Source organism: Salmo salar, chromosome 25 (assembly GCF_965601325.2).
Source record: "Salmo salar chromosome 25, fSalSal1, whole genome shotgun sequence".
NCBI lineage: Eukaryota > Metazoa > Chordata > Actinopteri > Salmoniformes > Salmonidae > Salmo > Salmo salar.
In genome coordinates, this window is record NC_138315.1 from 33,159,199 (window position 1) to 33,405,233 (window position 246,035).

General features: G+C 43.5%; 3 protein-coding genes, 2 non-coding genes and 1 pseudogene across 7 annotated transcripts; 4 read left to right on the top strand and 2 right to left on the bottom strand.

The window, feature by feature from the left end:
• The first annotated feature begins 30,572 nt into the window (after positions 1-30,572).
• LOC106586613 (radixin) lies at positions 30,573-86,093 on the top strand. Of its 3 annotated transcripts, none has more exons than XM_045707423.2 (14): positions 30,573-30,818; positions 41,527-41,626; positions 65,254-65,337; positions 73,075-73,293; positions 74,766-74,917; positions 75,331-75,414; positions 75,528-75,674; positions 75,952-76,048; positions 76,813-76,976; positions 77,419-77,549; positions 80,905-81,065; positions 82,821-82,913; positions 84,725-84,934; positions 85,202-86,093. In XM_045707423.2, exons 2-14 carry the CDS (start codon positions 41,615-41,617, stop codon positions 85,364-85,366), a joined length of 1,719 nt encoding a protein of 572 aa, XP_045563379.1. In that variant the 5' UTR covers positions 30,573-30,818; positions 41,527-41,614; the 3' UTR covers positions 85,367-86,093. The 3 variants fall into 3 exon arrangements, with proteins under 3 accessions (XP_045563379.1, XP_045563380.1, XP_045563381.1); XM_045707424.2 differs by having other exon boundaries at positions 30,573-30,712; XM_045707425.2 differs by lacking the exon at positions 30,573-30,818 and adding an exon at positions 46,738-46,936.
• A 920-nt stretch (positions 86,094-87,013) lies between these two features.
• LOC106586615 (putative ribonuclease ZC3H12C) lies at positions 87,014-107,364 on the bottom strand. Its single transcript, XM_014174097.3, has 6 exons — positions 106,846-107,364; positions 101,886-102,675; positions 101,577-101,716; positions 92,386-92,620; positions 92,157-92,263; positions 87,014-92,061 (listed from the first exon to the last, which is right to left on the bottom strand). The coding sequence occupies exons 2-6, from the start codon at positions 102,566-102,568 to the stop codon at positions 90,614-90,616; spliced, it is 2,613 nt and encodes an 870-aa protein (XP_014029572.1). The 5' UTR covers positions 102,569-102,675; positions 106,846-107,364; the 3' UTR covers positions 87,014-90,613.
• A 34,525-nt stretch (positions 107,365-141,889) lies between these two features.
• LOC106586557 (interleukin-1 receptor type 1-like) lies at positions 141,890-153,353 on the bottom strand (annotated as a pseudogene).
• A 20,693-nt stretch (positions 153,354-174,046) lies between these two features.
• trnav-uac (transfer RNA valine (anticodon UAC)) lies at positions 174,047-174,120 on the top strand. Its single transcript has one exon. It is a non-coding gene; the product is annotated as a tRNA-Val (tRNA).
• A 22,072-nt stretch (positions 174,121-196,192) lies between these two features.
• Positions 196,193-212,419, top strand: LOC106586617 (glycine receptor subunit alpha-2). The gene is made up of 9 exons (XM_014174099.3): positions 196,193-196,926; positions 198,453-198,580; positions 202,524-202,591; positions 204,271-204,494; positions 207,687-207,769; positions 207,868-208,011; positions 208,216-208,430; positions 209,536-209,685; positions 210,529-212,419. Exons 1-9 carry the CDS (start codon positions 196,859-196,861, stop codon positions 210,805-210,807), a joined length of 1,359 nt encoding a protein of 452 aa, XP_014029574.1. The 5' UTR covers positions 196,193-196,858; the 3' UTR covers positions 210,808-212,419.
• A 10,521-nt stretch (positions 212,420-222,940) lies between these two features.
• trnaa-ugc (transfer RNA alanine (anticodon UGC)) lies at positions 222,941-223,016 on the top strand. Its single transcript has one exon. It is a non-coding gene; the product is annotated as a tRNA-Ala (tRNA).
• The last annotated feature ends 23,019 nt before the right edge of the window (positions 223,017-246,035 follow it).

Here is a 246,035-nt window from a genome sequence, read left to right on the forward strand (position 1 = left end):
GGGATGAGAACGGGAAGGGGTCCCCTAGAGGTTTAATCTGCTCATCTCACCCGGTATCTGAACCGCTTGATATCTTGGCTGGAAACCTACCCGAGATATCGTGACTTATGAGAAGGTGTGAAGGTGTTAGCCAGCGGTAACTCACATGCTGGTTAGGCCATGGACCAGGCTCAACATGTTCATACTGTATGTGTTCTGTGTGTTTCGGAGAGAGTATATAGTATGTGATGTGTATGCATCAGCAAGTGTGTCACTTGTGAGGCCTTAAGCCACATTGATCTTCCTGTCAATGTGTGTTTGGGAATGCCTACCTACGTGTGTGTGTATGTATGCCTACGTGTGTATGTGTGTGCGTGCGAGACTCACATGTCAAATGCCAGGTCCAGCATGTCATTCTCCTCATCAATGACGGGCCCCAGCTGGTCGTACACCTTCTGATCCAGGATCACATGACAGGTGGAACAGGCCAGGGTCCCCTCACACGCACATGGGGAACACACACACACACACACACACACACACACACACACACACAAACTGTTAAGACACAGCTTATTTAGGTACTATGTCAACATAGCTAATGAACTCAGACCTAGTGAAATGTGCTATATCAATGTAAAGCATTAAATTAATATCACGTCTGGTTCTGGTTGAATCCCTAGACACCCTGGCGCTGTGCTATCTGGGGAGTTGAGTGTAGGGGGTTAGTGGTGGGTGGGTCATTCTGGCAAACCTCTCAGCCTCCAAAATCACTCCATTCTGAGTAACGGAATGCCCTATTATGTCATAATAATGCCTTATTATGTTGGATGTAATTCACTGTAGAGCATAATTCATTCCAGGGACACAGAGGTCAGTGCGAGTGAGGTAAGACCTCCCCAGTCAGTCCAGCTCCAATTAGTACTGGCCCTTCTGATGGTACTGCTGAGCACCTCTAGCATCTCTCCACATCTCTCTTTGTTGATGCTTGTTGATGGTTACAAAGCTCTTACAAAGCCATGAGCTAATCCTGGCTCTGCATCACCATCATATGGTCGGTATCCCTCAGAGACTATGGGATGAATGGATGAGAATATGATACTTTACTAGGATATCAATGTGATGATGTGAATGAAGGTCACCCATGATACAACTCAGTATTTGACGTCCATCCATGTCTTAGGACGTCGGGAGATTACGTGGAAACGGGCCACAAGGAGCAACAGTAAGTTCTGTTACCGTCAAGTAGGTTTCAGTTTTGCTGGGGTGTTGTGAATGGGCGTAAGCATTTGCAAAATCCAGTGATAGAAAATTGTTTTTGAGATTTTTGTTTTAAGCCTATCACAAACCTTATATATATTAACACTTTTTTGGTTAATATATGATTCCCTATGTGTTATTTCATAGTTTTGATGTCTTTATCTATTATTCTACAATGTAGAAAATAGTAAAAAAAAAAAAAAATAAACATTTGAATGATATATATATATATATATATACACTGCTCAAAAAAAATAAAGGGAACACTAAAATAACACATCCTAGATCTGAATGAATGAAATAATCTTATTAAATACTTTTTTCTTTACATAGTTGAATGTGCTGACAACAAAATCACACAAAAATAATCAATGGAAATCCAATTTATCAAACCATGGAGGTCTGGATTTGGAGTTACACTCAAAATTAAAGTGGAAAACCACACTACAGGCTGATCCAACTTTGATGTAATGTCCTTAAAACAAGTCAAAATGAGGCTCAGTAGTGTGTGTGGCCTTCACGTGCCTATATGACCTCCCGACAATGCCTGGGCATGCTCCTGATGAAGTGGCGGATGGTCTCCTGAGGGATCTCCTCCCAGACTTGGACTAAAACATCCGCCAACTCCTGGACAGTCTGTGGTGCAACGTGGCGTTGGTGGATGGAGCGAGACATGATGTCCCAGATGTGCTCAATTGGATTCAGGTCTGGGGAACGGGCGGGCCAGTCCATAGCATCAATGCCTTCCTCTTGCAGGAACTGCTGACACACTCCAGTCACATGAGGTCTAGCATTGTCTTGCATTAGGAGGAACCCAGGGCCAACCGCACCAGCATATGATCTCACAAGGGGTCTGAGGATCTCATCTCGGTACCTAATGGCAGTCAGGCTACCTCTGGCGAGCACATGGAGGGCTGTGCGGCCCCCTCAAAAAATGCCACCCCACACCATTACTGACCCACCGCCAACCGGTCATGCTGGAGGATGTTGCAGGCAGCAGAACGTTCTCCACGGCGTCTCCAGACTCTGTCACGTCTGTCACATGTGCTCAGTGTGAACCTGCTTTCATCTGTGAAGAGCACAGGGTGCCAGTGGCGAATTTGCCAATCTTGGTGTTCTCTGGCAAATGCCAAACGTCATGCATGGTGTTGGGCTGTAAGCACAACCCCCACCTGTGGACGTCGGGCCCTCATACCACCCTCATGGAGTCTGTTTCTGACCGTTTGAGCAGACATATGCACATTTGTGGCCTGCTGGAGGTCATTTTGCAGGGCTCTGGCAGTGCTCCTCCTGCTCCTCCTTGCACAAAGGCGGAGGTAGCGGTCCTGCTGCTGGGTTGTTTCCCTCCTACGGCCTCCTCCACGTCTCCTGATGTACTGGCCTGTCTCCTGGTAGCGCCTCCATGCTCTGGACACTACGCTGACAGACACAGCAAACCTTCTTGCCACAGCTCGCATTGATGTGCCATCCTGGATGAGCTGCACTACCTGAGCCACTTGTGTGGGTTGTAGACTCCGTCTCATGCTACCACTAGAGTGAAAGCACCGCCAGCATTCAAAAGTGACCAAAACATCAGCCAGGAAGCATAGGAACTGAGAAGTGGTCTGTGGTTACCACCTGCAGAACCACTCCTTTATTGGGGGTGTCTTGCTAATTGCCTATAATTTCCACCTGTTGTCTATTCCATTTGCACAACAGCATGTGAAATGTATTGTCAATCAGTGTTGCTTCCTAAGTGGACAGTTTGATTTCACAGAAGTGTGATTGACTTGGAGTTACATTGTGTTGTTTAAGTGTTCCCTTTATTTTTTTGAGCAGTATATATACATATATATATATATATATATATATATATATATATATATATATATATATATATATATATATATATATCATTCAAATGTTTGGACACACCTACTCATTCAAGGTTTTTTTTTCTTGTTACTATTTTCTACATTGTAGAATAATAGATAAAGACATCAAAACTATGAAATAACACATAGGGAATCATGTATTAACCAAAAAAGTGTTAAACAAATCCAAATATATTTTAGATTTTAGATTCTTCAAAGTAGCCACCCTTTGCCTTGATGACAGCTTTGCACACTCTTGGCATTCTCTCAACCAGCTTCACCTGGAATGCTTTTTCAACAGTCTTGAAGGAGTTCCCACATAAGTTGAGCACTTGTTGGCTGCTTTTCCTTCACTCTGTGCTCCAACTCATCCGAAACCATCTCAGTTGGGTTGAGGTCAGGTGATTGTGGAGGCCAGGTCATCTGATGCAGCACTCCATCACTCTCCTTCTTGGTCAAATAGCCCTTACACAGCCTGGAGGTGTGTTTTGGGTCATTGTCCTGTTGAAAAACAAATGATAGTCCCACTAAGCGCAAACCAGATTGGATGGTGTATCATTGCAGAATGCTGTGGTAGCCATGCTGGTTAAGTGTGCCTTGAATTCTAAATAAATCACAGACAGTGTCACCAGCAAAGCACCCCACACCTCCTCCTCCATGCTTCACACATGCAGAGATCATCCGTTCACCTACTCTGCGTCTCACAAAGACACGGCAGTTGAAACCAAAAATCTAAAATTTGGACTCATCAGACAAAAGGACAGATTTCCACCCGTCCATCTATATATTGCACGGCTGTCCATTTTTTGGTCCTTAAATGAAACTGGTATACTTTTATTGGTCACAATTTTCTTTAACCAAATATAGTCTTTAATGCAGGGCCGACAGAGAAGTTCCTTACTTTTTTCCCCTTCCTCTTTCCTCTTCCATTTTTGCGGTAATGCTACAATTGGTTGGTTGTAATTTTGGGTAGAGCAGACATTTCCATATGTTTTTGTTAGCTACATGTGTGACATAACCCCACCAGTCCTATTTATGATATCATTTTCAAAGATTATACTTTAAAAAATATATATTATGTATTTTTATCAATTAATATATTTGAGTTTAACCAGAATATTTGTTGTATTAATTGTTTTTTCTTTTGTGGTGGATTAAATTGAAATTGCAACAAACTTTCTATGGCTTGTTTTAAAAATAGCAATTTGGGAGATAATTTCCTTTTCAAATAACTGAAAGTGAGAGGTTGTAATCTGAATAAAGGGAAAAAGGCCATTCTTGAACATAGGGTGAGACATTCTTACTAATTTGCTAGAGAACCAGTTCGGATTTAAATATAACTTTTGTATGACTGAAGCCTTACCTTAACCATTCAGAGTTAATGCCTAACCTTAACATTTCTGAGTTAATGTCTAAACATAACCCTAACCTTAAAAATGTGGAGTTAATGCCTAAACTTAACCTTAAACACTTTTGACATTTGAGAAACATGGATGCACGTCTAATTCTGATGTGAGACTGTGAGAGCTAGTTAGAATGATATCCAAGGCCATTCTCCATTATGAACGGTATGGCAGAGTACACAGGGTTGGGTGTTGAAACCAGGCAGAACAAAGGTAGCCATACTACACAGGTTTGAATGTGTCACCTTGGAGTTATACTTCTGTAAGATGTGTAACGACTGTATAGCTTTGCTCAACTGTTACTGCTGAAGTTTACACTGGATTAGATGTTTCTAAAGAATGTGCGTTGGGGGAACTACAAAGGAAAAGGATGTAAAACAATGAGACTGTACATTACAGACCACTCTGTACTGGATTAGATCATGTACATTACAGATGTAGACTACATTACAATTTAAATACATTACAGTGCACTGTACATTGCTGGTTTAGGACATCATGTTCATAAATTCTTCCAGGTCAAAGGGTGAGGGATAAGGGATGATGTATATCAGGATCTATCGGTAGAGCAGAGCCCAAGACTTGACTGACTTTCGTTTAGTTCATTTGATTGAAACGTTTGGGGGAATACATCATTGTATTACCTTCACCCTGCGGTTTCAGTATGGGGAGAGTGAGTGAGTGAGTGAGTGAGTGAGTGAGTGAGTGAGTGAGTGAGTGAGTGAGTGAGTGAGTGAGTGAGTGAGTGAGTGAGTGAGTGAGTGAGTGAGTGAGTGAGTGAGTGAGTGAGTGAGTGAGTGAGTGAGTGAGTGAGTGAGTGAGTGAGTGAGTGAGTGAGTGAGTGAGTGAGTGAGTGAGTGAGTGAGTGAGTGAGGCGCCAGGGTGTGTGGTTGGAGCTAAAAACATTGTTTTGTTCATTTGATGGGACATAGACGTCCAGAAGGCTCAAAGGATCAAGGCACTATAAAGTTCTGGAGCTACTGGATTAAGGTCTACTCTAAGGCATGTAGCGGTTTTCACTGTGAGGAGAGAGAAAGAGGCGAGAGGTTGGGAGCTTTACACCTGGCTGAGCCACGCGTTGGGTTCGTTCAAAACATAGTTCCACCCACACCCTGGACCTGCCCAGAAACAGTCCATTAAAATCAGTTCAGCCTATGAAATGCACTTTCCATTCAGGATGTCCTTCCTTCTGCGAGAGGAGAGTTCTCTCTGAATAAGGAGAATGTTATCGGAGCACTTGGTTTTTACCAGCCTTGGCCTCACATGGTCCAAGTAGAATTGAGAACGAATGGAGTCCCTCTCTCTCTCCTTCCCTCTCTCCTTTCCCTTCGCGCCTCTTACACTGTTCTGAAACACATTCCATCCGCTAACGAACTCTTTCTGCAGCACCACCCAGGGCCTCTTTGGCTTAACTACTTTCTTCAGGCCCTCCATCAACATTGTTGATAACTTTGCACCCAATTTGAGTTTGTTCTTTATTAGTCTGGGTTGCCAGATCTGCCTGTCCAACTTTATGGTTGCATTTAGGTTATTGCTTGTGGCTGTGCAGGCCATTGTGAGGCCCACATGGTCTGACACGAGGTGTTAGTTTAGTGGAAATCCAGCAATACTTTGAGGGCCCTCGAGGGCCGGTAGTTGAGTAGCCCTGCCATAGAGGTCCTATATAGCAGTGATTCTCAACTGGTGGGTCGCAACCAAAATTTGGGTTGTTGAATGTGTCACGGGAGTTTGAGTAAGAAAAACATACAGTACTCGTGAAAAGTTTGACACTGTAGAATAATATGGAATCATGTATAAACCAAAAAAGTATTAAACAAATCAAAATATATTTTAGATTCTTCAAAGGAGCCACCCTTTGCCTTGATGACAGCTTTGCATGTTCTTGGCATTCTCTCAACCAGTTTTATGAGGTAGTCACCATTAACTAAGAATGTGAGAAATGTAGGTTTTTCCTCATAAAAACTAAGAATTGTACATTTCTTACACACATACCACAAGTACCTAACCTGAGGACAGTGTTAATAACGGCATGTGAAAATCAAGACAATTAAGTGTCTCTTTTGGAAATGTTTTTAACATAAAATGATTAATCAGATAACTCTAAAATGAACAATGTTGAAGTCCTGACATCTGCAAAAGAAGACAGAACACCAGACCGGTTTTCTTTCTCTTTTTAACACTTTTTAACACAGAGTCCTTCCATGGATCCAGATTGTATGATGTCAATGCCTAAATAGGACAGATGTGCAGGAGAAAAGAGTGACAGAGGAAGAGAAAGGGAACTATAGAGCGAGAAAGAAAGCCTTGCAAACATCAAAGGTGACGTTGCTGACGCATATTGTGTTCACCCTCTCTCTCTCTCTCTCTCTCTCTCTTTCTCTCTCTGCTTCTTCTCTGCCTCCCTCGGTTCAATCACTGTCTGGATAGACTGTTTGATCCTGGGGCTCATCCATATAAAGCCATGCAAATATTTAGTGGAAACCAAACCAAACGTGCCCAGAGTGCCAGAAGTAAATGGGCAGCATGTTGAAGTGCCACTCTTAGTGAGAGGGTGACAGTCTTACTACATGCCCTAATATGGACACAATGCCATGCCATCCTCCATCTTCTTCTCAGCTTCGTCTGGGAAATGTGTCTTGGATCTTATCAAATAAACACAACATCAGAAATATGGACCCATGTTGGCAATTTCCAGGATGCCAACAGTGCATGCACCATATACAGTAAAGCGTTTAACCAGGACTGTATCCACTTGTTTGTAGACCACTTCCACCATGGCACACCACACTTACCAAAGCCATCGATATCTACGTTTTGGTCGACGTTCAGGTCTAGAAGACTGTTGCCTTTGGCACCAGAAGTGGTGATCTTCTGCCCGTCACGGTTGATGAAATAGACTGTCACCTTCTCCTCTGACCTAGAGTATGGGAGAGAGAGTAAATGGAGGCAGAATGAGACAGAATGAGAACGTGAGAGAGCGGGGGGGATCATTCAAGTGTATTCAGGTGTATACTGTACATTACTCTTCAGGTGAGCCAAGAATAACATCATATAAAACCTTCACAGGATCAAAACATATTGGACTGCCTTTGAACCCAACTGAAATGAGTTTACATGATGTATGTTAGCGGTGCAAGTACATTTAGTTACCTTTGAAGCCTCAAAAGGACCAAAGTATCCAGGTAATGCTACCCACACACACATTCTATTATTTTTCAGTTACTCTTTTTCTTAGAAAAACTAAAACATCGTTTCACTGCTATGTAGGCTTTTAGTGGATGGTCAACAAACCATGGTGCCGCTTTACGCTGTCTGGTCACAGTACCAAGTATCCCCTCGTCTTACTACATCATCTGAAAAAAAGCAACACTGTCTGTTGAGTATCCAACACTGTAGTGGTTTGGTTGCCAGAGCACAGCACCCAAACACCATCAACATAACAGACGTTTACAAGGCAGACTGTTTCTGTGTGCTGTACTGTACTGTACTGTGTTGGCCAGAGGCTTTGGTTTATAGAGTAAGACAATAAGAACAACACACTTTCTCTGTTTGTACTCTCACATGCTGAATCACTGCCATGGGGGTTTAAAACCTCTTAAGGATCAGACCCTTTTTTTCATATTTTGGCCTAAAATGACATACCCAAATCTAACTGCCTGTAGCTCAGGACCTGAAGCAAGGATATGCATATTCTTGATACCATTTGAAAATAAACACTTTGAAGTTTGTGGAAATGTGAAATTAATGTAGGAGAATATAACACATTAGATCTGGTAAAAGATAATACAATGAAAAAACATTTGAAATGCAAGAGAAAGGCCATAACGTATTATTCCAGCCCAGGCGCAATTTAGAGTTTGGCCACTAGATGGCAGCAGTTGATGTGTAAAGCTTTAGACTGATCCAATGAACCATTGCATATCTGTTCAAAATGTTGTATCAAGACTGCCCAAGTGTGCCTAATTGGTTTATTAATATATTTTCAAGTTCATAACTGTGCACGCTCCTCAAACAATAGCTAGGTATTCTTTCACTTTAATAGCTACTGTAAATTGGACAGTGCAGTTAGGTTAGCAAGAATTACATTTTTCTGCCCATATCAGATATGTCTATGTCCTTGGAAAAAATGTTTTTACTTACAACCTAATGCTAATCACAGTAGCCTACGTTAGCCTACGTTAGCACAACCCGCGGGGGGACACCGATCCCGTAGAGGTTTTAACAGAGGTCAGACCGAGAGCTTGATAACTGTCATGTCAGTCAGTGCTCCTCCCCCCTATGCAAACAAACATAGTCTTCATTGTAACCAGACAACATGGTTTAGTCAAGGTCAAAGTGTTCATGCTGCTGCCACTAACAATTTCGTTATTAATTTATATACCAAAGGCTACCACAAGAAATGTGAAATACTAATTAAATATATCAAATGCAATCAGGGATGGACTGGCCATCTGGCATTTCAGGCAAATACCAGATGAGCTGATCCATTTTTAGCCCAGTACAGCACACAGAAACAGTCTGCACAATTATAATTATCTGGCTACAACTTGGGGTCTCAAGGGGAAAAAAATGGGCCGGTGTGAGGGCCTCAAGGAAAATAATTGTCCGGTGTGTTATAAATGCCAGGGATGATTTCTGGTCTAAGTCCGCCTCAATGAAATACTAAACCAAAAGAGTCAACAGCACATACAATGGAAGGGTTTATGGTAATCTTTTGCTGCCCTCTTGTGTCTACATGTGAGAAGACAGTTTTGGCATGGAGTCGCCACCCCTTCACCCTGAAGAGTGCACCTGCTCACTCTCTCTAATGAATTTTTTTTAAATTATAAAAATACAATCTATTGGTTGCATACACTTATTTTGCAGATGCTTTTGTTTCTAACTCCAACAGTGCAGTAACACCTCACAATACAAAACAATACACACAAATTCCCCAAAATAAAAATAAACACATTAAGAAATGTCAGAACGAGCAATGTCAGAGTCCGGAATATATATATATACACACTGAGTGTAGAAAACATTAGGAACACCTGCTCTTTCCATGATAGACTGACCAGGTGAATCCAGGTGAAAGCTATGATCCCTTATTGATGTCACCTGTTAAATCCACTTCGATCAGTGTAGATGAAGGGGAGGAGACAGGTTAAAGAAGGATTTTTAAATCTTGAGACAATTGAGATACGGATTGTGTATGTGTCCCATTCAGAGGGTGAATGGACAAGACAAAATATTGAAGTGCCTTTGAACGGGGTATGGTAGTAGGTGCCAGGCGCATCGGTTTGTGTCAATAACTGCAATGCTGCTGGGTTTTTCCACACTCAACAGTTTTCGGTGTGTATCAAGAATGGTCCCCTATCCAACGGACATCCAGCCAAGTGCAGGCCAGTGGTCGAAAACGGGTCATTGATGAGAGAGGACAATGGAAGCTGACACGAATTGTGCAGCGCAACAGACGGGCACAGTTATTCAACTGACAGTCGAGTACAACATTGGTGCCCAAATACCTAGGGTATGGAGAAAACCACATGAGTACATGCATCCATCATGCCGTGTGTCAAAATTGCAGGCCGGGGGTGGTGAAGGTGTGGGGTGAGTTATCATGGCACACATTGGGCCCCCTGATAAAAGTGGATCAATGTTTGAATGTCACAGGATATCTGAACATCATTGCCAATCAGGTGCATTCCTTCATGGAAGCAGTGTATCCACCTGCAAATAGATTTATTCATCAGGATAATACCCATGCCACAAGGCTAGGATTGTCCAGGAATGGTCCACAAACGTCAATTCAGCTTACTGCAGTGGCCTGCCCAGTCACCAGATCTCAATCCAATTGAGCATCTCTGGGATGAGATGGAACAAGCTATTCGGAGTAGAGATCCACTACCAGCCAACTTGACACAACTGTGGGAAGCATTGGAGTCAACATAGGCCAGTATCCCTGTGAATCACTTTCAACACCTTGTAGAGTCCAATTGAGGCTGTTCTGAGGGAAAATGGGGGTGCAACTCAATATTAGGAAGTTGTTCATAATGTTTGTACACTCAGTGTATAATGATGTGTATGGACAGTATATGAATAGAAGAGGTGTAGGATGAGCCTTGACAAGATTAAAGTACATACATATGAAGTCGGTAAAACAGTATGTAAACATAATTAAAGTGACCGGTGTTCAATGTCTATGTACATAGGGCAGCAATCTCTAATATGCAGGGAGAGTAAAGATTGGTAGCCGGCTAGTAACAGTGATTAAGCTTAGGGTAGGTTCCTGGGGGTGGCCGGCTTGTGGTGACTATTTAACAGTCTGATGGCCTGGAGATAGAAGCTGTTTTTCAGTCTCTCTGTCCCTGCTTTGATGCACCTGTACTGCCTAGGCCTTCTAGATGGTAGCGGGGGGAACAGGCTGTGGCTCGGGTGGCAGAGGTCCTTGATGATCTTCTTGGCCTTCCTGTGACACTGGGTGCTGTAGATGTCCTGGATGACAGGCAGTGTGCCCCCGGTGATGCGTTGGGCTGATCACACCACCCTCTGGAGAGCCCTGCGGTTGCGGACGGTGCAATTGCCCACAGCCTGACAGGATTCTATCAATGGTGCATCTGTAGAAGTTTGTGAGGGCCTTAGGGGCCAAGACAGATGCTGTTGCGCCTTATTTACCACACAGTCTGTGTGGATGGATCATTTCAGGTTGTCAGTGATGTGCACACCGAGGAACTTGAAGCTTATCACCCTCTCCACTGTGGCCCCGTCGATGTGGATGGGGTGTGCTCTCTCTGCTGTCTCCTGAAGTCCACAATCTGCTCCTTCGTTTTGCTGATGTAGAAGGAGAGGTTATTTTCCTGGCACCACTCCACCAAGGCCCTCACCTTCTCCCTGTAGGCTGTCTCGTCATTGTTGGTAATCAGGCCTACCATTGTTGTCTCATCAGCAAACTTGATGATTGACTTGGAGACGAGTAAATAATATAAGAAATAAAATAAAAAACAAACAAAATACTGAAAGTTGGCTAGAAACAGGGCGACCCTTTCTGTCAGCACCATCTTGTCTGGCACTATCAATGTAAAAGAAATGTCAGTGCACTTTGGTTCGTTCCTCAGGACTTTCTCAGGACTGCTGCTTCTTTCTACTAACTGGCTAGGCTGGATGGCCTTATAAGCGAGGTAAAGGGCTTCTAAACCCAGTAATCACCACCCTTCTAGATGTAGTCATTTGTGGCTGTGTTCAAGGCCATCTCATTACAGATAAACTTGATGTGAGGAAATTTGAGCTGTTGTTCAGAAACAACTATGGCAATTGCTGTTTTAAACTAACTGTCCAGTGAAAATATAACTTATAAAAGTTAATATTCTGTTAACTCATACCCAAATAATGTTGTTGACTCGTATTTGTGGCCAAAGCATAAATTGGAGAAAAAACACCCCATCTCAAACTTGCATCTCAAACAGACCGTTTCATAAAACGCAAACTATTTCAAAGTAAAGGTAGCTGCGTCCCGGACTGGTCTCGGAGTAGTGGGCATGTCTAAAGAAGTGGATGCATGAAAGCAATCGTGACAAGACATGAAGATCTGCCACCAGGGTAACCTAATTCGACAAGTTTAATAATGACATTGCGCACAGTAACCTACACAATTGCAATGAAATGTGATACATTTAAATGTTCACAACATAAATGATTTTCCACACCCTGAGTGATTTCATGACACCATCATTTTGAGTTTCCCAAACGTCCTCAAGTTCATTTCGATGTGCCTTCCTGCACAGCTGTAACGGCTGTCTTCTGTGGAAATGGACCAAGGTGCAGCAGGTATGTGAATACTCATCTTTAATAAAAATAAAGGAGTAGAGCATCCACTTAACAATACAAACAAAATATAAGACAGGAACAGTTTTGCAGGCACACAACACGCAGTGCAAAAACAACTACCCACAAAACCAAGTGACAAACATACTCCTACATATATGACTCCCAATCAGGAACAACGATCCCCAGCTGTTCCTGATCAGGAGTCACAAGACCAACACAGAACAATCACACACACAAGACTGCCACGTCCTGACCCCAAAACTACAACAACAGCTCCATCTGCTGGTCAGGACGTGACAGTACCCCCCCCCCCTCAAGGTGCAGACCCCGGAATGCACCTAACAACGAAAAAACACCAACAAACAAAATCCCCAACAAAACCCATAAACAATAACCCCTAAACAATAAGGGAGGGAAGGGAGGGTGGCTGCCGTCAACGACGGCACTGTGCTACACCCTCCCTCCCCAACCCACCTATCCTGGAGGTGGCTCCGGTGCAGGACGTGGACCCTGCTCCACCCTCGGCGTCGCCCACTTCGGTGGAGCCGATAGCTGCGCCAGGCAGACGGACCCCTCGAGCCGGGCCGGAGGACAGGAGGGCCCCTCGGGCTGGGCCGGGGGACAGGAGGGCCCCTCGGGCTGGGCCGGGGGGCAGGAGGGCCCCTGGGCCGGGGGGCAGGAGGGCCCCTCGGGCTGGGCCGGGGAGCAGGAGGGCCCCTCGGGCTGGGCCGGGGAGCAGGAGGGCCCCTCGGGCTGGGCCGGAGAGCAGGAGGGCCCCTCGGGCTGGGCCGGAGAGCAGGAGGGCCCCTCGGGCTGGGCCGGAGAGCAGGAGGGCCCCTCGGGCTGGGCCGGAAGGCATGCGGGCCACTCGGGCTGGGCCGGAAGGCATGCGGGCCACTCGGGCTGGGCCGGAAGGCATGCGGGCCACTCGGGCTGGGCCGGAAGGCATGCGGGCCACTCGGGCTGGGCCGGAAGGCATGCGGGCCACTCGGGCTGGACCGGAGGGCAGGAGGACCACTCGGGCTGATCCTGACAGGCCGGGCACCCTGGCAGATCAGGGCAGGCGGGCACCTCTGGCAGAACCGGGCAGTCCGGCCACTCTGGCAGAACAGGGCAGTCCGGCCACTCTGACAGAACAGGGCAGTCCGGCCACTCTGGCAGAACAGGGCAGTCCGGCCACTCTGGCAGAACAGGGCAGTCCGGCCACTCTGGCAGAACAGGGCAGTCCGGCCACTCTGGCAGAACAGGGCAGTCCGGCCACTCTGGCAGAACAGGGCAGTCCGGCCACTCCGGCAGAACAGGGCAGTCCGGCCACTCCGGCAGAACAGGGCAGTCCGGCCACTCCGGCAGAACAGGGCAGTCCGGCCACTCCGGCAGAACAGGGCAGTCCGGCCACTCCGGCAGTTCAGGGCAGTCCGGCCACTCCGGCAGTTCAGGGCAGTCCGGCCACTCCGGCAGTTCAGGGCAGTCCGGCCACTCCGGCAGTTCAGGGCAGTCCGGCCACTCCGGCAGTTCAGGGCAGTCCGGCCACTCCGGCAGTTCAGGGCAGTCCGGCCACTCCGGCAGTTCAGGGCAGTCCGGCCACTCCGGCAGTTCAGGGCAGTCTGACCTCTCTGGCGACTGTTGACTGGCGGGCAGCTCTGACGACTGTTGACTGGCGGGCAGCTCTGACGACTGTTGACTGGCGGGCAGCTCTGACGACTGTTGACTGGCGGGCAGCTCTGACGACTGTTGACTGGCGGGCAGCTCTGACGACTGTTGACTGGCGGGCAGCTCTGACGACTGTTGACTGGCGGGCAGCTCTGACGACTGTTGACTGGCGGGCAGCTCTGACGACTGTTGACTGGCGGGCAGCTCTGGTGATGGTTGACTGGCGAGGCTGGGTTGACACACTAGACTCCTGATGCGCGGGGCTGGTATAGGACGTGCCAGCCCGGAGACACGCACCTCCATGCTAGTGCGTCTGGCGGGAAACACCGGACCGAAAGGGCGCACTGGCGGTCTTGAGTGCAGGGTTGGCATCACCCCTTCCGGCTCGATGCTCCCCTTGCCCTGGCACCTGCGGGGCGCTGGTACTGGGCGCACTGGGCTGTGCGTCCGTATAGGCGAGATGGTGCGCACCTCAGCGTAACATGGCGCCCTCCACCTCGTACGCACCTCCCTGTAGTCACGGGTAGCTGGCTTACGGCTCTTCCCTGGCCTGGCCAAGCTACCCGTGTGCCCCCCCCCAAAAAAATCTTGGGGGTGCCTCTCGGGTTTCCTAGCCAACCGTGTTCCAGCGTAACTTTCCCGATGGTTCCTCTGTCCAGCTGCCTCCACTCTCCTGAGTGCCTCCACCTGTTCCCATGGGAGGCGATCCCTTCCGGCCAGGATCTCTTCCCAGGTGTAGGCTCCCTTGCCGTCCAGGACGTCCTCCCATGTCCATTGTTCCCTTTTTCTCTCCTGTGGCTTCCTCCTCTTCTGCTGCTTGGTCCTTTGGTGGTGGGTAGTTCTGTAACGGCTGTCTTCTGTGGAAATGGACCAAGGTGCAGCAGGTATGTGAATACTCATCTTTAATAAAAATAAAGGAGTAGAGCATCCACTTAACAATACAAACAAAATATAAGACAGGAACAGTTTTGCAGGCACACAACACGCAGTGCAAAAACAACTACCCACAAAACCAAGTGACAAACATACTCCTACATATATGACTCCCAATCAGGAACAACGATCCCCAGCTGTTCCTGATCAGGAGTCACAAGACCAACACAGAACAATCACACACACAAGACTGCCACGTCCTGACCCCAAAACTACAACAACAGCTCCATCTGCTGGTCAGGACGTGACAACAGCCATGTTTCCATGAGTCTGCACTTGCTGGCAAGAACTGACAGAAAATCTGACCAATTACATGTGCGCTTTCGATACACCTATTTTTTTTTTTCTCGAAACCCCCATTTCTTTCGATGCACCCAGTCTCTGGCTGCCATATTGGGCTACAGCTACCCTCTTCTCTGCTATTTCCTCATAGAACATGATGTCATGTTGGCTCATTGGCTGAGCTGGCCAATCATCGGTCTACTTGCATGAATGATAATAATGAGCAGTATAATCCCACACCATTCTGTTTGTTGGGTATGTCCACACCATTGCAACACATAAAAGCTGCTTTTACTTAGTGTTCAACACTAGCCATAAACCTCAACATATTTCCCTCGAAAGAGAAATGTAACGCAACCGACATGTTGCCGACATGTTACCACGACGCCAACGTAAAATAGCCTAAAGTATTGCCAATCAATAATGACAAGCAGCTCAGGAGTGTAGAAATGTACCAGGCTAGAGTGAAGTGCAAAACCTTTACCTTACTTGCTGTCCTAAATGGATCACTCCGGGCTCCCTCGGAATTGCTCATAGGGCAGGAGGGGACAAATTACACAGAACAATGTAACCCAAACCAGGATTTGTGTGTGTATGTGCTTGTGTGTCTTGAGCAGCACTGTGCGTGGTAGGTTACTAATTCATTTAAAACCCTAGACTCCATGGTTTATTTCTAATACCGATGATTGCCTCCCACAAGCACTCTAAAATGTAATTTAAAAAATAAAATAGAAGAATTGATACGTTTACTAAGTAGATTCATTATTTCAGTCAAGTGATTTTTAAAAATCTAGTTGCCTATCCCTGGCCTATAGAGATGTGTGAAATGTGGTACGTTGTTACATAAACAGATTGAAATCCAACAAACATCACCAGACTACTGCCTTCTGTCACCCCCTAAGAATGCTATTTATGGAACAAAATACTCTGTCTGTGTGGAGCAGTTTGGCTCTTGCCCCTCATCTCTTTAATATGTTTCCTGTCTTCAATAGGCTTATAGATCTTGATGTATTCCCCCACACTGGTCTCAGCCCCAAGGTCTCATAATACTCTTAACCAGCCACTGACCATATAATCAACTTACTGTAGTATTTCAATGAATCCCATCACAAAGCACTGAGTTGACTTAACCATAGACTTGTTAAACTCACTCATGCAGCCTTAATTTTGTTTAAATTAACAATGAACCCTCAGGTCAATGTATAGGCTACAGTAAGACTGAGCATTAGCACTAGACTTTCGATAGAAGTTGCCCATAGGCACCGATCTAGGATCAGCCTACCCTCTAATCCCAACCTTAATTAGTGGAAACTGCTAAATTGACCAGAGATCAGTGTCTAGGGGCAGCTTTATACCTACTGAGTGAGTGGAGGTGGGGATGGTAAGGATGAAGGAGGAATAGGGGAGGAGACAATGGTTTAATTAGAAGACTGGGTGGAAGTAAGGATGGGGGAGGAGAGGAGGGGTTAATTAGAAGACTGGGTGGAAGTAAGGATGGGGAGGAGAGGAGGGGTTAATTGAAGACTGGGTGGAAGTAAGGATGGGGAAGGAGAGGAGGGGTTAATTAGAAGACTGGGTGGAAGTAAGGATGGGGAGGAGAGGAGGGGTTAATTAGAAGACTGGGTGGAAGTAAGGATGGGGGAGGAGAGGAGGGGTTAATTAGAAGACTGGGTGGAAGTAAGGATGGGGGAGGAGAGGAGGGGTTAATTAGAAGACTGGGTGGAAGTAAGGATGGGGGAGGAGAGGAGGGGTTAATTAGAAGACTGGGTGGAGGTAAGGATGGGAGAGGAGGGGTTAATTAGAAGACTGGGTGGAAGTAAGGATGGGGGAGGAGAGGAGGGGTTAATTAGAAGACTGGGTGGAAGTAAGGATGGGGGGAGAGGAGGGGTTAATTAGAAGACTGGGTGGAAGTAAGGATGGGGGAGGAGAGGAGGGGTTAATTAGAAGACTGGGTGGAAGTAAGGATGGGGGAGGAGAGGAGGGGTTAATTAGAAGACTGGGTGGAAGTAAGGATGGGAGAGGAGGGGTTAATTAGAAGACTGGGTGGAGGTAAGGATGGGAGAGGAGGGGTTAATTAGAAGACTGGGTGGAAGTAAGGATGGGGGAGGAGAGGAGGGGTTAATTAGAAGACTGGGTGGAAGTAAGGATGGGGAGGAGAGGAGGGGTTAATTAGAAGACTGGGTGGAAGTAAGGATGGGGGAGGAGAGGAGGGGTTAATTAGAAGACTGGGTGGAAGTAAGGATGGGGGAGGAGAGGAGGGGTTAATTAGAAGACTGGGTGGAAGTAAGGATGGAGGAGGAGAGGAGGGGTTAATCAAAACTCAGGGACAGATTAGAGTTAGATCATAATCCCCTTCACCATCCCCAATGTCCCAATACTGTAAAAACACTTTAACAGGAGCTACAGCTGAGATGTCTAAATATGACAGATATACCTTGATGTCTTGTTATTATACTTAGACAAGATACAATATTATAGTTGTCTTATACATGCAACAATACAAAGAATTCATCATCATAGAAGTATATTGGATATGTATTATAGATGTAGGCCACTGTATAGGTCTTTATCAATAAAATGTCACAACAAGGTGCAGAGAGTTCGATTTGCTGCTGGGGGGCAAGAATACCCCCAGCTCTGCTAAAACCATTGACAACTGCATGACGTTTTCAAGGGATTGTTAACACACTGAGCTACATTCCAATAATGATCCGATTTGGTCACTTGTAATTTGTTGTTTGGACAGTCAGTATTCCAAAACAGATTTGAAAAACAGAAATGATTTGAGCAGACCTGCAGTGTGAAAACAGCTAAGAACATTCCGTGGATTGTTGTGGCATCCACAAGATTAAAATGGAATCAGAGCCAGCTCTAGCCTTTTGGTGGCCTAAGCAAGATTTGGTTGTGGGCCCCAGCCACCAAGCAGGCAGCAGGGGGTGTAGATTGTAGAGAAAATGTTTCAGTTTTAAAGCAAGTTTTCTTCAGTTATAGACACATTGCATGCAATTCTACTTATTTTGTAATAGGGCAGAGAGACATTTTTGCAGTTTTATAGCATATATCCTGCAATTCTACACATTTTGCCAAGACTTATGCCATATTACTGTCACGTCCTGACCAGTAAAGGGGTTATTTCTTATTATAGTTTGGTCAGGACGTGGCAGGGGGTATTTGTTTTATATGGTTTTGAGTATGTGTTTATGTAGAGGGGTGTTTGATTTATGTATTCCTGTGTTTTGGTCATTGTTCTATATTGTATCTTTCTATGTCTGTTCTAGGGTGTTTAATTCTATGTTTAGGTATTTGGGATTAGGGCCATCAATTGGAGGCAGCTGTGTATCGTTGCCTCTGATTGAAGGTCCTATAATTAGGAGTATGTTTGTTTCGGGAATTGTGGGAGGTTGTTCTTAGCACTCTTGTATTTAGCCTGCAAGACTGCTAGTTCGTTAGTTTCTTGTTTTGTTTATTAAGTTAAGTGTTCACAAATAAAAGTTAAGATGAGCACTCGTCCCGCTGCGCCTTGGTCCATTTACTACGACGATCGTGACAGAACCTCCCACCTCCAACGGACCAAGCAGCGGAGAAAGGAGCAGCAGGTGGACTATCGGGAGTTTTGGACATGGGAAGATATTCTGGACGGGGCTGGACCATGGCAACAGGCTGGGGAATACCGTCGCCCACCGGAGGAGATAGAGGAAGCCAAGGCAGAGCAGCGCCGGTATGAGGCTATACATGCGCCGATAAGGAAGCAGGAGAGGCAGCCCCAAAAAAAGTTTTTTGGGGGGGGCACACGGGTAGTTTGGCTAGGGCAGGCAGTAGACCTGAGCCAACTATCCGTGATTATTATGGGGAACAAATCAAATCAAATGTATTTATATAGCCCTTCTTACATCAGCTGATATCTCAAAGTGCTGTACAGAAACCCAGCCTAAAACCCCAAACAGCAAGCAATGCAGGTGTAGAAGCACGGTGGCTAGGAAAAACTCCCTAGAAAGGCCAAAACCTAGGAAGAAACCTAGAGAGGAACCAGGCTATGAGGGGTGGCCAGTCCTCTTCTGGCTGTGCCGGGTGGAGATTATAACAGCACATGTCCAAGATGTTCAAATGTTCATAAATGACCAGCATGGTCAAATAATAATAATCATAGTAGTTGTCGAGGGTGCAACAAGTCAGTAACACAAGAGTAAGTGTCAGTTGGCTTTTTCATAGCCGATCTTTGAGAGTATCTCTACCGCTGCTGCTATCTCTAGAGAGTTGAAAACAGCAGGTCTGGGACAGGTAGCACGTCCGGTGAACAGGTCAGGGTTACAGCAGGTCTGGGACAGCAGGTCTGGGACAGGTAGCACGTCCGGTGAACAGGTCAGGGTTCCATAGCCGCAGGCAGAACTGTTGGAACTGGAGCAGCAGCACGGCCAGGTGGACTGGGGACAGCAAGGAGTCATCAAGCCAGGTAGTCCTGAGGCATGGTCCTAGGGCTCAGGTCCTCCGAGAGAGAGAAAGAAAGAAAGAGAGAATTAGAGAGAGCATATTTAAATTCACACAGGACACCGGAAAAGACAAGAGAAATACTCCAGATGTGACAGACTGACCCTAGCCCCCCGACACATAAACTACTGCAGCATAAATACTGGAGGCTGAGACAGGAGGGGTCAGGAGACACTGTGGCCCCATCCGATGAAACCCCCGGACAGGGCCAAACAGGTAGGATATAACCCCACTCACTTTGCCAAAGCACAGCCCCCACAACACTGGATGGATATCTCCAACGACCAACGTACCATCCCGAGACAAGGCCAAGTATAGCCCACAAAGATCTCCGCCACGGCACAACCCAAGGGGGGGCGCCAACCCCGACAGGAAGACCACGTCAGTGACTCAACCCACTCAAGTGACGCACCCCTCCCAGGGACGGCATGGAAGAACACCAGTAAGCCAGTGACTCAGCCCCTGTAATAGGGGTAGAGGCAGAGAATCCCAGTGGAGAGAGGGGAAACCGGCCAGGCAGAGACAGCAAGGGCGGTTCGTTGCTCCAGCCTTTCTGTTCACCTTCACACCCCTGGGCCAGACTACACTTAATCATAGGACCTACTGAAGAGATGTGTCTTCAGTAAAGACTTAAAGGTTGAGACTGAGTCTGCGTCTCTCACATGGGTAGGCAGACTATTCTATAAAAATGGAGCTCTATAGGAGAAAGCCCTGGCTCCAGCTGTTTGCTTAGAAATTCTAGGGACAATTAGGAGGCCCGCGTCTTGTGACCATAGCGTACGTGTAGGTATGTACGGCAGGACCAAATCGGAAAGATAGGTAGGAGCAAGCCCATGTAATGCTTTGTAGGTTAGAAGTAAAACCTTGAAATCAGCCCTTGCCTTAACAGGAAGCCAGTGTAGGGAGGCTAGCACTGGAGTAATATGATCACATTTTTTGGTTCTAGTCAGGATTCTAGCAGCCGTATTTAGCACTAACTGAGGTTTATTTAGTGCTTTATTCGGGTAGCCGGAAAGTAGAGCATTGCAGTAGTCCAACCTAGAAGTAACGAAGGCATGGATTCATTTTTCTGCGTCATTTTTGGACAGAAAGTTTCAGATTTTTGCAATGTTACGTAGATGGAAAAAAGCTGTCCTTGAAACAGTCTTGATATGTTCTTCAAAAGAGAGATCAGGGTCCAGAGTAACGCCGCGGTCCTTCACAGTTTTATTTGAGACGACTGTACAACCATCCAGATTAGTTGTCAGATTCAACAGAAGAACTCTTTGTTTCTTGAGACCTAGAACAAGCATCTCTGTTTTGTCCGAGTTTAAAAGTAGAAAGTTTGCAGCCATCCACTTCCTTATGTCTGAGACACAGGCTTCTAGCGAGGGCAATTTTGGGGCTTCATCATGTTTCATTGAAATGTACAGCTGTGTGTCATCCGCATAGCAGGGAAATTTAACATTATGTTTTCGAATGACATCCCCAAGAGGTAAAATATATAGTGAAAACAATAGTGGTCCTAAAACGGAACCTTGAGGAACACCGAAATTTACAGTTGATTTGTCAGAGGACAAACCATTCACAGAGACAAACTGATATATTTCCGACAGATAAGATCTAAACCAGGCCAGAACTTGTCCATGTAGACCAATTTGGGTTTCCAATCTCTCCAAAAGAATGTGGTGATCGATGGTATCAAAAGCAGCACTAAGATCTTGGAGCACGAGGACAGATGCAGAGCCTCGGTCTGACATCATTAAAAGGTCCTTTACCACCTTCACAAGTGCAGTCTCAGTGCTATGATGGGGTCTAAAACCAGACTGAAGCATTTCATATACATTGTTTGTCATCAGGAAGGCAGTGAGTTGCTGCGCAACAGCTTTTTCTAACATTTTTGAGAGGAATGGAAGATTCGATATAGGCCAATAGTTAAAAAAAAAATTCTGGGTCAAGGTTTGGCTTTTTCAAGAGAGGCTTTATTACTGCCACTTTTAGTGAGTTTGGTACACATCCGGTGGATAGAGAGCCGTTTACTATGTTCAACATAGGAGGGCCAAGCACAGAAAGCAGCTCTTTCAGTAGTTGAGTTGGAATAGGGTCCAGTATGCAGCTTGAAGGTTTAGAGGCCATGATTATTTTCATCATTGTGTCAAGAGATATAGTACTAAAACACTTTAGTGTCTCCCTTGATCCTAGGTCCTGGCAGAGTTGTGCAGACTCAGGACAACGGAGCTTTGGAGGAATATGCAGATTTAACAATTGAAGGAACAGAGGATCAGAGGAGCACCGTAATATGCGGAAGTGTGCACGATCTCGCCTATGCACACGAACAGTCCGGTGAAAATGATTCCAGCCCCTCGCAAGTGCCATGCTCGAGTGAGCACTCAGGTCGTAGGGGTTGTATGCTCCAGACCGCCAGTAATGCTTCACGGCCCAGTGTATCCTGTTCCCGCTCCTCGCACTAGCCCTGAGGTGCGTGTCTCCAATCTGATACCTCCAGTACCAGCCCCACGCACCAGGCTTCCAGTGCATCAGCCCAGTCCAGTGTATCCTGTTCCCGCTCCTCGCACTAGCCCTGAGGTGCGTGTCTCCAATCTGATACCTCCAGTACCAGCCCCACGCAAAAGGCTTCCAGTGCGTCAGCCCAGTCCCGAGCTTCCGACGACAGTACCTCGTCCAGAACTTCCGGCAACAGTGCCTCGTCCAGAACTTCCGCCAACAGTGCCTCGTCCAGAACTTCTGGTGACAGTGCCCCGTAGAGAGACGGCCCACTGTCCGGACCCAAGAGAGACGGCCCACTGTCCGGACCCAAGAGAGACTGCCCACTGTCCGGACCCAAGAGAGACGGCCCACTGTCCGGAACCGAGTGAGTCGGCCCACAGTCCGGAACCGAGTGAGTCGGCCCACAGTCCGGAACCGAGTGAGTCGGCCCACAGTCCGGAACCGAGTGAGTCTGCCTACAGTCCGGAACCGAGTAAGTCGCCCTACAGTCCGGAGCTCCCAGAGTACAGTCCAGGGTCTACAGTGACATGCTTCAGGCCGAGGTATTCAGTAGGGGTGGACTGGTCAGGTGGGGGACTAAGGCCTGAGCCTGAGCCACCTCCACTATAGGAGATTTGGGGAGGGGGGGGTGTAGCACAGCCACCCTCCCTTCCCTCCCTTTAGTTTAGGGGTTTAATTTTGTAGATATTTGTTGTTGTTAGGTGCATCCGGGGTCTGCACCTTTAAGGGGGGGGGGGGGTTCTGTCACGTCCTGACCAGTAAAGGGGTTATTTGTTATTATAGTTTGGTCAGGATGTGGCAGGGGGCATTTGTTTTATATGGTTTTGAGTATGTGTTTATGTAGGGGGGTGTTTGATTTATGTATTCCTGTGTTTTGGTCATTGTTCTATATTGTATCTTTCTATGTCTGTTCTAGGGTGTTTAATTCTATGTTTAGGTATTTGGGATTAGGGCCTTCAATTGGAGGCAACTGTGTATTGTTGCCTCTGAAGGCCCTATAATTAGGAGTATGTTTGTTTTGGGAATTGTGGGAGGTTGTTCTTAGCACTGCTGTATTTAGCCTGCAAGACTGTTAGTTCGTTCGTTTTTTGTTTTGTTTATTAAGTGTTCACAAATAAAAGTTAAGATGAGCACTCGACCCGCTACGCCTTGGTCCATTTACTACGACGATCGTTACAATTACAGTTTTTCTCAATTGCTAAAACACTAAAACCCATTGGCTGAACAAAGTTCTCAGTTGCCTGGACTCATTTAGCTAATTATGCAGTGTGTTGTCAATACCTTAAACCGTTTCACATGGTAAAACACCATTTGCAGATCTCACTTAGACTTTTCAGCAAAACTCTAAACACATTCTCATTCTCAAAACACATTCTGCACTCTAATGCACATGTCATCCATACTGGTAAACACAAGTGGCAACAATCAAATACAAATAGAGAACACATGTCATTGATTGAACACAACCACTCAAAATTCATTTAACCTATTTCAAATGATGCGACACAACCAATATAAGCCAGTTCAGAGAGCAAACAGGTTGTTGAAGGTGGGAAGGAGAAAGTCTGAGAATGCATAGAAGAAACAATGTGACAGGGCGAGGGCGAGGACGAGTGCGTATGCGAGTTGAGCGACGGGGAGGAGGGCAAGAAAGAGGAAGAGGAGGACGAAGAGGAAGACAAAGAGTGGAAATATCTGATGAAATTCGAGCAACAGTTATAGACCATGTTCTTGTCCATGGACTGACAATGAGGGAAGCAGGACTGAGAGTGCAACCCAATTTGAGCCGATGTCCTGTGTCCACCATAGTAAGGACATTCAGAGAAGAGAACAGGTACAGAATACTACTGTATTTTTGTAATTGCAAATTTACTGTACTACACAATATGCAGCTGTTTCAATAGACATTTGTAAAGTTAATCACTGTATGTATTGTACTGCATGAATATGTTTTGTAACTACACAACTACTTTTTGTAGAATTGCTAGGCTGCCACATGCAGGTGGAAGGACAGCTATATTCACTCGGGAGCAAGAGGCCGTTATAGTTGGCATGGTCCTTCAAGATAATGCAATACGACTCAGAGAAATTCAGGAACGAGTGATACAAGACAACACACACTTCCAGGGAATCGACAGTGTGAGCATTTCCACAATTGACCTTGTCCTCCATCGTAACAGGATGCGAATGAAACAAGTATACAGAATACCTTTTGAGCGCAACTCACCAAGGGTGAAAGAACTGCGAGCTCAGTATGTGCAAGTAAGTGTACATTCAGAAACATTTACTTTAATCCAGATTGTCTACAGTACTGACACATACTATGTGAATGACATTACTCTTCAGTACATACAATGTATGTGAATCAGAAGTGCATACAGTAGGCCTAATTGTACACTACAGTATAGCACTGTCTCTGTACGACTTACAAAATCCTACATACAGTATATTGTATTTCTACACAGACAATATTTGACTTGGAATCCTTGGACAGACCCCATGAGTTCATCTTTGTCGATGAAGCAGGCTTCAGTCTAACAAAGAGGAGAAGGAGAGGCCGAAACATGATTGGACAGCGGGCCATTGTTGAAGTCTCTGGTCAACGAGGTGGCAATGTCACAATCTGTGCTGCTATCAGCAACCATGGTGTTCTACATCACCATGTTACACTCGGGCCATAAAACACCCAGCACCTTCTAAGATTTATTGCCAATCTAAGAGATATTTTATTTGAGCAGCAGGTTCAAGAGCAGCAGGGTCAAGAGCTAAATGAGAATCCCATTCCCACCTATGTGATAGTGTGGGACAATGTCAGTTTCCACCGAGCTGCTCAGGTAAGGGAATGGTTTAACATCAATGGGCAGTTTATGAACTTGTACCTCCCTCCATACTCGCCTTTCCTGAATCCGATTGAGGAGTTTTTCTCCTCTTGGAGATGGAAAGTTTATGATAGACTACTCTACACCAGAGTAAATCTGCTGCAAGCCATGGATTTAGCCTGTGGTGATATAGGTGAGGAATCATGTCAGGGCTGGATACAGCACACAAGAGGCTTCTTCCCCCGTTGCCTCAGGAGGGACAATATTGCTTGTGATGTCGACGAAGTGCTCTGGCCTGACCCAGCCCAAAGACAAGAAGAAGCACATTGATCACATGTTTACTCCTTTGATTTTTGTCCCTTTTAGTATTGTATACTGTAGTACAGTGCATTGTAGGCTGTATACTGTACAATGGACAAATTGTATGGCCCTGAACATTGTGCTTTCCATTTATTAACAGTACTGACTGCTCAAAAGATTTTGACTGGTTGTAGGTTCATATCAACAAAGAACAAGAATTACAGTATCACAGAGACAAAGGACAAGTTTGTGAGATGCAGGGTACAGTAGTGTAAAAATAGGGGTACAAGGAGGAGGAAGAACAAAAAACAAAATTGCAAAGAGCAAAGCAGAGTAGTAATTTCTGATCAATTTTGAGCTACTATGATAGAACATGTTTTCGTTCATCAAAAGACAATGACGGCAAAATATGAAAAAAAAATGTAGATTAAAAATGTACTTCTCCCTGAGAATTGTATGTTTTGAACAATGTGTTTTCTATTTTTCGGTGTATTGTTTACTGACTGCTTGAGAGTGTATATCATTTTGATCACTTTGTTTATGATTTGAGAGCAGTGTTTGATTTTCAACACAGGTAAAACTGTTTTGAGGTGAATGTTTTATTTTGCGAGATGAGTCAGAGGTTATGTAAATAGTGCTTGAAGAGGAGGTTTTGTGTTTAATGTTTTCAGGAAATGGAGCAAGGTTTCAGAAATTGTGTTTTAGCAATTGAGAAAAACTGTAATGATATCTGAGTGAGAGTGACTAACAAAATCAAAAGTCCACCCTGGAGGTCAGTGTCGAGAGAGAGAGAGAGAGAGAGCCCACTAGATGGCGATAATGGCTTTACAGTCAGTATTCAGACTTACAGCGAAGTCAAAGTAGACTAGTGCCAAGAGATAAACTGAGCTAGTCTTGCTGCATTTACACAGGTAGCCCAATTCAGATATTTTTTCCTACTAATTTGTCTTTTGAACAATCACATCAGCTCTTTTCCAGATCTGGTCTGATTGGTCAAAAGACCAATGAGCGAAAAAAAAAAAAATTGGGCTGCCTGTGTTAATGCAGACTAAATGAGTCAGAGACATACCATAGGCTTAAAGAGTCAAATCAAAGTTTATTATGCGCGTACACAGTTTAGCAGATGTTATAGGTCCCGTGTGGCTCAGTTGGTAGAGCATGGTGTTTGCAACACCAGGGTTGTGGGTTTGATTCCCACGGGGGACCAGTATGGGAAATGAAATGTATGCATTCACTGCTGTAAGTTGCTCTGGATAAGAGTGTCTGCTAAATGACTAAAATGTAAAAAATGTTATAGTGGGTGCAGCCAAATGCTTATGTTACTAGCTCCTAAAAATGCATTACAGTGCTTAATTTGAGCCGGATCCTGCCGGAACAGGATCAGGCACCTCACAGTTTTGGATTGTTTTGTTCCAGAACACATTTGCTAGGATCCGGTACCTCTCAAGCATACCAAATTATTTTCACTGTTTGCAATGTAAAAAAACTAATAAAAGCAATCAAGAGTTAATTCAAATTCACTTCTCTGTATTTCTCCTGGCTGTCCCCTGAAAAACGCAATATGATATTCTAGGAATTGATTCAAGTGTTAAGGCTGGTCCGGGTTTATGGTTTGCGCAACATTTTAGCCCAATACTCTAGCGAGGGAGACAGGCATTCTTGTATCTCTCACATAACTAAAACGAGATTCACTTTCTATGATCTCTCTCTGCTCTGATAGACATGAGCCTGCAACTCTCATCTCTCCAGTGTTGCACTTCATCATTTATTTCCTTATAGAATCATAGCCGCAGGAAGGGTGCTGGAGGTGGTGCAGCACCCCTGATAAATATAAATACATTTGCCAAAGTTATAGAATTACTGCTGTCTGTTAAGAAAAAAAAAAATGACCCACCACCACAGAAAGCACTGAGCTAAGCTGAAACACCTGCATTTTGGAGCTGCCTTAGTCAAGAAAACAATAAAAGGCCATGTTTGTATGCAGCTTTATTAATGCAATGATATATATCAATTTTTACATTGTTCACACGCCTAGGCTATTGATAGATTGAATATGGATTTATTGGATTTATTGATCTCAGATTCTCAGTTTGTCAGTATCAAAGTAGCCTCTCATTTTGATCATGTGAGGTATATATTCTGCTAAAGTCTCCAGTCATCTAAAATGATGTAGAATTGCATGAAATGCGTTTATAAAAGCCACATTTCTCACAGACCTTAGGCTACAAAAATGTTTCCCCATGTGTGCAAGTTCTGCAAGCACCTCAACTCTACTTACTGCTCTATGCCAGTAGCAAAAGCGATGATAATGCATGCAATGCTTTATTATAAAGGTGATTTGTTTTCATGTGTTCCACTACCTCTGAGGCTCCCAGACAACACCCCCAGGTACCCCATCCAGGGTTCACTTGTTCCGGCACCTTCCAATTTATGAATTAAGCACTGCAGTATGATGTCAAACAGTGCAAAAATAATAAGAAAATTGTAATATATAAAACAAAATCAAGAAATATTGAGGCTGTGGTAATGGAGTGTGAAGTAACCACACCAGTAGGTAGGCTAGGTATGACTCATCAACAAAGAATGGGGGCAGTTACGATGTGGTGGTAGTGTGAGGGACAGTCAGAGAACAGCGACGAACCAAGTAACAATGAGAATGTGTAGCCTACATGTGAGAATGTGTGACTTCAGTCGTGGCCAAAAGTTTTGAGAACGACACAAATATTAATTTTCACAAAGTCTGCTGCCTCAGTTTGTATGATGGTAAAAAGGACCAGCTGACATCATGTCAGTGATTCTCTCGTTAACACAGGTGTGAGTGTTGACGAGGACAAGGCTGGAGATCACTCTGTCATGCTGATTGAGTTCGAATAACAGACTGGAAGCTTCAAAAGGAGGGTGGTGCATGGAATCATTGTTCTTCCTCTGTCAACCATGGTTACCTGCAAGGAAACACGTTCCGTCATCATTGCTTTGCACAAAAAGGGCTTCACAGGCAAGGATATTGCTGCCAGTAAGATTGCACCTAAATCAACCATTTATCAGATCATCAAGAACTTCAAGGAGAGCGGTTCAATTGTTGTGAAGACGGCTTCAGGGTGCCCAAAAAAGTCCAGCAAGCGCCAGGACCATCTCTTAAAGTTGATTCAGCTGCGGGATCGGAGCACCACCAGTAGAGAGCTTTCTCAGGAATGGCAGCAGGCAGGTGTGAGTGCATCTGCACGCACAGTGAGGCGAAGACTTTTGGAGGATGGCCTGGTGTCAAGAAGGGCAGCAAAGAAGCCACTTCTTTCCAGGAAAAACATCAGGGACAGACTGATATTCTGCAAAAGGTACAGGGATTGGACTGCTGAGGACTGGGGTAAAGTCATTTTCTCTGATGAATCCCCTTTCTGATTGTTTGGGGCATCCGGAAAAAATCTTGTCCGGAGAAGACAAGGTGAGCGCTACCATCAGTCCTGTGTCATGCCAATAGTAAAGCATCCTGAGACCATTCATGTGTGGGGTTGCTTCTCAGCCAAGGGAGTGGGCTCACTCACAATTTTGCCTAAGAACACAGCCATGAATAAAGAATGGTACCAACACATCCTCCGAGAGCAACTTCTCCCAACCATCCAGGAACAGTTTGGTGATGAACAATGCCTTTTGCAGCATGATGGAGCACCTTGCCATAAGGCAAAAGTGATAACTAAGTGGCTCAGGGAACAAAACATCAATATTTTGGCTCCATGGCCAGGAAACTCCCCAGACCTTAATCCCATTGAGAACTTGTGGTCAATCCTCAAGAGGAGGATGGACAAACAAAAACCCAGGAACTCTGATAAACTCCAAGCATTGATTAGCATACCACCCTGCATCCCACTGCTGGTTTGCTTCTGTAGCTAAGCACGGTTGGTCCTGGTCAGTCCCTGGATGGGAGACCAGATGCTGCTGGAAGTGGTGTTGGAGGGCCAGTAGGAGGCATTCTTTCCTCTGGTCTAAAAAATATCCCAATCCCCCTGTGTAGGGTGCTGTCTTTTGGATGGGATGTTAAACAGGTGTCCTGACTCTTTGAGGTCATTAAAGATCCCATGGCACTTATTGTAAGAGTAAGGGTGTTAACCCTGGTGTCCTGGCTAAATTCCCAAGCTGTCCCTCATACAGTCACCTAATCATCCCCAGCTTTCAATTGGCTCATTCATCCCCCTCCTCTCCCTGTAACTATTCTCCAGGTTGTTGCTGTAAATGAGAATGTGTTCTCAGTCAACTTACCTGGTAAAATAAATAAAAATTACGCAAGAATGGGCTGCCATCAGTCAGGATGTGGCCCAGAAGTTAATTGACAGCATGTCAGGGCGGATTGCAGAGATCTTGAAAAAGAAGGGTCAACACTGCAAATATTGAGTCTTTGCATCAACGTCATGTAATTGTCAATAAAAGCCTTTGACATTTATAAAATGCTTGTAATTATACTTCAGTATTCCATAGTAACATCTGACAAAAATATCTAAAGACACTGAAGCAGCAAACTTTGTGGAAATGAATATTTGTGTCATTCTCAAAACCTTTGGCCACGACTGTAGGAGAAGAAAGTGTGTGTAAACCGGGACATGTTTGATCAAGTGCATGAAATGTAGGCTTATTATATTCCCAGAAGAGTATGAGTTGGCCTAGGTCTATAAAGAAGACAGGTTTAGGAACCACAGGTGTCACAACAAGTTGCAGTCATATGTTCTCATCATTAGGACGTTAATCAGTGAGTCACATTTCCTGCTCACACATAAGCTGGTAATGCAGTACGGTACTCATAGAAGAAAGCAATATGTCAGTGAATAAATTGGTAGGTCTTATGTTTCTGAAGTGTCATCCTCACAAGCAGATCTTGGTAGTCAGTCATATGTCATGCCTGGAACTGGTCTAGTCTGTAAACTACAGTATGTGGATTATGTAACTCACAAAATGAAGGCTATATTTAATTTGACCTTAAATAAAAATAGAAAAGATAATGACATTTTAGCTGCTGAAAAAAGGATATTCATAGAAACAACACTACCTTGAAATGATATACTGATCTCAACACTTAATCTGTATAAAATAATTACTTTTCAGAAATATTTTATATTGGCTGTAGTCTAGTCCATCTTTCTATGGGTTACCTTCAGGTTATTGTAGGCTAGATATTTTGAAGTTGACTCTTTTGTTATATTTACGTTTTTGTTGTGTGTGTTAATGGGGTGATTGGTGGCTAATCGGGTGGTGTATGTGTGTTCCTCTCTCAACTCAGTTTGAAGGGAGCGTGTCTGAATTTCGCGGCACACGTTATGCCCCCGGCTCAACCACGCCTCGCGTCGCACGGTAAAGTTCGACGGCCATATTGACTGTCTACACCTCCTCTCTTGCCCGGCGGTGAAACTGGCTCAGTCGCTTCATACATCACACTGCATACCGAGGCTGAGAAACAGCGGAGTGTCTAACGGTAAACAAATCGATCTATTTTGGTCGCGTTGGATATATAAAGTAGACTACCCTGTGGGCCCAGGGGAGGCAGTTTACCATTTTCTGAACGCAGTCCATCTACTGAGGTGAGTTTTTATCGGGTGTATTTCTTCGCTGGTGGCTCCTAAAGAGCTCAGAATGAAGAGGATTTGCCCTGTGCTCGACGGTGGCTGTTTGTCGTCGTTACGCAGGCTTGTTGCCTACCTAAGTATAGCCTACGTGCTGTCTATATGCCTATTGGTATTAATCCCATTTTTTTTTTGTAGTTGTGTAAACATTTGGTATCATGTTCCACGTTTTATTCAAGGGCATTACTGTGGTCCATCGACAATAGAACAACATTTAAGCGCTAAACATTTCAAAAGTTATCTAATTAGATAAGCGCTTCATGACTAGTGTTGCACCCTTAGGCTACTGTGAATCAACATTAAGCTAATTGGCAACTTCATTCACTTTAAAACGTTACATTTAATTCATTGTACTGGCATAGATAAGGTGTTAAGTGTTTATATATATATATATATATATATATATATATATATATATATATATATATATATATATATATATATATATATATATATATATATATATTATATTTGTGTATTGTATTATTTGTGTATTGTATTATTTGAGATTCATGGACATGCTCCCCATTGTGGCATAGTGGAAACAACGGTGTGCAACTTTGTTGCAAGTGATTATATGCAGCATTTGTAACAGCAGTTTCTTTTTGCACTCTTGTGACCAGGGTCCTCAAAATAGCTTGCCAGTGGAGTGTTTTTCTTTGGCTTTATAAATGTTTTTTGTGGTAGTAACTTAATTCAAATTGTACTTGTCTCCTCAGGCAGGGTTGCCAGGTTAAGCTAAAATGTCGAGCCCAATGACCACTCAAAACCGTCCCAAAAGGCCTGAAAACTAGACCATTTATGAATTTTTTCACATCAAGAGAGGCGTTGCCATATTTATACAATAAACCCTTTTCCATAGCGTTATCGAGACAACTAAGAAGGAATATCATATTAACTTGGGTTACAAGCTAAATCTGGGTTTCAAAATAATAATTATTGCAAGCTATGACATTAAGCAAGCTATGAAATGACGTAACAAAGGAATTTGAATATGTGGCAAGAGAAAAGATAATTCACCCTTACTAACCTCACCAGATCATTTGCACAAGGGGGTATTGTATATGGCAAATATAGCACGGCTAAGGGCTGTTCTTAAGCGTGATGTAACGTGGAGTGCCTGGATACAGCTTTTAGCTGTTTGTAAGGGGTGCGTAACTGGTGGCAGGGAAGTCAAACGCAGGAGAGCAGAACTTGGTGAATAGCCGGAGCAGTTTAATATATAAAACTAACGGCATACAAAACAACAAAGACATGGGTACAAAACCCATAGCACACCAGTAACACATAGCACGAGTACTTACAAAATAAACAATTCCCAACAAGGACATGGGGGAAACAGAGGGAATATATACAACATGTAATTAGAAAATTGAAACCAGGTGTGTGTGAAAACAAGACAAAACAAATGGAACATGAAAAATTGATCGGTGATGGCTAGAAGACCAGTGATGTCGAACACCACCCAAACAAGGAGAGGAAAAGACTTCGGCAGAAGTCGTGACAGCCGTGGTATATTGGCCATATACCACAAACCCCTGGGGTACCTTATTGCTATTATAAAATGGTGACCAACGTAATTAGAACAGTAAAAAGTTATGTTTAATCATACCCATGGTATATGGTCTGATATACCACGTCTTTCAACCAATCAGCATTCAGGGCTCGAACCAGGTTTATAATTGTAAATAAATCCCCTTTGCGCATGTGCATAACTATAGATACATCCGACAGGAGAGTTGGACAAAAAAATCTCTGAGCAAGAAAAACTTAGTTAAACAAGGCCTATGTCTCATTTCAGTTAGTCTACAGTAGACTAGAGAAGATGTAGGCATGATGAAAACCGAACAATTTAGCAGCTTGCTTAGTTCAAGTTAACTGACTAATTTATTCAACATGAATAGCGAGGCAATTTAAGAGGTAAGAAGTGTTTGTGTTTCCCAATAGCTTGCTGGAATAGGCTACTGAGGATGGGGTCATTTCAATGACTGAATGAAATATTAATAATATGTATATGAACTGAATATGCTTGTCAACAGCCAGTGTTTATATTTTAGAATGTTTTACCTGTAGCATAATCTGACTGCTATTACCGTCAATCTAATGCATTCTAACAATTGCGATAGAGCTTTGATCATTTCCAATTTAATTAACTAAACATGTCCATTAATAATTGCATAATAACACAAGGCTACAACAACAATAAACTGAAGTTTAAGGCTATTTATTAAATTGGCTACACAAGTGGCACAAATTGATTTGCAATGACTCCAGAGATATCGTCATTTCATCATATTTATTGTACCAAATGGTAGCCGACAATGGCATATACATTAATTGGCTACTTGATGACCAACAGAGGCAAATGTATCATTCCTCAGACTTTGCCTAATGTCAGTTTCGTTTAGGACTTTCTCCATAAAAAGAGCCATACAAGGAAGTTCCATAACCTCCATTTCAAATTTCCCTAAGAGCTAAGCATGCATAAGCACTTCGCTTGATACCGTTTTCTTTTAGCAGTAAACATTAGACTGCAGTTTAAACCAACTACGACCGAATTCATCTAATATGCTCTAGTGTGCCCAAAGTGTTTTTCCAGTGCTTTGTCTCCATTATTTCTTGATGTGCATCAGTTTTAGTGTATTCATGTTTTATGTTTAAAGAGTTGGAAGTTGGTGTCTCCATAATGACAATCTAAATAGCCTACATACAACTGGCAGTGGCTGTTCTAGCTTGTATGGCTCCCTGGGTGAACCACCCTTCAAATTCTGCACTAACTTTCATTTTTATTCAGACATTTGGAACAACACAAATAAATAATCATAACATTTAAAACTATATAAATATATATACAAAAATAAGACTCAAATATCAAAAAGAAGTAGCAAAGACAAATAGAAACAAATTGTAGTATATAAATTATTACACTATTACCCTATTGCTAACAAAAAACACACCTAAAACTAAATTGCACAAATCTTATCACACAAATACACAAATAGAATAACACACTTATAAAGAAGAGAACCTGATTATTACACTATTGCACTTCAAACAAGAAACACACAAACTAAATTGCACAACCAATTGCGTTAGTACTGTACAAAGTTAGAGGTGTGCTATGTGATAGATTCTCCCCTTACCTCAGGCTTCCAGTGGGGAGACCTGAGGTCAACCAACCCCCACTCCCTCCCCATCTCATACTTCTGAGTGGGAGACCTTCCCAGGCAGTAGCCTGCCTAGCTCACAAACTAGAATCAGGGAGCCCACTCCGACAAGGTTAATTGACCCACAGTCCCACACGGTGACATGATATCATTGACGTGATGTGCAAAGGAGTGATAGAAAGCCGATCACGCAAAAGTCACCATTCGGAATATATATATTTTTTTTGTGCGGGCGCCCCATGCTATTCCCGGCAAGATGCCACCCTGTGCGGCGCCCATGTCGCCTATGCCTAAATCCGCCACTGACAACTGGTAATAAGTTGTCACAACGTGCTCACCCACACACACACCCCTCCGGCCCTCCCCACCACTCACTCATCAACAGCCTGCCTTACTGCCTCAGCAGCAGGTCACAGTGAAATCTATATTTAAGAGGAATGCCATGACGGCCGCGGTGCAACTTAGAAGTAGCCCAAAAACCTGCAACAATTACATTTTCACCCGCAAAAAACAGGGAAAACAGCGAACATGGCAACACTGTTCTCGGGGCACCAAATACTTCAGATCCTAGAAACTACACTATGGGGTACTATGCATTTGGGCAGGTTGCGTTCTCCTGGCATCTGCCAAACCCAGTTTAGTCCGTCGGACCGCCAGATGGTGAAGCGTGATTCATCATTCCAGAGAACGCGTTTCCACTTCTCCGGAGTCCAATGGCGGCAAGCTTTACACCACTCCAGACAACACTTGGCATTGCACACTGTGATCTTAGTCTTGTGTGTGGCTGCTCGGCCATGGAAACCGATTTCATGAAGCTCCAGATAACAGTTCTTGTGCTGATGTTGCTTCCAGAGGCAGTTTGGAACTCGGTAGTGAGTGTCGCAACCGAAGACAGACGATTTTTACCCGCTACTCCCTTCAGCACTCGGTAGTCTTGTTCTGTGAGCATGTGTGGCCTACGACTTCGCGGCTGAGCCGTTTCCACTTCACAATAACAGCACAGTTGACCAGGGCAGATATTTGACAAACTGACTTGTTGGAAAGGTGGCATCCTACAGTATGGCGTGCCACGTTGAAAGTCACTGAGCTCTTCAGTACGGGCCATTCTACTGCCAATGTTTGTCTATGGAGATTGCATGGCGGTGTGCTCGATTTTATACACCTGTCAGCAACAGGTGTGGCGGAAATAGCCGAATCCAGTAATTTGAAGGGGTGTCCACATACTTTTGTGGACACCCCTTCACTATAGCGTACCTTAATTGAAAATGACTAAAGTAAAAATGAAAGTCCTAATCCAGGCACTTGTCATCTCCCGTCTGGATTACTGCAACTCGCTGTTGGCTGGGCTCCCTGCCTGTGCCATTAAACCCCTACAACTCATCCAGAACGCCGCAGCCCGTCTAGTGTTCAACCTTCCCAAGTTCTCTCACGTCACCCCGCTCCTCCGCTCTCTCCACTGGCTTCCAGTTGAAGCTCGCATCCGCTACAAGACCATGGTGCTTGCCTACGGAGCTGTGAGGGGAACGGCACCTCCGTACCTTCAGGCTCTGATCAGGCCCTACACCCAAACAAGGGCACTGCGTTCATCCACCTCTGGCCTGCTCGCCTCCCTACCTCTGAGGAAGCACAGTTCCCGCTCAGCCCAGTCAAAACTGTTCGCTGCTCTGGCACCCCAATGGTGGAACAAGCTCCCTCACGACGCCAGGACAGCGGAGTCAATCACCACCTTCCGGAGACACCTGAAACCCCACCTCTTTAAGGAATACCTGGGATCGGATAAAGTAATCCTTCTAACCCCCCCCCCCCTCCCCCCCTTAAAAGATTTAGATGCACTATTGTAAAGTGGTTGTTCCACTGGATATTATAAGGTGAATGTACCAATTTGTAAGTCGCTCTGCTAAATGACTTAAATGTAAATGTAAATGTACTTGAATATACTTAAGTATCAAAACTAAAAGTATAAATCATTTCAGATTCCTTATGTTAAGCAAACCGGACAGCTTTTTTTAAATTTACGGATAGCCAGGAGCACACTCCTAAACTCAGACATAATTTACAAACGATGCATTTGTGTTTGAGTCCATCAGATCAGAGGCAGTAGGGATGACCAGGGATGTTCTCTTGATAAGTGTGTGAATTGGACCATTTTCCTGTCCTGCTAAGCGTTCAAAATGTCAAAAATATAAATAGTATAAAGTACAGATACCCCAAAAACTACTTAAGTAGTACTGTAATGTATTTTTACTTTACTTTTTTACTCTATCTTTATGTAGTGTTGTCTCTCTTGTTGTGATGTGTGTTTTGTCCTATATTTATATTGTATTTATTTTAAAATGATTTTAATCCCAGGCGCCCGTCCTCGCAGGAGGCTTTTTGCCTTTTGGTAGGCCGTCATCGTAAATAAGAATTTGTTCTTAACTGACTTGCCTAGTTAAATAAAGGTTAAATAAATCAAATACTTCAGTACTTTACACCACTGCTATGGAGGAGGGGTTACGGTTCCTTCTGGACAGGGCCTAACTATAAAAGTAATATATTACCCCCAATGCTGGTCCGAAGTGATTCTTTTGCAATTTGTCTATTGTTCCACATTAAAAGTTGTAGATGGAACTCTGTGTTGTTTATTGTTTTGGTATAACTGATATCATCATTGCTTAAATGGCAAATGTGAGAGTACAGACATGCTACTGTAAATATACACATTTCTGAAATTCTGAGAATATGTCAACCATGTTCTGGGTATGTTTCTGTCAGAAGCAACAATACTACCTCGGCCATGTTTATATAAGAAGCAACACTACTACCTCGGCCATGTTTATATCAGAAGCAACACTACTACCTCAGCCGTGTTTATATCAGAAGCAACACTACTACCTCGGCCATGTTTATATCAGAAGCAACACAACTACCTCGAACCATGTTTATATCAGAAGCAACACTACTACCTCGGCCATGTTTCTATCAGAAGCAACACAACTACCTCGGACCATGTTTCAATCAGAAGCAACACTACTACCTCGAACCATGTTTATAACAGAAGCAACACTACTACCTTGAACCATGTTTCTATCAGAAGCAACACTACTACCTTAAACCATGTTTCTATCAGAAGCAACACTACTACCTCGGCCATGTTTCTATCAGAAGCAACACTACTACCTCAGACCATGTTTATATCAAAAGCAACACTACTACCTCAAACCATGTTTCTATCAGAAGCAACACTACTACCTCGAACCATGTTTCTATCAGAAGCAACACTACTACCTCGAACCATGTTTATAACAGAAGCAACACTACTACCTTGAACCATGTTTCTATCAGAAGCAACACTACTACCTTGAACCATGTTTCTATCAGAAGCAACACTACTACCTCGGCCATGTTTATATCAGAAGCAACACTACTACCTCAGGCCATGTTTATATCAAAAGCAACACTACTACCTCGAACCATGTTTCTATCAGAAGCAACACTACTACCTCGAACCATGTTTCTATCAGAAGCAACACTACTACCTCGAACCATGTTTCTATCAGAAGCAACACTACTACCTCGAACCATGTTTCTATCAGAAGCAACACTACTACCTCGGACCATGTTTCTATCAGAAGTAACACTACTACCTCGAACCATGTTTATATCAGAAGCAACACTAATACCTCGAACCATGTTTATATCAGAAGCAACACTACTACCTCGGACCATGTTTCTATCAGAAGCAACATTACTACCTCGGACCATGTTTCTATCAGAAGCAACACTACTACCTCGAACCATGTTTATATCAGAAGCAACACTACTACCCCGGACCATGTTTATATCAGAAGCAACACTACTACCTCGGACCATGTTTCTATCAGAAGCAACACTACTACCTCGAACCATGTTTATATCAGAAGCAACACTACTACCCCGGACCATGTTTATATCAGAAGCAACACTACTACCTCGAACCATGTTTATATCAGAAGCAACACTACTACCTCGGACCATGTTTCTATCAGAAGCAACACTACTACCTCTGCCATGTTTATATCAGAAGCAACACTACTACCTCGAACCATGTTTCTATCAGAAGCAACACTACTACCTCGGCCATGTTTATATCAGAAGCAACACTACTACCTCGAACCATGTTTATATCAGAAGCAACACTACTACCTCGAACCATGTTTCTATCAGAAGCAACACTACTACCTCGGCCATGTTTATATCAGAAGCAAAACTACTACCTCGTACAATGTTTATATCAGAAGCAACACTACTACCCCGGCCATGTTTCTATCAGAAGCAACACTACTACCTCGTACCATGTTTCTATCAGAAGCAACACTACTACCTCGGCCATGTTTATATCAGAAGCAACACTACTACCCCGGCCATGTTTATATCAGAAGCAACACAACTACCTCGGCCATGTTTATATCAGAAGCAAGACTACTACCCCGGCCATGTTTCGGAAATGCAATGACGAGAACTGATGCCATTCCTTATCAGAGACACATTTGGTGCATGTGGGGTGGATTTCAAAAAGACGATAGCTGAGCATCTCAAAAAGAACTCTATCTAGAATTCTACCGATTCCCGTCTTTTAATGAGAAACACATTTTAATGAGATCAGATAGGTGTTTTTTATAATTGTTGCCAAATAATGACATTAACATATATTGCTAAGAATGTGAGTGTAGGGGGACTCCCCAAGCGGGTCGCAAACCCAGGCCACTAGCACCAATGACAAACACCTTAACCACTGTCCCAGTAAGGGATATCTCTAGGGCATGTGGTAATTGGGCCAGTACAGTTAGGCCGTGTCCAGAAGAAACCGTAAACCCTCCTCCCTAGGCACTTGTGTAGATCTGAAACAACTTGATAGGGGTAAGCAATAGGGTGAAGGCACTTGAATCTCAGCTCTGTTAAAGGTACACTTAACAAAAACTATTATTGATCATAGTGATCACTTTAACCATATCTACATGTACATACTACCTCAATCAGCCTGACTAACCGGTGTCTGTATGTAGCCTCGCTACTTTTATAGCCTCGCTACTGTATATAGCCTGTCTTTTTACTGTTGTTTTATTTCTTTACTTACCTATTGTTCACCTAATACCTTTTTTGCACTATTGGTTAGAGCCTGTAAGTAAGCATTTCACTGTAAGGTCTACACCTGTTGTATTCGGCGCACGTGACAAATAAACTTTCATTTGATTCAGGAGTATCCTTTAAACAGGTTAATATGCCCCACCAATATTAGATAACTAAGCCCTTACATCAATGATGAGAGAATATTCAAATGAACTAAATGATAACTGACATAGACATGGTGGCGTAGCAGCAAGATGTGAACCAAGAGGACATGTTGAATACTAATAACTGTGTAAATGAACATGCACTATGTAATAATGTATGTCAAAGTGTGTTAAATATGTAAGTTGAAAACACTGTTAAAAGCACTGTGTGTGTGAGTATCCTTGCCAACAGACAGAAATAGCTGTGAATGGAGCAGTGGTTAGCCAATCAGGGTCTTTCTTGATGGGCTTGGCAAAAGTAACAATGTTTGATGTGTAATATCTTTTGGGGGGGTGAACTTTTCTTTGGAACCATCAGACGAGGTCATGACAGAAATCGTACACAGTGTCACTCTTGTGAGCCTTTCACCCAACTATCTGGAAGTTGTAATGCCCCCATAAGGAGAGCCTAGTACAGTTTCTTGTTGTTGTAGTGGGTTCTACATCTCCTTTGTTTGTATACCCTCTGTAGTATCACTCACACCACAGCTGGAGATGTGGCCATCAGATCTGTAAACACACACACACCCCGCAAACCCATTGGCCCATGTGTTCAGCAGCCCTTCTGCACTTGCTTGTACCACTGCAGTGAAAGTATGAAATGAGAGAGGAACAAGGGAATGGAGAGGAGGGAAACAGGATTCATGAGGAGTACACTGACAGGGTGTGGAAAAGGCTTGTTACTTATACGCCTGTAACTAGTTTTATGAGAGCTATAAGCCATGTCTTGTTAAACGCTACTGCGTCAGAGAGAGCAAAAGAAAAATTCAGAAAGGGAGAGAGATGAAAGAGAGTAATGTGTGTGTGGAGATCAGAGCCTGTTACTTTCTGCATGAATGGTGACCTGGAAGCTGTATCCGTTTGAGAGTGACGCTCAGGATTTGGTGAATGGAGGGGTCAGGTAACACACACACACACACACACTGCAGACAGGATTATAGCTTTTCTCTGCCAGGCAGGTTTAAAAGTGAGTGGGGTAAACAGGGAGTACCTATGTTTGGCGCCGGATGCTATTTAATGACCTCACAAAGTCGCCGGTTAAGGCTGCCCTGAGGTGGGAGGGGAAATCACAGGTCATCTTTCTCCCAAAGACCCACCGGAGGTCCTTGTAGAGACTAATATAGCTAGAATATATAGAAACCAGTCCTGCTCTAGGGATGAAATCTAAGCACCTGTGTCACGTTGAGGACGGTGATAGATATGATTGCTTCCTCTACATGTTAGCGAGGCATGTCTGGCCTGATATATTTCTATCTCAGCGTACCACAACGTTGTGCCCTACTAAACGCAGGGAGTCCAGGTACTTGACGACACCCTAGAATTTATTAGGGAGATAAAAGGGAGATTAAAAGGTAGAGGAATAGCATGAAATGTCTATTTGGACTCAATACCTTATCTAAAATAGTTCCTGTGTCCTTCAAAAGGGTAATTCTTACTCAGAAGTTAGAATAACCTTATTTTCTTCCTTCGTGCTCAATGAGGGAGAAAGTTAGTTAGGAAGCAATGTAGAGCTTCTGCCCCTTCTTCCTCCATCACTCTCGTGATTCTGTCCACTCTTTTATCTCCTCTGTACCAGGTAAGTGGGGCAGGCCCAGCTTGGGTTCTCTACCTCCCCTATCACACTGCAGTATATCTGTTCCCCCAGTCTCTGCTAGGGAGAGAGAGAGAGTGAGAGGTAAAGATAGAGTCAGATTACCATCCCTCAGTAAGCCTGCTCCTCATTTCCTGCTTAGTTCTGCAGCCCTGCCTGCCTGGCTGGCTGCTATCACATCTCTCTGCTCTCTCTCTGGGCTGACTTTCATTACTTCATTAGCAGAGCCTATTTCTGGCCTTTGCCATCTCAGGGCTCTGTCACCACAGGGACTACATCAAGGCCTACCTAACGCTGGCGCTCGAGCCCTCCCCCTCCCTCCCGCCATGTACGTTCCCTCCCTCCCTCCCATTTTCTATTTTCACTGTTTGGAGTTGTTGTTCAGGAGCCAGCATATGTTTTCAGTTGGGAAGTGTAGTAACCACTACAACTGACTCAATACAAAATAAATTCAAATGTGATGTTTTTTTACATGAGTTTTGTTATCCTGAACTGTCAATTATCACTGACATTGATGTTAGATACATCTTTTTCTTTCTCTGTGTTAATGGTAACTGATCTGCGCTCTCCTTTGTTATTTATAGTGTTAATAATAACTTATCTGCTCTCTCCTACAGGCAGTGGAGCCCAGGGCGAGTCAACGAGACGGAGGACGATTTCTTTGTATTTTCTCAGCAGAAGGGCAAGGCTGGAGAGAGGACAAAGATGCCCAAACCGGTGAGACTCACCTCGGGGAAAAAATGATGAAAATATAGATGTATAAACACATTGGGGAAAACAATATTCACAGGAGACATGAATGTTCAGGTTGTGTTGTGAATTTCACAATGTATTTTCCACCACAACACCTCAGGCTTTGTCCAAAAGTATCTTTCACACCATGCAAGAACAGCAGCCACATGTTAGGACACAGTAACCTGTCTGTAACAAACACTCACATACACCGCAGGAGGTTGGTGGCACCTTAATTGGGGAGGACGGGCTCGTGGTAGTGGCTGGAGCGGAATTAGTGGAATGGTATCAAGTACATCAAACACACCTATTTGATGCCATTCCATTTGCTCCGTACTCCCCTCAGCAGCCTCCACTGACAACCACACAGTACCCCCCCCCAACACACAAACAAAAACACAGACAGTGTCCTGATTACCCACTTCAGACCTGTTTGTAGAAAACATAAAGGCATCTTTACTCTTATTTTGAGCAAACTCACACACACACACACACACACACACACACACACACACACACACACACACACACACACACACACACACACACACAGGCTTATTTTGTCTGTAACAGGCTCAGAGCTTGGGGACAGACAGACGGAGAGCTCCAGAGAGTCTCCCTGTGGTTTACATAATCACTGTAAACCCTCCACTCTATAGTCCGTCAATCACTGTAAACTAGAGGTGTCAAACTCATTCCACGGAGGGCCGAGTGTCTGCAGGTTTTTTTTGGGGGGGGGGTTGTATGTGTGTTAGTGAGTACTTGTTTGTTGTGTGTTAGTGAGTACTTGTTTGTTGTGTGTGTACTTCATCTGTATATTTGTGTGGCTTGTAAGCATGTATCACCATTGTAGGACTATGGTGTGGGGCATGGAGGGACTTAATGCATTATTGATTTACTGAAACGTTTTGCACATGTCGCCCCTCTGGTTCGCCTCACTACTTTCCCTGCTCCACACCAGCATGCCTGCGCCCACCCGCCAGACACACAGGCAGGCTTTAAATATTTCATAAGCCGGTTTTCATTAATATAATGGGAATTATCCAAGTCAGTAAATCTAATTATCAGGTGTGAAGTTCACTCACCCATCCCTTTCCCTCAACCTTACCTTAGCCCAAACACATAAAAAAACGTAGGCTCTACATAATCCTCCGCTCTCCACGTCTACCGTCGCTCTCCCCTGCTCATTATTTTCTCAATACCTTTTGATGTCCTTCTAGTCCTCCCTCTCTATTCTCATCCTCTCCTAGTCTCTCCATCTGGAACAGTTTGTGCATATATTATGAAGACATTTTGTGACATTTTGGTTCGTTTTGGTCTTCGTTAAGGGTTTTGTTCATCTGTTTGTGCACACAAAATGTTTTGACGAAGCAAGCCAAAGTTCGGTAGCCGAAGTCTACACCCCTTCGTTGGCGATTGGTCAACTGTAGGGGTGACGCGAGTTTCTTCTTATCGATTTAGTCCGAAAACTCAGTGTGGATTCAACATGGCGAACGACAACTTCAAGCGTTGCTTAGCCAAGGAGGTACTGAAGTAAGCAAGACGGAAAGCAACATGCCATCTTCACAAGAGAATGAGGTATGTTGTATTTTCTATTGTAGTCGAGGAAAAGAGTAGCCATGTTTGCGAACAAAAGCCAGCCAGCCAGCTCTAGCCTAGCAACATACTCATGTAGAGAAAGCAAGCAAGCCAACCAACTAAACTAAAGATCTTTACAACTTTTTGATCAAACATAATTTTGTCAGAGAAAGAAAATCATAAGCTTCCCACATTGGTAACACCTAAGTCAAAGTTCGGTATCAAGGTCCAGCTAGCTAAAATGTTGCAAATGTTTGAGCAGAGTTGAGTAGCTAAGCTAACTCAACTCTGCTCAAACATTTGCAACATTATAGTCTATTTTAGTCCTGGTTAATGATATTTCATATGTTGTTCATTGAATGTTTTGGATGGTTTGATTATGTGAACTAAAAAGCCCTCTACTTTTTTATTTTTCAAGGCACAAACACCAGTGAATGGGGACAACACCAGGTTTTGTTCTCTGCTCCCCAGCATTGCCTCTTCACCTGCCCCCAGCACTGACTGGTCATTAACCCCCAACCCATCTCCCGCACTGAGCTGCAGTGCAGAATGGAAAACCATCTCTATGAAGGACCTGGGAAGCCCTATCCTGGGCCCACATCCAATACCTACTCCACTGGCTTGCTCCTCACCAATGCCACAGAGCAGCAGCAGTAGTAGCAGGACTGTGAGAAGAAGGGAGAAAAGAGCTGCAGACTCAGCCCATGACACATCACTCGCAAAGGCGTTGCAAAGACCGATTTCAAGATCTGGAGAACGTCATGCATTGAGCCACCCAGAAGTAAATAATTTCAGACTCTCCTCCTTTATTCTGATATCCTTTCCTCTCTTCTGTTGTCCTTTTTTCCTCCTCTCCTCACCATGCACACTGCTCTCCACAGACACTCCTAACATGTCCCCCCCTCTTCTCATCCTCTCCACAGGGCCCTGGCACCTATAGCTGATTTCATGGATGAACTATTGCCAAAACTCTGGTTGGAATTTGATCACCAGCTGCATGAATTTGTGCATGACTTCAAGAAGAAGACATGGACCGAACGACTGGGACCACAGTGAAATTAACAACTTGTTCTTGTTGTTCAGACATCTCAGGAGTCAGACTCTAGACAATTTTATTCAATAGACACTTTTGTTTGCATGTCTTTTTCACAGACACATTTGTACTATTCTACAAATAATTGCATTTGTCTGACACTTTAATGATATTTCATTGATGTGTTGTTTACATGTCTGTTCTTAGCAGACACTGTTGTATTGTGGTTTACTTTCAGAGCCCAGATGCAAGAATAAGGTTAATTTTTTTGTGTGCTGAAAAAGCTCTGTTTCTTCATCTCGATACAAGGTGTTTCAATGCATTCTATTTGATAATCAAGTACTGACAATGTTGAGAAGAGCTGTGTGCTGCAGACCTTACAGGCTATCTTTTGTGTGGTGTAGTTCAATCTAATCTAAATTAATGCACACAGACATCATAAAAATGAGTTGTAGTTGTGGAAGGCCAGACAAGCCTTCAGAATGTCCTTAGCCTTTTCAGGGTTACACTCGGTTAGCCGAACAAGAGTCCTCATCCTTGCAGCCATGATGCCGAAAGCATTCTCTATGACAACGAGAGTGGCGGTAGTTGTAGGAACACCCAGGTTCATTGAGATGGACACCTGTGAATGAGAGATAATGAGAATATATGTTAGATATAAAATATAGCCTATTTGGTAAAAAAAAAAGAATACAATTTTCCAGGAACCATATTCCAAAAGCCTTAATAAAATGGCATTTCTCATATAGATGTGCATACATGTATGCAGTAACAAGGGAAATTAGAAACAGAAAGATTGATTCCAACATTCTATTATCAACATACCTGGATAAGGGTGAATCAGTTTTTCATGTAGGGGGCTGCATCTCCCAGAAAAACATGGACTTGGTGTTATGGTGCCTGGCAGGACAACTGGTGGTGGTATATCAAGAGTCTTCTGCAGCAGTTTGGACCCAAAATAACTATCTTGAAACACTCAACCCTTGACCCCAAAGAACTCTCTTGAAACACTCAACCCATGACCCCAAAGAACTCTCTTGAAACACTCAACCCTTGCTCTCTCGGCCGTATGTCCCTACATCAGTCTCTGTATCTTTTCTATTATATGTCTTGCTAGGTAAAACAAATCTAGTAGATCCCGGGCAAGAGGTGAAGGAGAGGGTGAAGTATTGGAGGTAAAGGGGGATGGGTGAAGAGGGGTTAGGCAGAGGGTGAAGTGGGATGAGGTAGAGGAGGAGGATGGGTGAGGGGTGAAGAGGGGTGAGGTGGAGGTCAATGGTTAAGAGGGGTGAGGTAGAGGAGGATGAGTGAGGGGTGAGGTGGATGAGGATGGGTGAGGGGTGAAGAGAGGTGAGGTAGAGGAGGAGGCAGTGAAGAGGGGTAAAGCCTGGTCCTCTGTGACTTAAAGCCCCTGGTAACCGGCTTAGCAACAAACAGCTGTGCATTTAATTAGGCCTGTCTGGTACCACACACACACACACACACAGTTTACCATATGGAAAATCCGTACTTATCAAGATTTTTTTTTTTGGTGGGGGTGGGGGTAGATCAGATTGAATATTGCAGATTGTGGCTTCCATCAATGTCATTATCTGCATAATTTCCAATCCCCCCATATATATATTTTTTGTAAATATACAGTACCAGTCAGAAGTTTGAACGCACCTACTCATTCAAGGGTTTTTCTTTATTTTTACTATTTTCTACATTGTAGAATATTAGTGAAGATATCAAAACTATGAAATAACACATATGGAATCATGTTGTAACCCAAAAAAGTGTTAAAGAAACCAAAATATATTTTATATTTGAGATTCTTCAAAGTAGCCACCCTTTGCCTTGATGACAGCTTTGCACACTCTTGTCATTCTCTCAACCAGTTTCATGAGGTAGTCACCTGGAATGCATTTCAATTAACAGGTGGGCTTTGTTAATTTGTGGAATTTCTTTCCTTATTAATGCGTTTGAGCCATTCAGTTGTGTTGTGACAAGGTAGGGAATAGACATATTTGGTAAAAGACCAAGTCCATATTATGTCAAGAACAGCTCAAATAAGCAAAGAGAAATGACAGTCCATCATTACTTTGTGACATGAAGGTCAGTCAATGCAGAACATTTCAAAAACTTTGAACGTTTCTTCAAGTGCAGTTGCAAAACCATCAAGCGCTATGATGAAACTGGCTCTCATGATGACCGCCACAGGAAAGGAAGACCCATAGTTACCTCTGCTGCAGAGGATAAGTTATTTTTGGTTCCAACCCCGTGTCTTTGTGAGACGCAGAGTAGGTGAATGGAAGATCTCTGCATGTGTGGTTCCCACCATGAAGCATGGAGGAGTAGGTGTGGGGGTGCTTTGCTGGTGACACTGTCTGATTTATTTAGAATTCAAGGCACACTTAACCAGCATGGCTACCACAGCATTCTGCAGTGATACGCCATCCCATCTGGTTTGCACTTAGTCCCACTATCATTTGTTTTTCAACAGGACAATGACCCAAAACACACCTCCAGGCTGTGTAAGGGCTATTTGACCAAGAAGGAGAGTGATGGTGCTGCATCAGATGATCTCGCCTTCAGAATCACCCGACCTCAACCCAAGTTGGACTGCAGAGTGAAGGAAAAGCAGCCAACAAGTGCTCAGCATATGTGGGAACTCCTTCAAGACTGTTGGAAAAGCATTCCAGGTGAAGCTGGTTGAGAGAATGCCTAGCGTGTGCAAAGCTGTCATCAAGGCAAAGGGTGTTTTTGGGTTACTACATGATTTCATAGTTTTGATGTCTTCACTATTATTCCACAACTTTCTTATATATTTTCCTTTATTATTTTCTCCTAACCCTACCACCCCTTCCCTAATTGGAGTAAACTACTGGACAACAAGACTTATGCTTCTAGTTCCGTCTTATACGTACTGTATACATTTTCACCGACACAGTATAGTATACAATAGTTAACTTTTATGAAAGTTCTGAAAAACAAACAAAATATATTTTTATTTTCATAGATTCTACATGTTTTAAATTAAAGATAAAAAAATGTGCTATGAGTATAATTCTGTTATTGATCGATTGACTATGACTTTTTAAATCACCTAGCAGTGCTATTTGCAGAGTTAGCCCCAGGTAAATGTTGCAATTCTTCAGCCATTCTTGAACCTGTGACCAAAAACAAGCTACATATGGACAGTACCAAAACAAATGATCTAATGATTCTGTCTCTTCGCAGCAAAATCTGCAGAGCTGGAATGGTTCTATCCCCCATATACATGTATATAACATTCTATTGATTGCAAGAATTTTGTATAATCATTTAAACTGAAAGGTTTTGAATCCAGCGTTGTCTTGTGCATCAGTTCACAAACCATGTGTCATTGAATCGGTACATGTCTTCACAACTATTTTGCTATCTATAAGTCACAGCTGTCCATCTTTAACCAATTTTACCAATACTTATCAAGTCTTGCTTGGGTTGGGGATATGTAACGGGCTACCTCTGCCTTGGGGGTCACTGGACCTATAGAAACAGCCACCATAAAGATGGTGTTATCAGTTTTTTTGCCTGGTTTTCTAAACCATTTCCAATTTACTTCCTGAATTAGCTGAACAGAAACTGAACTAGCAGACGTTGCTACTGTATGTATAGCCGAGTCGCAGTCAGAGAATAGAGGGTTCTAGTATTCACTGTGCAGTGCTCTGTCTCTACGTGGTTTGTCAGTTGGTGATCAGCTCCTATCAGTTCTGAGACATCTTGCTCTGTCTGCTCTTCTCCTCTACAGTATCTGTCAGTTTCTCTCGCTCTCGCTCCCGCTCAGTTTGTCTCGCTCTTTCTCCCGCTCAGTTTCTCTCGCTCTCTCTCCCGCTTAGTTTCTCTCCCGCTCGCTCCCGCTCAGTTTCTCTCGCTCTCTCTCCTGCTCAGTTTCTCTCCCTCTCTCTCCCGCTCAGTTTCTCTGCCGCTCGCTCCCACTCAGTTTCTCCTGCTCAGTTTTGCTCAGTTTGTCTCGCTCTTTCTCCCGCTCAGTTTCTCTCGCTCTCTCTCCCGCTTAGTTTCTCTCCCGCTCGCTCCCGCTCAGTTTCTCTCGCTCTCTCTCCCGCTCAGTTTCTCTTGCTCTTTCTCCTGCTCAGTTTCTCTCGCTCTCTCTCCCGCTCAGTTTCTCTCGCTCTTTCTCCCGCTCAGTTTCTCTCGCTCTTTCTCCCGCTCAGTTTCTCTCGCTCTTTCTCCCGCTCAGTTTCTCTCGCTCTTTCTCCCGCTCAGTTTCTCTCGCTCTCTCTCCCGCTCAGTTTCTCTTGCTCTTTCTCCCGCTCAGTTTCTCTTGCTCTTTCTCCCGCTCAGTTTCTCTCGCTCTTTCTCCTGCTCAGTTTCTCTCGCTCTCTCTCCCGCTCAGTTTCTCTCGCTCTTTCTCCTGCTCAGTTTCTCTCGCTCTCTCTCCCGCTCAGTTTCTCTTGCTCTTTCTCCCGCTCAGTTTCTCTCGCTCTCTCTCCCGCTCAGTTTCTCTTGCTCTTTCTCCCGCTCAGTTTCTCTCGCTCTTTCTCCTGCTCAGTTTCTCTCGCTCTCTCTTGCTCTCGAACACGCACACACAAACATATTCAATTATTTCCTTATAGAAATAAGCTGTTGATGGGCTATAGGATGGGCACTGCTACGACACAAAGGAAATTATCTTTACACCGCACCAGAATTACCTCCAATACCAGGATCCAGGCCACATAATCATTCTTGAAGGGAAAAAGTGGTCTACCTGCAAGACTTCTGTAGGTAGAGGTCCTGTAGCTATTGAAGTGTATAATTATATATATTTTTATAAACTTTTGCATAAAGACAGTTTAGATCAAACATAATCAATCTACGTTGTTAGATTTGTGGAATATATATCGTGCAACCTTTCTGTTAATGTGATCCATCATGTGTTAATGATGGAGTGTTACTAAGGTCCCATCTCCCAGCCTAAGAGGTTAATCCTACAGTCATTGTTTTCTGTGCCCCAGTCAGTGTTTAAATCCCTGTTTAGTGGTGTGGGGCAGCTTTTTACAATTACATTAAACCAAGCCCGCAAGGTGTCTGCCACGTTGTCAGCCACCTGTTACACACGTGCACACATGCAGACACGCGTACACGTGTGCGCGCGCACACACACACACACACACACACACAGTCTTGTATAAATAACCTAAAGTCCCATTCAAAATAATATTTTCCCTAACCCTAAAACTAACCCTAGCTCCTTACCCTAACCTTTAACCCGAAAACCTAACCTTTAACCCCAAACCTACAGTAGACCTAGCTCCTAACCCTAAAACTAACCCTAAACCTGACTGTAACCCTAACACTAATTCTAACCTTAACCCTTTACCCCATACAATAGCGTTTGACCTTTTTGGGACTAGTTGGTGAAATCTTTTGCTTGTTTATTATTCTTGTGGGGACTTCACACACACACATGGTTTGTGGAGATCTGTGTAGAAGAACTTGACTGACCTACACAGAGCCCTGACCTCAACCCCATTGAACACCTTTGGGATTAATTGGAAAGCCGACTGCGAGCCAGGCTTAATCGCTCAACATAAGTGCCTGACCTCACTAATGCTCTTGTGGCTGAATGGAAGCAAGTCCCAGCAGCAATGTATAGGGGTGGATAACCTTCCTAGACGATTGGAGGCTGTTATAGCAGCGAAGGGGGGACCAACTTCATATTAATGCCCATAATTTTGGAATGAGATGTAATATGAGCAGGTATCTACATACTTTTGGTCATGTAGTGTGTATATACAGTACCAGGGAAAAGAAACAATTTTAATCAATTTTAGAATAAGGCTGTTACTGTCACGGTTGTTGTCTTTGTCTTCTGACGATAATGCGAAATCGTCATCAGAAAATGTGGACCAATATGCAGCAGGTACGTGAATGCTCATCTTGATTTTTAATTATCTTTCAAAACGAACATACAAAATAACAAAACCACGAACGATCAACAAAAACAGTCTGGTAAGGCACAAGGCGAAACACAGAACAATCACCCACAAATCACACATACAAACACACCCTAATATATGGAACTCTCAATCAAAGGCAGATAGACAACACCTGCCTTCAACTGAGAGTCCCAACCCCAATCAACCAAACATAGAAACACACAACCTAGACTAACCGTAGAATTACTAAACATAAACCAAAACCCGGAATTACTAAATCAAACACCCTTTACACAAAACACACCACCCCGAACCACAGAAAACAAATACCCCCTGCCACGCCCTGACCAAACTACAAAACAATTAACCTTATATACTGGCCAGGACGTGACAGTACCCCCCCCTTAAAGGTGCTACCCCAGAAGCACCTTAACAAAAAATAACCCCAAGCAACACCAACAAAAAGTCCCCTTTTCTAAAGGGAGGGAAGGGAGGGTGGCTGCCGTCAACGACGGCACTGTGCTACACCCCCCCTCCCCAACCCACCTATTTCTGGAGGTGGCTCTGGCTCCGGCCGTTCCAGGCTGTCGGGCCACTCTGGCTTCGCCGGGGGGCAGTCGGGGCAGTCTGGCAATTCGGGAGAGTCTGGGCAGTCTGGCAATTCGGGACAGTCTGGGCAGTCTGGCAATTCGGGACAGTCTGGGCAGTCTGGCAATTCGGGACAGTCTGGGCAGTCTGGCAATTCGGGACAGTCTGGGCAGTCTGGCAATTCGGGACAGTCTGGGCAGTCTGGCAATTCGGGACAGTCTGGGCAGTCTGGCAATTCGGGACAGTCTGGGCAGTCTGGCAATTCGGGACAGTCTGGGCAGTCTGGCAATTCGGGACAGTCTGGGCAGTCTGGCAATTCGGGACAGTCTGGGCAGTCTGGCAATTCGGGACAGTCTGGGCAGTCTGGCAATTCGGGACAGTCTGGGCAGTCTGGCAATTCGGGACAGTCTGGGCAGTCTGGCAATTCGGGACAGTCTGGGCAGTCTGGCAATTCGGGACAGTCTGGGCAGTCTGGCAATTCGGGACAGTCTGGGCAGTCTGGCAATTCGGGACAGTCTGGGCAGTCTGGCAATTCGGGACAGTCTGGGCAGTCTGGCAATTCGGGACAGTCTGGGCAGTCTGGCAATTCGGGACAGTCTGGGCAGTCTGGCAATTCGGGACAGTCTGGGCAGTCTGGCCACTCCGGCAGTTCAGGGCAGTCTGGCCACTCCGGCAGTTCAGGGCAGTCTGGCCACTCCGGCAGTTCAGGGCAGTCTGGCCACTCCGGCAGTTCAGGGCAGTCTGGCCACTCCGGCAGTTCAGGGCAGTCTGGCCACTCCGGCAGTTCAGGGCAGTCTGGCCACTCCGGCAGTTCAGGGCAGTCTGGCCACTCCGGCAGTTCAGGGCAGTCTGGCCACTCCGGCAGTTCAGGGCAGTCTGGCCACTCCGGCAGTTCAGGGCAGTCTGGCCACTCCGGCAGTTAAGCGCAGTCTGGCCACTCCGGCAGTTCAGCGCAGTCTGGCCACTCCGGCAGTTCAGCGCAGTCTGGCCACTCCGGCAGTTCAGGGCAGTCTGGCCACTCCGGCAGTTCAGGGCAGTCTGGCCACTCCGGCAGTTCAGGGCAGTCTGGCCACTCCGGCAGTTCAGGGCAGTCTGGCCACTCCGGCAGTTCAGGGCAGTCTGGCCACTCCGGCAGTTCAGGGCAGTCTGGCCACTCCGGCAGTTCAGGGCAGTCTGGCCACTCCGGCAGTTCAGGGCAGTCTGGCCACTCCGGCAGTTCAGGGCAGTCTGGCCACTCCGGCAGTTCAGCGCAGTCTGGCCACTCCGGCAGTTCGGCGCAGTCTGGCCACTCCGGCAGTTCGGCGCAGTCTGGCCACTCCGGCAGTTCGGCGCAGTCTGGCCACTCCGGCAGTTCGGCGCAGTCTGGCCACTCCGGCAGTTCGGCGCAGTCTGGCCACTCCGGCAGTTCGGCGCAGTCTGGCCACTCCGGCAGTTCAGCGCAGTCTGACCTCTCTGGCGACTGTTGACTGGCGGGCAGCTCTGACGACTGTTGACTGGCGGGCAGCTCTGACGACTGTTGACTGGCGGGCAGCTCTGACGATGACTGTTGACTGGCGGGCAGCTCTGACGATGACTGTTGACTGGCGGGCAGCTCTGACGATGACTGTTGACTGGCGGGCAGCTCTGACGATGACTGTTGACTGGCGGGCAGCTCTGACGATGACTGTTGACTGGCGGGCAGCTCTGACGATGACTGTTGACTGGCGGGCAGCTCTGACGATGACTGTTGACTGGCGGGCAGCTCTGACGATGACTGTTGACTGGCGGGCAGCTCTGACGATGACTGTTGACTGGCGGGCAGCTCTGACGATGACTGTTGACTGGCGGGCAGCTCTGACGATGACTGTTGACTGGCGGGCAGCTCTGATGATGACTGTTGACTGGCGGGCAGCTCTGATGAAGACTGTTGACTGGCGAGGCTGGGTTGACGCACTTGTAGCCTGGTGCGTGGTGCTGGTACTGGGCTTACCAGATTATGTACACGCACCTCCAGGCTAGTGCGGGGAGCGGGAACAGGACGAGTCGGACTGGGTTGACGCACTTCCGGGTCCGCACGAGAGACAGGAGCTGGAAACCCAGGGCTATGGAGGCGCACAGCCGGTCTAGATCTTACCTCCTGCACAACCCGCCTTGGCTGGATGGAACTAGTAGCCCTGTACGAGCGGGGTGCTCGTACAGGGCAGACTGGGCTGTGCAGGGGCCTGATGGTAGCCGTGCGTAGAGCGGGAGTTGGGTAGCCTGGTCCTCGGAGGCGTACCGGCGACCAGATGCGCTGCGCAGGCATCCTCCTACCAGGCTGGATGCCCGCTCTAGCACGGCACCTGCGAGGGGCTGGAATAACGCGCACCGGACTGTGCGTGCGTATGGGTGAGATAGTGCGCTCCTCAGCGAAACATAGCGCTCTCCACCCCATACGCTCCTCCATATAACCACGAGTAGCTGGCTTCCGGCTCTTCTTACGCCTAGCCAAACTACCCGTGTGCCCCCCCCAAAAATTTTCTTGGGGGTGCCTCTCGTGCTTCTCCTTCAGCGCGTACTTGGCCTCGTACCACCGCCTCTCTGCCTTGGCTGCCTCAATTTCCCCCTGCGGGCGTCGATAATCCCCAGCCTGATGCCAGGGTCCGGCCCCGTCCAGAACTTCCTCCCAAGTCCACTTCTCCCGCCAGTCCAACTCGAACTCCGTCTGCTCCTTCCTCTGCTGCTTGGTCCTTTGGTGGTGGGTGATTCTGTCACGGTTGTTGTCTTCGTCTTCTGACGATAATGCGAAATCGTCATCAGAAAATGTGGACCAATATGCAGCAGGTACGTGAATGCTCATCTTGATTTTTAATTATCTTTCAAAACGAACATACAAAATAACAAAACCACGAACGATCAACAAAAACAGTCTGGTAAGGCACAAGGCGAAACACAGAACAATCACCCACAAATCACACATACAAACACACCCTAATATATGGAACTCTCAATCAAAGGCAGATAGACAACACCTGCCTTCAACTGAGAGTCCCAACCCCAATCAACCAAACATAGAAACACACAACCTAGACTAACCGTAGAATTACTAAACATAAACCAAAACCCGGAATTACTAAATCAAACACCCTTTACACAAAACACACCACCCCGAACCACAGAAAACAAATACCCCCTGCCACGCCCTGACCAAACTACAAAACAATTAACCTTATATACTGGCCAGGACGTGACAGTTACGAATCAAAATTTGGAAAAAGTCAAGGGGTGTGAATACTTTCCCAATGCACTGTATATATATCAGTGCCTTCAGAAAGTATTATATACACCCCTTGACTTTTTCCACATTTTGTTGTGTTAAGGCCTGCATTTAAAATTGATTTAATTGAGATTTTTTTGTCACTAGCCTACACACAATATCCGATAATGTCAAAGTAGAATTCTTTTTTTTAAACATGTTTTCACTTTGTTATTATGGGGTATTGTGTGTAGATGGGTGAGAAGATAATAACTATTTAATAAATGTTGAATTCAGACTGTATCACAGCAAAATGTTGTCCAGAGGTATGAATACTTTCTGAAGACACTTATATACAAACCAAACCCTTCATACAGCCCCATCCTAACCCTCCGTAACCATCATTTACACAACACATAAATAGACACAGTACTTACTGTATATATAGACACCAAAGCCGTAACCCACTAATCCTCCGACAGCCCTGTCCTGACCTGCTAATTCACTGACTACCAACATGTCAACATCCTCCTCTAATAATACCTGACCTACTGCTTTCTATGTGCATGCTCTTCTAGCATTGCACCTCTCTCCTCGTGCACACTCTTGATAGGTCCTCTCTCCTCGTGCACACTCCTGATAGATCTGCTCTCGTGCACGCTCCTGATAGATCCGCTCTCCTCTTGCACGCTCCTGATAGATCCGCTCTCCTCTTGCACGCTCCTGATAGATCCGCTCTCCTCTTGCACGCTCCTGATAGATCCGCTCTCCTCTTGCACGCTCCTGATAGATCCGCTCACCTCTTGCACGCTCCTGATAGATCCGCTCACCTCTTGCACGCTCCTGATAGATCCGCTCACCTCTTGCACGCTCCTGATAGATCCGCTCACCTCTTGCACACTCCTGATAGATCTGCTCACCTCTTGCACGCTCCTGATAGATCCACTCTCCTCGTGCACGCTCCTGATAGATCCGCTCTCCTCGTGCACGCTTCTGATAGATCCTCTCTCCTCGTGCACACTCCTTTAGCCTGACTTCCTTAGCATATTTTCTTGCTCCTCCTTCCTAGTGCACAATCAAAAGGCACATCCTCTGCTTTTGCACACTGCTCTAAGTGTGTGCATGCCCTTTAAGCTTCTGTCTCTGGTGTGCACACCCCTCTTACTGCTAGTGCATTGTCCTCAGCTGCATCTCTGCTGCTGCTGGCCAGTGATGTACTGTATATACCAAGGCCAGTGCTGTCAGTCTGTCAGCTGAGTTGGCCAACTATGCACTGGGATATTTACTCCCTCTGTCACATGTCTTATTGCAGATCTCCACTCTGCTCTAACTTGCTCTCTCTCTCAATTCAATTTCAATTTAATGGCGTTATTGGGAAACATATGTTTACATTGCCAAATCAAGTGAAATAGATAATTAACAAAAGTAAAATAAACAATACAAATGTACAGTAAACATTACACTCACAAAATTTCAAAAAGAATAAATACTTTTCAAATGTCATCTGTCTATATACAGTGTTGTAATGATGTGCAAATAGTTAGTACAAAAGGGAAAATAAATCAACATAAATATAGGTTGTATTTACAATGGTGTTTGTTCTTCACTGGTTGCCCTTTTCTTGTGGCAACAGGTCACTAATCTTGCTGCTGTGATTGCACACTGTGGCATTTCACCCAATAGATATGGGAGTTTATCAAAATTGGATTTGTTTTTGAATTCTTTGTGGGTCTGTGTAATCTGTGGGAAATATGTGGCTCTAATATGGTCATACATTTGGCAGGAGGTTAGGAAGTGCAGCTCAGTTTCCACCTCATTTTGTGGGCAGTGTGCACATAGCCTGTCTTCTCTTTTTTTTATTTTTTTTATTTCACCTTTATTTAACCAGTTAGGCTAGTTGAGAACAAGTTCTCATTTGCAACTGCGACCTGGCCAAGATAAAGCATAGCAGTTAGACACATACAACACAGAGTTACACATGGAATGAACAAAACATACAGTCAATAATACAGTAGAAAAAAAGAAAACAAAAAGTCTATATACAGTGAGTGCAAATTAGGTAAAATAATGGAATTAAGGCAATGAATAGGCCATGGTGGCAAAGTAATTACAATATGGCAATTAAACACCGGAATGGTAGATGTGCAAAAGATGGATGTGCAAGTAGAGATACTGGGGTGCAAAAGGAGCAGAATAAATAAATAAATACAGTATGGGGATGAGGTAGATAGATGGGCTGTATACAGATGGGCTATGAACAGGTGCAGTGATCTGTGAGCTGCTCTGACAGCTGGTGCTTAAGCTAGTGAGGGAGATGGGAATCTCCAGCTTCAGAGATTTTTGCAGTTCGTTCCAGTCATTGGCAGCAGAGAACTGGAAGGAAAGGCGAGCAAAGGAGGAATTGGCTTTGGGGGTGACCAGTGAGATATACCTGCTGGAGCGCGTGCTACGAGTGGGTGCTGCTATGGTGACCAGCGAGCTGAGATAAGGCGGGGCTTTACCTAGTTGAGACTTGTAGATAACCTGTAGCCAGTGGGTTTGACGACGAGTATGAAGTGAGGGCCAGCCAACTAGAGCGTATAGGTCGCAATGGTGGGTAGTGTATGGGGCTTTGGTGACAAAACGGATGGCACTGTGATAGACTGCATCCAGTTTGTTGAGTAGAGTGTTGGAGGCTATTTTATAGATGACATCGCCGAAGTCGAGGATCAGTAGGATGGTCAGTTTTACAAGGGTATGTTTGGCAGCATGAGTGAAGGATGCTTTGTTGCGGAATAGGAAGCCGATTCTAGATTTAATTTTGTATTGGTGATGCTTAATATGAGTCTGGAAGGAGAGTTTACAGTCTAGCCAGACACCCAGGTATTTGTAGTTATCCACGTATTCTAAGTCAGAGCCGTCCAGAGTAGTGATGCTGGATGGGCGGGCAGGTGCGGGCAATGATTGGTTGAATAGCATGCATTTAGTTTTATTTGCATTTAAGAGCAGTTGGAGGCCACGGAAGTTGTATGGCATTGAAGCTCGTCTGGAGGTTAGTTAACACAGTGTCCAAAGAAGGGCCAGAAGTATACAGAATGGTGCGTCTGCGTAGAGGTGGATCAGAGAATCACCAGCAGCAAGAGTGACATCATTGATGTATACAGAGAAAAGAGTCGGCCTGAGAATTGAACCCTGTGGCACCCCCATAGAAACTGCCAGAGGTCCGGACAACAGGCCCTCCGATTTGACACACTGAACTCTATCAGAGAAGTAGTTGGTGAACCAGGCAAGGCAATCATTTGAGAAACAAAGGCTGTTGAGTCTGCCAATAAGAATGTGGTGATTGACAGAGTCAAAAGCCTTGGCCAGGTCGATGAATACAGCTGCACAGTAATGTCTCTTATCGATGGCAGTTATGATATCGTTAAGGACCTTGAGCGTGGCTGAGGTGCACCCATGACCGGCTCTGAAACCAGATTGCATAGCGGAGAAGGTACGGTGTGATTCAAAATGGTTGATAATCTGTTAACTTGGCTTTCGAAGACCTTAGAGATGCAGGGTAGGATAGATATAGGTCTGTAGCAGTTTGCGTCTAGAGTGTCTCCCCCTTTGAAGAGGGGGATGACCGCGGTATGTTTCCCATCTTTGGGAATCTCAGACGATACGAAAGAGAGGTTGAACAGGCTAGTAATAGGGGTTGCAACAATTTTGGCAGATCCTTTTAGAAAGAGAGGGTCCAGATTGTCTAGCTCGGCAGATTTGTCGGGGTCCAGATTTTGCAGCTCTTTCAGAACATCAGCTATCTGGATATGGGTGAAGGAGGGCTTGGGCGGGTTGCTGTGGAGGGAGCCGGGCAGTTGACCGGGGTAGGGGTAGCCAGGTGGAAAGCATGGCCAGCCGTAGAGAAATGCTTATTGAAATTCTCAATTATTGTGGATTTATCGGTTGTAACAGTGTTTCCTAGCCTCAGAGCAGTGGGTAGCTGGGAGGAGGTGCTCTTATTCTCCATGGACTTTACAGTGTCCCAGAACTATTTTGGGTTTGTACTGCAGGATGCAAATTTCTGTTTAAAAAAGCTAGCCTTAGCTTTCCTAACTGCCTGTGTATATTGGTTCCTAACTTCCCTGAAAAGTTGCATATCACGGGGGCTATTCGATGCTAATGCAGAACGCCACAGGATGTTTTTGTGCTGGTCAAGGGCAGTCAGGTCTGGAGTGAACCAAGGGCTATATCTATTCCTGGTTCTACATTTTTTGAATGGGGCATGCTTATTTAAGATGGTGAGGAATGCACTTTTAAAGAACAACCAGGCATCCTCTACTGTCGGGATGAGGTTGATGTCATTCCAGGATACCCCGGACAGGTCGATTAGAAAGGCCTGCTCGCAGAAGTGTTTTAGGGAGCATTTGACAGTGATGAGGGGTGGTCATTTGACCGCAGACCCATTACGGATGCAGGCAATGAGGCAGTGATCGCTGAGATCTTGGTTGAAAACAGCAGAGGTGTATTTGGAGGGCGAGTTAGTTAGGATGATATCTATGAGGGTGCCCGTGTAGATTGTAGGATGGCCGGGGTGTTAAGCATGTCCCAGTTTAGGTAATCTAGCAGCACGAGCTCAGAAGATAGATGGGGGGCAATCAAATCACATATGGTGTCGAGGGCACAGCTGGGTGCAGAGGGTGGTCAATAGCAAGCGGCAACGGTGAGAGACTTTTTTCTGTAAAGGTTAATTTTTAGAAGTAGGAGCTCGAATTGTTTGGGTACAGACCTGGATAGTAAGACAGAACTCTGCAGGTAATCTTTGCAGTAGATTGCAACACCGCCCCCTTTGGCAGTTCTATCTTGTCGGAAACTGTTATAGTTAGTGATGGAAATGTCAAGGTTTTTGGTGGTCTTCCTAAGCCAGGATTCAGACAAGGCTAGGACATCCGGATTGGTGGAGTGTGCTAGGGCAGTAGGCTTCTAATGTTAACATGCATGAAACCAAGGCTTTTACGGTTGCAGAAGTCAACAAATGAGAGAACCTGGGGGATGGGAATGGAGCTAGACACTGCAGAGCCTGGATTAACCTCTACATCACCAGAGGAACAGAGGATAAGGGTAAGGGTACGGCTAAAGGCTAACAGAACTGGACGTCTAGCACGTTCAGAACAGAGAGTAAAAGGAGCAGATTTCTGGGCATGGTAGAATATATTCAAGGCATAATATACAGGCAAAGGTATAGTAGGCTGTGAATACAGTGGGGGTAAACCTGTGCATATAGTGATAATGAAAGAGATATTGTCTCTAGAAGTAGCATTTAAACCAGGTGATGTCACTGCGTGTGTGGGAGGTGGAACTAAATTGTTAGCCGAGGCGTTTTGAGCCGTGCTAGACGCTCTACAGTGAAATAAAACAATAGTTACAAACCAAAACAGCAATGGACAAGGCATGGTGACGTTAGGGAGAGGCATGCGTAGCCGGGTGGTCATAAGAGTCCAGTGCGTGGCTGCAGGCAGCTAGCGGCGGGCTAGCAGGCTAACAGAAAGGCCTTAGAGGGGCGACGCGACGGAGGTAAGTCTGTTGTGGCCTCCTCGTGCAGTTACATCAGCGGACGGATCAGCAGGGCTCCGTGTGGTAAACCAGGCCAATTGGCAAAATATGTATAGTGGCTAAAGAAATATGTCCGATGGGCCTCTTAAGCCAGCAGTCCAATGTGCTTTAGATAGCTAGCAGGCCGCGGATTAGCGGCTGTGCGTTCAGGGGACGTTAGCTGCTATAATACTAGGTGGGGAAATAAATATATATATATATATATATATATATATATATATATATATATATATATATATATATATATAATGACCGTTAGCTGGCTAGCTTATGTTGGAGATTCCAGTAATAGAGAATAGAGATTCCAGTAATAGAGAAAAATACTTTAGAGAAAAAGCAGGTCCACACTACATTAGGTGAGGCGGGTTGCAGGAGAGTATTTTGAAGTACGGGGTTAGAAAAATATAAAAAGATATGCGAAGAAAAATATATAAAAATATATATATACATGGGACACGACAGGACGAAGGACAAAGACGTCTGACTGCTACGCCATCTTGAAAGTCAGGTCTGCCTTCGGCGACCTTTCTCAATAGCAAGGCTATGCTCACTGAGTCTGTACTCTCTTTCTTTTTCTCCATGTGCCAGTCTCTTTCCTCTGCCAGCCTCTACTCTTCCTTCCTCCCTTTGGTTATATCCGGTTGATACTGGCTGAGCCTGACTTGCTGCAGTCACAGACACACACTGAAGCAATGGAAGTTATTACACACTGACTGCAAGGGAGATAGATGGCCACATATTGGCGCTGAAGCTACAAATTACCCATATAGTTATGATGGGCTAAATTAATATTGATGTTTGGTTATGAGACTTGTTGTTATTTATTTGTTTATTAGGATCCCCATTAGCTTTTGCAGAAGCAGCAGCTACTTTTCCTGGGGTCCACAAAAAACACAGAACATGACAAGTAACAAAACACTGATACATTGATAGACAAGGACAGTCACAAAAATGTAAAATACAACGATTTACAAACAATGTGTGTTTGTGTTTGTCCCTTCACAGTCCCCGCCGTTCCATTAGTTGTTTTTTAATACATTTTTTAAAGGTAATTCTGTTTGCTTGAGAAATTGGAGATGGAACAGAGTTTCATGCGATCATTGCTCTGTATAAAACTGGGCATTGCCGTGAATTCGTTTTGGACTTTAGGACTGTAAAGAGACCCCTGGTGGCATGTTAGGTGGTGTATGTATGGATGACTGAGTTGAATTTTTTGACTATGCAGACAATCTGAAATTTTTGTCAAATTAATATTTCTCATAAATACTAGAAGAGAAGCAGTTAATATATTGTCAACCCTCAACCAGGAAAGACTGGCATGAATGTTGTTGTTAGTTCTGCATGTGTAGTTAAAAGCATGCTGCTCTGTTTTGAGCTAGCTGCAGCTTTGCTAGGTCTTTCTTTGCTACCCTTGGCCATATTACCAGACAGTAATCAAGATGGGACAAGACCAGTTACACCAGCTTTGTCAGGAGGAATAGGCCAAAATTCACCCAACTTATTGTGGGAAGCTTGTGGAAGGCTACCCGAAACGTTTTACCCAAGTTAAACAATTTAAAGGCAATGCTACCAAGTACTAATTGAGTGTATGTAAACTTCTGACCCACTGGGAATGTGATGAAATAAATAAAAGCTGAAATAAATCATTCTCTCTAGTATTATTCTGACATTTCACATTCTTAAAATAAAGTGGTGATCCTAACTGACCTAAGACAGGGCATTTTTACTTGGAAATAAATGTCAGGAATTGTGAAACTGAATTAAAATGTATTTGGCTAAGGTGTATGTAAACTTCCGACTTTAACTGTAGTTGCTAACCAGTCAATGTTCAGGTCACCCAGAACATAGACCTCTCTGTTGACTTTACACACATTATCAAGCATTGCGCACATATTAGAGGTTGACCAATTAATCGGAATGGCAGATTAATTAGGGCCGATTTCAAGTCTTCATAACAATCGGTAATCGGCAGTTTTGGACACCGATTAAGGCCGGTGCTAGCTAGCATTAAACTTTGATTATTTTTAATAAAATATCTTAACATAATCACTAGTTAACTACACATGGTTGATGATATTACTACTTCATCTAGCTTGTCCTGCGTTGCGTATAATCGATGTGGTGCCTGTTAATTTGTCATTGAATCACAGCCTACGTCGCCAGACAGGTGATTTAACAAGCGCATTCGCAAAAAAAGCACTGTCGTTGCACCAATGTATCCCTAACCATAAACGTCAATGCCTTTCTTAAAATCAATACACAAGTATATATTTTTAAACCTGCATATTTAGTTAATATTGCCTGCTAACATGAATTTCTTTTAACTAGGTGTCTAAAGGAGCGGACCAAAGTGCAGCGTGGTTGTAGTTCCACATTTTATTAAATCCGTGAAACTTTGCAATACACAAATAACTGAAAATGACAAAACAACAAACTGTGATGCAGAGAGAAACAAACACTACTCAAAATATAACAACCCACAAACACAAGTGGAAAAAAACCCTACTTAAATATGATCTCCAATTAGAGAAAATGAGGACTGGCTGCCTCTAATTGGAGATCATCCCAAAAAACCCAACATAGAAACAGAAACCTAGAATAACCACATAGAAATAGAGAACATAGAAAACCACCCCAAAACACCCCCTGTCACGCCCTGACCTACTCTACTATAGAAAATGACATCTTACATGGGTCAGGACGTGACACTAGGGAAATTGTGTCACTTTTCTTGCGTTCTGTGCAAGCAGAGTCAGGATATATGCAGCAGTTTGGGCCGCCTGGCTCGTTGCGAACTGTGTGAAGACCATTTCTTCCTAACAAAGACTAATTAATTTGCCAGACTATTTACATAATTAGGACATAATATTGAAGGTTGTGCAATGTAACAGCAATATTTAGACTTAGGGATTTGTTTTCGAAATGATAGTTTCCGGATTTGACCATATTAATGACCTAAGGCTCGTATTTGTGTGTGTTATTATAATTAAGTCTATGATTTGATAGCGCATTCTGACTGAGCGGTGGTAGGCAGCAGCAGGATCGTAAGCATTTATTCAAACAGCACTTTCGTGCATTTGCCAGCAGCTCTTCGCTGTGCTTCAAGCATTGCGCTGTTTATGACTTCAAGCCTATCAACTCCCGAGATTAGGCTGGCAATACTAAAGTACCTATTAGAACATCCAATAGTCAAAGGTATATGAAATACTGTTAAGGCTTGGTAATTGTGGAGGAGGAATGAGGCGCAGGAACCAGCGAACACAGGGTAGTGGTGTTTTTAATATACACTCACCAAAAAAAACAAATGTTCCCACACACAGGGGAGAAAATACATGCGGCGTACAACAACGTCGACATGAACACAAGCCGTCACACAAGAAACAATCATTAATCCCGCACGAACAGGAGCGGGCCAGCTAAACTAAATAGCCCCTCTAATGGCTAATTGACCACAGGTGTCACAAAATAAAAAAAGGGAAAAGCAAAAGGGAATCGGTGGCAGCTAATAGGCCGGTGACGACGACCGCCGAGCGCCACCCGAGCAGGAGGGGGCGCCACCGTCGGTGGGAATCGTGACAAATACATATGGTATAGAGAGAAATAGTCCTATAATAACTACAACCTAAAACTTCTTACCTGGGAATATTGACGACTCATGTTAAAAGGAACCACCAGCTTCCATATGTTCTCATGTTCTGAGCAAGGAACTTAAATGTTAGCTTTTTTACATGGCACATATTGCATTTTTACTTTCTTGTCCAACTCTTTGTTTTTGCATTATTTAAACCAAATTGAACATGTTTCATTATTTATTTGAGACTAAATAGATTTTTTTGATGTATTATATTAAGTTAAAATAAGTGTTCATTCAGTATTGTTGTAATTGTCATTATTACAAATATAAAAAAATCGGCCGACTATAATCGGTATCGGCTTTTTTTGGTCCTCCAATTATCGGTACCAGCGTTGAAAAATCATAATCGTTCGACCTACTGGCTGTTAGCACTTGATGGCATATAGCAGCACCACAAAAGAATAGGCTTTAGATGGGGCAGGTGAACTTCCAACTACAACACTTCAAAAACATTTGACATGAGATCAAATATGAGGAATATGGCTCTGAACATATACCGCAACACCTCCCTATAGGCATTCCTGTATTTTCTGTAGATGTTATATCTCTGTATTGCTACTGCTGTCTGCCTGTTCTAAGGCCTCTGTGTTCTATAGATGTGATTAAGATGGTGTATGTTTTCATTAACGGTTAAAGGGTCTTATGACTTTTAGCTTTGGCGCTGACATAGTTCTGATATCCTGGATTGCATTGGATTGAGTCCAATATTGCCCCTGGTGCAAATCTGAAACACTTAATTTATTTCCTGTTTTGTCTCTGTCTTTGGCCTATATCTCAGCTCCTAGAACAGAACTACACTGCACTATTCACTCCTCAAGTTCAGCTGGCATTGAGGATTTATTTTTAAAGCGGTGAATAATTCAAACCCATGGAGTTCTGTTTCTGTACCAGAGGTATTTACTCATTGACGCGCTAAAGCACTGGTTCTCAATCCTGGTCCTGGGGACCCAAAGGGGTGCACGTTTTTGCCCTAGCACCACACACCTGATTCAAATCATCAGAGCCTTTTGATGAGTTGATCATTTGAATCAGCTGTGTAGTGCTAGGGCAAAAACAAAAATGTGCACCCCTTTGGGTCCCCAGGACCAGGATTGAGAACCAGTGCGCTAAAGGGCCATCAGAGAATCCTCAGCCAAATGGCTGCTGCTGCTATTCTGGTGCCAAATGACTGCTATTGTACCCTCTTTCTGTGAAGCTCAGTGCCTCGGGACGAGAGGAGAGGGGGAGAGAAATGGGACACAGAGAGAGAGAGAGTGAGAGAGGGGATCATTTCAACAGAGCAAGTGTGACTCACTTAGATTCTGGCCCAGAGCACTTTCTGGCTTATTTTGTGTCTTATGAGCTGCATCATGTGAATTGACAGGAGTTTATGTTTTTTTTTATTGTGTTTCGTCTTCAGGGGGTATGTCTATGGCACAGCCCTCTTGGATGCATTGTTGCTCAACTTTTTTTTTAAATTATTTTTTATTGAACCTTTATTTAACTAGGCAATCACTTAAAGGGGTAGTTGACCTAAATTCTGAAGTGAGAATGAGTGTGCTCGTGTCCGACAAGAGGTTAGAGATATTTCTAGAAGAATGATAAGAAGTGGAGCACACACACTTACATGTCTTCAGCAGAAGACTGCACAGGTGCCCAGTCAACACAGTCCGATAACTCCAACATCCACGTGAAAACGCATTAGGCTACAGTATATGCAGCTAAAGCCCTTGGCCCTCTCTTTTCAGGTCCCCGGCAGTGGTGGTGTATCAGTGTAGTGGATTCTCACTTTGTACTGCTGTACATTAACAGTATGTGTTCTCTTCTCTTCAGCTGTGAGATGGAGGGATGCAGCTAAGGAGACTGACGGAGGGAGGGGAAGGGAGGGGGGAGCATGCTGCCAAGTGGGTTCTGTGTAACACACATATCTGTGGGACATTAACATGTGTATCTCTTTCCTCTGAATTTGCTGTGCTTCATATTGGTCTTGTCAAAACCAGCACCTTGGAAGAGAATTACCCTGCTGTGCAAATGTTTCCTCTCCTTTTGCTTAAAGTACTGTCTGTGTTTATGAACATATGAGTTACTAATGGGTATTCTGTCTGTCTGTAGATCAATGTGCGGGTCACCACCATGGATGCAGAGCTGGAGTTTGCCATCCAGCCCAACACCACCGGCAAACAGCTCTTTGACCAGGTAAGCATGGGGTTGACTTAGAACAGACACACACACTACAGAGGGTCAACAAGGCTGGGAGCTGGTCTAGTTAGAGCCTGTATGGGTATTGTCAGGAACAGAGAGGGAGAGACTGAGACAGAGAAACAGAGCAGTCATTGTGCAGAGCAGTGACAGAGAGAGGCCAGTGGAGACTGAGACAGAGAGGTGGGAGGCCAGTGTGTTTGTTGTGTGCAGAAAGGGCAGCTTTCAGAAGCAGAACTCGGGTGGGCTACAGGAGACTGCTGGAGCAGCAGAGAGCGAGAGGGATAGGCAGAGAGATGTGGAGACAGATATTGTTTGTATGTGTTTCCCAAGGAAGCTGATTAAGACAGGAAATGGCTGTGTATTTGAGTCGAGGAAATGCTGATATTTGAAACCTTTTAACTCGTAATGTGGTTTACGTTGACAGTCAGTTCAATTTGCAACTCCATTCCAGTCCAAAGATTGTTAGAAACGAGTTATGTCTGTAGTGCTGGACTGGAGCCCAGCTCTGACTCAGCAGGCATCCTCTTCTGCTGACTCTGCTGGTCACACAGGCAGAGTCACATCAGTGGACACACTGGACTCCAATGACACACTCAGTCACTGGACTCCAATGACACACTCAGTCACTGGACTCCAATGACCTTTACTTACACTCTTGCATGCACACCATGTCATAATCGCTACAACACACACAAAGACACACACATATATATATATACACACACACACACTACAAGATACTCTGTTGCATTTTCTACCAAATAATTTCTCTCTAACGCTCTCTCTCTCTCTCTCTCTCTCTCTCTCTCTCTCTCTCTCTCTCTCTCTCTCTCTCTCTCTCTCTCTCTCTCTCTCTCTCTCTCTCTCTCTCTCTCTCTCAAACACTACACTGGGCCAACTGTTGATCCAAGTCTGATGGCCAATTGTTCCCTCTTCCGAAATCGTGATTTGTTCAAAGCACCGGAACTAATGGTGCTTTTTATCTCACGCATCCTGTTGTATCATGACTGATCTATGGTACCATTTCTGTTGAACTGGTCTGTCCACGAGAGATGAAACTCAGCCTAACCTATGACCTGACCCATCACCTTATTATGTACAGTCGTGGCCAAAAGTTTAGAGAATGACACAAATATTAATTTTCACAAAGTTTGCTGCTTCAATGTCTTTAGATATTTTTGTCAGATGTTACTATGGAATACTGAAGTATAATTACAAGCATTTCATAAGTGTCAAAGGCTTTTATTGACAATTACATGAAGTTCATGCAAAAAGTATATTTGCAGTGTTGACCCTTCTTTTTCAAGCCTCTGCAATCCGCCCATGGCATGCTGTCAATTAACTTCTGGGCCACATCCTGACTGATGGCAGCCCATTCTTGCATAATCAATGCTTGGAGTTTGTCAGAATTTGTGGTTTTTTATTTGTCCACCCGCCTCTTGAGGATTGACCACAAGTTCTCAATGGGATTAAGGTATGGGGAGTTTCCTGGCCATGGACCCAAAATATCGATGTTTTGTTCCCCGAGCAACTTAGTTATCACTTTTGCCTTATGGCAAGGTGCTCCATCATGCTGGAAAAGGCATTGTTCGTCACCAAACTGTTCCTGGATGGTTGGAAGAAGTTGCTCTCGGAGGATGTGTTGGTACCATTATTTATTCATGGCTGTGTTCTTAGGCAAAATTGTGAGTGAGCCCATTCCCTTGGCTGAGAAACAACCCCACACATGAATGGTCTCAGGATGCTTTACTGTTGGCATGACACAGGACTGATGGTAGCGCTCACCTTGTCTTCTCCGGACAAGCTTTTTTCCAGATGCCCCGAACAATCAGAAAGGGGATTCTTCAGAGAAAATGACTTTACCCCAGTCCTCAGCAGTCCAATCCCGGTACCTTTTACAGAATATCAGTCTGTCCCTGATGTTTTTCCTGGAGAGAAGTGGCTTCTTTCCTGCCCTTCTTGACACCAGGCCATCCTCCAAAAGTCTTCACCTGACCCTTTTTGTGCAAAGCAATGATGACAGCACGTGTTTCCTTGCAGGTAACTATGGTTGACAGAGGAAGAACAATGATTCCAAGCACCACCCTCCTTTTGAATCTTTGAGTCTGTTTTTCGAACTCAATCAGCATGACAGAGTGATCTCCAGCCTTGTCCTCATCAACACTCACACCTGTGTTAACGAGAGAATCACTGACATGATGTCAGCTGGTCTTTTTGTGGCAGGGCAGAAATGCAGTGGAAATGTTTTTGGGGGCCTTCAGTTCATTTGCAATGCAAAGAGGGACTTTGCAATTAATTGCAATTCATCTGATCACTCTTCATAACATTCTGGAGTATATGCAAATTACCATCATACAAACTGAGACAGCAGACTTTGTGAAAATGTACATTTGTGTCATTCTCAAAACGTTTGGCCACGACTGTACTACTGCCCCCCAGTAGTGAACCCAAAAAACACTATACAACACACATGGCTCCTAGCCTGGCCCATGCATGCTTTCTGAACCTAACACTAAAACTGAAACTAAATCATATAAAAACAAAATAGATGTATTTTTAGACAACTAAATAAAATCTAAATAAAAACTAGAAAATCAGGTCTGAAAACTGAAATTAAACTGAATTCCAAATAAAATTCGATAACATATTTAATCAACCTTTATACTTATTTTCCCCAATAGCACAAAGAGGTTGCAGAGATAGCAGAGAGAGCCTGCAGAGTTCTGTCTTACTATCCAGGTCTGTGCACAAACAATTCAAGCTTCTACTTTTAAAAATCCACCTTTCCAGAAACAAGTCTCTCACCGTTGCCGCTTGCTATAGACCACCCTCTGCCCCCAGCTGTGCCCTGGACACCATATGTGAATTGATTGCCCCCCATCTATCTTCAGAGCTCGTGCTGCTAGGTGACCTAAACTGGGACATGCTTAACACCCCGGCCATCCTACAATCTAAGCTTGATGCCCTCAATCTCACACAAATTATCAATGAACCTACCAGGTACAACCCCAAATCCGTAAACATGGGCACCCTCATAGATATCATCCTAACCAACTGCCCTCCAAATACACCTCTGCTGTCTTCAACCAAGATCTCAGCGATCACTGCCTCATTGCCTGCATCCGTAATGGGTCTGCGGTCAAACGACCACCCCTCATCAATGTCAAACGCTCCCTAAAACACTTCAGCGAGTAGGCCTTTCTAATCAATCTGGCCCGGGTATCCTGGAAGGATATTGACCTCATCCCGTGAGTAGAGGATGCCTGGTTATTCTTTAAAAGTGCCTTCCTCACCATTATAAATAAGCATGCCCATTCAAAATAATGTAGAACCAGGAACAGATATAGCCCTTGGTTCACTCCAGACCTGACTGCCCTTGACCAGCACAAAAACTTCCTGTGGTGTACTGCATTAGCATCGAATAGCCCCCGTGATATGCAACTTTTCAGGGAAGTTAGGAACCAATATACACAGGCAGTTAGGAAAGCTAAGGCTAGCTTTTTCAAACAGAAATTTGCATCCTGTAGCACAAACTCAAAAAAGTTCTGGGACACTGTAAAGTCCATGGAGAATAAGAGCACCTCCTCCCAGCTGCCCACTGCACTGAGGCAAGGAAACACTGTCACCACCGATAAATCCACGATAATTGAACATTTCGATAAACATTTTTCTAAGGCTGGCCATGCTTTCCACCTGGCTACCCCTACCCCGGTCAACAGCCCAGCACCCCCCACAGCAACTCGCCCAAGCCTCCCCAGTTATCCTTCCCCAAATCAAGATAGCTGATGTTCTGAAAGAGCTGCAAAATCTGGACCCTTTCAAATCAGCCGGGCTAGATAATCTGGACCCTCTCTTTCTAAAATGATCTGCCGAAATTGTTGCAACCCCTATTACTAGCCTGTTCAACCTCTTTCATATCGTCTGAGATTCCCAAAGATTGGAAAGCTGCAACGGTCATCCCCCTCTTCAAAGGGGTAGACACTCTAGACCCAATCTGCTACAGACCTATATCTATCCTACCCTGCCTTTCTAAGGTCTTCGAAAGCCAAGTTAACAAACAGATTACCTACCATTTCGAATCCCACCGTACCATCTCCGCTATGCAATCTGGTTTCAGAGCTGGTCATGGGTGCACTTCAGCCACGCTCAAGGTCCTAAACGATATCATAACTGCCATCGATAAGAGACATTACTGTGCAGCTGTATTCATCGACCTGGCCAAGGCTTTTGACTCTGTCAATCACCACATTCTTATCGGCAGACTCAACAGCTTTGGTTTCTCAAATGACTGCCTCGCCTGGTTCACCAACTACTTCTCTGATAGAGTTCATTGTGTCAAATCGGAGGGCCTGTTGTCCGCTTAGATTGTAGGAGGGCATCAAGCTTAGATTGTAGGATGGCCGGGGTGTTAAGTGCCACAGGGTTCAATTCTCGGGCCGACTCTCTTCTCTGTATACATCAATGATGTCGCTCTTGCTGCTGGTGATTCTCTGATCCACCTCTATGTTGACGACACCATTCTGTATACTTCTGGCCCTTATTTGGACACTGTGTTAACTAACCTCCAGACGAGCTTCAATGCTATACAACTCTCCTTCCATTGCCTCCAACTGCTCTTAAATGCAAGTAAAACTAAATGCATGCTCTTCAACCGATCGCTGCCTGCACCTGCCCACCCGTCCAGCATCACTACTCTGGACGGTTCTGACTTATGTGGACTGTAAACTCTCCTTCCAGACTCACATTAAGCATCTCCAATCTAGAATTGGCTTCCTATTTCGCAATAAAGCCTCCTTCACTCATGCTACCAAACATACCCTCGTAAAACTGACTACCCTACCGATCTTCGACTTCGGTGATGTCATTTACAATATAGCCTCCAACACTCTACTCAACAAATTGGATGGAGTCTATCACGGGGCCATCCGTTTTGTCACCAAAGCCCCATATACTACCCACCACTACGACCTGTACACTCTCATTGGCTGGCCCTCGCTTCATACTCGTCGCCAAACCCACTGGCTCTAGGTCATCTACAAGTCTGTAAAGGTAAAGCCCCGCCTTATCTCAGCTCACTGGTCACCATAGCAGCACCCACCCGTAGCACGCGCTCCAGCAGGTATATTTCACTGGTCACCCCAAAGCCAATTCCTACTTTGGCCGCCTTTCCTTCCAGTTCTCTGCTGCCAATGACTGGAACGAAGTGCAAAAATCACTGAAGCTGGAGACACATATCTCCCTCACTAACTTTAATCACCAGCTGTCAGAGCAGCTCACAGATCACTGCACCTGTACATAGCCCATCTGTAAACAGCCCATCCAACTACCTCATCCCCATACTGTATTTATTTATTTATTTTGCTCCTTTGCACCCCAGTATCTCTACTTGCACATTCATCTTACTTCGCCAATATTGGCCTATATATTCCCTTACCTCCCTTACCTTACCTCATTTGCACACACTGTATATAGACTTTTTCTACTGTATTATTGACTGTATGTTTGTTTATTCCATGTGTAACTCTGTGTTGTTGTATGTCGAACTGCTTTGCTTTATCTTGGCCATTTCGCAGTTGTAAATGAGAGCTTGTTCTTAACTAGCCTACCTGGTTAAATAAAGGTGAAATAAAAAAATGAAAAAAAGAGAGGCTCTGGTGTTATGCATGTCAATATTAGTACTAACATACCTCAGGAGTTACCCCTCCCTTTCTGTGATCTAGGAGGCCTGTTTTGAGGGGAATCATAATGTACACATATGCACTACCGTTCAAAAGTTCGGGGTCACTTAGAAATGTCCTTGTTTTCCATGAGAACATACATGAAATTAGTTGCAAAATGAATAGGAAATATAGTCAAGATGTTAACATGGTTTATAAATAAGGATTTTTAATTTAAATAATAATTGTGTTCTTCAAACTTTGCTTTCGTCAAAGAATCCTCAATTTGCAGCAATTGCACCCTTGCAGACCTTTGGCATTGTAGTTGTCAATTTGTTTATGGTAATCTGAAGAGATTTCACCCCATGTTTCCTGAAGCACCTCCCACAAGTTGGATTGGCTTGATGGGCACTTCTTGCGTACCATACAGTCAAGCTTCTCCCACAACAGCTCAATAGGGTTGAGAACCGGTGACTGTGCTGGCCACTCCATTATAGACAGAATACCAGCTGACTGCTTCTTCCCTAAATAGTTATTGCATAGTTTGGAAGAAATTGGCTCCAATTAAGCACTGTCCACAGGGTATGGCGTTGCAAAATGGAGTGATAGCCTTCCTTCTTCAAGATCTTTTACCCTGTACAAATCTCCCACTTTAACACCACCAAAGCACCCCCAGACCATCACATTGCCTCCACCATGCTTGGCAGATGGCGTCAAGCACTCCTCCAGCATCTTTTCACTTTTCACCTCAAACTTAGACTTGTCTGTCCATAGCACCTTTTTCCAATCTTCCTCTGTCCAGTGTCTGTGTTCTTTTGCCCATCTTAATCTTTTCTTTTTATTGGCCAGTCTGAGAGATGGCTTTTTATTTGCAACTCTGCCTAGAAGGCCAGCATCCCGGAGTCAGTCGCCTCTTCACTGTTGATGTTGAGACTGGTGTTTTGCACCAGTTGAGGACTTGTGAGACGTCTGTTTCTCAAACTAGACACTCTAATGTACTTGTCCTTTTGCTCAGTTTTGCACCGGGGCCTCTCACTCCTCTTTTTCTATTCTGGTTAGCGCCAGTTTGCGCTGTTCTGTGAAGGCAGTAGCACACAGCGTTGTACGAGAGCTTCAGTTTTTTGGCAATTTCTCGCATGGAATAGCATTCATTCCTCAGAACAAGAATAGACTGATGAGTTTCAGAAGAAAGTTATTTGTTTCTGGCCATTTTGAGCCTGTAATCGAACCCACAAATGCTGATGCTCCAGATACTCAACTTGTCTAAAGAAGGCTAATTTTATTACTTCTTTTATCAGACAAACAGTTTTCAGCTGTGCTAACATAATTGCAAAATGGTTTTCTAATGATCAATTAGACTTTTAAAATGATAAACTTGGATTAGCTAGCACAACGTACCAATGGAACACAGGAGTGATGGTTGCTGATAATGGGCCTCTGTACGCCTATGTAGATATTCCATAAAAAATAAGCTGTTTCCAGCTACAATAGTGATTTACAACATTAACCATGTCTACACTGTATTTCTGATCAATTTGATTTAAAAAACAAGGACATTTCTAACTGACCCCAAACTTTTGAATGGTTGTGTGTGTGTATATATATATGACCGTTGATAATGAAATAATAATAAAACACAAGCAGGCTTCGTTCAGTACGAGTGTGTGTTTGAGAGAATGGGGTCACAGAGTGAGCGAGAAATGGACAGAGTAAGATTGAGAGGAGAGTTAATGATGTGTTGTTAGTGAATGATGTCCCTGGTCAGTGGTGCTCTATTGACTGTAAATCACATCAGGCCTGATGGTTGAGCCAGCGCCTGAGAGAACACACCCTCAGGGGCCTTTCTGAGAGAGCGAAAGTGGGCGAGAGAAAGAGATGTGGTCATGTGTGAATGGAGAAAAGAGGAGTGTTGTAATAAAGTGATGTTCTCCCACTTATAGGTGAAACAGTGAAGTGGCTCACACACGTGAGCCTCAATGGTGAGCAGGCTTTGGGCTAGGGTGAATCTGGGTTCTCAGTGCTACGTGAGGCCTAACCTCCTAATCATTGACGCATATTGTGTTTGTGTTTTCAGGTGGTGAAGACAGTGGGCCTCCGGGAGGTGTGGTTCTTTGGCCTGCAGTACACAGACAGTAAAGGCTACAGCACGTGGCTCAAACTCAACAAGAAGGTGACCCAGCAGGATGTGAAGAAGGAGAACCCTCTGCAGTTTAAGTTCAGAGCCAAGTTCTTCCCGGAGGATGTGTCTGAGGAACTCATCCAGGAAATCACACAGAGACTCTTCTTCCTGCAGGTAACACACACACTTATACTGAACAAAAATATAAACGCAACATGTAAATTGTTGGTCCCATGTTTCGTAAGTAAGTGAGCTTTTCTCCTTTGCCAAGATAACACATCCACTTGACAGGTGTGGCATATCAATAAGCTGATTAAACAGGACTATTATTTGCACCTTGTGCTGGGAACAAGAAATGGCCACTCTAAAATGTCAGTTTTGTCACACAACACAATGCCAAAGATGTCTTAAGTTTTGAGGGAGCGTGCAATTGACATGCTGACTGCAGGATTGTCCACCAGAGCTGTTGCCAGAGAATTTAATGTTAATTTATCCACCATAAGCCGCCTCCAATGTTGTTTTAGAGAATTTGGCAGTACGTCCAACCGACCACGTCTAACCATGCCAGCCCAGGACCTCCACATCTGGAGTCTTCACCTGCGGGATCCTCTGAGACCAGCCATCCGGGCAGCTGTGGGTTTGCTCAACCGAAAGGTTTCTGCACAAACTGTCAGAAGGGAAGCTCATTTGCGTGCTCGTCGTCCTCACCAGGGTCTTGACCTGACCACAGTCAGGTGTCATAACCGACTTCAGTGGGCAAATGCTGAACTTCGATGGCCACTGGCATGCTGGAGAAGTGTGCTCTTCACGGATGAATCCCGGTTTCAATTGTACCGGGCAGATGACAGACAGTGTGTATGGCGTTGTGTGGGCGAGCGGTTTGCTGATGTCAACGTTGTGAACATAGTGCCCCATGGTGGCGGTGGGATTATGGTATGGGCAGGCATTAGCTACAGACGACGAACACGATTGCGTTTTATTAATGGCAATTTTAATGCACAGAGATACTGTGATGAGATCCCGAGGCCCATTGTCATTCCATTCATCTGCCACCATCACCTCATGTTTCAGCATGATAATGCACTACCCCATGTCGCAAGGATCTGTACACAATTCCTGGAAGCTGAAAATGTCCCAGTTCTTCCATCACCAGACATTGAGCATGTTTGGGATCCTCTGGATCGACTTCTACGACAGTGAGTTCCAGATCCCGGCAATATCCAGCAACTTTGCACAGCCATTAAAGAGGACTGGGACAACATTCCACAGGCCACAATCAACAGCCTGATTAACTTTATGCGAAGGAGATGTGTCACACTGCATGAGGCAAATGGTGGTCATACCAGATACTGACTGATTTTCTGATCCACGCTCCTACCTTTTTTTAAAGGTATCTGTGACCAACAGATGCATATCTGTATTCCCAGTCATGTGAAATCCATAGATTAGGGCCTAATGAAATTATTTCAATTAACTGATTTCCTTCTATGAACTGTAACTCAGTAAAATCTTTGAAATTGTTGCATGTTACGTTTATTTTTGTTCAGTGTTTATTGGTGTCCTTTGCACTCACAATGTACATTGCAGATCCAAACAAAGTATTTAAACAAGTGTGTGTTTCTGTGTGTGTTCCCTGCCCATGCCAGGTAAAGGAGGCCATCCTGAATGATGAGAACTACTGTCCTCCAGAGACAGCCGTGCTGCTGGCCTCCTACTCTGTCCAGGCCAAATACGCAGACTACAACAAAGACCTCCACAGGCCTGGCTATCTCACCTCCGACCGCCTTCTGCCACAGAGGTCCGTACCCCACACACACATCTCTCTGTCCCCTCTCTTACCCTCTCTGTACAGAAGAGACCTCCACATTTCCACCTTCACTTCCTCTGCCCCTCTCTGTCCCACTCAAAGAATACCAGGGGAAGAGTCTTGCTGTCATAGTAACTCAGAGGATCTCTATTGAAATTGCCCCTACAATGGTTGAGGAGGCTGGAATGTCCTTCTACTTCATGAATTCTCTCCATACTCCCCCGTTAGAGTGTGTGCTGGAGGGAGGGATTGTGTGCTTTTGTAAAGGAGTTGTTCTTCAGTAGAGTGGCTTGCCCCTCCCTCACTATAAATCTGTTCTGTCTTTTGATGCTAGGCCTCTAGTGTGGCCCTTTTTGAATAACCTGGTTTGAATAACCCTTTGTGTGTTTTTGTGTGTCCTGCAGAGTCTTGGAGCAGCACAAGTTGACTAAGGAGCAGTGGGAGGACAGAATACAGACCTGGCATGAGGAACACAGAGGCATGCTCAGGTAGGGCTTTGTATGAGAGTCTATATGTGTCTTTCTTTATATGAGTCTGTTAGTGTCAAACTTGCTTCTCTACACAAGTTCTAACTGTTTCTAATGTGTGTTTGTGTCCACAGAGAGGACTCAGTGATGGAGTATCTGAAGATAGCCCAGGACCTGGAGATGTATGGAGTCAACTACTTTGAGATCAAGAACAAGAAGGGAACAGAGTTGTGGCTGGGTGTGGATGCACTGGGACTCAATATCTACGAACACGAGGACAAGTACGCAATACTGATATATACAGTTTTTTTGTTATTTTAGAGTGGAAGGTGGAATATGCCATTCATCCACTAAGGTGGAACGTAAAGAGAGCCTTTGTGGCTACCTGAGCATGGCCTTGTCAGATATACTCCATGACACTGTCGCCCTCTGCTGGCCATGTACCTCTAGTTTAATTTAGTACTACACTGATATGGGTAGGTAGTTACCTTCACATGGCATAGTACTGTACTAGCATAGTGTTGAGACAGTCTGTGTTTTTCCTTCCCTCCTCCCCAGGTTGACACCAAAGATTGGCTTCCCCTGGAGCGAGATCAGGAACATCTCCTTCAGCGACAAGAAGTTTGTCATCAAACCCATCGACAAGAAAGCTCCAGTAAGTCAGTCTACTGTGAAGGTAGGGTTAGGTTTGGGGTTAGTCAGTCTACCAGGAAGGTAGGGTTACGTTTAGGGTTAGTCAGTCTACTGGGAAGGTTGGGGAAGGCAGAAGGAAACAATACAACACAATGTACAATAAACAATGATAATATAATAAAGACATTGCACTAATCTGTAAATTAGTAAAAAGAGTGCTAAATTCCTTAAATGTAAAATTGCCTGCAAAATTTGTCAACCCCTTCCGCTTTTCCTTTTCTCCCCTCCCTCCTCTCCCCTCCTCTCCCTTCCTCTCTCCTCCCTGCCTCTCCCTCCTCCTCTCCCCTCACTCTTCCTCTCCCCTCTCTTCTTCTCCCCTCATCTCCCCCCGCTTCTCCTCTCCTGTCTCTTCCCTGCCTCTCCCTCCTCCTCTCCATCCTCTCTCCTCCCTGCCTCTCCCTCCTCCTCTCCCCTCATCTCCCCCCGCCTCTCCCCTCCTGTCTCCTCCCTGCCTCTCCGCTCCCTCCTCTCCCTCCTCTCCTCTTTTCCTCTCCTCCTCCTCTCCCCTCCTCTCTCCTCCCTGCCTCTCCCTCCTCTTCTTCATCCTCTCTCCTCCTTGTCTCTCCCTCCTCTCCTCTCCTCCGTGCCTCTCTCCTCTGTGCCGCTCTCCCCTCCTTTCTCCTTCCTGCCTCTCCCTCCTCCTCTCCATCCTCTCTCCTCCATGCCTCTCTCTCCTCCCTGCCTCTCCCTCCTCTCCCCTTTTCCTCTCCACTCCTCTCTCTATAGGATTTTGTGTTCTATGCGCCGCGGTTGCGGATCAACAAGCGTATCCTGGCGCTGTGCATGGGGAACCACGAACTGTACATGAGGAGGAGGAAGCCTGACACCATCGAGGTTCAGCAGATGAAGGCCCAGGCCAGGGAGGAGAAACACCACAAACAGATGGAAAGGTACAGAAGGAACACATGCAGACATGTAGTTGTGATTCTGACCAGAAGGGGGCAGCATTGTATTAAAATATGTCTGGTCTGTACCAGAGCCACATAAAGGGTGGATCTCTGTATTCCCTTGATTCTTCAAAGGAGGTGAGAAGAGCGGATATTGGGAATTACAGAAATACAATGGAAATATTAGCCCGATCCACCATCCTGACAGCTGCGCTCGTGTGTCCAATGAGCTGTATTGCTCTTATGTGCATTTCTGTGTCTTACCTTTTTGTAAATCATCTTGAAATTGCAGAAAGTTGTACCTGTGTTGTGATCATATTTTACACATCAAAATATAGTTTGATATTGAATGATATGAGTAAGATATTCACCAATTAATTTAATTTGAATATATTATTAGCCCAGGCATCTTCATCAACTGAACTATGTCTCTTTTGTTTTACAGAGCCCAACTAGAGAACGAGAAGAGAAAACGAGAGCATGCAGAGAAGGAGAGGGCAAAGATAGAGAAGGAGAAGGACGAGCTTGTCGAGAGGCTCAGACAGATTGAGGAACAGACGCTAAAGGCCCAGAAAGGTATCTACAGTTGAAGTCGGAATTTTACATACACCTTAGCCAATACATTTAAACTCAGTTTGTCACAATTCCTGACATTTAATCATAGTAAAAATTCCCTGTCTTTGGTCAGTTAGGATCACCACTTTATTTTAAGATTGTGAAATTTCAGAATAATAGTAGAGAGAATGATTTATTTCAGCTTTTATTTCTTTCACCATATTCCCAGAGGGTCAGAAGTTTACATACACTCAATTAGTATTTGGTAGCATTGCCTTTAAATTGTTTAACTTGGGTCAAACGTTTCGGGTAGCCATCCACAAAAATCCCGCAATAAGTTGGGTGGATTTTAGCCCATTCCTACCGACAGAGCTGGTGTAACTGAGTCAGGTTTGTAGGCCTCCTTGCTCGCACGCTCTTTTTCAGTTCTGCCCACAACTATAGGATTGAGGTCAGGGCTTTGTGATGGCCACTCCAATACCTTGACTTTGTTGTCCTTAACCTCTATGGGCTAGAGGTTACAGCAAAGATCCTCAGTCTTCAATAAAAAGAGCCAAGATGAACAACAACTTGTCAGACAGGCCACTTCCTGTTCAGAATCTTCTCAGGTTTTTGCCTGCCATATGAGTTCTGTTATACTCACAGACACCATTCAAACAGTTTTAGAAACTTTAGGGTGTTTTCTATCCAAAGCCAATAATTATATGCATATTCTAGTTACTGGGCAGGAGTAGTAACCAGATTAAATCGGGTACGTTTTTTATCCGGCCGTGTCAATACTGCCCCCTAGCCCTAACAGGTTAAGCCATTTTGCCACAACTTTGGAAGTATGCTTGGGGTCATTGTCCATTTGGAAGACCCATTTGCGAGCAAGCTTTAACTTCCTGACTGATGTCTTGAGATGTTGCTTCAATATATCCACGTAATTTTCCTTTCTCAATTATGCCATCTATTTTGTGAAGTGCACAAGTCCTTTCTGCAGCAAAGCACCCCCACACCATGATGCCACCCCCGTCCTTCACGGTTGGGATGGTGTTCTTCGGCTTGCAAGCCTCCACCTTTTTCCTCCAAACTTAACGATGGTCATTATGGCCAAACAGTTCTATTTTTGTTTCATCAGACCAGAGGACATATTTCCAGAAAGTACAGACTTTGTCCCCATGTGCAGTTGCAAACCGTATTCTGGCTTTTGGTTTTGGAGCAGTGGCTTCTTCCTTGCTGAGCGGCCTTTCAGGTTATGTCGATATAGGACTCGTTTTACTGTGGATATAGATACCTTTGTACCTGTTTCCTGCAGCAACTTCACAAGGTCCTTTGCTGCTGTTCTGGGATTGATTTGCACTTTTCGCACCAAAGTACGTTCATCTCTAGGAGCGGTATGATGCTGCGTGGTCCCATGATGTTTGTACAGATGAACGTGATACCTTCAGGCGTTTGGAAATTGCTCCCAAGGATGAACCAGACTTGTGGAGGTCTACAATTTTTTTCTGAGGTCTTGGCTGATTTCTTTTGATTTGTACATGATGTCAAGCAAAGAGGCACTGAGTTTGAAGGTTGGCCTTGAAATACATCCACAGGTACACCTCCAATTGACTCAAATGATGTCAATTAGCCTGTCAGAAGCTTCTAAAGCCATGACATAATTTTCTGGAATTTTCCGAGCTTTTTAAAGGTACAGTCAACTTAGTGTATGTAAACTTCTGACCCACTGGAATTGTGATACAGTGAATTTATAAGTGAAATAATCTGTCTGTAAGCAATTGTTGGAAAAAGTACTTGTGTCCTGCACAAAGTAGATGTCCTAACCGACTTGCCAAAACTATAGTTTGTTAACAAGAAATTTGTGGAGTGGTTGAAAAACGAGTTTTAATGACTCCAACGTAAGTGTATGTAAACTTCCGACTTCAACTGTACATCTCAACACACACTCACACACACGCGCACACACGTACATTACACACATGCATTACACACGCACATATACACACGCACACACACACACACACACACACACACACACACACACACCACACACACACACACACACACACACACACACAGAGACATTACATGCATGTACAGACATTACATGCATTACACACACGCACATACGCACACACACACAAACAAAGGATACAACTTCAGAGGAACAATGTAAATGGGACTGATTTGCATCATCTCACTTATTTTAAATGTCATAGGTTACCACGCAACCAACACCCTGGAGTAAGGAATGGGCTATTATTTAGAGCCCATAGGAGGACTGCTATCTGTTTTATCATGTTACAGGGAGGGGGACATGAACATTCATTCTTTATTGTGTTGGCCCTTGACTTGTAGCACCACGACCATCATAACCGAAAAGGGCAGAACACACCTGGGGGGTATTTACATAGTGAAGGGCTGGAGGGAGAGAGTTGGCTACAGCCCTGAAATCCCCGGCAGATCTAACGAATCACTGCATATCCATTCTGTTGGTAAAAGACAGGAGTTTATTTGCTTGGCTGAGATAAAAAATGATTTGATCCCAAAAGGGCCATTCCCATCAGAATCAGAATGATTTATTTCTACAGAATGTTGCCTCTAGAAATGCTCTCATCAAATATAGGTCAGGCCTTTCTCAGAGGTATCTTTCTGTCTCCCTATATAAACACTGGTGTTCCATGGGAGATTATTCATGTCCTCCTCTTGTGTTTCATGAGATGAATGTGTGTCAGGAAAGATGGGTGCTGTAATGAACACGATGGGAGACAGAGAGCTGGTTTCAAGTGCAGGGCGCAGCAGGTGTTTATTAGTAAAGGACCACAGGAGGAGGCAGGTAGCTGGGTCCAGGGGCAGGCAGAAGGTCATACACAGGAGGAGGCAGGTAGCTGGGTCCAGGGGCAGGCAGAAGGTCATACACAGGGGGTCCAAAAAGGCAACAGTACAGGCAGGGGAAAGGCTAGTAACGTCGTCCGGGAGATCAGGCAATAGGTAGACAACAGGAAATCTGATAGGCTAAAATACAGGCAGGGAATAGGCGTCGTTAGTGAGGCAGGCAAAAACTATCAAACTCGGGAGGTTTCAATTACGGGAAAAACAGAGCTCCGAATAGAAGTGTGTCACAAAACAAACAATACCTCACAATGATGGGGTGCAAGAACTGAACTAAATAGTGTGTGATAATGACATACAGGTGTGTGAACAGGTGATCAGAATTCAGGTGATTGGGATCTGGAGAGTGAGCTGCGTTCAGGGGATCTAGGTGTTTGAGTGTGAGTTGGAAGCAGACGCTACAGGTGCAACTCTCGCTAAGATCTGAGTATATTTGTTATACAGTACATTGTTGTAATCAGTAATTGTGTGTGTGTGTGTCTGTCTGTGCACACTCATACAGAGCTGGAGGTGCAGACGCGCAGGGCCCTGGAGTTGGACCAGGAGAGGAAGAGAGCGAAGGAGGAGGCGGAAAGGTTGGAGGGAGAGAGACAGGCAGCGGAGGAGGCCAAGGCAGCGCTGGCTAAACAGTCCGCTGACCAGATGAAGAACCAGGAACAATTGGTAACACTTCACCACTTTCGATCAGGGCCACGTTGACATACTTTCAGTGCATCCTTCTTTCCTTCCTTCCTTGAAGAAATCACAGGTTTTATATTAAATGACTGATGAATGCAATATAATAGACACCCTACTCGACTTCCTATTGATTGATTACCTGAAGGAAGGATGTACCATGTACATATACCTACTGTAGACAGGTATACAGCAATTCTCTAAGTCATCGGTCTCTTCTGGATTGTCCAACACACTAAAACCTTTGTAAACACTCTAAATCAAAATCAAATCAAATGTATTTATATAGCCCTTCGTACATCAGCTGATATCTCAAAGTGCTGTACAGAAACCCAGCCTAAAACCCCAAACAGCAAGCAAAGCATGTGAAAGAAGCACGGTGGCTAGGAAAAACTCCCTAGGAAAAACTCCCTAGAAAGGCCAAAAACCTAGGAAGAAACCTAGAGAGGAACCAGGCTATGAGGGGTGGCCAGTCCTCTTCTGGCTGTGCAGGGTGGATATTATAACAGAACATGGTCAAGATGTTAAAATGTTCATAAATGACCAGCATGGTCAAAAAAATAATAATCATATCTGCACTGTACCTGCTAAGTTATTATCACGTCAATACATATGGTTCTATGTAAATGAGTGGCACTGACTGACCTCTTGTAAACACCTCCCTTGCTTACACAAAATGTATGGATGCTTTCACGACGTGTATTCCAAAGGTGATTTGGTTGTTCCTCATGGTATTTAACCTGGAATCCCATAGCTCTAGTAATGGCTTATAGCTCCAAATGACTGACAGTAGGCTTATTGCTCATGTAGCTGTTTCCACATCAAATCAAATTTGATTGGTCGCATACACATATTTAGCAGATGTCATTGCAGGTGTAGCAAAATGCTTGTAAAACAAAATGCTGGTGAGTTAACACCACTCTAATATCCAAAAGTTATTTCCGGCTGTATGTAATAATGCAAAGGAAGCGTTCTGAGCTACAGTAATAAGGTGTGAAATAACATCCCAAAAAAGTACTGCCAAGTTGGTAGAGTTACGGAGAGCTACAGAGAGAGGGAGACCATAAGCCAAAGAGACTAGGCACCTTGTCATTGGGTTAAGTGTAGGGAAATAACATTTATACAGTGTTGGAAGGCCCTGAGGCAGTAACCTTTAAGGTAAAAGGAGATACCTAGTCAGTTGTACAACTGAATGCATTCAACTGAAATGTGTCTTCTGCGTTTAACCCAACCCCTCTAAATCAGAGAAGTGCTGGGGGCTGCCTTAATCAACATCCACGTCATCAGCGCCCGGGGAACATTGGGTTAACTGCCTTCTTGGGGATTTGATCCAGCAACCTTTCAGTTACTGGCCCAACGCTCCTATCTGCCAGGCTACCTGCCTATTTTGCATTGATAACTAAATATAATCTCTGGGTGCTGACAGATATCTGTGATTGAGGTGTTAATGTGCAGGCAGCGTGCCCCAGGGGAAGTTCTCTGCTCTCACCACCCCCACTCTCTCTTTGGTATTTCAGGGAATATTTCATGGGTGGTATTACATGGGTGGTATTACATGGGTGGTATTACATGGGTGGTATTACATGGTTAACAGTACTCACCATGGAACCATGTGGCAATCACATTTTCATATTGGTTGGTTCATTAAACCTCATGGGCGCCATGGGCAGCTCTTGCAGTCTGGTGGCCAGTGTGTTGGTGTGTGTGTCTGACAGAAGAGTGCTTTATGCTTGTCTCTTGCAGGCCGCTGAGCTAGGAGAATTCACTGCCAAAATCGCTCTGCTTGAAGAGGCCAAGAGGAAGAAGGAAGAGGAGGCGACTGAATGGCAACACAAAGTAACGGCTACCTCTCTGATCCAGTGGCGGCTACTGAGGGAAGGATGGATCATAATCATGTCTGGAATAGAGTTAATGGAATGGTATCAAACATAAACGTATGGTTTTCATGTGTTTGGTACCATTCCATTCACTCCATTCCAGCCAGAACACTCAGTCCCAGCCATTATTATGAGCCGTCCTCCCCCCAGCAGCCTCCACTGCTCTGCCCCCTGGGACTGACACATAAATAATAGTGTCTGTATCAAAATGTATGGGGCTGTATGCCCTCAAACCAAATCATTTAACAGCATTCATAAGATCTAATGTACACTGAACAAAAATTTGAAGGCAACATGTAAAGTGTTGGTTCCATGAGCTGAAATAAAATATCCCAGAGATGTTCTATACGCACAAAAAGCTTATTTCTCTCAAATTGTGTGCACAAATGTATTTATATCCCTGTTAGTGAGCATTTCGCCTTTGCCAAGATAATCCATCCACCTGACAGGTGTGGCATATCAAGAAGCTGATTAAACAGCATGATCTTTACACAGGTGCACCTTGTGCTGGGGACAATAAAAGGCCACTTTAATAGGTGCAGTTTTGTTACACAACACAATGCAACAGATGTCTCAAATTTTGAATGTCCACCAGAACTGTTGCCAGATAATTAATGTTAATTTCTCTACCATAAGCCGCCTCCAACATAATTTTTGAGAATTTGGCCATACGTCCAACCGGCCTCACAACCGCAGACCACGTGTATGGCATTGTGTGGGTGAGCGGTTTGCTGATGTCAATGTGAACAGAGTGCCCCATGGTAGAGGTGGCGTTATGGTATGGGCAGGCATAAGCTATGGATAAGTAACACGATTGCATTTTATTGATGGCAATTTGAATGCATAGAGATACCGTGATGAGATCCTGAGGCCCATTGTCATTCCATTCATCCGCTGCCATCACCTCATGTTTCAGCATGATAATGCATGGCCCCATGTCGCAGGGATCTGTAAACAATTCCTGGAAGTTCTTCCATGGCCTGCATACTCACCAGGAATGTCACCCATTGAACATGCTCTGGATCTACATGTACATCAGTATGCTCTAGTTCCCCCAAATATCCAACAACTTAGCACAGCCATTGAAGAGGAGTGGGACAACATTCCACAGGCCACAATCAACAGCCTGATCAACTCTATGCAAAGGAGATGAGTCGCGCTGCATGAGGCAAATAGGGGGTCACAGCAGATACTGACTGGTTTTCTGATCCACGCCCCTACCTTTTTTTTTAAGGTATCTGACCAACAGATGCATATCTGTATTCTCAGTCATGTGAAATCCATAGTGAATTTATTTAAATTGACTGATTTCCTTATATGAACTGTAACTCAGTAAAATCTTTGAAATTGTAGCATGTTGCGTTTATTTTTGTTCAGTATATGTATGAGTAAGAGCTGAGGTTGAAATTGTGTGCGTGAGCCAGAACAAGATGTTTTTAAGATGTAAATGTGTCCCTTATTTGCACGTTAACCCCTAGTTTAGTATGTGTGTGTCTGCGTGAGCGTTTTATTGTTTTTGGAAAGTCTCTGGTCTACTCAGGTACCACACCGGCATGCACTTTAAATAACGGGGTCCCTGTCTTTTGACAAAGTTGTCTTGAAATGTGTTGGTGTATGAGTTTGTGAGCAAGAATGTTTTTGTGTTGCCTGTTCCAAATAGAATATTGAAATGTGTCAGTACTGTATGATTGTTATATATGATACAATAGATGAGTAGTTTATTGAACGCCAAGTGACAATCAGTTATTCCCACATTAACCCTCCCGCCAGGCCATCTCAGCCCAGGAAGACCTGGAAAAGACTAAAGAGGAGCTGAAGTCTGTGATGTCATCACCCCCGGCGCCGGAGCACGATGAGCAAGATGAGACGAACGCAGAAGGCAGTACCGAGCTGCACAGTGACGGGGTCACCAGCCACCGCAGCGAGGAGGAACGTGTCACAGAGGCCCAGAAGAACGAACGCGTCAAGAAACAGCTGCAGGTAGGCTAAGGAAGACGTGGCCTCACTTCATTAGGATGGATAGACCCCTACAGGCTCAAACTGTCAACAAGATAAAAATCAAATACTGTTTTATTGGTCACGCATATTTAGCAGATGTTATTGTGGGTGTAGCGAAATGCTTGTAGCTATCGACTGCAAAATAAATGTAGGATTATGTTTAGGCCTAGGGTTAGTAGATCAATACACCATCTGTCTGCAACTGTCAAAATGAAGTGTTCTCTGTTTTCCCCTCTCCATCTTTGTCAGGCTCTGAGTTCAGAGTTGGCTCAGGCGAGGGACGACACCAAGAAGACCCAGAATGACATGCTACATGCGGAGAACGTGAAGGCTGGGAGGGACAAGTACAAAACCCTGCGCCAGATCCGACAGGGCAACACCAAGCAGCGCATTGACGAGTTCGAGTCCATGTAAGAGACTGCGCCCTCGCGTTGCCATGACAACAGCTCACTTTCTTGTACAGCCGAACCTGCCCGTTCCCACCCCGTTCCTCCAAATCCCTACTTGCAAAAAGGCCAGAGGTGTGTGGATTCAATGTCCCACCCATTACGCCTTGCCAAAGCTCTGCCCACTAGTGGTTGGCCAATCAAACCGCTCCATGCTTAGAGCTCCACCCAACCACATCTGGAATCATCCAATCTGGAATGACAAGTAACATATCCTGCCGAAATGAACTTCTCCTTGAGCAAAGGATAATTTAGCCCTTGCATGTCTGATGTAAGAATGGATTTAAAAAAATAATGTAGAGAGAAATTGGTGAATATCTTGCTTTTATTGAGAGAATTGCCATTTGTAGCTTTTTGATGTTGTTGGCAAGCTTGTATGTAAAGCTTTAAATACCGTACCTTACTTTTTTTGTTTATCATCAAGTATTTAAATGGTTTTCTTAAAAAACTGCCTTATTTGTCTCATTTCATTTACATTACTTTAGTTTTGGTTTCATATTTAACTGTGGTGAATTAGCTGTGCTCTAGTCATGGGTTAGCTGATGTTGAACCAGTGGTTTAATTCCTCCAGAATTTGAACACAGCATTTTATTTGTCCCTTCTAACCTATACGTTTGATGTGTTGTTCACCGTCCATTGAAGGTTTTGTTAACATAAATTTTGGTCCACAATAAAGAATCCATGTATATTGCTTACTTCCAGTCAGTGAAAGTATTTATCCCAGGTTGGATAAGGGTAGGATGGGAGGGAGGCAGCAGTTCAAAATGATATGGATGGAGTGGTATGAGGAACTGTTTATTTTGAACATTCCAGATGAATCACCTTCCAGGCATTTTAAGAATGAGTGAAGGGAAAATAACCATAAAACCACCTTAGACAATTTAGTGGTCTAAATCATGGTATAGACACTAAGGTTATGTAACGAATGATCTGTCTAGCTCCTCCTACAACTGGTAAAACAGTCTCTCTAGTCTAGACCGACGGGTTGCCTCCCACAATGTAACCAGTGTTCCAGTCTGGGAATTCTAAGACTAGGTAAAATAGTAATGTCAACCACAGTACAGTATGTACCGATCTCTTCTAGATGTCAAATCATTTAAGTGAAACCCATAACTCTAACGTGGCGGTAACCCTTCCAAAGTACATGTGTAGTGTTTTATATAGTGTTGTGGATGACAACACACTAGGTCATTCAATGAACTTCATCACCACAGGAAATGTAACAACTGTTTGATTTTAAATTTAATTTCAGATGTCAGAGTTGATTTATGTATGCATCATCTTCAGACATTCCGTTCAGTATGACAATAAAAAAGTAGAAATAAAAGTTGTGAAGAATATTTCAGGTAGGCCTATTTGGATTGACATGCAAAAGTGGAGGAAAGTCTAGCATAATTATCATGATGTTGAAGTGACAAACTTCTTATTAACTGTCATCCCAATCAGTGTAGGTTACAGTACATGTCTGACATATGCCCCCAGTGTTGAAATTTCATTATCACATTTTGATACACACATGCCTCACTAGCATCCTACTGTATCTAAATTAACCTGAACAATTTTGGCAGCTAACCCATTCCTTTCCCCACGAAAAAGACTCATCGTCACCACCCGAAAGCTTGAGTAAGGCTTTATTGCTTTATTATTCATAACTCATAAGGAGTCAACATTTTCCATTTGGCCTCAGTTCCCTGAATCAGCAAGTAAGACTGCTACACAGGCCAGAGTACTATAAAGAGTCACGTGCTCTGGGGTTACGGTACTTAAAGCTCATTGTTTTAACATGCGTTGTCCCCACCATTCACATACAGTACAGTCACTAAGGCAATTACATCAACATCACATCATGTCACACTTCTCCATTTTCCTCCATTACATTTTGGCTTGAAATGACCCATGTTGACCTGTGAAGAGAGGATCATCATAATACATACATAACATAGGCTAACCCTATCATTTTGCCAATTGCTTTGGTCCCTGACGGAATACTGCATCCCAACCTTATTCTTTGCACTTTTATAAGGCATTTATTAGATTTAACAGTTTTATTGTAGCACAAATTATGTTGGATTTAAAGCACAACAGGGATGAATATTTAAATGAATTATACATGGTATTTGGAGTAGTGTCTGACAAACTGTTTTTAAAACCTGAATTGTAGGCCTTGGATACAGACTGACACAATGAAACAAACAGTCAAATAGAATAATATACTAACCAGTCAGATGAAATGAAATAAAATGAACCAAATTCCAAAATTATACAAAAAATTGGTGGAAGAAATTCAACCAAGTACTGTATACAAAAACCTGCACATATGCCACAGGAGGTTGGTGGCAACTCAATTGGGGAGGACGGCCTCATGGTAATGGCTGGTGCAGATTAAGTGGAATGGTATCAAACACATGGTTTCCATGTTTGATGCCATTCCATTTACTCCATCCAGCCATCATTAGGAGCCGTCCTCCCCTCAGCAGCCTCCACTGACACAGTATACATACACTGTCTGCAAACTGAACACAAGTAACCTCAAAGGGTGTTTCATTATACCAGAGATGAACAGTAGAGTACAGCACAGGCCATATCCAGTGACACTGAGGAAAACCACCCAAACAATTCCCCTCAAATATCTTAATGCTGATAAAAAATTTAACACATCACACAGAATTCCAAAAACATCTCTTTAAAAAATCTGAATATGGAAAAATATTACATTTTTTTAACTGAACATGGTTCAGACTATCATCAGATGTCTATGTAGAGGCATTTAATACTCTGCCACACCAGAGCACACTGGCACATAGTGTCCTAGAAAGGTGCTAGATGTTTTGGCTTTTGTCATGTTGAGAAACTGGTTCCAGAGACTAAGTACTGTCTTTGTCAAGTCAGCGGTGTTCCACTGATCCTCTGAAGGGATAGCCTTAGTTTGAAGAGAGAGCTGAGAACCACAGTACAGAAATATATTAAGAGAAAGATCATGACTGTCAATAGAGGCTGATGGTGAAGAAATAAATCCTGGCTTCACCGTAAAGCTGACCCCCACAGTCACACTCACATGACTGAGACCTCACAACACAATTTCAGTTCAACAATAATAAAACAACCCACCTTTTCCTGTCGATCAGTGCTATCCGGAATCCTTGGGACAGCCCTACCTTAAACCCTCACCCCCATCCTAACCATTACCTAACCCAAACCTTAACCATTTAAAATGTCAACTTCAATGGGGTAGGGACGTCCCACGGAACCCGGATATCACATACCTTTTTCTGTCCTCTCTGTATGCTGATCATCAATCACAGTACAGTAGTTTGAAGAAATTGCATTTGATGCCCTTTTCTTTCACAAATACTACTTAAAACACAATTTAAAAAACTCTGAAAATATATACTGAACAAAAAAAAACAACATTGGAGGTGGCTTATGGTAGAGAAATTAACATTCAATTATCTGGCAACAGCTCTATTGGACATTCTGCAGTCAACATGCCAATTGCACACTCCCTCAAAACATGAGACATCTGTGGCATTGTGTTGTGTGACAAAACTGCACATTTTAGTGGCCTTTTATTTTCCGCAGCGAAGTTGCTCCTGTGTAATGATAATGCTGTTTAATCAGCTTATTGATATGCCACATCTGGATTATCTTGGCAAAAAAAAAATGCTCATTAACAGGGATGTAAACATTTGAGAGAAATATGCTTCTTGAGCGTATGGAAAATATCTGGGATATTTTATTTCAGCTCATGAAACATGGGATCAATACTTTACATGTTGCGTTTGTATTTTTGTTCAGTATATTTTAGAACAATAACAAATGTGACCAATTACGGCACATATACTCAAAATACCTTTTGTATAAATATTCTCATATAAAACAATGATCTGGTTTAAGTTAATAGGATACAATTTGTATCAACGAGGAGAGGCATTCTCTTGTTCACTAAAGTATGTGGTGGTCAGGTTACCTTGGCAACACAAGTCCAGTGTTTTGGACTGCTGTGTGTGAGTAAGGCACAGAGGTGTCATTGCCTAACTATTTATTCTATTCACTGAGCGATAGTGACAACTTGCAATGGATTCTAAGCCAGGAGGTAGAGGCTAGAAATACCCTGTCCACAGACTGAAGTTACAGTGCAGCGTTATTTGTCTGTCTGTCTGGATGGTTACACCAGATGTCTTCTCTTGTAAGGATACCCTCTTTAACTAAAATACTCTTACTCATAATGAAAATGACAAAGGGACAAATAAATTAACACATTCATACGTAAAAAACAACAACATACAATTTTTTTTTTCAACGAACAGTGCACCTGCACTAGTTTGAATATCCTCAAGAACCATCTTGATATGATTTCAATGGCCAGAATGTTTTTTGGAGGACAAAGAAAAATGATTAAAAAAAGGAAAAGAAAATGAATATCGCAATCTTCCATGCTGTGAAGTAAGTTTTTGATCTCTCCCCAGAGAGGAACTAGCTCCTGTATGTAAGAGTAAACAATAATCTGGGGTTTTCACATGGCCTTTAACAGTTGGAGTTCCTGCGTTTCACTTCTCTAAAGGGGAAATTCATCAAACCTTTCAACGACGATATCAAATTCACCACCTGTTTTAACAATTCTCTAATGAAAAATGACAGGGATAAAATAAAATCAGTGTAGCTTGGACGTATGTATTTGCTTTGTCATTTAGTTTAAAATGTTTGGAAGTGTAATTTTATGACGACAAACCATACCCTAGATTTGGAATCCCAGAATTCACCCTGTTTTGACACCTCAGGATTTTCCCTAACTCTGAAGCACCCTGAAACACTTGAGCCCTCCTTACCCTATGATATGATTTCCCCCCCCCCCCCCAAAAAAATCATAAATAAATCTATGAAAAGTGCCATTAAAAAATATAAAAAGCTATAGAAATAATTTAAAATATATTACAAAATAAATAAATTAAAGCAACACATCCCATTCAAAGAGTCTCCGGAATACCATGGCACATGTTCACACCCACCCACCATAAACCATCCTGACCTTAAGTGCTGAAGGTGTTCTCATACCACACAACAGTAATGAACGAGCAGGGCAGTGACATAAAACAATAAGGTTGAAAAAAGATTTGATGGAAAAAGACAAAGCATCTTCCCCTGCATCGTAGATGTTTTGGGGGGACTATAGAGTTGAGCACGCCACTTATTTCCTCTGCTACAGTAGTGTCAGTACTCAGTAGCCAGCCTGGGACTTCTCAGCCAGGATGGCTGCAGCCAGCTGCTGGGCGTCCATCACATGGGGGTTCCTCACCATCACCACCCTCACCAGCTCTGGGGGGAAAATGTTACACAGGTTGACAAACACATTCTCCCTCACGTCCTGGTATCTGCCCAGGGCAGGGGGCTCCTGGTGCTGGGGGGCCGTGGAGGTGTGGGTAAGAGGTGGAGGATGGGAGGAGGAAAGGGATTGAGGATGGGGAGAGTGTATCCCCCTGGGCCAGGGCGAGTGCCAGGGATGTTTGCGGCCCTCAGGCAGGGACTGGAAAGTGAAGGGCTCGTAGCAGGCCTGGGGGGGATGCTGGTAGTGGGGGTCCCATCTGGCCAGTCGCTGCTCCTGTCCTGGCCCAGGGTAGATCCTCCTTGGGTGGACAGGGGATTGCTTGTAGAGGTTGTTGTTGTCCTGCCAGATGGAGCCCCCCAGGTTATGCCCCAGAAGAGAGCTGTGAGAGTGGGAGTGGGGGCTTGAGGTCTGGGATAGAGGTTGGGGAGGGTACTTCCCAGAACAGCCAGAGTGGCTCCCCACAGACGGTTGCTGAAAATGAGGAGGAAGGTAGGAGAGCTGGGCCTTGAAGTGGTGGAGGGAGGAGGGAGGATCCTCCAGGCTGCTCTGAGCTAGAGGGTAGCCATGGTAGGAGCCTCCATGGGGGTGCTGGGTCAGACCAGGGGGTGGGTGGTTAGGGTGATGTGGGTAGCAGCTAGGGCAGTGATGGTGGTGGTGATGGGGATAGTGGCACTTGAGGCTGTCATCCAGCAGGGGATCAGGGGAGAAGGAGTCTGAGCTCACGCTGCCCTCGCTGCTGCAGTCAGACACCAGTGAGCCCGTCCGTAGGTCAGCCGGGAACAGCCGATCGGGGCTCCGCGGCACTACCAGGCTTAGGCTGGAGTAGGCCCTCATCAGGGAGTGGTAGCTTAGCTCCGGGGATTCACAGGTGGAGTATGACTTTGAGTGACCAAGCCCCGACAGCCCTGGAGCTCTGGAGGAAGTGTTCCCCCAGTCCTGAAGAGAGAAGCCGTGGCTGAAAGAAGGTCCCCCAGGAGCAGAAGCCAGGAGGCTGCTGCTGCAGCTGCTGCTACTGCTGCTGCTACTCCCTCTGCGGGCCTCTGCTTTAGTCCTCCTGCCTAGACGCTCTTCTAGGAGGTCGTTGTAGGAGGGGGCGCAAAGGCTGGGGTCCGACTGCCTCTTTGGGGGAGCTTGGTGGGGGTCTGGGAGCCCGTCTACCCTGGAGCTGCTGGACATGCTGTGACTCTTCACCATCAGAGCCTCGCCCACCCTTTTTGAGGAGGAGGTAGAGGATGAAGAGGAGTTCTTGGCACGCAGCTCATCGGCCACAGCGCGTTGGGGCTGACTGCCTCTCTCAGGGTGGAAGAACTTACACTTGTGGCCGTAAGTGCACTTCTTCCCTAAGGAGAGAATACAGGATGGTTAACTCTCAATTATGAGACAAGCCAAAAGAGGCTGAATGAATAATGCATAAGAGAGAATGGCTAGGTGTTACCATAGGGGCATTGCTGCTTCCTGTGTTCTGGGATAACTGGTCTCTTCCTCAGGAAGTTCTCCAGACTGGGACCATGGCGGCCCAGAGGATCATCAGGAGGCATGAACCTGGACACAACCACATACCAGACACACCATCAGATATCCACATATCAATCCCCTTGGAAAAACAACTCCAGATACTAATAGTGATTGGCTCTTTGTCCACTGTGTTGGTGGGACTTCCATACTTGTCATTGACGAACGTATACATGAGCAACCGCTCGTCAACAAACTTCTTCCACTCTGGCTTCTCATTGGCCAGGTCCCGGTAGTTGTCGTTAGAGACGATTATGCCGTCGGACTCGTAGGCCAGCTTGACGATGAAGCGGTCGTCATAGCAGACCACCCGGCGGCCCTGGACCCGACGAGATGGAGTGAACACAAGGATCTTGTCTTTCTCCAGATGCCGCAATATCTCCTGGTCTAGAGAGAGAAGAGAGAGAGAGAGAGAGAGAGAGGTATGCATTATGTGACGCAATTGCAGAGGCCAAATTGAGCTCTGTAGCACATCGCCATGCGCCTTTCAAATTTTGTAACTATTCGGAGGGCTCTGTATAGCTCCATATAGCTCCCAATTGACATGATTGGTTGACGGTAGGTGGGGGCAGGAGGTCCTGTATAGATACAAACTCACTTCCTTGACACTAAGGTAACCTGCCTAAATGACTACCGACCCGTAGCACTCACGCATGTAGCCATGAAATGCTTTGAAAGGCTGGTCATGGCTCAGATCAACACCATTATCCCAGAAACCCTAGACCCACTCAAATTTGTACACCGCCCCAACAGATCCACAGATGATGCAATCTCTATTGCACTCCACACTGACCTTTCCCACTTGGACAAAAGGAACACCTATGTGAGAATTAGTTTTATTGACTACGTGCTCAGTCCCCTCCTGTACTCCCTGTTCACTCATGACTGCATGGCCAGGCACGACTCCAACACCATCATTAAGTTTGCTGATGACACAACAGTGATAGGCCTGATCACCAACAATGATGAGACAGCCTATAGGGAGGAGGTCAGAGACCTGACCGTGTGGTGCCAGGACAACAACGTCTCCCTCAACGTGATCAAGACAAAGGAGATGATTGTGGACTACAGGAAAAGGAGGACCGACCGTGTCCCCCTTCTCATCAACATGGCTGCAGTGGAGTGGAACAGGTTGAGAACTTCAAGTTCCTTGGCGTCCACATCACCAACTAACATGGTCCAAGCACACCAAGACAGTCGTGAAGAGAGTATGACAAAACCTATTCCCCCTCAGGAGACTGAAAATGATTTGTCCTCAGATTCTCAAAAGGTTTTACAGCTGCACCATTGAGAGCATCCTGACGGGTTGCATCACTGCCTGGTATGGCAACTGCTCGGCCTCCGACTGCAAGGCACTACAGAGGGTAGGGCGTACGGCCCAGTACATCCCTGGGGCCAAGCTTCCTGCCATCCAGGACCTCTATACCAGGCGCTGTCAGAGGAAGGCCCTAAGAATTGTCAAAGACTCCAGCCACCCTAGTCATAGACTGTTCTCTCTGCTACCGCACAGCAAGCGGTACCGGAGCGCCAAGTCTAGGTCCAAGAGGCTTCTAAACAGCTTCTACCCTCAAGCCATAACACTCCTGAACAGCTAATCAAATGGCTACCCAGACTATTTGCATTGCCCCCCCCCCCCCCCCCCCGTTGCTGCTACTCTCGGTTATTATCTATGCATAGCCACTTTAATAACTCTACCTACATGTACATAATTATCTCAGTTAGCTTGACACCGGTGCCCCTGCACATTGACACATTGACTCTGTACCGGTACCCCCTGTATAAAGCCCCGCTATTGTTATTTACTGCTGCTCTTTAATTATTTGCTATTCTTATCTCTTACTTTTTTTAGGTATTTTAAAAAAATCTGCATTGTTGGTTAAGGGCTTGTAAGTAAGCATTTCACTAAGGTCTACACCTGTTGTGACAAATAACATTTGTTTTGATACTTTCACAACAGCTCTGTGTTGCTCTACAAAGCTCAAGAAGTGTGAATGCCCTGACTTCTGCAGAGGCCGTATCACCGTAAATGATGCAAGGCCAATAAAGACATCAGATTGACCATGCAGCGCATTTAATGGTGAGATGTCACATGGTGAGACATCGAAGCCTCCCACCATTAGCTCTGACAAATTGAAAACCCTAGTCATTGGCGACTCCATTACCCGCAGTATTAGACCCGCAGTAAAGAATCGGCCAGCGATCATACACTGTTTACCAGGTGGCAGGGCTACCGACGTTAAGGCTACTCTGAAGATGGGGCTGGCTAAGGCTAAAACTGGCGAGTGTAGAGAGTATAGGGATATTGTTATCCACGTCGGGCACCAACAATGTTATGATGAAACAGTCAGAGGTCACCAAGCGCAACATAGCTTCAGCGTGTAAATCAGCTAGAAAGACATGTCGGCATAGAGTAATTGTCTCTGGCCCCCTCTCAGTTAGGGGGAGTGATGAGCTCTACAGCAGTCTCACAACTCAATCTCTGGTTGAAAACTGTTTTCTGCCCCTCCCAAAAGATAGAATTTGTAGATAATTGGCCTTCTTTCTGGGACTCACCCACAAACAGGACCAAGCCTGGCCTACTGAGGAGTGACAGTCTCCATCCTAGCTGGAGGGGTGCTCTCATCTTATCTATGAACATAGGCAGGGCTCTAACTCCTCTAGCTCCACAATGAGATAGGGTGCAGGCCAGGCACCAGGCTGGTAGCCAGCCTGCCAGCTTAGTGGAGTCAGCCACAAGCACAGTCAGTGTAGTCAGCTCAGCTATCCCCATTGAGATGGTGTCTGTGCCTCAATGTAGGTTGGGATAAAACTAAACATGGCAGTGTTTGCTCTAGCAATCTCACTGGAATAAAGACCTCCATTCCTGTCATTATTGAAAGAGATTGTGATACAGTATCTCACATCTCAAAATAGGGCTACTTAATGTTTGATCCCTCACTTCCAAGGCAGTTATAGTCAATGAACTCATCACTGATCATAATCTTGATGTGATTGGCCTAACTGAATCATGGCATAAGCCTGATGAATTTACTATGTTAAATGAGGCCTCTCCTCCTGGTTACACTAGTGACCATATCCCCCGCGCTTCCCGCAAAAGCGGATGTGTTGCTAACATTTATGATAGCAAATTTCACTTCCCCCCCATAAAATGACTGTATACAGCGTTCCTCACTGAGTTCCCTGAATTCCTATCAGACCTTGTAGTCATGGCAGATAATATTCAAATTTTTGGTGACTTTAATATTCACATGGAAAAGTCCACAGACTCACTCCAAAAGGCTTTCGGAGACATGTTTTGTACAACATGTCTCCGGACCTACTCACTGCCACAGTCATACTCTGGACCTAGTTTTGTCCCGTGGAATAAATATTGTGGATCTTAATGTTTTTCCTCATAATCCTGGACTATCGGACCACCATTTATTACGTTTGCAATCGCAACAAATAATCTGCTCAGACCCCAACCAAGGGTCATCAAAAGCTGTGCTATAAATTCTCGAACAACCCAAAGATTCCTAGATGTCCTTCCAAACTCCCTCCACCTACCCAAGGACGTCAGAGTACAAAAATCTGTTAACCACCTAACTGAGGAACTAAATTTAACCTTGTGTAATACCCTAGATGCAGTCGCACCACAAAAAACAAAAAACATTTGTCATAAGAAACTAGCTCCCTGGTATACAGAAAATACCCAAGCCCTGAAGCAAGCTTCCAGAAAGTTGGAATGGAAATGGCACTACACCAAACTGGAAGTCTTCCGATTAGCTTGGAAAAACAGTACCATGCAGTATCGAAGAGCCCTCACTGCCGCTCGATCATCATATTTTTCCAAATTAATTGAGGAGAATAAGAACAATTCAAAATGTATTTTTGATACTGTCGCAAAGCTAACTAAAAAGCAGCATTCCCCAAGAGAGGATGGCTTTCAGTCCAGCAGTGATAAATTCATGAACTTCTTTGACGAAAAGATCATGATCATTAGAAAGCAAATTACGGACTCCTCTTTAAATCTGCGTATTTCTCCGACGCTCAGTTGTTCTGAGTCTGTACAACACTGCCAGGGCCTAGGATCAAGGGAGACACTCAAGTTTTTTAATACTATATCTCTTGACACATTGATGAAAATAGTCATGGCCTCTAAACCTTCAAGCTGCATACTGGACCCTATTCCAACTAAACTACTGAAAGAGCTGCTTCCTGTGCTTGGCCCTCCACTGTTGAACATAATAAACGCCTCCCTATCCACCGGATGTGTACCAAACTCACTAAAAGTGGCAGTAATAAAGCCTCTCTTGAAAAAGCCAAACCTTGACACAGAAAATATAAAAAACTATCGGACTATATCGAATCTCCCATTCCTCTCAAAACGTTTTGAAAAAAATGTTGCACAGCAACTCACAGCCTTCCTGAAGGCAAACAATGTATATGAAACACTTCAGTCTGGTTTTAGACCCCATCATAGCACTGAGACTGCACTAGTGAAGGTGGTAAATGACCTTTCAATGGCATCAGACCAAGGCTCTGCATCTGTCCTCGTGCTCCTGGACCTTAGTGCTGCTTTTGATACCATCGATCACCACGTTCTTTTGGAGAGATTGGAAACCCAAATTGGTCTACACGGACAAGTTCTGGCCTGGTTTAGATCTTATCTGTCAGAAAGATATCAGTTTGTCTCTGTGGATGGTTTGTCCTCTGACAATTCAACTGTAAATTTCGGTGTTCCTCAAGGTTCCGTTTTAGGACCACTATTGTTTTCACTATATATTTTTACCTCTTGGTGATGTCATTCAGAAACATAATGTTAACTTTCACTGCTATGCGGACGATACACAGCTGTACATTTCATTAAAACATGGTGAAGCCCCAACATTTCCCTCCCTGGAAGACTGTGTTTCAGACATAAGGAAGTGGATGGCGGCAAATGTTTTACTTTTAAACTCGGACAAAACAAAGATGCTAGTTCTAGGTCCCAAGAAACAAAAAGATATCTGTTGGATCTGACAACTAATCTTGATGGTTGTACAGTTGTCTCAAATAAAAGGACCTCAGTGTTACTCTGGACCCTGATCTCTCTTTTGATGAACATATCAAGACTGTTTCAAGGACAGCTTTTTTCCATCTACATAACATTACAAAAATCTGAAACTTTCTGTCCAAAAATGATGCAGAAAAATTAATCCATGCTTTTGTCACTTCTAGATTAGACATGCTCTACTTTCCGTCTACCTAGATGAAGCACTAAATACACTTCAGTTGGTGATAAACAACACTCTTTCCGTGGCCTCCAACTTCTCTTGAATGCTCGTATAACAAAATGCATGCTCTTCAACCGATCGCTGCCCGCACCTGCCCGCCTGTCCAGCATCACTACTCTGGACGGTTCTGACTTAGAATATGTGGACAACTACAAATACCTAGATGTCTGGCTAGACTGTAAACTCTCCTTCCAGACTCACATTAAGCATCTCCAATCCAAAGTTAAATCTAGAATCAGCTTCCTATTTCGCAACAAAGCCTCCTTCACTCATGCTGCCAAACGTAGCCTCGTAAAACTGACTATCCTACCGATCCTTGACTTCAGCGATGTCATTTACAAAATAGCCTCCAACATTCTACTCAGCAAATTGGATGCAGTCTATCACAGTGCCAACCGTTTTGTCACCAAAGCCCCATATTTTACCCACCACTGCAACCTGTATGCTCTCGTTGGCTGGTCCTCGCTACATATTCGTCGCCAAACCCACTGGCTCCAGGTCATCTATAGGTCCTTGCTAGGTAAAGCTCCGCCTTATCTCAGCTCACTGGTCACCATAGCAACTCCCATCCGTAGCATTCGCTCCAGCAGGTATATTTCACTGGTCATCCCCAAAGCCAACACCTCCTTTGGCCGCCTTTCCTTCTGCTGCCAATGACTGGAACGAATTGCAAAAATCTCTGAAGTTGGAGACTTATATCTCCCTCACTAACTTTAAGCGTCAGCTGTCAGAGCAGCTTACCAATCGCTGCAGCTGTACACAGCCCATCTGTAAATAGCCAATCCAACCAACTACCTACCTCATCCCCATATTTGTTTTTGTTTTTCTGCTCTTTTGCACACCAATATTTCTACTTGCACATCCCCATCTGCACATATCACTCCAGTGTAAATTGTTAAATTGTAATTACTTCGCCACTATCGGCCTATTTATTGCCTTAGTTCCTTACTTCATTTACACACACTTTATACAGATGTTTCTATTGTTATTGACTGTACGTTTGTTTATCCCATGTGTAACTTTGTGTTGTTGTCTATTGTCGCACTGCTTTGCTTTATCTTGGCCAGGTCGCAGTTGTAAATGAGAACTTGTTCTCAACTGGCCTACCTCGTTAAAAAAAATAAAAAAAATAAAAAAACACGGCTGCTAGAATCTTGACCAGAACCAAAAATTGTGATCATATTACTCCAGTGCTAGCCTCTCTACACTGGCTTCCTGTTAAGGCTTGGGCTGATGTCAAGGTTTTACTGCTAACCTACAAAGCATTACATGGGCTTGCTCCTACCAATCTTTCCAATTTGGTCCTGCCGTACATACCTACACGAACGAACCAGTCACGGACCGGTGCCTATCCATGTGAGACGCAGACTCAGTTTCAACCTTTAGGTCTTTATTGAAAACTCATCTCTTCAGTAGGTCCTATTATTGAGTGTAGTCTGGCCCAGGGGTGTGAAGGTGAACGGAAAGGCACTGGAGCGACGAACCTCCCTTGCTGTCTCTACCTGGCCGGTTCCCCTCTCTCCACTGGGATTTTCTGCCTCTAACCCTATTACAGGGGCTGAGTCACTGGCTTACTGGTGCTCTTCCATGCCGTCCCTAGGAGGGGTGCGTCACTTGAGTGGGTTGAGTCACTGACGTGATCTTCCTGTCCGGGTTGGCGCCCCCCCTCGGGTTCGTGCCGTGGGGGAGATCTTCGTGGGCTATACTCTGCCTTGTCTCAGGGTAGTAAGTTGGTGGGGGCGGTGCTTTGGCGAAGTGGGTGGGGTTATATCCTGCCTGTTTGGCCCTGTCCGGGGGTATTGTCGGACGGGCCACAGTGTCTCCCGTCCCCTCCTATCTCAGCCTCCAGTATTTATGCTGCAATAGTTATTTATGCTGCAATAGGATCAGTCTGTTATATCTGGAGTATTTCTCCTGTCTTATCCGGTGTCCTTTGTGAATTTAATTAAGTATGCTCCCTCTAACTCTCTCTCTTTCTCTTTCTCTTTTTTCTCTCTTCTCTCGGAGGACCTGAGCCCTAGGACCATCCCTCAGGACTACCTGGCCTGATGACTCCTTGCTGTCTCCAGTCCACCTGCTGCTGCTCCAGTTTCAACTGTTCTGCCTGCGGCTATGGAACCCTGACCTGTTCACCGGACGTGCTACCTTGCCCCATACCTGCTGTTTTCGACTCTCTCTCTCTACTGCACCTGCTGTCTCTAACTCTGAATGATCAGCTATGAAAAGCCAACTGACATTTACTCCTGAGGTGCTGACCTGTTGCACCCTCTACAACCACTGTGATTATTATTATTTGACCCTGCTGGTCATCTATGAACGTTTGAACAATCTTGGCCATGTACTCTTATAATCTCCACCCGGCACAGCCAGAAGAGGACTGGCCACATACCTAAGAGCCTGGTTCCTCTCTAGGTTTCTTCCTAGGTTCCTGCCTTTCTAGGGAGTTTTTCCTAGCCACCATGCTTCTACATCTGCATTGCTTGCTGTTTGGGTTTTAGGCTGGGTTTCTGTATAGCACTTATGACATCGGCTGATATAAAAAGGGCTTTATAAATACATTTGATTGATTGATTGAACTTATACAGTATAAGATAAACTAGGAACTTAGGTGCAGAAATCGACTATGGCTTCAGACCTTTAGTCTGGTGAGACATGTAAAAAACAATATATTAAGATGGCGCCGACAGAGAGGGCTGCCTCGCTTCTAGTCCTTTGGAAACTTTGCAGTACACTCGCAATAACATCTGCTAACCATGTGTATGTAACCAATAACATTTCTTTTGATTTGATTTGAATTCATGAACAAAGCTACCGAGCGTTTGTGTGTGATTCTTCTCTGATGAAACATTTAAATGTCAAGTAGCCTAACACCAGGGCTCGGCTTGTGCCTATAGAGAATGTAAAAGTACGCAATTCCCACCGATATGCAAATAAGCAATGATATCGGTAAAAGGTTAGACAAGTCTATAACAGTCTAAAGTGGCTACAGGTTTGTCCTTGAATTGGTGTGGCATTTGCATCCCTCGCCTTTGCAACCATGAAAAACACTTTAAAATTGACAAATAGTTACACATCATATATGTTTTTGTTTATATTGAACTTTTATCAATGATAAAACATAATGCAAGTCCTTTATACTGCAAAAATGTATGTTTTGCATTGAAACAAAGTAACAAAGTTCAATTAAGGGAAATTACATTGGGAGCAAAATTATTAATCTTATCCTCCATTTCTGTCCTCTCTAGTGGACATCAGTTCTTGGTCCGTATCTCTGAGGCCATACAAGCCACTGTATTAAGTCATGTTGTCCCTTTGAGAGGACATTCTGGGATGTTCAATGATATCATGTGTGGGGGTATGACCTTGACAACTTTCTCTTCCTGGTAGAAAAAAATGGCTGCCGTCAGAATCAGCACATTTTATGGAAATTTGAAAAGAAGTGTGTGTAATTAATAATTATAATTTTTGTCAGTTTGATATTCAAATTGTTTCTAGCAAGTGAATATCTCAGGAATAGTTAAATGAGTTGGCAGGACTGTGTAGTAATTGTTTCACATTAAATAAGCGCTAAATAAGAGCTTATTAAGAAATGTCCTCTATAGTAGACACTCTATATATAGACACCCAGATGCCACAATGATGTTTTTCACCTACTGTACCCATTGACTGTAATGCACATGTTTTCATATTTAAATCCTAATGACCACTACAGGGGACAATTTTGCACTTGGCATAAAATATAAATAACAATATTTTTTCTAAACACATTTTTGGTAACATGTTTTTTTCCACCGCAAACACTTAGGTTATGTAAAAAAAAAAATTAAATCCAAACTTTTTTTGTGGGGTCTCAGGAGGATAGATTTTTTCCGTTTTTTTTTATGGTTAATGACCTGAGATTTGAGCATCCTCAATTACCTAAAATGTGTTATTGGTGTTGCTGTCCTTTGACAGTAAAGGGAAGACACAAATGTTGGGAGAAAGAGGTGATTTAAAACAGGAGTGAGGGTGGAGTTTAATCAAAATAAGGTGGGGGTTTGGTGGAGAGTTATGGAATGTTGGGGGTGCACGTGGAAATGCTGGTTAACCTGTGATGAGGGTGTCCGGTCTGGATTGTTCCTTTCTCCAGGCGGGCACAAACACAGTGATGTCACGGTGACCGCGCTCCAGGAACCAATCAACAGCCAGCTGGATGCCGTGACAGGAGAACACTTCCTTATTCCCATGGCTGTGGAAAAACATACACAAATTCATGGTCATGAAATTCTTGGTGTCTTCGTTTATTTCTATAATACTACAGAATAAAGATTAGAAGAGCTAGTGGATGAGGTTTTTCAGAGTGAAAAGGAACATGAGTAAAGTGTTTCTGAATAGAGCAGCAGTTTGTGTTGACTCACCTCATGGCTACATTACTCCCATCCACCACCACAGGCCTGATGTTCTCCTTGTCATCCAACAGCAGCTGGGAGGAGCAGTCCAGCCTGCAGGAGTCCAGTGAGGAGGAGGATAAGGAGGAGGAGGGCGAGTGGGAGGTGGCCGACCCCCCAGCCTGATCCGTCTCTGACTTGGTGCCCAGTTTGACCAGTTCTCCCAGTATGTCATTGATGAGGGCGTCAGGCCCTAGCTTCTGCACAACCAGCAGAACCAGCTCCTCAGAGTAGCCCAGCTTCAGGGCAAACTCCATCTTGGAGCGATACTCTGTGAAGGGGTTGGTGGAGTGTTTTGGGTCCCTAGAATGGGGGCTCTGTGCCGGGCCCTGCCCAGCAGGGTGACAGGGGTGCGGGTGGGTGGTCTGAGCATCAGAACCAGAGCCATGTTGGACCCCCCGCTCATCCTCGCTGTCCGACGCAGCACTCTCTTCAGAGGAGTTACTACAACTACTACTACTGCTGCTACTACTGACACTGCTATGGGTGCCTCCTACCTCCGTCTCGTCCCTCTCCAAGGCTCCTGAGTGGGTGCCGACTGTGGCACTCAAGCTGGCCTGGCGGTCGGTGCCTTCCACGTGGAGGTAGTCCAAATCCAGCGCCAGGTTGAGGATGTGGCCTGTTTCATCCTCCAGATGGTCCTTCAGGCCCATGAAGCCAACTCATACATCCAGTATCTAACACCGGACCTCTGACCCCAGACGACCCCAATGTCACTGATGCTGACGGGCTGCTCTTTGACCAATCCTGAGACAGAAGCCTGGGGGAGAGGGAGGGGCATTGGTCAGACTGGTTTCCTCATGTAAATCTGGGGAATTTTCAATACATTTCTATTTGAACTTTTCGTAATGTTACAATTAAACCCCAAGTGATTTGACTCCTATTTCCTAACTTGTTGAAATACTTTATAACAGCCAGAGTAAATCACTGGGGCCAGCCCTCCCTTCCAACACCCATGCTGCAGGCGGTAGGTAACCTTGAATAGTTCTAATTGAGTAACCTGAGCTGTAGTAGAGCTTATTAAGCGTTAGGCTGAATGACACACCAAATGCATCTCCAAAATGGCAGGTTTAAAACCGTAATTTCCATCATTCACTTCAACTGATTTGCATTTTAGCAGCGATGAGATCAGCAGTCAGAGAAGCTCTCAATCAACATCGGTGTTAACAACACACCGTGCTAAGACACACAAACATGGCGGAATTGACACTCAATAACATACTCTACATTGCACCTACACCCATACAGGAGAATGCAGGATGGTATTTTTTTGTCTTGACATGATTTAAAGGGGACTCTTTACATCCACCACCTGATGTTCAAACTAGGATCAGTGGTCGTGTGCAGCCCTGGCTGAGGTTTGTGATTTGCTGAAACAAAGAAAGACCTGTTCTAATGGGTCAGCCTCCTAATTGCTCAGTGACCCCTTTAAAAGAGACATGTATTACAGCATCATCCGAGCACGGTGACACACTAATCTAGTGACCCAGGGCAACCTGGACTCAGGGGTATACATAATATAATAAACAATTAGGGTTAGGAGTTAAGGTTAGGGTTAAGGTTAGGAGTTAGGTTAAAGAGTTAAGGTTAGGGGAAGGGTTAGCTAACATGCTAAATTGTTGCAAAGTAGCTAAAAAGTAGTAAGTAGTTGCACAGTTGCTAATTAGCTAAAATGCTGAAGTTGTCAGTGATGAGATTTGAACACGGAATCATTGGGTTGCTAGACGTTCGTGTTATACTATTATTGTGTGTGTCTGCATGTATAAGTAGGGTAAAGGTGGGATCTCAGTACCGGAAAAAAGGCCTCCTAATGACCTGCCCCTCAGTATCCAAGCTGCTGCCCCATTGTGGGTCACTATGAATGCCACAAGATGGCTGAAATCATTTTGTCCTCCAACAACAAAAGGGGCACAAACAAAGAAAGCGAGTGTGTGTATGTGTGTGTGTGTGTGTGTGTGTGTGTGTGTGAGTGTGTGTGTGTGTGTGTGTGGGGGGGGGCTAAAGTGTGTCTGGCCTGCCGTCCCCAAACAAAGCCGCTGCCATCCCAATCTGGACTCCTCCGACAGACCATTGTTCCACAGCGGCGTACGGTGTGCACAGACAGAGGATGGGGATATTCAAACACACACACACACACCACACACACACCACATACAATTACCCCATCAGAATCAGAACAGACGTACTTGTGCAGGCCTGAGTCACTGCTCACCAGATGAAGTGTTTAAACATGATAAGACACTAGACACACACCTACACACTCACCAACACACACACACCATCACTACAAACACACCAACATGAACACACACACACCAACACGAACACACACACCAACACTACACACACACCAACACTACACACACACTCTTATTCTCTCCCACTTTAAACACAAACACACAACCTCCAAATTTTACCCAAACAATCTTCCAAACATACACAGACACCATTAAAATCTTCCACAAGCAGTGAATAAGGAGGTCAGAATATTTCCATGTTTCTACACATCATAGATCTACTCATTCTCCCCATGAAGATAAGTAGTACAATGCAGTGCTCAGTCCATTGATTGTACTGTAGTCAGATGTAAAGGACCATGGCTGAATAGACACTGAATTGAAATTACAATGTAGAAAGGTCCAAGGCTTTGAGATCAGATTAATGAATACCCAAAGTCCTTTGACTCATTTATAGAGGACTGTGTCCATTACTTCTTTATATGATGACTTAAGTGTAATCTTGTTTTATTAAACGCAACAACAGAAACCAGACCTATTCTGTATTAGAGATGAAGAGAAACTTGAATGGCTATTTAGAAAATAAGTGACCCTGGTTGCACATTTTATTTTGCAAACAATAAGCACAGGCACTAGCAGTCCTAGAAACTCCAAAACTGCTCTCCCCTCTGCACTGCCTCAGTCTCCAGCAAAGATGAGTGGAAGTAAATGTAAAGCTAGACTTCCAGCTGGAGAGAGATACAAATAAAGACAAAGAATGATATGGAAAAATGGAAATAAAGGGTAAGCTAGATCTAGACATGGAGATAGAGACAGCGATGGAAGTGGGCGTTAAGGTCCTACTACAGTGAGCAGATGCTGCAGCATCCTCCTCAGTGTCCGAGCCTGCTGTACCTGGGGCTGGGGGAGAGAGCCAGGGTTAGCCCCCTTAGGCCCTGCTATCTCCCCTGGGGCTGGGACAGACCTGACCTATTCCCCTCAGAATGCTGAGCCATGACACTCCGAAGTCTGCACTGAGCCAGGGACAAAGAAAGGGAGGTAAGAGGAGTGAAAGAGAGGGGGGAGGAGGGACAGGGGGAGTGTATAGGCAGCAGGGGCAACAGATGCCTACTGAAACCACAGGGGACCAGGGAAACTGGCGCTCAGTAAAGGCTGATACATATCACCACTGTCATGTGACCCGGTAATGGACCTCACTTTAACCCCTCAGCACAGACATCTCTCTCTCTTGCTTCTCTCTCTCGCTCTCTGAATTAAATTAAATGGGGCTTTATTGGCATGGGAACATTGCCAAAGCAAGTGAAATAAACAATAAACAAAAGTTAAACATTTTTAATATTAAAATTTAACAGTAAATATTGCACTCAAAAATACATTTCATGTGTTATATTATCAGCTGTGTACAGTGTTTTAGCAATGTGCAAATACTTCTAGTACAAATAGTAGAGGAAGATAAATAAACAGATAAATATCGGTTGTATTTACAATGTTGTTTGTGCTCCACTGGTTGCCCTTTTCTCATGGCAACAGGCCACAAATCTTACTGCTGTGATTGCACACTGCGGTATTTCTCCTGACAGATAGATATGTGAGTTTATCAGTGTTTGATTTGTTTTAAAATTCTTTGTGGGTCTGTGTGATCTGTGGCAGGAGGTTAGGAAGTGCAGCTCAGTTTCCACCTCATATTGTGGGCAGTGTGCACGTAGTCTGTCTTCTCTTGAGAGCCAGGTCTGCCTATGGCGACCTCTATCAATAACAACGCTCACTGTATCTGTACATAGCGACAGTGGACAGGTTGTCTCTCTCTCTCGCTCTCTCAGACAAAATATTCAAGTATGTTTTATTTTCATTGGCAGCAATCGCTGACCTGTCTTTCCCTGTCATTAAACATGAAGACTGGTGACTCTGAAAGCGCCTGACTACATGGATTGAACAATTCGATCTTTCAAACATAAACTGTATCTTTAGCCCAAAGGTGAAATGAAAAGCTTCAACACTAACACACTCCATCTTGTATTGTCTATTCCAACACTGTTTTATGGGTTAGTGCTATCCGGGATCCTAGGGCCATCCATACCCATAACCCTTATCTAACACTAACCTTAACCATTTTAAATGTAAACTTCAATGAGGTAGGGATTCCCTGGTTGCTATGTTCCGAGTATAAACATAATAATGTATGCCATTTAGCAGCCGCTTTTGCGCAAAGCAACTTACAATCATGCATGCATACATTTTACATATGGGTGGCGCCTGGAATCAAACCCATAACCCTGGCGGTGCAAGCGCCCTACTCTACCAACTGAGCTACAGAGGACCACATAGCTATGTTTAGGACAATTAGCATCTTACATCTTTACTGTTTTACTGATAGTATACCGGTATTATTAAGTATAGTCTATTTATCAATGAATTTATCATAGATATCAAATGAATAAATAATCAAACTGGGATTAAGCTTATCTATTAGTAGATATATTTAAGATTGTTTCCCACCAAGAATTCGGAAAACAAAAACGCTTAATCAAACACTTAAAGTAAATCACATAATCAATGAAAAATGTGCACTAAACTGTGCAAAGGTCAGGACCAGACAGGGAAAAAATTGGACTTCAGATGTAGTTTTTACACCTGTTGTAACTATAAAATGAGCGTATTTAACTGCCTATACAAATGTTTATTAAAAGACTTACCACAGGCTTCAAGGAAGACAAAAAAACAGCAACACAAATACAGAAGGAACTCCTAGAGATATGCTCCGGACAGAATAGCTTTGGTCATTCCAGCATAGCAAAAGGACTTTCTCAGCTTTTTCAAATGTTCAAAAATGTTTGTACATACAAATCCAGGTTCTATGTATCCAGCAGAGAATTAATAAAATGAGAAAAAATCCAAAGGGAGGTGTAGTGAATCAAGCTTCCTTGTAGTACAGTGGTCCAAACTCAACTCAACGCCTTTTTAGGTTTGGTAGTGCTGCAGTCTGGTCCCAAGGCAGGAGGGTTGAACAATGTGAGTGTGAACAGATGGAGCTGCAGTGTCTACCATTCATTTCCCCATTACACACAGTCTGCCTAGTGACCAATAAGAGCACAGCAGTGACCACCACCAAGCCGTCTGCTCCAGCACACGTTTATTCGCACGCACGCACGTACACGCACTCACGCACACGCACCACCCTTGACCCCCTCCACCTCAACATACACACACCAACCTACCCCCCCATCACATACACACAAACACACACACCACCCTAAACCCACTACCTCGACCCCCCTTCCCCTCCCCACACACAAACACACCAATATGGCAATAAAATAAGCACCTCTCCCTTCCTTCCACCCCACCCCTCTAGCTCGAGCCATGAATGGACAAGGGGCGTGCACTGACAATGGCAGTCAAACAAAAGGGTCCCGGCCGGCGGGCAGCTGCAGAGGCACCGGGCTGCAGCCATTACAGAGCGGCGGCCTTGCCCTGGGGAACACCTGGCTCACTGGGGACCACTGTCTCCCTTGGCCCCTTTGTCCCCCAGAGGGTGGGGGGTGGGCAGACAATAAGCTGAATTATGTTAAAAGTAGTGCATATTCCTAAATGGTGTTAGAAGAGATGGAATGGGGAAGGGGGAGGATGGGAAAGAAGGAAAAAAGAGGGGGAAAGTTAAGATGGGGTTGTGGAGGGAGACCCTGCAAAAATGTTCAGTGTCATTGGAGGTCCAGAGAGAAAGAGAGAGGGAGAGCAAGAGAGAAAGAGAGAGAGAGGGGGTGAGGGCAGGGCGGTCCTAATTGTTTGGACACACTTCAACAAAATGGTGCGCTCTTTTCAAAGGAATCGGATGGCGACAGACAGGGATTACTTTCGGACTTTGAGGTTATCAAAGAGTCAGGGTGAGGCAACAGTTAAACAACTGGGGTTGGTAACTCTCTGTCCCTGAGAGCCAAGGAGACATCGCATTACCTTTCCTCTCCAGTTACTGTGACAACATGTATCCCATTATCACCTACAGACACATATTTGCATATAACACAGAAACCCCAAATGCAATATCTCCCAGGCACAAAGCCAAACTCAACTCTACACACCGCTTTATCAACAATAGAGAGTTGTACATGTTGGATTCTTCTTCTGCCATAAACAAAACACAGAACAAGCAAACTCATGCCTTACATCTAAAAAAAATACAGTCTCACTAAAGGCGTCTTAGAGGTGCTCCAGCACGTTTTAATTTGATAAAAAGAAAAGTGTTGACTTAGTGAAATACACTTAAACCAGTAATGCGTATCTATCCCTAGTCCTGTTGAGATCTGTTGCTAATGGTACCTTTACTTACACCTAATGGTGCCTTCAGAATGATTAAAAACATGAGTTTCAGAAGATTAGCTTGAACTACACCCCGACTCGTAATTTACTGAGTTTCCGAATTGTGACTTTTCATCACTGACCTTTCACCTTTTCTACCAAAAGACAACAAGAAATCTGTTTTTGACAACTAAACTCAGCAAAAAAATAAACCCCCTTTCACTGTCAACTGCGTTTATTTTCAGCAAACTTAACATGTGTAAATATTTGTATGAACATAAGATTCAACAACTGAGACATAAACTGAACAAGTTCCACAGACATGTGACTAACAGAAATGGTCATGCCCCTGAACAAAGAGGGGGGGGGGGGCAAAATCAAAAGTAACAGTCAATATCTGGTGTAGCCACCAGCTGCATCAAGTACTGCAGTGCATCTCCTCCTCATGGACTGCACCAGATTTGCCAGTTCTTGCTGTGAGATGTTACTCTTCCACCAAGGTACCTGCAAGTTCCCGGACATTTCTGGGGGGAATGGCCCTAGCCCTCACCCTCCGATCCAACAGGTCCCAGACATGCTCAATGGGATTGAGATCCGGGCTCTTCACTGGCCATGGCAGAACACTGACATTCCTGTCTTGCAGGAAAATCACACACAAAACGAGCAGTATGGCTGGTGGCATTCTCATGCAGGAGGGTCATGTCAGGATGAGCCTGCAGGAAGGGTACCACATGAGGGAGGAGGATGTTTGCCCTGTAACGCACAGCGTTGAGATTGCCTGCAATGACAACAAGCTCAGTCTGATGATGCTGTGACACACCGCCTCAGACCATGACGGACCCTCCACCTCCAAATCGATCCCGCTCCAGTGTAGGCCTCGGTGTAATGCTCATTCCTTTGACGATAAACGCGAATCCGACCATCACCCCTGGTGAGACAAAACCACGACTCGTCAGTAAAGAGCACTTTTTGCCAGTCCTGTCTGGTCCAGAGACAGTGGGTTTGTGCCCATAGGCGACATTGTTGCCAGTGATGTCTGGTGAGGACCTGCCTTACAACAGGCCTACAAGCCCTCAGTCCAGCCTCTCTCAGCCTATTGCAGACCATCTGAGCACTGATGGAGGGATTGTGCATTCCTGGTGTAACTCAGGCAGTTGTTGTTGCCATCCTGTACCTGTCCCGCAGGTGTGATGTTCAGATGTACCAATCCTGTGCAGGTGTTGTTACACATGGTATGCCACTGCGAGGACAATCAGTTGTCTGTCCTGTAGCACTGTCTTAGACATCTCACAGTACAAACATTGCCCTGGCCAAATCTGCAGTCCTCATGCCTAAGCCACATTCACAAAGATGAGCAGGGACCATGGACATCTTTCTTTTGGTGATTTTCAGAGTCAGTAGAAAGGCCTCTTTAGTGTCCTAAGTTTTCAGGACTGTGACCTTAATTGCCTACCGTCTGTAAGCTGTTAGTGTCTTAACAACTGTTCCACAGGTGCATGTTCATAATTTTTTAATTGTACTTTTATTTAACTAGGCGAGTCAGTTAAGAACAAATTCTTATTTTCAATGACGGCCTTGGAACAGTGGATTAACTGCCTTGTTTAGGGGCAGAACGACAGATTTTTACCTTGTCAGCTCAGGATTTGATCTTGCAACCATCCGGTTACTAGTCCAACGCTCTAACCACTAGGCTACCTGCCGCCCCACAATTGTTCATGGTTCATTGAATAAGCATGGGAAACAGTGTTTAAACCCTTTACAATGAAAATCTGTGAAGTTATTTGGAATTTTACGAATTCTTTGAAAGAGAGGGTGCTGTAAAAGGGACGTTTCTTATTTTGCTGTGTTTACAAAGATAGACATTTGGTAAAAAAGCTATTTTGACCATATTGTCAATGTTAACCGAGCTAGCTATCTTCATTACTAGCAATGTCAGCTAGCTGAAATATTATTGGTTGAAGAGTTGTTCCGACATCAAAAGCACTTGAACACAATCATGTCAGAAATGCGACTTGAACGTTTTCCACTTGCGACGAGCACATGAAGGCAGTAAATTTCAAATCAAATCAAATTGTATTTGTCACATGCGCCGAATACAACAGGTGTAGACCTTACAGTGAAATGCTTACTTACAAGCCCTTAAACAACAATGCTTTAAGAAGTTTTAAGTAAAAAAAGATAAGTAAAAAAATTGAAAATGGGTAACAAATGATTAAACAGCTGCAGTAAAATAACAGGCGAGGCTATATACAGGGGGTACCGGTACAGAGTCAACTGTGCGGGGGCATCGGTTAGTCAAAGTAATTGATGTAATATGTACATGTAGGTAGAGTTAAAGTGACTATGCATAGATCACAAACAGAGAGTAGCAGCAGCGTAAAAGAGGGTAGCCCTTTGATTAGCTGTTCAGGAGTCTTATGGCTTGGGGGTAGAAGCTGTTAAGAAGCCTTTTGGACCTAGACTTGGCGCTCTGGTACCGCTTGTCCGTACTGGGCCGTACGCACCACCCTCTGTAGTGCCTTGCGGTTAGAGGCCGAGCAGTTGTCATACCAGGTAGTGATGCAACCAGTCAGGATGATCTCGAGGGTGCAGCTGTAGAACCTTTTGAGGATCTGAGGACCCATGACAAATCTTTTCAGTCTCCTGAGGGGGAATAAGCTTTGTTGTGCCCTCTTCACGACTGTCTTGGTGTGTTTGAACCATGATAGTTTGTTGGTGATGTGGACACCAAGGAGCTTGAAGCTCTCAACCTGTTCCACTACAGCCCCGTCGATGAGAATTGAGTCGTGCTTGGTCTTCCTTTTCCTGCAGTCCACAATCATCTCCTTTGTCTTGATCACATTGAGGGAGAGGTTGTTGTCCTGGCACCACATGGCCAGGTCTCTGACCTCCTCCCTATAGGCTGTCTCATCGTTGTTGGTGATCATCAGCAAACTTAATGATGGTGTTTGAGTCATGTTTGGCCACGCAGTCATGGGTGATCAGGGAGTACAGGAGGGGACTAAGTACACACCCTCCTTAAGGGCCCCAGTGTTGAGGATCAGCGTGGCAGACGTGTTGTTGCCTACCCTTACCACCTGGGGGCGGCCCGTCAGGAAGTCCAGGATCCAGTTGCAGAGGGAGGTGTTTAGTCCCAGGGTCCTTAGCTTAGTGGAGAGCTTTGAGGGCACTATGGTGATGAACGCTGAGCTGTAGTCAATGAATAGCATTCTCACATAGGTGTTCCTTTTTTCCAGGTGGGAAAGGTCAGTGTTGAGTGCAATAGAGATGGCATCATCTGTGGATCTGTTGGAGCAGGTCTAGGGTTTCTGGGATAGTGGTGTTGATGTGAGCCACGACCAGCTTTCAAAGCACGTCATGGCTACATGCGTGAATGCTACGGGTAGGTAGTCATATAGGCAGGTTACCTTCGTGTTCTTGGGCACAGGGTCTATGCTGGTCTGCTTAAATCATGCTGGTATTGCAGACTCAGTCAGGGACTGGTTTAAAATGTGAAGACTCTTGCCAATTGGTCAGCGCATGCTCAGAGAACACGTCCTTGTAATCCGTCTGGCCCTGCGGCCTTGTGAATGTTGACCTGTTTAAACGTCTTACTCACATCGGCTATGGAGAGCATAATCACACAGTCATCCGGAACAGCTGGTGCTCTCATGCAAGTTTCAGTGTTACCTGCCTCGAAGCGAGCATAGAAGTAATTTAGCTTGTCTGGTAGGTTTGTGTCACTTGGCAGCTCGCTTCTATGCTTCCCTTTGTAGTCTGTAATAGTTTGCAAGCCCTGACACATCCAATGAGTGTCAGAGCTGGTGTAGTACGATTCAGTCCTGTATTGACGCTTTGCCTGTTTGATGGTTTGTCGGAGGGTATAGCAGGATTTGTTATAAGCTTCCGGGTTAGAGTCCCGCTCCTTGAAGCGGCAGCTCTACCCTTTAGCTCAGTGCAGATGTTACCTGTAATCCATGGCTTCTGGTTGGGGTACGAACGTACGGTCACTGTGGGGACAACGTCATCGATGCAGTAATTGATGAAGCCAGTGACATGTGATGTACTCCTCAATGCCATTGGAAGAATCGCGGACATATTCCAGTCTCTGCTAGAAAAACAGTCCTGTAGCTTAGCATCTGCTTCATCTGACCACTTTCTTGTTGACCGAGTCACTGGTGCCTCCTGCTTTAGTTTTGCTTGTAAGCAGGAATCAGGAGGATAGAATTATGGTCAGATTTGCCAAATGGAGGGTGAGGGAGAGCTTTGTACATGTCTCTGTGTGTGGAGTATAGGTGGTCTCGAGTTGTTTTCCCTCTGGTTGCACATTTAACATGCTGGTAGAGACTAGGTAAAACGGATTTGAGTTTCCCTGCATTAAAGTCCCCGGCCACTAGGAGCGCCGCCTCTGGATGAACATTTTCCTGTTTGCTTATGGCCGTATACAGCTCAGAGTGCGGTCTTAGTGCCAGCATTGGTCTGCGGTGGTATATAGACAGCTACGAAAAATATAGATGTGTAACACGGGTTGTATAAAGGGGACCAAGGCGCAGCGTGTAGAGTGCCCATATTTACTTTTAATGAATATACTTAAACAAAACAACCGACAACAGTTCCGTCAGGTGACATACACTAAACAGAAAACAACTACCCACAAAACCCAGTAAGAAAAACCCCTACTTAAATATGATCTCTAATCAGAGGCATCGAGGATCAGCTGCCTCCAATTAGAGATCAACCCAAACAATCCCAACATAGAAATAGAAAAACTAGAACTTAAACATAGAAATTGAAAACATAGAACAACCCAAAACACCCCCTGTCACACCCTGACCTACTCTACTATAGAAAATTACATCTTACTAGGGTCAGAACGTGACAAGATGTTGGTAAATCTTGGTAAATAGTGTGGTCCACAGCTTTTTCATGCCAGTCTGATGTACAGTTCCAAAAGTTTGGACAAAAAAAAGTTTGGACTGATTGGCTGAAACTCATTAAGAAGGAAATAAATTCAACAAATTAACTTTAAAACAAGGCACACCTGTTAATTGAAATGTATTCCAGGTGACTACCTCACAAAGCTGGTTGAGAGAATGCCAAGAGTTTGCAAAGCTGTCATCAAGGGTGGCTATTTGAAGAATCTCAAATTCTCAATATTTATTTGTTTAACAGTTTTTTGGTTACTACATGATTCCAAATGTGTTATTTAATAGTTTTGATGTCTTCACTATCATTCTACAATGTAGAAAATAAAACAAATAAAGAAAAACCCTTGAATGAGTAGGTGTGTCCAAACTTTTGACTGGTACTGTATATGTGTGGTATGCCTGGGGGAATGTAGGTATTAACAGATTTGGAGCTCCAGTAGTGGACGTGTGGAGGGTCTTCATGAATGTGAAAGTGTTTTGGGAATGTAAGTTTGAGGCGGGACATGAAGGTTTGCAGTTGCCTATTTGAGTGTGTGTGCCTATGTACAGTATGTGCGTAACTCTGTGAGTCCATATGTAGGTGTAATCACAGGCGGGCGAGGTATCCTGGGCAGTTTGACTTGCGTTGCGGAGCGGTGCAATGCAGTGGGTGACTCAGCTGACAGCTTTCCCCTGGGGAACCATGAACTGGCCATCTGCTGCTAGGCCGATATAAACAGGTGTCCTCCTTCTCCTTCTCCTCCTCCTCTCTGCCTGCCGGTCTGGCCCTGCACCTTTCAAACCCTGCGCTAGTCCATTTATAGAACACACCACTGCGCTGCTCTCCTCTCCTTAACTGGCTCATCTCAGCCTGTAGGGAACTAATGCAACCTGCTCGCCTCACTTGGTTTGATTTAAATCCTTAAAAAAGATGTGTGGGTCTCTTGAAGACGTTGTTACACATGCTGCTGTGCTGCTCGTTCAGTAGAAATAAACTATTAAGGTAGTAACAAAAGAAGGTGAAACTATTTACACTGAACAAAAATATAAATGCAACATGCAATCATTTCACATTTTTTATTGAGTTACAGTTTATACAAGGAAATCAGTCAGTTTAAATAAATTCATTCGGCCCTAATCTATGGAGTTCATATGACTGGGAATACAGATATGCATCTGTTGGTCACAGATACCTTAAAAAAAAGCTAGGTGCGTGAATCAGAAAACCACCTTTTGCTTCATACAGCGCAACACATTTCCTTTGCATAGAGTTGATCAGGTTGTTGATTGTGGCCTGTGGAATGTTGTCCTTAGCTTATGCCTGCCCATACCATAACCCAATCGCCACTATGGGGCACTCTGTTCACAACATTGACATCAGCAAACCGCTCGACCACATGACGCCATACACGCTTTCTGCCATCTACCTGGTACAGTTGAAACGGGGATTCATCCGTGAAGAGCACACTTCTCCAGCATGTCAGTGGCCATCGAAGGTGAGCATTTTCCCAATGAAGTCGGTTACTACACCAAACAGGTCAAGACCCTGGTGATTGTGTAAACCCACAGCTTCATCAGCTATCCTGGTGGTTGGTCTCAGACGATCCCGCAGGTGAAGAAGCTGGATGTGGAGGTCTGCGGTTGTGAGGCCGGTTGGATGTACCAAATTCTCTAAAATGACATTGGAGGCAGATTATGGGAGAGAAATGTACATTAAATTATCGGCAACAGCTTTGGTGGGCATTCCTGCAGTCAGCATGCCAATTGCACACGCCCTCAAAACATGTGGCCTTGTGTTGTGTGACAAAATGGCACATTTTAGAGTGGCCGTTCGTCCCCAGCACAAGGTGCACCGGTGTAATGATCATTCTGTTTAATCAGCTTCTTGATATGCCACACCTGTCAGGTGGATAGATTATCTTGGCAAAGGAGAAATGCTCACTAACAGAGATGTAAACAAATTAGTGCAATTTTTTTGTTGAGAAATAAGCTTTTTGTGCATATGGAAAATTTCTGGGATCTTTAATTTCAGCAGGCTACTGGGCCTGCACTGGGAGCCCCAGGCCTCTAAAGGGGAAGAGGTAGTCCAGAAGCCCAGCTGATGCTCTGTCCTTATATCTCTACTCACCACCACACATGGACACTCTCTATTGTGCAAACACACACAGCATGGGGCCCTGTTAGATTCCTTAGTCTTGCCGTCTTCTCCATAGGGGGGAGCATGTGTGAGGGCTGTTAGTATTGTGTTGGGAGGTGTGCATGTTCGGTGTGTGTGGTGTGTGTTTGTGCACATTGGTTTAAGTGATCCTGAGGGCAGTAGGCCTAAGGCCAGTCCATTGTACATCTACGACCCCCCCTCCCCCCCACCTGCTGTTCATTCAGAGCTGTTGGTTAATAGTGATGGAGTGGATTCCTCCCCTACAAACCCAGAGAAAAGGAGTAAAGACTTCACTGAGATACTATGGCCTAACTCAACAACACTTTCCTCATCATCCAAGAAACAATGTGCCAGTCAGACTAGCACATTAGGAATCCCAGTGTACTCCCTAACAGAGACTCTGGAGACTCTGGCAGGACACGCCCTATACAGACCTCCCCAGTCATTTCAACATGGTGCTGCTGCCATCACCACTATGATATATGACACAGAGACAAGGTCAAATGTGACACCACACGATTCCCATTAATTCACTTCAATCACTTTCAATATGCTTTCTATATTGGTGGACAGCCCTTGAACAGCCATAGCAGTGGTAGTGATTACATTGCCGATCACAGATTCATGCCTGAGTTATCTATCTATGTGGTTGTCATTCATTGTGCATCTGGTGTCTGTTTTTAGCGCTCTCTGATTAACTCATGATGGATCGGCCCCCACTGGCCTTGCCCCTGAAAGGGTGGGGTTCGGACAGGGGTTTGTTTGGTTCAGGGGGTCCAGAAAGAGGGGTGTGGAGGCGAAGGGAGGCAGTGGGGGGACAGCAGGGCGAGTGCCATGTCACCGGGGCCAGAGAGGAACAAAGCCGGGGAGCAGGTCTCCTATGGCCCCGTGCCAGCTGTTAAGCCAAACATCATCTCCATCACTACCCCCAAACACCCAGCCTTTCCCATCTGAATGGGAGTGTGCTGGCTTCTGCTGACACACACATGCACACACACAAACACACACACACGCGGTCGGCCCAGGGGGCCATGGTCATGTCTGGGGCCCACTAGAGACTAGGGGAAAGAGCACATGGGAACATGCAGAAAAACGTGTAAATACATCCACATGCACAGCAGTCACAACTACATTAAACTTGATGACTGAGAAAGGGATGTCTTTCACGCAGAAGTTGTTGGATGATGAGAGAGTGATGAAACTAAAACAACTGTTCCAGACATATGCTGCTGAGATAGATCCTTTGGATGATGGCATATTTAGACAGAAACCATTAGGAGATTTGGCTGTGATTCAACAATCCAAACTGGCCTTGATGAACAAAACCACCTATAAAACAGTTAGTTATAAGTCAATGAGTTGAATAAAAACATATTTTGCACTTTGCAGTATCACACACCATTTCTGAGTTTTTATTGACATAAGTGGTAAACCGTAGTGTTGTAAGCACAATAAGAGGCATGGAGAATGAGACTAAGCCAGTGCTGCTGGAGGAGAGGCACAGTCCCAGAGGGCAGTCATCATTTACTAGTGAATCTTTGTTTTCATTTCAACAACTTACTACTGTGGAAGGACCACCAGAGGGCAGGCTGGACTCACGGATAGTAGCCCAACAAGGCATGTGAGACAAGGTAACCAGAGGCAATTAACCTGTTAGGGCTAGGGGGCAGCATTTGCACGTCTGGATAAAAAAAATGTACCCGATTTAATCTGGTTACTAATCCTACCCAGTAACTAGAATATGCATATACTTATTATATATGGATAGAAAACACTCTAAAGTTTCTAAAACTGTTTGAATGGTGTCTGTGAGTATAACAGAACTCATTTGGCAGGCAAAACCCTGAGACATTTTCTGACAGGAAGTGGATACCTGATGTGTTGTATTGACTTTAAACCTATCCCATTGAAAAACACAGGGGCTGAGGAATATTTTGGCACTTCCTATTGCTTCCACTAGATGTCACCAGCCTTTACAAAGTGTTTTGAGTCTTCTGGAGGGAGATCTGACCGAACAAGAGCCATGGAACGATGATGTCCCATTAGACACCTGGCGCGCGAGTTCATGTTGGGTACCCTCGTTCCAATACGTTATAAAAGAGTATGCATTCGTCCACCTTGAATATTATTCATGTTCTGGTTAAAAAAGGCCCTAATGATTTATGCTATACAACGTTTGACATGTTTGAACGAACGTAAATATATTTTTTCCCCTCGTTCATGACGAGAAGTCCGGCTGGCTTAGATCATGTGCTAACAAGACGGAGATTTTTGGACATAAATGATGAGCTTTTTTGAACAAAACTACATTCGTTATGGACCTGTGATACCTGGAAGTGACATCTGATGAAGAGAATCAAAGGTAATGGATTATTTACATAGTATTTTCGATTTTAGATCTCCCCAACATGACGTCTAGTCTGTATCGCAACGCGTATTTTTCTGGGCACAGTGCTCAGATTATTGCAAAGTGTGATTTCCCAGTAAGGTTATTTTTAAATCTGACAAGTTGATTGCGTTCAAGAGATGTAAATCTATAATTCTTTAAATGACAATATAATATTTTACCAATGTTTTCTAATTTTAATTATTTAATTTGTGACGCTGACTTGACTGCCGGTTATTGGAGGGAAACGATTTCCTCAACATCAATGCCATAGTAAAACGCTGTTTTTGGATATAAATATGAACTTGATAGAACTAAAAATGCATGCATTGTCTAACATAATGTCCTAGGAGTGTCATCTGATGGAGATTGTAAAAGGTTAGTGCATCATTTTAGCTGGTTTTATGGTTTTGGTGACCCTGTCTTTGACTTGACAAAACATTACACACAACTCTTGTAAATGTACTGTCCTAACATACTCTAAATTTATGCTTTCGCCGTAAAACCTTTTTGAAATCGTAAAACGTGGTTAGATTAAGGAGATGTTTATCTTTCAAAGGGTGTAAAATAGTTGTATGTTTGAAAAATTTGAATTTTGACATTTATTTGGATTCAAATTTGCCGCTCTTGAAATGCACCTGCTGTTGATGGAGTGCACCACGGGTGGCACGCTAGCGTCCCACCTAGCCCATAGAGGTTAAGCACAGCTGATGGTACTAATGAGATATTCTCTTTCCCCTACAAGAGAGAGGATGGAACCAGCAAGAGAGGGGAAGATAAACTATCTCTGGAGAATGGCTACGGAGAGAGAGGTGCTATCCAAGAAGATCCATTAAGACGGTGACGAATATGTGATTGTTGTTATAGTTTGAAGATAATCGTAATGTGATCCTGTGTCATCTAAAGAAGATGTATGTTGTTCCTTTGGAGATTCTCATTGACTGTGTTGGAGTGTTTGTATTGTCAGAAATCCCTCAATAGAGAACTGTGTTGAATCAAGAAAACCTACTCTGGACTCGTTTATTCCACCTTTCCACTTTAGAGTGACACCAAATGACTTGGTCCGCTCACACTACCTATTTTGTGCTAACTGCCTTGTTTTTAAGATTGATGCCAAAAAAATCCACTGGTGTAGATATGCTTGACCCGTTTTTATTGCAGTTTTTCACGTCTTGATTGCTGAATCATTAACACGTATTTTTACTTTGACAATCGTAACTGGTACTATCCCCAGGGTTTGGAGGGCAGCCCATGTACCTCCTCTCCACAAAGGTGGTTAACCTGGTGACCTAAATAACTAATCGCCCTATTTCTAAACTTTCCTGCCTTGCAAACATATTAGAATCTTTGATCAATTCTTAGTTAAGATCTTTCCTGTTTGCAAAATGTATTGAAAATGTTCATCAATCTGTCATCAGGCCAGGTCATAGGACCATCTCTGCTTCATCACTGTTTATAAATGATATAGTTAACAGCAGGCAACATTGTGCTGCCCTTTTAATTGACCTGTCAAAGGCTTTTGACACTGTGGACCACTCATTATTAATTCAAAGGTTGTCCAAAATTGGCCTGGATCAGGCTGCATGTAACTGGTTTAAAAACGACCAGAGACAGGACAAAATATGTATTTTATAATGGTGTTAAATCAGGTTTCCTTGATGCTACAAAAGGTGTCCAACAGTGGTCGATTTTGGGTCCTGTACTTTTTACTATCTATATAAACAATATTTGTTTGTCTGTAAAAAAGGAAAGAGAGAAAAAGTAACCTTCACTTGTATGCGGATGATACTACTGTGTATTTTGCTGCCCCTTCTGTTGACAAGACTCTGTCTGATCTACAGTCTGCCTTAGTTGTTTTACAGAAAACCTTTATTGACCTCAAACTAGTATTGAATGCAGGTAAAACTAAGTATATATTGTTTTCTAGCGAGTGTTAAAAGGACACAAATTATTTAAGCATTTGTACTTCGGATGGTGCCCACTTAGATCGTGTCCCTGCTTGCAAATATCTGGGCATCTGGATAGATGACGGACTGTCTTTTAGAAAGCATATTAGCTTCTTTTATTTTCTTCTTCTATAGAAATACACTACCTGTCAAAACCTTTAGAACACCTACTCATTCAAGGGTTTTTCTTTATTTTTACTATTTTCTACATTGTGGAATAATAATAGTGAAGATAATAATAGTGAAGACATCAAAACTATGAAATAACACATATGGAATCATGTAGCAGCCAAAAAAGTATTAAACAAATCCAAATATATTTTATATTTTTGAAATAGCCACCCTTTGCACACTCTTGGCATTCTCTCAACCAAGTAAGTTAAAACACTTTAAAGTACTACTTAAGTAATTTTTGGGGGGTATCTGTACTTTACTATTTATATTTTGGACTACTTTTACTTCACGACATTCCTAAAGAAAATAATGTACTTTATACTCCATATATTTTCCTTGACACCCAAAAGTACTCGTTACATTTGAATACTTAGCAGGACAGGAAAATGGTCCAATTCTCGCACTTATCAACAGAACATCCTTGGTCATCCCTACTGCCGCTGATCTGGCAGTAATTAATAGTTCTAATAGTTCACCTAATTTCAGTTTACGTGGCAAAACAAGTATAGTGTAGAGAATCATTGTACAATATCTAAACTGTTGTGAAATATCTTTTCCATAACCAAAAATATTGGATTTTCAGATGTCTGAAGCTGATGTACAAAACCGAAAGTAAAAGACGCATAAATGACACTTAAGAATGAGAAGCATAGAATTAGAGCACATAGAACAGACCTACAGATTTGTAGACTTGCTTTCAATGGGAATGATAGATCTATAACACATTTCTGTGTGAATGTGGTAAGGTCGCCCAAAAAGTTGAATATTGCTGCTTTGAATGGATTATTTGTGTAAATGTTTGACATTTTACTGCATTGTTAGGAGCTCGTAAGATAAGCATTTCGCTGCACCCACTATAACCCCTGCTAAGCTGTGTACGCAACCAATAAACTTTGATTTGATCCCAGACAGTGGCGACATCATCTACACTATACAGTACCAGTCAAACGTTTGGACACACCTACTCATTCCAGGGTTTTTCTTTATTTTTACAATTTTCTACATTGTAGAATAATAGTGAAGACATCAAAACTATTAAATAACACATCATGTAGTAATCAAAAAAGTGTTAAACAAATCAAAATATATTTTATATTTGAGATTCTTCAAAGTAGCCACCCTTTGCCTTGATGAACTTGTTCTCAACTTGCCTACCTGGTTAAATAAAGGTGAAATAAAAATAAAATTAAAATTAAAATTAAAAAAAAGACAGCTTTGCACACTCTTGGCATTCTCTAAACCAGCTTCATGAGGTATACACCTGGAATGCATGTCAATTAACAGGTGTGCCTTGTTAAAAGTTAATTTGTGGAATTTCATTCCTTCTTAATGCATTCGAGCCAATGATCTACTAAATCAAATACTGCACTATCCATTATCCATAGCATTGAGCCACTGGTCAGTCATGTCAACCAATGCAGTGGTAGTGGAATGGCTTTTGTAATAAGCATGCTGATTGGCTGTAATCAGATCATTCTTTTCCATGTACTCCCATATTTGTCTACTCACAATACCCTCCAATATCTTACTGAGTGAAGGGAGTTGACTAATTGGTCGACTATTGGCAGGAGTAATGAGTTCTTTGCTGTCTTTCAGAATAGGACACAGTTTAGCGTGCTTCCATACATTTACAAACATCCCCTTTTCCAATGACCAATTAAATATGTACTTCAGTGGAGCTGCAATCTGGGGAGCAGCATAGCAAAGTAAAAAATTGTCCATAAGAGCATAATCTGTAGATTTTCCATCGGGTAATGACTTCAATAGGTTTAACACCTCTTCTACTGACACCATTTGTAGACAGAAAGAGTAGGTTTTGTTGCATATAATATGATCATCAATCCATTGGACAATAGCTTGTTTGGAAGAATGGGTGTTTACATTATCTGCAAAATTATTGGCAGTATCAGCTGGTTTTGTTATTGTTCTCCCACCACCAACCTCAACACTAGATAGGCATGATGAGATAGATGTACCAAGTAAGCCCTTAACTGTATTCCATACCTTTCTAGAATCATTTTTAAAATCAATAAATAAAAGCACTTTTGTAAAATAACGTTTTTTTCTTATGACTTAATTTAACTGCATAATTACATAGTGTTCTATAATTCTGTTAATCAATTTCTAGTTTAGATTTGGCTGCTAAAACTTTTGCCATATTTCTTTGAGAAAACATGTCACGCCCTGACCTTAGAGAGCATTTTTTATTCTCTATTTTGTTAGGTCGGGGTGTGACTTGGGTGGGCATATCTAGGTTTCTATTTCTTTGTTGGCCTAGTATGGTTCCCAATCAGAGGCAGCTGTTTATCATTGTCTCTGATTGGGGATCATACTTAGGCAGCCCTTTTTCCCACCTGTGATTGTGGGATCTTGTTTTTTTGGTTAGTTGCCTGTGAGCATGCCATTTGCTTCACGTTTCGTTTGTGCTTTGTTTGGTGAGTTTCAATTTATTAAACTATGTGGAACTCTACTCATGCTGCACCTTGGTCCAGTTCTTTACACGAGCGTGACACATGGATGGATGAGATGGATGAGCCCCAAATGTACTATTTGTTACTGGGGCATGATGGTCCATTACGTCAGTGAGCAAATCAATAAAACATTTTGTAGCGTGATTTAAATCATCCTCTAGATAAATCAGCTCCCAGGGTACAGCAGCCAAATCATTTAAAAATATTTCATGGTAAAGTGTTTTAAAATTTCTCTTTGACCACAATTCTTGGGGGTTTCTTTGGAACCTTGGTGTTCATGGCTATGGTCACAATATTATGGTCTGTCCAGCCCACTGGCATTGATCTGGCTTTTAAGCATTGCAATGGAATACTACAGAAGATCAGATCAAATGCATGTGTCAGGACGGTGACCCAACTTAGTTGATGATCTAGCAGTATCATTAACCATTTCTTTCAAACCACAGTTCTCGGCATATCTCATACATTTAGTTATATTTTAATTATTATGATCATTCCAATTTATATTAAAATCACCCAAGGTAAATACATCTGTTACTATCTGTGGCCTGGTCAAACCCAGTGCATAAATCATCCAGATAGGACACCTTAGAAATAGGTCTATACACACATCCTACCAATATGGGTGCCTGATGAGGCAGATGTACTTGAGCCCATTGTGCCTCTATTTGACATACATTAAGGTCATCCCTCCCATTAAAAGGTATATGATTCTGAATGTACAGTGCTACACCCCCACCATTCCTATTCATGCTCCTTCTAAGTAGACTATATCCATGAATGTTCATTTGCCCATCATTTACAGATGCATCTAAATGCGTTTCAGTGAAAGCCAAAATATGAATATTATTTATGTTGACGAAGTTAAAAACCTAATGTATTTTGTTGGGAAGGCTACATACATTAACTTGAGCTATATGCAGCCCTTTCCTTGTCAAGAGGAGATCAATAGAGCATATATTGGTTATAGTTGAAGTTGTCATGATACACTACAACACAAACTCAGATATGAACATTGAATTAAAATAGCCAGGGAGTTACTCTAGAGTTCCGATACAATTGCCCGTTGATGTAAAGTTTATCCATAACCATGGAAACCTTTTGATTCAGGCAATGCTTTTCATTCATGATGGGATACAGTTTTTTCTCCTTTCATTGATCTCCGTGGGGAAGTGATCATTTACTCCCAAATCAGTTTTTCTGAGTTCTCTGCCCCTGCTCTTAACCATTTCCTTTTGCTTAAAATTGTCAAAACATTCAATAATAGCCCATGGCCTATTCCCAGAGGCCTTACCCATTCTATAGTCTGGAGAAAGTGATATTACACTCAACATCAGTGGGCAGTTTCAGTTGAGTTGACAAAGTCTCAGACAGTGTCCTCACAGCTTCTGCTGTTGTCATTCTCTGGTATCCCTGAAAAGATTAGCTTGTCCGCATTGATTGACACTGTACATCAAGCAAGGTTTCTTTAAGTTGTTTGTTCTCCCTTTGCACCACCTCCACCATGCCATGAATAGAATCTACAGTGTCATGACGTGGCCCTTTCTGGGTATAGATAGTAGCTTCCCCCTCTCTGTCACTATCTCTCTCACTCTCCTACACCCAGGTTCTGTTATCGAGGGTCGTAAATTCCTGGCGGAGACTCTTACCCCTTGGCCATGCAGAAAGAGAGACACAGAGAGAACAAAGGATTTCACATGGTGAACTCCTAAATCCCCAAAATGGGAATTTGAAACAAAATGTCCACTTGTGAGTAGGTGGGAATGGTCCGTGGACACTTAAGGAACCCCACCTTCCCTCATGCCACCTTAAGGGGGAGCTCTTGCGGAACAGGTGCTGCAGGCTGGGGAGCAGGTGCGTGTAGCCCCCCTCCCCCATATCCCCCAGCTGGATGAGGATGACACTCATCTCACTGTGGACCAGAGCCTGGTGGAGCCCCACCTGACAGACAGTCAGTCTTCTGCAGGGGTCAGTGAGGACGAGTAGCCCACTGGCCCCCTGACCTCCCGACCCTGACCCTGAGCTTGAGCTGGGGGTCAGGGTGACCATCAGCCTCCTGCTCGGCTGCATACATCAGCCTCCAACAGTCTGGGGACACAACAGAGGAGTGGAAGAAGTTTAAGTTTTTAACAGTTTATTATTGTTCAATTAGCCTCTTAGAGGGTAGGGAACTGTCTAAAAGAATCAACCTTCTCCAGGTAAGTCATTTCTGCTGTGGATGAAGAGTCTTAAGCCTAATTTCTGCTGCAGGACAGTTTCTCACAAAGTGACACTTTCTCCTCCATGCCTTGGTCTACACCAACCATCTGGTAGACAACTTAAGCATCCTAGACCTTCCGATCTGAAAACGCAGATAAAGAGGTTTCTGTCTAACCTCTGCTTGTTGGCCGTCATTGTAAATAATAATTTGTTCTTAACTAACTTGCCTAGTTAAATAAAGGTTCAATAAAAAAAGAGTGGATTCTAGAGATTATGTTAAATTCTATTTTAACTGAAATTGAGTTATTTTATCTTAAAAGGCCCATGATTTATTACTTCAATTCTGTAATTTGAGCAAAATGAGCATAATTTTACTTTGAGCAGATAGGCCTACTGCAGACTATAGGCCTACTGCACTGCACAATGAGCGGGCCCTATTTAGACTTCCCCTGTGTGGTGTGACTAAGAATCAAGTGGGAGAATAAACACACTAGTACATCATAATTAATCATCCTAGGTCTAGGATCCTAGGTCCTAGGTTTAGGATGCTTAATTACATGTGTATTTACACTGTAACAACTTTTGTAGTTAACTGTAACTACTCATAGTTACAATGTAATAAAAACATGTGCCTGGTTGTAATTGTGGTCTGTAATTACAGAACTGTAACAACAAATGCTTGTTACCATACTTATTACAATTGTGCAAATTTACACTAATTCACCAACTTAGTGTTTTGCTTCATCTGAGCTGCATCTGATTCATGAACAACTTTGACAAAGGTTGCAATCCCTTGTGGATGTACTGGGTGTCTGAGAGATTATAGCCTATAGGCTCTAATTACTGCCCATAAAATAAAGCATATCATCTGGGTCAACTTGGTTGAGCTAACGAAAGCAGATTTAATGCGAGTGTTATCCCACACCATTTCAAAGCACATGTGATGTTTGCCTAAGTACAATGTAATTACTAGTTGTTACACAGCATATAGCTAGTTAAAATGAAGTGCATCTTGAGGGGAACTTGTATGTGATTAATGTGTACTTATACAGTACATCCTGACAACCTGGCCCTCATTTTAAAGTTTCTGGAAGTGTGATCCAAGTGGGAGAATAAACACATAAAATACATCAAAGAATACACGCAATATTCACATAAGTAGAATGCAATTACTTGTTGTTACACAGGTTTTAGTACATTAAAGTGTATTTAGATGCCAGATGTGGAGGTCCTGGGCTGGCATGGTTACACAGGGTCTGCGGTTGTGAGGCCAGTTGAACGTACTGCCAAATTCTCTTAAACAACGTTGGCGGCGGCAGCTTATGGTAAAGAAATGAACGTTCAATTCTCTGGCAACAGCGCTGGTGGACATTCCTGTAGTCAGCATGCCAATTGCACACTCCTTCAAAACTTGAGACATAATTTTAAATGTTTTATTTATCTATTTGGCGTACCCCCGACGGCACTGCGCTTCACCATTTGGTGAATGACGGACTAATCTGGGTTTGGCGGATGCCAGGGGAACACTACCTGCCCCAATGCATAGTGCTAACTGTAAAGTTTGGTAGAGGAGGAATGGTCTGGGGCTGTTTTTCATGGTTCGTGCTAGGCCCCTTAGTTCCCTTGAAGGGCAATCTTAATGCTGCAGCATACAATGACATTCTAGACTATTCTGTGCTTTCAACCTTGTGCCAACAGTTTGGGGAAGGCCATTTCCTGTTTCAGCATGTCAATGCACCCTTGCAGAAAGCGAAGTCCATACAGAAATGGTTTGTCGAGATCGGTGTGGAAAAACTTGACTGATCTTCACAGAGCGCTGACCTCAACCCACTTCGAACACCTTTGGGATGAAATGGAAAGCCTGCGAGCCAGGCCTAATCGCCCAACATCAGTGCTTGACCTCAATAATGCTCGTGGCTGAATGGAAACAAGTCCCCGCAACAATGTTCCAACATCTAGTGGAAAGCCTTCCAAGAAGTGTGGAGGCTGTTATCACAGCAAAAGGGGGACCATTGCCATGTTAATGCCCATGATTTTGGAATGAGATGTTCGACGAGCAGATGTCCACATACTTTTGGTCATGTAGTGTATGTGTCATGACAGTGTTATGACCATATTATTACAGGCTATGACAAGTTATGTCAGCTGTTATGACATGGTTATGGCCGTGTCATAATGTGTTATGACGCTGGGTGTCAAGTAAATTAGTACTTTCAAGTACAGTAAAGATGCACTCAGACTTTTGTATAATTTCAGCCAGTAGTTTTGAAAGTGGTGCTCTTGAGCCAAAAGTGGTCCCCATTTTTTGTGTACTACGTTATCAAATATCAGTACTATGTCATCCATTTCGTATGATATGTTACATCCTGCAATTTTTTGGTGCAATTCGTATGATATGTTACGAATCCAATTCGTACTACGTGTTACAAATTTGTTGTGTTTAAGGTCCTACAGTGCATCTTTAAGTACCGGTACTTTAGTTTACATCACTGCCGATAGCATCCCAATACACCTTATTTCAGCCTGCACAAGCCTCGTGATATGTGTTAGCCAACTGAGAACCGATCTCATTGACACAACTCTGCTTGTTTACTAGTTTAACGACCTGGCTAACGCTGTCACTGCTGGCAAGTACTGAGCTAGCCTAGCTAGCTAGTAATGTTAAGTATACATACTTTTGTAATTGGTTAAATAGGATGACACGTAGAATTTAAAGCCCTGGCAATTCTATGGACATAGTTTACGGTTAGGTGTTTGTGCAGCATAGAGAGGCTCACCAGTTGCCATGTCATGTAATTACTTTGCATTCACTCACTGCTGCATGTATTTAATCTCAGCCAGGTAAATTGGTCCACAAGTGTAGTTTTGTTTTTTCTCTTTATCCTGTAGTTTTGAGAAGCATCCAGCTGCAGACGGTGCGTGCTGAGGACACCTGGTCAGCGAATGTCTCAGATTATATTTTTGTGTCTGTTGGTATTTGCTCATGGAGTGCCCTAACGCCTTGGGCTAAAGCTATAATCTGCCACTAGCACTTTGTCTCGGGCACAGCTAGTAGCTAGCTAACTTTGGTCTGCATTAATTAGCTCTGGTCCAGGGAGTAGCTAGTAGCTTGCTAGCTCTAGTCCACACTAGCACTGGTCAGAAGTCCTGGGGTCACTAACACCAGGTGAGGTGTGAAGACTGATGAAACATGAATTGACTAAATTAATGTTACTGTGTGAATTAATTGTCATGTTTGGATTGTTTCAAGATTTCCTACATTTTTATATGTTTTATTGTACTGTAAGTGCTATGGATTTATGTTACAGAGAAAGTGTTATTATGTTCGTCAGACGGCGGAGAGTTCAAAGAGGAGCAACACAGGGGCATGCTCGTATAATTTAGATTAGAGTTGTGATAATCAGATCCAATAATGTGTGTTGTTTTCATGCCTTTTGTTTTAATGTTTTGGGCCATGCAAGTGATGTTACAAACTATATTTCTCACATTTCTGAGTAATATTCCTTTAATTATTATTTGGTGAATTGTCTAATGGTTAATGTAATATATATAGGAAGCAACACTGATTGACAATAAATTTCACATGCTGTTGTGCAAATGGAATAGACAACAGGTGGAAATTATAGGCAATTAGCAAGACACCCCCAATAAAGGAGTGGTTCTGCAGGTGGTGACCACAGACCACTGCTCAGTTCCTATGCTTCCTGGCTGATGTTTTGGTCACTTTTGAATGCTGGCAGTGCTTTCACTCTAGTGGTAGCATGAGACGGAGTCTACAACCCACACAAGTGGCTCAGGTAGTGCAGCTCATCCAGGATGGCACATCAATGCGAGCTGTGGCAAGAAGGTTTGCTGTGTCTGTCAGCGTAGTGTCCAGAGCATGGAGGCGCTACCAGGAGACAGGCCAGTACATCAGGAGACATGGAGGAGGCCGTAGGAGGGCAACAACCCAGCAGCAGGACCGCTACCTCCGCCTTTGTGCAAGGAGGAGCAGGAGGAGCACTGCCAGAGCCCTGCAAAATGACCTCCAGCAGGCCACAAATGTGCATGTGTCTGCTCAAACGGTCAGAAACAGACTCCATGAGGGTGGTATGAGGGCCCGACGTCCACAGGTGCGGGTTGTGCTTACAGCCCAACACAGTGCAGGACGTTTGGCATTTGCCAGAGAACACCAAGATTGGCAAATATCGCCACTGGCGCCGTGTGCTCTTCACAGATGAAAGCAGGTTCACACTGAGCACATGTGACAGACGTGACAGAGTCTGGAGACGCCGTGGAGAACGTTCTGCTGCCTGCAACATCCTCCAGCATGACCGGTTTGGCAGTGGGTCAGTCATGGTGTGGGGTGGCATTTCTTCTCCATGTGCTCGCCAGAGGTAGCCTGACTGCCATTAGGTACCGAGATGAGATCCTCAGACCCCTTGTGAGACCATATGCTGGTGCGGTTGGCCCTGGGTTCCTCCTAATGCAAGACAATGCTAGACCTCATGTGGCTGGAGTGTGTCAGCAGTTCCTGCAAGAGGAAGGCATTGATGCTATGGACTGGCCCGCCCATTCCCCAGACCTGAATCCAATTGAACACATTTGGGACATCATGTCTCGCTCCATCCACCAACGCCACGTTGCACCACAGACTCTCCAGGAGTTGGCGGATGCTTTAGTCCAGGTCTGGGAGGAGATCCCTCAGGAGACCATCCGCCACCTCATCAGGAGCATGCCCAGGCGTTGTAGAGAGGTCATACAGGCACGTGGAGGCCACACACACTACTGAGCCTCATTTTGACTTGTTTTAAGGACATTACATCAAAATTGGATCAGCCTGTAGTGTGGTTTTCCACTTTAATTTTGAGTGTGACTCCAAATCCAGACCTCCATGGGTTGATAAATTGGATTTCCATTGATTATTTTTGTGTGATTTTGTTGTCAGCACATTCAACTATGTAAAGAAAAAGTATTTAATAGGATTATTTCATTCATTCAGATCTAGGATGTGTTATTTTAGTGTTCCCTTTATTTTTTTGAGCAGTGTATATAAAAAGAGCTGCAGTTGACCTTTAACAGTGACTATGGGATTGCAGCCCTTACCTTGAAGTTGCCCTGGCTGTACCTCTTTTCTGAGGTGTAGGCAAATCCCAGTGTGAGCACTTGGATGGAAACTAGCTGAGACTGACAGGGCTGAGACGGCTGCTTTTGTAATTATCTTTGGACCAATCACACCCTCTCACACAGTTGCCTGTCAATCAGCAATCAAGCTAATCGTCTGTCAGTCGATCAATCAATCAGTCTGCCATCTTTCTCCCTCTCCCCAGGAGAAGCTCAACTGGTTTTGCTTGACTCCTCACGTTCTCGTGGAATCCCAAACTATATGTGTAAAGTGTTAAAAATAAATTGAGCTGATTGTCCCATACGTTTTATAGATAAAGGATAAGGAGCATATGGTTTAGAAATGTGTCCATGCTTATCTCCTAAAGGAAACAACAGCCTATTCAAAGGAGGTTTAAGGATACACTTGAACTTCCTCGGCGGGAGGAGGCTATAGAGGAAAGGAGGGAACCTCGGCCAACCAGTCTATATCCCTGGCTTTGCGTGTGTACGTGCATGTGTACAGGTGCAGGTGTGTGTGTAAATGTATTTGTGCATCATTGTGTGAGCCTACTGTCACGTCCTGACCAGTATAAGGGGTTATTTGTCATTGTAGTTTGGTCAGGGCGTGGCAGGGGTGTGTTTGTTTTGTGTTGTTGGGGTTTTGGGGTTCTGTTCTATGTTTTGTATTTCTATGGTTTTTCTATGTTGTATATTTCTTTGTGTTGGTCTGGTATGGCTCTCAATCAGGAACATCTGTACATCGTTGTTGCTGATTGGGAGTCATACTTAGGTAGCCCTTTTTCACCTGTCGTTTGTGGGAAGTGGTATTTATTTATTTATTTATTTATTTTTTTTTTATTATTTTTTTTTTATTTTTTTGCATAGCTGTGTGTGTAGCCTGCAATACTGTGCGTCCGTTCGTTTTCTTGTTTTGTTCAGTGTTCAATAAAAGTAAAGATGAGCACTCAACCCGCTGTGCCTTGGTCTACTCCGTACGACACTCGTTACACCTACAGTACTTGCATGCTAGCATCAGTGTGTGTTATACATGTGTTGTGTGTGTGTGTTCGCTATAGGTGCAGATTGGGTTGCAAAGGGAAGGTATTTGGTAACTTTCATGGATTTTATGTAATTTATCACATGTGGTCTAGTGGCCTTTTTGGGTTTTTCAGATTGTCACAGGTGTCGGTAATTATTTCTGGCCCTCTGTGTGGCCTTATCACATGTAAAATATATAAAACAATAAAATAGAATGACAAAGCTGTAAAACACAACGAGACGTGAGGGACTATTCCCGGTAGGCCTGTCTGATTGGCCCTGCGTGGGCCACGCTCCTCAACTGGCTCTCTCTCGCTCTCCCACTTGCTCTCTCTCATTCTCACTCACTCACTCACACACACACACACACAACAGCCTCTGTCTTGAATGGATCGATCCAATATTGCAATATGTAAGGGGGAGGAAGAGTGACCCCATCCCTAATGTAATTTGTCTGGCATTTTTTCAGAACGTGACTGGTTATGTTCGTTCCGTGTTCTGTGTCTGCATGTTTTCCAAATAACTATTCTGAGTAGCCTCGTGGTCTCATAATGGAGAGAAAATGAAAAGGTGGTGTGGAGAAATTAAGAGAGAGACGGCAATGGTAAAGAACTAAGCCAACCTCAGCGTGAGCTCTGGTTGAACGACAAGAACCTAACAAAATTAGCATCGAATCTCAATGTGATTCATCGGATGGGGCCACAGTGTCTTCTGATCCCTCCTGTCTCAGCCTCCAGTATTTATGCTGCAGTAGTTTATGTGTCGGGGGGCTAGGGTCAGTCTGTTACATCTGGAGTATTTCTCTTGTCTTATCCGGTGTCCTGTGTGAATTTAAATATGCTCTCTCTAATTCTCTCTTTCTCTCTTTCTGTCTTTCTCTCGGAGGACCTGAGCCCTAGGACCATGCCTCAGGACTACCTGGCATGATGACTCCTTGCTGTCCCCAGTCCACCTGGCCGTGCTGCTGCTCCAGTTTCAACTGTTCTGCCTGCGGTTATGGAACCCTGACCTGTTCACCGGACGTGCTTGTTGCACCCTCGACAACTACTATGATTATTATCTGACCATGCTTGTCATTTATGAACATTTTAACATCTTGACCATGTTCTGTTATAATATCCACCCTGCACAGCCAGAAGAGGACTGGCCACCCCTCATAGCCTGGTTCCTCTCTAGGTTTCTTCCTAGGTTTTTGGCCTTTCTAGGGAGTTTTTCCTAGGGAGTCTTTCCTAGCCACCGTTCTTCTTTCACATGCATTGCTTGCTGTTTGGGGTTTTAGGCTGGGTTTCTGTACAGCACTTTGAGATATCAGCTGATGTACGAAGGGCTATATAAATACATTTGATTTGATTTGATTTGAAGGTGACGACCTACACTCCGGAAGGATGAATTTCGACTATACCAGCCAGAATATAGCATGAGCTTAAAGTATGGCATTTTGCTCTGAACTTTGAACTCTTATTCACTCCAGAAGTGATACCTCCTAGCCGTTGAGTTAGTAGCAGTTGCTAAATGTGGGTTAGGAGAGGACGGACAGAGTATCCATTCTACTACGCTCCAGTTCACCACTAGACATTCTTCAGAGGACCAGAGATCCAAAAAGGACAAACCGGCCTTCCATCGACGACCAATCTACCGAAGCGCAGCTCAGAGTAAATATTTATTGCTTTCTCCTTTTTCAAATGGGCGGTTATTTAGAATGCATAAGATTCTGTATTTACGATAGCATAGCTTCTCCCTTTGTTACTCAGTCTTCCCGCTCTTTCACTCAAACCCAACCCCCTCTCTTTGTGTAACCAGCCGTCGTATCTGTTCCGTCCACATCTATCACCCCACTGTTTAATTGCTATATTGTAATTATTTTGTCCCCATGGCCTATTTATTGCCTTACCGCCCTTATCTTACCTCATTTGCACACAATGTATATAGACTTTTTTCTACTGTGTTATTGACTGTATGTTTGTTTATTCCATGTGTAACTCTGTGTTGTTGTATGTGTCGAACTGCTTTGCTTTAACTTGGCCAGGTCGCAGTTGTAAATGAGGACTTGTTCTCAACTAGCCTACCTGGTTAAATAAAGGTAAAATAAAAAAAAAGATTGATATCATATCTGCAGCTGAACGCTTCTTGGGATTGAAGGATGTCGTAGGCGAGGAGCTGCACGGAATACTGGCTGGAGCAGTTCAGTCCTCTCAGGCTCCCGGATCTGTGTAGAGCTCTGCGTGAATTTGAATGACTGAGGAGTGGAAGGTACAGTACTATCTACATTGTATGTAGGCCTATAGTAGATATAACTACAAACTGCCTTTGCACTCAGTCGATTAGTGTAGTTGAGGGAGTCACAGAGTGTAAGTGCAGCCTGTAGCCTCCCAGTGGTTAGGGTTGAGTTTGACACTTGAAACATCCTATTTAATAACATGTCTAACAACTAATTAGAAGCTGTTCGTTTTCAATTGTGTGTGTGTGTGTGTGTCTGTGTGTGTGTGTCTGCGTGTGTGTGTCTGTGTGTGTGTGTGTCTGCGTGTTAACCTTGTCCCCAGGTGTGTATGGGTAGCTGTGTAGAAGGTGTGTGCCAGAGAAGAGTCTAAATGTCATGAGAACAGATGGTTGGGAGATGTTTAGATACAACAGTAGCAGCAACATATGGCAGACCAACATCAGTGCAGCCAAACCATTCACACAGACCTCAATAAATACTGACAGAAAGGACAGAAACAAAGAGTAAATAATTGGCAGCTCTTTACAAACTCAAAGGCAACCTACAGTAGACCATCTTGTGCTTTTATTTTATTTTCATAATAGTCAACACTTTTTCTTACGTAAGTAGACAGGCAAGTTTCTCAGAGGTCCAAAAAATGTAGTTTTCCATTGATTTAAAGCATGTGATACCCCGCCTTCCCTCATGCCACCTTAAGGAGGCCCTCTTGCGGAACAGGTGATGCAGGCTGGGGGGCAGGTGTGTGTAGCCCCCCTCTCCCATTTCCCCCAGCTGGATGAGGAAGACACTCATCTCACTGTGGTCCAGAGTCTGGTGGAGCCTGGTGGCCATGCTTGCCCTCCCGACCTCCCGACCTGAGCTTGAGCTGTGGGTCAGGATGATGTCATGACTGGCCTGCTCGGGTCAGGTTACCTTGGACCACAATCCTACAGAGAGATCTCTCACACCCACCAGAGGGGAAGAGATCGAGAGGTATGGAGATGGGGGGGTTTATGACACCTCACGCCCATTGTAAATCTAAGGCAGCAGACAAAATTCCTTTGTCCTCTCACTATGGAGAACCGGCCTCAGAACATTAACATGCTATAAATGGACTTTGGGAGGATAGGTTTCATCAGAAAATGGTGTTAATGACGATAGATAGAATATGAAAATATATTTCATTTTCAGTGTTATTAAAAGTTAAAGGACAACGTTATAACGAAAACATTGTAACTTTAAGAGTTGTCCTAGTATATGCTGGATGTTTGCATATTGTACGTTGTGTGGAAAATGTCCAGATCAAAGAGAATGTTTTGAAATGAAATGTGAAGTTAGTTGTCTAAATTGGATCTGAGTAAAATCCAGACCTTGCCTCGTAACTTGGTACGCCCAGAGAATTGCCCTAAAAGGCAGAAATGCCCATTTCTGACCCGAGGGTATAAAACTTGTGAGTTAAGAATTTACAACCAGACTAAGTGACCTGAGCTGCAGCCAAGGTCTGAGTAGTCAGCAACCCCAAAACGCAACACGAGGTTGAAGACAAGGAACCTTTTATCTATCTATTTTACTGATGAGTAGCTGCGTCTAAGAGGGTGAATTCAAGCAGGACCACCCGGTCACCTCTCTCCATCGAATCGTGTGTCTACACTGCTTTCATCCCTAGGCTGTGAGACCTGAGCTACAGGGCTGGCTGTTCTCAAAAGACCCCTTTCAGAACAAGAGCGAGGAATACAGACCACTAAGACAAAGGACATTGACATTGTGAGGACAACCAGAGAGTTACACCAGAGAAGTGCGTCATCCGAGAAGCCGAAACGGTCCATGCAGAGACCCCCTTCGGAGACCTTCAACACGTAATTACATCTTTATATTCTGACCCATAAGAGCAGCAGTTCGGGGCAAGGTTAGGGTTAAAATAAGCATAGCTGACAAATGCACCCAAGTGTATTTTTCTCTCGTGTATACTCTCTCTCTTTCTCTCTTTAAATCCCCATGTTGTGTAACACGTGTCATATTGTGTTGGCCGGAGCTGTTCGTTGTACTAAATTCTAATCAATAGCCTAGACTGTGTGTATGTGTATCTTATATTATAATTTTAGCTTGTTAGTAAATAAATAATCAACTCAATTGGTGTGGTACGAACTTATTGGTGGGACTCGGGTTTGTGCAGATTCACGGATTATGCGACGTTCAGAATGAGACTGTAGAGGAAATTGATTAATTAGCGACTGTTGTAAAATCGATATTCTGATAGACTTTGAGTTAATTTGGGAAATAGTCAAATCAAACTTTACCATGGTGCCCCAGGTTAATGAGTTAATAATTACCTGATTCATTTAATCACATAATTATGAACCATTAATCATTCGATGAGCAGCAATCAACACAATCAATACAACGTCACAAAAATGACCACCAGCCTCTTGCTCGGCTGCATACATCAGCCTCCAACAGTCTGGGTACACAACAGAGGAGTGGAAGAAGTTGATGTTTTTAACAGTTTATTACTGTTTATTACTCTCCACGGAAGAGGAGAGCCACACACTTGAACTCTGACTGGAGGTCCTTGATAATCATGGTGTCTATGGTCAGGATAGCCATGAAGATACTCTGCCTTGAAGATATCTCCACACCTCTACTAGAACTTGAAATGCCAATGACCTCACGATACGATATTATCATGATACTTAGGTGCAAATATGATATGTATTGCGATTCTCCCGATTCTATATGTATTGCGATTTGATAGTGATTTTATTGCGATTCGATGTTCCAAACATATTGCTCACCATATGTCTGCTGCAGAGGGACAAGAGAAAGCCATGAGAAAACGAGTTTTGATCAGTCATGGAAATAAATAGCTGAAAATAAATTGTCTCTCTATTTAAAAAGAAGATGTAGAACAAGCTTTGAAGCAAAAATACTGGAGTTTTGGTGCAAAAGTACATCAAACTAGAGAAAAGATATTATCAAAACGATACAATATATCAGGGTCTCAACTTTGGTTCTAGAAGTGGGGGCGACAATACCTGGCAGGGGGTCCTCCCTCAGAATTTCTTTGGGCATCTAAAGCTCATTTCCTGCATTTCTACTAGGGCTGTCCCCAACTAAAACAAATCTTGGTCCACCAAGAGTAGTCTTTTAACTAGATACATAATTAATAGCTTCAATTGATTAGTAAAATTTCTCAACATATATTACAGACAGAAATACTCCTCAACACTGCCTCAGACGATACCGAGGGTGAAGAAGCCGGATGTGGAGGTCCTGGGCTGGCGTGGGTACATGTGGTCTGCGGTTGTGAGGCCGGTTGGACGTGCTACCAAATTCTCAAAAATTATGTTGGAGGTGGCTTTTGGTAGAGAAAGGTACATTAAATTATCTGGAAACAGCTCTGGTGGACATTCCTGCAGTCAGCATGCCAATTGCACGCTCCCTCAAAACTTGAGACATCTTTGGCATTGTGTTGCGTGACAAAACTGCACATTTTAGAGTGGCCTTTTATTGTCCTCAACACAAGGTGCACCTATGGTATGATCATGCTGTTTAATCATATTCTTTATATACCAGACCTGTCAGGTGGGTGGATCATCTTAGCAAATAAGAAAATCTCACTAACAGTGATGTAAACAAATTTGTGTGCAAAATTTGAGAGAAATACACTTTTTGTGCATATGGAACATTTCTGGGTTCTTTTCAGCTCATGAAACATGGGACCGGCGCTTTACATGTTGCTTTTATATTTTTGTTCAGTATATAAGTCTTTGTATCTCAAAATCATTGTCTGGTTAATCTACATTCTATCTACAGAAAATTACATTTATATAAATCTAAACAGTCCCGAGCTCACTGGCACAGGAAACTGAGGGCCCAGAATATTTTATACAATGTTGCAAGTTCGCAAGTGCAAGCTTGGGCTGGACCCAAGTTAGTAGTTGACACAATATTTAAAGTTTGTTGCAGACAGGCCATATGTAGCCAATGTGATTAATAGATATTTATTTTTATCAGGATAATTTCTACCTGCAGGCTGCAATGTTTTTATTTGTTGGCTTTATGTAGGCTATTTTTACATAGTTGGCAATGGCAATAAAAGTTACTTTTTTGGTTCGTATCATTTTAATTTAGATTTGGATAGAATTTTGATTAACCACATGACAATGATTTTGAGATATGAAGACATTATGAATTAAATGAAACTGTTTCCCAAGAAATGGTAAGATAAATTGGCATTCAACATTAGAAAGGTTGCTGACTCCTCGTGTAACCTATTACCGGCAACTTCAGGAGAGTAATGGCAGAATCTGCAAAAGCCAGCAGGAGCGGGAGGAGGATAGTTGGGTCAGGTTATGTTGTTCTTTTTCTGGTTATTTTGATCTCTGGCGCCCTCTTGAGGCAGTTGTCTTATTTCATCAAACCGTAATCTTAAAGCATCAGACAAGCTCAATGAATATAGGTGATTTTCACTACTCTCTACAGTAACAAATACACACAGAACATTCACACATTCATTAATTATCAATAGCAAATCTGAGGTGTTGTTTTCACATTCTGTTGCCTTCTTCTAAAAAACAAGGGTGTATGTGTGCCTGCATGCATGTGTGCATTCATGTGTGTGTACCATAGAGAACGATAGACTCTTTTTATCTGTCCCATTATGGCGTCTGTGACTTCACAATTCAACTTCTTAGTGGTGCCTATAAAGAATGAGAGATACTGTGAAGATGACTCCTACCGAGGGTGACTCCTCTCCCTGTTCGGGTGGTGCTCAGCGGTCGTCGTCACCGGCCTACTAGCTGTCACGTCCTGACCAGTAAAGGGGTTATTTGTTATTATAGTTTGGTCAGGACGTGGCAGGGGGTATTTGTTTTATATGGTTTGGGGTGTGTGTGTATGTAGTGGGGTGTTTGATTTATGTATTCCGGGGTTTTGGTCATTGTTCTATATTTGTATATTTCTACGTCTGTTCTAGGGTGTTTAGATCTGTGTTTAGGTAATTGGGATTGGGGCCTTCAATTGGAGGCAGCTGTCTATCATTGCCTCTGATTGAAGGTCCTATAATTAGGAATGTGTTTGTTATGGGAATGGTGGGAGGTTGTTCTTTGCACTGCTGTGTTTTGCCTGCACGACTGTTAGTTAGTTCGTTCATTGTTTTGTTTATTTAAGTGTTCACAAATAAAAAGTGAAAATGAGCACTCAACCCGCTGCGCCTTGGTCCACTTATTACGACGACCGTGACACTAGCTGCCACCGATCCCTTTTTCCCTTTCTGTTTGTTTTGTCTAATTAGTTTCACCTGTTTTCATTTAGGCTTGTTAGTTGGGCTATTTAAGCCAGTAGGCCCGCCTGTTCTTTGTGCGGGGTTAAGGATCCTTCCACTGTGTTCTGTGTGGTGGATAGCATATTTTGGGCGTTTGTATTTTGGTGCGCCCGGCTTTTTGGGCGAATTACTTTTGTGCGTAATAAAGCGCTAAATTGAACTTTCTGTCTCCTGCGCCTGACTCCGCACCCACTACGCCCAGACCATTACACAAACCAAATCAAGCACAAATATTTGAAAGCGTTTGAGCCAGGTGTGCTCCCTACTGAGGTCAGTGGTATCTGTGCTTCTGGCTTTAGGCACGTTGTCTGAGGAGGATGGGAGGCGGAGGGAGCTGAAGGAGACTAATACACAGAAAAGATAGATACATTTACATTTACGTCAATTAGCAGACACACTTATCCAGAGCGACTTACAAATTGGTGCATTCACCTTATGATATCCAGTGGAACAACCACTTTACAATAGTACATCTATATCTTTTTTTGGGGGGAGGGTAGGGGGGGGTTAGAAGGATTACTTAATCCTATCCCAGGTATTCCTTAAAGAGGTGGGGTTTCAGGTGTCTCCGGAAGGTGGTGATTGACTCCGCTGTCCTGGCGTCGTGAGGGAGCTTGTTCCACCATTGGGGTGTCAGAGCAGCGAACGGTTTTGACTGGGCTGAGCGGGAACTGTGCTTCCGCAGAGGTAGGGAGGCGAGCAGGCCAGAGGTGGATGAACGCAGTGCCCTTCTTTGGGTGTAGGGACTGATCAGAGCCTGCAGGTACGGAGGTGCCGTTCCCCTCGCAGCTCCGTAGGCAAGCACCATGGTCTTGTAGCAGATGCGAGCTTCAACTGGAAGCCAGTGGAGAGTGCGGAGGAGCGGGGTGACGTGAGAGAACTTGGGAAGGTTGAACACCAGACGGGCTGCGGCGTTCTGGATGAGTTGTGGGGGTTTGATGGCACAGGCAGGGAGCCCCGCCAACAGCGAGTTGCAGTAATCCAGACGGGAGATGACAAGTGCCTGGATTAGGACCTGCGCCGCTTCCTGTGTGAGGCAGGGTCGTACTCTACGAATGTTGTAGAGCATAAACCTACAGGATCAGGTCACCGTCTTGATGTTAGCGGAGAACGACAGGGTGTTGTCCAGGGTCACGCCAAGGCTCTTAGCACTCTGGGAGGAGGACACAATGGAGTTGTAAACCGTGATGGCGAGATCATGGAACGGGCAGTCCTTCCCCAGGAGGAAGAGCAGCTCCGTCTTGCCGAGGTTCAGCTTAAGGTGGTGATCTGTCATCCACACTGATATGTCTGCCAGACATGCAGAGATGCGATTCGCCACCTGGTTATCAGAAGGGGGAAACGAGAAGATTAATTGTGTGTCGTCTGCGTAGCAATGATAGGAGAGACCATGTGAGGATATGACAGAGCCAAGTGACTTGGTGTACTTTTGGATACTTTTAAAAAGTGTTTTGACGAACATGTTATTCATGATTGTGGCTGCTGCAAGTGCCACTCGAGATAAGCGGGTTGCTTGTATTTCCACATTTGCGATTGTATTTGTAAAATTGCTGACCCTGCAGCTACAGTATGTTGGACGAGGTCTCTATCTCAGTAAAGATTAAATCAATTGCTGAGCAGACTTGACAGAGCAGTCATTAATCCACAGCCTACTTACCTTGGACCTTTAGTCCCCTGGATGCAGAAGTGGTGAGAACCTTCCCACTGTGCTCCCACAGGCACACACACACACAAATGGGTAGATGCCCTCATCTGCTTTGGAAACACCGTACACCCACAGATAACTCTCACACTCATTTGGAATTAAAGACAAAACAGCAGACAAACTTTTAAAGCAGAGCTTGATGATGAGTTGGGTGTTAGTGCTGGGCTACAACAAAAACACACGCAACCCTTAGGAGCTTTAGGACAGGAGTTGAGAACCAATGGTACATCGCTTGTGTTAGTATTCTGGTTAAGTTTCCTTTCCCATCCTGACTTAGTTGTTCCACGAGGGTCAGGACATGGGATAGCGATGCTGTCTGCTAGCTCTGAGATATCGCTGAACAGGACCGAGTTGTTGAACGGTTGGGCTTTGACCACAATCACCTCTGTCACAGACATGAGGCAGGTGTCCGCTGCCTTCCTCCTGGAACATAGATTCATTAAAATATACAGTGTACAACAAACAATCCGAAATACACACACAAGTCCGAATTTAATCTGGACCCATAATGAAACATTGTCATTACTAATGATCTTCAATAACAAAGAGGTCTCTAACATATCACCTATTATATTCAACAGCTATTGATAAGAAGAACATTGTCCAGTTCAACACACTTCATCATATTTTAAATGTAGAGTCTAAAATAAACAAATAAAGTACAAAAGGTATACACAGCTGATGTGGTTCCTGTACCATTAGAGACTTCATTCATTGAAAATAGACTTACTAAGTCAGTGGAGACCTTGGTTGAGACCATGCAGTTTCCAACCCATCCACAGTTTATACTTACACTACTGTACATAGTACCAGTGTATACAGTACCACTGCACTGACACATTACACTAATAGCTCTGTTATTGATAAAAACCCTCTCAATTTGCACAATTTACGCATTTCTTAAGAAGACACTCGATCACTCTGGTATCTCAATCATATAAATTGAAAAAGAAAATGCCCAATGCTTGTTCACCATTAACCTGTTAGGGCTAGGGGGCAGTATTGACACGGCTGGATAAAAAACATACCCGATTTAATCTGGTTACCACTCCTACCCAGTAACTAGAATATGCATATACTTATTACATATGGATAGAAAACACCCTAAAGTTTCTAAAACTGTTTGAATGGTGTCTGTGAGTATAACAGAACTCAAATGGCAGGTCAAAACCTGAGAGATTCCTTTACAGGAAGTGGCCTGTCTGACCATTTCTTGAACTTCTTTTCCATCTCTATCTTTTACTAAGGATCTCTGCTCTAACGTGACACTTCCCACGTCGTCCATAGGCGCTCAGAGCCTGGGAAAAAACAGAATGTCATCATTCCAGCCCCAGGCTGAAACACATTATCGCCTTTCTCAAGTGGCCGATCAAGGGACTCTGGGCTTATGCGCATGACCCGACCGCCCCCGCCTTTGTGATTTTTTCCTCTGTTTGCCGAAAAGGAGATTCCCTGTCGGAATATTATCGCTTTTCTACGAGAAAAATGGCGTAAAAATTGATTTTAAACAGCGGTTGACATGCTTCGAAGTACGGTAATGGAATATTTAGAATTTTATTGTCACGAATTGCGCCATGCGCGCGACACTTCTTTACCATTTCGGATAGTGTCTGGAACGCACGAACAAAACGCCGCTATTCGGATATAACGATGGATTATTTTGGACCAAACCAACATTTGTTATTGAAGTAGCAGTCCTGGGTGTGCATTCTGACGAAGACAACAAAAGGTAATGAAACTTTTATAATAGTAAATATGATTATGGTGAGTGCTAAACTTGCCGGGTGTCTAAATAGCGAGCCCGTGATGCCTGGGCTATGTACTTAGAATATTGCAAAATGTGCTTTCACCAAAAAGCTATTTTAAAATCGGACATATCGAGTGCATAGAGGAGGTCTGTATCTATAATTCTTCAAATAATTGTTATGCTTTTTGTGAACGTTTATCGTGAGTAATTTAGTAAAATGTTAGCGAATTCCCCGGAAGTTTGCGGGGGGTATGCTAGTTCTGAACGTCACATGCTAATGTAAAAAGCTGGTTTTTGATATAAATATGAACTTGATTGAACAAAACATGCATGTATTGTATAACATAATGTCCTAGGGTTGTCATCTGATGAGGATCATCAAAGGTGAGTGCTGCATTTAGCTGTCTTCTGGGTTTTGGTGACATTATATGCTGGCTTGAAAAATGGGTGTCTGATTATTTCTGGCTTGGTACTCTGCTTTGCTTTCGTTGTAAAGCCTTTTTGAAATCGGACAGTGTGGTTAGATTAACGAGAGTCTTGTCTTTAAATAGCTGTAAAATAGTCATATGTTTGAGAAATTGAAGTAATAGGATTTTTAAGGTTTTGAAAATCGCGCCACAGGCTGCAAGTTGCTGTTACGTAGGTGGGACGAATTCGTCCCGCCTAGCCCATTAAAAACACATGTTGTTCTTTATTATAAAAGCTTAAATAGTTGCTTAAATAAAATGATTTGTTTTTAATGGTGAGAGAGTGTTGCGCCTTTTCCTTTTCAATGATGATACATTTTTTGGGTTGCATCTCGACTCACATTGGTTGATCGCCCTCCACTTCTTTCCATCTTGATCATTTAAAAAATAAATAAACAACAAACAGGTCACAGTATAATTCAAGGCTTGACTTGAGGTCACAGTTCAATTCCACAGCAAAAGCTCTCCAGGAATAAGCTCCAAGACCAAGGATGGCCACCCAAGCCATAGAGCAAAATATCCATATAAAGACATCATTATACACATTGTCAAATAACTAATACAGTTCTGTGCTATAGTATGTCCCAGGTGTTTGATAAAGTTCTATACTACGGTTCATCCCAGTTGTTGGCTGAGGATTCAGACCCCCTTTCTGGCTCAGAGGGCATGTGGTATCTCATACACTTCCAGAAGTAGCCATTAGGGGCCGCAGTTGAGCTGCTGTTTCCAGAGCTGGGTTTCCACTTCATAGCTCCCTGCTTCCTCCTAATGTAGCTCAGTGACTCAAGCAGGGAGGTGTAGTCCACCTTGGCATCTGTCTCCACCAGGACCACCCGGAGCCCATGTTGGATCAAAGCGTCATATAGGCCAATCTGTTGGTCGTAGCCAGGGTGGTCCTGCAGCTTCTGTTGCAGTGGTAACTGGTCCTCAGGATTAATTTTGGAGTCCAGAGGGGATCCACTCTGGGCTGACAGGATGATTATGAGTCATCTGCTTCTCTGTAAAGTATCAGAGGCAACGTCATGGATCGCTACAGATAAACATGGGAATTTAGTCTTATTTATTGAACGGGGATTATGCAGTAGATTTAACATTCAAAGTGCCACGATTGAGTTTTCTCTAAAGCAAATTTTATGTGCCTAATTAGTCTAAATTAAGGCCGGGATTCAATCTGATTGTGGGTTGTCAACAGTGCAGCTTTTAAAGGCAATGTTCCCGCATTCCCGGAGACCGCAATTACGGTGAACACTGTATGTGTCGGCTCAATTAATAAGTGCCTTTAAAAGCTGCAGTGTCAACAGCCCGCCATCAGATTGAATCCTGGCCCAAAGCAGTAACATGACAGAGCATTAGCAAAACTTCAATAGAAATGTGTCTGGGTACCTTCTCCAGGGAGGTTGTCCTGGCCGCTGACATAGAGTGTGTATCCGTATCGTCTCTCCAGCAACTCAGGTAGAACCTGCAGAGAAAACGTCTCCGCTCTGGACAACCCATGGTGCTTTCAAGACAACTGGGAACAAAACAAAAAAAGGTTGAATCATGATGACATCAGTGATCTTCAGGTCGTAGATCTAGAAAGAGGCCAGAGTTACGAATTTACAATTCCGAGTTGAAAGTTCAAAACTTATTTTCCCAGTCGTAGCTCATTTTTCCCGAGTTCCCAGTTGTCTTGAACTCACTAAAGTCCAATTTTGCAGTTCAGAGTTAACAGTTGTTTTGAGCGTGGCACAAATCATACTTCATTGACAGCATGGCCAATGTTGAATGTTTATCATTTTAAACTAGGAAAAAGGAGCCTTAATCTTAGACTTTGGACCACACAGCCACTCCACTGAATAGCAGGCTAGTGATTGCTTCGCAATGCTTACAGTAAGCCACACTGATTCGTTCCAAACCACTCATTGTTGAATTTGCATCCAATGTGCGTCTTTATGTTGAATGGCCGATGAACACCGATACGCTTTGTCTATCATTTCTCTTCATATGATCAGGATTAAAAAGGATTGGCCAGTAGACTATTGACTTGATTCATGAGGATGACTGCTAGCATAGACTGTGAAAGCTATTGCAGATTTAATGTGATTTGACGTCATTTTATCTGTGGCCAATGATCTTGAGCCTCTTCGAAGGGCACTTCTAATGTAACTCTATGGCAGCACCCAAGTGTCTTGAATTTTCTAGCTCTACCCTTAGACTTGGCAGTGACGTAGTGTTCCCATGAGTGACAGAACACTGAGCCAATCACGGTGCAACGCTTCGTATTTTCTGCTGGCTTGCCCCACCACCACAGAAAGCACTGAGCTACGCTGAAACACCTGAATTTTGTAACTGCCTTACTTAAGAAAACAAAAAGAGACCATGTTTGTATGCGGCTTTATTAACTCAATTATATATATTTTTTTTACATTATTTTCAAACTGATGTGTGACACGTATTATTGCCAAAATAACATGCAAAACAGGCATGCCGCCAAAAAACGAAAACGTTTTGGCTCTGCCCCACCTGCCCTGAATGACAAGCCACAACTGGACGGCACCCACATCTCCATAAAAGTTATGTGATGCGTAAAAGACACTGCTGAATGTAGTGGCAAGGTGGAACGCATGACTCATTCATTCAGCAGAACAGAAATGTTGGCCTATACGCCTACAGGAGAGAGCTGCTGAGGATAGTTGGCTTTGAAGTATATTTGCCATTGCTAAAGCAACTTGAATTGTCTGAATGGTACTCTCTTTGTTTTTGTTTTTTTACTGGTGAAGAAACAACTGAGCCAGCCAAATAAAACCTTTTAGTTGTAATACATTTTTGACACTAGCACCTCTATTTCACTTTCGGTAACGTTTTATTTTTCTTAGCATTTTTTTGTTGTGCCGTTGTATTACATGGTATGGCGTTGTATATTCCCCTCAGGCTTTAAAGGGATGATTTTTGACCATATATGGTTAATTAGGAGCATTTTGAAATGCAAATAGCCAAGGTCGTGCACGAGCACGGAGGCTGAGAACAATTGGTATTTACCAATGGTTATCTTATACTGGTGTGCGTATGACACTCATAGGGTTGTTTGATAAATCACACTTTTTCGATGCATATGAACATTCTAAATTCCATTCTTAAGTAGTACTTTAGAATAGTTTCTACGCAATATTGATTAACGAGGCCCCAGGAATCTTTTGTGAACATGGGAGATTTCTACGTTTACTCACCTCTCTTTTTGGGCACAAGGTTGTTCAGTTTCCTATAGGCCAACACCAGGTCCACTTTACAGCCATAGACAAGACCAGGCAGAGACACATGCATGTGTAGAAACCACTGTGAATGGCTAAAAGCAAAGGAAGTGAGATATAATGTTATCACATTCTGTGCTGACAGACAGTAGCTACTAGTCTAAGTTACTGTTACAATAACAGCACCTTACATCAAATCTTTCACAAATGGCAAGGCCAACGTTTTGTTCAAACAGACTCTTATGGGCGATTTGAAGTCTTTCATGTTACTAAGGAGTGTGTTTGGAGCACCTGGTTGGAGCAGTAGCAACCCTATGTCCCGACCCAGGGCATTCCTGGCGACGCAGCTGATAGGCACATTGAGGAGTTCAGAACGGACCTCAGAGATGGACAGAGTGGACTGGCCATAGACCCCACTACTCCTAAAAAGGCTGAGGGTCAGATGGTGACAGTCACAGTGTAGGACAGTGTAGGACAGAGCTCTATACATATACACACACACACACACACACACATACACACACACACACACACACACACATACATACATACATACATACTCATGCACACACATGCATACGCACACACACAAACACAAACTCTCGCTCGCATGCACACAGACGAACAAACACACACACACACAAACTCACACACAAACACATCTCTGAAAAGATAAATACTGAGATACAGAGTGTATACTATATGTTTTAAAAGAGTACTCACATTGTTGTCTTTGTCACGTTGAGCTGTTCTATGTGGTCAGTATGTCTTCCATCTACCATCCAGAACATAGAGCTCTCTGACTCCGTACCTTCACCGTCCCCCAGAAACGCTGAACACACCAGCTCTATCCTTGAGCCTGCCGTCAAACAGAAAACACTCCGAGTCATGGCCCAGAAAGACTAAATTACCCAGCAGTCTTCACACCAGATTTCTATTACACACTAATGTTCAAGGGATGAGAGATAGCATTATCTACAAAAAAGCATGATGTCATAATTTCACACTTGGTTCAACCACAACGGTTTCCTTTCTGGGGTAGGTTAACTTGGGGTTGCAACAGGACTTTTTCTGCCAATGCACAGACCACACAGGTAAAGTCAGATAAAGCCTTATCAATATCATCAGGTCAACGGAAATGCTGCAAAACGTACACATTTACAAATCACCTAATTATCACCAAATATGTCAAAAAAGATATACACATTATACAATTTCACACTTTGTTGCAGCCACAGAAAGTGTGGTGAGAAAAAATATATGTTAATTGAATTTAAATGGAGGTACAACTTTACCTTTGTTAAATTTGAGCTGAGTGCTGTGGGCGGTGGTGGGGGTTTTTCCCTTCAGAGAGAACTCTACTAGGCAGGTGTAAATTCCAGCATGGCTCTCAGTAGCATTGATCACCCGGAGCCTCTTCAGACCATCTTCTTCAATGATCTTCTCTCCATGCTGGTCGACAGGGCTACAGTCGTGCATATCCCATCGGAGATGCTGTGTGTCAAAGTTAGCTCACGCAATCCTATCTACTTATCCCACAATAGAAATGTCTTCAATGTTTTTTATTAAGTTAACAAATTTGAGCAATTGACATTCATGACAGGCAAGGCAAATAGTTAAGCTAAACAACAGTTCAGTCATGACTGAATTATGTCCATTGTCACAAGCTGAAGTCAGCTACTATGAATCTGTTACATTATTACTATGACATTGTAATGCATGCCAGACCAGAGGCGGTCGGTGACGTTTAAGATGAGGATAATTTTTTATTTTATGAGCATAGCCATATTTCTATTACAGCATATTGGATGACTGTCATTCATATTCCATTCACCCAGCTCAATGTAACATTGATAGGTTTAGGCTACTACACAATCATTTTCCCTATACCCATCATGAGGTTGCTACAACCTAGCCTATGAATGAAAGTTTACAACGTAGGTGCACAGGTCAAGAGAAGAATTTGAGTAATCAAGGTGACAGACAATGACACATTCAGTACCTCCTTGCACTCTTGCCTGTATCTAGCTGATCTAGGTTGTAATCATTAGTCCAACAGTTGCAAACGACAGTTTATATTGGACAAATTCAGCTATGTTTATCCCCGTTTCGTTCCGTTTGCTTCTGTTTAAGTTTTTCTTTCAACAGAATTGACGGAATGAATACAGTCGTGGCCAAAAGTTTTGAGAATGACACAAATATAGTCTGCTGCCTCAGTTTATATGATGGCAATTTGCATATACTCCAGAATGTTATGAAGAGTGATCAGATGAATTGCAATTAATTGCAAAGTCCCTCTTTTCCATGCAAATGAACTGAATCCCCAAAAAACATTTCCGCTGCATTTCAGCCCTGCCACAAAAGGACCAGCTGACATCATGTCAGTGATTCTCTCATTAACACAGGTGTGAGTGTTGACGAGGACAAGGCTGGAGAGCAAGAACTTCAAGGAGAGTGGTTCAATTGTTGTATAGAAGGCTTCAGGGTGCCCAAGAAAGTTCAGCAAGCGCCAGGACCGTCTCCTAAAGTTGATTTAGCTGCGGGATCGGGGCACCACCAGTACAGAGCTTGCTCCAGGAAAAACATCAGGGACAGACTGATATTCTGCAAAAGGTACAGGGATTGGACTGCTGAGGACTGGGGTAAAGTCATTTTCTCTGATGAATCCCCTTTCCGATTGTTTGAGGCATCCAGAAAAAGACAGGGTGAGCTCTACCATCAGTCCTGTGTCATGCCAACAGAAAAGCATCCTGAGACCATTCATGTGTGGGGTTGCTTCTCAGCCAAGGGAGTGGGTTCACTCACAATTTTTCCTAAGAACACAGCCATGAATAAAGAATGGTACCAACACATCCTCCAAGAGCAACTTCTCCCAACTATCCAGGAACAGTTTGGTGACGAACATTGCCTTTTCCAGCATGATGGAGCACCTTGCCATAAGGCAAAAGTGATAACTAAGTGGCTCGGGGGAACAAAACATAGATATTTTGGGTCCATGGCCAGGAAACTCCCCAGACCTTAATCCCATTGAGAACTTGTGGTCAATCCTCAAGTGGCGGGTGGACAAACAAAAACCCACAAATTCTGACAAACTCCAAGCATTGATTATGCAAGAATGGGCTGCCATCAGTCAGGATGTGGCCCACAAGTTAATTGACAGCATGCCAGGGTGGATTGCGGAGGTCTTGAAAAAGAAGGGTCAACACTGGGTGTTGAAGGGTCGACTCTTTGCACCAACTTCATGTAATTGTCAGTGAAAGCCTTATGAAATGCTTGTAATTATACTTCAGTTTCCATAGATATCTGACAAAAATATCTAAAGACACTGAAGCAGCAAACTTTGTGGAAATTAATATTTGTGTCATTCTCAAAACTTTTGGCTACGACTGTACACCCTTGGTCACACACAAACACAGTTCACTTTCATAGTAGCCACATACAAACATTACATTTTAGTCATTTAGCAGACGCTCTTATCCAGAGCGACTTACAGTAGTGAATGCATACATTTCATAAATCTTTTTCTCCGTACTGGTCCGCCGTGGGAATCAAACCCACAACCCTGGCGTTGCAAACACCATGCTCTACCAACTGACCCACATGGGACCAAACAGCATGAACCTTTTGCTTGTTGCATAATGCCTTCTCGCATCTACGCGCTCTCCTCCTCTCACCTTTTCCCATCGCTTGTGGACTTCAGTGCACAACACATCAGCTGTCTGTGACCAGGTCAAAAAACCTTTCCAAGCCAAACCATCATACAGTATCCTAACCACTAACCGCTACACACAGCATACATCAGTGTCACCATATTAGCTAACGTCCTAGTCAACATACGTACTAGAAGCAACCCGTTAGTATACCCGCTACAAAGAAGCAGTACAGTGTACAGTCAACAAGCAGTTTAGCAGTTACACCGATGGGCCCCCTTTCCTTTATAAAACCAAAAGCTTACCTTGATTTGGAAGAGTTCCTGTATTGGATAGCCATAGCCAGCTAGTTAACATAGAATCCCTCTCTGGTTGAGCCTGTTGTTTGAGTAGGCTAAACTAGCTATCTACATCCGCTAGCTAAGTAAGTGAAAGTGAAAAACAATCCAGCAAAATATAGATAGCTGTCTCTCTCTCTCGTGTTTCTCCTTATGAATCTCAAATTTGTTCAAAACTGTTCAACTACTGTCTTTATCTCTCTTTGAGTCAACTACTGACCACGTTTTATGCAGTGCTAGCCAGCTGTAGCTTATGCTTTTAGGACTAGATTCAGTTTCTGATACTTTGATTGAGTGAACATGTGGGTGTAGCTGGTGCATGAAGTCAGGCGCAGGAGAGCAAAATGAGTGAGCAACGTACTTTACTCAAAAATGAAGGCACAAGGTAACAAATACACTTGACCAAATACAAACGGTAAAATATTACGCATGGGTGAAAACAGCACCCGTCGCAAAACCAGCCATCATGTACCGAACTGAACATAGAAACAATCACGCACAAAAACCATAGTGGAAACAGAGGGTTAAATACATGAACATGTAATTGGGGAATGAAAACCAGGTGTGTGGAAAACGAAGACAAAACCAATGGAAAATGAAAGGTGGATCAGCGATGGCTAGAAGACCGGTGACGTCAACCGCCGAATGCCGCCCGAACAAGGAGAGGGACCGACTTCGGCGGAAGTCGTGACAGTCAGTTCGTGTTGCAAGAGCTCTGATAGGTTGGAGGACATCCTCCGGAAGTTGTCATAATTACTGTGTAAGTCTATGGAAGGGGTTGAGAACCATGAGTCTCCTAGGTTTTGTATTGTAGTCAATGTATACCAATGGTGAACTTACTAAATGACTGAGAGGTTGACTCTGTGATATTAGGTTGCTTCTTGTGTAAATATAAATAAAAAATAAAAATAAAAGTTATTTTTCTTCAAAAGTCTCGGTGTAAAATGTTCCTGCTTTTGAGGCTACTGTAGACCTTCATTGCAAAACAGTGTGTTTTAATAAATTATTTGGTGACATGTTTATGTTTTACCGTTTGTATTTTTCTGAAATTCACTGAGGAGGATGGTCCTCCCATTCATCCTCTGAGGAGCCTCCACTGCTTTAAGACAGGGCTCTTCAAGTAGGGTATTATGGTATGTATGTCTAGTGGGGTGTCTTCCCTAACCTTGAATCATCGGACGTGTGCTGTGGGGTCCAGACGAAGAACATCTTGCTGTCTGTAGAACACCACTTCACTAGTCCCCTGGGATACAGCCCTGTTGTCAGCTGGGACAGGACAGGGCCCAGGGTCCACAGACAGCACAAACTCCATCTCCCATGATCCAGTAGGGTACCTGTGTTGTAATACACATGAATATATGACCAGAGTACTCCATTTACTATTGTAATAGTGAAGTTGAGAAGTATTAATGTGAGACGTGAATAGATTTAGGATTTGGAAACCAATCACCCTATCTCAAACTCTGCTTGTGATAGTGGAATTACCTCAAACATTCTTGAAGTCACTTTAGAAACTAAAATAAATTAACAAAGGCATTTGACAACTACATGCAGTAACTTACAGAGGTTTCTTACCTGCTCTCACAGGTGTAGTGTCTGCAATGGGAGGTGTGGGCATGTAGAAACCATAGAACCTGCCCTCTGACCTCCACCCCAGAGGTCATGTTCAGGGTCTGGTTCCCCCCTCTGCTCTAGGTCACAGTGGTATGGTCCTCAGTGGCATCACCACACTTCAGCTGGAAGAAGTGACCTGCACTGATGTAGTGGGTTTCTATTGCCCCCTGGTGTTCTGGATGACACAGTGAAAAGGTTCTTATTACAGGTTTATGTCAACTTAATATGACTTCATCAATCTAATTTAGAAGAAGCAGCACTTAAAATGAATGACTCGCTGAGAAAACTGAAACCCAACTGCCTGTCAAACAAAGTCAACTGCATCCACAAACAATCAGCTGTGAACCACTAGTGGGTCCTGACCAGGTCCTGACCTTTTCAAGACACCCCAAGCAGGAAATGAAACTGCTGATGAGGGTGCTGCAATATCTGTCTGCATGCAGAATAGAAAGGCAAATCAATGGTATTGTCACCCCACATGACGCTACTTATCTGTGCTTGTCTATCTTGTTACCTGTAAGCTGTCCTTTATCAATGCAGATAATGTTTGGCTAATGGCCTTGCCCTAGGACATACAGTATATTGTAAACTGGGTGGTTCAAGCTCTGAATGTTGATTGGCTGACAGCCGTGGTATATCAGACCGTCCACCACGGGTATGACAAAACATTTAATTTTACTGCTGTAATTACGTTGCTAACCAGTTTATAATAGAAATAAGGCACCTCCGGGGTTTGTGGTATATGGCCAATATACCAGGGCTAAGAGATGTGTCCAGACACTGCGTTGCATCGTGCGTAAGAACAGCCCGTAGTCGTGGTATATTGGCCATTTACAACACCCCCTCTGGCCTAATTGCTTAAGTATACCTATCAGAGAGATGTTTGGAGGGTGTAAACAGTTCAGAAAGTGGGAGAAATCTTTTAGAAACAAGGCCAGTGGGTCGGCCTTGCAGGGAATTAACCTGAAACAAGCCTTTCTTCTGATGCACATTTCAGATTTTGACCACATTCATGTAGACAGGATGTACAAAAAGAGACAAACATTTAAAAGAGGCTTTCAAAACGAAATAGTGAAGTGAAGGGGATAGACAGGGGGGGGGGATATATATCTTCAGTATATAGATAGGGGGAGGGAGGAATAGAGAGAGACAGAGAGAGAGACAGATATATACACTGAATGTACAAAACATTAGGAACATCTTCCTAAAATTTAGGTGCACCCCTTTTGCTCTTTGAATTTGAAAACAAATCCAATTTTGACAAACTCCCATTTCTATTGGGTGAAATACCACAGTGTGCAATCACAGCAGCGAGATGTGTGACCTGTTGCCACAAGAAAAGGGCAACCAGTGAAGAACAAACACCACTGTAAATCAACCTATATTTATGTGTATTTATTTTCCCTTTTGTACATCATTGCAACCCTTTATATAGCCATAATATGACATTTGAAATGTCTTTATTATTTTGGAACTTTTGTGAGTGTAATGTTTACAGTACATTTTTATTGTTTATTTCACTTTTGTTTATTATCTATTTCACTTTGCTTTGTCAATATAAACACGTTTCCCATGCCAATAAAGCCCTTAAATTGAAATTGAATTGAGAAAGAGTAGTTACTCCCGAGTGGCGCAGCGGTCTAAGGCACTGCATCTTAGTACTAGAGTTATCACTACAGACACTGGTTCACTCCTGGGCTGTATCACAATCAGCCATGATTGGGAGTGTCATCCGGGTTAGGGGAGGGTTTGCCCGGGGTAGGCCGTCATTGTAAATAAGAATTTGCTCTTAACTGACTTGCCTAGCTAAATAAAGGTAAATGAATAAATGATGCCACCTGTCTCTCATGACAGCGTCGGTGAAGACAAACATTAGGCTGGCTACATTACATAGTCAAGCATAATGCACCATTTCTCACACCTAAATTACAGCCACAATTTAGAAATGTTAATAAAGCCTTAAGAAATTAAGCCAACAGGTTACTTATAATAGGTTAATAAGATAAGGAACACGGCATTAAATATCCTACCTTATTTTGGATATAGCCTTTCATGGTGCATAATAAAGATCATAGCAACAGTTGGTATAGGAGAAGCCATTAACCATATATGTTGTTTAACACAGCCGGTTTGCTCAAGTGAATGCATCCCCAATCAATCCAACCTGCCCATTCAAACTGAATAACACAAAGTGACACAACCTCTCATGTCATTCTCCCTCGCTTGAAGAGTGCATTTTGCTGGCTGCTCTTTCATCCTGACTTACCTTGGCCGTGGGAGATGTGGTGCAACAGAGTTTTTTGAAATTATTTTTACAATTTTTATTTCACCTTTATTTGACCAGGTAGGCCAGTTGAGAACAAGTTCTCATTTACAACTGCGACCTGGCCAAGATAAAGCAAAGCAGTGCAACAATAAACAACAACACAGAGTTACACATGGGATAAACAAAGGTACAGTCAATAACACAATAGAAAAATCTATATACAATGTGTGCAAATGGAGTATGGAGGTAAGGCAATAAATAGGCCATAGTAGCGAAGTAATTACAATTTAGCAAATTAACACTGGAGTGATAGATGTGCAGATGATTATGTGCAAGTAGAAATACCGGTGTGCAAAAGATTTTTTTTAAAGTAAATAAAAACAATATGGGGATGAGGTAGGAAGTTGTGTACAGCGGCTGCGATCGGTCAGCTGCTCAGATAGCTGATGCTTAAAGTTAGTGAGGGAGATGCAGTGAGGGAAAAAAGTATTTGATCCCTTACTGATTTTGTACGTTTGCCCACTGACAAAGAAATGATCCGTATATAATTTTAATGGTACGTTTATTTGAACAGTGAGAGACAGAATAAAAAAATCCAGAAAAACACATGTCAAAAATGTTATAAAATGATTTGCATTTTAATGAGTGAAAAAATGCTCTACGCATGGCAACCATCAGGCCTCTGCACAGCCCAGTTCACCCTGTGCCAGCATTCCGCTCATGCAGGGCTGATATTACCATCCAGCCAGGACAGGTTGTGCAGGAGGTGCGCTCCAGACCTCCAGTGCTTACCCATGGCCCGGTGTATCCAGTTCCTGCTCCTCGTACTAGCCCTGAGGTGTGTGTCTCTAGGCTGGCGCCTCTAAAGCCAGCACCACGCACCAGGCCTCCAGTGCATCAGCCCAGTCTAGTACGTCCTGTTCCCGCTCCTCGCACTAGCCTTGGGGTGGGTGTCACCAGTCTGGTACCTCCACTACCAGCCCCATGCACCAGGCCTCCAGTGCGTCAGCCCAGTCCAGCTCGTCCTGCTCCTGCTCCTCGCACTAGCCCTGTGGTGCGTGTCCTTAGTCTGGCGCGTCCTAAGCCAGCCCCACGCATCAGGCCGTCGGTGCGCAGTCCCATCCAGAGCTTCCGACGTCAGTGCCTCATCCAGAGCTTCCGGCAACAGTGCCTCGTCCAGAGCTTCCGGCAACAGTGCCTCGTCCAGAGCTTCCGGCAACAGTGCCTCGTCCAGAGTGTCCGGCGTCAGTGCCCCGTCCAGAGTGTCCGGCGACAGTGCCCCGTCCAGAGCTTCCGGCGACAGTGCCCCGTAGAGAGACGGCCCACAGTCCGGAGCCAGCAGAGACGGCCCACAGTCCAGAACCAAGAGAGACGGCCCACAGTCCGGAGCTGAGCGAGACGGCCCACAGTCCGGAGCCGAGAGAGACGGCCCACAGTCCGGAGCCGAGAGAGACGGCCCACAGTCCGGAGCCGAGAGAGACGGGCCACAGTCCGGAGCCCCGAGAGACGGCCCACATTCCGGAGCTGAGAGAGTCGCCCTACAGTCCGGAACCGGCGCAGCGAGAGTCGCCCTACAGTCCGGAATTGGCGCAGCGAGAGTCGCCCTACAGTCTGGAATAGGCGCAGCGAGAGTCGCCCTACAGTCCAGAATCTGAGCAGCTAGAGTCGCCCTACAGTCCGGAATCGGCGCAGCTAGCATCGCCCTTCAGCCCCAGGTCTCCAGCGACACACATCAGCCGGAGGTCTCCAGCAACGCACATCAGCCCGAGGTCTTCAGCGATGAGCCATAGCCCAGAGACTTCGGGAGGGGTAACATTTATTAAGTATTTAGCGGGGGTGGACAGGTTAGGTTGGGGAGTAAGGCCGGAGCCTGAGCCACCTCCATAGTAGGTGGGTTGGAGAGGGGGGGGGGTGTAGCACAAGAACCGACGGTGACGGTGGCCACCCTCCCTTCCCTCCCTTTAGTTTGGGATTAATTTTTGTTTTGGGGTTATTTTATTTTTATTTTTTTGTTTAGGTGCATCCGGGGTCTGCACCTTTGGGGGGGGGGGGGGGGGGTACTGTCACGTTCTGACCAGTAAAGGGGTTATTTGTTATTGTAATTTGGTCGGGACGTGGCAGGGGGTGTTTGTTTTATATGGTTCGGGATTTGTTGGGTTATGTTATTATGTAAGAGGGGGGTGTTTGTTTAGAGTGTTTCGGGGTTTGTTGGGCTTTGTGTTATGTAGAGGGGTGTTTGTTTAGAGTGTTCCGGGGTTTTTGGGTTATGTTCTAGGTTAGTGTATTTTTATGTTAGATCTAGGTTGTTTAGTTCTATGTTTAGTTCATTGGGATTGGCCTTCAATTGGAGGCAGCTGTTCCTCGTTGCCTCTGATTTACTTTTACATTTACGTCATTTAGCAGACGCTCTTATCCAGAACGACTTACAAATTGGTGCATTCACCTTATGATATCCAGTGGAACAACCACTTTACAATAGTACATCTATATCTTTTTTTTGGGGGGGGGTTAGAAGGATTACTTTATCCTATCCCAGGTATTCCTTAAAGAGGTGGGGTTTCAGGTGTCTCCGGAAGGTGGTGATTGACTCCGCTGTCCTGGCGTTGTGAGGGAGCTTGTTCCACCATTGGGGTGCCAGAGCAGCGAACAGTTTTGACTGGGCTGAGCGGGAACTGTTCTTCCGCAGAGGTAGGGAGGCGAGCAGGCCAGAGGTGGATGAACGCAGTGCCCTTCTTTGGGTGTAGGGACTGATCAGAGCCTGAAGGTATGGAGGTGCCGTTCCCCTCACAGCTCCGTAGGCAAGCACCATGGTCTTGTAGCAGATGCAAGCTTCAACTGGAAGCCAGTGGAGTGTGCGGAGGAGCGGGGTGACGTGAGAGAACTTGGGAAGGTTGAACTCCAGACGGGCTGCGGCGTTCTGGATGAGTTGTAGGGGTTTAATGGCACAGGCAGGGAGCCCCGCCAACAGCGAGTTGCAGTAATCCAGACGGGAGATGACAAGTGCCTGGATTAGGACCTGCGACGCTTCCTGTGTAAGGCAGGGTCGTACTCTACGAATGTTGTAGAGCATAAACCTACAGGATCGGGTCCTATGTATAGGGGTGTGTTTGTAATGGGAATTGTGGGTAGTTGTCTCCTTGTTTAGTGTCTGAGCACCTGACAGGACTGTTAGTGTCGTTCGTTGTGTTTGTATACGTGTTTTGTTTGTTTTGCCTTCTTTTGACCAATTAAAGAAGATGAGTATACACGTTCCCGCTGCACCTTGGTCCAATCATTACGACACCCGTTACAGTGTTATACGTCCACCATGACCAACCACCCTACTTTTGTTTTTGCCTTAAGCAACCATCTGTCTTATGTAACCATACCAAACGTAACATATCATTCTAATTTGAGGGTACCGGATTTACATTTACTACGTTACGTCTTGTTCATGAGACCAGGCTGGACACTTTTAACCTACCTGGACCTGCTTTTGTCTCAAGAGTGCATCTTATGCCTGGTTCCATTACACGCCACCCACCAAGCCCGTGTTCTACTTTGCGCCACTGCCAATGGGAATTTGTGAGGTTAGAACTTGGCCTAGTAATAATTGAAATGTGAAGTGTATATATTTTAGAGAAGCAATTCTTATCTAAAAAGGTGGATGAATGTTAGGTCTACTGATAAAAACAAACACTCCTTGTTAACGTTTAGTTAACACACCAATGTATCTTTATAGGCCTATATATTTCATTAATGTTTCACAGCTCATGGATTTTGAAATCATTATAAGTCAACTCATTAACACTGTTTAATTGAACCACTACTAGAATGAACCATTTGATTATTTCTCATATTAACTTCACTTGACATGAGTTAAAATACTTTTGAAAGATTACATAAATTATTCATTTCAAATGGCATTGGATAACAGTAAAACAGGTTACCAGTCACAGCTAAAGGCCTACTTGTATGAAGATTAGCCATAACAAAAGAGCTGGCACACAACCAACTTCTGCAAACATCACACCCTTTCTGGGAAGTTTGTAGGAAGATTCAGAGAACACTACAATAATATGCTTAAATATATCATATATGGTATTTGTTAATAGTCAGCAAAATATTTATAGAAATGTAGTGTTTTAATTGCTTTGGTGCAATTTTCACAACTCTTAGTACAAAACTCAAAAGAGATAATCAAAACTCTAAGCACATTTTCAATTGACTAAGTCTAACACACACAGTGTTTATCTAGAATACGTGCTCCACATTGCAATACATGTTCATATAAAGTAATTGCCTCTCACAATACAATGGTCACATTCATTTTGATGTGAATATTTTCTCTTTTGTTAATGTACATTTTAATATTACATAATCCGACTGCTCTTAACTGATGATCACCAAAACGTTTGGTAAACCTATAGATTGAACGTGTAACTGGTTTGTCTACAACAGATTTTAAGAACTACAGCTGAAGTCAGAAGTTTACATACACCTAGGTTGGAGTCATTAAAACTTGTTTTTCAACCACTCCACAAATTTCTTGTTAATAACAAACTATAGTTTTGGCAAGTCGGTTAGGACATCTACTTTGTGCATGACACAAGTACTTTTTCCAAGAATTGTTTACAGACAGATTATTTCACTTACAATTCACTGTATCACAATTCCAGTGGGTCAGGAGTTTACATACACTAAGTTGACTGTGCCTTTAAACAGCTTGGAAAATCCCAGAAAATGATGTCATGGGTTTTGAAGCTTCTGATAGGCAAATTTACATAATTGGAGTCAATTGGAGGTGTACCTGTGGATGTATTTCAAGGCCTACCTTCAAACTCAGTGCCTCTTTGCTTGACATCATGGGAAAATCAAAAAGAATCAGCCAAGACCTCAGAAAAAACATTGTAGACCTCCACAAGTCTGGTTCATCATTGGGAGCAATTTCCAAATGCCTGAAGGTACTACGTTCATCTGTACAAACAATAGTATGCAAGTATAAACACCATGGGACCACGCAGCCGTCCTACAGCTCAGGAAGGAGATGCGTTCTGTCTCCTAGAGATGAACGTACTTTGGTGCGAAATGTGCAAATCAATCCCAGAACAACAGCAAAGGACCGTGTGAAGATGCTGGAGGAAACAGGTAAAAAAGTATCTATAGCCACAGTAAAATGCGTCCTATATCGACATAACCTGAAAGGCCGCTCAGCAAGAAAAAAGCCACTGCTCCAAAACTTCCTTAAAACCTGTTGGGGCTAGGGGGCAGTATTTTCACGGCTGGATAAAAAAACGTACCCGATTTAATCTGGTTACTAATCCTACCCAGTAACTAGAATATGCATATACTTATTATATATGGATAGAAAACACCCTAAAGTTTCTAAAACTGTTTGAATGGTGTCTGTGAGTATAACAGAACTCATTTGGCAGGCAAAACCCTGAGACATTTTCTGACAGGAAGTGGATACCTGATGTGTTGAATTACCTTTAAGCCTATGCCATTGAAACACACAGGGGCTGATTAATGTTTTGGCACTTCCTATTGCTTCCACTAGATGTCACCAGCCTTTACAAAGTGTTTTGAATCTTCTACTATGAGATCTGACCGAACAAGAGCCTTGGAACGGTGATGGCCGATTAGACTCTGGCGCGCGAGGTCATGTTGGGTACCCTCGTTCCAAAACGTTTTAAAAGAGAATGCATTCGTCCACCTTGAATATTATTCATGTTCTGGTTAAAAAAGGCCCTAATGATTTATGCTATACAACGTTTGACATGTTTGAACGAACGTAAATATATTTTTTCCCCTCGTTCATGAAGTGAAGTCCGGCGGGCTTAGATCATGTGCTAACAACACAACTTTTTGGACATAAATGATGAGCTTTTTTGAACAAAACTACATTCGTTATGGACCTGGGATTCCTGGAAGTGACATCTGATGAAGAGAATCAAAGGTAATGGATTATTTACATAGTATTTTCGATTTTAGATCTCTCCAACATGGCCCTTTGTCTGTATCGCAAAGCGTATTTTTCTGGGCGCAGTGCTCAGATTATTGCAAAGTGTGATTTCCCAGTAAGGTTATTTTTAAATCTGGCAAGTTGATTGCGTTCAAGAGATGTAAATCTATAATTCTTTAAATGACAATATAATATTTTACCAATGTTTTCTAATTTTAATTATTTAATTTCTGGTGCTGACTTGACTGCCGGTTATTGAAGGGAAACGATTTCCTGAACATCAACGCAATAGTAAAACGCTGTTTTTGGATATAAATATGAACTTGATAGAACTGAAAATGCATGCATTGTCTAACATATTGTCCTAGGAGTGTCATCTGATGGAGATTGTAAAAGGTTAGTGCATCATTTTAGCTGGTTTTATGGTTTTGGTGACGCCCGTCTTTGAATTGACAAAACATTACACACAGCTATTGTCAATGTACTCTCCTAACATAATCTAACTTTTTGCTTTCGCCGTAAAACCTTTTTGAAATCGGACAACGTGGTTAGATTAAGGAGATGTTTATCTTTCAAAGGGTGTAAGATAGTTGTATGTTTGAAAAATTTGAATTTTGACATTTATTTGGTTTCAAATTTGCCGCTCTTGAAATGCACCTGCTGTTGATAGGGTGCACCACGGGTGGCACGCTAGCGTCCCACATAGCCCCAAGAGGTTAAAAAAAGCCAGACTACGGTTTGCAACTACACATGCGGGGCAAAGATCGTACTTTTTGGAGAGATGTCCTCTGGTCTGATGAAACAAAAATAGAACTGTTTGGCCATAATGACCATCGTTATGTTTGGAGGAAGAAGGGGGAGGCTTGCAAGCCGAAGAACACCATCCCAACCGTGAAGCACAGGGGTGGCAACATCATGTTGTGGGGGTGCTTTGCTGCAGGAGGGACTGGAGCACTTCACAAAATAGACGGCATCACGAGGAAGGAAAATGATGTGGATATATTGAAGCAACATCTCAAGACATCAGTCAGGAAGTTAAAGCTTGGTCGCAAATGGGTCTTCGAAATGGACAGACCACAAGCATACTTCCAAGTTGTAGCAACAAAGTCAAGGTATTGGAGTGGTATTCACAAAGCCCTGACCTCAATCCTATAGAAAATTTGTGGGCAGAACTCAAGAATCGTGTGTGAGCAAGGAGGCCTACAAACCCGACTCAGTTACACCAGCTCTGTCAGGAGGAATGGGCCAAAATTCACCCAACTTATTGTTGGAAGCTTGTGGAAGGCTACCCGAAATCTTTGACCAAAGTTAAACAATTTAAAGGCAATGCTACCAAATGCTAATTGAGTGTATGTAAACTTCTGACCCACTGGGAATGTGATGTAAGAAATAAAAGCGGAAATAAATCATTCTCTCTACTATTATTGTCACATCCTGACCAGCAGATGGAGCTATTGTATTAGTTTTGGAGTCAGGACGTGGCAGTTTTGTGTGTGTGAATGTTTGTGTTGGTGATTGGGACTTCCAATTGAAGGCATGTGTGTTGAGTTGCCTTTGATTGGAAGTCCTATATAGGTGTGTGTGTTTTTCTTTGGGGTTGTGGGTAGTTGTTCTTGCACTGCGTTTTTGTATGCCTGTAAGACTGTTCCTGTCGTGTGTATTGTTTTTCCAATGGATGCTTTACTCCTTTTTTTGAATTAAAACATGAGCATCCATATTCCCGCTGCAGTTTGGTCTATTCAACACGACTCTTTTTGTGACAGAACTACCCACCACCAAAGGACCAAGCAGCGGAGAAGAGGACTATTGGAAGTAGCGCGCTCGGGAGGAGATGGATTCCTGGTCGCTGGAAGTATTGGAGGAGAGGATTGACTGGACATGGGAGCAGTTGTGGGCCCACTGTGACAACCTGCCTGGGAGGCAGGTAGAACCCGAGAGGCAGCCCCAAGATTTTTTTGGGGGGGGCACAAGGGCTATTTGGCGGGGCGAGATTGGAGCCCCAGGCCAGCTCCCCGTACCCTTGTAGAGCAGACTGGACAGGTCCCGTGCTTTGGGGCTGTGGTGAGGCCTGGGATTTTCAGGCCGGTAGGCACAGTACCAGAGCCCCGCATGTGCCAGGGCGAAGTAGGCATCGAGCCGGAAGGGGTGATGCCAATCCTACGCTCAAGACCGCCAGTGCGCCTCTACGGTCCGGTGTTTCCCGCCATACTTACTAGCATGGAGGTGCGTGTCTCCAGGCTGGCAGTCCAGTACCAGCCCCACGCATCAGGCGTCTAGTGCGTCAGCCCAGCCTCGCCAGTCAAGAGTCACCTGAGCTGCCCGCCAGTCAAGAGTCACCTGAGCTGCCCGCCAGCCAAGAGTCACCTGAGCTGCCCGCCAGCCAAGAGTCACCTGAGCTGCCCGCCAGCCAAGAGTCACCTGAGCTGCCCGCCAGCCAAGAGTCACCTGAGCTGCCCGCCAGCCAAGAGTCACCTGAGCTGCCCGCCAGCCAAGAGTCACCTGAGCTGCCCGCCAGCCAAGAGTCACCTGAGCTGCCCGCCAGCCAAGAGTCACCTGAGCTGCCCGCCAGTCAAGAGTCACCTGAGCTGCCCGCCAGTCAAGAGTCACCTGAGCTGCCCGCCAGTCAAGAGTCACCTGAGCTGCCCTGAGCTGCCAGAGTGGCCCGACTGCCCGGAGCTGCCAGAGTGGCCCGACTGCCCTCCGGCCCAGCCCGAGTGGCCCGCCTGTCCTCCGGCCCAGCCCGAGTGGCCGTCCTGTCCTCCGGCCCAGCCCGAGTGGCCCTCCTGTCCTCCGGCCCAGCCCGAGTGGCCCTCCTGTCCTCCGGCCCAGCCCGAGTGGCCCTCCTGTCCTCCGGCCCAGCCCGAGTGGCCCTCCTGTCCTCCGGCCCAGCCCGAGTGGCCCTCCTGCCCTCCGGCCCAGCCCGAGTGGCCCTCCTGCCCTCCGGCCCAGCCCGAGTGGTCCGTCTGCAGGGTCAGCCCGAGTGGTCCGTCTGCAGGGTCAGCCCAAGTGGCCCGTCTGCCCGGCGCAGCTAGCGGCGCCACCGAAGTGGGCGACGCCGAAGGTGGAGCGAGGTCCACGTCCTGCACCTGAGCCACCTCCAGGATAGGTGGGTTGGGGAGGGAGGGTGTAGCACAGTGCCGTCGTTGACAGCAGCCACCCTCCCTTCCCTCCCTTATTCTTTAGGGGTTATTGTTTAACCTCTATGGGCTAGGTGGGACGCTAGCGTGCCACCCGTGGTGCACTCCATCAACAGCAGGTGCATTTCAAGAGCGGCAAATTTGAATCCAAATAAATGTCAAAATTCAAATTTTTCAAACATACAACTATTTTACACCCTTTGAAAGATAAACATCTCCTTAATCTAACCACGTTTTACGATTTCAAAAAGGTTTTACGGCGAAAGCATAAATTTAGAGTATGTTAGGACAGTACATTTACAAGAGTTGTGTGTAATGTTTTGTCAAGTCAAAGACAGGGTCACCAAAACCATAAAACCAGCTAAAATGATGCACTAACCTTTTACAATCTCCATCAGATGACACTCCTAGGACATTATGTTAGACAATGCATGCATTTTTAGTTCTATCAAGTTCATATTTATATCCAAAAACAGCGTTTTACTATGGCATTGATGTTGAGGTAATCGTTTCCCTCCAATAACCGGCAGTCAAGTCAGCGTCACAAATTAAATAATTAAAATTAGAAAACATTGGTAAAATATTATATTGTCATTTAAAGAATTATAGATTTACATCTCTTGAACGCAATCAACTTGCCAGATTTAAAAATAACCTTACTGGGAAATCACACTTTGCAATAATCTGAGCACTGCGCCCAGAAAAATACGCGTTGCGATACAGACTAGACGTCATGTTGGGGAGATCTAAAATCGAAAATACTATGTAAATAATCCATTACCTTTGATTCTCTTCATCAGATGTCACTTCCAGGTATCACAGGTCCATAACGAATGTAGTTTTGTTCAAAAAAGCTCATCATTTATGTCCAAAAATCTCCGTCTTGTTAGCACATGATCTAAGCCAGCCGGACTTCTCGTCATGAACGAGGGGAAAAAATATATTTCCGTTCGTTCAAACATGTCAAACGTTGTATAGCATAAATCATTAGGGCCTTTTTTAACCAGAACATGAATAATATTCAAGGTGGACGAATGCATACTCTTTTATAACGTATTGGAACGAGGGTACCCAACATGAACTCGCGCGCCAGGTGTCTAATGGGACATCATCATTCCATGGCTCTTGTTCGGTCAGATCTCCCTCCAGAAGACTCAAAACACTTTGTAAAGGCTGGTGACATCTAGTGGAAGCAATAGGAAGTGCCAAAATATTCCTCAGCCCCTGTGTTTTTCAATGGGATAGGTTTAAAGTCAATACAACACATCAGGTATCCACTTCCTGTCAGAAAATGTCTCAGGGTTTTGCCTGCCAAATGAGTTCTGTTATACTCACAGACACCATTCAAACAGTTTTAGAAACTTTAGAGTGTTTTCTATCCATATATAATAAGTATATGCATATTCTAGTTACTGGGTAGGATTAGTAACCAGATTAAATCGGGTACATTTTTTTTATCCAGACGTGCAAATGCTGCCCCCTAGCCCTAACAGGTTAAGGGGTTTTTGTTGGGGATTTTTTTTGTGTGTTTTCTGTTGGTAGGTGCATTCCGGGGTCTGCACCTTGAGGGGGGGTACTGTCACGTCCTGACCAGCAGATGGAGCTATTGTATTAGTTTTGGGGTCAGGACGTGGCAGTTTTGTGTGTGTGAATGTTTGTGTTGGTGATTGGGACTTCCAATTGAAGGCATGTGTGTTGAGTTGCCTTTGATTGGAAGTCCTATATAGGTGTGTGTGTTTTTCTTTGGGGTTGTGGGTAGTTGTTCTTGCACTGCGTTTTTGTATGCCTGTAAGACTGTTCCTGTCGTATGTATTGTTTTTCTAGTGGATGCTTTACTCCTTTTTTTAAATTAAAACATGAGCATCCATATTCCCGCTACAGTTTGGTCTATTCAACACAGCTCTTTTTGTGACAATTATTCTGACATTTCACATTCTTAAAATAAAGTGGTGATCCTAACTGACCTAATACAGGGAATTTCTACTAGGATTAAATGTCAGGAATTGTGAAAAACTGAGTTTAAATGTATTTGGCTAAGGTATATGTAAACTTCCGACTTCAACTGTACATAATGAAAATCTGTGTCTGTAAAGTAGAAACATAAAAGTATAATATACTGTATACTTAAACGCACTGCTATGATGACAACTATTATGATTTTATTCCTTAGTAAATTGTAAAAAATCTGTTATTGACAATATCTGAGATATGTGTCCCGTGTGGCTCAGTTGATTGAGCATGGCGCTTTCAATGCCAGAGTTATGGGTTTGATTCCCAGTCCCATGAAAAGTAAATATAATTATCCACTCACTACTGTAAGTCCCTCTGGATAAGAGTGTCTGCAAAATGATAAGAAATGTAGAGTATTTACAAATAAAAGTTTATTGGTAGTGTACTCAGATTATCTGATGTCACAGCTGAAATGCTTGTGTTTCTAACACACACACGCAGACTCCTGTACTTGCATATTTACAAACAAATGCAAATGCACACACACACAGCCAACACTGGTGTCCCATGTTTATAGAGACTGTTGAAGTTGGGGGCCACCAGAGTGCAATCCAACATGGTGGCATCACCGGAGTCCATGGTCCTTACAGCATTCTGCACACAAACACAAAGAGTTTTAATAGAGCCAAAGACAAACAGGGACCATTTGATGACCACCGTCTTTTTTTATGACACCCCAATCCGAAGAAAAACATATGTTGGGGGAAATGAGGCAAACAAAATTAATGTAAATAATGCAATTTGACAGTGTGTCATGTGAGTTTTTACAGATATGGTCCCTTTAAAAATAGATCTGCTAAACCTTCATAACAAGAAACATGCACACAGATTGTCACGTCCTGACCAGTAAAGGGGTCTTTCGTCATTGTAGTATGGTCAGGGCGTGGCAGGGGGTGTTTGTTTTGTGTGTTTTGTGTGTTTTGGTCTAGGGGATTTTGGTTCTAGTTTTCATTTTCTATGTTTCGTTTTCCAGGTTTGGCCGAGTGTGGTTTCCAATCAGAGGCAGGTGTCTTTTGTTGTCTCTGATTGGAAGCCATACTTAGGCAGCCTGTTTTCCTTTGGGTTTTGTGGGTGGTTATTTTCTGTTATAGTCTGTGAACCTTACGGAACTGTTTGCTGTCGTTTGTTTTTTCTTTGTTTAAGTGGTCTCTTAAAATAAATAAGTAAGAATGAGCACTATACCGCTGCGCCTTGGTCTGTCCTTTACGACTCTTGTGACACAGATATTTGCAGGGTTGCTGTATCGAAGACTGTAATTCCATCAACACCCACCAGGTGTCAGAGTTGAGTCATAACAAAGTGAAGGACCATGTTTCTGATTATAGTAGAGCTGTTAAATTGATCCAGTTTAGATAACTCAAACAGTTGATTGATTAATGGCTGACTTAAAGTCCTTGGTAAAGTATGTCCTACTTTCATGTACCTCCTACTGTCTTGAAGCTGGCAGTGAGACAGAGGAATGAGACGAGGACACAGTCCCTCATAATCAGAATTGATCAATCTCTTATTTTGTCCAGAGAGAAGAAGTTCCACACGCCTCATGATGACTAGCATCTCACGCATATTTAGTCATCACACATCTCAAGGGTTCTAAAGGGCTCAAATCTAGTTAAGATTAAAAGTATGTCACAAACACTAACACAAGTATCTGAAGTTGATTGTGCAGATGTTAGTTGTTATTCACCTTGCAACACTGAGTGAGCTATGATGCTATGTGACACAATGAGGAAATTATTATTATGTATACATAGCCTAATAGTTGTTTTATTATTAACTGAAATAAAGCCAAAGTCGACCAAGCCCATGCTCACAAATATAATTCATGTGGGAATAATTTCCTCAAAGGTTTTCATTTTTTGGCAATGTCTTTCCTTTCTGTGAACAGTCCAGAGAAGTGTTCCACACTGATAATATTGTAACTGGAAAAAAAGGTAAACTGGACAAAAGTTATTATCCCATTCACAAGCCAAAATGGAAGGCTGTTTCACAAGTAAACTCAGCAAAGAAAGAAAAGACCCATTTTCAGGACTCTGTCTTTCAAAGATAATTCGTAAAAATCCAATTAACTTCACATATCTTCATTTTAAAGGATTTATACACTGTTTCCCATGCTTGTTCAATGAACCATAAACAATTAATGAACATGCACCTGTGGAACGGTTGTTAAGACACTAACAGCTTACAGACAGTAGGCAGTTAAGGTCACAGTTATGAAAACTTAGGACACTAAAGAGGCCTTTCTACTGACTCTGAAAATCACAAAAAGAAAGATGCCCAGGGTCCCTGCTCATCTGCGTGAATGTGCCTTAGGCATGCTGCAAGGGGGCAAGAGGACTGCAGATGTGGCCAGGGCAATAAATTGCAATGTCCCTACTGTGAGACGCCTAAGACAGTGCTACAGGGAGACAGGACGGACAGCTGATCGTCCTAGCAGTGGCAGACCACGTGTAACAACACCTGCACAGGATCAGTACATCCGAACATCACACCTGTGGGACAGGTACAGGATGACAACAACAACTGCCCGAGTTACACCAGGAATGCACAATCCCTCCATCAGTGCTCAGACTGTCCGCAATAGGCTGGACTGAGGGCTTGTAGGTCTGTTGTAAGGCAGGTCCTCACCAGACATCACCGGCAACAACGTTGCCTATGGGCACAAACCCACCATCGCTGGACCAGACAGGACTGGCAAAAAGTGCTCTTCACTGAAGAGTCGTGGCTTTGTCTCACCAGGGGTGATGGACGGATTCGCGTTTATCGTCGAAGGAATGAGCGTTACACCGAGGCCTGTACTCTGGAGCGGGATTGATTTGGAGGTGGAGGGTCCATCATGGTCTGGGGCGGCGTGTCACAGCATCATCGGACTGACCTTTGCAGGCAATCTCAACGCTGTGCGTTACAGGGAAGACATCCTCCTCCCTCATGTGGTACCCTTCCTGCAGGCTCATCCTGACATGGCCCTCCAGCATGACAATACCACCAGCCATACTGCTCGTTCTTTTCGTGATTTCCTGCAAGACAGGAATGTCACTGTTCTACCATGGCCAGCAAAGAACCCGGATGTCAATCCTATTGAGCACGTCTGGGACCTGTTGGATCGGAGAGTGAGGGCTAGGGCCATTCCCCCCAGAAATGTCCGGGAACTTGCATATGCCTTGGTGGAGAGTGGGGTAACATCTCACAGCAAGAACTGGCAAATCTGGTGCAGTCCATGAGGAGGAGATGCACTGCAGTACTTAATGCAGCTGGTGGCCACACCAGATACCAGAGGTGGGACCAAGTCACTGTTTTACAAGTCACAAGTAAGTCTCAAGTCTTAGCACTCAAATCCAAGTCAAGTCCCAAGTCAAGACAGGCAAGTCTGAGTCAAGTCTCAAGTCAAGACCGTCAAGTATCAAGTCAAGTCTCAAATCCTAAACTTTGAGTTTCGAGTCCTAAACATGTCATAATGTGCTCTTCACCAAATGTAATACCATTTCATATTTTTAACAAGAGTAATAGTTATTATATTACATTTACGCTAATCATGAATGCTTTTCAAAATATCTATATATTTATTACTTTCCAAATAAACATTATATTTCCATGGAAATACATGGGTAGCCATGAGAAAGACCCCCCAATAGTGATCGACTATCGAGGATCGCAATCGGGCGATGTAGGCTTGTACACAATCACCCAACCTTAACACACACACACACACACTCTCTCTCTGTGTGGTTACAGTAGGCTAACATATGTCAATGGTTTTAGGAACAGCAGTAACATCAGGCATGATTTAGGCTACCAACTGCCTGTTGTAGCTCAATCTCGGGTGCAATGATCACGTTCCCGCACTGACTGACTGTGTGGAGGCTCATTGATTTAACGTTACGTCAGCCTACGTGATACACTAGTAAAGTAATAAAATATATAGCTGTCGGCTATATTAGCCACAACTTACCATTCTTTGTGCAGCTTCAAATGTCGAACAAAGTTGGAAATTGTTGCGCCTCCGTCTGTAATTTTCTTCCCGCATGTTTTGCAAGTTGCAATCCGTTTTATGTTGATACAGCGTAGTCATTATATCCAAACATAATGATTTTGGGTATTATCTTTCCAAGGGCTCCATCTGAATTCACCCGCCGACATTCCTCTGCACTGCCACACACAACTTTTTCTCAGCTGGCACAATTTGATTGGCTGCTGTCCGATTCAAACTGTAATCCGTTAAATGAAGAGTTGATGCGCTGCACACTTTTTTAATAGCATAATTTTTCATATTTGGGCTTGAGGAGGGTATCAAGTCAGGTCGAGTCATAAGGCTCAAGTCCAAGTGAAGTCACGAGTCATTGGTGTTAAAGTCAAAGTCGAGTTGCAAGCAATCATATTTGTGACTCGAGTCTGACTCGAGTCCAAGTCATGTGACTCGAGTCCACAGCTCTGCCAGATACTGACTGTTACTTTTAATTTTGACCAGGGACACATTATTCCATTTATGGGGCCACAGTGTCTTCTGATCCCTCCTGTCTCAGCCTCCAGTATTTATGCTGCAGTAGTTTATGTGTCGGGGGCTAGGGTCAGTCTGTTACATCTGGAGTATTTCTCTTGTCTTATCCGGTGTCCTGTGTGAATTTAAATATGCTCTCTCTAATTCTCTCTTTCTCTCTTTCTGTCTTTCTCTCGGAGGACCTGAGCCCTAGGACCATGCCTCAGGACTACCTGGTATGATGACTCCTTGCTGTCCCCAGTCCACCTGGCCATGCTGCTGCTCCAGTTTCAACTGTTCTGCCTGCGGCTATGGAACCCTGACCTGTTCACCGGACGTGCTTGTTGCACCCTCGACAACTACTATGATTATTATTATTTGACCATGCTGGTCATTTATGAACATTTTAACATTTTAACATCTTGACCATGTTCTGTTATAATATCCACCCTGCACAGCCAGAAGAGGACTGGCCACCCCTCATAGCCTGGTTCCTCTCTAGGTTTCTTCCTAGGTTTTTGGCCTTTCTAGGGAGTTTTTCCTAGGGAGTTTTTCCTAGCCACCGTGCTTCTTTCACATGCTTTGCTTGCTGTTTGGGGTTTTAGGCTGGGTTTCTGTACAGCACTTTGAGATATCAGCTGATGTACGAAGGGCTATATAAAAATAAATTTGATTGATTTGATTGATGTTAGTCACATGTCTGTCTCAGTTGTTGAATCTTGTTATGTTCATACAAATATTTACACATGTTAAGTTTGCTGAAAATAAACGCAGTTGACAGTGAGAGGATGTTTCTGTGTAGATTTTTGTCAGTCAGCATTGTCATTCATTGATGTTGAACCCATGAACAAATACATCTGCATAGAAGAGATAGAAACATATGTCTGTTTTAGTAGAAGGGGATTCATCTTCTGAATGCATCTAAAGTAATGATCTTTTATTTTAATTACTAACCCAATTCTTAAATCTTCTGACTCCACCCAATTATCCAATGACATTAAAATGATTTCGCAACGTCGCGATACGAGACTGGCAATTCTCCTGAGCAGTGTTGTTAGCCAAATGATTAAACTTGCATTTGTCGATACCTCAGGGGAAATTATACATTTATTGGAATGTTCAAGTACTTAAGTTATTTGAATGGTATCACCTCCATGCAGCTGTTCCTCCTGTTGCATCAGCCCCAACTAGATCTCCTGAGTCTACTGGTGCCTGAAAGCATGGAGGTTTTCAGTTTTTGTGTGTGTGTGTGTGTGTGTGTGTGTGTGTGTGTGTGTGTGTGTGTGTGTGTGTGTGTGTGTGTGTGTGTGTGTGTGTGTGTGTGTGTGTGTGTGTGTGTGTTTCCTTCAATCTGGGCAGAATTTTAAAGCTTAGTTATATTTTGACTTTGCCTTTCATTCCTTCATTCCCACTTTTCTTCCCCCATTCCCCATATCATGGACATTGTTGTATTTCAGTGTGCAGCACAGAAGAGGCTAAATCACTTTGATGGTGAGCATACAGTGAGGGAAAAAAGTATTTGATCCCCTGCTGATTTTGTACGTTTGCCCACTGACAAAGAAATGATCAGTCTATAATTTTAATGGTAGGTTTATTTGAACAGTGAGAGACAGAATAACAACAAAAAATCCAGAAAAACGCATGTCAAAAATGTTATAAAATGATTTGCATTTTAATGAGGGAAATAAGTATTTCACCCCCTCTCAATCAGAAAGATGTCTGGCTCCCAGGTGTCTTTGATACAGGTAACGAGCTGAGATTAGGAGCACACTCTTAAAGGGAGTGCTCCTAATCTCAGTTTGTTACCTGTATAAAAGACACCTGTCCACAGAAGCAATCAATCAATCAGATTCCAAACTCTCCACCATGGCCAAGACCAAAGAGCTCTCTAAGGATGTCAGGGACAAGATTGTAGACCTACACAAGGCTGGAATGGGCTACAACTCCATCGCCAAGCAGCTTGGTGAGAAGGTGACAACAGTTGGTGTGATTATTCGCAAATGGAAGAAACACAAAAGAACTGTCAATCTCCCTCAGCCTGGGGCTCCATGCAAGATCTCACCTCATGGAGTTGCAATGATCATGAGAACGGTGAGGAATCAGCCCAGAACTACACGGGAGGATCTTGTCTATGATCTGAAGGCAGCTTGGACCATAGTCACCAAGAAAACAATTGGTAACACACTACGCCGTGAAGGACTGAAATCCTGCAGCGCCCGCAAGGTCCCCCTGCTCAAGAAAGCACATATACATGCCCATCTGAAGTTTGCCAATGAACATCTGAATGATTCAGAGGACAACTGGGTGAAAGCTTTGTGGTCAGATGAGATCAAAATGGAGCTCTTTGGCATCAACTCAACTCGCCGTGTTTGGAGGAGGAGGAATGCTGCCTATGACCCCAAGAACACCATCCCCACCGTCAAACATGAAGGTGGAAACATTATGCTAAGGTGGTGTTTTTCTGCTAAGGGGACAGGACAACTTCACCGCATCAAAGGGACGATGGACGGGGCCATGTACTGTCAAATCTTGGGTGAGAACCTCCTTCCCTCAGCCAGGGCATTGAAAATGGGTCGTGGATGGGTATTCCAGCATGACAATGACCCAAAACACACGGCCAAGGCAACAAATGAGTGGCTCAAGAAGAAGCACATTAAGGTCCTGGAGTGGCCTAGCCAGTCTCCAGACCTTAATCCCATAGAAAATCTGTGGAGGGAGCTGAAGGTTCGAGTTGCCAAATGTCAGCCTTGAAACCTTAATGACTTGGAGAAGATCTACAAAGAGGAGTGGGACAAAATCCCTCCTGAGATGTGTGCAAACCTGGTGGCCAACTACAAGAAACGTCTGACCTCTGTGATTGCCAACAAGGGTATTGCCACCAAGTACTAAGTCATGTTTTGCAGAGGGGTCAAATACTTATTTCCCTCTTTAAAATGCAAATCATTTTATAACATTTTTGACATGCATTTATCTGGATTTTTTTGTTGTTATTCTGTCTCTCACTGTTCAAATAAACCTACCATTAAAATTATAGACTGATCATTTCTTTGTCAGTGGGCAAATGTACAAAATCAGCAGGGGATCAAATACTTTTTTCCCTCATTGTATGACATTGCTTTAACTGTAACAATGTCAGTAATTTATATTGTAATTGATCTTGGTACATTGTCTGTTTAATTCGCTAAACTGATGATACAATACACTAAATATTCTATATTTGCCATTTGACATCAATCACAGGCAGGAGCGTCCTGCACCCCAAAAATCTGAGGGGGCACAAAGTACTGTGGGCTGTGGGGTAGTCCAGGGAGGAGCTATGCCCCCACATCTGTAAGTTGGAGAATTTAGCATTTTTCAAGCACCTGTAAAAGCTTTTTCCTGCAATCTAGAGCCATAATCATTATACTTAATTAGATGCAAAAAATATGTAAAGATCGTTACACAAGCTAGCTACTCTAACTTGATTGATAGCCTGAAATGATTTCTTGGGAGCTAGTTATGTAAGGACAGACGCTGGGAGATGAGAAGCAAGTACAGGGAGTAAACATTTAATAAACAATGGACATGAAACAAAACACGGACAGCATCTGGACAGGGGAAAAATAAAGACATCAATGCTGACACGGGATGAAACAGAGGAACAGACAGATATAGGGAAGGCAATCAAAACGTAAAGGAGTACAGGTGAGTCCAATGAAGCGCTTATGCGTGTAACGAAGGTGACAGGTGTGCGTAATGATGGGCAGCCTGGCGCCCTCGAGCGCCAGGGAGGGGGAGCAGGAGCAGGCATGACAAGTTATGAGGTTGGGAGATTGCAAACCTATCTGGGCTAGCTAAAGCCAACTTCATAAAATTGCTAAGTGGCTAGTAGTATTAGAGAGAAAAAACAAACAAACAAAATCACAAATTACAGGACAAATCTGACATGGGGCATGACGCCTCTGATCACACACTGTAAATGCAAGCAATGCCCCTTTGTGAGGATCTTTCATCCCCCATGATAAAGAATACTGCCTTGCAGGATCTCTGAGCCCCATACAAATCCAGCAGTAACAGTCATCTGACAGTTTGAGATTGGCACCCCTAGCTACGCTCAGTAACTGTATTGAAGAGGATCTGTGTTGATATGCAACATGAAAGAGGCTAAAGGAACGACACGTCCATTTAGGCATTTGACTGCACAAAAACTAGTCTATGCTTCATCACTGTTGCCTATTTCTCAGTACATTTTGGCATAATTTTGGTTAGGTGTATAACCAGTTATTTAGCTAATAATTTTTGAACATTTAACATAAATTACAGTATACATAAGAAGTAAATCAGATAAAGTCCGTTAATCATTTGCATAGCCTAAAATAAGAACTTTTAAATGTTTGATTGTTTGCTGTCATGTGTGAGATTTTTATCTTTCTTAGTTTGACAAAGTGCTTTAATGACAATAGTGTTTCTAGTTTCCTGCCACCTGGTCTCTGCCAGTGGCTGGAGGGAGTGGGGTCAGCGATACTGTCAGTAATGACGAGATGCTTATGTCTCCGCTCTAACAATGGGATTCATTGTCCACAGAGCGGAACGGTGGGATGTCAAATTCCCACCTATTCCTCTCTTTGGTTTGGTGGATACATCTCGTTATTTGAATACTTTTTGAGTATTCGATGAGGGGTGTTGATGTCAATTGCCTATTCAATTGCATAGACCATCTCGAATTTCAGCAGGGACAACTCCGATATATAGTGTGTTTTCCAAAGTTGCCGGGATGTCACGTTCATCACACGTATATCATTAAACTCATAATAACCTAAGCATTAAGAAACTTCTCTTAGATCAAATAAGCCTCACGTATCAAAATATACATTTATTTTTATCTTGACTAAATTCGACACTCTCTCAATTGCCCCTATACAAAAACTCTTCACCTTCGTAATAATTAATGATCTGCGTAACGTGGGCAGATTTTGAGTGGAGTAAACCCTCTGGATTCACCTCTTCCTCTCTGGTAGGGTGATGTTGGCCCTAGATGCTGTTCTTGGGTCAGTTGTGCATTTCTCCCAGTAATGGTTAAGTTTAGTATTGGGGGAGGGGAATCTGATCCTAAGGGAAACTTTACCCCAGAGTGTGGCTGCAGGGTATGCTCAGGTGTAGAGCTTTATGGTATCTAATTCTTAGTCCCGTGTGGCTCAGTTGGTAGAGCATGGTGTTTACAATGCCAGGGTTGTGGGTTCGATTCCCACGGGGGACCAGTACGGGGAAGTAAAAAAGAATGTATGAAATGTATGCATTCACTACTGTAAGTTGCTCTGGAAAAGAGCGTCTGCTAAATGACTAAAATGTATTTGGGATTAGAATAAAAAATGTCTGCCTGTATCTGTAGGGGTTTGTTAGGCTACTGTGAGCCCTAGGGTTAGACTGATTGTCAGTCTTTCATTTCATTTTTTTTTTAAATCAGCTTCCTATTTACTTTGAGGCTGGTCCAGCACTTTGTTTAATGCATCCCAGTTAGCACTGTCCGACGCCGACATCCATGGATGTCTAAAATATATACTTTTGCTCACTGGGAGTCTACATTTGGTAAATACCTGCTCCTGCTCTAATGCCCAAGTACTCATACTCTGTCTGTGCTAAGCTTTTCTTGCTCCTAACCTTTTATTAATCCTCCTGTATTTTGGCAGGAGTGCTGGCCCCTTGCAGGCTTATCTGCCTCAAGGATATTACTCTACTTTCGATGTCACCCTGGGTCTGAGGTAATACTGATCCATATCACCACACATCTCTCTTCTCCTTTTTTTACCCAGGCAAAAACATAACTGTTTCAACTTTGACCTGGATATGTGTTATGATGTGTGGATTTACTTTCTTCAGTGTGTTGATTCAACGTGAGAAGCCTTTAGCAGCAGGGTCCACTGAGTTAGGCTACATGTCCTCTATAAATCAGTCCCTGAAACATTAGTTATCTTCAAATCTGTTTGAGCCAAATATCACCTCTGTCAAATTGAAATGTAGTCCTCTGTGCTGTAGTCCTCCGTGCTGTATCACAGTTTCCATTTGCACAGTTATTATACTTTGTCAGTGCTAAACATGTAATTGTTCTTCAGAGCAGATCGCTCCTGAACATTTCCTGTCAATACTAATAAGAGATAAATTGTTTCATTTCATATTTTATTCATGCACCGGGTTGTAGAACATTATTCTAAATGTTTTTGTTTTTACTGTGGTTAATTATACCGTCTTGAGTTCATGTCAACAACATCTAAAGGTAATAATGAGGAATAGAAGCCATTAGTGAGTCATTACACACTGCAGTTTGCTCGCCTTTTATTTTTGTGTAGAGTAATTATTGTATTTTCAAATGGATTACATCCACATATTTAGTTCCCACTTTCTCTATTATCTCTTGGTTAAAGCCACTGAAGCGGGTCTAGTTCCATCTGTTGTGGTTTGTCATAGTTACTGTCTGTATGGGATGTGTTACTTAAAAGGGTCTACTTCCTCTTTCTTATGTTTTACACACCCTCCTTTACAATAGACAGCACGTCTTCATAAAGTGGCCTGTGTGCTGTGTTTTATTTCTACTGCTGTTCAAGTTGAATAGTACATACATCGTTGCTGGCATGAATTTATGAGTGAAATAAAAAAATACCTTTTAGGTTGCGAGCATATTGTAGTTCCATTTGAATGCTGACTCCACTGAAGCAGCCACTCATTGACATTTTCAATACTTTCTTTTACAAATGGCTGAATGAGGCTTTTAAATGCGGCTGAGATTTGAATCTTGGTGCCATACGTAAACAGACGTGGCCCAGATTCCTTTGGTTTTTGATATGACAATAAGGTATAAAGATTTTATAAGTTACTATCCTAAAATTATGCAAGCCAATTTTACTCCCATTGACAATCTCTTTACCTGAGGAAAATGGCTTATTGCTGACAAATACATTTTTAAGAGGTTGTTTCAAGGTGAGGCTTTACAGTTTTGCTTTGAAATAAGAACAGCACCATAGCTATAACACATTCCATTCGGTGTGACAGTATAAAATATATCAGGAAGCTCTGTGCTTGGCTGGGCTGTGTTGGTTGCCATGTGCCAGTATGTCATCATTTCCTCTCAGGGCCAGTCTTAATTAGACAACAGAAACACTGCAGGCTGCTGCCAATGGGGACTGAGTTCCCTCCAAACCCACAGAACAGTGTTCATACTCTTCCCAGCACCATACATTCCTATGGGGTCTGTATGAGTGAGCATGTATGTATTTGGAGGAGGCTTGGATGGGGAGATGTCACACTTCAGTGCGTGTGTGTGTTGAGTGTGTGTTGCCTGTCTACAGTATGTGTGCATACGTAGATGTGTGATGGGCAGTGTCCTTGTCATTGTGTCAGTGTCCTTGTTATTGTTTCTGTGTGTGTATGTACGTACATGTTTGTGTCACACTGTATGTGTTTGAGTGTGATGTGTCCAGTGTACTCCACTGCAGATGTAAACAGAAGTGACATGCCTATGGTATATTTACGGGTCTTTGACATGTGCCCTCCTTGTTCACAGACACATTCCATGCAGAATGAAACTATTTAATGCATAGCCACTTCTGTATGTTCTCCCAGTTTGGGTTTTTAGGTCTTCAGAGCGCTGCTTGGCAGAGGTTTTTAGGTCAGTGCTCTTGTACTTTCTGCACTGCTCAGACTCTGGGGATTCAGAAATCACCGATGGGAGCTGTGCTGCTGTCAAGCAAAGCCTCTTTCAGGTTGTCACAGGCTGCAAAGGAGTCAGGTTTGTCCATCAATGTCCTGTTCTTTACTGCTAAAGCCCCCCAAGACAGTGTATGTCCTGAGTCTCAACGTTTGTGTACCATCCATGTAGGCCTATTGATTTATCTTATTCTTTATTGCTGGCAACATTAATGTGATGTAAATGCTGGGTACTCAGATACATTAATATTACAGAGGGTATGGACTAAATACAGTATATGTGCTGTAATGGTTGTCAAATTTTTCTCTCAGGCATTTAGACCATTAAATTAATTACCCCGGTAGGCTAATCAAAATTGAAATGTCATTAAATGTTGATAATTATTTTATATTTAATTTGATTGTTACAAGGAAATTAATTTGTCCACACTAAGCCAACATAATGCAAATCATTGGTGTATTTATGCTCAGTGTTTTAGTACTAGGCACTTCCCCTGCATGTCACTGTCAGTAACTGAGTGCATTGATTCAAGGTAAATTAAAAACTGCCTGATTATTTCACTACAAATTGATGAGAACAGCAGCAAGTCAATGTATCCATTTCCAAATCCAAATCGAATTGGAATTTGGAGTACATTTGTGACTGCTATCTCAGGCAGGCAGGCTTGCAGGCAGAGTCAGTGTGGCAGGTTTGGCCAAGCCAGCTAAGAACAGCTTGTTATCTGTGTCTCATAATGAGAAGAATCAAACAGATTCCTCTACTTCTGTGGATCTCCCTTCTAGAATACATTGTCAATGTTTAGTTGTGTTCTCCAACTGAAACACTCTCAGCTTTTGAAGCTCCATTCATCATCAGCGCGCACCAATCCGCTTAACAATGTGTGTCTGGGTGATGTTTCCATGGAAACTGTGTTTACTGCCTGGCTGAGTTCTAAAAATGGTACCAAAGTGATAACCGAGCCAGGCCTGTAAGTGGGGTGTACTGAGAGTGGGACAATGTAACAGGTGGATCCAAATGAATGCACACAAACCAATGATTGTATTTGTCTTTGTTAGGTTTTACTTTTTATCAGTTGTAACATTTCTCCTTTAAATAAGATGAGAACTGATTATCAATTAGGATGATCAAACATTAGATTTATTTTTGAAGGTAAGATAAATCAACTAATTAGGGAGAGCATTGTATTCGGCATTGCAACTGAAAGAAGTGAATGCTTATTATAGTAGAACTGGATGTCTTCTGTGTCTCTATTACTCCTGTGACAATGGTTATTGTAACTGGCAGATTTAAAAGGGAGGGGTGCTGGGTAGTGAGAGCTGGTGAGTGCCAATTTAGATAGAAGCAAATTAGAAATTAAAGTTGACCTTGTGGCCATACAGTATTAGTGTGGAGAGCCAATTGTAGCATTAAAAGGGCTAACAAATGCCATTATTTCTCTTCCCTTCCCCACAATGTGGATTTCACTGGCACATTGCCCAAACCTGGACACCATGAGATAGACTGCCTTTTTTAATTACTCTTACCAAGGGGAACCTTTGTCATTATAATTGCTTAATTTCCTCCAATTGTATCCATCCCCTAACTTACAACATATTGTAGCTGCAGTGGTTTGCACACAGTTATTTCTGTGCAACCTTGAGTAAGAGTTACCGTGTTATGTTGTTTTATGCCAATAAATGTTAACCTTGTTCACTGCCAGTTCTGAAGCCCTTTCAAGGCTAACATACATGCAAATGCAATATAAGAGCTATTTTAGTCATTCCATTATGAACCTAATCCATTTCGTTTTGCTGGTGTCAGAAGTGGGTTTGCACAACCTCGACCAGATGGATGGGCCATTTGTAGATTATAGACATCAAAAAAGTGATTGATTTAATATGGTACGACTTGTGGTGAGACTTTATAACAAGCTAAAGACAATTAGGGGATTTAAACTGGGATTAAAACGGGTTCAGTCTTCTCTATAATGTAATGTGAAGCAGAATGTTAATTATTGCACTAGTAGGCGTCTCTGTTAAAACACAGATGGTGCTTCAATGGTAATATGAAACAACAGCATGTCTTGAAAGATTTTGGTTGTAAAACATCATTCTTCCATTATGCCTACATGGTCATGTTTTTCCCTATTTGCTGTACTTTCATCTTTTATTTTTATTTTAGTGGAGCAGAAGATCCAGGAGATGGCCACGACAGGGGTCATCAGGCTATCCAACGGCCCTTGGATGGCCCCTGTAGTCCTTGTCAAGAAGAAGGACAGCGCATGGTGCTTCTGTGTGGACTACAGGCAGCTGAACTATGTGACTAGGAAGAATTCCTATCCCCTCCAGCTCCCTCCATTGCCACAGTGGTTATTGGCAAGTGCTTTCCCTGAAAGCCAGGCTGAAGACTGCCTTCACAATTGCATTAGGTCTTTGTCAGTTCGCTTTGATTCCCTTTGGACTCTGCAACACTCTGCCTACCTTTGAGCACCTTATGAAGCAAGTTCTGACCACAATCCCCTGCAACAAGTGTGTTATCTACCTGGATGACCTCCTTGTGCATACACCAGACTTCAAGGGTCCATGCCCTTGAAGGGGCAAGCCACTTTGAGCACACAAATACCATCCAACGCCTCAGAGAGAATTTTTACTGGGCTGGAGCAGAATGTGTATGCCTGCGAAACCTGTACTGGCCACAAAGGCCCAACTGGACGCTCCCATGCCCCATTACAGCAATACCAGGTGTGGGCCCCCATCAAGCGGGTCCTTTCCCCAAGACTGCTTTACCGTGGCCAGAGGCCGATGTAGTTCCCGACCAGGCCACCACAACTACTGCCAACAAGCTGGTGAAGGAGATGTTTTGCCGGTTTGGAGTACTGGAAGATGTCCACAGTGATCAGACGAGAAATGTTGACAAAAAGGTGTTAAAGACAGTCTATATGGAACTGGTGGTGCACAGGACGAGAACCAGCCCCCTGCTCTTTAAAGCAAAAGGCTCGTCGAACGGTCTAATCAGACTTTGGCGATACATCTGGCTCCGCTCACCTCAAACCACCAGAAGGACTGGGACAAACATCTGTCATTGGTCTTTTGGGCTTACCGGTCAGCAGTATAGGAGTCCACTGGCTGCACCCCAGCGGCGCTGATGTTAGGCAGATAACTAAACACTACAGTGGACTTGTCCTTTGGAATACCTCCTCAACCTTTCAGTAAGCAGTGCTTGGACACAGGCCATAACTTCGTACGGTGTCGCTTGATGGAATGCATGGTCAAAATTACTCTGTGAGGTCCAGGGACTTGGCCTCTCATTATGACTCATCGGAAGGTATCAATCAATCACATGTATTTTATAAAGCCCTTTATACATAAGCAGTGCTATACAGATACCCAGCCTAAAATAGAAGCACAGTGTTAGGTGTAGAAGGACAGTGTTAGGTGTAGAAGCACAGTGTTAGGTGTAGAAGCAGAGTGTTAGGTGTAGAAGGACAGTGTTAGGTGTAGAAGGACAGTGTTAGGTGTAGAAGGACAGTGTTAGGTGTAGAAGCACAGTGTTAGGTAAGGGGACATGTCAGATGCGTTCACATTGAACAAAAATCTATATTCTATCTAGGCTACCAGGTCTGACAACATCCTCCCTGTCTCCATGACAACATGTTTGTAGAAAATAAAACAAATATTCCACTGGGCACAGACATCAGTTCAACATCTAGTTGTGATTTACATTTGGTTGAGTTGTCAACTAATGTGAATTCAATGTGAAATCAACAAAACATTTCACCATGTCATTGGATTTAGGTTCAAAGTTTGGTGAAGGAAAGATGGAATTCCCTTACGTTGATGACTTTTTTCAAATCCAATCAGTTTACCATGTTGATTCAACGTCATCACATTGAATTTGTTGGTTGAAATGACGTGGAAACAACTTTGACTCAACCAGTTTTTGCCCAGAGAGAGACACACATGGTGGTGCAGGGCTGACTCTGCTCATTTTTCTGTCACATCAAGAAAATGCTTTTTAGCAAACTGACAGCCACAAGTACATACAGTACTGTACTGAAGCTTTCCACAGACACACAACAGCTGTTCGAAAAAAACTGTGGTCTTGTGAAAATAATCCTTGATCTTAATTGCTCTTCAATACCAGAATACAGTCAAGTAATATTGTCACGCCCTGACCTGAGAGAGACGGTTTATTTCTCTATGTTGTTAGGTCAGGGTGTGGGGTGGGCATTCTATGGTTTATATTTCTATGTTTTGGCCAGTTATGGTTTCCAATCAGAGGCAGCTGCCTATCGTTGTCTCTGATTGGGAACCATACTTAGGCAGCCCTTTTCCCTCCTTGAGTTGTGGGATCTTATTTTTGTACTGCTGTGTAAAGCCTGCAAGACGTGACGGTCGGTTTCCATTGGTTATTATTTTGTTTAAGTGTTCAGAGTTAAAATAAATATCAAGATGAACACATACCACGCTGCACCTTGGTCTACTCCTTTTGACGATCGTTACAAATATAGTGTAGGCATACACTGTATATGATTGATTGAAAGTAAGTTACATTTGAGAAAAGTGATGATATTATGCAAACAAAAGCTCCAGGACCTATAAAGATAGAGTAAATGAAATAATTTCACAGATATTTTCAGTTGTCCATTGGCACTGACCAGTGGCTAGTCCCAGCTCTGTGGAGTGAAGCCAGGCATAGTAATCTTTCTTCAGTAATCAGAGCTCACTGGGCTGTCTCCTGGACCTTGCCTGATAGACTAGATCAATGTCCTGTCAGAACCTACCCTTCAATATCCCACGTAACTGGGCTCCCCACGGCCCAGGCCCCACAACACAGGAATGACCTGCCATCTCACAATATCCAGTCTGTCTCCACTAGTATTTACCTGCCGTTTCGTAGGTGGCAATTGAAAGCAATTCAACATAATTGGTAATTACCTGGTGTCACATCGGTATCTAGAGGTGTTTGTTTTTATAGGGGGAGACTATATTTACCTCAAAGACAAGTCATTGTAGGCCTCACAAATCTTGTATCCATATAATAATTATGTATGCAGTAGCTGTATGGCTCTGGTATTGGGCTTCAAAATGTGGGTTTTCAATATGTTTCCATAACTACTGTATGTTCAATTAGACTGGTGCAGACAAAACACAGGATTTTCACACAAAGTCATTAACTTGCAGCAAATTTAACTTGCAACCTTTCAAGCTTATAATAAAGGTGGCAATACATTTAGTGAGGCTTATAATTGTTTGTCAAAAATGAATGATTCCAACATAGCTCCAGTAGTTTGTGGAGGTATATTTTCAACTCTAATTTGTTTATATTAGCGTTAATGATTATATATAGATATAGGATCTTAATTTGATAACCCTGTTGTTGTAGGAAATGTCATGCCCACAGGAAATGCAAACTTGTAGTGTATTCAAGGTTTAAAAAGGCTTCTAAAGTTTGTAATTTCCGCTTAAACATCTCAGACTTGATTTGCCGTCACTAAAATATTAACGCCTACAAAATGTCCATTAATTAAAATCCACACAATAATTCACATTTCCTGTTGCTGCAGGTTAATTTTCCTGCTGTTAGAGAACTATCAAATTAAGATCCTACACTTGTATGAAGATGATTAAATGTAATTTCTGCAGTAGAATCAAAATAAAGAGACTGATCATGAATGGGTTCAAATGATGAGAAAATAATGAGTCGAAATATCCAGAGAATCCTCTGAACAGTCTGCATAACATCTGATCTATATACAAACAGTACCAGTCAAAAGTTTGGACACACCTACTCATTACAGGGTTTTTCTTTATTTTTACTATTTTCTACATTGTAGATTAATAGTGAGGACATCAAAACTATGAAATAATACATATGGATATCATGTAGTAACCAAAAAAGTGCTAAACAAATCAAAATATATTTCATATTTGAGATTCTTCAAAGTAGCTACCCTTTGCCTTGATGACAGCTTTGCACACTCTTGGCATTCTCTCAACCAGCTTCACCTGGAATGCTTTTCTAACAGTCTAGAAGGAGTTCCCACATATGCTGAGCACTTGTTGGCTGCTTCTCCTTCACTCTACTGTCCAACTCATCCCAAACCATCTCAACTGGGTTGAAGTCGGGTGATTGTGGAGGCCAGATCATCTGATGCAGCACTCCATCACTCTCCTTATTGGTCAAATAGCCCTTAAACAGCCTGGAGGTGTGTTTGGTCATTGTCCTGTTGAAAAAAAAATGATAGTCCCACTAAGTGCAAACCAGATGGGAACCAGATTGAATGAGTAGGTGTGTCCAAACTTTTGACTGGTACTTATATATGTTTTATTGTCACACACACCAAGTTGTCTGGATGCCCTTTGGTTGGTGGACCATTCTTGATACTGAAACTGTTAAGCGTGAAAAACACAGCAGCGTTGTAGTTTGTGACACGAACCGGTGCGCCTGGCACCTACTACCATATCCCGTTCAAAGACACTTCAATCTTTTGTCTTGCCAATTCAACTTCTGAATGGCACAGATACACAATCCATGTATCAATTGTCTCAAGGCTTAACAATCCTTCTTTAACCTGTCTCCTCCCTTTCATCTACACTGATTGAAGTGGAATTAAATTACATCAATAAGGGACCAAAGCTTTCACCTGGATTCACCTGGTCAATCTATGTCAAGGTGTTCTTAATGTTTTGTACACTCAATACAAATCATGCATTCTTGCAGAGTTCATTCAATGAAATGCAGTTTGTTAGATTCATTCATTGAAGGATATACATGACCCTCTGTGTATATGGTGCATATGTGATATGAGTCATTGTTTGACTGTTCTCACCATGATGAACGACATGTGGACAGGAAGATTTTCCAGCTGGCTAAAACCGTCACTTTTACAGAAATGTTGATTAATGTGCACTGTTCCTGTAAAAGTCTGCGTAATAAAATAAAGTAAAGTAAAACATGACAAGTGAGGACTCCAGATACTGATGTTGAATAATGAAAGCAGTGTTGGCTCTGAGTTTAAAAACCTACTGTAGTACATGACATCATCACCATACATGAATAATGTACATAAATATAATATGACCATGAATTATGTCATTGTCTAATATAGTGTCATACATGATAATATCAATGTACAGTGCAGGTAGAGGTACAAATAGATGTTTTACATTATATCAGTTTCTCAATGCTGCATATAGCCAGAAACCTCACTTAAACCATACTCTATGTATGGGAGCATATTCAGTGGCCGACGGTTAGCCTTCCATTTGAGCCTTCCATTTGAGCCTTCCATTTGAGCCTTCCATTTGAGCCTTCCATTTGAGTCTTCCATTTGAGCCTTCCATTTGAGCCTTCCATTTGACATAATGCTTGCTAATCACTTTAATGAAATAATGTTTTGTGCAAGCACATCATGTGCTGTTTTATCTGTTTACAGTGAGCCCATAGATATACTTCTTGCACATACATACTTTTCTATTCGTAGCTCCTGGCTCTGCTATAAAATAGAGTGACAGCAACTATCAAGGGAGGAATTTCCCAGCTTCCTCTGACAGACCTCGGCGGATGTAACAATCAGTTGCATCAGCCAACATTCCTTACCACAGGGATTATCCAACCAGAGACATGAGACAAACTGGGTTGGAATCTCAACCTACGGTAAAATCCTACACAAGCCGCTGCATATTTGAGACGAGACTCACCAGAAATATATTTTAAGAACAAGAAAATAAGTGAACTTCCTTTGTCGGTCTCCGTCTTGTTGGTAACTGGGCCTTTAACATCCTGCTAAGCTCCACTGAGGGGTGAGCTGATGTAAACAAGTTAAGCAATTGGAATTGTGCTCAATCTCCCCTTATCCTTCTGACAGCCATGCACAGATCCAGTGACATTGCTCAGTGCGACAAGCCTGCCAGCCAGTGTCAGCATCAGCATACGTTGGACCAGAGAAATGGAGTGTGTCTGCCTTTTGGGTTTGGGTGACTGCATCTAGAGATTACAACCTAAACCTTAGACAGGAGAGGCAATGAGGCAAGCAGGTAAACTAATTCACGCAATGGACTTGTTATACACGGGCAACCGCAAATTCTTGTTGTTAAACTATCATGCAGTACTTACAATTGAATGTCCCCCTTCTACCACATGAATCCCAACATTGTTTACCTTGTATCTTTTCTTCTTTGACATAGCCCCTGAAAACGGCAGTGGAGTTTAGCTCAGTAAGCCCTTCCCACTGGGCACACACTGGTTGAATCAATGTTGTTTCCACACATTTTCAATGAAATTACATTGAACCAACATGGAATAGATGTTAAATTGACATCTGTGCCCAGTGGGTTGCTCCAGAGACACTGTCATCACACAGACAGACAGACAGACATAGGAGGGTTTTATTGTGATTTACCAGAGTGAGTATGGAGCCTCCCCAGTGCCTAGACTGGGGATCAGTGGGGTTTCAGTGCTCAGTGATGAAGAAAGGAAGGCTGAAGAACAGCCAGGTTGGTCTCACTGATGGGGGAGGGGAGGGCTGTGATTGACATGTGTACTCTACTTGAAACCCCAGTTCCTCACCTGCCCAGGGGGAGAGATGACCCTGAGATAAGCATCCTCCTATAGGCCCTGAGGCGGGTCACTCACCCTGGATCCACCAAGCACAGAACAGCATATACTGTCTGTTTGCACAGAAAGCCCCTGGAAGCTCCATATCTCCACAGAGAGACCAGGGCTCCTGTCTTGTCATAATGTGTTTGTTATCTTCAGTGGATATTGGTAAGATTCTGCCAAATAGCTTCACATGACTTTACTATGAGAGAATGATCAGGGATGTTGTTGAGGGATATTGTCTCTGTGTTGGATTGGTAACCCATCCCTCTCCTCATGAATCCTCTTATTGAATCTTTATGTTTCCTCTTTCCAGATAAAGCCCACCCCAATATACTGAAGCTATAACCACCAGTGACAATCCACCTCACCTCTTCTCTTGGTTTAAATCCATGAGATGAATGATAGAGGGAGAAAGTCATTTGGTGGGATAAAAATACATGGGGATCGATGATGCAATGGATACTCCCCAAAGCTTGATGCTCCAGTCCACTGAACATGAGCATCAGGGAGACTCCAGCCTGCTTGTTGTTTCCAGGTGAACTCACCAGTCCAGTCTTCTCTCTCTCTTCTCTCTCTCTCACTTTCTCTGTCTTGACTTTCCTCTTTCTCTTTCTCTCTCTCTCTCTCTCTCTGGTTATTGGAGGATTGATGGAGCTGCATCCCCCTGACTGGGGAGAAAGTAGAGGCTTTCAGAAGGTGACTACCTCAAGTATGTTCTCCTGAAGATAATGTCATGTCGATTTAAAGTCACAGCTATCATGTGGACATGCCCTACGGTAACAGCCTGTTCCATCAAAATCACTCATCAATCTGGGTATACTATACTGTGGCACTGGAGAACAGTGATGGAGCTAACACATTGACTTATTCATTATTCAGATCCTGGATGTTTTCCCTCCTTGTTACCCAATGATGCAAAAACAGAGAGAATATGATTAAGATGCTGTGATTAACAGATGATGGGTAACAGTATTTAATATTGCAATCAATTTGATAACATTTAATATTTAGAGTAGATTACTAATTTCCTTGTAAAGAAATATCTTAAATTATATAAAATGACTAATGAGTTCTAATGGAGACACCCATATTGCAATTAACCTGAGCAAAACAGCATCCTCTGTGAGCAATACCAGAGGGGTATACAACAAAGCAGGATCAAGGAGTTAAATATTCTGAAATAACTTTAGATGTTTGACTAAGATAAGCTTGAAATGGGCATGGTCTAATTGAGTCAACAACCAAAAACACATATCTAAGTTCAGCTTGCCTAATGAACCAGAAAACCGGCAGTTATTTCTGTCTGTTTACTAAAGTTCTGTTTATCAAAGTTCTGTTTATCAAAGTTCTACATTTTGGTGTAAAATCATTTTAGACAGCGGAGTCTAAATGGATTGCACTATAAACCTGGCAATGTTAAATCCTCAATTCCCCACAGCAGGCAGCAGCAGCCAATCTCACTTGTATCTGGGCAGCTTTATGAGAGGCTTGTCCTGCATTGTGCCTATCTTTTAATGGCCGTAGGAAGTCCTGGGTGAGTGAAAGAGACAGCTCTAGTCGGGAGATTAGGGTGTTTTATTCTTCTTAAACCCACAGTACACAGATGGATACATCTCTCTTTCCCTTTGGCGACGTGCAGAATGGGATTTCACTTCCTTAATTATCTGACGGTTATCTGACCCACCTGCCCAAAGGTCCTTACTGATGGGATCTAATGACCAGTTAGAGTGGGTGCTGCCGGTTGGAACATGGTCAAGACAATTGTAGCTGTCTTTGAGATGGACACGGAGTGACCACAGGGTCAAGTGTGTCTTGACCCTCTGTATTCTGTCTCATTAATCATGTGTCATACTGTACATTTTGCTTGGGTTTATTTAAAGAGATAAGGGAAGAGTGTCTGGTTGATCTGTGAATCCTTAAGGTAATGTTTGCCAAGATGAGGGATGTTAAGAGATTTTCACTGGGCTCTGAGGCAAGATACATTTTTAATGTTGTGTGTGTGTTGTATACATAAGTCTTCCTATTGACCTAAAATAAGATGGGAGCTGTTGCAGCCCATTACAGTAGGTCAAGGTTAGTTCAATTAAGACTGGCAACCCTGCCCTAGCATACATGATTCAATATTGGTCTCCTGACTCAAAATTAACTTTAAAAAAAAAATTTGCAAAGAAAACTGGTGAAACCTGACATATTCGGAAACCTGTATATTCGTAAAGTATTCAGACCGCTTCATTTTTTCCACATTTTGTTACATTACAGCCTTATTCTAAAACTGATTTTAAAAATTGTTTCCTCATCAATCTACACACAATACCCTATAATGACAAAGCAAAAACATTGTTTTCAAAATTTTTGTTTCTGCAAAACAGAAATATCTTATTAACATAAGTATTCAGACCCTTTGCTATGAGACTCATAATTGAGCTCAGGTGCAATCCTTTCATTGATCATCCTTGAGATGTTTCTACAACTTGAATGGAGTCCACCTGTGGTAGAAGAAGTTTGGAACCACCAAAACTCTTCCTAGAGCTGGCCACTCGGTCAAACTGAGCAATTGGTGGGCCTCCCGAATGGCACATGGTCTAAGGCAATGCATCGCAGTGCTTGTAGTGCCACTACAGATCCTGGTTCGAGTTCAGGCTCTGTTGCAGCTGGCCACGACCGGGAGACCCATGGAGCGGCGCACAATTGGCCCAGTGATGTCCGGGTTAGGGGAGGGTTTGGCCGGTAGGGATGTTCTTGTACCTTTGTGCTCTAGCGACTCCTGTGGCGGGCCGGGTGCAATGCACGCTGACACAGTTGCCAGGTGTACGGTGTTTCCTCCGACACATTGGTGCGGCTGGCTTCCTTGTTAAGCGGGCATTGTGTCAAGAAGCAGTGTGGTTTGGTTGGGTTGTGTTTCGGAGGACGCACGGCTCTCGACCTTCACCTCTCTTGAGTCCGTGCGGGAGTTGCAGCGATGAAACAAGACTGTAGGTACTAATTATTATTTTTTACTTTAGTTTATTTGGTAAATATTTTCTTAACTCTTCTTGAACTGCACTGTTGGTTAAGTGCTTGTAAGTAAGCATTTCACAGTAAGGTCTACACTTGTTGTATTCGGCGCATGTGACAAATAATGTTTGATTTGATTTGCATATTGGATACCACAAAATTGGGGAGAAAAAGGGGTAAAAGTTAAAAAAATCAACTGTGCAATCGGGGGAGAAGTGCCTTGGTTACTCTGACAGGGCTCCAGAGTTCTTCTGTGGAAATGGGAGAACGTTCCAGAAGGACAACTATGTAACGGTTGTCCATAGGAGTACACCAAGGTGCAGTGTGGTAAGTGTTCATCTTGATATTTATTTTTACTCAGAACACTTAAACAAAATAATAAACAATGGTAAATGACCGTCACGTCTTGCAGGCTTACCGAGCAGTACAAAAATAAGATCCCACAACTCAAGGAGGGAAAAAGGGCTGCCTAAGTATGGTTCCCAATCAGAGACAACGATAGGCAGCTGCCTCTGATTGGAAACCATACCTAGCCAAAACACAGAAATATAAAACATAGAATGCCCACCCCACACCCTGACCTAACAACATAGAGAAATAAACCGTCTCTCTCAGGGCGTGACAAACTATCTCTGCAGCACTCCACCAATCAGGCCGTTATGGTGGAGTAAAAGGCACATGACAGTCCTAAAGGACTTTCAGACCATGAGAAACAAGATTCTCTGGTCTGATGAAACCAAGATTGAACTCTTTGGCCTGAATGTCAAGTGTCACGTTTGAAGGAAACCTGGCACCATCACTACAGTGAAGTATGGTGGTGGCAGCAAAATGCTGTGGAGACGTTTTTCAGCGACAGGGACTGGGAGACTAGTCAGGATCGAGAGAAAGATGAATGGAGAAAAGTACGGAGAGATCCTTGATGAAAACTTGCTCCAGAGCGCTCAGGACCTCAGACTGGGGCGAAGGTTCACCTTCCAACTGGACAATGACCCAAAGCACATCACATCTGCCACACTGATCCTCAACACTGGGGCCCCTCAGGGGTGTGTACTTGGTTCCCTCCTGTACTCCCTGTTTACCCACAATTGCGTGACCAAACGCGACTCCAACACCATCATTAAGTTCGCTGACGACAGCCTGATCACCGACAACGATGAGATAGCCTATTGGAAGGAGGTCAGAGAACTGGCAGTGTCGTGCCAGGACAACAACCTCTCCCTTAATGTGAGCAAGACAAAGGAGCTGATCGTGGAGTACAGGAAAAGACGGGCTGAACAGGCGCCCATTAACATCAACAGGGCTGTAGTGGAGCGGGTTCGAAAGTTTCAAGTTCCTTGTTGTCCACATCACCAATGAACTATCATGGTCCAAGCACACCAAGACAGTCGTGAAGAGGGGACAACAAAACCTTTTCCCCCTCAGGAGACTGAAAAGATTTGGCATGGGTCCCCAGATCCTCAAAAAGTTCTACAGCTGCACCATCGAGAGCATCCTAACCGGTTGCATCACCGCCTGGTATGGTAACTGCTCGGCCTCTGACCATAAGGCGCTACAGAGGGTAGTACGTACGGCCCAGTACATCATCGGGGCCAAGCTTCCTGCAATCCAGTACTTATATAATAGGCAGTGTCAGAGGAAAGCCCATAAAATTGTCAGAGACTCCAGTCACCCAAGTCATAGACTGTTTTCTCTGCTATCACACGGCAAGTGGTACCAGAGCGCCAAGTCTTGTACCAAGAGGCTCCTTAACAGCTTCTACCCCCAAGCCATAAGACTGTTAAAAATGTATGAAATGGCCATTGGACAATTACATTGACCCCCCCCCCCCCCTTCCCCGTTTATTATCTAGGCATAGTCACTTCACCCCTACCTACATGTACAAATTACCTCAACTAACCTGTACCCCCGCACACTGACTCAGTACAGGTACCCCCTGTATATAGCCTTGTTATTGTTATGTTATTGTGTTACTTTTAATTATTTTTGTTATTTTTTACTTTAGTTTATTTGGTAAATATTTTTTTTAACTCTTCTTGAACTGCACATTTGGTTATTGGCTTGTAAGTAAGCATTTCACGGTAAGTTCTAAACTTGTATTTGGCGCATGTGACAAATTAAGTCTGATTTGATTTGATTATTTCATGTTTTTTATATATATATTTGCAAACATTTCTACAAACCTGTTTTTGCTTTGTCATTATGGGGTATTGTCTGTAGTTTGTTGAGGGAAAAAAAACTATTTAACCCAGTTTAAAATAAGGCTGTAATGTAACAAAATGTGGAAAAAGTCAAGGGTTCTGAATACTTTCCGAATGCACTTTATTTGATGAGAAGGTGTAAAATAGCTGCTTTCAGCTAATAAAACTGATTCATCCATTGAAAGTCTATCTTTACCTTTCGGTGCCATTGGGGAATAAAGCATGTCGATTCGCTGTCACTTTAATGACAAAGCAATGATACACCTCGAACCAGAGCAAGTTATACATTCTGTACCATGAGATCCAATGTGACACTTGCAATTTTGGCCATAGAATTAAACAGGCGGAGGAGGAGGCTGGAGTGTATTATTTCCTTCTGGTGCTCAGACAGTCTGTCACAGCAAAGCAGCACAGCAGAGGAGCTGGAAGCTGAGCCGGTCAGTAACAGAGCACCAGACTGAGGAGTAATATTGCCCCCGAGTATGTCGCAGTATTCAGCCATGTGTTGTACCGAGGAGTAATCTCACACAGCCTATGGATGGCTTGACATGAATGGGAGAGAGGGACTTTTTCACGCTGTTGTTGTTGTTCTGTCTCCTTGTGTGCTCTCCAGCCTGCCCAAGTGGAATGAACATCATTCATGCCTTTGGACCATGATGCTGAGGAACTTGCAGCCTCCTAGCTGGCTTAAACAGTTTGATTCTGGACAGGTCCATGCTATAATATAAATACTTTATTAATAGGCAAAGCTAAATATCTAAATTAAAATGTATTTTACAATCTCACTCGTGCGCATTTGTGTATGCGTGTGCATGCGCCTCTCTCTCAGTCAGTCAGTCAGCCAGTCAATCAGTTAGTTATCCCCTTATCCCCTGCCTCACTCTGTGTTGCCAACCTTTCAATATTTCCAATGATGTGCCTCTAAAATATTTTTCCAGGGCAACCAGGGAACCAAACACATTCCCAGGGGCATCTTGCTGGTATGCCTTTTGTTTACACTACTCATATCCATTCCTACTTATAATATAAGGTGGCGTGGCGCAGCGGTCCAAGGCACTGCATCTCAGTGCAAGAGGTGTCACTGCAGTCCCTGGTTTGAATCCAGGCTGCATCACATCTGGCCGTGATTGGGCGTCCCATAGGGCGGCGCACAATTGGCCCAGCATCGTCCAGGTTTGGCCGGGGTAGGCCGTCATTGTAAATAAGAATTTGTTCTTAACTGACTTGCCTAGTTAAATATAAATACACTAACTGACAAAAATTAGAAAGAGAAAATATATTCAGTGACAAACTATTTTATAAAACATTAATTAAATAACCTCACATTGTCCTTATTGATACCCTGCTGTTTTATCATGTTTTGTGGACTATAGCATACAGTGCTGTGAAAAGGTGTTTGCCCCCTTTCTAATTTTCGCTACTTTTGCATATTTTTTAGACTGACTTTTATCAGATCTTCAACCAAAACCTAATATTAGATAAAGGGAACCTGAGTGAACAAATAACACAACAATGACATACTTATTTCATTTATTTCATAAACAAAGTTATGCAACACCCAATTCTCCTGTGTGAAAAAGTAATTGCCCCCTTACACTCAATAGATGGTTGTGCCACCTTTAGCTGCAGTGACTCCAACCAAACGCTTCCTGTAGTTGTTGATCAGCCTCTCATGTTGCTGTTGAGAAATTTGGCTCAGATTTCCATGCAGAACTGCTTTAACTCAGTGATATTTGTGCTTGTTTCAAGTCCTGGACTTTGACTAGGCCTTTCCAAAACCTAATATTTGTTGCTTTTCTGCCATTTTCATGTAGACTTGATTGTGTGTTTTGGATTATTGTCTTGCTACATGACCCAGCAGCGCTTCAGCTTCAGCTCACAGCTTCAGCTTCAGCCTGACATTCTCCTGTAGAATTTTCTGATACAGAACAGAATTCATGTTTCCTTCTATTAAGGCAAGTTGTCCAGCTCCTGAGGCAGCAAAGCATCCTCTGTTTCACGGAAACATGGCTCACTCAGGATACGTTATCAGAGTCGGTACAGCCACCTGGTTTCTTCACGCATCGCGCTGACAGAAACCAACATCTCTCTGGTAAGAAGAAGGGCGGGGGTGTATGCCTTATGATTAACGAGTCATGGTATGATCATAACAACATACAGGAACTCAAGTCCTATTGTTCACCTGACCTAGAATTCCTTACAATCAAATGCCGACCGCATTATCTACCAAGAGAATTTTCTTCAATTATAATCACAGCCGTGTATATCCCCCCCAAGCAGACACCTCGACGGCCCTGAAAGAATTTCATTGGACTCTATGTAAACTGGAATCCACATATCCTGAGGCTGCATTTATTGTAGCTGAGGATTTTAACAAGGCTAATCTGAAAACAAGGCTCCCTAAATTTTATCAGCATATCGAATGCGCGACCCGGGCTGGCAACATTCTGGATCATTGCTACTCTAACATCCACGACGCGTACAAAGCCCTCCCTCGCCCTCCTTTCGGCAATTTGAACACGACTCCATTTTGTTGCTCCCAGCCTATAGACAGAATCGAAAACAGGAAACATCCATGCTCAGGTCTGTTCAACGCTTGTCCAACCAATCTGATTCCACGCTTGAAGATTGCTTCGATCACGTGGACTGGGATATGTTCCGGATAGCCTCAGACAACAACATTGATTTATACGCTGATTCGGTGAGCGAGTTAATTAGCAAGTGCATTGGTGATGTTGTATCCACGATGACTATTAAAACCTTCCCTAACCAGAAACTATGGATTGATTGCAGCATTCACGCAAAACTGAAAGTGCGAACCACTGCTTTTAATCCTGGCAAGGCGACCAGAAACATGACCGAATACAAACAGTGTAGCTATTCCCTCCGCAAGGCAATCAAACAAGCTAAGCATCAATATAGACAAAGTAGAGTCGCAATTCAACAGCTCAGACATGAGACGTATGTGGCAGGGTCTACAGTCAATCATGGATTACAAAAAGAAAACCAGCCCCGTCGCGGACACCGATGTCTTGCTCCCTGACAAACTAAACAACTTCTTTGCTCGACTTTGAGGACTATACAATGCCATTGACATGGCCCGCTACCAAAACCTGCGGGTTCTCCTTTACCGCAGCCAGCGTGAGTAAAACATTTAAACATGTTAACCCTCGCAAGGCTGCCGGCCCAGACGGAATCCCTAGCCGCGTCCTCAGAGCATGCGCAGACCAACTGGCTGGTGTGTTTACAGACATATTCAATCAATCCCTATCCCAGTCTGCTGTTCCCACATGCTTCAAGAGGGCCACCATTGTTCCTGTTCCCAAGAAAGCTAAGGTAACTGAGCTAAACGACTATCACCCCGTAGCACTCACTTCCGTCATCATGAAGTGCTTTGAGAGACTAGTCAAGGATCATATCACCTGACACCCTAGACCCACTCCAATTTGCTGTGGACCCCAATAGATCCACAGATGAAGCAATTGCAATCACACTGCACACTGCCCTAGCCCATCTGGACAAAAAAATACCTATGTAAGAATGCTGTTCATCGATTACAGCTCAGCATTTAACACCATTTTACCCTCCAAACGTGTCATTAAGACCCTGGGTCTCGACCCCGCCATGTCGAGACCCATGGCGGGGTCGCCTCTTCAACCTCAGGAGGCTGAAGAAATTTGTCTTGTCACCAAAAACACTCACAAACCTTTACAGATGCACAATCGAGAGCATCCTGTCGGGCTGCATGGTATGGCAACTGCTCTGCCCATAACCGTAAGGCTCTCCAGAGGGTAGTGAGGTCTGCACAACACATCACCGGGGCAAACAACCTGCCCTCCAGGACACCTACACCACCCGATGTCACAGGAAGGCCAAAAAGATCATCAAGGACAACAACCACCCGAGCCACTGCCTGTTCACCCCGCTATCATCCAGAAGGTGAGGTCAGTACAGGTGCATCAAAGCTGGGGCCGAGAGACTGAAAAACAGCTTGTATCTCAAGGCAATCAGACTGTTAAACAGCCATCACTAACATTGAGTGGCTGCTGCCAACATACAGACTCAAATTCTAGCCACTTTTGTAATTAATAATTGGATGTAATAAATGTATCACTAGTCACTTAAACAATGCCATTTTATATAATGTTTACATACCCTACATTACTCAGCGTATATATATATACTGTACTCTATACCATCTACTGCATCTTGCCTATGCCGTTCGGCCATCGCTCATCCATATATTTAAATGTACATATTCTTATTAATTCCTTTACACTTGTGTGTATAAGGTAGTTGTTTTGAAATTGTTAGATTACTTAGAGATGACTGTTAGATATTACTGCATGGTTGGAACTAGAAGCACAAGCATTTCGCTTCACTCGCATTAACATCTGCTAACCATGTGTATGTGACCAATACAATTTGATTTGCTCCACAAACATCACACTACAACCACCGTTGGTATAAGGTTCTTACTGTGGAATGCAGTGTTTGGTTTTCGTCAGGCCAGGCTAATAGGACCCATGTCGTCCAAAAAAGTATACTTTTGACTCATCTGTCCATAGAACATTCTTCCAAGAGTCTTGATGATCATCCAGGTGCTTCCAGGTGCTGTTTGACAAATTTGAGTAAACTTTTTGGACGAGGTGTGTCCCATTACCCCTGGCGAAAACCAAACACTGCATTCCACAGGAAGAACCTTATACTAACGGTCAAGCATGGTGGTGGTAGTGTGATGGTTTGGGGATGCTTTGCTGCCTCAAGACTTGCCTTAATAGAAGGAACCATGAATTCTGCTCTGTATCAGATAATTCTACAGGAGAATGTCAGACCATCCGTCTGTGAGCTGAAGCTGAAGCACAGCTGGGTCATGCAGCAAGACAATGATCCAAAACACACAATCAAGTCTACATGAAAATGGTTTAAAAGCAACACATTTTAAGTTTTGGAATGGCCTAGTCAAAGTCCAAACCTAATCACAATTGAGATGTTGTGGCAGGACTTGAAAATCCACACGTCGCTGAGTTAAAGCAGTTCTGCATCCAAGAGTGGGCCAAATTACCTCCACAGCAACATGAGAGACTGATCAACAACTACAGGAAGCATTTGGTTGAGGTAATTGCAGTTAAAGGTGGCACAACCAGCTATTGAGTGTAAGGAGACAATTACTTTTTCACACAGGGGAATTGGGTGTTGCATAACTTTGTTAATTAAATAAATTAAATAAGTATTCTTTTTTTTGTTATTTGTAAACTCACTTGATCTAATATTAGGTTTTGGTTGAAGATCTGATAACATTCAGTATCAAAAATATGCAAAAATATAGAAAATATTTTTCAAGCACTGTATGTTTTTAAACAATGTTTACATTACAGAGAAGAAAACAGCTATTCCATTACACATGCAGTGTGTAATTATTCTTGCTTCAATAGCTTGCATAGCAAATGGGTTATTGTGTTGTCACCCTGTTGAATTGCATTCTTATTTCTTACAGAGAACAAACTCCACCTCACTCATGATTGCACATCATTATGAAAGTCATTGCATTTACAGTATGTAGGCTACCATCTCTGTTTTGATCAGCTAATATGGAACGTGTAAATACACTACAAACCATGGAAAATATTCCTCTAGATTTTAATTTCAACATATGTTCAGATCATAGACCAATATTACATGTAATCTATACGTGTTATATCAATAGGCTTTCATTGTTTCATTGAAGTGTGTTGTCAGAACCATAGTTTGTCAGGAGGTGAAACCTGGAAAACTATTGTCTGACTACAAGATTTTATGGCGCGCAACATCTGCGCGTGCAGTCCCTTCTGACCTGAGCACTCCCATATCATACCTATATATGGACAGCTTCTAAAGGGGAATCTTACTCGAAACACAGGAGGTTGGAGCATATATAACTAGCTTGAAATTGTTTTTAAAAGGCTATCTTAGTCATTTATATGACATATTGAAAACCACGTCCTCCAGTTGTTTATGGTGCGCTTGCGTGCAAATGAACCGGGAGCTGTCTAAGTGCTGAATCTAAAGAGACGTCCACTCGTCTCCCATTCCAGCAGCAGACGGTCTTCAACCCAAGGAAATATTCTTCTTCAACACCACTATACTTTAGAGACCATAGTATACTTTAGAGACCAACTGTTTTCACTGAGTTTTTGAATGAAAGTGAGATCGCCTTCCTGAAGGCTCTATATTCCGCGTCTTGTGGATATTTCTCACCTCACAACGTCTTTTCCACAGGTTATTTTTAGGTGGCAATGACTCAGAATTGATGATTCTTTACACATTATCAACAACAATACCGCTCCTGGGAATCAGTGTTTTTTCAAACTAAGCTATGATCCTACGGACTGGAATGCCTCATGTGTATTCTCTGTGTTTCACGAGAACACCCAACTGCGCTTTGGTCAGAAAGAAATCGATATTTCTGCTTGGATTGTGTGTTTGACCAACATTCACATATGGAAGAAATAAAGAAGTGAAGAAATCTAAAATCAAAAGGAATGAATCGCCCCTTTATCAACGTCTTGACTGCTTTATTTGCATGTTTAATGGAGACCAACAACAGCAGGTAAGTGAATACTTAGGCTACTTTATTGGCCATTTAACGCTTTTTTTTATCAAAATATAATGAGATACTTTCTTCTTTATTTGTATGTAGCCTATTCAACTGTAATGTTCATTGTTTGAAAAGGCAAAGTGCGTTGCCATTAAAACAAAGTTTAGGATACTGAGTTTCAACCTACCTCGAATGACCCAATATTTCCTCGTGGACCCTAAAGTTCCAGTGTTATTATTGGAATGTAGAAATCATTCAACTTCAATATTCAGTCAGTTGACTGAAAATAGAGTTATTTTTACATCAGCATGTAGCCTAGTAGACTATATGGAGCCGTCAATATCGCAGGGTAATATCTGGTATTTTGCCAAGTTAATCACTGCCTCTAACTCAGTCTGTGGGCGTTGTCAAAACGTTCAGTGGCATGTCCAGAACATTTTGAATGGGGTGGCCAAGGTGGGGCACAGAACCAGTTTAGGGGGTCATAACATGTCTTTTTTAAGTATAATTATGATGGTTCAACATCACATTTTTTAGCTTAGGTTTGGTACATTTCCCTGTTCAAATAAATCATAAATCAATTCTGAAAATATTGTTACAGTCTTTGCATTCAAGGTCAGGATTTTATATAAGGGTATTAGCATAGAGCAGTAAATTCACTAGAAAGTGCCATCCAGAGTGCGAATTATACTGTGACATTCGAGGCATTTCTATTTTGTTTAAGGACACCTCCTAGTAGGCATGTCATTTAACAGTAAAATGTATTACCTTTTAATGTGTCATGAACACAACCAGTCATGATATTCTCATCTGATTGTCAAAAAAATTACTTCAGAAAGTAGGTTAAGTAGGTTACCTGCGTAGGTTAATCTATTCCAAAATATGTCCAGCATCCAAACAGTGCACTGTGCACCAGTCATTTGAATAGAAAGGGACATCTATTACAAACACCATGTGTAATGACATTCAGCCTACAAAGTGATGTGTATTCATGGATGCCAAGGGAAGCCAGGCTTCCCCAAAAAGGTAATCAATAAAGCAAATCAATGATTTCTCATTGGTGACTATCTGTGTTTCATAATTTCCCTTGAATTTGCATGAGGCTGAATCTATTTCACCAGAGAAAGCATCAGAGCTAGGCAAACAGCGCCCCTCTGTCTTAGTATCTGTAGCTCACCTTGGGCCACCCCCTGGACACCACTGAAAACGCTGTCAAGTTCCCTTGTAGCCTATGTGTCAGAGTAATTTTATTTCTAAATGTGTATAGCCTATATGTATACAATGAGGACAGTCACAAAGCCAACTCTCCAATACAGTGGTAATAAAGTTAAAGCACACCGTGTCTGCCAAGGTGTTCCTTCACTATTGGAATCCTTCCTAATCATATCATTTGAATCTAATTTGTGTTTCTCTGCATACCTATACACCAGTATGCAGATGACCTTCCTATTTGGTTGAGATCTAGTAGAAATGGTTTCACCACACTTTGACTTCTGACTGAGCACGTAAGTGTTTTATTTTCCCTTTGTTTGTCACAGGGTGGTGGATGCCAAGGAGCATGAGTCCAGATCAGGATCTACTACTAACTTGTCTCCCTCAGACTTTCTGGACTCATTAATGGGTAGAACATCTGGTTATGATGCACGAATACGACCAAACTTCAAAGGTTGGTTTATATTTTACTTTTTAATAGTTCCTTAGAATTTGAGTGTGGATTGGAAAATATTCACCTAAAATGCATCTGGGATATCAGTGTACGCACCCATATCTACACTGAGTATACAAAACATTAAGAACACCTGCTCTTTCCATGACATAGACTGACCCGTTGAATCCAGGTGAAAGCTATGATGCCTTAATGATTCACTTGTTAAATCCACTCCAATCAATGTAGATGAAGGGGAGAGGTTAAAGGTTAAAGAAGGCTTTTTTAAACTTGAGACAATTGAGACATGGCTTGTGTATTTGTGCCATTCAGAGGGTGAATGGGCAACACAAAATATTAAAGTGCCTTTGAGCGGGGTATGGTAGTAGGTGCCAGGCGCACCGGTTTGCTGCAGGGTTTTTCATGCTCAACAGTTTCCCGTGTGTATCAAGAATGGTCCACCACCCAAAGGACATCCAGCCAACTTGAAACAACGGTGGGAAGCATTGGAGTCGACATGGGCCAGCATCCCTGTGGAACGCTTTCGACACCTTGTAGAGTCCATGCCCCGATGAATTGAGGCTGAGGGCAATAGGGGGTGCAACTCAATATTAGGAAGGTGTTCCTAATGTTTGGTATACTCAGTGTATATTACTAATATACTGACACCCCATGCATAATGATGTATACATTTTCAACTGAACACCCCCTCAAGTCAATAAGGCACATAATGAACAATGCATTTTGTGCTTGTCTATTGGTAAAAACCCACCCCTTAATGATTTAAAGAAGAATGGCTATCAATCACGCCTGTAGACAGTGACATCATCATCCATGTAGGATTTATGGGATCGCGATATGGAACATGAAAGGCTCAGAGCAGAACCGAGCAGGAGGTAGATCGTTTTGAATCTCTGCCCACCATCACCCTAGCCTGGCTGACACGACGCACGTGACTCACACTGGTCTGATTGGTTCTTTCAAATGTTTGTTTCTTCCCTGGGGGTGTTGAGATCTCACAATGTTTTTGATTTTAAAATCCAACAATTGCATTGGGGGCTGTGTGTGGTTGTTCATGTGGGTGTTTTAGTGAGAAAACAAAGAGGAGAACCAATAAGTAAAAAAGCACATCCCCTTCATTATAAACGCATCCTGCCCACATCTAGACTGAAGTCAGGAGGACTTTGATTTAGGTGTTAGCCATAGCACTATCACCCATTATAACACACAATATAGCTATTTCTTCAATTGTCATTTATATTGTCCAACAGCTATATTAAACATCCGTATTCAAGACAGAAACAACAACAATAATGAGGTATAGATGTAGGCCCAAAACAACAGTGGTGCCACAGTGACAGCCGCAGATGAGGGATGGGGTCCCTCTGGCCAGGCTGTTGAGTTCCTCTATTGTTGTGTTGTGGTGCGGGTGAGAGACATCATCTGTCACTGTGATGGATCTGAGTAAGGAGAGGGAACGGAACTCTTGGGTGTGGCTCAGGTTGGCAGGTGGGTATGGAGACAGGCAGGGCGGGCGGGCAGGAAGGGGCATACCCCAGACAGGGAGGCAGGCTTGCAGGCAGACCCCAGGCTGGGACACTAGTGGTTGAACTGTGCTGGAGAGAAGGCCACTGTGAGGAGAGTAGAACAGGAAACACAGTCTGAGATTGGTCAGCAAGACTCAGCCTTCACCCAGAAACACTGGCCCAGATCTACCCACTCCATCTGGGAGAATAGGAAACAAGTGTACACAAGATCTCAGAAATGGACTCGAGATCAGGGGAAGACTTCACTGTTTTATGCTGGCATTTTTTGGGGGGGAAATCCAGAAACTATTTTTATCAGTATATGGAAGAATGCTGGAGTTGTGTGTAGAGGAAATTAAAAGTACTGGAATGAAGAAAGTGATCTTACCTTGTCTGGTAAATTGGTGAGTTCAATCTTCTGGTCGACAGAGTATTCCAGTCTAATGAGGCAGTCTAATGAGGCAGTCTAATGAGGCAGTCTAATGAGAGCAGTTTTATACAATTGTACTGCAGTTCCTCACTGTTTCTACAACAGCAATTCTTCCATTTATTAGGCAGAAAGAACAAAACAGACACATACACACACACACACACACACACACACACACACACACACACACACATACCCACACACAGACACACACACAGACACACACACAGACACACACACACAGACACACGTAAAGTAAACAGGCATACACATAGATTCTGTTATTTATCACCTACAAATCATACTGTCACAACTATACCCCACAGTGCTGCTGGAGCTTGACCTACATTTGCCTGCCAAGGTTGTTGTGTGGAGTTATTCCTTTACATTTTTCTGTTACTGACGTTAAATGCAGCTGCCCGACTACAAACTGAGGCGAATATTAATACCACCACGTCACATGCAATATTGATGAGGAATACACAGGGGAAGGGCTATGAACTCACAACTTCACTTAACAACACAGAGACCTCTCTCTCTCTCCCTGGCTGGCATTATTGTTTTTATTCAAGACAGTGTTACTGTATCGGATAGAAAGTGTCAAAAACTGCTTTTCAGTCATTCTGTGACCTCATAGATAGCAGTAGAATGCTTGTGAAACTAAGTTGACTGTTCTGCTCATGATTGTTTCATAAGAAACATGTGCCATTGTTTCTAATGCCTGTGTGTGTGTGTGTGTGTGTGTGTGTGTGTGTGTGTGTGTGTGTGTGTGTGTGTGTGTGTGTGTGTGTGTGTGTGTGTGTGTGTGTGTGTGTGTGTGTGTGTGTGTGTGTGTGTGTGTGTGTGTGTGTGTGTGTGTGGCGTGTCTCTCAGCATGTGTTTTTGTTTATCTGTTTTTTAACCCTATCAAGTAAAACATTCCTTGTCATCCTCATTGTGTTAGTCAATGACTAGTACCAGTTAGCATAAGCAGGCAACATCCTTTTGATTGATCTAAGTAAACATTTATGAACGATACCACTGTTTGTTGAATATTGGAGTTGACCCTGACATTTCTAACTATTACTGTACCAGCCTGCTGTTGAAGACAAACGGCTGGTGATGAGATTAGTCAATGACTAGTGCAGCTGTTATGACTTGCCTGGGGTGCTTAGGAGAATAACAAGCCTTGTTTATGTTGACAGAAAAACATACTAGGAGAACAACAGGCCTTGTTTATGTTGACAGAAAAACATACTAGGAGAACAACAGGCCTTGTTTATGTTGACAGAAAAACATATTAGGAGAACAACAGGCCTTGTTTATGTTGACAGAAAAACATATTAGGAGAACAACAGGCCTTGTTTATGTTGACAGAAAAACATACTAGGAGAACAACAGGCCTTGTTTATGTTGACAGAAAAACATATTAGGAGAACAACAGACCTTGTGTATGTTGACAGAAAAACAACAGGCCTTGTGTATGTTGACAGAAAAACATATTAGGAGAACAACAGGCCTTGTTTATGTTGACAGAAAAACATATTAGGAGCAACAGGCCTTGTTTATGTTGACAGAAAAACATATTAGGAGAACAACAGGCCTTGTGTATGTTGACAGAAAAACATATTAGGAGAAACACAGGCCTTGTTTATGTTGACATATATACATACAGCCCATATTGTGGTGGTAGATAGGGAATAAAGCACATGCTCGCTTTCACAACTAATTACACTCAGATTACTGTACATCCAACAGATATTGCACTGCTATCATCCTCAAACTCCCTCATCTCTATTTGCTAAACCACCCAGTGGAGATGGCACATGATGATTAAGTACAAAAAAACATCTTGACTTTTTCTTGTCACGTCATTCTCATTCCATTTCACAGGTCCCCCTGTAAACGTTACATGCAATATTTTTATCAACAGTTTGGGCTCGGTCACAGAGACCAGCATGGTAAGTGTTCTTGCTTAATCTCTTCTCTGTCAAACATGTCAATGTGTTATCTATCCTCCAACCTGCAGGTCCCCCAGTTAATGTTACCTGCAACATATTTATCAACAGCTTTGGTTCTATAGCAGAAACTACAATGGTGAGTTGGAGCATTGTGCTTGGCCTTGTTATCTACATTTACATTTGACATTTAGTCATTTAGCAGACGCTCTTATCCAGAACGACTTACAGGAGCAATTATGGTTAAGTGCCTTGCTCAAGGGCACATCGGCATATTTTTCACATAGTCGGCCCGGGGATTCGAACCAGTAACCTTTTGCTTACTGGCCAAATGCTCTTAAACTACATCCTTGCTCTTATGCTCCTCTGGAGTTTAAGATTGAAATCATCCAATTTCTTTAGTGTTCATGAGTTCATTTCCCTTTTAGTTTATGGATGTTTTGAACTTTTGCTTCTTCATGTGAAATGATTCACTTTGACCCATCTCCATAGTCTATTGGCGGCTCCACGGTGAAATAGCACACAGACACTGTGCACCACAATTGAATCAAATATCTTTCACATTATACCCAAGGCAATATTGTATTGCTATTCCCATGACACTCCCTTGTGCATGTGTTGGATTAGTTCTGTTTTAATAATTCACACAGTGAATGCCAGCACATAATTAACTTTAAATGCAGCCAATAGCTGTTACTTTGATGTCTTAGGGCCTGAGAATGAAGCATGTTGATCGGTTGTAATGTCCCATAGACATCCAACTGCCCAAGGGGTAAACAATATCAACGCTGGAATCCACATTGAGATCCTATTCAATAACTACTCTCGCAATGCATTCATAATTAGTTAGAACTTTGTCCATTGAATGCTTGCAATTTTTGGTAGACAATCTTTGCCAAAGTTAATCAACAGACGAGCCGGGTTTCTAACACTTGTCCACAGTTGTTCGATAACTCTTCACTCATAGACATACACATCTGCGACCACCAATTCACTGCTGCCTACTGAATAGGTCTGTTCTAAGAGGGAGAGAAAAGGCATCTAATCCAATGCAATCTGTTCATTCGTTACTAACTGGATCTTCAAACTTCAATGGAGTTTCTTGGTCTACTATTCACACAAACATCATCTATCTCCTATATGACCATTTAGCAATGATAATTAATGAGGAAATTGATCATATAAGATCAAGTAACTAAATTATATTTATGAATTCAATTTTATTAGATTGCTCCTTTCAATACATGTGTGTCTATTGCTGCATTAACTCTTAAGTTGTCATTTGGATTTTAGATGACGGTATTGTGTGGTGATTTACAAGCATACAAATATATATTGAAATCCATGCATTGTATCCATTTATTCATGCTATTTTTGATCATATTACAATTCTGTGTAAAAACGAGGAGCAATTTCTCTGGTTAAAGTTTTGTGGCACCACTTTAATTTGTGGTAGTGTCACAGTCAAAGTGTCAGAATTGTATTAGCATTTTACTATTAGTATTAATATTATTTATTGTATCATTGGTGCCTTAGTGCCAAATGACTTGAGGTGATACTGCATGTCACTATGATGGAACCAAAAATCTGAGGCAGGCACTTGGCCTACATATTGACAAGACAATGTTGTTTTGTATTAGTGGCTCTATCATTCTAAATATGTTATAGTCTATAGCAAAATTATTCTCGTTTTCACTGACTGTGTGACACAATATATTCTGGTCACCAAAATTATAGTACTGTATATTTAACGGAGATAGACAGTAGTTTATATGTCAAAGTAAAGCAGTTTAAAGCTGATTTCACTATTTCCCCAAGGATTACAGAGTGAACATCTTCCTGCGACAGAAGTGGAGAGACCCTCGGTTGGCATACAGCAAATACCCAGACTCCTCTCTTGACCTGGACCCGTCCATGTTGGATTCTATTTGGAAACCTGACCTGTTCTTCGCCAACGAGAAAGGCGCCAACTTTCATGATGTCACCACAGACAACAAGCTCCTGAGGGTCTTCAAAGATGGGACCGTCCTGTACAGTATCAGGTCAGATGTGGGGCATGCATTGAATGGTGGGCTCAACTCTATTTCTCTGGGAAATTAGTGCAATAGTTTTAAAGGATGTCGAATGAGGTCATATTTTAACATTCCCTGTTGGAAACATCCAAACAAAGAATAGATTCAAATCCAGTGAAATTTCAGCAGAGTCAGAGATTCCCTTCAACGTTAGTCTACCTCCAGGCCCTTCACGCACTTGTAATTACTTTTGAAAGAAACAAGTTTCTACATCCAAGACCACCTCTCAGGTTTAATGGGATTCATCTCAATAAAGTATTCAGTCACCTGGAGGAATTGGATGCAATATGATCTCATTAAGAGAACATAGAAACACAAACCACTAGAGTATCCAAAGGCTACAGGGAATTTCTCTCCAAAGATGTTTAGAATATGTTCAGGGAAGGCGTATAGAAATACCCCACTCATCTAGGCTATTCATTTCCCTGGGCATTTGCTACAAGTCAATATGCTTCATCCCTAGCGTTGTGCAGGATCAGTAAGATGGAATCACTTCAAAGTAAATGCAGCCCACTCGTAGTAGATGAGACGTGTTACATTTTAGTCATTCAGCCAACGCTCTTATCCAGAGCGACTTACAGGATCAATTAGGGTTAATTGCCTTGCTCAAGGACACATCAACACATTTTTCACCTATTCGGCTCGGGAATTCGAACCAGCAACCTTTCAGTTACTGGCCCAACACTCTTAACTGTTAGGCTACCTGCCAATTGCCCCCTCTTACGAAAACCACTACTACACTTGAGCACAAATCTGTGCTACAAGATATGAAAATACATTACATTTTATTTCATTTCAATATCACTTCAGTCACACCACTCCTCCTTAGATTCACACCTCGAAGCAGCGGAATAATACAGCTCAATTTGGTGTCCAGTTGGAGAGCTGATTCAGGCGGTGGAGCCTAGGTGTGGAGGGAGGCAAGGGGATTCTGAGAGAACAGATGAAAGAAAGGTGGTTAGTCGCTCTCACCATTCATGAGAGAAGAGATGAGAGAGGGAGCAGACTGCTGATGACAATACATCTCAGAGACGGTCCAGTAATAAAAGTGTGATAAGAACCTGCTGTGTGGGAGGAGGAGGCTCTCTAAGAGGAAAAGGAAGGAAGGAGAAAGAGCATTCGCTGCTGCCGAGGAGCATATGCTTAGTACATACAGTTGAAGTCGGATGTTTACATACACTTAGGTTGGAGTCATTAAAACTCGTTTTACAACCACTCCACAAATTTCTTGTTAACAAACTATAGTTTTGGCAAGTCGGTTAGAACATCAATTACTTGTGACACAAGTAATTTTCCCAACAATTGTTTACAGACAGATTATTTCACTTATAACTCACTGTATCACAATTCCAGTGGGTCAGAAGTTTACATACACTAAGTTGACTGTGCCTTTAAACAGCTTGGAAAATTCCAGAAAATGATGTCATGGCTTTAGAAGCGTCTGATAAGCTTATTGACATCATTTGAGTCAATTCGAGGTGTACCTGTGGATGTATTTCAGGGCCTATCTTCAAACTCAGTGCCTCTTTGCTTGACATAGGAAAATCAAAAGAAATCAGCCAAGACCACAGAAAAAAAATTGTCGACCTCCACAAGTCTGGTTCATCCTTGGGAGCAATTTCCAAACGCCTGAAGGTACCACGTTCATCTGTACAAACAATAGTATGCAAGTATAAACACCATGAGACCACGCAGCCGTCATACCGCTCAGGAAGGAGACGCGTTCTGTTTCCTAGAAATGACCGTACTTTGGTGCGAAAAGTGAAAATCAATCCCAGAACAACAGCGAAGGACCCTGTGAAGATGCTGGAGGAAACCGGTACAAAAGTATCTATATCCACAGTAAAACGAGTCCTATATCGACATAACCTGAAAGGCCGCTCAGCGAGGAAGAAGCCACTGCTCCAAAATCGGCATCAAAAAGCCAGACTACAGATTGCAACTGCACATGGGGACAAAGATCGTAATTTTTGGAAAATGTCCTCTGGTCTGATGAAACAAAAATAGAACTGTTTGGCCATAATGACCATCGTTATGTTTGGAGGAAAAAGGGGGAGGCTTGCAAGCCGAAGAACACCATCCCAACCGTAAAGCATTGGGGTGGCAGCATCATGTTGTGGGGGTGCTTTGCTGCAGGAGGGACTGGTGCACTTCACAAAATAGATGGCATCATGAGGGAGGAAAATTATGTGGATATATTGAAGCAACATCTCAAGACATCAGTCAGGAAGTTAAAGCTTGGTCGCAAATGGGTCTTCCAAATGGACAATGACCCCAAGCATATTTCCAAAGTTGTGGCAAAATGGTTTAAGGACAACAAAATCAAGGTTTTGGAGTGGCCATCACAAAGCCCTGACCTCAACCCTATAGGAAATGTGTGGGCAGAACTGAAAAAGAGTGTGCGAGCAAGGAGGCCTACAAACCTGACTCCGTTACACCAGCTCTGTCAGGAGGAATGGGCCAAAATTCACCCAACTTTTTGTGGGAAGCTTGTGGAAGGCTACCCGAAACGTTTGACCCAAGTTAAACAATTTAAAGGCAATGCTACTAAATACTAATTGAGTGTATGTAAACTTCTGACCCACTGGGAATGTGATGAAAGAAATAAAAGCTGAAATAAATCATTCTCTCTACTATTATTCTGACATGCCACATTTTTTAAATAAAGTGGTGATCCTAACTGACCAAAGACAGGGAATTTTTACTAGGATTAAATGTCAGGAATTGTGAAAAACTGAGTTTAAATGTATTTGGCTAAGGTGTATGTAAACTTCTGACTTCAACTGTACTTTATACAGTCACACAGTAGGTATACATTGTAGGGAGCATGTATTTTAGTCTCACTTGAAACAGTAAACAATTAGAAATAAATGCAGAATAAATATGTGTTCCGTGTAAGATTTTTTTATTTAACAGTAAATGTATCTGTTGAGTGAGGTATAGAGCATGCTAATCTAATAACTACAATGAAAAATAAATCCTGTTGTTTTTACAGTAACTTACTGGCGGCCAGTTACCTGTAAGTTACTGTAAAAAAAGGTACAGTATGTTACCGTTACCTAAGATACCTTGGTTTAACAGTACATTACTGAAACATTTTCATAGGCTTTATTTGTACATTGCACGGTTGTTTCATGACTTTTACACACCTCTTCCTCAAAGGTTGACTCTCATTCTATCTTGTCCGATGGATCTGAAGAACTTTCCCATGGACATGCAGATCTGTACCATGCAACTGGAGAGCTGTAAGTGTCTGCTCCTTACAACTCACATGGTAAAGCACATGCAATATGGTTTGTGAAAATGCAATAACATATCAAACATATTTGCTGTGTTCATTCAGTTGGCTACACCATGAATGATTTGATCTTTGAGTGGGAGAGCAAGGACAAAAATCCTGTACAGGTGGCCACTGGGCTGACCCTCCCCCAGTTCATCATGAGAGATGAGAAGGAGCTTGGCTACTGTACCAAAAGCTACAACACAGGTCAGTGAGCCACACACACACACCACACACACACACACACACACACACACACACACACACACACACACACACACACACACACACACACACACACACACACACACACACACACACACGCAACCACTCACATATGGACACACACACACACCACATCTCTCACCACACCGTCCCTGATCTGAGGTGTCAGTGTGTTTTGTTCTCCAGGTAAATTCACCTGCATTGAGGTGAAGTTCCACTTGGAGAGACAGATGGGTTACTACCTGATCCAGATGTACATCCCCAGCCTCCTCATCGTCATCCTGTCCTGGGTCTCCTTCTGGATCAACATGGACGCCGCACCCGCCAGGGTGGCACTGGGCATCACCACCGTGCTCACCATGACAACCCAGAGCTCCGGCTCCCGAGCCTCCCTTCCTAAGGTAAGCCTGTTAATCCAAGCAGTAACAGGATGAGCGGACAATCTGATGGAGGAGAGAGGAGGGTCAATGGGCCATGTTCAGATCAATCAACCTTTCATTTTCCACCCATGTTAGAAGTCATACATACTGTAATCAGATACTGTTCATGAAATGTAAATATGCCTATGATTGAAGTCTCCGTGCATCACTGAATTCTGACTCAGATTTAAGTATCCTATGGATAAATAAGCAATCAATGGATTTACAGTATATCAAGAGAATAACAATGTAAATTATTTCATTTTTAATCAATAAGTTGTAAAAACAGAGAATACTATTTAACATAACATTATCACAATTTATGTTAGAAATTACAATTACAACATTGATTTTGGAAGTGATATAATGTTACTAAATCAAACAGTAGTGAATACACTACGACTGTACATGGTCAAATATACAAAATGAGTATTCACACTTACGCTAGCAAGAGTGCTTCAGCGTGAGTCATCTCTTGAAAATCAATCATTCTCTCACACTTTGGCCCATGACCACGTCAGAGGCCCACATGAAAGAGACACACACTAATAAATATTTAGAGAGAGGTCTTTGAGAGGCCCAACTCAGAACAACAAGAGCTCAATATACCTTAAGAGCACTCGACAACGTAAAGTTGTTTTCTCTCCATGCAAATCACCTGTCATTTAGAGACAGAGACGAGGTCACTGTATGAGGAATAAGAGGACATCCTTTAGAGTCTAGCTTTCATCTCATCTCCGTCATGGACATAGATTAAATAGACCGATAAAGGCTCCAGTCGAGCTGCTACTGTTTCGATTGTGTTACTTTGGTAATTAAAGCAACAATTATTTCCTTCCAGCGCTATCACTGAAAATCGCTGATATCAACATGAGTTTTGAGAGTTTAAAGCACTCGTTAGCAAATACCACCCCCTTAATTATGGTGATTTAGAATTTACAGCAACTCTGATTAACATAAAAAAGGATGTCATTGAGAGAATATTATATTCCCATTGAAATGTTAATTGAACGAGGCATTGTGAAGACAGCACATGAAAGGATTATTCATTCCCAGTAAATTACTGTTTGTTTGGTTCTTGTCACAGGTCTCCTATGTGAAGGCCATTGATATCTGGATGGCCGTGTGTCTTCTGTTTGTATTTGCTGCCCTACTGGAATACGCTGGGGTTAACTTTGTCTCCAGGCAACAGAAGGAGTTCCTTCGCTTGAGGCGAAGACAGAGGCGGACTCACAGGGTAAATAAACACTCTAGGCTTGAGGATAATTCCCTATAAAACAGTCACTGCAAAGCCCAGACTCATGACCACAGGAGTTTTGTGGCACCTTAATTGGGGAGGACGGGCTCGTGAGAATAAGTGGAATGGTATCAAATACATTCAATTCGCACTGTTCCAGCTATTATTATGAGCCGTCCTCCCCTCAGCAGCCTCCTGTGCTCATGACTGAACCATTTGTAAGGAGTGGGAGTTCCACTGTAGTAATTTTTATTGCTATAGAAGAGATAGTGGAGAAACAGGAAAGATGGAGAAAATGTGTTAAAAATGCGATATGGGACCGGGATTCAACCGATCCCACACTCACACAGACTTACATGCACCAAAGGTGGTGCCAGAAACTTTTAGACCAAATCCCAGAGCCTCATGACTGAACATATGAATGGTGTCTTAAAAGGGAGTGTGACATGAAGGAACTGCGTTGAATGAACATTTACAGTAGGGCAATCAGAGACTGATATTAAGTTGGCCATTTTTAAGGAAATGTGTGTCAGGTTATCTGAGGCTATCTAGGTGTGTCAGCTTGTTGTTGCTGCAGCGCAGGAACGGAAGGTGTAATATCTGGGAGACATTCAGCTGTGTCCCCTGTGTTAATGAAGCCGCTGTAGATGTCGCCTGGAGGCATCCTCAGGTAAAGGGTACAACACCTGAGTCACAGGCCAAGAAAAGGACGCAAGAACAAGGCTACTGGTCATACACTACAATGTCATAGTGTGTGTGCACATGGGATTGTGTCTGAAAGTCTTTCTCTCCATTGAACAGAGGCATACTCACTGTGGGTCTGTCTTTGTTTTGTTTCACCAGGATGACGACATGAGGGATGGCTTCAATTTCTCGGGTTACGGCATGACTCAGTGTCTGAAGGATGGGTCAGCTGTTAAAAACGCTGTCCCAAACCCCGGCCCAGCACCACCAACCTCTAAAGAAAAAGAGGTGATAAGGAAGAGGTTTGTGGACAGGGCCAAGAGGATTGACACTGTGTCCCGAGCAGCCTTCCCTATGGCCTTCCTCCTCTTCAACATCTTCTATTGGATAACATACAAGGTCATCAGGCATGAGGACATTGGCATGCAGTCAGGGTAGTCGCTCTGCCCTGCAGGTTTTACCTATGGAACTCTCTCTCTTTCTCTATCATTTCTCTAAATGAGAAACGCTAGGACAGCACAGTGAGACTAATGTATCTTATGGGACTATACATGGAGGAGAGGCACAGGGATGTTGATGGTGTTGGTGTTCTTTCAGGGAAAATTGATAGGTGTTCATGCAAAATCTAAAGACTAATGCACATGTTTAAGATGAACAATTGAACAATTAGTGAGTAACAGATGTATGTTTTCGATGTGTTCCTGTGAGCTAATGCCTCCTGGAGATTCTAATGGGTTTTTACTCAAGGCATAGAACAATGATGTAAAAGGTTGGACCAAATTTTATGAGACAATTCTGACTTTGCATTTGTACAACCTTGCAATGGAGCAACATTCCATGGATTTGTATGTGCAGTAGTCTGGGCTTTATAGTTAAGGTTGGACGTTTGTGTGGTGAAAAAAAAAGTTTAATAAAAAGGTTGATTAGAGCAGTTTTATACAATTGTACTGCAGTTCCTCACTGTTTCTACAAGCAGCAATTCTTCCGTTTATTAGGCAGCGAACACAATCACACACACACACACACACACACACACCATATAAGGCCTACATCTGTTTATATTACAGATGAATTTTCCAGGTCGATTTGGTTTTACAGTTGGAGTGTAAGTTTTGTAAATTTAACTGTAATGAAATGTTTATTGTAATGAAGGCAGATGACATGTTTCTAAAACAGAGATTTCTACTTCTAAAGATTCCTCTGAGGACTGTTGAATGCATCCCCTCACTTCCACACTGCAGTGCCCTCTTTGGGCAGTACGTATTACAGTTGACATTGTATACTATACAGTATTGCAACTATGAAGTAGATCTTCATAACTAGGGCCCTGTGTTTTGGTAAATCATGTCGCATGACCTAGATTTGAACCTTTATTTAAAGCTTTTTCAACAAACGGTCCCCTTTTCGTTTTATGTCAGATGGTCCAGCACATTCTTTAGACAATTGCTTTCATTTTTGTGTGAAATTCAAATTTCTGGAAAAGGCTTAAAGATGCATTATGCAGAAATCACTCCACCATTTCCTGGTTCCAAAATTATGAATTGTTTGCCTAATTTCCTATTAAGTGACAAACAAGCAAGTATAGTGTTAATAATCATTGTGCCATCTAAAAAACTGCTGTAAAATATATTTTCCATAACCAAGAATATTGTATTTTCAGCTGTTTGAAGCCGAAAGTAAAAGACAAAAAAAACTCTACTTAAAAACGGGAAGCATAGAAATAGTGTCCATAGAACATATCCACCGCTTCTTAGACTTGCTTTCAATGAAAATGACAGATGTATAACTCACATTTCTATGTGAATTTTGTCAGGTCGCCCCAAAACATATTGCATCTTTAAAATAAAAGATTAAAATCTAGGTCATGTGACATGATAGCCAAAAACACAGAGCACTTCTCATAACACATAATAGTATAGAGCAGTTATTGATCCTTGCACTTCTGACATAATATGAGGAAAGTTTTTTCTTGAATGGTGTTTCTGAAAAAGGTTGTTTATTAAACTGTACATCAATAAAGTTGAGTGTGCACCACACATACGCTCTCCCTCATCATGGTCGTGTGTTACTGTATTGTCCCATCTTCAAACAGGTTGTCATATCTTTAGATGATGTGTACTGTCTTTTTGGAACTAGCTGACCACATTTTAGAAGAATGATTATGATGCAGACTACAGAGTTGAATATTTCTAGAGTGATGGCAACAAGGAATCAATACTGATGAATAATGATTACAGACAAACCAAGAGCAGACATTACTATATTAACTTGGGAAGAGAGAAGGTTAGAGGAGAGAAAAATCAACAACTGTCCTTTCTTCTTACCTGGCCAATGACTCAGGGTGACTGCTGAAGCCTGGCTGGGCTCTCTCTCTCTCTCCAGGTCTCACCGTGTGACACAGACCTGGGGCGACAGCGGGCTTCCGTTAATGTGGGATAATGGGCCTCACGGTGCGTTGGCGAGACATCACAGCAGGTGACATTTACCTATGTGGACACCAGCTGAATAGAAAACGCTAGGGTGGCTTCAACGACACTGCAGGACAATTCTATTAGACACACTCCCGGGGATAAGTGGTAGCACATATTAAACGGTCTCCACTCAGTGCAATTGTCTCTGAAGTTGTTTAATGTGAGAGCCATGCAAATTACTGCTGCCCAGAAAGGCATCATGTTATGCTCCCTGACACCAAATTACCATGTGAATCATTTAAATTAGACAGAAAAGATAACATTGCTCTACTGTATATAGGACTAACCTTTTCCACCAGTCAATTCACTGGACCTTATTATTATTATGCTGGAAATTAATGAGAGAGATCAATATTGAGCCATATCCAAGAAAAAGTGTGATGTTGGGATCAAAGAGATTTTCCTGTACTTTTGTGTACTTTCTAGCCAGTAGTTCTAAAAAGTAGCGCTCATGAGCCAAAAGTGGTCTCTCTCACTCTGCTGTGTGTGCATCTTGCTAGCTGTCACTCAAATGGCGAGGGGCTGAAGCTCATTGCCTAAAACTCTAATTGCTAGGGTGCTGGGCCACGTGGGGGGAAAATGGCACCGCACAGCTTCCAGTAAACAGTCGCTTTCAAACTAGGGATTTCGTGGCTAATTGAGGTAAGAGTAATTCTGCTCACAGTTGATGTATGTATGAACTACGCATTGACACATTCAGCCCAATGCGAATGACAGATCTATAACTCACATTTCTATGTGAATTTTGTCAGGTCGCCCAAAAACATATTGCATCTTTAAAATAAAAGGTTAAAATCTAGGTTCTTTTGAACACTTCCTGTTGAACGCGGAACAAGGGAGAGCTCAGTTTGTTGTTTTGAAAGTGTATTGCAAAGTTTCTTAGTAGCTAGCTAACCTTTTAGTTTGGATCCCAGGACGCATTTGGCATAAGTTGCTAGGACTGAAACTCTCTGTCCAGTAATCCTAGCGACCAAGGCCGGATCTGAGAAGACATTTGGCATAGCAGTTAGCCTAGCTGTTAGCTAGCTGCATATCAAGCTACTGGGGTTTACTGAGGGCTTGAACGCAGCCCGCAACGTGGTTAGCCATTGTGGCAGGGACCGCGGATTGTCCTGGGTTTGTGGCTGTCTAGATCCCTGCTGTTTGTTGTGTTCAATCTTCCCTGTGACCTGCCCTGTGTGGAACTGCAAGGAGTAACCGTGTAACCTACGTTGCTAGCTACCATGACAAAGACCAAAGCCGGCAGGAGTACCGTTGAGGACATTGGTGTCTCTCTATCACAGGTAAAGGATCTTTTAAACAAATAAAAATTGTTCTACAAGCAGTTGTTACAACAACAAGAAAATAGCTTCAAGTGTTTTGTATAAATACTGGTCGATTCAACTAATGGACAACCTGACCAGAGGGGTTCAGGACCTGAAGAACAGTTTGCAGTTCTCCCAGGGTCAGCTCAATGAGGGGAAACAGGAGAATAGCAAGATGACAACAATCTGTAAGTCATTGAGAGAGGACATCAGTTGTGTGTGAATCCATGATAACAATGACGGATAAATCAGACTCGAGGGACAATCAAGGCGGAAGAACATGGTTGTGGACGGAATTGCAAAATCTCCACGAGACCTGGACAAAGGCTGAGGACAAAGTGAGGGAAATGATCTCTGAGAAATTGAATATGGAACACCGGAAGATTGAGGTGTTGTGTGCCCACAGGACTGGAAAACCCACCACCGGCCCAGGTGACAGGCTCAGGCCGATAGTGGTCAAGTTCCTGATGTTCAAGGACAAGGTAGCTGTTCTGGAAAGAGCCAAGAACTAGAGAGGGACGTATATCTTCCTCAACGAGGACTATCCTGAAGCTGTGCGCCAGAAGAGGAAAGAACTTATCCCAGCTATGAAACCTGCCAGAGCGCGTGGGGACATTGCTTACATTTGCTATGACAGGCTCATTGTCCACCCTCCCTCCCAGAAGCCTGGAAGGGATGAAAGAGCCAAGCCTATGGGTTCGTAGCTTCAACCCCGGAGAACACACTAATTGATTAATGGACTTCTGAATGTATATTTATTTCTCTTGGTTTGTTTGCTCTTTTCCATATTATGTATATCTCTGAAAAGCTACCCAGGAAAGGGCTGAAAGTAGCCCATATTAATATATGTAGCCTTAGAAATAAGGTTCCTGAAATAAATAACTTGGTAACATCAGATAACATTCATATATTAGCCATTTCTGAGACTCACTTAGATAATTTATATGATGATACAGCAGTAGCAATACAAGGATATAAAATCTATAGAAGAGACAGAAATGCTTATTGGGGAGGTGTTGCTGTATATATTCAGAGCCATATTCCTGTTACACCTAGAGAAGATCTTATGTCAAGTGTTATTGAAATGTTGTGGTTGCAGGTTCTCTTGGCACATCTAAAGCCTTTTCTTTTTGGGTGTTGCTACAGGCCACCAAATGCAGTCAGTATCTACATATTATGTGTGAAATGCTTGATAGTGTATGTGATGTAAACAGAGAGGTCTACTTCCTTGGGGACCTGATGTCACGTCCTGACCAGTTAAGGGTTATTTGTTGTTGGAGTTTGGTCAGGATGTGGCAGAGGGTATTTGTTTTATATGGTTTGGGGTGGTGGTGTAGGTAGTAGGTTGTTTTATTTATGTATTCCGGGGGTTTTGGGCACTGCTCTGTGTTTGTATTTCTAGGTTTAGTTAGTTAGTTGTGGGTATAGGTTCTAGGTTTGTTTTCTATGCAGAGTGAATTGGCATTGGACTCCCAATTGAAGGCAGGTGTGTTGAGTTGCCTTTGATTGGGAGTCCTATATTAGTAGGGTGTGTTTGTCTGTGTGTTTGTGGGTAATTGTTTGTGAGCACTGCGTTTATTGAGCCTGCTACATTGTCTAGTCGTGAGTATTGTTTTGTTTTTCCTGTGGATGCTTTTCGTTTTTTCCATTAAAAGAATGAGTATCCACATACCCGCTGCATTTTGGTCTTCCCTTCAACACGGCACCTTTTGTGACACCTGAATATTGACTGTTTTTCTATAAGCTGTCCGCTCAAGAGGAAGCTTCCCACTGTAACCAGTGGCTGTAATCTGGTTTAGGTTATTAATCAATCTAACAGGGTGTTTACAAACACTACAGGAACAAGATCATCTACATGTATCAATCACATTTTTACTAATACTGTATCCATACCCATTGGATGCAAATATCACAATAGTGTGGCTACATCCAGGGAAGCTAAGGTTCCAAAATCTGAGCCTAAAATGGTATATAAGAGATTATGCAAAATATTTTACTGTGACTCTTATGTGGATGATGTTAAAAATATTTGTTGGTCTGATGTGATTAGTAAGGAGCATCCAGACACTGCAGTTGATGAATTTATTAAATTGCTTCTTCCAATTATCGATAAACAGGCACCTGTTAAGAAACTGTTTTTTAGAATAGTTAAAACCTCTTACACCTAGATGTTCCGCTAGCGGAACGCCTCACCAATATCCAATGATAGAGCGTGGTACGAATTACAAACACCTCAAAAATGTAAAAACTAAAATTTTTCAAATATATGACTATTTTACACCATTTTAAAGACAAGACTCTCCTTTATCTAACCACATTGTCCGATTTCAAAAAGGCTTTACAACGAAAGCAAAACATTAGATTATGTCAGGAGAGTACCCAGCCAGAAATAATCACACACCCATTTTTCAAGCTAGCATATAATGTCACAAAAACCAAAACCACAGCTAAATGCAGCACTAACCTTTGATCTTCATCAGATGACACTCCTAGGACATTATGTTATACAATACATGCATGTTTTGTTCAATCAAGTCCATATTTATATCAAAAACCAGCTTTTCACATTAGCATGTTTTGTTCAGAACTAGCATACCCACCGAAAACTTCCGGTGAATTTACTAAATTACTCACGATAAACGTTCACAAAAAACATAATTATTTTAAGAATTATAGATACAGAACTCCTTTATGCAATCGCGGTGTCCGATTTTAAAATAGCTTTTCGGTGAAAGCACATTTTGCAATATTCTGAGTAGATAGCCCGGCCATCATGGCTAGCTATTTTGACACCCACCAAGTTTGGAACTCACCAAACACAGATTTACTATAAGAAAAATTTGATTACCTTTGATGTTCTTCGTCAAAATGCACTCCCAGGACTTCTACTTCAACACCCAATGTTGTGTTGGTTCCAAATAATCCATAGTTATATCCAAATAGCTGCGTTTTGTTCTTGCGTTCAAGACACTATCCGAAGGGTGATGCAATTTTTCTCGTAAAATAGCGATAATATTCCTACCAGGAGACGTTGTTTTCGTTCAAACACTGAAAATAGAAAATGGAGTCTTAACATGCACGCGTACACCCGTGTCATTGTTCTCAGAGCGACCACTTTCCAAAACCCTACTGTTTTTCTCCCAGGGACTGCAGAGTTATCATTCAACGTTCTGGTGCCTTCTGAGAGCCTATGGCAGCCTTAGAAAATGTCACGTTATAGCAGAGATCCTCTATTTTCGATAAAGAGGCTACAGAAGGCCAAGAAATGGTCAGACAGGGCACTTCCCATATAGAATCTTCTCAGGTTTTGGCCTGCCATATGAGTTCTGTTATACTCACAGACACCATTCAAACAGTTTTAGAAACTCTAGGGTGTTTTCTATCCAAATCAAATAATTATATGCATATTCTCGTTTCTGGGCAGGAGTAATAACCAGATTAATTTGGGTACATTTTTTATCCGGCCGTGAAAATACTGCCCCCTATCCTAAATAGGTTAAGGCTCCATGGATTGATGAGGAATTGAAAAACTGTATGGTTGAAAGAGATGGGGCAAAAGAAGTGGCTAATACATCTGGCTGCACATCTGACTGGCTGACTTACTGGAAATTGAGAAATGATGTGACTAATCTCAACAAAATAAGAAAAAAACTGTATTATGAAGCCAAGATCAATGATATAAAGAATGATAGAAAAAAAAACTTTGGAGTACTTTAAATGAAATTATGGGCAGAAAGACAAATTCAACTCCATCTTTCATCGAACCAGATGGCTTATTCATCACAAAACCATTGGATGTTGCCAATTATTTAAAGGATTACTTCATTGGCAAAGTGGGCAAACTAAGGCAGGACATGCAAACAACAAGCAGTGAGCCATCGTACTCATGCATAAAAAAACAACTAATGAAAGACAAGCATCGCAAGATAGAATTTTGTAAAGTGATTTTGGGAAAAATTATTGTTATCGCTCAATAATGACAAACCTCCTGGCATTGACAACTTAGATGGAAAGCTACTGAGGATGGTAGCTGACTCTATAGCCTCTCCTATCTGTCATATCTTTAATCTGAGCCTAGAGGAATGTCTTTGTCCTTAGGCCTGGAGGGAAGCCAAAATAATTCCGCTACCCAAGAGTGGTAAAGCGGCCTTTACTGGTTCTAACAGAAGACAGATCAGCTTGCTGCCAGCTCTTAGCAAACTGTTACAAAAAATTGTGTTTGACCAAATACAATGCTATTTCTCTTTAAACAAATTAACAACAGACTTTCAGCATGCTTGTAGAGAAGGGCACTCAACATGTACTGCACTGACACAAATGACTGATGATTGGTTGAAAGAAATTGAAAGTAAGAAGATTGTGGAAGCTGTACTGTCAGATTTCAGTGCAGCCTTTGATATTATTGACCATAATTGACCAACAATGTAGTTCTGGTTTTTCAACCTCGTGGATTCCTTAGCTATCTATCTAATAGAAAGAGGGTTTTCTTTAATGGAAGCTTTTCTAATGTCAAACATGTAAAGTGTGGTGTACCGCAGGGTAGCTCTCTAGGCCCTCTACTCTTTTCTATTTTTACCAATTGCCGGCCACTGGCATTAAACAAAGCATGTGTGTCCAAGTATGCTGATGATTCAACCAGATACGCATTAGCAACCACAACTAATGAAGTCACTGAAACCCTTAAAAAAGAGTTGCAGTCTGTTTTGGAATGGGTGGTCAGTAATAAACGTGTCTTGAACATCTCTAAAACCATGAGCATTGTATTTGGTACAAATCATTTCTTAAGGTCTAGACCTCAGCTGAATCTGGTAATGAATGGTGTGGCTGTTGAACAAGTTGAGGAAACTATATTACTTGGCGTTGCCTTAGATTGTAACCTGTCATGGTCAAAACATATAGATTAAATGGTTGTAAAGATGGAGAGAGGTCTGTCCATAATAAAGAGATGCTCTGCTTTTTTTTGACACCACATTCCAAAAAGCGAGTCCTGGAGGCTCTAGTTTTGTCTTATCTTGATTCTTGTCCAGTCTTGTGGTTGAGTGCTGAAAGAAAAGACCTCGTTAAGCTGCAGCTGGCCCAGAACAGAGCAGCACGTCTTGCTCTTCATCGTAATCAGAGGGCTTATAGAAATATTATGCATGCCAGTCTCTTTTGGCTTGAGGAGAGACTGACTGCATCACTTCTTCTTTTTATAAAAAACATTAAATCTGTTGAAAATCCCAAATTGTTTGCATAGTCAACTTACACACAGCTCTGACACACACACACTTACCCCACCAGACATGACACCAAGGGGCCTTTTCACAATCCCCAAATCCAGAACAAATTAAAGAAAGTGTACAATAACTCCGTTCCATCTCATATTGCTCAAATGAACAGTAAAGTTGGTTTCAAAAAACAGATAAAGCAACACCTCACGGCACAACGCCTATCCCCTACTTGACCTAGGTTGTTTGTGTGTATGTATTGGTATTGATATGTAGCTGCTGCTTTTGCAACAGTTAATGGGGATCCTAATAAAATACCAAAGCAAGACATTTAACCCCCCCTTTATACTTCAAGGGGTCTTAAAATTCAAAAGCAAATAGCTAAATGGTCCTTGGTATGACCTTCTTAAAACAATTCCATATTGCTTAGTAGAACCCCCCTCCCTCGGCTTAAACAGGATTTATGGGTTAAAAAAATACTTACTAGTCGCCAAAGTGATGTAGTGTATGTCGCAGAATATTGCATACAACTGCAGGTGATAGTGCTTCACATAAGGATTATGCAGTGATCCATAATGTTAATACTCTACAAATAATACCACTTTACATCACTGTTCATTATTGGTCTAAAAGGCAGTCTTATAGAAACATCCAATCAAGTTTAATCGTGACAACTTATAAAAATACAATTATTATCAGCATAAAAAGTAAAAATAGACAGCATCTTAATTGTCTCAGATAGAGAAAACACGACTTTCAATCATTCATTAGGCTTCAAGACGTTCTGGGACATAGAAACAAGAAATTACAGGGTTTCCATAGCAACTGCACAGAAATGGAAAGGCCAGCATGTGGGGATTGATTTAATTTGGAAACTGGTGGATCCTTTTGTTCACAGAATACATTTTTGGTCTTTCTTCTCTTTAACAACTTGGGAGATTAATATGTTATTAACAAACAAACTGTTTTACGTTATTCTTGGGATTAAAACAGCTTTATATGGATGACCACAGCAAAGCTTTTATCATTATCATCCAATTAAAACTAATGTTTACCTATTATACTGCCTGGAACTGCAAAACAGCCCGCCAAGTCTAAACTAACTAACTAACTAACTAACTAACTAACTAACTAACTAACTAACTAACTAACTAACTAACTAACTAACTAACTAACTAACTAACTAACTAACTAACTAACTAACTAACTAACTAACTAACTAACTAACTAACTAACTAACAAACAAAACCACCCAATGGGCTCCCGAGTGGCGCAGCGGTCTAAGGCACTTCATCTCAGTGCTAGAGATGGCACTACAGACACTCTGGTTCGAATCCAGGCTATATAACAACTGGCTGTGATTGGGAGTCCCGTAGAGCGGTGCACAATTTGCCCAGCATCGTCTGTGTTTGGCTGGTGTAGCATGTCATTGTAAATAATAATTTGTTCCAAACTGACTTGCCTAGTTAAATAAAGGTAAAAATAAACACATGTCAATTTAATTTGCACCTTTTAGAGGTTGGACACAGACTTCATGCGCTACTAGATGTGAACTTATGTGGGGTCCTACTGATGTTAGTGTGTGAGGATGGTCTGGTCATATTGACCTCAGCTCCTTTGTCATGGCTCAAGGTAGCTAGTCTATAATCAATGAGACTGGACTGTTTTGATCCCCCTTGAGTCCTGCCAAGACTGGTTTCCCTGCTGTCTTGGGAATAGTTTCAAAGCACAATCATTATATCATTCTAAATCTCTAGTCCAAAGTGCATAAATAAATATCCCTTTATAATCTCTGAGTTTTACTGCTCAGAGATATGGTTACTAACGAAAGCTGATAAACACTGTTTATGCTCCTGATGGGACAATTATAGGAATTAGACGGAGCAACCCCACACTTTCTGACTGTATCTGGAAAGTTCCACTATTCAGAAGCCCAATAAGTTAAATCAGAAACTAAAAATAATGTGGTTAAAAAGAAGAAGCCTTTCGTGAAATATTACTCCCACTTGACTCTTTCCCCTCTTCCTAGCTCTGACTTTGCTGATAGCTACTCTATTGAGGAAACATGTACTTACTGTGATATGTGGTTGTCCCACCTAGCTATCTTAAGATGAATGCAGTTACTATAAGTCGCTCTGGATACGAGCGTCTGCTAAATAACTTAAATGTAAGTGGTAGAATGTGATAAGGACAGAACGCAGGGAAATCGCTAAGTTGAAGAAATATCAGAATGCATGATTGATATTTGATATTTGATAGAGTCCTCCACTTGCGATTTACGTCTGAGGACTACTTTAAAAGGAGCTGTGATGGTTCCATTCAAACACATTACTGGGAATAGCTTTTAAGCTAACAAAAAAAATTCTGCATAGGAAATGTTGAATTTGGAATACTGCAAGTCTGCCACTTGGAATTGTGGTCAATAAACACAGGGTGAGACATTATTTCCATCGACTACGAGTTGATGCATAGCCAAAATAAATCTTCTTTGTAGAAAAGCTAGGTAGAGTTGCGCCTACTTCTCTTATTTGATAAATAAGCCTATGTATTTTCACATACATTTAACTGAAAAGCCATTGTTTCCCCTCAGATTTTTTTCAGCAGCGGTGGCAAGGGTAAAGTGCATACCATTATCCCAGAAACCCTAGACCCACTCCAATTTGCATATCACCCCAACAGATTGTTGGGTTCTGAGAATATGAAACATACTTATTCATGTTACTGAGGGAGTGCTGAAGTTTAGAGGGTCTACACCAGAAGTGCGTTGTTATAGGAGGAAGGTATTTAGTGTGTGCAATTAAGCTTGGAATGTGTTGGGTGCAGGGAAGCGATTACATGTGGCAGGCATTGATAAGGGGAGAGAGCCATGGATTAGTGATGGAGGGGGTTGAGGTCAGGTCATCTTAAGGGAGAAATAAAAGTTTATGGCCCGTATCACTAGTGTCCTGCCTAGCAGTAAAGAACGATGTTTGTACAGAATTGTAGGAGGAGACTCAGCCTTGAGGAACGGTTATATCAATATCAGTGCTTGTATGAAAATGTTTTTGTCTAATGCAGCCTTATTGATTCTCTGGGAAGAATAAAGAGTTTTTTACTCTGAGAATTAGAACCTAACAAATTCCGCAGATGATGCAATCTCTATTGCACTCCACACTGCCCTTTCCCACCTGGACAAAAGGAACACCTATGTGAGAATGCTATTCATTGACTACAGCTCAGCGTTCAACACCATAGTGCCCTCAAAGCTCATCAATAAGCTAAGGACCCTGGGACTAAACACCTCCCTCTGCAACTGGATCCTGGACTTCATGACGGGCCATGCCCAGGTGGTAAGGGTAGGTAACAACACATCGGTCATACTGATCCTCAGCACAGGGGCCCCTCAGGGATGCGTGCTCAGTCACCTCCTGTACTCTCTGTTCACTCATGACTGCATGGCCAGGCACGACTCCAACACCATCATTAAGTTTGCCGATGACACAACAATGGTAGGCCTGATCACCGACAATGATGAGACAGCCTATAGGGAGGAGGTCAGAGACCTGGCCATGTGGTGCCAGGACAACAACCTCTCCCTCAACGTGATCAAGGTCCCGTGTGGCTCAGTTGGTAGAGCATGGTGTTTGCAACGCCAAGGTTGTGGGTTCGATTCCCACGGGGGACCAGTATGGAGAAAAAATTTTATGAAATGTATGCATTCACTACTGTAACTCGCTCTGAATAAGAGTGTCTGCTAAATGACTAAAATGTAAATCAAGACAAAGGAGATGATTGTGGACTACAGGAAAAATAGCACTGAGCATGCCCCATTCTCATCGATGGGGCTGCAGTGGAGAAGTTTGAGAGCTTCAAGTTCCTTTGTGTCCACATCACCAACAAACTAACATGGTCCAAGACAGTGGTGAAGAGGGCATGACCAAACCTATTCCCCCTCAGGAGACAGAAAATATTTGGTATGGGTTCTCAGATCCTCAAAAGTCTCTACAGTTGCACCATTGAGAGCATCCTAACTGGTTGCTTCACTGCCTGGTATGGCAAAATTGTCAAAGACTCCAGCCAACCTAGTCATAGAATGTTCTCTCTGCTACCGCACGGCAAGTGGTACCGGAGTGCCAAGTCTAGGTCTATGAGGCTTCTAAACAGCTTCTACCCCCAAGCCATAAGACTCCTGAACACCTAATCAAATGCCTACCCAGTCTCTTTGCATTGCCCCCCTCCCCCCTTTTACACCGCTGCTACTCTCTGTTGTTATCATAGTCACTTTAATAACTCTGCCTAAATGTACATATTATCTCAATTAACCTGTGCCCCCGCACATTGACCCTGTACTGGTACCCCCCAGTATATAGTCTCGCTATTGTTATTTTACTGTTGCTTTTATCTGTATTTTTAAAACTACATTGTTGATTAGGGGCTCGTAAGTAAGCATTTCACTGTAACATTTTACTGCATTTCACCTGTTGTATTCGGCGCATGTGACAAAAATTTTTTGATTTGATAGAGAGCATTGCTACTAATGTTAGCGCAATGACATGCTAGATTTTCCCACAGACTTCCAGACATTGATCCAACGACTATCCATTTATAAGCGCATCTCGGCAGAAATGTATATACAAAAAATACAGTTGAAGTCAAAAGTTTACATACACTTAGGTTGGAGTCATTAAAACTCGTTTTTCAACCACTCCACAAATTTCTTGTTAACAAACTATGGTTTTGGCAAGTCGGTTAGGACATCTACTTTGTGCAGGACACAAGTAATTTTTCCAACAATTGTTTACAGACAGATTATTTCACTTATAACTCACTGTATCACAATTCCAGTGGGTCAGAAGACTCCAGCCACCCTAGTCATAGTATACACTAAGTTGACTGTGCCTTTAAACAGCTTGGAAAAGTCCAGAAAATTATGTCATGGCTTTGGAAGGTTCTTGTTAGGATAATTGACACCATTTGAGTCAATTGGAGGAGTACCTGTGGATGTATTTCAAAGCATACCTTCAATCTCAGTGCCTCTTTGCTTGACATCATGGGAAAATAAAACAAAATCAGTCCTCAGAAAAGAAATTGTAGACCTCCACAAGTCTGGTTCATCCTTGGGAGCAATTTCCAAATGCCTGAAGGTACCACGTTCATCTGTACAAACAATAGTACGCAAGTATAAACACCATGGGACCACGCAGCCGTCATACCGCTCAGGAAGGAGACGCGTTCTGTCTCCTAGAGATGAACGTACTTTGGTGCGAAAAGTGCAAATCAATTCCAGAACAACAGCAAAGGACCTTGTGAAGATGCTGGAAGAAACAGGTACAAAAGTATCTATATCCACAGTAAAACGAGTCTTATATCGACATAACCTGAAAGGCCGCTCAGCAAGGAAGAAGCCACTGATCCAAAACCGCCATAAAAAAAGCCTGGCTACGGATTGCAACTGCACATGGAGAAATGTCCTTTGGTCTGATGAAACAAAAATAGAACTGTTTGGCCATAATGACCATCGTTATGTTTGGAGGAAAAAGGGGGAGGCTTGCAAGCCGAAGAACACCATCCCAACCGTGAAGCACGGGGGTGGCAGCATCATGTTGTGGGGGTGCTTTGCGGCAGGAGAAACTGGTGCACTTCACAAAATAGATGGCATCATGAGGGAGGAAAATTATGTGGATATATTGAAGCAACATCTCAAGACATCAGTCAGGAAGTTAAAGCTTGGTCGCAAATGGGTCTTCCAAATGGACAATGACCCCAAGCATACTTCCAAAGTTTTGGCAAAATGACAACAAAGATTTGTGGTCAGAACTAAAAAAGCGTGTGCGAGCAAGGAGGCCTACAAACCAGACTCAGTTACACCAGCTCTGTCAGGAGGAAGGGGCCAAAATTCACCCAACTTATTGTGGGAAGCTTGTGGAAGGCTACCCAAAACGTTTAACACAAGTTAAACAATGTAAAGGCAATGCAACCAAATACTAATTGAGTGTATGTAAAATTCGGACCCACTGGGAATGTGATGAAAGAAATAAAAGCTGAAATAAATCATTCTCTCTACTATTATTCTGACATTTCACATTCTTAAAATAAAGTGGTGATCCTAACTGACCAAAGACAGGGACTTTTTACAAGAATTAAATGTCAGGAATTGTGAAAAACTGAGTTTAAATGTATTTGGCTAAGTTGTATGTAAACTTCCAGCTTTGGCTAAGGTGTATGTAAACTTCCAGTATATATATTTGGCAGCAGTTGCAACAATTTAGCAGCGGTGGGACACTGCTGCTAAATCAATATAGGGGAAACGCTGCATAGTCCTGCAGTGAGAGTAACCTGTAACCTTAGTCAATACATTTCCTTGCAAAAGTATTCATCCCCCTTGGCGTTTTTCCTATTTTGTTGCTTTACAACCTGTAATTGAAATGTATTTTCATTTGGATTTCATGTAATGGACATACACAAAATAGTCCAAATTGGTGAAGTGAAATGAAAAAAATTACTAGTTTCAAAAAATAAATAAAAATGTAAAACGGAAAAGTGGTGCGTGCATATGTATTCACCCCCCTTGCTATGAAGCCCCTAAATAAGTTCTGGTGCAACCAATTACCTTCAGAAGTCTCATAATTTGTTATATAAAGTCCACCTGTGTACAATCTAAGTGTCACATGATCTCAGTATATATACACCTGTTCTGAAAGGCCCCAGAGTCTGCAACACCACTAAGCAAGGGGCACCACCAAGTGAGCGGCACCATGAAAAGTTGTGGAAAAGTACAGATGAGGATTGGGTTATAAAAAAATATCTGAAACTTTGAACATCCCACGGATCACCATTAAATCCGTTATTAAAAAATTGAAAGAATATGGCACTACAACAAACCTGCCAAGAGAGGGCCGCCCACCAAAACTCTCGGACAAGGCAAGGAGGGCATTAATCAGAGAGGCAACAAAGAGATCAAAGATAACCCTGAAGGAGCTGCAAAGCTCCACAGCAGAGATTGGATTATCTGTCCATTGGACCACTTTAGGCCATACACTCCACAGAGCTGGGCTTTACGGAAGAGTGGTCAGAAAAAAGCCATTGCTGAAAGAAAAAATAAGCAAACACGTTTGCTGTTCGCAAAAAGGCATGTGGGAGACTCCCCAAACATATGGAAGAAGGTACACTGGTCAGATGAGACTAAAAAGTAGCTTTTTGGTCATCAAAGAAAACGCTATGTCTGGCGCAAACCCAACACCTTTCATCACCCCGAGGACACCATCCCCACAGTGAAGCATGGTGGTGGCAGCATCATGCTGTGGGAATGTTTTTCATCGGCAGGGACTGGGAAACTGGTAAGAATTGAAGGAATGATCAACGGCGCTAAATACAGGGAAATTATTGAGGGAAAAATGTTTCAGTCTTCCAGAGATTTGAGACTGGTTCACCTTCCAGCAGGACAATGACCCTCAGCATACTGCTAAAGCAACACTCGAGTGGTTTAAGAGGAAACATTTAAATGTCTTGGGATGGCCTAGTCAAAGCCCAGACCTCAATCCAATTGAGAATCTGTGATATGACTTAAATGTTGCTGTACACCAGCGGAACCCATCCAACTTGAAGGAGCTGGAGCAGTTTTGCTCCAGCTCCTTAAAAAAAATCCCAGTGGCTAGATGTGCCAAGCTTATAGAGACATACCCCAAGAGACTTGCCGCTGTAATTGCTGCAAAAGGTGTCTTTACAAAGTATTGACTTTGGGGGAGTGAATAGTTATGCACGCTCAAGTTTTCTGTTTGTTTGTCTTATTTCGTGTTCGTTTCACAATAAAATATATTTTGTATCTTCAAAGTGGTAGGCATGTTGTGTAAATCAAATGATACAACCCCCACAAAAATCTATTTAAATTCCAGGATGTAAGGCAACAATATAGGAAAAATACCAAGGGGGGTGAATACTTTCGCAAGCCACTGTAGCTATAGCAAGCAGATCAGGGGCAGAGCGATCAAGGTTGACATGGAAGACCTCCTGTCACTCAGCATCAACATAAACAATGACTCCACTCCTCTCCACCAACATCACTCATCATTGTTAGTGTCAACATTACCGCAATGATGCCTTTGGAAACAGTCAATCAAGTATCTGGGGCTTGTTTGTCCCTTAAAGACATGCTCCGGAACTTTGGCGACTAAAGAATTTTTTTTACTTCCCGCTTTGGGCTGGATGTGTCAATGTGTAGTTCATACATGCATAATCTAAGGACAGAATTACAGTCTTGCCTCAATTAGCTGTGAAATCCCTAGTTTGAATGTAAGTTTTTTTTTGGAAGCTGTGCTGTGCCATTTTTCCCTACATGTTCCCCCATGTGGGCCAGCACCCTAGTAAGTTGAGTTCAACCAATGAGCTTCAGCCCCTCGCCATATGACTGACAGCTAGCAAAATGCACCCACAGCAGAGCGAGAGCAATGATGTGGTACACGTGATGTATTACACAATTTCAGGGACCACTTTTGGACGCTACTTTTAGAACTACTGGCTAAAAAGTATACAAAAGTACAGAAGAATCCCTTTAATAGACTATTAAATTATTAACGTAACAGTAACATAAAGATTCCAATAAATTGTACAAGATGGAAACTAGGCTACAGTGTACATGACTATGTCTTGTCAACAGATTTAAAACTGAAATGACTGGTCAATTGCCTTCATGTCTTAATAACAACCTACATAAACTATTTTGGCTCTGGAGAAGAAAGATGCAATCCTGCAAGCTTCATGTCTGGTCCTCTTCTGCAATGGTGCCTGATGACATCCTCTGTCAGAAACCACATTCTTCATTGTGATGGAAGCACTTCTGCAGATGGAAGGCAGCAGGAGCCCTGCAGTCATCCTTCTCAAACTTAATGAAAGTTAGCATGCAATAATGGGATGACAAAACAAATCCCTATACATTCTCCTCAGCCTGCCAGGCAGTGAGGTTTGAAGAGGGCTCCAGGCAGAAAACCATCCCCAGCTGACACCATAACAAATCGAGCAGGTGCCTTAGTGCAGGCTCTGTATACCTGTCCACAGAGGTAAACCTGAAACCTCTGTCTCTGTGTCTGTGTGTGTGTGTGTGTGTGTGTGTGTGTGTATATATATATATGAGAGAGAGAGAAAAAGAGAGGCCAGAGGTGAAGGCGCTAAACTACACTGCGTGCACAATTATTAAGCAAATTGTATTCGTCAGGATTAATTTTATTGTTGAACAAACACAATGCTCTCAGTCAATCCAAAATGTTATTGAACCTCAAACCTGAATGTTTAACAAAGGAAAAGTGAGTTTTGTCTTTCTCAGGGAAATATATAAGTGTGCACAATTATTAGGCAACTATTAGTGTGCAGAATTATTAGGCAACTAAATTACAAAAATAATTTCTCTCAACTCACTTGTTTATTCTAAATTTTTAGAGTAAGTATAACAGATAAGTAACACAAAATGACAATTATATAACATTTTTGACCTTTCAAAAATATTCTGTGACCAATATAGCCACCCTTATTTTCAATAACTGCCATGAGCCTTCCATCCATGGAGTCTGTCCGTTTCTTGATCTGTTCACGATCAATTTTCGCTGAAGCAGCAACCACAGCCTCCCAAATGCTGTTCAAAAAGGTGTATTGTCTTCCATCACTGTGAATCTCACGTTTGAGAAGGGCCCACAAGTTCTCAATAGGATTTAAGTCAGGTGAGGAAGGGGGCCAGATCATTATTCAGGTATCTTTGAGGCCCTTGCTGGCTAGCCAAGCAGTGGAGTACTTGGATGCATGTGATGGAGCATTGTCCTGCATAAAGATCATGGCCTTCTAGAATGCTGAGGACTTCTTCCTGTACCACTGTTTGACGAAATAATCTTCCAGAAACTGGCAGTAGGTTTGGGAGTTGAGTTTCAGTCCATCTTCAACCCGAAAAGGTCCAACTACCTCATCCTCAATGATAGCAGCCCATACCAGTACCCCTCCTTCACCTTGCTGGCACCTGACTCAAAGTGGTGGTGCCCTGTGTCCATTACTGATCCAGCCACGGGCCCATCCATTTGGTCCATCAAGAGTCACTTTCATTTCATCTGTCCATAAAACCTTTGAAAAATCTGTCTTCAGGTATTTCTTTGCCCAATCTTGACGCTTCAACTTGTGAATCTTATTCAGTGGTGGTCTTGTTTCAGTCTTCTTGACCTTGGCCATGTCTCTGAGCACTTGACACCTTGTACTTCTGAACACTCCAGGTAGGTTGCAGTTCTGGAATACGGTGGCACTGGAGGATAATGGGTTCCTGGTAGTTTGACGTTTAATTCTTCTCAAGTCTTTTGCAGTTAATTTGCGCCTTTTCTTTCCCATGCGTTTTTTGCGCCCCAGTTGACTATTCGCAACAAAACGTTTTAATGTCCGGTGGTCACACCTCAATAGTTTAGCTATTTAAAGAGTGCCGCATCTGTCTGAAAGGCATTTTACATTTTTTGGCTTTTCAGTGTCAGTTAAATTTCTTTTTTGACCCATTTTACCTGAGGTAATGAGGCTGAATAATAATTATGCACACCTTGATATAAGGTGTTATTCACTTTCGCCACACCCTCCCTCATTACACAAATACATATCACCTGAAAATGATTAAATCCAATAATCATTGAAGTTTATATGGTTTGGAGTTCGAAAATGTGAATAGAAACAATGATGAGATCAGAATACTCACTTGCCTAATAATTGTGCACGCAGTGTAGAGTGGAAGTGAGAGTAAAATAGTGTGAGTGTTGTGAAAATGACAGAGAGGAGCAAAACGCAATGGCAGGTATCACCATATGACTCAATTCTCAGAAAACAGGTTTAAAGCTGAATCATTTTTATTTAAGTATTTTGTAAATAACAGACACCTTTAGTCAGAACGAACTGATCTAACAGCTTGGGATGATGACTCATAAGAGGGCTGATGTTGATTCCCTTGGAGGAAGGACACAATAGTAACTGTACTACATGTGGCCATTACGAGACAGCATCCAAGATGGATTTATTTTATAGCATGTTACAGAGAACATAACTGAACATGAAGGGCAGACTTGCTACTAAAAGGTTTTGCAGCCAAATCCAGCTACCAACCCGGGAGGGAGATTTAGACCTTCCAGTTACCTCCTTTATGCCATCCAGTTACCTCCTAACATTTCATTCTGAACACACACAGCGTTTCCCACTTCAGAACAGAGTAAGAAGCCGGCCTCTCCCAGTGTGCAATGCACAGCACCACACATTAAAGAGTGTTTCACAGGCTGCCGGTCTGAGGGGAGAAGAGTGGGAGAGAGGAGTAGCGATCACACAGAGATGAGGTGTGAAGAGCAGGAGGTGGTCCAAGGGAGACACGCATTCACACACACTATTGGTAGACAGGTTTACAGTAACAGATATGTAAACCTACCAACTACAGTAGCATACCCAGTGAACCATATCGATCTCTGGTTTGAAACTTCTCATTACCAATGCATTGGGTGGCACTCAGTTCAAAATGAGATAAGAGCAGCATCATCTGGACTGAAACTCAACATTTCATTGACTAATGGACTCTTACAGAATATTAGAAAAGCAAACGAACGTAACCATACAATCCATTGGTACTCATGAAAGCATATAAATAAAAGGAACTACTATACATGTCAATACAGTGCAGAGCTGAATGAGTGACTGTGACTCTATGAGGGCGGCTATATCTCCCTCCAACTGTACCTGGGCCAGAATCTGGGTCAGCCTGCGATAGCGTTCCACGTACACCAGGGGGCTAAACCTCCTCCTGCTCCTCTCTCTGTCCCTCTGCCACGCCTCCCTGCACCTCTTGAGTCACTATGCAGAGCCTGGATCAGGGGACTCCATCTTTCTCATTCCGCTGCCCTTCCTCCCCTCCTTCTCAGTCTCCCCCTCTTCCTTGCCCAGGAGCAGAGACGATCTTCGTACTGGGCGACTTCAACTAGGGTGGTCGGGGAGCCAGAAGATCCCCGCCTGCGGACGTAATGGAGCATGACAGCACATTTGACACTGCCAGAGGTCAGCAGTGGGGTCAGGTCAGTCACAGCGGTCACTGCCAGTCTGTGTGTGTCTGTGTCACAGGCTCCATTGACACCATCTCGCCTGCTTATCTTGGCCGCAGGCTCTGGGTGAGAGCAGGGAGATGGGGTCTTTGTGTGGGGGGGCTGGGTGTGGGGAACCAGGACACTTGGCTGTGGGTCTGAATGACCGCAAGCACCTGGCACTGGCCTGCCTCTGTCAGGATGGATAAAGTCACACTCTCCGCTAAGTTGGGACAAAAATATATAACACGTCAGGAACAATCACTTGGACACGGTAGGTTGCTGCACAGGGAATCAATTACATTTAGCATTCATGAAGTGAGTGAGCTAGTGAGTGCCAGCAGCATACCACCGTGCATCCCACTGCTGGCTTGCTTCTGAAACTCAGCAGGGATGGTCCTGGTCAGTCCCTGGACGGGAGACCCGATGCTGCTGGAAGTGGTGTTGGAGGACCAGCAGGAGGCACTGTTTCCTCTGGTCTAAAGATATACACTGCTCAAAAAAATAAAGGGAACACTAAAATAACACATCCTAGATCTGAATGAATGAAATAATCTTACTAAAGTCAAAATGAGGCTCAGTAGTGTGTGTGGCCTCCACGTGCCTGTATGACCTCCCTACAACACCTGGGCATGCTCCTGATGAGGTGGCGGATGGTCTCCTGAGGGATCTCCTCCCAGACCTGGACTAAAGCATCCGCCAACTCCTGGACAGTCTGTGGTGCAACGTGGCGTTGGTGGATGGAGCGAGACATGATGTCCCAGATGTGCTCAATTGGATTCAGGTCTGGAGAACGGGCGGGCCAGTACATAGCATCAATGCCTTCCTCTTGCAGGAACTGCTGACACACTCCAGCCACATGAGGTCTAGCATTGTCTTGCATTAGGAGGAACCCAGGGCCAACCGCACCAGCATATGGTCTCACAAGGGGTCTGAGGATCTCATCTCGGTACCTAATGGCAGTCAGGCTACCTCTGGCGAGCACATGGAGGGCTGTGCGGCCCCCCAAAGAAATGCCACCCCACACCATGACTGACCCACCGCCAAATCGGTCATGCTGGAGGATGTTGCAGGCAGCAGAACGTTCTCCACGGCGTCTCCAGACTCTGTCACGTCTGTCACGTGCTCAGTGTGAACCTGCTTTCATCTGTGAAGAGCACAGGGCGCCAGTGGTGAATTTGCCAATCTTGGTGTTCTCTGGCAAATGCCAAACGTCCTGCTGTAAGCACAACCCACACCTGTGGACGTCGGGCCCTCATACCACCCTCATGGAGTCTGTTTCTGACCGTTTGAGCAGACACATGCACATTTGTGGCCTGCTGGAGGTCATTTTGCAGGGCTCTGGCAGTGCTCCTCCTGCTCCTCCTTGCACAAAGGCGGAGGTAGCGGTCCTGCTGCTGGGTTGTTGCTCTCCTACGGCCTCCTCCACGTCTCCTGATGTACTGGCCTGTCTCCTGGTAGCGCCTCCATGCTCTGGACACTACGCTGACAGACACAGCAAACCTTCTTGCCACAGCTCGCATTGATGTGCCATCCTGGATGAGCTGCACTACCTGAGCCACTTGTGTGGGTTGTAGACTCCGTCTCATGCTACCACTAGAGTGAAAGCACCGCCAGCATTCAAAAGTGACCAAAACATCAGCCAGGAAGCATAGGAACTGAGAAGTGGTCTGTGCAGAACCACTCCTTTATTGGGGGTGTCTTGCTAATTGCCTATCATTTCCACCTGTTGTCTATTCCATTTGCACAACAGCATGTGAAATGTATTGTCAATCAGTGTTGCTTCCTAAGTGGACAGTTTGATTTCACAGAAGTGTGATTGACTTGGAGTTACATTGTTTTGTTTAAGTGTTCCCTTTATTTTTTTGAGCAGTATATATATGCCCTGTGTAGGGTGCCGTCTTTTGGATGGGATGTTAAACGGGTGTCCTGACAGTGTGATCACTAGAGATCCCATGGGGTGCTAAATTCCCAATCTGGCCCCCATACTATTATGACCACCTAATCATCCCCAGCTTCCAATCTGGCCCTCATATCATTATGACCACCTAATCATCCCCAGCTTCCAATCTGGCCCTCATACCATTATGCCCACCTAATCATCCCCAGCTTCCAATCTGGCCCTCATACCATTATGCCCACCTAATCATCTTCAGCTTTCAATTGTCTTATTCATCCCCTGTAACTATTCTTCAGATTGTTGCTGTAAATGAGAATGTCTTCTCAGTCAACTTACCTGGTAAAATAAGGGATATGAGTAAATTACAGAAGTCTCAAAGTGCCTGGAGAGCCTATGTGCTACTTGAGCTGTACCAGCAATTCCATCATAAGGATGATGCTCTCCAGACAACTGGAGCAACTTGGACTCTTGATTGGTCTGCGCTTCCACAGAAACAGCTCCAGGGCTATTGGAGAGCATGTTGCCATGGTGACCAGACAGGCATGTGGCTGCTGTGGAGTAATTTCTCAGAAAGCCTGTAGTTATCGCCTGAGAGAGACTGGCGCTTAACTGTAGCTCTTCTACACTTTAGGCTGTGGAAGGTGAGATGTTATTGACGTCTTGCTTTGAGACCACTTCACAGGGATAAACAGCGTTTGATGTTAGGTTTGTTTGCTATATATCCTCATCAATGCAATGATCAAAGTCGTGATGTTGAGACAAATGTCCGGAGGGGAAACATTCTCTTTCAGGTGTGATTTAAGTGAGTGGTTTTGAAGATTAGTATTCAGGCTTTTTTTTCTGGCTTTTGGTTTGGGGAATTGCTCTCGTTGGTAGATAAAGAAATCTGGTCAGACACCAGTTTTGGGATCTAACAGCTGGTAAGTGGCGCTCACCAGGCAGGAACCATGGTTGACTGAACCCCATTAACACATACAATCATTATATTAACACTGCCACTATCATTACCATAGACATTCCCACAGCTCCATAACATTAACAAGATATCATGAAGATTTGAAGTGTTAAAATTCACTACTATTTGCTGCTGGGGGCAGCAAGTAGCCTAGTGGTTAGAGTGCTGGGCCAGTAACCGAAAGGTTGGCGGATCGAATCCCCAAGCTGAAAAGGTACAAATCTGTCGTTCTGCCCCTGAGTATGGCAGTTAACCCACTGTTTCTAGGCAATAATTGTAAATAAGAATTTGTTCTTAACTGACTTGCCTTGTTAAATAAAGGTTAAATAAAAATGAAGCGTAACTGAGGAAAATAAGATGTTTCCTGGCTTCCACACACAGCCTACAAGCCACTGATGCAGACCTTTGGAACATCTACATTTTAAAAAGTCTAATAAATACACCTAATATAGCCTACACCTTCACAATAAATCCATTATTTATTTTAGACAGTTCTAAAGAAGCATGATATAAAGAAAATGCAGTCTATTTCAGAAGAATAGCATACTCTGAGTTGTCCTTATGTTAGGTCCTGATGTGGCTATGCCAAATGAATGTGGGCTACACTAGTTCATTTAGCAGACAAGATTTGCTTAGAATTCCGTGGCATTATTTTATATTATTTTACAGTATGAAGAATACAATTGAACAAAGCTGAAAAAAATATAAATATTTTCTCCAAACGATTTGAGGGAGTGCGCACATGCGGCTATTCTGTGTTGAGTGGTTAACAAAGAAATAGGTACTCCTTTTTGCTTAATTTAGAGTTATTCATGTAACTTTAGTTGTTCTACAAACATTGGGCTATATGTTTTGATTTTTTATACATTGTAAGGCTACATGATGAGACTAAAGATGATTTGAAAAAAGTTGCTTGAAAGGCATGCGCTCTAATTAGTTTTTTGCGCAGGCTGTACACACTTCAATTGCCTCATTCACAATTTGACAAGCACTTGATAATGCCTCAAATTTCATGGCGGCATCCCCTTTGTGGCCGTAATGCACCCTAAAAAAATCCATGCCTTTTGCGGCCCAGAGTGCTGCGTTGTGCCCTTCTCCCTGAGTGCTGCGCAATCCGAAGCGCCTCTCACTCATATGTTTCTCCATCACGTGATAGGGTCTTTCTCAAAGGCTACAAGTGAAGACAGACACATCGGGGATGCAACAGCGCACGTCCTTATCCAATTTCGAGGTGCATATTGAAGATACTGGAAGAACTGTCCACATTTACTTTTTGTCAGCCAACAAGATGAGTAGGCCTAACGAACAGCAACAGCCCTAGCCTATGTCAATCTACCATCCCCCATAGTACAAAAGTCGATCTATTCTGTGCAATAAATAAATATTCCAAACGTAGTCTGGGACACTTGTGGGGTGCAATAGATCACAAATGAATACAAACACTAGCATACAAAAAAAAGTTTTTTACCCAATATGGATGACGCAACAGATCAGAAAGTTTATCTTAAAATGTTGATCAACTATTAGGCTATTTCTTCACGCAGCAATGTTCACATGGCAGTAGGCTATAAGCGTGAATGTTCCATTAGCGGGAAAACACCCTTATCAAAAGTGACTGCAAATGCGATTATGCATGTAATGCTTTTATTATAAAGGTGCATTTTTATGGTGAACATTTTCTTCCCCAAACTTGAAACTCACGCGCGGCTTTTGTATGCCAGTTAGGCTCTAAAACCCTTGTAAAGCGGATTAATGTACTTAATTTTAATAAGTTATTTGGCCACTTTAGTTGTGATACAAACCTTACCAAAACATATAGGTCTATGGTCTAGGCTACATGAGGTGTGCGACAATGATTAGAAAATGTCGCAAAAAAAGAAAGGCAGTTTCTTATGCGGTGCATCATTCATCATTGTGCCTGCATCACAAATTACAAAACGTTCTGGGACACTGTAAAGTCCATGGAGAATAAATGCACCTCCTCCCAGCTGCCCACTGCACTGAGGCTAGGAAACACTGTCACCACCGATAAATCCACGATAATTGAGAATTTCAATAAGCATTTTTCTACGGCTGGCCACGCTTTCCACCTGGCCACCCCTACAGCCCTGCACACCCCACAGCAACTTGCCCAAGCCTCCCCCATTTCTCCTTCACCCAAATCCAGATTGCTGATGTTCTGAAAGAGCTGCAAAATCTGGACCCTCTCTTTCTAAAATTATCAGAGAGAAATTGTTGCAACCCCTATTACTAGCCTGTTCAACCTCTCTTTTGTATCGTCTGAGATCCCCAAAGACTGGAAAGCTGCCGCAGTCTTCCCCCTCTTCAAAAGGGGGAGACACTCTAGATCCAAACTGCTACAGACCTATATCTATCCTACCCTGCTTTTCAAAGGTCTTCGAAAGCTAAGTTAACAAACAGATCACCGACCATTTCTAATCCCACCGTACCTTCTCCGCTCTGCAATCTGGTTTCCGAGCTGGGCATGGGTGCACCTCAGCCACGCTCAAGGTCATAAGCGATATCAACCTCCATCGATAACAGATAATACTGTGCAGCCGTATTCATAGACTTGGCCAAGGCTTTCGACTCTGTCAATCACTACATTCTTATTGGCAGACTCAACAGCCTTGGTTTCTTAAATGACTCCCTCGCCTGGTTCACCAACTACTTCTCAGACAGAGTTCAGTGTGTCAAATCGGAGGGCCTGTTGTCCGGACCTCTGGCAGTCTCTATGGGGGTGCCACAGGGTTCAGTTCTCGGGCCGACTCTCTTCTCTATACACATCAATGATGTCGCTCTTGCTGCTGGTGATTCTCTGATCCATCTCTACACAGACGATACCATTCTGTATACTTCTGGCCCTTCTTTGGACACTGTGTTAACTAACCTCCAGATGAGCTTCAATGCCATACAACTCTCCTTCTGTGGCCTCCAACTGCTCTTAAATGCAAGTAAAACTAAATGCATGCTCTTCATCCGATCGTGCCCAGCACCTGCCCGTCCGTCCAGCATCACTACTCTGGACGGTTCTGACTTAGAATATGTGGACATCTACAAATACCTAGGTGTCTGGCTAGACTGTAAACTCTCCTTCCAGACTCATATTAAGCATCTCCAATCCAAAATTAAATCTAGAATCGGCTTCCTATTTCGCAACAAAGCATCCTTCACTCATGCTTCCAAACATACCCTCGTAAAACTGACTATCCTACGAATCCTTGATTCGACTGCATCCAGCAAATTGGATGCAGTCTATCACAGTGCCATCAGTTTTGTCACCAAAGCCCCATATACTACCCACCACTGCGATCTGTATGCTCTCGTTGGCTGGCCCTCGCTTCATATTCGTCGCCAAACCCACTGGCTCCAGGTCATCTATAAGTCTTTGCTAGGTAAAGCCTGCCTTATCTCAGCTCACTGGTCACCATAGCAGCACCCACCCGTAGCACGCACTCCAGCAGGTACATATTTAACTGGTCACCCCCAAAGCCAATTCCTCCTTTGGCTGTCTTTCCTTCCAGTTCTCTGCTGCCAATGACTGGAACGAATTGCAAAAATCACTGAAGCTGGAGACCCATATCTCCCTCACTAGCTTTAAGCACCAGTTGTCAGAACATCTCACAGATCACTGCACCTGTACATAGCCCATCTGTAAATAGCCCATCCAACTACCTCATCCCCATAGTGTTATTTATTTATTTTTGCTCCTTTGCACCCCAGTATCTCTACTTGCATAATCATCTTCTGCACATCTATCACTCCAGTCTCTATCACTCCAGCATTTAATTGCTAAATTGTAATTATTTCGCCACTATGACCTATTTATTGCCTGTATATATCCTTTTTTCCCCTATTGTGTTATTGACTGTATGTTTTGTTAATTCCATGTGTAACTCTGTGTTGGTGTTTGTGTCGCACTGCTTTGCTTAATCTTGGCCAGGTCGCAGTTGTAATTTAGAACTTGTTCTCAACTAGCCTACCTGGTTAAATAAAGGTGAAATAAAAAAATTATAATAATAACTGACAAGTGATAATATATAATTCACAAGTGATAGGCTAATATTGTCACCCATCAGACTATTCTTGATTTCATCTTTTCTTTACATAAGCTAAATAATATGTGTGAAATTTGTTTTGCTTTAGAATGGACCATTATCATGCACCTTTCTCGAAACAGGGGCAGCAGAAAAAAAAAAGTCATCTATGCACTTAAATAGCGAATGGAGGATGCTTTTCCTGTGGTTCATTTTCAAACAAGCCAGGTAGGCTATACTCCTGTTGTAAAGATAAACAATGTGCTTAATATTAAGAAAGTTGAGAAATAAATATAGTAAGCTTAGTCTATAGAAAGCTGATGGGATCCTCCTTCTTTTAGTAGAGGCCATCACCCTGTTTTCTCGCGCAAATGCATTGCCTATAGAAATGTTGCACAACATGAGCTCATGAAGTGTTTGGTTAGATTTTCAATTACATTTGCATTAATGTCAGAGTGATTAGAGGGACAATAGAGTGCTGAGTATCAGACAGTTAGCAAGTTTGGTAGGCTAATAATGACCAGCAGCAGCATCAGAGATTGGAAAAGCCTAATTACCATGACTAAACGGTCACCTGGAATTTGACTGCCTTCATGACTCGTGACCGCGGGTGTGGCAGTAATACGGTCACCGCAATAGCCATAATTGAAGGTATAACCTGCATCTTCTCATCTGTTGCCTCATCCTCTGACTTGCCATCCTCATCCCATAGAGAAACAAGTCCTTCCTGTTAGAGAGGATCAGAGACTACCATCAACACCAATATGATAACAGTTACTTACAGTTGAAGTCGGAATTTTACATACACCTTAGCCAAATACATTTAAACTCAGTTTTTTCACAATTCCTGACATTTAATCCTAGTAACAATTCCCTGTCTTAGGTCAGTAGGGATCACCACTTCATTTTAAGAATGTGAAATGTCAGAATAATAGTAGAGAGATGTAATGCCCTGGCCATAGAGAGGGGTTTTTTGTTCTTTATTTTGGTTAGGCCAGGGTGTTACATTGGGTGGGCGTTCTATGTTCGTTTTCTAGGTTTTTGTATTTCTTTGTTTTGGGCAGTGTGTGGCTCCCAATCAGGCACAGCTGAAGTTCGTTGTTGCTGATTGGGAGTCACACATAAGGAGCATGTTTTTCCATTGGGTTTTGTGGGTAATTGTTTCTGTTAGTGTTTGCACCTGACAGGACTGTTTGGCTATCAGTTTTCTTGTTTTGTATAGTGTTCTTTCTTTATTAAATATTCAATGATGAACACTAACTCCGCTGCACCTTGGTCTACTCTCTCTCACGACAGACCTTACAGAATTACCCACAAAAAAGGACCAAGCAGCGGAGGAAGGAGAGGCACCAGGAGAAGGAGAATAGTATGGACTCATGGACTTTGGAGAAAATGGAGAGGATCGTTCAGGATTCCTGGAGATGGGAGGAATTACTGGACGAAGGTGGACCATTGGCTCAAGCTGGGGAGTATCGCCACCCGCACTGGGAGATCGAGGCGGCGATAGCTGAGAGGCGCTAGTGTGAGGAAAGGGAGCGCAGCAGACACGAGAGGCAGCCCCCAAAAATGTTTGGGGGGGGGGCACACGGGCAGATTGGCGGAGTCAGGCGGTAGACCTGAGCCAACTCCCCGTGCTTACAGGAGGCAGCGCAGTACTGGTCATACACCCAGTTATGCGGTAAAGCGCACAGTGTCCCCAGTACGCGTGCATAGCCCGGTGCACTATAGGCCAGCCCCCCGCAAGTGCCATGCGAGGGCAGGCATCGAGCCAGGACGGGTTGTGCCAGCTCAGCGCGTCTGGTCTCCAGTGCGCCTTTTCGGGCCAGGGTATCCTGCACCGGCTCTGCGCACTGTGTCTCCAGGGCGCTGGAAGGGTCCAGTTCGCCCAATGCCTGCTCTCCGCCCGTGCCGGTCCAAAGTGGGCATTCAGCCTGGAGTATGGGTAAAGAGCATCAAGTCTAGAACTCCAGTGCTCCCCCACAGTCCGGTTTATCCTGTGCCTCCTCCTCGGACCAGGCCTCCAGTGGATCTCTCCAGCCTGGTCCGTCCTGTGCCACCTCCCAGGACTAGGCCTCCAGTGGGTCTCCCCATCCTGGTTAAGCTTGTGCCTCCTCCTCGGACCAGGCCTCCAGTGGGTCTCCCCATCCTGGTCCGTCCTGTGCCACCTCCCAGGACTAGGCCTCCAGTGGGTCTCCCCATCCTGGTTAAGCCTGTGCCTCCTCCTCGGACCAGGAATCCAGTGGGTCTCCTCATCCTGGTCCGTCCTGTGCCGCCTCCTAGGACTAGGCCTCCAGTGGGTCTCGCCAGTCGAGAGCCACCAGAGCCGCCCGCCAGTCCGGAGCCGCCAGAGCCGCCCGCCAGTCCGGAGCCGCCAGAGTCGCGCGCCAGTCCGGAGCCGCCAGAGTCGCCCGCCAGTCCGGAGCCGCCAGAGTCGCCCGCCAGTCCGGAGCCGCCAGAGTCGCCCGCCATTCCGGAGCCGCCAGAGTCGCCCGCCAGTCCGGAGCCGCCAGAGCCGCCCGCCTGTCCGGAGCAGTCAGAGCCGCCCGCCAGCCCGGTGAGTCCTGTGCCTGCGCCTCTTACATGTCTCCTCAGCCTGGTGAATCCTGGGTCAGTGCCGCCGGAGCCGCCAGGGACGCCCGCCAGCCGGGCGCAGCCAGGGACGCCCGCCAGCCGGGCACAGCCATCGCCACCCGCCAGCCGGGCGCAGCCATCGCCGCCCGCCAGCCGGGCGCAGCTATCACCGCCCACCAGCCGGGCGCAGTCAGGGTCACCCACCAGACCTTCGGCGCGGCCAGGTGCGTCACCTAAGAAGACGACGCCGAGGGTGGAGCAGAGGCCACGCCCCGCACCTGAGCCGCCGCCGTAAGAAGGCCCACCCGGACCCTCCCCTTCAGTGTCAGGTTTTGCGGCCGGAGTCCGTACCTTGGGGGGGGGGGGGGGGGGGGGGGGTACCGTAACGCCCTGGCCATAGAGAGGGGTTTTTTGTTCTTTATTTTGGTTAGGCCAGGGTGTTACATTGGGTGGGCGTTCTATGTTCGTTTTCTAGGTTTTTGTATTTCTTTGTTTTGGGCAGTGTGTGGCTCCCAATCAGGCACAGCTGAAGTTCGTTGTTGCTGATTGGGAGTCACACATAAGGAGCATGTTTTTCCTTTGGGTTTTGTGGGTAACTGTTTCTGTTAGTGTTTGCACCTGACAGGACTGTTTGGCTGTCAGTTCTCTCGTTTTGTTTTGTATAGTGTTCTTTCTTTATTAAATATTCAATGATGAACACTAACTCCGCTGCACATTGGTCTACTCTCTCTCACGACAGCCCTTACAAGAGAATGATTTACTTCAGCTTTTATTTCTTTCATCACATTCCCAGTGGGTCAGAAGTTTACATGCACTCAATTAGTATTTGGTAGCATTGCCTTTAAATTGTTTAACTTGGGTCAAACGTTTTGGGTAGCCTTCCACAAGCTTCCAACAATAAGTTTGGTGAATTTTGGCCATTTCCTCCTGACAGAGCTGGTGTAACTGAGTCTGGTTTTTCAGTTCTGGCCACAAATTCTCTATAGGTTTGAGGTCAGGGCTTTGTGATGTCCACTCCAATGCCTTGACTTTGTTGTCCTTAAGCCATTTTGCCACAACTTTGGAAGTATGTTTGGGGTCATTGTCCATTTGGAAGACCCATTTGTGACCAAGCTTTAACTTCCTGACTGATGTCTTGAGATGTTGCTTCAATATATCCACGTAATTTTCCTCCCTCATGATGCCATCTATTTTGTGAAGTGCACCTGTCCCCCCGACAGCAAAGCACCCCCACAACATGATGCTGCCACCCCCGTGCTTCACGGTTGGGATGGTGTTCTTCGGCTTGCAAGCCTCCCCCTTTTTCCTCCAAACATAACGATGGTCATTATGGCAAAACAGTTTTATTTTTGTTTCATCAGACCAGAGGACATTTCTCCAAAAAGTACAATCTTTGTCCCCATGTGCAGTTGCAAACCATAGTCTGGCTTTTTTATGGCGGTTTTGGAGCAGTGGCTTCTTTCTTGCTGAGCGGCCTTTCAGGTTATGTCGATATAGGACTAATTTTGCTGTGGATATTGATACTTTGTACCTGTTTCCTCCAGCATCTTCACAAGGTCCTTTGCTGTTGTTCTGGTATTGATTTGCACTTTTCGCACCAAAGTACGTTCATCTCTAGGAGACAGAACGTGCCTCCTTCCTGAGCGGTACGATGGCTGTGTGGTCCCATGGTGTTTATACTTGCGTACTGTTGTTTGTACAGATGAACATGGTACCTTCAGGCATTTGGAAATTGCTCCCAAGGATGAACCAGACTTGTGGAGGTCTACAATTGTTTTTCTGAGGTCTTGGCTGATTTCTTTTGATTTTCCCATGATGTCAAGCAAAGAGGCACTGAGTTTGAAGGTAGGCCTTGAAATACATACACAGGTACACCTCCAATTGACTCAAATGATGTCAATTAGCCTATCAGAAACTTCTAAAACCATGACATCAATTTCTGGACTTTTCCAAGCTGTTTAAAGGCACAGTCAACTGAGTGTATGTAAACTTCTGACCCACTGGGATTGTGATACAGTGAATTATAAGTGAAATAATCTGTCTGTAAACAATTGTTGGAAAAATGACTTGTGTCATGCACTAAGTAGATGTCCTAACCGACTTGCCAAAGCTATAGTTTGTTAACAAGAAATTTGTGGAGTGGTTGAAAGACGAGTTTTAATGATTCCAACCTAAGTGTATGTAAACTTCTGTCTTCAACTGTAGATCTACTTGTTCGGGCTTGGACTGACTGGTGTAGAACCCTCTCTGTCACCCTTACATCTCTCTGAAGAACATGGAGCAAGGTCAGGCCACTCTATTGAAACACATCGGGGGGGGGGGTGTATCAACAACAACATGTTGGATAAACTCTAATATCGTTGCATCTGGACAATAGACTCCAAACATTACAACCGTTTAATAATTGGCACGTTCTCATTAGTACCCAAATACTAATAACAGCTTTGATGCTGCTCTCTTTAATGTAACAATGTACCTGTAGTCTGGCCTGTAGAGTTTTGACAGTTAGGAGGTAGTTCTCCTGAGCTGTGTCAGATGTGTTCCGTCCTTCACTGCTCTCCTGTTCATGCTGAAACATACAACAATCTTCACACATCAGAACTAGGTTATAAGTAGGGTGTTATAAGACTGGTATGAAGAGCAAAATAGTACAGCATCTCTCAGAATAGGTTGTCCCGCAGAGATCTGTGATGAGGTATTGATCCACTGGACCCACTGGAGGGCTCTGGCTTCCAAAGACCAGCAGTATCTGATCTGTTCCACAGCCCACAACGTCATCCACATGGAGGGAGCTCACATCTGAGGGAGACAGAGCAAGGCCATGAGAATTATACAGTTTTACACAGTAAGCAATGAGCATGATGATCTCACAAAATAGCATTCCAATACCTGAAAAGTATCTTTCCATACCGCACAGACATGTCCATGGTTGAAAGAGATGGCAAACAGACATCCATTCCATCCAGTGTTGACCATCTGAATGTGGTGAGGTTCTTCAAAAGGAAACCTGGCATACCTTTCAAATACATCAACTGCTTTTTACTGGTCACCACCACTACAGTTGATTTCGACACACTGTTCACCTCTTCAGCTGAGATCACAAATATACACGGTGTGATGGAACTATAGGCATGAGGTAAGATCAGAGCACCGTTAAATACTTGTCCTTCCTCTACAAAATACCCCAGGGTTTTGCTCCTCCCTGGAGAGTCCGACTGATCATTCAGGCATTCTTTGGATAGTGTTTGGGAATCTAGTATGAATATTTTCCTTTGTTGAGGGGATCCTTACCAATAAAGTTCAGAGAGAGCTTGATAGGCATTTGTCTAACTTCACCTGCTTGTAGAGCAATGTAAAAGACAACACCTTCATGGCTCCATATTACAGTAGGGTCCTGCAAGACAGTAACATTATCTTTCATCCGGTATGGTAGTTTAAACTCCATATGTAGCTCTTATCTATTTGACCTGCTCAGAGTGAGAAGCCTGTACTTGAAGTCATCCCCCTACCTATCAATAAAATGCATGGTGAAGTCACTGTTTCCCACATGTAGGGCAAAGATGCATGCCACCATATCAACATCAGATTAACTCTTTATGTTGATAACAGCCATATTACCACCATTCCCGTTTGAGAAAGTGCAGCCATCCGTTGAAATGTCACTCTGCTGAAAGCCAGATCTGATCCTTTTCGACTTTCGCCATCTCTGGGAATGGAGCGTTAGTATTGAAATGTGAGAATGTCACCACGGAAGGAAAGTAGTTTCATGTGTTGGCTGGGACAGTCGTGTGTCATTGTGGTATTATTGCCGCGTTCAAGTGATAGTCAGAATAAGGAAACTCGGATATGTTCGACTTGTTAAAGGTTGTACAGTCGTGGCCAAAAGTTTTGAGAATGACACAAATATTAATTTTCACAAAGTTTGCTGCTTCAGTGTCTTTAGATATTTTTGTCAGATGTTACTATGGAATACTGAAGTATAATTACAAGCATTTCATAAGTGTCAAAGGCTTTTATTGACAATTACATGAAGTTGATGCAAAGAGTCAATATTTGCACTGTTGACCCTTCTTTTTCAAGACCTCTGCACTCTGCCCTGGCATGCTGTCAATTAACTTCTGGGCCACACCCTGACTGATGGCAGCCCATTCTTGCGTAATCAATGCTTGGAGTTTGTCAGAATTTGGGTTTTTGTTTGTTCACCCGCCTCTTGAGGATTGACCACAAGTTCTCAATGGGAGTAAGGTCTGGGGAGATTCCTGGCCATGGAGCCAAAATATCGATGTTTTGTTCCCCGAGCCACTTAGTTATCACTTTTGCCTTATGGCAAGGTGCTCAATCATGCTCCATCAACACCAAACTGTTCCTGGATGGTTGGGAGAAGTTGCTCTCGGAGGAAGTGTTGGTACCATTCTTTATTCATGGCTGTGTTCTTAGGCAAAATTGTGAGTGAGCCCACTCCCTTGGCTGAGAAGCAACCCCAAACATGAAGGGTCTCTGGATGCTTTTCTGTTGGCATGACACAGGACTGATGGTAGAGCTCACCTTGTCTTCTCCGGACAAGCTTTTTTCCAGATGCCCCAAACAATCGGAAAAGAGATTCATCAGAGAAAATGACTTTAACCCAGTCCTCAGCAGTCCAATCCCTGTACCTTTTGCAGAATATCAGTCTGTCCCTGATGTTTTTCCTGGAGAGAAGTGGCTTCTTTGCTGCCCTTCTTGACACCAGGCCATCCTCCAAAAGTCTTCACCTCACTGCCTGCTGCCATTCCTGAGCAAGCTCTGTACTGGTGGTGCCCCGATCCCAGCTGAATCAACTTTAGAAGACGGTCCTGGAGCTTGCTGGACTTTCTTGGGCGCCCTGAAGCCTTCTTCACAACAATTTAACCACTCTCCTTGAAGTTCTTGATGATCCAATAAATGGTTGATTTAGGTGCATTTTTACTGGCAGCAATATCCTTGCCTGTGAAGCCCTTTTTGTGCAAAGCAATGATGATGGCACATGTTTCCTTGCAGGTAACCAGGATTGACAGAGGAAGAACAATGATTCCAAGCACCACCCTCCTTTTGAAGCTTCCAGTCTGTTATTCGAACTCAATCAGCATGACAGAGTGATCTCCAGCCTTGTCCTCGTCAACAGTCACACCTGTGTTAAAGAGAGAATCACTGACATGATG

Coding starts and splice junctions, on each gene's coding strand:
- LOC106586613 (XM_045707423.2), top strand. Junction 65,338..73,074: donor GCAAACAGCTCTTTGACCAG/GTAAGCATGGGG, acceptor TTGTGTTTTCAG/GTGGTGAAGACAGTGGGCCT. Junction 75,675..75,951: donor ATCTACGAACACGAGGACAA/GTACGCAATACT, acceptor CCTCCTCCCCAG/GTTGACACCAAAGATTGGCT.
- LOC106586615 (XM_014174097.3), bottom strand. CDS start 102,568: ATGGGCCTGAAGGACCATCTGGAGGATGAAACAGGCCACATCCTCAAC. Junction 101,717..101,885: donor GGGAGTAATGTAGCCATGAG/GTGAGTCAACAC, acceptor GTTTTTCCACAG/CCATGGGAATAAGGAAGTGT. Junction 92,621..101,576: donor ACCGGACACCCTCATCACAG/GTTAACCAGCAT, acceptor TTCTCTCTCTAG/ACCAGGAGATATTGCGGCAT.
- LOC106586617 (XM_014174099.3), top strand. CDS start 196,859: ATGAATCGCCCCTTTATCAACGTCTTGACTGCTTTATTTGCATGTTTA. Junction 202,592..204,270: donor CTATAGCAGAAACTACAATG/GTGAGTTGGAGC, acceptor TATTTCCCCAAG/GATTACAGAGTGAACATCTT. Junction 208,012..208,215: donor TACCAAAAGCTACAACACAG/GTCAGTGAGCCA, acceptor TTTGTTCTCCAG/GTAAATTCACCTGCATTGAG.